At 35.3% G+C, this 288,358-nt stretch overlaps 1 long non-coding RNA gene across 1 annotated transcript; it reads left to right on the top strand.

Moving 5' to 3' along the window:
- The first annotated feature begins 43,374 nt into the window (after positions 1–43,374).
- Positions 43,375–191,547, top strand: LOC143663689 (uncharacterized). The gene is made up of 3 exons (XR_013166123.1): positions 43,375–43,468; positions 183,032–183,141; positions 191,463–191,547. It is a non-coding gene; the product is annotated as an uncharacterized LOC143663689 (long non-coding RNA).
- The last annotated feature ends 96,811 nt before the right edge of the window (positions 191,548–288,358 follow it).

Here is a 288,358-nt window from a genome sequence, read left to right on the forward strand (position 1 = left end):
AACTTTGTTTTTGACCCTAGATCATAAAGATTTTCTCCTGTTTTTTTAAAAAAAAATTTATAAATTTTTGTTTTACAGTTAATTTCATGACTCATTTTGAGTTCATTTGTATGAGGTCTGACACATGGTTGAAGTTCATTATTTTTTGCAAATTGATGTCCAATTCCTCTGGCACTATTTGTTCAAAAGGTTATCTTTCCCTCTTTGAATTGCTTTTGCATCTTTCTCAAATATCAGTTAGCTATATTTGTGTGCGTTTTTCTGGGTTCTCTTTTCTGTTGCCTTGGTTGATGTGTCTATCCCTCTATCATTAACATACAGTCTTGATTTCTTCATCCTTTTTCACAAATGTTTTAGCTTTGTTCCACTGCCTCTTCATGTAAATTTCAGAAAAACTGTCCATATCTACAAAAAATCTTGCTGAGATTTTGATAATATGCTGCCGTGGAGACACATCCTGTTTCTAGGGTGTTACACATCTACTTAGGAGCCAAGGAACACCTCGGGAAGACATGGATGAATCGTATAAATTTTTATTTAGGGAAATTTACATACAGGAGACATGGTCCAGGGCTGCAGCTGGACCCCAAACAGCACTCTGCACCATGCAGCAGATCACGTGGGGATTTATAAAGGAGGAGAACAAAGCAAACATAGAGCCAAACCAAGAAAGAATATTAGGCATTTATCACGCTTAGGGATGTGTATGGAACCTCTTGGTGTACCTATGCAGGGACTTTCTACAAAACCACACATCCCGCATGGTCACAGGGAGAGTTTTGACCAGCAATATCTGCCCTTCATGCCAGATCCCTTCTGATTAATTAGGTACTCCCTCCTTCCTTGAGGCTTAGCCAGGGCCCTTGGACAATTACTGTGTTTCTCCCAGTGAATAAGGGGAGGTGAAATGAACTGGGGAAGCAAAGTCTGCACCTGAGAAAATATTCACCTTACAGATAGGAATTGCATTGAACACAGACCAATTTGAAGGAGAATTGACATCTTTATGAAGTTGAGTCTTCTGACTCAAGAACACAGTATGCAACTTCGTTTACTTAGGTCTTTGCTCTTTTATTAACATTGTGTAGTTATCAGTGAGCAACTCATTTTTATATCTAAGTATTTCTCTCCCTGTTGAATGACTCTAAATAGTATGTTTACATTCTAGTATCCCACCTATTCACTGCTTGTATATAGAAATGTAAGTGATTTTTGTATGTTTAGTTTGTACCCTGAAACCTTAATGAAGTAAGACGTATATTTTTAGGATTTTGGGGGGAGATTCCTTGGAATATTGAACATAGACAATCATGCCATCTAAAACTGGGTCGGTTTTATTGATTTGTGTCCAGGCTGTATCTTTTTTATTTCTTTTTGCCTTGATGCAATGCCTAGAATTTTCAGAACTATTTCAAATAAGTTTGGTAAGAGATACATCCTTGCCCTTTTCCTGATTTAGAGGGTATGGTAATTTGAATTATGCTGTGCAACAGTCACAAATTCTTAATCTTAACCTGCATCTCTGTGGATGTGAACCCACTTAAACAGCACCTTTTGAAGAGGCTACTTTTAGTTAAGGTATAGCCAACTGTATTAGGGTGGATCTTAATCCATATTACTGGAGACCTCAGTAATCTCAAAAATTTCAAAGACAGTAAAGAAAGAACACCACCACATGATGGAGAAGCACCAATACAAGCCATGCAACCCTAAGGATTACTGACAGCTAACACTGAACTCTACAGACTCTGAGAGAAAGAATCTTTTTTTATATCTTGATATGGGACTGCTTCTAACCTCAAAACTGTGAGGCAATAAATCCCCACTGTTAATCCAAAAACAGTTTGTGCTATGTGCGATAGTAGCATTAGCAAATAAAGACAGAAGGAAAACATTAGTGTTTTATCATTAAGAATAATGTTAGCTGAATGTGTAGATACTTTTTATCAAGCTGGGAAATTTCCCCTCCATTCTTTTCTTTATAAGAATTTTAAAAATTAATGAGAAAAAAATTAATGGGTATTACATTTTTTTCAAATGATTTTTCTGCCTCTATTGATATGATCATGTGAGTTTTCCTCTTTAGACTAATATATCACATGGATTGATTTTTTGAATATTTGAATATTAAATGAGTCTTCCATCCCTGGTATAAAGCTCACTTAATCATGGTGTATAATTCTTTTGATGTATTGCTGAAATCTCTTTGCTATGATTTTGTTTAGGATATATTCATTTATCTTCATAAATTCTTACATAGTTTTTAATTTATTTTTCTTAGAGAGAATGGGGGTTTATAGAACAATCACGCATAAAATACAGGATTCCATACATTCCTCCACCACCAGTGCCTTGCATTGGTGTGCAACATTTGTTACAATTATCACTTTTTATAGTTTAGTTTTTAATATTATTTTTTAGCACTGTCTTGTTTAGTTTTTGTCTCAGTGTTATACTTGTTTCATAAAATGAATTGTGAAGCATTTTTCTAGATGAGATTGTGTAAAATATGTGTTCATTCTTCTGCACCTGTTTGAATTTGTTGTGTACCCTAGAAAAGCCAAGTTCTTTAATCTTCATTCAGTATTGCTGGGTGGGAGATTTTTGATTGTTTCCATGGAGATGTGGTCCACCCCGTTGTGGGTGATAACCTTTAATTAACTAACTTTTAATTAAATGATTTCCAAGGAGATGTGTCTCTACTCATTCAAGATGGGGTTGCTTACTGGGAGCCCTTTAAGAAAGAATCATTTTAGAAAAAGTTTTAGAGCCCTCCCAGCCATAGATCTTTGGAGATGAAGAAGGAAAATGCCCCTGGGGGAGATTCATGAAATAAGAAGCCTGGAGAGAAAACTAGCAAATGTTATCATGTGCCCTCCCAGCTGAGAGAGAAACCTCAAACTTCAGTGGCCTTTCTTGAATGAAGGTAACCCCTTGTTGGTGCCTTAATTTAGATATTTTCATGGCCTTAGGACTGTAAATTTGCAACTTAATAAATTCCCCTTTTTAAAAGCCATTTTGCTTTTGGTATATCACATTCCAGAAGCTTGCAAACTAGAACATCTTCTTAAAAGTTTTGAAAGAATTCTACAGTCAAAACATCTGGGCCTGTAGATTTATTTTTGGAAACATTTTGAACTGTGAGTACAATTTCCTTGACAGAGTCAAAGCCAAGCAAATTATTGATTTCATATTGGGTTAGCTAGATTGTTTGTGGTGTTTTTAATAATTGGTTGATTTCATCAAAGAATATATGTATATAGGCATTTGTAGTAGCTCCTGTTATCCTTTTTATGTTTGGAGAGGCTGTATTGATAACAATTTTTCCTTTCCTGATACTGATGATTTTCATCTTTTTTTTTGTCTTGCTAGAAGTTTGTCAATATTTTGATAATTACTTTTTTATTTTCAATGAGCAAGTACTTATTTTCCTGATTTTTCTCCATTTTTATTTCAACTTAATTTATTTCTGTCCTTATTCTTTGCTTTTCTCTCTTTTTTATGTTTTTAAGATTGGAGTTTGGATCATCAATTTAACACTTTTTCTCTTCTCTTACATTTGCACCTAGTTCTATGGATTTCCCTGTAAGTATTTCTTTATATCTCACAAATTTTGATATGTTATATTTCATTTCATTTAGTGCAGTTTTTTTTAAATTTCTCTTGAGAATTCCTCCTTGACAAATGAATTATTTAGATATATACCTTTTCGTTTCCAGTTGTTTGGAGATAACCCTGTTATATTTCCATTAATGGTTTCTAGTTTCGTTACATTCATGTTGGAGGACATATGCTGTATAATTTCAATCCTTTAAATATCTTGTTGTTTGCTTTATAGTCCAAGATATAGTCTATCTTGGTTTATGATCTTTAGGCATTTGGAAAAAAAAATGTATTCTGCTCTTACTAGATGGTATGTTCTATAAATATCTTTTAGATTCTTTGTGTGGATGATGTTGTTGAACTCTTATATTTTTGCCGATTTTTTTTTTTTTGTCTAGACTTTCATCAGTTTTTTCAACTGTTGAGGGAAGTGTGCTGATATCTCTAACTATATAGTGGATTTGTCTATATCTCACTGGGGTCCAACTCCTCACATGGTCTTCACTGACCCTGAAGTTAGTGGGGCCCCAGTATATCTGGGAAACTGTGAAGTCCTTTGTTGTAGTTTGCTAGCTGCCAGAATGCAACACACCAGAAACGGATTGGCTTTTAATAAAAGGGGATTTATTTTGTTAGTTCTTCAGAGGAAAGGCAGATAAGTTTCCACTGAGGTTCTTTGTTATGTGGGAAGGCACAGGATGATCTCTGCTGGCCTTCTCTCCAGACCTCTGGATTCCAACGACTTTCCCCATGGTGATTTCTTTCTGCATCTCCAAAGGCCTGGACTGAGCTGCAAGTGCTGAGATGAGATATGCTGAGCTGCTTGGGCTGTGTTACATTGTGCTCTCTCCTTTAAGTGCCAGCCAATTAAATCAAACATTATTCACTGCAGCAGGCGTGCCTCCTAGCTGACTGCATATGTAATCAGCAACAGATGAGGTTCATGTATCATTGGCTCATGTCCACAGCAACAGAGCTAGGTGCCTTCACCTCGCCAAGTTGACAACTGAATCTAACTACCACATCCTGATTCTTCAAGAGGCCTCCTCTGATACAATCCCACAGACACAACTAGGGGTGCCTCATAATTTTCGGGTAGGGTTGATGTCCATGTGCCTCATATGGTTTCCATTGACACAGGATTGGAGAGGTATGAACCTCATTTCTCCTCAGCAGGGACAATACCAGCTCTGAATTTGGCCATCTCTGACTGACCCCACTTCAGCAGGGTTTTAGAACACCTTGTTACAGACTCTCAAAGGTGAAAATCTTAGCATTTTCTCTAGTTGGTGGGGGTGGCTCCACAATTTTTACTTGTGGTGTTTGGCTGGAGTTGGGCAGTTATTATTATGCATTTTCTGTCTTGCTAATCTGTACCTTTTCTGATACTTTGGCTACAGGTAATAGAATTTGTTTTGTTTTGTCTGTTCCCTTTGGTATTTCTTGTTGCTGTATTCAGCTCTAAAAGCTTGAGATATTTGATTTAAAAAGATAACCCAAGAAATTTGCAACCATATTGTACCTCAGATTCTAAGAATCCTGGCCAGACTGTTTTCTTCTTTAAATATTTGAAAGTCTTATGTTTGATTTATAAGTGATATCAGGATTTTTAGTCATATTTAGAAAGAGGAATAGGAAAAAATGCCTATTTCATCTTTCTTGAAGTTACTTTCTTTTAAATGTGAGGAGAGATCAGTAAATGGCCCTATTTTAAAAAGTTGCGGGGGGATGTATATCATCCTGAAGAGGGATAGGATTCTTGCAAGAAGGTGTGAAATGTCTATGGAGTATTCTTACTTTACTTAAAATTTGAAAGAGTGAATATACATTCAGCAAAATTGGAAGTAAATTTAAAATCATTTGACATTTCCTGGAAAAAAAATCAAGACAATTGGATGTATAAAAACTCAAAAGGATTAAGGTAATCAAAATCAGCAATTAAAACCATTTCATCACTGGTTCTGTGATGAACTTTGGAACATATATTTATACGATGGTCAATAACATCTTATCTAAATAGTATAAGAGTTTTGAAAACAAAAAACGTATTGACAAATGTTTTATAATCAGTTATTTTAGACCTCGGTGTATTGAATTCTGTGAAGGAAGTTCATCTTCACAAATTCCATTCCTTGTAACAGGCACTAGCTTAGTTTAACTAATGGGTATCCTGATAATAGTCTCTAGAAGTTAAAGCAAAGATTCTGGAGAGAAACAAAAGCAACTCTTTGACTTCAAAGAATGGAAATACCATAACATATGTTTTCAAATATGCTTACCTGAACACTTACAGATGATAAAATTATTGTCTTGGAATTTATAAGACAATACACTTTCTGATTAAAAAAAATATATAGATAAATGTTTATTCCAGGTAGAAGATTCTAGGATTTAATTTAGTCTTAATTGAATCCTCATTTAGAAATACTGAGAAAGATTTTTGCAAAAAAATTTAGTTATAAATGCTGTCAATAGAGTTGGAAATATACTATTTCCTCTCTAAGGTGAGATCCCAATGCAAGATATCCTGGTAAAAGTTTTTTCATGTGAAAAGACAAATTAAATGATTCATTTATAGTTTGGAATTTGGCAAACCTTACCCACATCATGCGACTGGACAGAGAATATGTGCTATGGACAGAGATGGTAGTTGTAATTCCATGCTCTTTATTCCAGAAAACTTGATGGTGTATGAATAGGCCAGGCATGCTCCTTTGTCTTGCATTCTGTACTCACACACTATGCCAACCTATTTTCTGAGTATATCATCTCACTGTGCAGCCAAGTTATAGGACCATCTGGTGCACTTAGCATTCCAGAAAATTGTGAGGTTCTGGGGAACAGTCATCTCTAAGTGCCTGAATAAAACACTTGCTTAAGCTAATAGCTTGGCAATTTTATTTTCATCAAATGTACATCTTTCTCTCTCATATCTCACATATATATATGAATTCAGTATATGTGAATATATACTGAATATATATATATATATTTATAGTGAATAAATATATATTTATACTGAACATATATATATATATATATATATTTAAACTGAATAAATATATATTTATACTGAATATATACAGACAGAATATATACACACACACACCTTTGTTTGCATGTCTCCATGTATTTTAGGGTTAGGACTTTCATTAAAATAACTTTTTTTAACTTGCTACAAGATTTGAATCTTGAGTATCTCATCCAAAAATATGCATAATAATAATTAGCATGAATTCTAGTAAACTTCTTTCACCTCATAGGATAATATGTATTTGTACTTAATGAACAAACTACAAAACTGAACTCTTGATTTCCCACCTCCAAAGCTATCCTTCTTGAAGCATTCTTAAGCTCAGAAAACGGCAATGTTTTCTCATTCAGCCAAAACTCCTCATATTCAATTCCTACATCCAATTCTCATTAAATCCTTCCATTCACATTTTGGAATATTTCAGCTCTCTGAAGTATTATTTCTCTAACCAAAGCATAACAATCTCTTGTTTGAGACATTTCAGCTGCCTCCCCACTGGTCTTCACATCTACTCCCTTGTTCCTCTACAGACACAGTAGCCAAGAGAAATCTTTAAAGTTTGATTCACATACAACGCTTCTCCTGCTCTGTGAGGATTTGCCGTCTTAATCAAGGTAAGAGAGAAAGTCCTAGCAATTATCCATAAGTTACTAAAAAATCTGTATACCCAGTAACTATGAACTCACCTTCCATGACATATAATATATATATGCTTTTCCATGCTTCATTTCTTTGCATCTAGCAGATCATTTATATTCCTCCCCTAAAAGTTGTTGATCCATGTGACTAAAATAATTCTTTCTTACATCCTTCAAACACTGCTCAAATATCATAGTATCAGAGAAGTCTTTTAATTTCACTTGATATAAAATACAAGTTCCCATCATCTGCACTCCTAAATTCCTCGTCTAAATTTTAGTTTTCTTCATAGCATTTACCACCATGTGAATTTTTCATTCATCCGAATTTATTGAAACTAAGATTCATTAATTAGAAGATATACTATTAATTTATGATCACTTTGAATGACAGAAATAACTTACAGTTAAAACATGGTATAATACTTTCTTATAACGGAAATATTATGTTTTATACTTTTTGAGGGAGGTCTTTATAGATACGGAAACACATTTTGACCATTCATTAGTTCTTGTGTATGCTTAAATTGGAAAATAAAATAAACTGGTTAAGGCCTTTCTAAAACATTTTCACTTTTTGATATCACTATCTTTTCCAAGATAGAGGTATGTCACAGAATAATATATTCTGTGACATCAAGAATTTTGGAGATGCATCATTTCTTATAATAATTTCTTTAAAGGGTGTCCCACTCTTGGTTTAATGTGACTCTCTTCAAAATAGTTGACATCCAATTTTAATATGGCTACATTTTGATCTTACATTAGAATGATTTGGTTTGGTCCTATCCATGCAGAACACTTGGTATATTAGTCAGTTACTTATGCTTAGAAAGCAGCCACAAGAAGCATATGATAATATGTATGATTGTCATACTCACAGTTTTGTGGTTCAGATGGGCAGAGCTTTTTCTATGTGTCACCCACTGGGGCTCATTCTGGAGACACATCAGCTACCAGTGAAGTTTTCTTCTTATGTTAGGGGTAAGAAACTACAGACAGTGAGGGGGAATATGTAATATTTCCCACAGCCTAGAATCAGAACTATCATGTAATTTCTACCATTTCTCTGGTCAATGAAGTCACTTGGCTCAGTTCATTATCAATTGTATGGTGAATTGTATGAGGAAGGTGGGTGTGGTGATGAAGAAATGGTTATTTGTTGAACAGTAATTGCACCTACATACCATAATATCAGTATATTTTAGAACTTTTAGTCTTTTACCTAAAGGGTAAAGGACTGGCTGCCAATTTAAGAGACTGAGGCATAAAGATTGTTCCATGTTTCAACATTTTATACGTCATCTCTTTCTTAATAACCGTATTTTTGTGGCCCTGGTGCCTATGGTCGCATTTAATGTGCCTCGGTTCCAATATCTTCTGTTTTATACACGTTTGAGAACAAAACTCCTTGTTTCTGTCCAGCTGAGTGCAGTGGGTTAGGCAATCTGTGCATTTAACTGTTCACTACACAAATATTCAACCATTCTTCTTGTTTCTAACTTTTAATTCATCTCTATTTATAGTAACTTGTTGAGTCATTTATTATTTTTCTCTGTCACAAACTAACCAACCTCAAAACTCAGTGACTTAAAATGATAAGCATTTATTTGTTCATGATCCTGTGAATTAGCAGTTTGATAGGGGTCTCCCTTGAGATGTCTCATTCATTTCTGATTCATATTTTGTTGGCTGAGCACAATTTGTGATTGTGTCTCAGCTGGAACAGCTCTCTAGTCCTGGCTGGTTCATCTGGCGGTAGCATCTAAGAGGGCCAGAGTGGAAGCAGCATTGTCTCTTGTCTAGACTTAAGCCTGAAACAATGTCACTTCTGCCATTTTATGGTCAAAGCAAGTCACAAAGCTGACCCATATTCAATGAATGGGAAAATAAACCTCACCTTGTAATGGAAGGTACTACATAGAATTTATAGCAGTCTAGCATCCTTGAGCACTAAATCCTAAATAATAGGATGTTTTTGTGAATGAAGTTAGTTGCTTCTCAGATTTTCACACCAAAGAATTTATTTTCTTCGGTATCTTATGAAGTTACCACTTGAAGTTTGTAGTCTGTCGAGGACTTGCTGATAATTCATTCAGAACACAATCTCAACCTGTCACATGATCATCTGTCTCCTTTCTCTTCTTCAATCCTACTGTGTCCAAATTTTCAATGGTTGTAAGGATTTCAGTAATATCGGATTAAGGTCTACCCTTATTCAGTTTGGCCTTACCTTAATTGGATCATAAGATCTTATTTACAAATGAGTTCAAATATGCAGGACTAGGGGTTTGCAGTTAAATATATCTTTATGGGTGACATGATTCAATCTATAACAACTACTCTATCTGGAAAATTCCTTTTTAAACTGCAAAATTCCTTCTTGTGAACCCCACCTCAGCGAAATATGCCTCCAGCAAATCACAGATGAAACTGGCTTCACTCTTTCCCTTACCAGTGGCTGTCAAGCATGCTTGTGACATTTCCTCAAACATTGAAGGTTTCTTAGAGTTGTTTCATTAGAATTGCAGAACTGAAAAACTTTCTCAGCATCACTGCACCAGTCTGCATTTGAAAGAAAACCACCTAAAATAATACCAACATGGATGGCTTTTTCTTTTACTGCGTCTGACTCTACTCTATAATAGCACTGTCCAATGAATGAGTAGGCCAACAATGAACAACTTTCATGACATGTTCCATCAGAGCCTGAAAACAATGATGAAGGAAATGTCTTTCATCCAAAGCTCAGGATACTTTAGCAAAAATGTCCAATTCACAAAATTCAGTGCCCAGGTGACATAAGCTTCTCTTTTGGTGAAGCTTGTAGTAAACATCGAACTAGTTGTTCTCAGCCAAGAAGTGAATATATTGGTGAGAATGGGTATAGTTATCCAGGACTGCAGAGACAGAGGTGTGATAGAGAGCCTCTGGGGTCCACTCTAGTTCTACTGTAGTCATTTTCCTTTCAAATCTCACCCTTAGCATTCTTCTGTGCCTGTTCCACCTTCTCCTCTTGAAAGCCCCTGTCTCCCTCCCTAGAGAACTCCTCTGCTGCAGGAGCATTTGGAGGGGAAGCAGCAGCCACTGGGCACATAACATAGCAATTAAAGTGCAGAGCAGATGAAAGAGAGAAGCTGGCCCAGGCCTAACATTCTGGGTTTGAGAGAAATCCAGGCTCCCTCTGAATGTCAATCTCTGTAGGATACAATAAAGAGTTTTTAATTATGGCAAGTACAGTGTTGGCTTAGACATATTGTTATTGCAAACTTAATAGACTAGAGTATAGTGGAAATGAACTTTATATGCACTGGGAAACCAAAAAATGTGTTTGACTTTCCTGTGATATTTGCGTTAATGCCATGGTCTGGAACCAAAGCTGCAAAATCTCCGATGTATGCTTGTATTACTCTCCATTCTCTCTCACCTTCCTCAGTTTTGCTCCACCCACAGTGGCCTACTTGCCCTCCTTTAAACATGTGAATAATGTGTCTGTAACTGGGCTTCATGCATTCTGTACCTTCTCCTTGGAACACTCTCTCTCGAGATCTAAATATCTCTTTCCCTCTCTTTCTCTAAGTTTGTGCTCAAATGTCACCTTGTCAGTAAAGTCTCTACTGATCATATTGAAGAAATGACAACCCAGCCATTCCATCATTCTCCACTTCTTTCACATACATTTATTTCTCTCCGTAGTGCTTATCTGTATCTGCATGCTGTTTTAGTTTATAAAAGCTGCCAGAATACAGCATAACTGAAAGAATGACTTTTAAAAAGGGGAATTTATTGAGTTGCAAGTTTGCAGTTCTAAGGCTGTGAAAATTCCAAATTAAGGAAAGGCTATAAAAATGTCCAATTTAAGGCATCCAGGGAGAGATACCTTGGCTCATGAAGGCTGGTGTCATTTGGAGTTTCTCTCTCAGCTGAAAGGGCACATGGAAATGTCTGCTAGCTTTGTCTTCATCAGCTAGCATGAGGTATTTTCTTTGTGAATCTCCAACAGTTTCTGGATGTGTGGGCTCTGTCAGTTCAGGTGGCCTAACACTTTTTGCAAAATAGTTCTGCCTTAAAGGGCTCCATTAAGCAACCCCATCTTGAATGGGTAGAGACACATCCTAATGGAAACCATCTAATCAAAAATTACCCCCAACGGTTGGATGGGTCACATCTCCATGGGAACAATAAAAGCGATCCACCCAGCAATACTGAATGAGGCTTAAAGGGCACGGCTTTTCTGGGGTACCTAATTGCTTCAAACCGGCATAGATACTATATAAAAAATTTTAAAAATAAAAAAATTATCAATGGGCTAAGTTTATTTGGTTTATTTTCTCATATGTAATTGAAAAAATATTGAATTTAATAGAGAAAATTAATATTTATATGCCATTTTGTGTGCTAAGCCTAGGGGTTCCCAGCTCCTAGAAAACTGGAATAAAACAAGAATTATGCTGTCAGTGAGCTTAAACTATAGTGAAGCTGGAGACCTGGAGGAGAGGGAAATGAGTTCTATTCCAAATATTTTAAAAAGCCTAATGACTTCTCTTTGTCTCATGAGAGAAATACTCATGGAGGACTTCACGAAGATGGTGATATCAATATAGTCTTGAAGAATGTATGACATTCAAGATGGATAAAGGAGGAAGGACATTCCAGTCAATGGGACCAGCATGTGGAAAAGCACAGATCTCTGAAAAAGTAATAGCAGGCTGAGTAGATGATTGCCTAATGTCAACAGGAAGAACCCAAGCTGCTTTATAATGATGGTTATTTTTTAATCTCTTTTTATTTTATTTTATTTTATTTATTTATTTTTTTCCATGGGCAGGCACTGGGAATCGAACCTGGGTCGTCTGGCATGGCAGGCAAGCGTTCTTGCCTGCTGAGCTACCGTGGCCCAATCTCTTTTTATTTTAAGCACAGATAAATAAATTGAAAACATCTTATTTCATTCTTCCAAATAATTATTGCAGGTGGTCTAACATTGTAAAAACAGGCTGCTACCAAACAATCTACTTTAAATAAGTTTTATTTTGCATCATTGATTCAACTATGATGCATTTCTTCAGTCACTCTTCTCTTGAGTGTGATGGCACTGTATTTAATTGAGTTTTAGTCTCCAAAAAAGACATAACTCATAATTTCTGATCATTTACCTGCTAAAATTTAATTTTTAATGAGTTAATTAAGGATGCAATTGGATTTTAAGCCAATCTCCCAATGGTTATGTTCTCGCTCATTGTCTTTAATAATTTAAAGACAAATAATTTAATGGGAAAGAAGTCATTTTAGTTTAACAATTTGGTATTCTCTTTCTGATATAAACACTGTGTTTGCTTGATTAAGAGATGATATCAAGGTTGATGTTTGGTCTTAATCAGAAAGCCTTAATATGTGATCATAATTTTCTAAATGAGATGAGCAACATCATTTATAAAAAAGCTAACAGTTTTATAAGTATCCACCACATCTTGTGAATCTAAGGAAATTGTATTTGGTTTGTAGTGAATATAAACTCTTTTCTTAATTCATAAATTCAAAATCATAATTGTTTTACAGTTTAATTTTTTCTATCATACTATTTTGCTTCACATTTGCCAGGTGCCTAATAATAAAAAATTCCAAATTGGTTTCCAAGAAACCCAGAGTTTGAATCCTCTCTGTTTGAATCATGTGGTCTCTTAAAAAATTGCACTTTTATTATATCATTTTAATGTATGCATACTTACACAATGCTAGATTAAAAAATTAAGAATGTATAGTTTTTATGTTGAATTAAATAACATGAAATATCAATATATTCTTGAAAAACTATTTGAGAATAATATTTCATATTCAATATATGTAATAACATCTAATTTTAATGACCTTAAAGCATAAAACTGTCTGATGTTAATTGTTTCCTTTCTTTTTTCTTTATGTTAGTCTAAAAATAAATGACAAAAATTAGCTAACACAATCTTTTATATAAAGCATGCCAGCTGAGTGTAAATTGAAGTTTTTATTTTTTGGATTAAAGGACTGATTTCCATTCATATCCCATAATATTTACATCTCATATATATCATATATATATATGTACATATATATACCTAATTAACTATTGTTGATGTTAAACATTTGACAATGACAAACATACCCGGAACTTAATTGTCATTATCTCCAATCGAATTTGCGAAAAACTCAATAATTAGTGATAAGGAATTGAAACAACTTCATTTGTTAAAGCAGCATTTTATTCTACCTATTGTGTGGCACAGTGTAAGAAACTAGGCTTATATTTTCCTATTCCATCACATAAAACTTTGAAACATTACTAAAAGAATTAATATACCTTGTTTTCCTAATAAAAATCATATTTTGTAGCTTGTTGTTGCAGATCTCTGATTGCTTTGGAAATGATTTCAAGGGATATAAAAATCCTTTGTGCAAAATTAACAGTTTTAGTTGGTTAGTTAACAATGCTTTAGGAAGTAAATGAAAACATTATCCATGAGACAGTAGTTGTAAAAGTCAGAAGGTAAGTTCTTATGCTGATTTGAAACTGTTATGTACCTCAGAAAAGCTATATTCTTTTAATCCTATTTTTTGGGGCAGATCTATTGCTGAGTAGGATCTTTTGAATAGGTTGTTTCCATGGAGATGTGACCCCACCCATTCAACGTTGGTCTTAGTCCACTTACTGCAGTTCTTTAAGAGGGAGGCATTTTAGAGAAAACATAGACAGTTGGAGAAAGAAAACACCCCAGCAGAGGCCAGAAGTACCTACAGGAGCTCAGAGAGCCATTATGAAACCAACCTAGGAGAAAAGGGCCAGCAGATGTGGCCATGTGCCTTCCCATGTAACAGAAGAAACCAGAAGCAATTGGCTTGTCTTCAGTGAAGGTATCCTCTTGCTGATGCCTTAATTTGGATATTTCCATGGCTTTAGAATTGTAACTTATAACTTAATAAATGCCCTCTTTAGCTAAACCATTTATGGTATATTGCATTCCAGTACCTTCAACACACTGAAACAGTACTCAACCTCTTTTGAATCATACTTAGTCCAACACTATTGTGATAACACTTTTAAAAATTCATACTTTCATTTTCCTCCATTTAGACTGCTCTGTTATCTTATAATTCCATTTTATGTTGAAGATAAGGCTTTTTGCCTACATTTCAACTAAAATTAAAGGAAATTTGGGTGGTGCGACAGTGGCGCAGTGGCAGAATTCTCGCCTGCGGTGCCAGAGACATGGGCTCGATTCCTGGTACCTGCCCATGCAAAAAAAAAAAAAAAAAAATGGAAAAGTTATCTTTATTATCTGCAGATATCTTTTTAAAATATCTTCTAGCATCACATGAAATAGAATCCTGTCACTTTTCAAATGAAAAAACATATACAAGCAATTATAAAAGTCAGCTTGGAGAATTTACTAAATTTGAGAATATTTAGTGTCTCCAAGTAAAAAATAAAAGAAAATTCAGATTCCTTGCCTAGACAGTAGAAAATAAATTGTTTTTGTGCCACTCCATGTTGTGGAAGGAAGCTGTTTTCCTATGAATCTGAAATTTAAATTTATTTCTCTCTGTAGAATCGAAACATTTTCTCTTTTTATTTTATGTTTTTGCTCTGATATTCTCTTCTTGAAATATCAGCTTCTTAATATATCCATTCTTGGCACTTAGATATTAAGCAGTGTGGTAGTTAGATTCAGTTGTCAACTTGGCCAGGTGAAGGCACCTAGTTCTGTTGCTGTGGACATGATCCGATGGTACGTAAGCCTCATCTGCTGCAAATTACATCTGCAGTCAACTAGGAGGTGTGCCTGCTGTAATGTATGAAGTTTGATTTAATTGGCTGGTTCTTTAATGAGAGTGCTCAATGTAGCACAGCCCAAGCAGCTCAGCATACCTCAGCTCAGCACTCGCAGCTCAGTCCAGGCCTTTGGCGATGCAGAAAGAAATCACCCTAGGGAAAGTTATTGGAACCCACAGGCCTGGAGAAAAGGCCAGCAGAGATCCCCCTGTGCCTTCTCACATAAGAAAGAACCTTAGTTGAAAGTTAGCTGCCTTTCTTCTGAAGAACTAACAAAATAAATCCCCTTTTATTAAAAGCCAATCTGTCTCTGGTGTGTTGCATTCCGGCAGCTAGCAAATCAGAACAGATTTGGCACCCGAGACATGGGATGCTGCTGCAGTTTGCAAATACCAGACAAGTTGGAACTGTTTTTTGGATGGATAAGGGGAAGATTTTGGAGGAACTGAGAAGAGAATGATGGAGACGTCTTGGAGTGCTTGAAGAGACTATTGTTATAAATGAAACCACAGCCAGTCTGGACAAAGGAGGACACAAAAGGGACAAATTGGAGTTTGCAGAGAGAACCATGGAAGCTCAGGTCTGAAACCAAGAAACCTTGGCCAGGAGAGTGGACCCACCCATATATATGGAGAGAATGAGCCACTCACCTCATTGTAGTGGAAGAGTTGTGCCACCTCAGGCCTTGGAAAATGTATAGCATGCTCCTTGGGGACTGGAGAGAGCCTGGCTGCCACCATATGAAGGGGTTGAGTGCGTGCCCTGGAAATGGCAGAGAGCCCAGGTATGGCCTCAATTCCTGGAGAGAGTGGAGTCGAGAAAAAGGTGGTCTCCTCAATGTCCCCCGAAGTTGATTTGGTAAGTGGTGGGCCACTGCAAAGGCTCTTGCGAAGGGTGGGACTGCCACTTTCTAAGGCTGAAGGGTAAACGACTTTCAGACTTTGAAATCCAATGGTCTTTGCCCTGCAGGTTTTCACCACTGTTTGGGTCTTGTGACCCCTGTGTTCCTTCCAATTTCTCCCTATGGAAATGAAAATCTGTATCCTGTGAATGTCCTCCTTTGTATATTGGTGCCAGATAACTTATTTTGATATTCATAGGTCCACAACCAGGCGAGAATTTTTTGCACCTTAATATTGTTTGTGATGTGTGTAGTTGCCAAGTTGACAAGGGGTGGACATGTGGTAGTTAGATTCAGTTGTCAAATTGGCCAGGTGAAGGTATCTAGTTCTGTTTCTGTGGCCAGGAGCCAATGGTACGTGAACCTTATGTTCCTCATTACATCTGCAGTTGGCTAGGAGGCGTGTCAATGAATGTAATGTTTGATGTGCAATGAATGATGTTTGATTTAATTGGCTGGTGCTTAAATGAGAGAGCAAATGAGAGAGCTCAATGTAGCACAGCTTATGTAGTTCAGCATACCTCATCTCAGCACTCACAGCTCAGCCCAGGCCTTTGGAGATGCTGAAAGAAATCACCCCGGGGAAAGTTGTTGGAACCCAGAGGCCTGGGGAGAAGGCCAGCAGAGATTGCCCTATACCTTCCCACACAAGAAAGAACCTCAGGTGAAAGTTAGCTGCCTTTCCTCTGAAGAACTAATGAAATAAATCCCCTTTTATTAAAAACCAATTCATCTCTGGCGTGTTGCATTCTGGCAGCTAGTAAGCTAGAACAAGCAGTCTTTTCATTTTCCTCTTTGGTGTTAATGTTTTATTTCTGTTGTAATAATATTTTCTAAATACCTCTTAAAGCACTCATCATCTGTCTCTTACTTGGTCTTTTATACACAAATTATTTTGCAGCAACTTAGCCTCACACATTGGCTACAGCTGTACAATCGGATCTCCATGTTCCAAATGTTTGTTGAAAGAATTTATTTGGTAATGTCACCTCTGCATTTTTATTTTTCATTTTTTATATCTTTAATTTTTTTCACACAATGTTAGAAAGTTTTGGATGCTACAATAAACACATGTACACAACAATTTTCTATAACTGGAGGTTTTCAATTGCTATCTTCATGGTATCTATTGAAATACATGAACATGCAAATATCATATTCAAACATGCATAATTTCACTCTGAACATAATTATGCTGATTATATTTTTAAATTGTCCTTTGTATGGACAAAAGTTAAAGTCTCTAAGCCATTGTTAAAAAAATATATTTTTTCTCCAATTTACAAAATCTATTCCTATTTAATTTAATGTTCTAAGTTATTTTCTTCTGGCCATTATCAGGTTAAATTAATTAACATTTATCTACACTTTGTCTTTAGCAATAATCAATATTTATTTACATTTCTTACAGTATTCTTGTTAAATTATTGTATTTTAAAACAAATATTTGATAACCTTTCTTATGTTTTAGAAGCATCTTCTCTGCAGATTCCACTATCATTTTTTGTTAAAATGAACTCTACCTCAAAAACATAGCTATTTTGTTTATGTATCAGGGTGCTACCTATTCTAATTATGAAACTTTTCTTTATTTTAGTTACTGAATGTCCCCAAATAGTTTTTTGCTTCCCTATCATTGTGCCTTCCTGAAAACCACTGGATTTTTACATTTTATGAACCAAGCGAGAAAAAAGTTAATATATTGCTGCTAAATCTCAGATCTACAAAGGCTTCCTAAGTTTCTATCCTCTCTGAGTATAAATAAGTAGGGAAGAAACAGTTCCCCTTTGAAAATAATGAGGTTGAAAATAATTTAGTCCACCAGTACAGACATTACTAAAATAGGATGAGAAAAATTGTCTAAGCCATCCAAAAACTAAGTATGAAGTGGGAACGGAGGGCCACTTTCTGAGGTTACCTGCCATAATTTGAAGTCTGGCTCATCTCAGAACAACAAGATCCTTCTTCAAAGACTCAAGTACTCCATACCTGGCAAAACCTCTTCTGCTTCTTGCTCGCCAGCCCTCACATTTGTTTCTCTCCTCTTCTGAATATCTCTGAAGAACTCAATATCACATATGCCTCCTCAATATGACACAAGTTGCTCATTGTATCATCAGATTATTTGCTATATGCTGTTCCATAGAGGGCATTTGAGGGAGAACAAGTCAAGATTGTACATTTGGGAAGTTACCTTCATGCATTTTTTTAAATCTTTAAAGCTTTTATTTTAAACAAAGTAAAACATTTCTTAAAAATTAAACTTGAGTTATTGTATATTCTGAACTTTACCTCATCATATTTATCACTATACTACATTTTAGTCAATATCCTTTCACTTTGGTGTTAACCAATTCCATTTATTGTTAATACCACTCTTCATTACTAACTCCCCTTGATAATCTTGTGTATATGTCAATTTTCCCCTCAATACCACTTTACCAGTTAGAGCTCCCTCCTCCAATGTCTCAGGTGCATCCGCCCTAAAGCTCTTCTAACTCTTTGTGCAGTGCTTTACTCATCAGAGCACAGATCACACTGCATATAAATGCTGAATTACTTCGCTGTAAATGCCATTAAGGTAAAGCTTTCGTAAGGTCAAAGATAATTTCTAGATTATTCTCAACATATTACACAGTCTCAGGCACTCATTATTTTGTGAATGAAGCGTAGCATAGTAAATTACTTGAATAATTAGAGCTAACAACTAAATTTTTCTAATCAAAATATTTTATATTATGATCTGATCTAAATATTCCTGATTTGTTTTTTTTTGTAAATTAAAAGTTATAGAAACTTACTGTAACATGTAAACAATATAAGAAATGCATGAAAGAAACAGTATAAGAAATGTATGAAAGAAAACTACTGAGGCATTCTTGTCCTCCTTTTCTCACCCCACAAAGCACCTCCCCTGCCAAATATTATGAACTGTTGAGTGCATCTTCCTACAACAGCTTTCATGCAAACTCATCTTATTTGCTTATTTTACTAAAATATAACCCTATTACCATTCAACTGGCAGCTTGCTTTTATCGCATGATCAAAATAAATGAATGTCATGCAAGGTACATTATTTGTCAATATCCCCTATTTTTTCTCCCAAATTCTTTACAAATATATTTAGCAGAAATATCTAATTGTCTTCCAATATCCATGTGTTTTGTCTTACTGTTTGCAATAGCATCTTTAATATTTAGCTAGTCAAATGTTTTCTCCTAAGGTCTTTCCTCCTCCCTTATGGTTTGTGTGTCCATGTGACTACATTTTGGGCAATGGGATATAAGTAGAAATGCACTGTTTAAATTGGGAAATTTATTTGATATTTTCAAAATTGATTTCCATTTCTGACTTTCCCCGTTGTCATCCGTAGAACATGAATGTGTTGTTAGAACAGCTTGAACAATGTGGGTGAAAGCTAGAAGCCCAGAGAACTTCAGAGCAACAAGACAAGGGAATCTAGAAGGGAATCATAATCCATTAAACTTTGTTGGCAAGGGCTTACTCTCTCCCCTTTGACTTTTTTACTACCTCTCCACTGTTAAGTAAAAGATAGATAATCTTCAATTTTATATAAGTCACTTGATTTTGGAGTCTTATTATTTTATTAGCATAGCCTATCCCTTAATTAATGCATTAATTAATACCTGGGAGTAGTGTACTGCCATGAGAGAAACTAAACCATATAACATTGACTTAGCTACAGTTGGCAAGAAAACAAGAATTTGTCTGGAAAACAGGTGACCCTCTCAAGGCTAGTAAATCCTTTAATAATATTCTATGACAAATTGTAAGGGACATCACAAGTTTATCAAGTGTATAGTCCTCAGGGACATAGTAGAAAAACTCAGATATTTGCCTGTGTTTGTGTGTTCTGGTGTTCTATATTTTTAGTAAATTTCTGTTGAAAAAGATAGGTTAGGAAAGAATCAATTAGCTTATAAACAGTGATTGTGGAGAAGAGTCCTGCTTAGAATTAAAGTTGTTGCTGAGCCTGTATTCTAAATTAACAGTTTCAGGCAGAAAACTGAGGTAATTTCTACAACAATAAGAAAAAAATATTTTCACTAAGAATCTTACTGAACAGTTTTCCATTAAGTATTCTTGGCCAGAGAAGGGGTATCAACCCAGAAATAAAGTTTATACTAGAGAATGATGTTGTTCTATGCAAGCCTACAATTTTGAATGGCTTTAAATTTGCTATAATTTAAATGAGGAATAAATGGATGAGTGTTTTTTGTTTTTCTAACACTGCCGGAATGCAGTGTACCAGAAATGGGTTGGCTTTTTCAATGGACATTTATTAGCTTACAAGTTTACAATTCTAAGGCTATGAAAATGTCACAATTAAGCCATCAATAGGACAATACCTTTTCTCAAGACTGATTACTAATGAGATTGGACTTCTCTGTCAGATAGCAAGGCACAGGGCAAGATGTGATTCTCTCCCAGGTTTCAATGCTTCCAACTTCCAGTTGCAGTGGCTTTCTATCTTGGCTTCTGTATGTACTTGTCTCTCAGCTTCTCCAGGGACTTTTCCATGAGCTTCTTTTAATTTCATCTCTTAGCTTCTGTATGTGTTTCATCCTCTTCAAAAGGACTCTGGTGAGAGGATTAAGCCTTACCTTGAATGTGATGGATCATATTTCAATTGAAATAACCTAATCAAATGGTCCTACCCACAATAGGTTTATAACCACAGGATTAATTGATTTAATAACATACTTTTCTGGGGTCCATAAAGCCTCCAAATCATCACAAATGGTGATGATACAGAAGGCAGTAAATAAAGAATAGTCAGCAGGTTTAAAATCTATTCTGAGAAGGGATCTGTGGGTGTGGCAATTTGCACATGGAAGTGAAAGAAAGCAAATAGATCAAAACACATTATTTTTTTTTTGGAAGAAATCATTTTATCATAGAAACAAAACATACAAACCAGTCCTCTAAAACCCTTTTTTAAATTCCTCTCAAACATGTACCAGCAGGAAGCTGTCTTAGGATGTTGTTTGGCCAGCAAGGAAACATACTCTCAAATAACAACTTCATTTGTGGCCATTGAGGATAATGAAGGAAAAGGAATTTCTCAGAGGTGAAAGCCCAAGGCCATGAATATCAAGGAATAAGAGAATTATCAGAAGGAAATCAGGAACATGCAAGTGAAATAGCAAGAAACTGTCTTAAAATTTAATATCTATACTACCTAAGATTAAACTGAATATGTTTTAAGAATAATGAAAATAATAGCGAACATTTGTTAGACTGATATTAACTACTAAGTAGTGCAAACGGCAACAAGTATTATAATTTAATTTAGTTTTATTTTATTAAACCTAAAATTGCACATCAACATTATATTAATTTATTTTTTCTTGAAATTCCCAAATAGAGATTACATTGTTTCCAAAGGATAAATTTAGTGTAAAATTTTATTAATAAAGATTCCTTCATATTTTCTAGAACAGGTTTTCTCAATCTTGAAACAATAGCCATTTTGGAGCAAATAATTTTCTGCTGTGGGGGTCTGTTCCCTGGGGTGTATGGAAGTATCCTGGGTCTCTATACAATACGTACCAGGAACCCCCTCAGTTCATTGTGACAACCCAAACTGTCTCTAGACATGGGGAAATATCTCCTGGAGGCAAAGTTATCTCTTACCAAAAACCGCTGCTCTAGAGCATTTCCATCCTTTCACAGGAGTTCGAACAGACAGCCTACACCAGGTGAGACTGTGGCTCATATTCTCGTTTCCGTTAAAGGGCTTTATATACCCTAGGCACTCGTCAGACATTGTTTGAAAGAATTGTGCTTTTCTTTATCTGCATGATCAGAAATATAAGATGTTTTTCTTTTTTTATTTTATTTTTAGTATAGTATTATTTCTTCTCTCCACCAAGATTGATGAAAAAGCCTCTTTAACAAAGGGGCCAATTAAATATACCTGCATCCATTCTTATTTCATTGTCTATTCAAATTAAGAGGAGGGATGATTAAAAAAAAAACAAAAAAATGAAAGTAAGAAAAGAAAGAATAAAATTAAGATATCGGGCTCACTGTAGGAATTCTCCTATTTTCAGTAACACTTGTAGTGTTTGTGATGTGTTGAATCTCTGTGCTGGTTTCGTATGTGTTTTTATGGATAAGTAATGTAATAACAGCAAATTGCATTGATAAATATTCTGCACCAAATGGCCTGTGTTTGCTATGATATTAAAGTATTAGAGCTTTTATTTTTTAGGATATAAGGGAGCAAATTGCACTACTTATGAGTCAGTACTCATATTAATTTTAAAAAGCAAAAATAAATGGGATTTTAATCTCCAAATTCTGATTTTCAAAACCTTATGCTTAAAATAATCACTCTAAGGTGTCAGGTTTTCAGATATCTTACTGGGAGGAAATATGGTTCTAGAGGGTGAGAATCAGAGGTATTTCTTTATTTTGGGACCCCAAAATGAATCTTGAAATCAGTAGTGGCTCTTATTTGATAAATGTTCTCTTAGACAAGAGTCTGCAGTTTCATACATTTATAAATAATAAGAAGCAGAGCGCTTATTTTTTGTAGTATTATTAATTAAGAAATGATAAAGGCTAATGTAAAATCAGGAATTATAGTGATCATTTTAAAATGGATTATAATTAACAATGTCTATGTAACCTTCTGAGTTTCAGGGAAACATTCCTTTAAGCTGATATGGGGCTGGTTTTCAGAAATCAGTCAATGACACTGATGACTTTTAACTTTATTCTTAGTGCCGTACTCAATCTTTTATATCATCTGCAAAGTGCAAAAGGCTATAAAAAAGTAGTAACTGTTCCTCATTTGATTACTTTTATTCTTTCTAGTTCTTAACAGCAGTTAATCTTCTAGGCTTTAACAATAAAAATGAATTCTATGTAACAATTTATTATCCACAGTTAGGCAGTCAGTGGAGAATGCTATTCTCAATGGTATTAAAAATCTGTCAGTGTCATATGCTGCCCAGCAATCACCTCAGGTAACATTTTTTTAAGTATATTCCTGAGAAAAGGCCTGGTTGACAAAGATCAATAGCTTATCCTGATTTGAAAGTGTCATGGGATTTGGAAAATATGTTCTAATTTCATTATTTTACTTAAAATATTTATTTAGCGTCTAATATGTTCCAGGCACTATTCCACTCTGGCAAAGTTCTACGGATAAAATAGAGGGATGTGGTAGAAATGTGACATGAGGGAGAAATGTGACAATTTACATATGGTGATCAGAGACTCAAAACAAATGAGGCAATATTCAGATAAAGAACTACTTTACAAGAAGTGGGCAAACAAGAAGAATTGACAACAGTGTATCTAGAGAGAAAAAAATAGAGAAAAAAATTCCAAGGAAGTATTGAGTTTTGACCTCAGAAGGAAAAGAAGGGCCAGGCCTTTGGCATATAGCAGACATTAAGAGGACAATTTTTAAAAAAACACTTTAATTTAACAAAATACAATAAAATATGACAAATGAAGTGTGGACAATTTCAAAATTATATTAATTAAAAATAAGACATGATTAAAAGAAGAATATAGGCATTGTCAAGACAATATTTTTAAGAAAGCTATTTTATATTTAATGTAAATATCATAAAGGAGCTTCTTTTAATATATGAAAAGGTGATTCTAGAGATTATCATGAAGAATCAATGCTAAGTGAAGATTTTACATAATAAAGAAATATAAAAGTGTCCTATACAATCAAATATTTTAATTGTCTCTGAATACACTTTTATGTTTGTTAACTTGTTTGATGCATTTGCTTTCTTTATCTCTGATCCATTATCATTGGAAGAAGCATTTTATGGTATAATTTATGACAAAACTTCAAATACACATTAATTGCTTCATTTTCTGATTATTTAATAAACTAGACAATCTTAATTTCTTCTGCTACAAATATATGCATTTATACTTAGAAATAACTTAGAAATATGAATAACCTTGGAAGAATGGAAAAAAAGTTGCAGAGAACAAATAAGAAGTAAGTGCAAAAAATTAGGAAAGATATAATTTCTGTTTTACTATTAAGCTTTTTCCAAATGAGCACAGAGGAAACAACAAACAAATCTTAAACAAAGTGTAAAATTGGTGTAAATGGTGTAAATGGCCCTACCCAAGCTGAGACCCAGGAATTGGGCAGAATAAAAACACATTCTTAAATGTATTCCATTCCTTTGCATATCCATTGTAAGGGGGATCATTGTATGTAGGATTTTCTGATGATGCTGTTTCAGGTAAGGTGTGACCCAGGAGAAGAAAATATAGAGAATGGTGATATAATAACTAGAGATTTTTAAGATATATGAAACAAAATAAATTCAAAGTAGGATTAATAAATATAAATCCATATCTATTTTGTATGTACGAAAATTGCAGGATATCAAGACACAGAAATTATTTTCAAAGAAGCCAGTAAAAAAGACAGATTAGGGCAGTGCGAAGGTGGATCAGTGGTAGAATTCTCACCTGCCATGCCAGAGACCTGGATTCGATTTCTGGTACCTGCCCCCACACACACAAAAAAATGACAGATTATTTTCAAAGATGATTATATTAGTGGAAACAGAAGCCAGAAACCAGTGAAAAATGTTTTCAAAGACGGAAATATAATGATCTATCAAGAGTTCCATAAACAATGTATGAAATTCAATTTCATGAAAAAATCTGAAATGATGTAAAGTTCCAGATTTTTTAAAAAAAGTATTGCTTCACTAAAATACTTTTAAACTGAAAGAAATTATCCTAGTGAAAAGGTTGTGGAAACATGAAGAAATAGTTCACAAATTAAAAAAGCACACATACACAAGTATATCTAAAAAATGAATAGGGCTAAACATGCAAATCTCAAATGGGAGGATATAGTCTATAAACTGAAAGGGTAGTGCTTGGAGTTAAAGCACTTTAATTTCTCTCATCCTTTAAAAGTGTTTTAAGATAAATATACAGAATTTATAATACAAAGGTGCAAACACTAGGCTATATAATATAAAACATTATATAATAATGGTAACCATAATTTCCTTACCTCCATGATTTTGTATTTCTCCTGAAGTTAAACATTACCTAGATTTTGTTGTGGTTGTTGTTGTTAATTCATAAGCTTTCTATTTAGTTTGTACAGTTTCAGGCTTTGATTCGTGCCCAGTTCCTCTTGATATATTTAGATGTGTCTAGAATTCTATTAACTTCATTATTTTAAAATAAATCTAATTTTGAGCCATATTATTTGTTTTGAAATGACCTCTACACCTTTAAAAATTTGCTTTATTATAGAAATTGTGGGTATACAGAAAAATGATGCAGAAAATACTGAGTTCCCATATACCTCTCCTCACACCCACACACAGACAATTATCCTTATTATTAACACATTACATTCATGTGGTTCCTATGTTAAAACTGATAAATAATTATACTCTTAATTCTAGTCCATAGTTATATTAGTGTTAATTTCTGTTGTATTCTGCAGTTTATTTTTCTATCTAGTAAGTACACATAACCTAAAATTTCCCCTTTTAACCATATTCAAATACAAATTTGGTGGTGTTACATCCATTACAAAAATTCACTATCACCACAAAAAGAAGCTCTGTGCCAATAAGCATTGACTACACATTCCCTACACTCACTATCACCTCTGGGAATTTGTGTGCTAGCTTCTGACTATATTAATTTGCTAATTCTAATTGTTTCATATCAGTGGGGTTATGTAATATTTGACATCTTCTTTCTGCTTATTTCAACCAACATGATGTCTTTAAGTTTCATCTACATTATTTCATGCATCAGAATTTCATTCTTTGTATAACTGAATAATATTCCATTGGATGCACAAACTACATTCTGTTTGTCCATTTATTTGAGAATGGGCACCTGAGTAACTTCCAACATTTGGCAATTATCAATAATGTCACTATGAACATAAATATATATTTGACTATCTTATCTCATATCTTTTAGTATATATCCAGAAGTGGAATTGTTGGGTCATGTGATAATTCTATATTTAACTTTCTCACTAACTACCAAACTTTTTTCTACAGTAGCTACACTTTTATATTCCTATCAACAATGAATGAGTATTCCTATTTGTCCACATATAAACATTCTAATAGGTGTGGGATGTTATCACATTTTGTTTATCATTTGCATTTTTCTAATGGCTAACAATATTGAGCATCCTTTCATGCGTTTTTTGGCCTTTTGTATAACTTCTTCAGAGAAACATCTATTCAACTTTTTGCCAATTAAAAAATTTGGGAGGCCTTTTTGGTTTTGTTCTTAGGATTTATGTATATATTATGGATAGTAACCCTTTATTGTATATGTAGTCTCTAAAGTCTTTCTCCCATTCTTTACATTGTCTTTTTACTTTTATGATGAAGTCCGTTGATGTACAAAAGTTTTCAGTGTTGTTAATGTCTCATTTTTCTATGTCTTTAGTGTTGTTCATGCTTTTGGTATAGTCTCAAAAGTAATTCCTAAAACAAAGTCCTGTAAATGTTACCCTGTGTTTTCTTCTAGGAATTTTATAGTTTTGGTTTGATATTTAGGACTCTGATCCATTTTGAGTTAATTTGTATATATTATGTGAGGTAAAGATGTACCTTCATTCATTTGCGTATGGATATTCAGTTTTTCCAGCAAGTTTGTTGAATAGACTATTTATTCCCTACTAAGAGGGACTGGTGCCCTTTGAAAATCAATTTACCATTGATATGAGGGTTTATTTCTGAACTCTCAATTAAAGTCCATTGATCAACATTTCAGTGTTTCAGTTTGCTAAAGTTGATGGAATGCAGTACACTAGAAAGGATTGACTTTTACAAAGGGGGTTTATTAGATTACAAAGTTGCAGTTCTAAGCCTGTTAAGATGTCCAAATTAAGATATCCAGAGAGAGATATCTTGACGTTGAAGAGTAGCTGCTCACATCTGGAATACCTCTGTCAGCTGGGAAGGCACATGGCAGTCCTTGTTCCCCGTTCATTGCTTTCAGCTTCTGGTTCCAGTGGCTTTCTCATTAATCATTTGTGGATCATCACTTAGCTTCTCCTGGGAAAACTCTGGGTTTCATCTAAAGGCTTAGCATCCCCAGACACCTCTGTCTCTTGGTTTCAATCTTAGTGTCACCTGTGTGGACTCTGAGTTCTCTGTACATTTTCTGACTTTTATTATCTTCATAGAAGACTCCAGTAACATGATTAAACCCACCTCGAATTGGGGGGTCACATCACCATGGCCACAGCTCAATGAGAATGTCCCACCCACAGTTGAGTGGGTCACATCTCTGTGGAAACAATCTACTCAAAAGGTCCCACCCCAAAATAGGTCTACCTCCACAAGATTGAACTAGAAGATGATAGCTTTTCTGGATTACTTAACCATTTCAAACCAGCACAGTCAGTCTTTGTGCAGTACCATAATATTCTGATTAGTGTACCTTTTTGATAAGATTTAGGCCTAAGAAGCATGATTCCTCCAGCTTTTTTCTTCTTTTCAGTATTTTTCTATTCAGGGACACTTACCTTTACATATTAATTTGTTGACAATTTTTTCCATTTCAATCAAGAAAGTTGGTTGAAATTTGATTGTGATTGTGTTGAATATGTAAATAGCTTTGGGTAGAAGGGACAATTTAATAATATTTAGTCTTCTAATCTATGAACATAGAAGTTTCTTCCACTTATTTAGGTCTAATTTGACTTCTTTCAGCAATGTTTTATAGTTTTCTATGTTTATGTCATTTCACTTTTGGTTAAATTTATTCCTAGTTTTTAAAATGTTTTTAATTGATATTATAAATAAAATTCTTCTTCTTGGTTTTCCTTTCATATTGTTCATTACTAGTGAATAGAAAAACCACTTATTTGGGTTTTATTTTCTTGTATCTTGGTATTTTACTGAATTCACTCATAAGCTCCAGTAGCGTTGTAGATTTTTCAGAATTTTCTCTGTATTTTATATTGTCATCTGAAAATAGGAATATTTTAATTCTTCCTTTCCAATTTGGATGCCTTTTATTTATTTATTATTTATTTATTTATTTATTTATTTATTTATTTATTTATTTTTACCTATTTGCTTTGGCTAAAAATTCCAGGACAATGTTGAATAACAGCATTGACAGTGGGCACCTTTTTCAAACTCCTGATATTAGAAGAAAGGTTTTAAGCGTTTCACCACTTAGCATGATGTTAGCTGTGGGTTTTTCATATACCCATTTATCATGTTGAGAAAATTTCCTTCTTTATCTAGTTTCTCAAGTGTTTGCATCAGAAAGCTACTGGATTTTGTCAAATGCCTTTTATGCATCGCGGTGATCTTTTCTTTCTCTTTGTTATTTTAATGTCATGTTTTATAGTAATTGATTTTCTTATGTTGAACCAACCGTGTCTACCAGAATAAAATCCCTCTTAGTCATGGTGACAATCCTTTTTATATGATTTTGGATTAGACTTGACAATATTCTGTTGAGGAAATTCCCATCTATATTCATAAGAGATATCAGTCTTAATTCTATTTTCTTATGATAACTTTATTTTTTAATTTAAAGTGAGTTTTGCAGACGCATGTAATTGGGTCATGCTTTTATATTCATTCTGTAAATTTCTTCCTTTTACTGGATATTTTAATCCTTTTATATATACTGAAATTAAATTAATGACAATACTGCTAATACATGACTTTATTCTGCCCTTTGAAGTAATATCCTTTGTCAGTCCTATATTGTTTTTTCTCTTCACTCCTCCTGTTAATGCTTGCTTTTATATTTACATGATTTTTTCACTGTTCCATATTGAGTGCCTTCTCATTTCTGTCTGGATATATTTTTCATCTATTTTCTTTGTGGTTATGATAGGGTTAAATTTTGACATCCGAAATATATCATAGTCAGATTTAGTTTGATACCAATTTAACTTCAATAGCATGCACATAAATGTTTCCTATATTCTTCTTTACCCACCTTTTTTTGTACTTAGTACCAATTAGCTTTGTACATTGTTTGTCCAAAGCTATAGATTTATAATTACATTTTATACATTTGCATTTTAGCAGCTAGGGAAGTAAGAAATGGACTTACATACTGAACAATGCACTACAATAATACTGGCATTTACAATAATCCAAGTTTTCAATTTACTGCATTTTTGCTTCTTTATGTCATTTTGAACCTCTGTTTAGAGTCCCTTTCAGTCTTAAGAACTCCCATTAGCATTGTTTATTGGGCAATTCTAGTGGTGATGTACTTCCTCAGCTTTGATTTATCTGAGAATATCTTAATATCTCCCTCATTTTTGAAAGAAATATACTTGGCTGACCATTGCTTTCTTTCAGGACTTTTAAGTATTTTAACCCAGTGCTTTCTTATCTCTATGATTTCTTCTGAGAATTTATCATTTAATTTAATTGGAATTTTCTTGTACATAACTCCCCTTTCTCATTCAGCTTTGAAAACTCTCTCATTGTTCTTTGATTTTGATGTATGTGTAGTTTAGTCTGGCCTTAAAGAAGTGGGAGAAAGAATAGATTTTGCTGTTCTTTGAAGTTATCCAATTACTTCTTAACTATTGCATACATAATGGCAATTATTTCCCTCAGGACTTTATTTCTTAGGCACAAATCCTTGGCAGGATTCTCTATTTCTCCAATGATGGATTAAATTGGACTGGGCAAAGCTAATTAGTTTGCACTAATTTCTAATTACCCCTCTGTTTTGGCTTGCTAAAGCTGCTAGGATGAAATTGTACCAGAAATGGATTGGCTTTCATGAAGGGGATATATAAGGTTACAAGTTTACAGTTCAAAGGCCAGGAAAATGTCCAAATTAAGGCATCAGTAAAAAAATAAATAAATAAATAAAACCTTCATTGAAGAAAGGCCGATCGCAAACATGCTTTCTCTGTCATATGGGAAGTCACATGGCAATGTCTGTTGGCCCTTCTCTCTTGGATTGGTTTCCAAAATAGCTATCACCACTCCTGTAGATCCTTCCAGCCTCTCTTGAGGGGATTTATGGGTCCTCTCAGACACTTCTCTGGAGCAAACTCTGTTTTTCATCTCTCATCATCTTCAAGGACATTTTCTTTCTGTAAGCATCTGTGTTTTCTCCACTTGAATTCATGTTTCTGCTCTCTGTATTGGCTCTGAGCTCTCAAGTTTCTGCCTTTTATTCTCTTCATAGAGAACTCCAGTAAAAGGATAAAGACCCACCTTTAATTGGGTGAGCCACTTCTCCATGGAAACTATCTAATCCAAGGCTCCCACCCACAATCAGTCTGCACCCACACTACTGTATTAGAAATATATGGCTTTTCTGAGGTATACAACCACTTCAAATCAGCACAATGTTTTATGTATTTTTCCCATTGGTTAAATTAAACAGTTTTCTTACTTTTGCTCTTTAGTGTGTATGTGTGTTTCAAAGGATGTAAACATTCTATATTTTTCCTCTCATTTTCCATTTTAATTTCTTCTTTCTCCCTCTCTTCTTGCTCTTGTTCTCATTTTCACCCTGTCTTTATAACTCGCCCATCCTTGAGACATTTTGACCAACCTTTTTGATTTTGCATAAATGCCATTAACATCTTGTATTTTCACAAACAAAACTTCATCTTTTTCTCTTTTTCATAGAAAGAAGGATACTGCTAACTAGCATATTTAGGTAGACATCTAAAGTTCAGCAATAGGAAGGAAAGAATGTGGGAATTTTGTTGTTTGATTTTCTCCTTTTAATTCAAACTAATTTCTTTATTTTCCGTAAAGTTTCCTATGTACAAATCATATTAACTGCAGCTTAAAGTTATGATTCGTGGAATGAAGAAAATCACATATTTTCCCAGAATGAAAGCCAAATGCTTTCACAAAATATGACCCACACTATTTGTGATGCATTTTGACTTTTAAATTTTCCTCTAACCTATATATCCTATTCTAACCTATTTTTCTAATTAACTTTTATATATTGGCTATGCCCTATTACACTGATATTGAAATTTCTTAATTAATCCCCATAAATAATTTCACAGGAACAGACCCATAGCTTGATATAACTTATAAAAAGTAAAGATTTCCAATTAATACCTGTAACCCCACTTCTTACCTTAACCTCATAATGGCACAAGAAACTCCTAATTTGGAACTGCATTTTGACACCAAAAGGGAATCTCAAATTTAGTATGTTGAAAGTCAAATTTTATTTTCTCTCACCATTCATATCAAACATCATCTGCCTTTGGTCGTTCCCATGTCAATTTAATGGTAACTATTGTCCTATAATTATTTGAAACCAACATAGCAAAGTCATCCTTTGTGTATTATTCTCTTGCAATTTACATTCACTATCAAATATTGAAGGTTCTATTTTCAAAATATATTCAGAAGGACACTATTTTATTCTCTTATATAACTACCTCCTGATCCAAATCACCATCTTTCTAGACCACACTTTAGCAAGAGACTCTAAATGTTTCTCCAAGTTTTCGTCTATGCTTTGCTTAAATCCATTTCCACATGGCAACCAGCAAGTTCCTTTTAAAAACTAAGCAAGATGATGTCTTTTGTTTCTGTAGCATTTTATTGACATCCCATCTTATTCAATACAAGATATAAAAACGTGCAATGGCCTTGGCCATAAACTGATAACATACCCCTTTGCTAACTTTCTGTTTTTGTTTTTGTTTTGTTTTTTTCTGTTATCACTTTTCTGCATTTTTCCCCATTCCATTCTATTCAGTTTAGTTTACTTTATTTTCCTCAAACTGATGTATTTGCCTGTTTTTTAATCATAACCTTATGATATTTATTTGCTTGTTTTTTAATCATGAATATCTTCATTGGATTGTGAATTGTTTTGTTAAGTGCTGTAGCTCAAAATGAAAGAGAATTTGCGGCACATAATATGCAATATATGTTTACACATTGAATCACTTTTAAATTTATATGGCTTTTTGGTCTTTAAAATACATTTGTGCATTTCTTACAAATTTATTTCTATCTGTTTTTTTTTTTTTCATTTCTATATTTGCAGAGCTCCCAGTGTATTTAGGACCCTACACTAATAGTTTTAATACAAATATCTATTGCTTACTCTTAGTAAATAATATTAATAATAACAACTGTGCACTGAGACTCTGTACTATGTTAAAACTAGATTATGTAATAGTACTCAAAATTGAACTTCGGCTATTTTAAGAAATAGATATAATTTATAATTTCTTGAAATGTCAGAGTTTAGTATGCTCATTTAAATGCAGAATTGCTGTATTCCAAAGGTTGTGCTCTTAACCTTCTTAATGTACTATAAGATTTACTCTGTAGTACCTCAGAGATGCTGATGTTTCTCTCTACTATTCTGAGATATATAAAATCCCTACTGAAAACCAGGAATTATTCTGTTTCTCAACCACAAGATTGCTTGGAGCCTCAGCTATTGCTAAATAACAACACAAAAATATGGTCTTACTTGGTCTCACCTGGTTAAATGACTATTCTCTATCAAAATCCTACATTAAGGCAGTGCTTCCCAAAGTTTTATAGTTAATATACACAAGTGATAAAAGGAAATACTATATTGTTAGGGGTATCGTGAAGGAGATATTATCAAATGAAAATATGGTAGGGAATGTAGGACTTCTCCTTTAGGCATAGCGGTATAGAGATGGGGAGGAAAGGGATAATAAAGAAAGATAAGAAAGGTGGGCTAAGAAGCAGGTAGTAATCAAATATAAGGTTAGATTTTCCAGGCTCTCTGACAACCTTAGAGTACAAATTAACACACATATACATACAGTACACACACACACACACACACACACACAAATGCACACGACCTATAGAATAGGTGCAGCATGAAACAAAATTATGAAGCAATGTTAGGCAAACAAAGGTGAAGATTTCAGCAGATCGGATCATCTTTAGGTCCAAAATACCTGTGGAATATCTGACCCACTGAACAAATCTGGTTCATGGAGTAAAGAACCAGATCATTTAAGAAAATTAAGGTGCCGTTTAAAGTCAGATAAAGCCTCAATTCCTCTTGTTGAGCTGGAATGTTAAAAATAACATTTACCAGCATCCCTTCCAATTATCATTCTTCATGCAGATAAGATTTCACCAATGAGACGTAACTCAAATGTTGTTGGGAAGATGGAAGTGGAACAGATGCCATGTTTTTCCCCCATATATGCTAATAAAAAATTGGGGGGGTGGGAGGACACCTGAGTGAATTTTGGTGCTATATTCGCATTCCAGTGTTCAGTCATCAGCTCCACGGTTAAGAAAGATGTTTGGAGACAACAATGATGGCAGTTACAGTCCAGGTTGCTCAACTTCTAGTTTGGTGTAACCTGAAAACCATTATCTCTCAAAGTCCCCTTGACTGCCACTATTCCAGCCCTTGTAATAGCTCTGTAAGCACCAATGCTATGAATTTAATACTTTCTTCCTGATACACCCAGAGTGGTTTCCATTATATATATTTTTAACCCTGATTGATACAGATGAGGACTAAGCAATGTATTATCAGAGTATGAGCATGATTAAGATCTATGGAATTATGATGGTTTATTTTGATGAGAGGACCTCATCTTAATGCCATACCATAAGAAATACACTGAAAGTTTGTAGTCCTGAAAATATGTGCTGTTTCTTCTGTCGATGACATTCATGTGTCCTCGAATTGGGGAGGGGCATCTCTGATTACTGACTCTCTGATTTCCTCAGTTCTGATCTTGTTCTTGGAACTTCAAACATGTTTTTCATTAGTTCTTCCTTCCCTGATCTGTTTAATTTTTCCAAAATCTATGAAAAAAAAAAAAGGTTGTCTTTTCATCCATTCATACTATGTTGTTAAAGTCATAAAAAAGCTCTGAGTCCTTCTATGTCAGACTTGAATAATAATACTAAAACCAGAATTATATTAAAACAAAGTATTTGTTATTGGAATGCAAACTTTCTCTACTTTTACTTGATTATTTTTTCTCTAGAGAGTTGCTGCCTGACTGAGGGGAGGGTACATGCTGTGTAGAAATCTTATTTAGCACCTGAAAATATTAACTTTTCACATGTAAGCAACATTTAGCAAAGTTCCTGATAATATGAGGTGCTGAATAAATTTTAGCTATTATTTTGTTGTAGTTCTGAAAGAGCACCCTTAAGGTACAAAAGAATAAATCTGCTAAGCATTGTAATTAATTCCACCAAAAAATCAAAATTATTTTAATATCTGTAAGACTCTATTGAAAGTATTTTTAAGTACCAGTTAAAATCTCTCATATCATTTATTTAAAAATAATTACACATATTCAATCCAGCATTAAGACTTTGGATACTATTAAATAAAAGTTCTTCACAAGTGTTTGCCAACTGTGGATCTACAGGCGTATGAGTTGTGATTCTTAGTATTAGTTAATATAGAAACATTATAGAAAGAGAATCCTAGTACTAATATAAATCATCACCATGTCTTAACTTTAAAAACAAGCATAAGAATACGGATATAATTTTCTTGGTAATTGATGAGCTCTTACAAACTCAATTAAGTTTATTACTACTTCAAAGTAAAATTATATTTTAATTTAAAATCTATTTTAACTATAATATTAATTTCTTGACCTGTAATATAAGGTTTTGTGAAATAAGATTTTCTCCTAACAAAGTTTTCGAAACAGCAGAAATATGGATAGGGAATGCATCATGGTTATTCAACACTTTACCTTTTATAATCTGGAATGAATAACAAGTAAGAAAATAGGCAGTGAAAAATAGGATACTTAAAAATATAATGTTTTGGGAAAAGTCTCTGAAATTTATCAGGAATTCTTCATGATCAAATACTATTGGGATTAACAATGACAATTATAATGAAATACTTACACTTGTTTTTGGGAACCCCACACAAGTCATAAGAAGCCTATATTACAAGAAAGTTACCAAATAGTAAGCAGGTACCTCTTGATATGTTTATGGATTGTAAAGAATCTTGTTCCATGTAGTACTATGAAGCAGTGATCTTGAATCCCTAAGTTACTAACAAAAATCAGCTTTATTGCCTTGCAAGAAACCTTAACAAAGAGCATGCAGATATCCATATATATTTGACATAGATGAGAGTAGTTAGCTGGTTCAAAGTGATTCAAAAAGAATCCAAGGATGAGCACTCCATCTTTTCATTTTCCCTCATTATAGATTCAGCCTCCTTATACATGAAAAAACCTGGACCAATTGAGAGCACTCCCCCACTGCCACTATCACATGGGTGGTCTTGAAATGGGCATGAAAACCCCAATCAGATAATTCAGGATTCTTCTTAGAGAATTTTCTGGTTGTAGTGGGTTAATGAATGACTCCTGAATGGGATCAAAACTCAATTGAATGATCATTACTAAACTCTTGACTCACTTTAAATAATAGAAAAAAATTGGAAAGAGTATATCATTAAGCAGTTTGCTAAAAAAAATTATCATAGTCTTTCATGAGTTGCTAAAAAGATTCCTCAATGCAACAATAAATAATTATTTAGAATCAAACATTGTATTGAGCACTGTGATATACTAATTGGCCATCATATTTCTAATGCAGTCTGAATTAAAGAAAAAACAGAACTTTTGACTAAATTATTCTTGGCAGTGATGGTTTGGGTATCTGCTGGTTTGAAAGGATGTATGTCCCCTTAAAAGCCATGTTTTAATCTAAATCCCATTTTGGAAAGGCAGAATAATCCCTATTCAATACTGTATGTTTGAATTTGTAATCAGATCATCTCCCTGGAGATGTAACCCCAATCGAGAGTGGTTGTTATATTGGAATAGGTGACAACATGCCTCCACCCTTTTGGGTGGGTCTTGAAAGTTTCTGGAATCCTTTAGTAAAGGAAATATTTTGGAGAATGAAGGAGATTCAGAGAGAGAAGAGTAGAATGACATAGTCTCGAGAAGCAGAATCCACCAGCCAGCAACCTTTGGAGATGAAGAAGGAAAATGCCTCCTGGGGAGCTTCATGAAAGAGGAAGCCAGGAGAAGAAGTTAGCAGATGACGCCTTGTTCACCATGTGCCCTTCCAGATGAGAGAGGAACCCTGACCATGTTCACCATATGCCTTTCCAAATGAGAGAGAAACTCTGACTATGTTTACCACGTGCTCTTCCACTTGAGAGAAAAACCCTGAACTTCATCAGCCTTCTTGAAGCAAGGTGTCTCTCCCTGGATGCCTTAAATTGGACATTTCTATAAACTTGTTTAAATTGGGACATTTTCTCGGCCTTAGAACTGCAAACTAGCAACTTATTAAATTCCCCTTTTAAAAGCCATTCTGTCTCTGGTATATTGCATTCTGGCAGCTAGCAAACTAGAACAGAGTGTATTTACTTTTGTAAGGTTTTCATCATTCTTCCCTATAGCAGGATTTTTCCTAGATTAGCATGCAGAATTTTGACCCAACCTAGAGAGTCATCTATTTCTCTACAATTAAGAAAGATGAGAAAGAGAAGAATTAAAATTCTCTATATTTATATTTACAATTCTATCACATTTTGGGATGTAATCTGTTTCAGCTGTACTTGGCAGATAAGCACATTGACTGAATTGACCCATCTGTTGTCCCAGCAATTAGTTGGCCTGCAACTGGATAAATCAGGCATGCATCCAATATGAGGAGAGTGTTCCATGAGAGACATTGATTGCAATAATAAGATTTGATTTGAAAAAAAAAAGCTAATCAAATCAAGGACACAAGCCTGATCATTTATTCATAGCATTCAGCAGCTTTTCTAAGACAAAATATATTCAAAATATGAATGAAAACAGTTAATTTACTTCAAGATCACTCTGAATAATTGCATGTTATCCTAAAAAAAAACTCAAGTGAGAACTGATAAAGGACCTATTTTTTTCAGATTTACATACGAGCTCAACTAAAGCTTAATACATTAATATTCACATATATTTAAACTTTTTAGCAGAATATTTTCATTCAAATCAACTTTTAAAATGTATCTTTGATGAAACAAGGTGAGATTGATACCAGTCTAATTTAGGTGGTCCTCATAGATCTACCGGCATAGAAAAACACCAGCAAATATCCACTTTTTCACAAAAATATCTCCCCTGATAATAGCTAAATACATTGATAGATTGTTGTTTTTAATGCTCAAGATATATAACATGAAAACCACTGTTACTTATTAAGAAGTATTTCTATTTATATATATTAGGATGCCTCAAAAGTCATCCACCTATTTATATCATAAATATGCATTGAGAACTAGCTCTGTGCTAGTGTTCTAGTTCCTAGTGATAAATCAATAAACAAAACAAATTAAACTTTAAAAACAAACTCTTTTCTGGTTTAAATGTTTGTGTAGATGAAGATAAGAGAAACAGAATTAAAAATTTCTAATAGATTACAAGGAAATATAAGCACAATAATAACTGCTTTGGAAAAAAATGACAGAGAGAAAAAATTTAAGCATAGAGTAAGAGCTGTGATTTGCAGTCACATTTGTAACTGAGAAAGTGATATTTGAGCACAAGAAAGACATAAGAGTGAACTTTGCCTAGACAGAGAAAAGTTCCAAGTAGATAAATCAGAAAATGCATATACCCTGAGGCAGGAGCGTGAGATTGGAAAATAGTCAGGAGTACAGTGTGGCTGCAACTGTACTTAGAGAACAATTGAAAATTAGGAAAATAGACTTTTGTAATCACTTTTGCTTTTACTAAACCAAAGTGGGATGGGGATTCTTAGAAGGTTCTGAGCAGAAGCAAATATAATATGAATTTTAAAAGATAACCATTGTTGCTATGGAGAGAATCAAATACAGGGAGACCATGATGAAGTAGACAGAGGTGTAGCAATTAATTAGCAGCAGTAATCCAGTTGAGATATGTGGTAAGTGGTATCTTCATTCAGAATCAAAACGGTGGAACTGATAATGGTTAGAATCCAGATTTTTTTCTTTAGCTAGTGCCGAAGAATTTGGAGGATTGGATAGGTACCATAAAAAGGAGTTGTGTGAACTTGGATAGATTAGGGTGTCCAGTTTAGTCATGCAAGCCCTGGCCTAATAATTACTGTGAGGACATTTCATTGGATTTAAACCATCAGTCAGTTGATTAGATCTATGATCGATTACATCTACAATCAACTGAGGAGATCACCTACAATAATAAGAGATGTCTGTTCAGTCCGTTGAGGGTCTTAAAGGGAGAAGTGATGATTTCAACAGTCAAAAGGGAAAATTTCCATCTCTACTTCAGCAGCCAGTTTCTCCCTAGGATTTCATCAAAACTTTCAGTTGGACTTGCCCATCCCACTGTCACACAAGCCAATTCCTATTAAAAAATCTCATAACATTTACATAATTTATATACACATATATCTTCTGTTGTTTCTCTTTCCCTAGAAAACACTTATTAATAGTGGAGTCAGTAATAATTTTGAGGTTTTTGGCCTTGGCAACTAAAAACATATAAAGGTCAAAATATTCTGAATTGTATACTTAACATAAAATTAATTTTCATGTGTACATTTTAATCCTTAATTGCAGAACTACAGGCCATTCACATTTTCTTCTGTCTCCAACATAGAGGAAAAAGCAGTAAAATGAAAAATGGGATTCTTCATATAAAATTGGTTATTTAATTCTCAATGGTGCAGCATTTTCTCCCAAATTGCCCATAATCTATTATAAATTCTCATTTAAAGCATAAGACCTATCAAAGATTACAGCCTTTCATACCTTTATTTGCCATGCAAAGTCTATTTAATTCACTTAAAATAAATCATACAATGTTATCTAGCTACTTTCTTTTTGTAATGATATGAATTTATTAATACTCTTGACTGAATATGACAGGCCACATAGTCTATATCAGTTGCCTTTTCTGCATACTGATAGCATCATGATGGGAAGTAAAAATAATCAAATAATAAATTATAGCAAAACCCAAGCGCAGTATTATACTAAACAATGAAGATAGTGTGCCATGAACTGAAGAATTCACACAATTTAGTTCTGTGCACCCAAAGGCTTAAACAAAGAAGAAAAAAAATAATATATATACAGAAATACTATTAAGAATTGAATGATTATAAAATCAAAGGTTCCTACAAAATGAAAATATCCCAATTAGTAGCACATAAAAAGTATGTACACAGTTTTCCCTTTTTAAGTCATATGGTACAAAAAGTATGTACACAGTTTTCCCTTTTTAAGTCATATGGTACTTTTTCCCATTATAAAAATATTCAAATCATAACCTGATTCATTAAGATTAAGAAATGATTAAAGTCGCTAAAATAAAAGTAGATATTCCACAAATGCTGCCTGCAGAGGAGTCTTTAGGTAAATGAAAAATAAAGAACACCCTTAATTTTCTAGAGATTCACACATAGGATCCAGAATCTAATAACTTATGCAAAATATCTTTTCTCTTCTAATCTAGAGAAAAAAGACTATATTATATGGATTTATCTATGCACATAAATTCTTGAAATATGTATATGTGTCAAAGACATTGAACTAACAAAATTAATATGCAAAAATACATACTATTCATTTTTATATATTTTATTGTATATATATATATGCATTTAGTAATTAAAATTAATTTAGAGATACTATTTCTAAATATAACAGTTGGAAATACCTTCCTGGGGGTGCTTTTTTTTGGTAGGCCAATATATCCATATTTTTTATATGATCAAAAGGAAATAAGAAATAATGACTGCTGCTCTAGAATATTCTTGCATAAATCCAGTGGTTTAAATGCCAACCTTAAATTAAATGATTATCCTCTATCTATCTGCCCTTTTTTTGTGCTCCTAGTAAGAAAAAAACCTTTGACTCTGAAGATACAGTCATCACTTAGTAGACTTTTGAATAAAACCCTTTCATACTGAAAATGCAATAACACGGTTTCACCCTCTTCAGTATCTGAATATTATTTATGAATCCAAATTGCAAGCTCTCTATGTCTTTTCCTTTTTGGCTTTTCACAATAACCATTCACTCATTCACCGAATATAACTTCTATAGGCCAGGCTTATTTAACAAATGCATACACACATGGGCACGCATACACAGGCCTTAAGAGAAATATATCAAAATGCTAACAATAGATATGTTTGAATATTGGGATAAAAAATGATTTCTTTTGGCTTACTTTATTTTTTGACTACATTTGCTGTCATGATAATGTATGATTTCATAATGAAGAAAAAATTACTGAGCCAGCTAATATTTCACTTTTAATTAATATTCTTCAGAGGCACAAAAATGAAATGATAATGTATAACATATGCTATACTGGTCAAAGCAGTGATTCAAATTGTTTGCATTATGGGACATATAAAGAATGCTAGTTTAAGTAGTACAGGGTTAACAAGGACGTGTGAAACTAAAAGCAGTAGATTTGGTTAGTTGATGGACTTAAATGTGGAGGCCATAAATACCTTGGCACATTGATAATGTTTTGACCAGTTTGCCACACTTTTGAGGGAGCTCTGGAACAAAGGTGTTTTAAGATGCATTGTCAGGCAAATATTTCATATTCTACTAAAGTTTCTATTAGTAATTTTCTAAAATGTTTGTTTCATTTTCATTTCCAATAATCCTCTAAAAAAGGATGAGATGAAAGTGAAACATTTGTTTCTTAATATTCTCAGTAGAAGTAGGAGATAGCGCCTTCTCTTACAATTTTCTTTTCACTTTTCCTTCTTTTCTTTTCAATTAAATATATTTTCAATAAAATTAACCAATTTTTAATACAGAGGAAAATTAAATACAATCTTTTTATATTCATGGCAACTGCCAAAGTGAGATTTCAAAACTTTTATTTCAAATTGTTACATTTCAAATGAATACATGTGGCTTATAATGTTTATAAACTTTTGCATAAATTTTGAGACTATCTTATTATATCATTTGAAGTCATTGTCACATATAGGGTATTAAAATTGTTATCATCATGAACAATAATTAAATGACTAAGCAATAAATATATGGGCTCTTAGTTATGTATAATTCAAATAACATTAAACCAACCTCTTAAACAAAGAAGTAAATTACATTAGGCTAATCTAGGATTAAAATAGCATTTCAGCTTTCCATTTTATAATACTTTTTTTCACGTTACCATCCTACTTATTCTTCCTTAGCAGCCACATATCTTTTAAAAAATATTTTTAAACATTTGCCACTGCAAATTCACTCTTTAACCCTTGTATTCATGATCCTTCCCTATTACTCTGAAGAAATGGGTCTATGAAGAATTATCAGTGAATATCTATCAGCTAAACCTCTAGCACTTCACTTCTATTTGATCTCAATAAGAGGTAGCCCAGTACTTTGAAAAATTTACAGTGGGCAGTAAACTACTCATTTTTGGAAGTAATTTTCTTAACTTGCACAAAAGTACAACTTTGGTTTTTGCTACCTTTTTTTTTTTTAAACTGGTTTAGCTTGCTTTAACTATTCTTTGAATACGAATGTTCCTTATGTTAAAGAAAACTTTAACTATGCCTTTGAAATCTAGATCAATATTTAAAAATTTTGTGCATTCGATGTATTTCAAATTGGTGGATCCTAAACTGAACTAATTTAAAAACTCTTTTTAAAAGCATCTTGGGTGGCCCACGTGGCTCAGCAAGTAGAGTTCTCGCCAGCCATGCCGGACTCTGGCTTATTTCTCTCCGTTGTCGCTATCATCCATTAAATTACTAAGCTCTTCAAATTCTACTTTGAAAGTGGCTTTCACATCCATTCTTTTCTTTTCATTCTACTCACCATCACCACCAATATCCTGTTTAAAACACTTATCTGTTACGGGAAATATTATGTCACCAAAATTTTCTATTAGCAGACTCATAGTTGCAGTACTATTACCTTTTACATTGTTACCAAGGTTATTTCTGAAACACATTCTGACAAGATTATTCATTCTGCTTAAAATAACAGCTGTGGAGCAGTGCAACTGAGACTCCGTGGCAGAATTCTCACCTGCCATGTTGGAGACCCAGGTTCAATTCCTGGTGCCTGCCCATGTGTCCATTTTAAAAAAAAAAAAAAAGCTGCAGCTATGACTCTTCATTGCCTACAATCCAGAGTCCAAAATTTGTGTAATAGCATTAAACTTTCTTGGCAATGTCATCTTAGTTAATTATTTTAGACCTGCCCTTACCCTTTTCCCCCTGATAGTGCATATTTTCTTTGTGTTGCCACTAACCTCTGGCTAGAAACCCAATATGGGCCAGAAATTTCTCTCCTCCATCCCTAGATGTTAATGTCCATAATTTGTCAATCAAATGCTATTACCTACGAGTCTGTACCTTACAGAAATTACACAAAATCCTATAGACAGTTAAGAATTGATGACATTGATGACAGCAAGAGACAGGCTGCACTGGCAGTATGGTCTATTCAGTTAGAGATTACTCCAAGCAAAATTATGACCAGCTTATTTTCCTGCTGCCCACACACTCCTGTTTTTTGACCTGCTTTCTGAAATCGATTCTCAGGCATTCCCATTAATTCTATGAGGTGGCAGATATCATCTCAGGCAATTTATTTTTGTTTAAGTTAACCAAAATATATTTCTATTCTTTGTATCTAAGAGCTACAACTGATAAAACACTTTATCAAATAACCACAAAGGACAAGAATGCACATTATGCCAACCTGTTACTGCTGTTCTAATTTCCAGGAATTATTTTCCCGTTCCTATTATTTTAACCTAAAATAATTCTATTTGTTATGTAAGAACTATGTGTTTCTTATAACTTTTTACTGTAATGCTCTACATACCACCAAATACAAAATTTATTTCCTTCTCCCTAGTCTTATCCTTTGTTATACATTTCTATATAAATATACTTTTTGTGATAATTATTTGATTTCTATTTTCTCTCTCTTCTAAACTAGGTACTTCTGTAGGCAAGAACCATATGTCATTTTATTCTTGTGTTTGGAGATTTATGAGGGAAGCTGTCTCTATATATTCATTTGGTTGAGTCACATAATAAAACATCTTATACTTGCCCAGTAAATACCATTAAATGATTAAATAAATACTCATTCAGAAATTTTTTGAATTTGATCATTTGAAAATCTCTACAACAAGGTGTCATGGTCAGGTTCATGTGTCAACTTGGCCAGGTGGTGGTACCTGTTTGTCTGGTTGCACAAGTGCTGGCTTGTCTTTTGCTATGAGAACATTTCATAGAATTAAATCATCACGTCAGCTACATCCACGGATGATTCCATTTGTAATCTGCCAAGGAGAGTGTCTTCTTTAATGAGTGATGCTTAATCTAATCCCTCAAAGCCTTTTAAGGAGGACTCAAAAGACACAGGCTTCTTCCTGCTTCAGCCCGGGAGCCTCTCCTGTGAAGTTCATCCAGACCCTCCATCAGAATCGTCAGCTTCACATTCTGCCCTGTGGATTTTGGACTCTACATTCCCACAATTATGTGAGACAATTTTATAAGTTTTATATTTATGAATATTTCCTGTTGATTTTGTTTTTCTAGAGAACACTAACTAATGCACAAGGGAAGTATTAAATATTCCCATTGTGATATAAGGTAAAAACCGGAAAAAAAGCAATTAGTGAAGCAACTATTATAATTGCTAAATATCTAAATATTTATTGAAGAAATATTGGCATGGATTAAAATGTTAGGAATTTTCTTTAGTGTTTTATTCATGTGTATATTCCATATATCCTCAGCATAAAGCAATCTCAGAATAATTAATCATGATTTTCATATCAGAATCATTTTGCATTTTGTTCCCCATCTTATCTATTGGACAAATTATGATACATCTCTCTCTTAACATTTATTAAAAGTTGATCTTTCCATTACACAGATATTGCAAAAAATTTATTTACTCTACTTTTCCACTTTTTACATGAAACTCTACATATACCTAAGAATTTTTGAAAGAATGTAGATAACTCTTAGTAGTCAGCTGTCTGGCATAACTGTTTTATGGAACAAACAGATATTCATCCATCTTAATACATGTCTTATTGGCCAATTTACCTCAGTCCAAATTCTGCTTCTGCAGAACCTTCCTAATTATTCATTCCACAAAATAACCATAATATTGAGGGCTATTCTACAAATGCCTCATTTAAAAATTAAAATGAAAAAAAAGCAAATGCCATGGAGATAAAACAATGGGTTAATGGTAGATAAATGCAGTTTATGATGGAACTGATCCAAGATATATTCATGTCTTTGTTCGGCAGCCAAAAATATTCATTTCTTATAGAATGTCAATCATGGAGATTAGTAAAGAAAGAAAAACAGCAATTTGAAATAATTTGCATTTGTAAGAGCATGTGCCAATTATGTGTTCCATTAGCATTTTATTAGTAAAAATCATATGAAAATTTCAGAAAGCTGAAGGGAAAGGAGGGTTGAATATATTTATACAAAATATACAGTAGCTATCATTGTATAAAATAGGATAGCCTACTCTACAGAGCTTTTTATTTTTTATAAAGACAAATTGACAATGGTATTACACACACTTGAATAAATATTATACTGTTATTATAAAATCTATTATGAAAGATACTGTGGCAATATGTAAAGCAAATATAACAAATTGACTTGTGGAAAAATAAAGACTCAAAATTACAACATCACTTTTCAAATAATGCAAATAATCACATGAAAATACTATAAGAGAACAATGCAAAAATTACCATAACTTGCTTACTGAGATGGTGTGATGATTAGTTGTGTGTTTGTCAATTTCTCTTTTATTTTTTTCAATCTTTTGTTTTGATTACTTTGTTTTAATTATTTTTAATTACGTTGAAATGGAAACTAAAATATGATAATATAAACTTCACACTTAAAACTTTGTGTTTTCTTTATAGTGAGGAATGCTAGAACCATTTCTAGCTTATTCTTCCATAGCTGGTGTGTTTTGTACGCAGTGGGGAATAAGGGTTAAATGCATTAAGTCTACCACTGAGCTGTGTCCCTCTTTCTGTGAGGCAGGTTCATTAGCCTTGTTAAATAAGTGCTTTGATGGATAGCTGCTTTTGACCCCACTGTATAGTTGGAACTGCACACAACTTATAAAAATAAAATATTGACTTTTTTTTTTTAAAGAAAATGCACTTTAGAAATGGATCATTTACTTCTTGAGGCAAGTGTACTCCAGGTGAAATTGTTACGAAGTTACTAACTTACCTGTAAAGTATGGGCTTTTCTAAAGAAAATCAATGGGGCGAAGGCATGACTTCGAGTGAGGGCAAGGGCCTCCCTCTGAAACTCCTCTGCAACTCAGCCAATTCAAATAGGAATATTGGGACCACTTTTTAGATACTCTCTTCTAAAAGCAGCAGCAAGAGTAACATTTTTTAAACTGGGTCACATAAAATAACTGTTGAAGTGTAAACCCTCCAAAGACCTCTCCTTTCATTGAGTAAAAGCAGAGCCAGTACCTGACCTACGAAGCCCTAACTAACCCATCTTGGTTATATCTCTGACTTCCTTGTTCATGACTCTCTCCTTGACCACTCTGCTCCAGTTATATTCAGTCTTGTTACTATATTTATTTTTTTTTATTTTTTTGTACAGGGCATCCTCAAAGTTAGGACCTTATCACGAGGTGTTCTCTCTAACAGGAACAGATTATCTCCCAGGAGCTCACACGACTCCCTGACCTATGTCCTCCAGTTAGTATTAATGTCTCCTTTTCAATCAAGCATGGTTGAACAACCTCTTTAAAACTGTTATGAAGCCATTTAACTCTAGACATGCCACTTTCTATACCTCTCAATCTCTGTATATTTTATTTTCCATCAGAGATATAATCTTATAACTAATTAGGCAACTTATTTTTTGTGTGTTTGCTGTGTGCCTTTTGCAATATGATACTAAATTTAAATTCCAAAAGAGCAGGGTATTTTTAACTGTTGTATATACTAATGCATGCCCAGTACCAAGAACAGTTCTGGCACAGAATAGGTGATCAATAATTATTGAATGAATTGAATCCTTGTCTTTTTCATGTTTTCCAAAAAGTAAACACCTCAGTTTATTATCTATACTGCTGACTTCACATTATCCTTTCTTGTATGCTATAGTCAATGTTAGAGTTTAGTTGTGTTCCTGAAAGTAGGCAGCTAAATCTGTTTAAAAATATATTTATCATAATTAGAGTGTTTTCCATTGACCTATGCAATTTTTTGGCAACCCAACATCCAATTTCTCTTCATCTTGTCGTTGAACTCTTTCTATGGAGAAATACACATCTCATTTTTGCCAGTCTTATATATTTAAGATGGGGTCAAGATGAATCCCCAGTTAACCAGGAATGGGCATGTATGCAGGGCCTGAATATTCATAGTCATAATGAATGGTTCAAGGAAGGCATGTGACCTATTTTATGTCAAAATAATTAGCTTTAGAAGAAACCATTGAAAAAGTGCCATCTCTAGTTTCAGCATTTCTGGAATTTATAAATCAAATGACATACTCTAATCAAATATTCATTTATCTTCAGTCCTCTATTCTTTCTACTGCACATGTTAATGTCGATGTCAATAACTTTATTTTTGTGAATTCTTTACTTGATTATGTATAAAGGTAGCCTACTCATCTCTCCTTAATCTAGAACCAATGATTTTGCCAACATTCTCTGCATTACTCTATTTGTTCTACCACAGACATTCTATGTCATCAAGATCAAGTATTGACTGAATTGTTTCCACTTACCACAATAAGCAACTCTTTGTCATTCTTTCAAGTGTACAGATCACTGCCTCTACAAATGTTTTGCCTCTACTCTTAAATGGGCCTTTAAATCTGCTCCCTAATCCTCAATTTTCCTGGTCAACTTTCTTTCTTTCTCATTAAAGTAAAAGTTTACAATTAGTTCCTCTCTGTTTGAATGTGATCCCGACTGTATCTCCAATCAGTGTCAACAAACTCCTTAGTTTTCTGTTTCATGAACGTAGGCCTCTTAATTTTTGACACACCTTCAATAATATCAACTTTTGCATCCATCTTTTTATTTACTTCCTGCTATAATGGCACAAGTATGGTTATATAAAATTAATACGCCAACTCAAAGTCTGGATTCTACTTCTAATTTCTTCATTACAAATCTAATTGCATTAATAATTCCTGAATAATTTCCTTAGTTATATAAAACTTGACAAAATTAAGCATATGCCAAAATAAGTAAACTCTTTATCTTTGGGATGCTATGATTTAGGAGATAAAGTCAAAAACATTTTATCTTATGAGCCTTGTTGCCTGATATCTTAGTGTGCTGAGGATGCTGTAACAAAGGATCACAAACTAGGTGATTTAAAATAACAGAAGGGTATGGTTGCACAGCTCTGGAGGCCAGAAGTATGAAATTAAGGTTGCAGTAAGTTCATACTTCCTCTTAAATCTGTAGGGAAGAATATGTTCCATATCTTTCTTCTGGCTTTTGGTGGTAGCTTGCCAGCAAAACATGGTGTTCTCCTTTTCATTTGTTACATGCCCTTCTTCTCTTTGTCTCTATTGTGTCCAAATATCTCCTTCATATAAGGGCACTTGTCATATTAGACTAAGGCTCATGCTACTTCAGTATGTCCTCATACTTGCCTACTCTTATCTCTAACAACCCTATTTCCAAGAAAGGTCACATTCTGAGGTACTGGGGATTAGGTCCATATATTTTTATGGAACACAATTCAGAAACCCTTGTTTGATGAGCTATAATAATCAAACTTCAAATGAACTCTTGCAAAGTGAACACTTCCTGGCAAGAAACCTGGTTTTATGATATAATTTCATAAATAATTTAATGACATGGGACCACAGAAGGGCTTTCCTGATAAAAGTGATTCTGTAGCTCTATGACAAAGGTGAATAGGCAGTTTTATAATTACTTTGGACAAGCCTGGATTTCCAAGTAAGAAATGTCCATATAGATGGAAGAGACAATATACATTAATGTAAAATAAAAGGATAATAAAGCCAGGAGAATGAGATGGAGAAAATGAAGGGATTCATAGATGCTATATCTGGGGAAATATATACAAAGCAGCTAAGTTTCAGGTTATATATAGCTAAGGTTTAAGTGTTTGGAATAAAGATCATTCTAGATATTTCAAACAAGAATAAAGTTAAAACATCAAATTAGGAGCTTTCAAAATGTTGGAGTCACTGGAGAAGCATCAGTTAGATGTGTTACCACATGAATGTATGGTTTGCCTTTACAGTGACTTTCCAAAGATCAGAAGTTTGCTGGCATTTCTGACTCCATTACAAGTGCCTTCACTAAAACAAGTATCAATATACCAAGATACGAAATGTAGACACTGGCTACCATAAACACTAATGTCTATCAAAACTTATTTGCCAACATTACAGCATCAGGCTGAGTTAAGATATTTTACCTTAAAATTCCTTCAAGTTACATGGGAACACACCTAGATGACAGAACATAAGTCCTATCTTAAGCCCACACTGCAAATTAATTTGGGAAATGCAGTGTCAGCATTTTATCATTGCTATTTGGGAAGGTGAATGGACAGTTGTGATAATGGAGGTTAACTGTCAACATACTATACTCTATACTACTCCAATTATCTTGGCTTTTAAACAAAGGAGTACATTAAGCAGCTTTAATATATGATCATATTCACATTTTGGAAATATTAAGGTTTACAATAAGGAGAATGGCTAAAAGAGATGCAAAATAGATCCTGGAAAACAGTTTAAAGGCTATTGCAGTGTTGGTCAAACTGACAAATGTTATTTAACTGGACTTAGGTAATGGTCATGTGGATAAAAGAAAACAGAATTTTTTAAAACACAGAAGGAATAAATGTGGTAAAATTTATGAATATATTAGTTTGGTTTCTTCTGAAGTAGGTCCTGAGACAAAGATTTAATTGCAAAGTAAGTTTTGAATGTGATTCAATTTAGTACTGGTAAATGAGTTGGAAAGTGAGATGGGAAGAGGATGAAAGCTAGTTCAGAAGTGTCGTTGAGGAGTTTGCCATTGTGATCATTTTGAGCTCTTTTCTACTGAGGGTCTCTAGAAAACAGTGTAGAAAATTCTCCATTATTGTCCTATGTATAGGATATGGATGCCAGGGAATTAGCTTCCAAATTCCCTTCATGATTAACTGAAGGTTATTCCTAAATCAATAATTTCCAGTTCTTCCAACCTAACCCACATATGAGCTGAGCACATCAGAGAAACACTTCAGGTGGAAGGTCACAGGCATGTGCAAAATGTAGCCAAGTGCATGAACAGGAATTATAAGAGCTACGGAAATATTAACAGGAAAGCGACAATATCTGCCATAAGGAAGTAATGACGAAGGTCATTGTGGGACAGGAAGGTAGCTAGGCATGGCTTCAATATTTGTATTTTAAACAAATACATGTGCCTGTCACTAAAAATAGGAACAGTAGAAAACCATGCTCAAGAAAGATGGAGACTGCAATATCAGAAATAGCGTGTTTAAGTTCTCAATGAATATCTGAAAGGTGATGTTAAGTAAGTAGTGTATATGAGTGTGAGATCAGAGAAGAGGACTAAGCTGGAAACTTACATTTTGTAGATATTGGTTTTATTAAAACCATAAGTGTGTGCAGGGAGTATTATGGTTGATGTCGCTGCTTGCTCAGATTCCCTTTGCAAGGTCTTTGCATGCATTCCCTAGTTGTTTTGCATGTTGGCCCCTAACAACTCACATCTATACTCCCTTAATAGAATTGTTTCCATCTGGAATAGCTCCCTTTATCAGAGACTTTATGAAGCACCACAAGGATGGCCCATAACCAATGGTTGATTGCAGTGGGGTACCAAACATCAGAGTATCTGCCTCAAGGTGTAGGTCCCTCTGCAATTTCTGTTGCATTGAATATCCATGTGAATCAGGCCATAGTTCAACTTTACTTGAGACAAAATTCTTGCTCAACTTTTTCTTCTCCATTTTTTTGTAATACTTCCAACTCCCTTACAATATTTCACTTAAAAATACTCTCTCAATAAATTACATGCATCTTAATCTCTTCCTCACACATGTAAACCACATAAGCAGATGGTATACAACCACACATCACTCACAACTCTTGCTTCTATCTTGGTTCATACCTCTGACTCATGTATAATTCCTTGATGTGTTGCTTGGGGATCTAGCTGGGAAGCTGAGAATGGACTCTACTGAACCACAGCCCTACTCCACTGTGTGAAAAGCAGTTGTGAAAGGAAATCCTTCAGGTTACCAGAGCCTTGGTTGTGCACTTGGTCATTTACTTTCTATGGAGATGGAAATGACTGCATTAAAAGTGAACATAGATTCATGGGCAGTGACAATTGCTAAGCTATTTGAAAGTATCTGAAAGTGTTTATATTAGAAGATTGATGAATATGAGGTCTGAGGAAGAGATAAATGAATAGTCCTATTCAAGATGATAAAAACTGTGATGATCTTTCCATCACACCTTATCCCACACTGGAGAGCAGACACATAGAAAAGACAACAAAAAAGGAAATGAACAGGATAACTCAGACAGTCAGTATCTGTAGCTATGCCAGTGCTCACAAAATGGTAGTTAATGATGGTGACAGAGATAAACACTATTGCTGGACAGTGGGGGAAAATGAGATCTATACATTCTGCGTTCTGAACCTATTTCACTAGAAATGGTTATTAAGATCACCGATGATGTCCTTGTTACAAAATCCATTTACTCTCCTTCTCATCTTAGGAACTTTTGGTAGCATTTAACACTGTTGAATACTTTATCTTGGTTTAGTTATCTTCTCTTATCATTTAAAAAACTGTCCATATTTTCCTTTTACTTCTCTGGGAGTTATTTCTTAGTCTTTTTAAATATAGATATTTTCAGCGTTCTTTCCAGACTTTTTCTCTCTCCACTAGGTAGTCTTCTTTGATGATTACTACATTGACATTCAAGGTTTTAATCATGAGTTAGGTTATTGTACCACGTACACACATAAACACACACTCGCATGTGCTTGGGAAAAACATGTGAAGAGATAGGTATTCTTGTCAGTTGTTTGTGCTACAGAAATTAGTATATTCTTTTGGGAGTTAAAAATTGAAAGTGTGTTCACTCTTGGCCCAGACATTCCATTTCTGTCTATTCTAGAAAAATACTTATAATTATCTACAGACAAGACAGGAACAAAAAAATTTCCCTTGGAACATTGCTTATAAAATTAATGATAAAAAAGTTAAAATGCAATTAATATATTTATTAATTTTAAAACAACTGTAGTATATTCATATTATATGCTGTTATGCTGCAGTTTTAAAAGAATTAAATTTGGATTTTCTAAGAAGCAAACACCAAATGGTATATAGATATGTTAGAGTTTTACTGAAGGAAAGGCTGGTGAAAGATAAAGGGTAAGAAGCAGGAGTAGGCAAGGAGAAGCTTGAGAGGTCAGATTCTGACACTATCGGAAGAAGGGCTGGTAGGAAGAACCTCAGATACTAGGGGAGCTCTGAGGAAATCTCCACTTAGCTGAAGGCTAGTCCTATACCAGAGATTGTCTGTTGTATGAGTATCATGTTGGACAGAAATGGCTCAGCTTTAGTATTGCCACCATACCTGTGCTTGTTTGGGAGCAGTCCAGGTAGAGTGTGGCTTCCTAAGTAATTATGCAGTGGAGTCTAAGGAGGCATCAACTTGAGGTTGTCTTCCAACTCCAGCCCCTATGGCAGATTGTTCTGAAGGAATTCATAGTGGCGAATTTCCACAGCCATCTCATTGAAATTGTTTAGGTTTTAATCTCATTGAAATTGTTTAGGTTTTAAAAAACAATTTTCAGAACAATGTGTACAGTGTATTACCATATGTATAAACGCAGGCACATGCAAAAATTCATATATACAACATAACACAATATTTGGTATTAATTGAGTAATAACTCATACTTAAACAGAATAATTTAGTCATTGCTGATGGAGAGTTGAGCAGGATCTGATTTGTGTAAGTCTATGGGTAGGGTGTGTGTGGTAGAGGAGGGTGGTGGTAATTTCTCAGGATATTTTTGCTTTAATTATATGGTCACTATGTTACATTACTGTTAAAATTAGAAAAGTGTACACATTCTGAGCATTTAAAATAAATTAAATTGTTGATATTGATGTAGTCAAATGCATATGAATAATTGATTATTGTCAAATAAGTTAAAATTTTGTAAAGCATTTTATTGTGAAATATGGCATTTATACAGAAAACTTCATAAACCCATAAGTGCAAGTTTCAACTAACTTTCACAAAAAATCATTCATTTTTTGAAGGAACTGTGCAAGTATACTAGATGCCACCCTCCCAGTCCCTTCTTTATGGCTGCCTGTTACTTCCTTACAAAATAACGTATCCAGACTTCATTGTAAGCCCTTTCTTTCATTACTTTACATATTTGTATCTAAGACATGCCAAACTAGGCTCTGTTTTTAAAATAGAATGATGTGAATTTACTCTTTTCTGTCTGGCTATTTTTTTCTTAAAATTATTCATATGAGATTCATTCTTGTTGCACGTGGCTTCTAATCATTCATTTTCAATACTACACAGCAGCCCATTTTATTAATACCTAGATTATCCATGTATGATGTTTTTAGTATTCACTGTTATTCTACTTTTAACATTATTTTATGCCTTGTGAAATGTATGTGGGCAAATTTCTCTTGGATATAGTGAGGACAGAAATGCTGGGTTAAAAAGTATGTGTAGGCTAAAAAAAAGTATGTGTATGTTGAACTGTTGAAAGTAATGGAAAATATTTACAAAATGGGTATATAACATACTTCTGCCTGAATTGTATGATGATCTTAGTCGCTCCACATGCTTACAAAGACATCATGTTATAATTCTGTTTAACTGTTGCTGTTTTGATGTGCGAGTATTGGTATTTCATTGTGATTTTAATTTGCATTTCCCTAATGACTAATGAAGCGGGACTCCTTTTGAACTGTTTATTTACTCTTTAGATATCCATGTTTGGAATGCTAATTCATGTGTTTTGTACATTTATATATCATGAAGTTTTTTTCATTTATTTATTGATTTACAGATTATTTCTGTGTTCTGGATGCAATCCCTTTGTCAGTTATATTTGTTAAAAATACTACCTGCTATTTTGTAGCTTGCATTTTCACTTCCATAATGGCATCTTATGGTAAACAGGAAATCTTAATCTTTATGTTATAAAGTATATTATGTTATGTTTATTGAATTCATATTTCATTAAAGATGTAAAACTACCCTAATATTAACCTGGAATCTTATTATTGTATCTTTGAATTTACATCTACAATTCCCATGATTTTTTTTTTCCCCATTAAATTATTTTGTTAGGTTAATCAGACAGATTAAAGGTGGTTCACTTTGTTTGGTACCCTTCTAGAAAATATTTCAAGTTTTTAAATGAACTTCCAATACATAAAACAATTACCTTACCAAATTACTTTACCATACACAAATTTCAGATCAAAATACAACACTCTGTTTCTGTTTTCTTACAGTTATAAAATCCCGTCAATACAAACTACATAAAAAAGATAGAACACTTTCACTGACCCTTGGTACAAGAGAACTGCACAATCGCAACACGTTCCCAGAACACAGCTCCTGGGCTCATGAAAAGGGTCTGCCCCTAGTTACCCCACAATATACTGAACCATGATTTTTAATTTATAAGATATTTTAGACATCAAACACTATTTTTATATGAATTTTCAAAATATTTGATCACTATTTATTGAAAAGACTCTTATTCCACATTGTTCTGAATATAGTTAGAAAAATACATATATACAGACATATATACATACATATGTTTATATGTACATATATAAAATTAACAGTTACCTACAAGTTAAACAGGATCCAAATATTCTATTATTTGATGCTAATATATTGATATTATTATAAAAATTTACCTTTCTACACTTAGGTGGTACATAAAACTCTGGTGCATAAAACTTGCTTTTATTTCTTAACATGCATCAAATTTAAACTTCCCAGATGTAATATGTTTTTACTTGAGATGGCAGTTGAATGAATTATTTTTACTGAAAGTGTAGCCTGGGGTGACTATTCTTAGGTGTTTTATGAAATCTGAGGTACTTAGTTTACATTTTCCTATTTATTGCTGAATCTATTTAATATCCATTCTGGGTCACATGTTGGTAAATTACTAAAAGCTTCATTTAATATACCTGAGAATGTACAATAATTTATTTGCTTCACATATAGAGATGGGATGGTAGCATTTCTTTAAACACTTCCTAATTTAACTTTTAATGACTTTTAAACAGTAATGTGGCTTCCTACACTATCTTGTTGTTCTATTCTTATTTTCAGTCTAAAGAAATTTACAATTAAATATGTAAATTTTGGTTGAAGTTGAAAAACAATATATTGATGACTGCTTTTAAAATAGACCAACATGTCATCAATTAATTTTAAATTTCTGGCAGGCCAGTGGGCAGCATAAGCTAGCTACATTTCTTCAGAGCTTGTTGATTGTTAAAAAAATTAACTTTGAATTTCACTAATACTGACTAATTTTATACTGTAAGCAGAAATAATACTTCAAGAATTAAAATTAAATGAAATCTTAACAATTTAACATTAAAGAAAGAAGGAAAAATCAACATTTCCTATTATTGTAGTATCTCTGATTATATGTTTACGTACATATGTATGTCTATTTTCTTAGGAGAATGTAACTTTAGGAATCCAAAACCTTCAAAGCAGCATTCAGAGCTTTGAAGAAATTTAATGCAGGTAAAAGAAAATCTCATGACTTATAAGCATTTTAATTGAACGTTGAGCTGACTTGATGGATTCCTGCACTATAAACATATTTTTAAAGAATGTTTTAAAATATTGCATTTCAAACAGGATTAATGGTTGGATTACTGAGTCTATGCTTTTTTTTTTTTCTGTAGAATAATGTTATACAACATGCACATAAGAGCTGCTAATTACTTGCTGTCCTTAAAATTTATTATATATTTGTCTATCTGGTGCTACTTAATTGAATTAGACATTTAATTTTGACTTGATTTGAAATTATAATATGCAGCATATTAGTTCATTTGTATTAGCATATTTTTCCATTGGTATATTCTGTTTTTTAATGCAAAGATATGTAGAGCAGAAATTTAATTTATTAAACTTGATGTACAATGTGTGTTTTATGAAATTGAATTTTATAATGCCAGAAGTTGTTTATATAAGTGCCCAAATTATGTGTTTGCAGAAGAAATGGGGTAATCACTTAATTTGTCAGAAAGCAAGTAAGAATGGAATCTTTACCATCCTGTATATACTTATTTTTACATTTGTTAGCTTATGCAATTTTCATTACCATAGATTTCTGGATTGAGAGGAGAATTGCTTAGAACGATGCCAATATAATTTTACAATATCACTCATTAAAAATAATTAAAGGCAAAGACATGGTTCATGTAACTGAATTTAGCTTCATTGTCTTAAATGGACTGGACTTTGGAATTGAGTCCTCAGATGAGTGTAAGTATATTTTGCATAAGATAAGGAGAGTGAACTAAATATTTGAAGACTATTAGATTGCAGTAGTCATTTTAAATATTAAGAATTATATTCTGTTTTCCTCCCTGAAGAAGTAAGATTTTACTTTCCGATCTCAGTGGAATTTAGGCATGTTTGCACAGGTCAATGAAATGTCAGCTTAAATGATGTGTCACTTCTGGGTAAGTTCTGTAACAGCCCAAAGAGAATGTTCAACTTTGTTTTGCCCTTGCCGCAGTGATCACCAAAGCAAATATTAGAGTTATTTTCTAATGGATTGTGATTAGCGTAAGTAGAACTATTTTGAAGAACTTTTGAATATGTAGCTATGGCTAGAAAGAAGCTTTCATTGCCTGAAGTCATTGATATTTGGGGATGTTTGTTGGAGTATAATAGCCTATCCTTTTCTGACTGATACACTAATATACTGCAATATTTACTCATTTATTTTGTTTATCTTTGTCTACCTCTTAAAATTATATGGGTCATAGTAAACAATGAACAAACACATAAATACACGATTCATTAAGTCACAGATGTAATCATAGTATCAACACACTGGCCTGGGCCATGGTATACGCTCGACGAATATTTGCTGAATGAATGGATACATGAAGAAAAAATCAGAGGGTTACTTGTTTACAATATGAATAAAGGCAGATTAGATGACAATAAATGTAGGACAGTTTATATATTTGGGGGAGGGTACATGTAAATTATTTCTGTGTTCCTAGTGAGACAAACATACCTTTTAAAAATGAGCTCAATAAATGTTATTTATAATCATCGCACAGGTGAATGAATAAGACAAATAAATATCATGCATAATACTGATATTGAAAAATACACAGAAATTAGTCTGGTTAGAGAAGAAAATTAAAACAACTTGATAATGATGAAAGTACCAGTTGAAAGGCAATATAAATATATGATTTATACCCCTGAATAAATTCCCACTTTTATTTAAAGTATATTATGAAAATATAGCTGTCAAATTTTAAGTTCCATACAGATATCTCAACATGTTGCAACAAGTTTAGACTTTTTTTTTTTTTGCAAACAATAGTTTAGTAACTAGACGTATTCACCTAATCCATTTCTCAAGGCTTATAAACATCATTCATTCCCTCTGAAGGGATGAAGAGGTTTTCATTAATGGAGGAACATCTGTTCTTTCAAAACTAAATGAGCTCCCTGAAGGAAAATTAATAAAAATATTGCCATTAAACACAGCTGGTAAATTGTTAAAAATACAACAATTTAAAGAGAAAGAAAATGTGGGTTTAATAAATATGAGCATAGTAAAGTATATAAATAAACTATTTTATTATGAAGTCAACTGAATTGGAGATTTTAATTCTAAGCAGATATATAACATCTTTCAACAATACCATTTTGATTATTGAAACCAGTGATAGAATTTTACAACTGCCAAAATGCAAATTGCTCTGCATTGAATAAACTAAGCATTGTATAAGTTAAAACAATTAAATTGAAATAATGTTCTTATGAAATACAGGAAAATAACAACTTGAGATTCTATTAGATGCACTGTGGCATGGCAAAACTGTTATAGTTTTCTGGGCTGCTTAAAGCAAATGCCGTGGAATGGTTTGGCTTGAACAATGAGAATTTCTTAGCTTATAGTTTTAAATCCAAGAAACTGTCTGAATCAAGGCATCAATAAGGTGATGTCTTTTTCCTGAAGACTGGTTGCTTGTGATTCTCGGCTCCTCTGCCACATGGCAGCATCTGCTGGTCTCTCCCTTCTCTTCCAGGTTTCCTTGATGACAGCTTTTTCTTCCATTGCTTTTTCTCTCTTTGTCTGAATTTCATTCCCTTATATAGACCTCCAGTAATAGGCTAAAGATCCCTTCTGATAAAGTTGGACAATACCTTAATAAAATAGCCTCATCAAAAGATCCAGAGGAATGGATGAGATTGAAGAACATGTATTTTCCGAGGTACATACTTGCTTCAAAGCACCTTGAACACAAGGAATGGTTAACTAACGGAATTGCAGTTATTTATCTATTTATCTACATATTTGCTATATTTCTATCTTTATGAAAGATAGAAGCATTATAATAGAAAACAGATTTGAAATGATTGGGTTTGAAAAGCCTTAAATATTAAGCTAAATATTAGAATTGATATGCTAGTCAGCTATGACTGTTTCTTCAAGACAGAGACCAATTTGTTGCTTTGATTCTTTTTTCCTTTTTTATCCTCTGCATCAAAATATATATGCTGTGTATGTTTTCTAAGAATATATGAAATTCATCCTTACTTTATGTGGCGGATTGAATTGTGTACACCAATTTATACATGTTCTTCGTCTTGGTCTACATTTTAGTGGGTGTGGACACAATATAAATACTATCTCTTGAAGATGATACTTAAAGGTTTGACCCCACTGAATCAGGTTGGACTTTAATACAGATTACTGGAGTACTTTATAGGCAGAATAAAAGTCAGAGAAAGAAAGTAACCAGAAGAGTCTCCTTCATGTATTGCCATATGGTAGTAAAGCCAAGGACCAAGGATTAATGGCAGTCAGCCCTAGAATGCTGCAGTCTTTAGAAAGAATGCATCACCCTGTTCACATCTTGATTTTGAGCTCCTCCTTGCTTCAAAACTGTGAGCCAATAAATTTCTATTGTTTAAGCCAACCCAGTGCATGATATTTGCTTTAGCAGCCAGGAAGCTAAAACACTATCTCTCACAAAGACTCCCACAGCATCATCTAGATGGACAACCTGGCCTCCAGGCTTCCCTGGTTCCTTGTATCGAAGTGAACTTTGACTTATCTGAAACCCTTCAATGGACTTTTATTTGCTTAGCAATAAAATATATTGTCCTTTTTATGATTTATGATGTCCTATATATCTCTTTAAACTTCATATTTACCATTTCCCATCAACCATTCTATATTTTATTTTCACAGAAATTTTTAATCTGTTTTTTAAATTGTTTATTGTACAAAATAACATATATGCAAAGCAGAAAAAAAGAAAAAAGCAATAGTTTTCAAAGCACTTTTCACAAGTAGTTACAGGGGGGATCCCAGAGTTTGTCATTAGCTACTATACCATCATCTCAGATTTTTCCTTTTAGCTGCTCTGGAACATAGGAGGCTAGAAGGAATATATATATTTTATTATTAATTTTTTCTTTTTTTTGTGAAAAATAACATATATACCAAAAAAGCAATAAATTTCAAAGCACAGCACAACCACTAGTTTAACAGATTTCAGAGTTTGATATGGGTTAGAATTCCACAATTTTAGGTTTATATTCCTAGCTACTCTGAGATACTGGAAACTAAAAGAAAAATCAATATAATGATTCAGCAATAATTCTCTTTTGTTAAACTCTACATTCTATGTGTAGCTCCATCATTACTTTTGATCTTTCCCCCACTCTTTACAGGTATTTGGGCTAGGCCCAGTTTACCTTTTTCACATCAGGAGGGCTATCAATAATAAGGGGTTGGGGTCAGGAGATGGAACTAGTTGATATTTTGGCAAGGACCAGGACTTACCTGGTCCATGTTGTTATTGCCAGGCCATAGGTCAACTTGATATTTGTTTCCTAAAGAACCACCAAACTGTCTTCATCTGCACCATTATACATTCCCACCAGCAGCGCATGAGTCCCAATTCCTCCACATCCTCACCAACATTTGTAATTTCCTCTTTGTTCAATTGCAGCCATTCTTATAGGTGTGAGCTGGTATCTCATTGTAGTCTAATCTGCATTTCCCTTATAGCCATTGAAAATGAGCATCTCTTTCACATGTTTTTGAACCATCTGTATTTGCTCTTCAGAAAAATGCCTATTCATATATTTAGCCCATTTAATAATTGAGCTATTTGTTCTTTTGTTGTCAAGTTTTATGATTTCTTCATGTATACAGGATATCAAATATTTATCCAATGTGTGATTTCCAGGTATTTTCTCACATCGAAAAAATGATGTGAGAAAATCTCACTGCCTTTTTTTTTTTTTTTTTTTTGAGAAAGTCTTTTGACTTTGAGGTGTAGAAGCATTTGATTTTAAGGAGTTCCCATTTATCTATTTTTTGTTGTTGTTGTTTGTTCTTTGAGTGTAATGTCTAAGAAACTACCTCCTAATACTGCATCTTGAAGATGTATCCCAACATTTTTTTTCTAGAAGCTTTATTTTACTATTTCTTACATTTAGGTGTTTGATCCACTTTGAGTTAATTTTTGCATGGGGTATGAAATAGGGTCCTTTTTCATTCTTTTGGCTGGTGATACCCAGTTCTCCCATGCCCACTTATTGAAAAAGACTATTTTGTGTCAGTTCAGTGGATTTGGGGGCCTTGTCAAAAAACAGTTGACCATAGATTTGGTGGTCTATTTCTGCACTCTCGATTTGGTTCCATTGGTCAATTCTTCCATCTTTGTGCCAGTACCATGCTGTTTTGAACACAGTGGCTTTATAAGTTCTAAAGTCAGGAAGTATTAATCCTCCCACTCCTTCTTCCTTTTTAGGATGCTTTTAGCTATTCCAGGTCTCTTTCCCTTCCAGATCAGTTTGGTAACTAGCTTTTCTAAGTCCTCGAAGTAGGTGGGCGGAATTTTGAGTTGAATCTGTAGATCATTTTGGGTAGATTTGATATCTTAACTATATTTAACATACCTATCCATGAACAGGCTTGCCTTTCCACCTATTGAGGTTTTCTTTGATTTTTTTTTTTAAACAATGTTATGTAGTTTTCTGAGTAAAGTTCTTTACATCTCTATTAAGTTCATTCCCCCGTACTTGCTTCTTTTAGCTGCTATTTGGAATGGATTTTTTTCCTTAACTGACTCCTCAGGTCATTGCTTGTGTATAGAAACATTACTGATTTTTTCACATTAATTTTATATCTCACCACATTGCTGAATTTGTTTATTAGTTCAGGTAACTTTGTTGTAGATTTCTCAGGATTTTCCAAATACAGTGTCATGTCATCTGCAAATAATGAAAGTTTGACTCTTTTCCAATTTAGATCCCTTTTATTTTTTTGATCTGTCTGATTGTTCTAGCTAGAATTTCTAGTACAATGTTGAAGAACATTGGTGACAGAGGGCATCCTTGTCTAACTCCTAAACTTAGGGGGAAAGCTTTCAGTCTCTCTCCATTGAATACAATTCAGGCTATGGGTTTTGTATATATTCCCTTTATCATATTGATGTTACCTTTGACTCCTATCTTTTGGAGTGTTTTTACCAGAAAAAGATGTTGAATTATGTTAAATGCTTTTTCAGCATCAATCAATATGATCAGGCAATTTTTCTGATTTGATTTTTTAATGTACTGTATTACATTAATTGGTTTTTTTGTGTGCTGAACCATCTTTGCATGTCTGGTATAAACCCCACTTAGTCATGGTGTATAATATTTTAATGTGCTGTTGGATTCTATTTTGTTGAGAATCTTTGTATCTATGTTCATTAGGGAGATTAATGTCCAGTTTTCCTTTCATGTGGCACCTTTATCTGGTTTTGGTATTAAAGTAATGTTAGCTTCATAAAATGAGTTAGGTAGTGTTCTTTTTTCCTCATTTTTAAATTTTTTTGGAAAAGTTTGAGCAGGATTGACATTATTTCTTCTTGGAATGTTTGATAAAATTCCCCTGTAAAGCCATCTGGCCTTCAGCTTTTCTTTATAGGATGAATTTTGTTGACAGATTGAATCTCTTTTCTTGTGATTGGTTTGTTGAGATCTTCTATTTCTTCCTGAGTCAGTGTAGCTTCTTTGTGTGTTTCCAGGAATTTGTCCATTTCATTTAAGTTGTCTAGTCTGTTGGCATACAGTTGTTTGTAGTATCATCTTATGATTTTTATTGTTTCTTCAACATCTGTGGTAACAATGCCCCTTTCATTTCTGATTTTGTTTATTTGCATCTTCTTTCTTTTTATCTTTGTCAGCTTTGCTAGTAGCCCATTACTTTTATTGATTTTCTCAAAGAACCAACTTTTTCTGACTCACTTAACTCTGCTTTAACCTTTGTTATTTCTCTTCCTCTATTTCCTTTGGGGTTACTTTGCTGTTCTTTCTCAAGTTCCTCCAGGTGAGCACTTTAGTCTTCAATTTTTGCTCTTCCTTGTTTTTAATACAGGCTTTTTAGGGCAATAAACTGCCCTCTCAGCACATCCTTTCATGCATCCCATAAGTTCTGGTACATTGTATTCTCGTTTTCATTCATCTCCAAATAGTTACTGATTTCTTCTTTGACCCACTAAGTGTTTAAGAGAGTGTTATTTAATCTCCATATATTTGTGAAAGTTCTTATTCTTTGGTGGTTACTGATATCCAGCTTCATTCCATTGTGATCAGAGAAAGTGCTTTGAATAATTTCAAAGTTTTTAAATTTTTAAAGATCTGTTTTGTACCTGCCAGCATATGCCCTATCCTAGAGAATGTTCCATGAGCACTAGAGAAAAACATATATACTGGTGTTTTGGGGTGTAACAATCTACATATTTCTGTTAGGTCTAATTCATTTATCAAATTGTTTAACTTCTCTATTTATTCGTTGTTCCTCTGTCTGGTTGTTCTATCTATAGAGGAGAGTAGTGTGCTGAACTCTCCTACTATTATTTTTGAAACTTTTATCACTCCCTTCAGTTTTGCCAATGTCTGTCTCAGGTACTTTGGAGTCCCTTAATTGGGAGCATAAACACTTATTATTGTTATTTCTTCTAGGTGAATTGTTCCTTTTATTACTATATAGTGTCCTTATTGTCTCTTATGATGTCTTTACATTTAAAGTCCATTTTGTCCAATATTAAAATAACTACTCCTGCTTTCTCTTGATTACAACTTGCATGGCACATCTTTTCATTTTCAATCTATTTGTATCCTTGTGTCTAAAATGAGTCTCTTCTAAGCAGCATATAGTTGTATTATATTTATTATTTCATTCTTCCAATCTGCATCTTTTAATTGGTAAGATTAATCAGTTAACTTTCAAAGCTATTACTATAAAGGCATTTCTTGAATCCACCATCTTATCCTTTGGATTTTGTTTGCCAGATCTATAAATTATTTATCTATCTCTTTTTATCCTTTGCATTATCCTTCCTGGTACTCTTCAGTTCTGTGTCCTCCTCCAGAACTCCCTCTCCTGTCTTTTTTTTTTTTCAACTGGCAAAACTCCCTTTAGTATTTCTTGTAGGGCTGGTCTCTTGTTGACAAATTCTTTCAGGATTTGTTTGTCTGAAAATTTTAATTTCTCCCTCTGTTTTGAAGGACAATTTGGCCAGGTACAGAATTCTTAACTGGAATTCTTTCTCTTTCAGAAGCTTAACTACATGACACCACTGCTTTCTTGCCTCCATAGTGACAGTTGAGTGTTCTTAACTCAGTCTTACGTGGTTTCCCTTGTATGTAGTAGATTATTTTTCTCTTTTCCCCTTCAGAATTTTCTGCTTCTCTTCAACATTTGACAGACTGATTAGTATGTGTCTTGGGGAAGGCCTATTTGTATTTATTACATTTGGAGTTTGTTGGGCTTCTTTGATTTGTATATTCATATCCTTTATAAGAGTTGAGAATTGTTCCCCATTATACCCACAACTACTCTTCCTAGCCCTTTACTCTTCTCCTTCAGGGACACCAAATCATTTTATTTTTGTGCCTTTTGTTTTGTCCATCATCCTGAGATCTGATTCAAATCATTCCATCTTTTGTTGTCATTTGATGCTTTGAGTGTTTGATATCAGTTGTCCTGCCCTCTAGTTGACTTACTCTCTCTTCTCCCTCTTCAAATCTGCTGTTGTGTGTCTCGAGTATATTTTTTACTTAGTCTACAGCATCTTTAATCCCTGTGATACCTGTTATTTTTCTATTCATTCTTTCAAATTCCTCTTTATGTTCTTCTAGTGCCTTCTTGATCTCCTTTATGTCATCAGCCATCCCATTTATCTTATTTAGTAGAGTTATATGAAGATCTTTGATTAGTCGTTCCAAAGCCTGTATCTTCTCCAGTGTTTTAGTTTGGTCATTAAACTGGTCTACATCTGTCTCATCTTTATATACTTAGTGATCTTCTGTTGTTTTCACAGCATGTAAAAATCTTGATTGGTTTACTTTATAAGTTGATTTCCTTCAGTAGTCTAAAGCTTTGTATTTGCAGGATGGATACGAAGCAGGATGCATGGTGCAGGGTGGTGGCACAACAGTGCAGTGATGCATTATAGCATGGGTATAAGCACATGCTGGGCATGCTTACACGCTGGTGCCTTTGAGCATGGGGTGCATGTCAGGGCTTTGTAGAGCTGTGGTGCAGGTGCCATGGGTATGTGGTATAGCTCAGACAGACCTTGGAGTGCAGGAGCATGTTGTGGCATGGGTGACACAGGTAGAGCATTCCTAATCCAAGTCTCCCCATCCATGCACTCCTGAGAGCTCCAGACTTCTATTTGGAAAAGGGCACACTAGGCTATCAGCACCAGATGGATGGTCTCTAGTTCTCTTCATCTAAATTCTTCAGTTTTTGTAACCAAGACCTCCCTATGTGGTGTAGAAGGCTATCCTGGGTCACCTATACCCAGGAATCACCTTCTCAGTTACCTTCTCATCCCTTCTCCAGCTGTTTCATAGAGCAGGGGTGAACTTGACTTATTCTATTCCACCATGTTCCTGGAATACTGGGGTCCAGCCCTTTTGCAGTAGTTTGTGGTTTCTAAATCAAAAAGCCTTGCTTTTTTTTCTCTCTCTCTCTTTTTTTCAATCAATCCTGCCCCTTGTCTGCTAGAGCAAAAACTCTATTACCTTTAATGCTTATTTGAGGTTTATCTGAGTGGAAGTCCTATTTTCAATAGTCAGAATTTGCTAATTGATTCCACAAGAGGAGCTTGGCTGAGCTAAGCCCTTGCTGCTAGTAAAGTCTGTCTCCTTTCCCATCAGGGAATCAGATGGCTTTGCCCATGGGAGGGGCACTGACCTCCATTGTTTGGAGGTCTTACAATTCTTTGTGTGGTCTCACTGGTCCAGCTTGTCCATGTGTGTCTAGTCACTGATGTAGCCCCACCGGGTGTTGTGTACTTCTTAGCTATTTACTAGCTGCTCTGGAGGATGAACTGGAGGGTAAACCAAATTCCACACCTCACTAAGCCACTGTCTGCCCCCTGCCTCTTTATGTTAAATCTGGCTTTTTGGTCTTCAGGTCTATATAATTTTTATCTTCAGTTTGAACCATCAAACTCTTTCTGATTATCTCTTCTCTTAGATAACACTTACCAAATTTTTATCTTCAACTTAGACATGTTTCAAAAGAAAGCTCCCCTGATTCATTATTTCCAGTCCTGAAGCTACTTCTCAGTATTTCACACTTTTTTCTGAAATTCTACTAGTAAGCTCATTTGATCAGGCTTGTCATTTTACTGCCATTCACATTTTTTCTTTTAAATTTCTGGTCGCTGCTCCTCCTAGCTATGATCTTCTTACTTGTATGCTGTGAGTCATGAGCTAGCAAAACTTTAGATCTTATTTTTTACAACTAACAGTGAGCTTTTTACAGGCTATTATCTTTATTTTGTAGAATAATAACCTTCAGTCATAAGAAAATAAGAGATTACATTTGATCTCAAATTTTTCATTTCCTTGCCATAAAATTCTAATCATCAAAGTAATATTTCAAGTTTCTATGGACCACATGAATTGTTCTTGGAGGTCTCAGTTTATCAAACATGAGGATTTTAGCTAAAAGTTGTAAAATGTACAATTATAGTAGCTTTAATAAATAATACTTTTATTGTTTTATATTATAAGTGATTTGTATACTGTATTTTTCCAGAACTTATTACCAAAAATGGAGAAAGGGAGACAAATCCTGTGAACATTCCTTGGTGCATAGAACTATATTATCAGCCTTTATTCACCATAGCTAAGGAAAGTTGCTCTTTTAGACCTCACATCCCAGACAAATTCATCCTAGGGAAGGAGGAGGAAATTCTTGTTGTGTATTTTTTGTAAAAATATACATCATGGACTTTCACTCAGGGTTTAGCAATAATTTGGCTGTATGGGCATTTTAAAACTGAAATGGAGTCTAAATAATAGGATCTAGCATTTATATCTTCTATTATTAGCTAGAGATACGTTCTGCAACCAAAAGGGCATGGGTGTAGTTGTTGGGTAGGCAATTACTAGCTTTGGTTTTGATAGTTTCTTTGTAATTTATGCAAAATACACTATACAAAGATAATACCTCTCCCAATATATAACCCTGCCACATCTATATGCTGCTGAGCCTTCAACATAGCACTATCAGGCAACAAAAGAAAGCATTACCAATTGTGTCTATAAAAAGAATGTTGGCCTTTTCAGAACTCTTGGTGTCTGTTCTTTCAATAGCTCTTTCAAATAATCTTTTTTATTGTTAATAAGATAAAATTGTTAACAAAATTGTTAATAAAATAAAGTGTCTTTATGCACTTTATTTATTTTATTTATTGAATATATTTCTAGGAAATAAAAGTTACCCATGCCCATAAGCATACAACTGCATAATAACTGAAATTGTTCCCCAACTGAAAGTCATTTGTTTGCCATATATATCCTTATATGCCAATTTAATAATAATTTCCATAGAAGCAATGATCAGCTCTGTGTGATTTCATAGTACAACATGTCATACAAATTAATTGGTTGTACTTTCCCACTTAAGAGGCTTATTATATTGGCATTCCTTTTAGCCCATATTCCTGGTTACCTTATATTTCAGCTCTCTAAGCTGCTGAAACCAGATACTATGACATGAGTTGGGCTTAATCAATGAAAATTTATTCATTTATGATTAGAGTCCAGGAAAATATCCAAACAAAGCCATCATCAAGTTGAGGCTTTCTTCCTGAAAACCACTGTTAGTGATCCTTGACTTCTTTGCCACATAGCAAGGCAGGTGGAGGCATCTGCTTGTCTCTTCCTTCTCTCGTAGGTTTTGTTGATTTCCGAATCTTGATTCCATAGTTTTCTCTCACTCTTTCTGTATTCATTCCATTTATATAAGATTTTGGTAATAGTATTAAGACACATCCTGAATAAAATGCATCATACCTCACCTGAAATAGCCTCATCAAAAGACCCAATTTTCAATAGATTTACAGACACAGGAATTAATTAGATGTAAGGAAATGTTTTTCAGGGGTATATACAGCTTCAAGCCACTGCATCTTTTTACAATAATTTTCTAATTATTATTTTTCTACAGTTATTCTGCACTCATCATGCTGCCTTTTATGCCCCATTTATCCCATACAGTATCTCTTGGAGATTAAAGTTAAATACATAATTTTCCAGAATTCCATGATGTTAAAGAGTAGATGCTGTTTAACTTTTCCTTCTTCTTTTTTGGTGCGTGGACTGGGAATACACTGCCACTGAACCAAACATGCACTGTTTCCCTTCTAATGTGATGCATTTTTATTAGTCTTGGAAGGTAGAAGTGGTTGCAGCAGTAGCATACTGAAATACCGATGTATAGTGATGTCATAAACAAGGAAACATAAGATAACTGCTGGAAAAGTTTCCCTTCAAAATCAACTTTAAAAGGACAAATTCTACTTGCTTGGAACTCTTCAGTAACATAGCAATGAGAAAAAGACTCCACAAATAATGAATCCAAGAAAAAGGAAAGAAAAAAACAAAATTGAGTAGAAGATTCATGTTCTGAACCCTATAAGTCCAGATGCCTCCCTCCAACTCATTCCTATGTGATTTAAGAGTCACATAGAGGAAGCCTGGCCTGGGGCCCTCCTGCTGTCAAGGCAGAATATAGAGCCATCCACAACAGTGAGGTAGAACTCTATGCATATCCAGACATAAGAACTCATCTACAGAGACCCAGAAGAAAAGAAGAAAGAGCTAAAATCAAAGACCTAACTTCATACTTGGAGGTAAAAGTAAAAATAAAAGATCAAACTGAACTTAAAAGCAAGCAGAAGGAAAGAAACAGGAAAGATTAAAGTAGAAATAAAAGAAATAGAGAAAAACAGTAAAGAATTAAAAGAAAAGACTTGGTTCTTTGAAAATATCAATGAAACTGGTAAGACTGAAAAAGAAAAAGAAGACACAAATAAATTAAATCAGAAATTGGAAGGCATTACTATTGACCCTACAGATATAAAAAGGATTGTATGAGGATGTCAAGAACAACTATATGCTGACAAATTATGTAACCTAGTTGAAATAGGGGAATTCCTCAAAATACATGAAGAACCCACACTGATTCTATAAAAAAATTGATCTCAGCATACCAATTACAAGTAAAGAGATTTAGTCAGTCATCACGACCTCCAATAAAGAAAAATCCAGGATTCACAGGGCTTCAGAGATGAATTCTACCAAACATTCCAAGGAGAATTCATAGCAATCTTGCTCAAACTCTTCCAAAACAAAAGGGGGGGGGCAACACTACCTAAATCATTTTATGAGGCCAACATCACCCTAATACAAAAGCCAGATTTAGAAGTTAAAAAAAAAAATAGACCAATTTCTGCTATGAATACAGGTGTAAAACTTCTCAACAAAATACTTGCAAATTGAACCCAACAGCAGATTAAAAAATTATACATTGTGATCAAGTGCAATTTTCCCAGGAATGCAAGGGGAGTTCAACATGGGAAAATTAATTAAATACACCACATTAACAAAAAAAAGACGGGGAAAAGCACATGATCATCTCAATTGACACAACATAAGTCATTTGACAAGATCCAGCACCTACTCCTGATAAAAACAATTGGAAAAAGAGGTATAGAAGGAAACTTCCTAAACATTTCAAAAGGTGTATTTGAAAAACACACAGCTAACATTACACACAATAGTGAAAGATTTCCCTTTAAGATCTGGAAAATGACAAGAATGCCCACTGTCACTATTGTTATTCCGCAATGTACCAGAAGTTCTAGCCAGAGGTATTAGGCAAAATTAAAGAAAAAAAAAGGAAGGGAGGGAGGGAGGAAGGAAGAAAGAAAAAGGGATTCTAACTGGAAAGGAAGAAGTAAAAATTTCACTATTTGCATATGGCATGGTCCTACATATAGTAGTCCTGGAAAATCTGCAACAAAGCTACTAGAGTTAATATTTGAATTCAGCAAAGTGGTGGGGTGCAAACTCAACACCAAAAAATCAGTATTGTTTCTGTATGCTAGTAATGAACAATTTGAGGATAATGTAAAGAAATCCATTTCCAATAGCAATGACAAGAATCAAACATCTAGGAATAGATTTAATGGAGGATGTAAAGAATTTGTACAGTACAAAGAAAACTACCAAAAATTGCTAAAGGACATCAAAGATTATCTAAATAAATAGAAAGAAAGTCTATGCTCTTGGATTGGAAGACTAATATTGTTCAGATATCATTTCTATCCAAAATTGTCTACAAACTCAATGCAATCCAAATAAAACTTCAAATGGCCTATTTTGCAGATATGAAAAAGCTAATCATCAGATTTACTTGTAAGAATATGGGGCCCCAAATAGGCAAAATCATCTTGAAAAAGAAAAATAAAGTTAGAGGACTCACACTTCCTGACTTTAAAATATTTTACAAAGCTACAGTGGCCCAAACATCACGGTTCTAGAACAAGGGTTGATTTATAAAACAATAGCATCAAATATAGAGCTCAGAAATCAACCCTTGCATTTATGGTCAACTCATTTTTGGCAAAGAACACTCAATTACTAAAAAAAAGTCTCTTCATCAAATGCTGGGAAAACTGAAGCTCCACTTGCTAAAAAAAAAAAAAGGAAGAGGATCCCTACCTCATATCATAAACAAAAATCAACTCAAAATGGATCAAAGATTGTAATATAAGAAACATAATTGTGAAATTCCTAGAAAAAAGAAAAAAAGTACAGGAAAGCAATTTTTGATTATCTGTTCAGCAGCAGTTTCTTAGACTTTATACCCCAAGCACAAGCAACCAAAAGGGAAAAAAAAAAAATAGATAAATGAGATCTCATCAGAATTAAAAGCTCTTGGTCATCTGAGGAATTTATCATGAAAGTAAAATAACAACCTGCAAAATGGGAGAAAATATTGGGAAACCAAATATTTAATAAAGGATTAACACCCAGAAAATGCATAAAAATCCTTCAACTTAACAATAAAAAGAGAAACAATCCATTTTAAAAATAGGAAAAAGTATTAAATAGAAATTGCTCCTTATAAGATGAATCGATAGCCAAAAAGCACATGAAAACATGCTCAACATCATTAGCTATCAAGAAAATGTGAAAAAAACACAATGAGATTCCATTTCATGCACATTATAATGGATACTATTAAAAATGGAAAATGATAAATATTGGAAAGGATGTGGAGAAATAAGAACCTTCATTCTTGCTGATGACAATGTAAAATGGTGCAGCCAATGTAGGAGACACTTTGGCACTTCCTCAGAAAGCTAATCATAGAACTACCTTTTGGCCTGGCAATCCCACTACTAGGAATATATCTAGAATAATTGAAAATGAGGATTTGAACAGAGATTTACACAATGATGTTCATAACAACATCATTCACAATTTTCAAAAGGTGAAAACAATTCACGTATCCATACACTGGTGAATACATAATGTGATATGTGTAATGGAATATTATTAAGCCATAAAAGGGATTTAAGTCCTGATATAGGCAAAAACATTGAATAGCCTTGAAGATATCATGTTGGTTGAAAGAAGCCAGATACAAAAAGGAAAATATTGTATGATCTCACTGTTTAGTCAGATTTTAGAATAGGAGATGTGTTAGGGATAGAGAATTGGAAGTTTAGGCTTAGAATGTATAAGTTTCCTATTTGGAATTCTACTGCTAGATATTTACACAAATGTATGAGTGTTTATTGCATCTTAATTCACATTAAAGAAAAACTCAGTGCAAACTAAATGTCCATCAACAGAGGAAAAAATAAATATGGTATAGTTATACAATGAAATATACTAATTAGTATCAAAAAATAATGAACTACTGACAGTTTGAAAGCATCTTTTAATATCACAGGCATTTTATTGAATTTTTAAAGAAACTGAACATAAAGAGTTCACATAGTTAGATTTCATGTATATAAATATCTAGAACAATCAAAACTAATCTATAAAATATTCTACTGCATCTAAAGTGGAAAAGCTATTAAGAGTATTGCAGGAAAGATCAGAGGTGTGGGAATTGATTAAGAGAAATGTTTCTCACCAAGCTGTGCAGTTAAGACTTTCACATTTCCCTGCAGGTAATTTTTTAAAATACCTTAACTGGCATAGAACATTCACAATGGTGTGTTTTATCAATTCTGAAACTACTTTAAATAAATTCCAGGTATGAGCTAAAAAATGAATATTTTGAGAAAAATAAGAATTAGCTATCTGAGTATAGGAGAAAGTAGTTACAGAATATTGACAAGAGAGAAACTAGAATGTATCATATAATCTTAAAATAGAATGGCACTACAGGAGTATGACTGGCATTTTATGAAATAGATAAATATATTTTAATAAGTAGGTGTTACAGGTAGAGTATAGATACACATAAACATATGCAGATAAAGATAGATTTGTAGAGAGAGATATATTAATCTGGAAATGCAGAGACACATGTATATATACATAAATGTCATGTACACATAGATACACATGCATACCTTACATATGGGTTTCTGTATACATGTTTTTGTTTGTGTAAAAGTAAGGAAGTTCTCAAAGAATTATAGAAAGTGCCAAGGGCAGACAACCATCTCAAAGTCACAACTGAAATCTAGGACAATGAGAATATTTATTTATTTACTTACTTATTAAATAAACCATAGATCATGAGTCCACAATATAACACATAAACAAATATTCAAATGGGATAAAATATAAAATTCTTCCCTATAATAAAATACTAAATGATAAATATGGTAGATGAATGGTGTTAGAAAATTGTGAAAGAATGGCAAAATTAGAGGGGGAATTTTTTTTTTTTCCCTTTTTGGTGGGCAGTCACGGGGAATCAAACCCAGGCCTCTGGCATGGCAGGCGAGAACACTGCCATTGAGCCACTGTGGCCTGCCCAAGAAGGGGAAATTTTTAAGAGGTTAATTATATAGTCTCTAAATAACTCCTTGGAAATTAATTATTGATCACAAAGGGAAAAATATTATCTTTATTGTGGCATCTTTTCTTACCTTACCTTATACAAGTGATTAGTGTTGTAAACAAACACACACCACTCGGGACAGAGAAAAGAAAGATCAGAGCTACTGTGCAAAATAGAACAGGGCATAGTTTGTACATGCATGTGTGTATATGTGCATGGGTATCCGTATGTGTTTGTAGTTCTGCACATTTTCTATAAAATTTAAATTATTTCAACATATAATTAAAATGAAACATGCAAAATGGTAATATAGATTATTCATAGGCCCATTCAAAATATTAACAAAAAATAACACCACAGACATGATAAAAACTAAATTCAGAAGAGTGCTTATATCTATATTGTCAGGGGAATATAGAGAAATCTCAAAACTCAACAATAGGAAAAGAAATAATCTCGTAAAATTAGGCAAATATTTTAACGGACACCACCAAAAGAAAGGAAAAAAAAGATACAAGGAAAGTCAGTAGCAATGTTAAAAGATATTCAATATCATTAGTCATTAAAAAAGATAAATGCACAGTGAGATAAAACTAAATACATAGTAGAATCTCAAAATATAAGAAAAGATTAACCACATCCAGTGATGGCAAAGAAGTGGAGAAATTGGAACTTTCACAAATGGAAGCAGGTATGTGAAATTGTATGATCTACTTTGAAGAACATTTGGAAGCCAAATGTTTCCTAAATATTCAAACACACATCTGTATATGACTCCCTCACTCTGCTAATAGGTATTACCTAAGAGAATTGGATGCACACATCCACAAAAAGACTTGTATTCAAATGTTCATTGCAATTTTATGCATAATACACATGCCTGGAAACAAAAGCACAGAGGACAGGCCATTGTGGCTCAGCAGGCAGAGTTCTTGCCTGCCACGCTGGAGACCCAAGTTTGATTCCCAGTGCCTGCCCATGCAAAGCAAAACAATAACAAAAAAAAAAAATGCAAATGTTCATCAACTGGTGAAGAGACAAACATGAGTAAACTGCAAAATAATTATGCTCAGTATTACTGAAACTAGATAAAAATGAATACATACTTTATGATTCATTTATATAAAATTCTAGAAAATGCAAATAAATCTATAGTAAGAGAAAGTATGTCAGTAGTTGCCAAAAGAAGAGGAAGAAAAAAGAAAGGAGGGATTGCATAGGAATGTGTGGAAACTTTGCAAACAGTGGTTTTGTTATTTTTTCTTGATTTTGGTGATGATTTCACAAGTACAAGCATATTTTAAAATATATAAGATTGCAGACTTTAAATGTAGACTTCAATCATTCCCCATTCTATGTCAGCTATATCCCCAACAAAATTCTTACCTGTTTTAATTAACTTATCACAGTCCTGGTTAATGGATTCAACAAATACTAATATTGTGCTTTCTACCTCAAAAGGTAATCTTGGGGGTGCAAGAGTAGTTCAGTTGTAGAATTCTCATCTGCATGTGGGAAATCCAGGTTCAATTCCCAGTTTATGCACTTCCCAACCAAACAGAGAAATGAACAAAAATAAAGAAACAAACAAGCAACAACAAAAAAATATTTAACAAATGATGCTGCAATAATGGGATACTCACATGGAAAAAGAATTAAATGTGACCCTGCCATACAGCATACAAAAAAAGTATTTTTTTCTAAAATAATGAAACAACCACAGCATATTGTCTAAAATTTGTGCAACAAATTGGGCATAGCATATCAAATGTGATTTTTGAAGACATCGATCAGAAAATATATAGCCTGTGTATTTTAAATACTTCCACCAAGAGTTTTGTCTTTTAACAAAGCAAATATTACAAAGTTAGATCTTTAAAAGGATAAATAAACATATAAAGGGAGAATAGATTTAAATTCTTCTCTGAGAACATTAATAATTTGCTATAGTTTTCATGGAAAAGAATCTGAATAATGAATAAGTGGTCCTTTGAGTTTCTGTTAATATACTAATTACTCAACTAATATCTGTGGTATGAATTAGTTTGATTAGTTATATAAAATTAATGTATGACATCATGGAACATCATAGGATAAAATAGATTATGGTTTCAGTTTCTACTTAGTAGTCAACTATGAGAAATCTAACAGTTACTGAATTTAATATTATCATAGTTTAATAAAATATCAGAAACTATATTCTTATTTAAATGATTTTCATCAAAAATATTACCTTGCATTTAATAAAGGTTTAGCCAATGGTTATTTTTATTGATTTAATTAATTTAATAAATTAACTGGAGTTTATTTAATTCATGCCATTAAAAGTACAGATTTTCTCAATTTGCTACATAGGACACATATAATAGATAAATGTATTGAATATTACTCTATATAAAATAATCACACTACTGGAGAGAATAATAAGGAAAATAAGTATTGTGCAGTTCGTATTGATACAGAGGAGAAAATTGAATACCAAAAATTTGGCTGACTAAACAGTACTGATACCTGATTGGTTCTGGTGACTCCTGGTGTCTGTTCAGTAATTCCATGTAGACTTCTTAGGAATGATGAACTACTTAAAAGGAGAGAGAGTAATGACTTTCCAGAGTTGAATTAATTGATTTATAATTGAAACAGCTGTTTTTCCTATTAACACTAGTAATTCTAAATATGTATGAAGTTACTAAATCTATATACTATTGTGTTTTTTGAGGAAAGCTATTGTGCTGGTTTGAATGGATGTATGTCCCCTAGAAAAGCCATGTTTTAATCTAAATCCCATTTCATAAAGACAGAATAATCCCTATTCAGTATTGTATATTTGACATTGTAATCCGATAATCTCCCTGGAGATGTGATTTAATCAAGAGTGGTTGCTAAATTAGGTGATGACATGTCTCCACACATTTGGGTGAGACTTGATAAGTTTCTGGAGTCCTATAAAAGAGGAAACATTTTGGAGAAAGAAAGAGATTCAGAGAGAGCAGAGCAGAACAACATAGCTACAAGAAGCAGAGTCCACCACCCAGTGACCTTTGGAGATGAAGAAGGAAAATGCCTCCCAGGGAGCTTCATGAAACAGAAAACCAGGAGAAGAAGCTTGCAGATGATGCCATGTTCACCATGTGCCTTTCCAGAGAGAGAAACTCTGACTGTGTTCGACATGTGCTCTTCCACTTGAGAGAGAAACTGTGAACTTCACCAGCCTTCTTGAACCAAGATATCTTTCCCTGGATGCCTTAGATTGGAGATTTCTATAGACTTGCTTTAATTGGGATATTTTCTTGGACTTAGAACTGTAAACTAGCAACTGATTGAATTCCCTCTTTTAAAAGTCATTCCATTTCTGGTATATTGCATTGGGCAATTAACAAACTAGAACAGCTATACTACAATTATGTGAAATGATTCTAATGTTATGGTTAAATAGACACCAAAACCTAAAGATATATTTTTGCATGGGAAGATTATATTTCAAAAATACCATAAATGTCCAGAAAATGCATGTATATAATTAATTATTTGAAATGAATTTTATGTGTTTTTAAATCATAAGACTTTCATTTTGCTGGGTTAGGTTTTGCAGTGCTTGGATCAAGATGGTAGAAAATGATCATTATGAAACTTAGAATCAGAGATAATTTTATTTTTAAAACTTTCTAAAGAACAACAGAATAGCTAATTTTTTTGCATGTGATTTTAAATAGACTATAATTAGAATGTTGTGTTTTGCTGAATTCATAGCCTTTTGGATGTATATATTAAAATACACAAAAAGAAACATACAGCATCTTCTTGATTTTTGTGTAAATTGGGGATAGTAGTGCTTGTTGTGCTTTATTTTCCTTCTGTTCTTCACATACTGACTTCTGTTATATGACATGTCATCTTTTAGTGTTTGAACAGATTAATTCAATTGTATTTTATAAATGCTTATGTTAATCATATGTGTTTTTTACTCCACATTTTACTTTGTTCCAGTGATCTTACATATAATTTCCAATGTAGTATATGGTTTATATTATAAAGGAAACACTTTTGCATTGTTAAATATTCATTAGTTTATCTCATTAAATATTTACATATTTAAGTCTTCTCTAATTAGAAGGCAGTTATAACTAGATGAAATTGACATATTCCTAGAAACAAATGAACAGCCTACACTGACGCAAGAAGAAATAGAAGATCTCAACAAACCAATTACAAACAAAAAGATTTAATTAGTCATCAAAAATCTTTCCACAGAGAAAAGCCCAGGACCAAAAGTCTTCACAGGTAGGTTTTATCAAACTTCCAAAAAGAACTAACAGCAGTCCTGCTCAAACTCTTCCAAAAAGTTGGGGTAAAAGAATCTCTACATAACTCATAAAGTTAACATCACTCCAATACCAAATTGGATTAAAAATGCTACAAGAAAGGAAAGCTACAGCTCAATCTCCCTAATGAATAGATGCAAAAGTTATCAGCAAAATACTAGCAAATTAAATCCAATGGCACTTTAAAAAAATAGTACACCATGACAAAGTGGGATTTATATCAGGAATGCAAGGGTGGTTCAACACGAGAAAATCAATTAAGATTTGGAAAAGTTAGCTATCAAATTTATTTGGAATGGAAAGAGACCCTGAATAGCTAAAAATATACTAAAAAAAAAAAAGAGAGAGTGAGAGGATTAACACTTCCTGACTTTAAAGCTTACTATAAAAAACAGTGATCAAAAGAACACAGTATTGGCATGAAGACAGAAGTATTAATCAATGAAATAGAATCAAGTATGCTGAAATAGACTACCAAATCTATGGACAGTTCATACTTTGCTAAGGCCTCTAAATCCACTGAACTGTGACAGAATAGTGTTTTTAATACATTGAAATGATTGAATTTTATGTAAATAACCAAAAGAATGAATGAGGACCCCTACATTATATTGTATAGAAAATTTAATTCAAAATAGATTAAAGACCTAAATGTAAGAGCCAATACCATAAAACTTCTAGAAGAAAATGTGAGGAAGCATGTTCAAGATCTAATAATATGAGGTCTTTTCTTAAACTTTATACATAAAATACAAGCAGCAGAAGAGAAAATAGATAAGTTGAAGCTCCTTAAGATCAAGAGCTTCTGTGCCTCAAAGGACTTTGTCAAAAGGTCAAGAGGCTGCCAACTCAATTGAGAAACTATTTGGAAAATATATAACAAATAAAGACTTGTTATCTTGTGTACATAAAGAAATTACACAGCTCAACAACAAATAATGGAATTTTAAATGAGCAAAAGGTATGAATAGACATTTTTCTTAAAAGCAAACACAAGTGGCTAAAAAGCATATGAAGAGATGCTCATTTTCATTAGTTAAAAGAGAAATTAAAATCAAGACAACAATGAGCTATCACCTCACACCTATAAGAATTGCTGCTGTTAGGCAGACAGAAAACTACAAGTGTTGGAGAGGATATGGAGAAACTTAAATACTTATGCACTGCTGGCAGGAATGTACAATGTTGCATCTACTGTGGGAAACAGTTTGGTAATTTCTCAGGTAAATAAATATTGAGTTGTTGTATGACCCAGCAATACAAATACTCAGTATATACACAGAAGAATGAAAGCAGTGACATGAACAGACATTTGCACATTGATATATAGTGGTACTATTCATAATTGCTAGAAGATGAAAAAATCCCAAATGGGTGAGTAGAATGTATATATATATATTCTATACATGATGTAATATTATGCTGCAGTAAGACAAAATGAGGTCTCAAAGCATATGACAATGTGGATGAACCTTGAGGACATAATGCTGAGTGAAATAAGTCAGACACAGAGGGACAGATTCGATATGATTTCACTAATATGACTTGGTAAAAGTAATCTCAAAGGCTATAGTGTAGAACATAACATAACTAGAGATACACAGAAGCTAAGGATGGGGGAAATGTTACCCAATGAGGTTTAATGTACATGCACAAGAATGGGTAGAAGTGATGGTAACTAATTAGTGAGAGTTGTACGTAACATTGTTATACTGAAGGTGAATATGAGTGAAAGGAGATTACAGGGCTGTATATCCCACTGATTAAATCTACAATTATAAACAAGTTCCCACAGGCACTATTTCAGAGGTTTGATATAGGACAACGAGTTGATAGAGGGTTATGGGGGGAGAAATAAAATTGCATTCTGTGGCCAGTAGTTAACAGGAAGTCACCAAGAGTACCTCAGCACTTCCAGGGGCAATTAACTGGGCATGAGGGACACATGATAAGGGGTAGTTTCAATTTGATGCTTCGGTGAGGCTGTGTTTTTTGCTCTTTTTTTCTATGAACCAATGAAAATTGTATAAAATTGAGAGTACGGATGATTGTACAACCACGTGAAGATACTGTGAGGCATGGTTTGTTTATTTTGGACATTATCCATGATGCCTAGTAGATGCAGGGGGCCAGAGAGTACAATGTCTGAGAAGTAAAATGGTGAACCATGATATATTTATATAATGGAATGTGGTATGGCTACAAAAAGGAGGAATGTTTAGAGGCATGCAATAAATTGAATAAACCTTAGGAACAATGTGTTGTGCAAAATAAGCCAGAAGCAAAAGAACAAACATGCTAAGGTCTCTTTCAAAAAATACTTATGGGAAAATTGAAGCTAGAGTGTAAGCCTTTATGAAAGCTACACTTAGTCTGAAATTGAAAGTGTATTTCTAGAGTCTGACACTGAGCTTTATATGTGTCAGCTGATATTTCCCTGAAACTTTTAATAACTTTGTGGCCCCTAAGACCCATAAATGGAATGCTACAGCCCTAAAAGTTAGCATATCTATGCACAATAATAGTTAAATAACCAAAAATAAATAAACAAATAAAAAGATCAGGCCTCAATTAGAGATAAGAATAAAGCCAATCCAGCTGGGACTAAGGTTAATCAGAAAACTGGGGAAGAGATGACAAAAGTATATACTATAGACTTTCACCTACTGTATGAGACCAAAAGCAGATAGGATATTATATCTAGAACCTAAATTTTCTGTAACACACAATCAAATTCAATCTGTCTGGATAGCTTATTTAAACAATGCAAACTCTTGGAGCCTTGCAATTCTGTACAGCTTAGTGTAATACCCAGACACAGCTCATATTATGGCGGGCTGGTAATTTAAAAGTATGGTAAAAATAAATCAGTAGTGTTTCTATACACTAGTGATGAGAATTCTGAACAGGGATTCAAGAAAAAAATTCCATTTACAGTAGCAACCAAAGAATAAAATATTTAGGAATAAACTTAACTCAGGACACAAAAGACCTATTTACAAAAAACTAAAAGAAATTGCTAAAAGAAATCATAGAAAACCTAAATAAATGAAAATCCTACTGTGTTCATGGATAAGAAGACTATAGTTGTCAATTCTACCCAAATTGATTTGTAGATTCAATGCAATACCAATTAAAGTCCCAACAACTTGCTTTGCAGAAATAGAAAAAATAATAATAAATTTATTTGGAAGGGCAGTGTATTACTTAGGGGTCTCTAGAGAAACAGAATCAACAGGGAACACTCACAAATATAAAATTTATAAAACTGTCTCGCGTGACTGTGGGAATGTGGAATCCAAAATCCGCAGGGTAGACTGAGAAGCAGACGATTCCGATGGAGGATCTGGGTGAACTCCACAGGAGAGGTTCACCAGCTGAAGCAGGAAGAGCCTGTCTCTTCTGAATCCTCCTTAAAAGGCTTGCAGTGATTAGATTAAATATCACTCATTGCAGAAGACACTCCCCTTGGCTGATGATGAATGGAATCAGCTGTGGATACAGCTGACAGGATTAGGATTAAATTCTATGAAATATCCTCATTGCAACATGCCAGACAAACAGGTACTACCACTTAGACAAATTGATATATGAACCTGACCATGACAGTCCACCCCTTATCAACTTGTCAGCTATACACATCACCTTAAACCATATCTAATTTCTAAATAAAAAACAATAAAACACATTTTTTCTTTCACCTAGCAATACTGCCCTGCATATAACTGAAAACACACTAAATCTCTCCAGAATAGGGTGCAAGTACTTGGGTAATATTCATTCTTAACCTTGATATCTTTCAACTTAAATAATATAACAGGAACAAAACAGCATCACAGTCCTCATTTCTGTAACTGATCACGTTGTCTTAGTTCATGTTTATCACTACTTTCTTCCTCTACATATTCCATGCTCCCTTTACCCTCAGCAAGCATTTCAGCTGGCCATGGTTCTTTGCCTGGTGGGTGACCCAAACCTTCATTCCTGAAGTTTCAGAGCTATTGGTAGTCCTGCCTGGATTGGGTTGTTGCAGTTTTCCATTGATTTTAATTGCAGGGCATTTGTCATACTAAAAGATACACTAAATCTCCTATATTCCAAGAAAACTCTTCTTTACCTCCATTGTGTAGTTGCAGTCTTATATCCCCCTGATAGTCAGGGTCAATCACCCCAGACAATAATATAATATCCTTCTTGGCTTGTTGATCCAGAACCATGAGTAGCCCAAAGTGAACAGGTGGCAGTCTTAGATCCCAGTTCAATGGAATCATCGTTGTTTCTCCTTGTGGAAGCACTTCTCCATTTGGAACTAAAACCTGTAGACCAGCAGAGCTCAGGGTCACAGGGACAGGAAGCAGAAATTTTCCTAGTGGATCAATAGGGGCAATAGTGAGTGGTACCACTCCCATTTCCACCCTTTGGTTCCTGGATCCATGGATCCTGGCTATGGGAGAAACAGCACCATACAGTGGATGCTGAGTCAGAGCATATACAGCTTCCTGGAGAATGTTACCACAGACCTTCAAGGTACTGTCACCTAATTGGCACAGTAATTGAGTTTTTAAAAGGCCATTCCACTGTTCTATCAATATAGCTGCTTCTAGATGATGTGGAACATAGTAAGACCAGAGAATTCCATGAGCATGTGCCCATTCCTGCACTTCATTTTCTGTGAAGTGTGTTCCTTGATCAGAAGCAGTGCTATGTGGGATACCATGATGATGGATAAGGCATTCCGTAAGTCCACAGATGGTAGTTTTGGCAGAAGCATTGCATGCAAGAAAAGCAAACCCATATCCAGCATATGTGTCTATTTCAGTTAGAACAAACTGCTGCCCCTTCCAGGAAGGAAGTGGTCTAATGTAATCAACCTGCCACCATGTAGCTGGCTGTTCACCTCAGGGAATGATGCCATATCAGGGGCTGAGTGTGGGTCTCTGCTGTTGGCAGATTGGGCATTCGGCAGTGGCTCTAGCCAAGTCACCCTTGGTTAGTGGAAGCCCATATTGTTGAGCCTATACATAACCTTCATCCCTACCACCATGGCCACTTTGTTCATGAGCCCATTGGGCAATGACAGGAATTGAGGGGGAAAGGAGCTGACTGGTATCCACAGAACAGGTCATCTACCAGATATGTTGGAAAGGCTTTTTAAATGGATAAGGGAAGATTCTGGAAGAGTTGTGAAAAGCTTGATAGAGAAGGCCTGGAATGCTTTGAGAAGACTGGTTGCAGAAATATGGACTCTAAAGATACCTCTGATGAGGGCTTAGACAGAAATGAGGCACATGTTATTGCAAACTGGAAGGAAAGTGAGCCTTGTTTTAAAATGGCAGATAATCTGATGAAATTGACCAGTGGCTTTGGCTGGAAGACATATGTAAAAAGCCATGAACTTGGATATTTAGCAGAAGTGATCTCCAAAGTAAATGTGGAAAGTGCAGCCTGGTTTTTCCTCGCAGTTTATCGTGAAATGCGACAGGAAAGAGATAAGCTGAGAACTGAACTCTTGGGTCAAAGAAACCAGAAATTGAAGTTCTGGAACATTCTGGGCTGCCATAAATGGAGACCCCAGAGAATAGTGCCTTGTGTGAGGGTTTAAACAAATGTGGAATCAGCCAGCTATTTCAGAGAAAGCCAGGATCAGACATGGAATTATCCAAGAAGGATTTGTGAAAATTCCTTATATCTGATGGGCTTGATCCAATACTACTGCATAGAGAGCAAATGAGAGTGATGTGGGACATGTATAAACAGAGTGGCTGCCAGTCTGGACTGAGAGGGACAGAGAAGGGACACATTGGAGGAAAAATAACATCAGAGGCAAAGCCATGGAGGCTGATGTCTGATGTCAAGATGCCTTGGGCCAGAAGAGCAAACCCACCGAAGCATATGGAGAGGGTGAGTTTGCCCTGAAGGCAGAGGATGGGCCTTCCACCACTTTGCAGTGGAAGAGTTATGCTGCTTCAGGCCTTGGAGATGGTGAAGCACATTGCTTGGGGTTTGGGGACAGCCTGGCTGCCACCACGTGGAGGGGCTGAGCATGTGTCCCAAAGATGGCAAAGAGCCCTGGTGCAGCCCCGATGCTTGGAGAGGGTGGAGCCAAGAAAAAGGTAATCTCCCCAATGTCCTCCAAGTTTGTATACAGAGACAGGCAAGTCACTGCATAGTCCCTTGGAAAGGGTGGGACTGCCTCTTTCAGAAGCCCAGAAGATAAATGTCTCTCAGACTTTGAAACCTAATAGACTTTGCCCTGCAGTTTTTCGAAACTGTATGGGTCCAATGACCCCTGTGTTCCTTCCTCCTTATGGAAATGTGTATATGTAGCCTATGAATGTTCCTCCTTTATATGTTGGCAGCAAATAATTTGTTTTGAGTTTTTATAGGTCCAGAGCTGGAGGAAAACCTTGCCTTAAACAGAGCACACCTATAACTAACTTTGATAGGAGTTCATACTATTTCTAACCTTGTATTTAATTTGTATTGCTACTGAAATGGTTTAAGGATTTCTGGTATTTTTATGAAATTAATGTATTTTGTATAAGGGAAAATGCATCCTTTTTAGGGTCCAGAGGTTGGAATGTGCTGGTTTGAAAGGATGTATGGACCCTAGAAAAGCCATGTTTTAATCAAAATCCCATTTTGTAAAGGCAGAATAATCCTTATTCAATACTGTATGTTTGAAACTGTAATCAGATCATCTCCCTGGAGATGTGATTTAATCAAGAGTGGTTGCTAAGCTGGATTTGGTGATGACATGTCTCCACCCATTTGAGTGGGTCTTGATAAGTTTCTGGAGTCCTATAAAAAAGGAAACATTTTGGAGAATGAAGGAGATTCAGAGAAAGCAGAGAATGCTGCAGCACCATGAAGCAGAGAGTCCACAGCCAGCAACCTTTGGAGATGAAGAAGGAAAATACCTTCCAGGGAGCTTCATGAAACAGGAAGCCAGGAGAGAAAGGTAGTAGATGATGCTGTGCTTGCCATGTGTCCTTCCAGCCAAGAGAGAAACTGTGACTGTGTTCACAATGTGCCTTCTCACTTGAGAGAAAACCCTGAACTTCATTGTCCTTCTTGTAATAGGGGGCAGTTTCCTAGACCTTACACCTAAAGCATGAGAACTGAAAAAATGAAATAGATAAATGGGATCTCTTCAAGATTAAAAAATCTTTTATACATCAAAGAACTTTGTAAGTAAAGTAAAAAAGCAACTTATTCAATGGGAGACAATATTCTGAAACTACATATCAGATAAGGGTTTAGTATGCAGAATATATAAAGAGATTCTTCATTTTGAGTTAATTTTTTATAGGATGTGAGATATGGGTCCTCATTCATTCTTTTGCATATGAATATCCAGTTATCTAAATACCATTTATTGAAGAGGCTGGGTTGGCTTGACCACCTTATCAAAGATTAATTGACCATAGGTGAGAGGGTATATTCCTGAACACTCAATTCAATTCCATTCATCAGTAAATCTATCTTTACGCCAGTACCGTACCAACAACAACAACAAAAAAAAAAGGCAAATAACCCAATTAAAAAATGGGCAAAAGACATGAATAGACACTTCTGAGAAGGGGGAATATAAATTGCTAAAAGGAACATGAAAAGGTGCTCAACTTGAATGGCTATTAGGGAAATGCAAATTGAAATTACAATGAGATATCATCTGACACCCATTGAAATATCTATTATAAAAAAAAATAAAATGACAAATGCTGAAGAGGATGTGGAGAAGGAGGCACACTTATCCACTCTTGATTGGAATGTAAAATGTACAACTGCTCTGGAAGGCAGTTTGGTGGCTCCTCAGGAAGCTAAGTATAGAATTGCTATATGATCCAGCAATCTCATTACTATGTATATATTCAGAGGAATTGAAGGCAAGGACATAAAAGAACATTTGCATACTGGTATTTTAGCAGCATTATTTATGATTGCCAAGAGATGGAAATGGCCCAAATGATTGTCAAAGAGTGAGTGGTTAAAGAAGCCATCATGTGTATATATATATATATATATATATATATATATATATATATATATATATATATATATATATATATATACATATATATATATATATATACATATATACATATACATATTCAGTGAAATATTTCACAGCTGTAAGAATATAATCGTAAATATGTAAAAAAAAAAATGGATCAAACTTGAGGATGTTAGGCTGAGAGAAATTCACCAGAAACAAAAGGATAGATAGCATATGATCTCACTGATATGAACTGAAATTAATGAGTGAAATTTTAGAGTTGACATTAAGAACACAGGTTTTTCAGGAGATAAAAAAATAGGATAGAAATTGGGCATTTGGTGCTGAAGGAATACAGATTGTGCAAGAGGACTGATTGTAAAAATTCAGGAATGGATAGCACAATACTACCAGAACATAGCACATTCACACTGAATGAAGCTGAACATGAGTATGATTGAAGGAGAAGGGCTAGGTGCATGTATGTAACCAAAAGGAAGGATAGAGGATAAAGATTGAGATGGTATAACTTAGGAATGCCTAGAGTGCACAATGGTAGTGATTAAATGTACAAATAAAAAACATTTTTGCATGAAGGATAACAAATGAATGTCAACATTGCAAGGTGTTGACAATGAATGATATAAAGGAAAAATGACAATCAATGCAAGATAGGGTCTATAGTTAACAGTAAAATTGTAATATGCTTATATTGAATATAACAAAATCATTATGCCAAAAGTAAATTTCAGCAGGTGGGGGAGCATGAGGGACGAGTATGGATTCTTTGTGGAAGAGAAAGCAATGTCTTCATACAGATAATGATTGTGAAGTCATGTCTATTTACTTATGTTGTATTGTATGATGTGTGAATAAAACTATTTAAAAATGAACAGAGAGAAACAAAGGCAAGAGAAAATGTGGAGAAAGACATGTACCTAATTCACTGTCAGTAGGGGATCTAACAGGGTAGCGTGGTGATACCACAGAAGGTTGGGATGGGGTAACCATATGATTCTGCAACTCCATTGCTCAGTATATACCTGGAGGAGCAGAGTGTGGGGACACAGAATGAACATTTGCATGCTGGTGTATATAGTGGCAGTGTTTGAAATTTGCAAACGATGGAGGTGACCTAAGGGTACAACAAATGAGAACTAAGGTGTGTACATACACTGGACTACTGATTGGCCACAAGAAGGAATGTAGTTGGGAGGCATGCAACTAGGTGAATGAACTTTAAGAATGATATATTGAATGAAATGTCAGAAACAAAAAGTCAAATATTATCATGCCTTACTCATAAGGACTATATTAGTTAGGGTTCTCTAGAGAAACAGAATCAACAGGAAATATTCATAAATATAAAATTTATAAGAGTGTCTCACATAACCATGGAAGGTAGAGTTCAAAATCTGGAGGGCAGGCTGCGAAGTCGATGATTCCAATGGAGGATCTAGATGAACTCCATAGGAGAGGCTCACCTGCCAAAGCAGGAAGAAGGCCTGTCTCTTCTGAATCTTCCTTAAAAGGCTTCCAGTGATTAGATTAAGCATCACTCATTGCAGAAGACACTCCTCTTGGCTGAATTCAAATGGAATCAGCTGTGAATACAGCTGATGTGATCATGATTTAATTCTATGAAAAGTCATAGCAGCAGACATGCCAGCACTTGCTCAACCAGACAAACAGGTACTACCACTTGGCCAAGTTGACACATGAACATGACATGACAGTCTAATCCTTGTAAACTTGGCAGCTATACACATCATGTTAAATAATACCTAACTTCTAAATAAAAAGCAATAAAACATGCATTTTTTTTTTCACCAACAATACTCAACTGTCCTGCATATAACAGGACTTACATTAAATCTCTCCAGAATAGAGTACAAGTCCTTGGGTAATATTCATTCTTAAAATTGGTCTTACAACTTCAATACTATAACATGACCAAAAAAGCATTACATACATCATTTCTATAACTGATCACATGGTCATAGTTCATATTTATCACTACCTTCTTCCACCACCCATTCGATTGTCCCATTACCCTCAGCGAGCACTTCAGCTGGCCATGGTCCTTTGCCTGGTGGGGTGACCCAAACATTCATTCCTGAAGTTTCAGAGCCATTAATAGTCCTGCCTGGATTGAGTTGGTGCAGTTTTCCATTGATTTTAATCACAGTGCATGGTAGTACTAAAAAATGCACTAGGGGATCTCCTATATACCAGGAAAACTCTTCCTTACTTCCATTGTGTGGTTGCAGTCCTATTTCCCCCTGATATTCAGGGTCAATCACCCCAGCCAGTAATGTAATCCCCTTATTGGCTTGTTGATTCAGGGCATGAATAGCCTGAAGCGACCAGGTGGCCATTTTAGATTCCAGTTCAATGGAATCATTGTTGTTTTTCCTGAAGGAAGCACTCCTTCTTTTGGAACTAAAATCTGCAGGCCAGCAGAGCTCAAGGTCACAGAAACAGGAATCCAAAATTTTTCTAATGGACCACTAGGGGTAATAGTGAATGGTGCCACTCCCATTTCCAGCCCTAGGTTCTTGGACCCGTGGATCCTGGCTATGGGAGAAACAGCACCATACAGTGGATGCTGATTCAGAGTATACACAACTTCCTGGAGAACATCACCCCAGTTCTTCAAGGTATTGCCAGCTAGTTGGCACCATAGTTGGGTTTTCAAAAGGCTATTCCATATTCTATCAATCCATCTGGATGATGAGGAACATAAGACCAGAGAATTCCATGAGCTTGTGTCCATTCCCGCACTTCATTTTCTGTGAAGTGTGTTCCTTGATCAGAAACAATGCTGTGTGGAATAGCATGACAATAGATAAGGCATTTTCTAAACCCACAGATAGCAATTTTGGCAAAAGCATTGCATGCAGGGGAAGCAAACTCATATCCAGACTATGCTTCTATTCCAGTTAGAACAAATCACTGCTGCTTTCATGAATGGAATAGTCCAACGTAATCAACCTGCCCCCATGTAGCCGGATGGTCACCTCAGGCAATAGTGCCATATTGGGGGCTGTGCGTAGGTCTCTGATGCTGGCAGATTGGGCACTAAGCAGTGGCTGTAGCCAGGTCAGCCTTCGTGAGTGGAAGCCCATGTTGTTGAGCCCATGCATAACCTCCATCCCTACCACCATGACCAGTTTGTTATTGAGCCCATTGGGCAATGACAGGAATTGCTAGGGAAAGGGGCTGACTGGTTTCCACAGAATGGGTCATGTTATCCACTTGATTATTAAAATCTTCCTCTGCTGAAGTCAACTACTGGTGCACATTCACATGGGACACAAATATGTTCATGTTTGTGGCCCACTCTGAGAGGTCTATCTGCATAGCTCTTCTCCAGACCTCTTTGTCACCAATTTTCCAATTATGGTCTTTCCAAGTTGCGGTTTGGCCCAACCGCTAAGCTATCGGGGACCCTCTACTCCTCAGCTTCTCACTGCTTGCTAGACGACACTGCCGCATGCAGAAAAGGGGCTCGAGCCGGGGGTCTGGGTCCAAGGGGCGCGCGCAGGAGACCTCGCTGCGGGTCTAAAGGACTGGAGGCCGAGTCAATTAAGGCATGAAGTGAGGTAGCTTTATTGTTGGTAGACACTTATGCCAGGGCCACCAGAAGCTAAAGACCACGAGGCTTGACGAGCCCTGGATTATATACAGTTTGAGGAGAGGCGGAGTTAGGGCGTGGCCTCCAGGGGAGGGTAGCCAATCACACAGGGAGGACGGATGAGTGACTGTGACCATAGAGATGCTGTTTCTGAGTGTACCCGTAGCAGAGGATGTTGGGTAGGTGGAGGACTAAGGAGAAGGCCAATAGGGTTAGAGAGACAAGGCTGCATCATCACTAGTCGCTGGTGAGGCTTGTAATTCAGAGGCTTAGAAGAACCGGATGTGCCAAAATGGCAAGGGAGGGAGAGAAAGAGACTAAGCCACCAGGCCAAGAATAAAATTATGCCACAATTCCTCTCTTTTTCTTTTTTAAAGAACACACTTGTGTGACAAGTGGCGGGCATGAACCTTTGCTGGGAGGGGCAGTGATAAGATTCCCCTTGTGTGCAAGGCTCAGGGTTTCAGGGGAAGGGTATGTGCTGAGCCGACCCTTATGCAAATTTCATGTGCCCCAGAAGAGCCAGAGGAGGTCTGTTAGAGTGACCCTCTTCTGCGATTCTTGCGTCGCACCCAGCGGTGCCCATCTGGGGGACCCAGATGCACGTACTCTGGTAACATGCAGCCCCCGTGGGGGAGTGTGAGGAATGTGGGCAGGCAATGACTGTTATAGCCTAGGGGAAGCAGGAGAGACCGGTCCTCATCTGTCCCCAGCTCGAGGGTGATCAGTCCTCAGGCGAGGCTAGGCCTGCGAGTCAAACCTGGGCTTGTCTGCGTTCCTCCATAGAACAGTCCGGGCGAGAAGGCTGAGCATAACAGCAGCCAAAACTGGGCCTCAGCTCAAGACCGGCGACAGAGAATGAGCAGCCTAGAAACGAGAAATGTTGAGGAGTAGTGCTATAAGTTGCGAGGGTGAGCAACGCTAGCTAACTATACCTGCGCTTGCTGCTGGTTGTCTGCATAAGAGAAAGGGTTTAGAGTTGCTAGAGCAAGAAGTTTTTAGGTATGCGGTGAAGATTTAGTCTCGCAAGGCGAGACGGGGCATAGAATGGTTAGCTGGGATAGGAGTAACACAGATTTTAGTGAAGGGGTACCGTCCATTGCAAACAGAGGAGGCAAGTTCAAAAGGAGCTTTTACATCTAGAGCAAATAAGTCTCTTTGCTGTTGTAAATTGAACACAGCGCTATGCGTCAGATGGTTGATATTTTCTTGCATCTCCAAAGCTTGAGAGGTGGTCTGGGTCACGTTAAGGAGAGTTTCTGCAGTGACAGAGGCTTGAGTGAAGGTCACAGCAGCAACAGTACCAGCTGCCGGCGGCGATGGGCTACGTGTCGCACTGGGCAAGTTGTTACTGGATTCCTAGAAACAAGACTTAAAAGGAGAACTTATTTTATGCAATCACGGGGGGCTCAAACGCGCTCCCCTTTTCCTACTAGGATGCAAAACTGTGAGTTGTTGAAAATACTAGTACTGACACAGGGTGTTAGACCCGTGCTACATGCCCATTTAAGTCCTGGCGAAGGAATTAGGTAGGTGTTTCCTGAGGAATTGAACTCATTGGATGCATTTCTACTACAAAGTCCCTGGAAGCCTGCCGGTGGCGTGGCAATGCAAGTGCCCCTACCCGATACTTCCAACAGGGAATCGGGTACACTCGCATGTATTGCTCATGCAGACACTTTTCCCAGGTTTGTTTGGATCAACAGAGGGAATGTCAAAGTCATCCGCCCCTGCAATTAAAGTCCCAACAGAATACAGCCTAGTAGCTGGAGTCCGGTCACCCTGACTGCCTGCATCACTTTGTCCCGCACAGCTATTTTAATTATTCTTTTAATTAAAGGAGAAAAACTAACAGGTTAATATGGCAAGCAAAATTCTTTCTAATAGATTCCAATCTTTTGGGGCAATTGTTGCTAATATCACTGCCCACACTAGGGCCAGAGGACAAATGAATAAGAACCAATAGTTCATGAGACGTTAGTGATGGGGTAAACCTGTAAGCAGGAGTTCTTCTGGCTCCCAGTCTTTGGCTTTATTTGTAGAGGCCGTTGCTGGTCGGACGGAACGTGAAGGGATCCAGAGGGGTTGCGGCTCACTTTCTGGAAAAACACAAGCAAAACTGCGCCCCTGCGCTAGGAGCGGGGCGGGACCTGACCAAGTATTTGTGACTGGGTCACGCCAGTAGACTAAGGGGACCACTGAAGGTCGGTTGGCTGGGCCCCAATGCCTGTGCAGGGGTGACAGACCATCTTTGTCAAAGGTCAACAAATTTAAAACTATGAGGACTTGAGTAATAATGTCTTTGGGTGATGCCTGAGGCATGTTACTTCTTTGCTTTTCAATTTGAATTTTGATCCTTTTGTTTAGTGCCTCAACCATGGCCTGCCCCTGAGGGTTATAGGGGATGCCAAAATGGTGAGTGATGTTGTACATATCCAGAAAACTTTTGAAGGCAGCGCTGCGATACGCAGGACCATTGTCTGTTTTTAGGTCCCAAGGAACTCCCATAAAGAGAATTCCTTGCCTGAGAGCTTGAACACAATGCTTGGCAGTCTCTCCTGGGAGAGGGACCACGTGACACATGCCAGAATAGGTATCTATAATTACATGTAAATATTTGTGCCGCCCGAAAGACAGAACATGAGTGACATCCATCTGCCATCTAGCGTTGGGCTTGAGACCTCGGGGATTTACCCCTTGTGGCTGTAGAGGTCCCAAGGGCACAAATGGAGCGCAAGTGGCACAGCTTCTGACTAAATGCTTAGCTGTTTCGATAGGCAACCCACATAGATGCCGGATTGCCCCTGCAGACAGGTGGAACCTGCTGTGTAACTGTTTGGCAGCATTGACGGGGTCCTGCACGGTTGTAAGGACCTGGGCTGAGACAGCCCTGTCAACAAGCCGATTGCCTTCGGCAATGGGGCCTGGGAGGCCCGAGTGGCTACGTACATGTGCAATGAACCATGGAGGCCCTCTTTCTTCAAGGGTGTTTTTTAGTAAAAATAAGAATTTGTCTATAGGCTTACTTAGATCGGGGTAAAACATGGCTAAGGCAAGGACTTTACAAACTTGGTAGGTGTACAAACTATCAGTGAAAATATTTACAGGCTCTTCAGGGAATTGTTGTAAGGCTAGGGTGACAGCTACCAACTCCCCTACCTGTACCGAGTGATGGTTTGGCTGCACAACGCAGACAGGCTCTTTGCGGTGAGGGACAAAGGCTACAAACGCGAGTTTGGTTTTAGAGGCGTCTGTAAAAATAGTGGTGGCTCGCGGCACAGGGGCCGACGCTGGGAAAGGGTGAAAAGGACCTGAGCTTGGCCGTAGTGGGATGTGTCTGACTGCCTGACAGAGCTTGTGAGGAGGGTATTTGCTGGAGACCTCCCCGTGGAAGCCGAGCATTAGCGCCTGCATGTCGAGATTAAATTGTAGCAGCCAGGTAAACTGCTTGTCCTCAATAGGCCAGATTAGTACATCTGGAGGTCTCCCTACCAGCTGAACTGCTGCTTTGATTAGGTCTTGGGCTAAGGTTATCCACAGCTTTACCTGTGGGCAGATTTTAGCTCTAAGTGCGAGTGCTAGGGAGTCAGCAAGATCTCTTGCGGAAGGGTTAATGTTGGAACAAGCAAGTACCCAATCAGAGATGGATTTCTCTCTAACGCCTGCCAGCGCTTGTCTGAAGATGGGACGGGCTCCCTCAAATATGAGTTCCTTAGCCAGTGCATCCTGCCCCTGATGATCATATATTTTGTTTTTGCAAGCCTCTTGTACCCTAGAGACAAATGAGGCGAAATCCTCGTCTGTTTTCTGAATTAACTTGGTAATTTGTTCTGGTCTGGAGGCTGAACAATTACGGAAGGCCTGCATGGCTACTTCTCGTAACTGAACCCAAAACCCATACGGGGCAGTGGTATAGACCGCTGGGTCGAAGTACCGACCGCTCCTGAGGAAAGACTCGAGAGGGATGCCGAGGCCCGGGGGCCCTCCTAGGTAATCTATTTGTCGAGCAGCCCGCTCGGCCTCTGAGTTGAAGTGCGCCTTCCAATCAACATACTGGCCTGGGGTGAGAATAGCTCTGGCTAGAGTTGTCCAGTCATGAGGTGTATTAAGCTGCGTGGACATTTCCTCTAGCAGGTGGGTCGCGTATGGACTCACAAACCCGTCTTCCTTGACCGCTTTGCGCAGTTACTTGATTGCCTCTGCACTGTGAGGATACCAAGCAAGTGGGTGCTGCTGCATCAGCTGGAGATTCATAGGGAAGCATCCAACCATGGGCGGTGGGAGGGGCCGCTGGGGCTCAGTAGGCCATGCCGCTGCAGTGGACTGAACAGGTGGGCTACCAGGCCAGACTGGGCCGGCAGCCGTGGCCCCGGGGTCACAAAATGATGGACGGGTCTCACAAAAAGGCGGAGGAGGGGCATAAGATGGCGGACCAGGCTCCTCCCCTGTGAGAGGAGGGGTCAAGGGAGTGTCATTCCGCTTTTTTAACTCCGGAGGAGGCGGAAGTGGGTTGGGAGGGAGTGAGTTACGAGATGGCTCCTGGCCACTCCCTTTCGGGAGGGTGGGGTAGAGGTTCTTCCTGTGGCTTTGCTCTTTACTTGAGGAAGAAGCCGGAAGGCCGCCATTTGTATCCCTCGGGGGATCTACCTCCAGCCGATTATTAAGCTGATCAAGCAGCGACTCGGCGACCGAGTCTGACTCAGAATCGGAGCCGTCAGCCTCCGCGGCCCTCGCTCGGGCCGGGCGGCCATCTGTCGGCGGCGAGGAGCCCTGAAGGCAGGAGCGAATGGCAAGGAGAGTGGGGAGCAACCCCGGAGGGAAACGCTTACCATTGTGCTCCATTTTGTCCATTACTCTCGCAATTAGCTGATCGTAAGTGTCTATACTCCACAGGTGGCAAGTCACTAGCCACGGGTTAAAAGGAAGCAGGAGATCCCAATAAACCTGCAGCTGCTTAACAGAGACTTTACAATTTTTATGTCTAAAAGCGCTGCTAGGGCACGGACCTGTGGTGCCTGCTGCTGAGTAATTCTGCTACCCATGTTCATCAAAATTTAGGGAGACAACTAGCCACTCCGATCAGGGCCTAGGACTTCCTTGGGAGTTTATTTGGGTGGCTAGTGCCGAGGGCGCTTACCTTGGACGAGGTCCTAGGGTGCCGTGGGAGTTCGCCGGGTGAGGAGAGAGGGGTCCCTGTTCGGGCGCCACTTGCGGTTTGGCCCAACCGCTAAGCTATCGGGGACCCTCTACTCCTCAGCTTCTCACTGCTTGCTAGACGACACTGCCGCATGCAGAAAAGGGGCTCGAGCCGGGGGTCTGGGTCCAAGGGGCGCGCGCAGGAGACCTCGCTGCGGGTCTAAAGGACTGGAGGCCAAGTCAATTAAGGCATGAAGCGAGGTAGCTTTATTGTTGGTAGACGCTTATGCCAGGGCCGCCAGTAGCTAAAGACCATGAGGCTTGACGAGCCCTGGATTATATACAGTTTGAGGAGAGGCGGAGTTAGGGCGTGGCCTCCAGGGGAGGGTAGCCAATCACACAGGGAGGACGGATGAGTGACTGTGACCATAGAGATGCTGTTTCTGAGTGTACCCGTAGCAGAGGATGTTGGGTAGGTGGAGGACTAAGGAGAAGGCCAATAGGGTTAGAGAGACAAGGCTGCATCATCACTAGTCGCCGGTGAGGCCTGTAATTTAGAGGCCTAGAAGAACCGGACGTGCCAAAATGGTGAGGGAGGGAGAGAAAGAGACTAAGCCACCAGGCCAAGAATAAAATTATGCCACACCAAGTCCCTGAGCATCCAGCCAAACCATTAGCAATAGCCCATGTGTCAGTACACAGATGCACCTCTGGCTAGTTTGCTTTCCAAGCAAAATGAACAACCAGGTACACTGCTCAAAGTTCTGCCCACTGGGAGGATTTCCCATCACCACTATCCTTCAAGATCACCCTGAAAGGTGTTGTAGTGATGCAGCTGTCCACTTTCAGGTGGTACCTGCATTTTGTGCTGAACCATCTGTAAATCAGACCCGAGTCTTCTCTTTCTCAGTCAATTCATTGTAAGAAACTCCCCAAGAGGCCATAGCTCTGGTCTGGGAAAAAAAAGGTAATGTGACAGGAGTGAAGGCAATGGGCATTCAGGCCACTTCCTCATGTAACTTACTTGTGCCTTCAGGACCTGCTCTGGCCCTATCTGATATATACCATTTCCATTTATGATAGAGTTCTGCTGCACACACACAACTTTATGGCTTGGTGGGTCAGACAACACCAAGCTTCTGATAGACAACTCAGGTCTCATGGAAAGTTGGTGGCTCATGGTCAAGCCTTCAGTCTCTACTAAGGCCTAGTAGCAGGGAAAAAGCTATTTCTCAAAAAGAGAGTAGTTATCTGCAGCAGATGGTAAGGCTTTGCTCCAAAATCCTAAGGGTCTGCGTTGTGATTCTCTTATAGGGGCCTGCCAACGGCTTCAAACAGCATCTCTATTTGCCACTGACATTTCCAGCACCATTGGATATGATGGATCATATGGTCCAAGTGGCAGAGCAGCTTATACAGCATCCTGGACCTGTCACAGAGCCTCCTCTTGTTCAGGTCCCCACTTGAAATTAGTAGCTTTTCTGGTCATTATAAATGGGCCAGAGTAGCACACCCAAATGAGGAATATGTTGTTGTCAAAATCCAAAGATGCCAACTAGGTGTTTTGTCTTTTTTGGCCATAGGTGGGGCCTGATACAGCAACTTAACCTTCACCTTAGAAGGAATATCTCAACATGTCTCACACCACTGGACAGTTAGAAATTTCACTGAGGTGGAAGTCCCCTGTATTTTTGTTGGATGTGTCTCCCATCCTCTGACATGCAAATGTCTTACCAGTAAATCTAGAGTAGTGGCTACTTCTTGCTCACTAGGTCCAATCAACATGATATCATCAGTATAAAGGACCACTGTGATGTCTTGTGGGAGGGAGAAATGATCAAGGTCCCTGCGGACAAGATTTTAACATAGGGCTGAAGAGTTGATATACCCCTGAGGTAGGACAGTGAAAATATATTGCTGACCTTGACAGCTGAACGCAAACTGTTCCTGATGGTCCTTACTAACAGCTATTGCGAATAATGCATTTGCCAGATCAACAGCTGCATGTCAGATATAAAGGGATGTATTGATTTGTTCAAGCAATGATACCAAAACTTGAACAGAAGCTGCAATTGCAGTTACCACCTGGTTGAGCTTACATAACCAACTGTCATCTTTCAAGACCCATCTGTTTTTTTTTTGCACAGGTCAAATAAGAGAGTTGAATGGGGATGTGGTGGGAATTGCCATGCCTGCATCCTTCAAGTCCTTAAGAGTGGCTGTAATTTCTGCAGTCCCTCCAGGAATCCAATATTGCTTCTGATTTACCAGTTTGCTAGATAGGGGCAGTTCTAGTGGCTTCCACTTGACCTCTCCCACCATGATAGCCCTCACTGCATGAGTTAGAGAGCCAATGGGGGGATTCTGCCATTTGCTCAGTATGTCTATTCCAATTATACATTCTAGAACTGGGGAAATAACTATAGAATGGGTCCAGGGGCCCATTTGACAAACTATGAGATGGACCTGAGCTAAAACTCCATTGAATCCCTGGCTTCCATAAGCCTCTACTCTGACCGGTGGACTAGAATGCCGTTTTGGGTCCCCTGGAATTAATGTCACTTCTGAACCAGTGTCTAATAATCCCCCAAATATCTATCATTTCCTTTTCCCCAGTGCAAAGGTACCCTGATAAAATGCTTTTGTTCTCCTTGGGGAAGGCTTGTAGGAAGATTAACAGTATAGATTCAACAGTGTAATAGGGTTCTCCCCCAAAGGGACTTGCCTTCCCCTTCATTCAAGGGGCTTTGGGTCTGTAAACTCTCTCAAGTCTGAAAATTGATTAAGGAGCCATGCCTCTGTGTTTTTATAATTCAGGTTAGACTTCTGTTCACTTGACCAAGAACTTTTTTGTTTATACAGCTCAAACAAGAATTTGGTAGACTGCCTATCTATTGTATTTCTAGGTATCCCATGATTTACTAACCAATGCCACAAATCTCTGCGAGTCAGATTGTTTTGACTCCTACTTTGAGTTTGCTGTGTATTATAATAGCCACGATCACCATGTATTTGGTGATTAAGTGCTGCCACCTGGCTTCTGCCAACTCAGGATCCTGTCATCCCCATTGTGCTTAAGGCTTCCATCTCAGTAACAACAGCTCCCACAGTAATATCTTACCTACATAGAAATGAACGCAATTACAGAACTCTTTCGGGACGTTGGTACTAGTCTCACAAAGTTATTTCTCACTTTTCTGGTAAAAGCTGCATCCTCTGGACATTTCTGGGGTGTAAGAGCAGGCTTTGCATGATAAATCCACTCTAACATTCTAATCTCTCTAAGCCTATGGATCCCCTCATCTATATTATAGCAGGGCAGTAATGGCATTTCAACCTCAGGTAATGTCGGCCACCTTCTGATCCATGTTTCAACGAACGATCCAAACAAGCTATTTATGCCTTTTTTAACCTTTGAGTTATAACATTGAATGCAGAATCTCTGCTTAGTGGGCCCATATCAATAAATTCAGCCTGATCCAGTCTTATATTCCTCCCACCATTATTCCACACCCCTAAAATCCATTGCCACACATATTCCCCTGATTTCTGTCTATATAAATTGGAAAATTCACACAGTTCTTTTGGAGTACAATGTACCTTCTCATGTGTGATACTTTGTTCCTCACCTTTAGGGGCCTGTTGGGACTTTTGTCTAGTATAGGTATGGAAGAAATGAGGGGGTAGGGGTGGGTCATGAAGATAATTAGATAAATCTTCCAAGCCATTTTCTTCAAGGCATTCATTTACAGTTTGTTCTGGTGAAACAGTATTAATCACTCTAGGACTAATCCCTTCAGGTGGAAGTTGTGTGGACAACTCCTCAAGACAGGCTGGAGGTGGAGTGGCTATGTCCTCAGGGAAGACTATTACAGGGTTATCTAGAGAAGACTCAGCATGACCTAGGGTTTCAACCTCACCCTGGAGATCATTATCAATCCATATGTCATCATCCCATTTTTCAGTGTCCCACTTCTTTCCAATCAATGTCCTCATTCTAATGCAAGACACTGTACAAGATTGAGATTTCATTTACATGGTAAGGTTGCTACTGTAATGATAAGATTCTGAGTTTGATTTTCAGAGATCTCAAGTCTACAGCTACAGGAAAGAAGATTTTCCTTCAGGACACTCATAGAAATTGTACATTGTCAGACGGCACTTAAGCTTCTTGTTTGAAGACTTAATCTCATCTCTTTCACTCATTAATGCATCCAGTGTATCTAACAACAACCAGCCAACATCTCTCTACCTCCTATTTCCACAAAACTCCATAAAGGTGTCAAAAACATTATCTCCCAGAACCTGGCTTTGTATAAGCGAAGTCTTAGAAGAATCAAATGGTGATATTTTGGCTATCTATTTTCCCAATTCAATCCATTTATTGACAGTGTCATTCTGATTATGGGAATCAGAGTCCTTAGTGCCTTTGAGTCCAGTCAGATTAGAAAACCATTTATTAAAAAAAAACATTTTTAAGATTCTGTTTCTTAAGAACTACTCCTGGTACCAAGTTGTATTAGTTAAGATTCTCTAGAGAAAAAGAATCAATAGGAAATATTCATAAATATAAAATTTATAAAAGTGGATCACATGACCATGGGAACATAAAAGTCCAAAATCTGTAGGGCAGGCTGTGTAGCAGATGATCCCAATGGAGGATCTGGATGAACTCCATAGGAGAAGTTCGTCAGTCAAAGCATGAAGAGCGCCTGTCTTTTCTGAGTCCACTTCTGAGTCCTAGATTAAGCATCACTCATTGCAGAAGACACTTCCCTTGGCTAATTACAAATGGAATCAGCTGTGGATGCAGCCAATGTGATCATGATTTAATTCTATGAAATGTCCTCATAGCAACAGATAGGCCAGCACTTACTCAACCAAACAAACAGATACCACCACTCAGCCAAGTTTACACATAAACCTGACTATGACATGGACTATCTATAATACAAAAACTTGGTGAACTGAAGTCAAGAGGATGGATTATCAGGTGGGGCCTATTATAAAGGGTCCTTGATTGTAAGCTCTTACAGCAGTCACATTTATTGAGGAGATGTAACTGTTATTTCTAACTTCTGAGGTACTGAGCTGTTTGTATATAGCCTTGTCATTCCCAGAAACTACGTGATTGGGAGTTAGAGCTCTGAAGCTATGAAAGTCAGCATTACCCCATATAGGAATTTTTTAAATAGTGGGAAAAAATGGATCAGACTTCTATTAGAACTAGAGTTATGAATGAAGCTGATCTGAATAGGACCGGAGTAGATAAGAATAAAGGGAAAAGGGTGATTTCGCTCATATTTTAAAACTTCAACATTTGTGTAAGATCAAAGAGAGATATTTTAGTGGGTGCAAAATTTATGTTTTGGGTAGTGAATTACTTAATTTAATTTGTATGGTCAGTTTAGTTGAACAGCATAATTACATGGAATGTTGAATAGGGTGTGAGATCTTATTGTTGTGTCCAGGTTGGTGTGAAGCCCCAACATATCCCAGAGTAATTTGGGCAGTGAATAAGGAAGTATTTGCAAAAGTCCAACTGGGGGACTGGAGAGAAAAGAGGAAATATTCAACTTAATTCCTGATATTCTCACAAGCAGTGGGGACAACCAAATCAATAGACTGAGAACTCAAACTTGGTGTAACCCCTATGAAACTAATTCCCACAAAGGATAGTTTAAGTCTACTTATAATTATGCCTAATCGTCACCCACAGAGAACTCTTTATTGCTCAGATGTGGCCTCTCTCTCTAAGCCAACTCAGCTGGTGAGCTCACTGCCCTCCCCTCTAAATGGGCATGACTCCCAGGTGTGTAAATCTCCCTGGACACGTGGGACAGGGCTTCCAGGATTTGCTAGGACCTAGCATCATGAGATTGAGAAAGTCTTCTTGACCAAAAGGGGAAAGAGAGTAATGAGACAACATAAAGTTTCAATGGCTGAGAGATTTCAAACATATACAAGAGGTTATCCTGGAGGTTATTCTTATCCATTATATAAAATCTCTTTTTAGTTTATGGTGTATTTTAGTGGCTGGAGGGAAGTACCTGAAAGTATTGAGTTGTGTTCCAGTAGACTTGATTATTAAAGATGATTGTATAATGATATAGATTTTACAATGTGAATGTATTATTGTGAAAACCTTGTGTCTGTTACTCCTTTTATCCAGGGTATGGACAGATGAGTAAAATAAAAATGGATAGATAAATAAATAATAGTAGGGTAAGCGGTAAAATAAATTGGATAAATTGAAATTCTAGCAGTTAATTAGCAGGAGGGATAAGGGGTATGAGATATTGAGTTTTCTTCCTTTTTCTTTCATTTCTTTTCTTGGAGATTGTAAGTATTTTGCAAATGATCATGGTGATGAATACACAACTAGGTGATGATATTGTGAGGCATTGTTGTACATCATGTATGGACTGTATGTGTGTGAAGATTTGTCAATAAAAATATATTTTTAAAATATTGCTAGAGTCCCTTGAGGGTTCAAAAGGGAAAAAAAATATGGAACTATTAAACTTTCCTATTTGGGAAATCTTAGGTACCCTCTCAATCATTGGGGAGTCCCAAGAAAATAGTCCAATGCCTAGAGTTTTAGTCTTGCCCTTAGGAAACTTATTTCTATTGTGGAGAAGCTAAGACTATCTATAATAAGGCCTAAAAGTTGCTTCCAAGTAATCTCTTTTGTTGCTCAGATGTGGCCTATCTCTCTCCAATCCCAACTCTATGAGGGAAAATCAATAGCCTCCCCCCATGTTGGACATGATCTTCAGGGTTAAAAGTCTTCCTGACAACATGGGGCATGACTCCTATGAACGAGTATATCCCTGGCACCACTGGATGGACAATGCCTTCCTGACCAAAAGGGGGGAAAGAAGTGTAATAGAGTAAGGCATTAGTGGTTCAGAGAGATTGAATAGAGTCAGTAGGATATTCTGAAGGCTACTCTTATGCAAGCTTCAGTTATATAGTGCTAATTGCCATGGTTTGCTAAATTCCAAGCAACATCCCTCCTGTTAATTATTAAGAATATCTAGGGCTCTAACTGGGACTGTGTACCAGAGTTCCATGCATGAAGTTTGCTTTCCTGGAATCTATAATTTCTACAGGGTTCCTAGGTTAGATATGTCATGAAACCCAGAAGAACCAGCCTTTCCAAGATTATCAACTAATTGCATAGCCCTATCCTTTAGTTTTGGCACTCCTTCTCAGCCTGAAAAGTCATAATGGGCATTGTCTAAAGGTCCCTATTGATTGTGAGAAGCACAAACAAGAAGGAGGAGTATAACAGAAAAAATAGGATTTAACAAATGAGTATGGCTGTTGAGTCAATAAATTGTTATTTCTTTTAGTCTCCAGTGTTTTGGAGCAGCTAGAAGGAAAAATCTGAAATAGGGGAGTAGTATACCTTAACAAACTGTTAAATCTGTTCTGTTGAAGTGTTCTTTGAAAATTACTGCTTCTCTTTTTTTTCCTTTTTATATATTTTATATTTCATAATAAAAAAATTGAATAAGAAGACAATCATATGATTGTTTGGATTACAACATAATTTCCAGGAATAAAAGCTAGCATTTTCAAATGAATTTAATTAATACACTGAAGTTTACACTGAAAGTCTTGTACTCATTTCCCATTTTATTTAAAAGGGAATACTAACTCAAAGTGCTCTTTATACTCATTCTTATAAATGTGATAACTTTCAAAATGATTTAATATTTAAAAAAAGCAAACATGTTCATCATTATTTATAGCATTTTTAAGGACAAAGAATAACAAATTAGCATAATCATTACGAATACTTGTTGAACAAAATTCCAGATATTTTGTGGCTCCAGATTTCTAAACTATTTGCACCAGAAAGGCCAGCACCTTGTCATTATATTCATCACAGCAGTTCTTATAGAATTTCCTGTCTTAAAATAAGACATCACTCTATAATTATCAAATAAAGGCTTATTTCTTCTCATATTTTCATAGATACATTTAGGGGAAGATAAATGCTTAAATTTTGCCTGCTCCATAAAGACTACACTATATTTTCTTCATTACTAAAAATTTCAGACTAATGTTTTGGTTCTTTGACTTGGTAACTTTTTAAAGTAGAAATTATGGAATAACTTTGTGGAATATTATTATGTCTAAATAAATATATATAATGCAATTTACTCTTCACTAAAATTTAAAAATTCACATATAAAATAGAAATTAATTTGACAAAAGGGAATTTTCATTAGCTAGTTAAATTAAACCATCTTTCACTTTTGGGATTGAGTATCAATATCCTTTTTTCCATATTATCTTTAATTTAAGTGTAAAATCATTTTACAACTTCAGTTTTAAATTTCAGATGTTCATCCCCTTAAACACTGTCTATGAACAAGGCAACAGAAAGTAGTGCTTATAATGTTATATTTGCTAAGCTGTCCTTTCTTCTTTCACTATTATCCAAATTTTCTGCAAATTTAATCTTCTTTTCCTAATAATTATCATTATATATTTCTTTCTTCCTTGCAGTGTGCTCATGGCATCAATTTAAGTAATTTCTTCTTGCAACTGATTCATTATATTCTCTACCTAAATGATCACACTTCTCCCTGTTTTTAAGGAACTATCTCATTATTATTCAAATATCTTAAATTGTTATTACAGAGCTTGTAAATCTATATCTATCCATCATATTGATCATCTGTCATCTATCTATGTATAACTATATATCTATCTGTCTATCTAACTACCCACTAGCTTGAACAGAATGAATAGATGAATTGTGATGGTTAAGTTCATGTGCCAATTTATCTAGATTATGATGTCTTTTTGTCAGGTCAAGCAAGCACTGACTTAATTGTTACCTACTGTTTAATTGTGGATTAAAGCATAGTAAGTTGATTGCCTTTATGGTTGATTACATCTACAACTGACAAAGGAAATTGCACTCAGCTATGAAAGAAGTCTCACCCACTCAGTTGAAGGTCTTAAAGGGAGAACACATTATTTCAGCAGTCAGAAAAAAACTTTTAAATCTCAACTGTAGCCAGTTTTCCCTGAGAATTCACCAAAACATTCAAGTTCCCAGCTTTCAACATGTTCTACGGATGCAAACTCAAAATATTTACATATATATATTATGTTCTGTTTCTGTTAGTTCTCTTTTTCTGGAAAACCCTAACTAATACAATTGTGTATTCTTTCATAAGCAATGGCCAAAATAGTTTATATTACTTCTTTAATTCCATTATATATATTTTAATATCACAATGATTGATACTTACATTTCTTGAGTCATTATTTTTCCTTAGAAAAGGTTTGAATTTTAAAAATATTTTAATATTGCTTTTTGTCAATCATCATACCTTGATTTTTTTTTTAGTAAAGCATTCATAAATTCCCTTTCATACTTGAATATTCAGAATGACAGTAATATACCTGTGATAGTTAGATTCAGGTGTCAACTTGGCCACGTGAAGTTGCCCTAGTTCTATTGCTGTGGACATGAGCCAATGGTATGTGAACTTTATCTGTTCTTGACTACATCTGGAACAGATGTAGTCTGTTGGCTAACAGGCGTGCCTGCTGCAATGAATGATGTTTGATTTAATTGACTGGTGCTTAAATGAGAGAGCTCGAGGTAGCACTGCCAAAGCAGCTCAGCATCCTTCATCTCAGCACTCACAGCTCAGCCCAGGTCTTTGGAGATGTAGAAAGGAATCATCCCAGGGAAAGTTGTTGGAACCCAGAGGTCTGGAGAGAAGGCCAGCAGAGATAGCCCTGTGCCTGTCCGTGTAAGAAAGAACCTCAGTTGAAAGTAAGCTGTCTTTGCTCTGAAGAACTGTATGTTAACTAAATAAATTACCTCTTATTAAAAGCCAATCCATCTCCGGTGTGTTGCATTCTGTCAGCTAGCTAACTACAACAACACCATATACAATAATTTTAAAACAACTTCAGTGTACTTTACCTTTAAGTGATTTCTTAAGGTATTATCATTGGTATTAAATGTCTCAGTATATTTTGTACACAAAATTTAAAGAAATGTACAAAAGTTACATAACCATGGATATGATTAACATTTATTTTCCTGGAAAACAGGTATTATCTAAAGTTTATTGTAAAAGCTACATGATTTACTTAGGGAGCAGTTTTCATTTTATTAGAACAAATGGTTTCAGGGAGAAACAGACAACAACAAGGGAAAAATGTATAATATTTTCATAAAATGTAGAGAAAACATAGCCTCATTTAAGAAAAAAACTTAATCATCAAACTTTGGAAATGTTTTAACACTTAGAAACCTAAATAATTTACAAATTTTATGGAAAAGTAAAAATATTTCATAAAAGAGAGTTTTGAATACGCTAAGTGCCCTAGGAGATATTCAGTAGAGTCCCTCATGGAGCTTGGGACATTGTTTGGACTGTCAGTAAGTAAGGGCATTTGTGAACAGCTTATTTTTAAATATTGGTTAAAGCTCTTGGGTTTAACAATCTTTTCAAGTTACTTTATTTCACCAACTTCATTGTTCTTGTATCCTTTCAATATTATCAATATAACATCTTAGTTTGACAGAACTGCTGTTACAAACATAACAGACTAGTTTTGGCTTGATGATAGGAATTTATTGGATCGATGTTGAGGCTAGAAAATAATCAAAGTCAAGATATGTGCAAGGCTCGCTTTTTCTTGCATCTGTAACATTCTGGTGCCTGCTGTTGGTGATACTTAAGCTTCCTTGGCTTGTTTCTTTGCCTGCTGTCACATGGTGATGTCTTCTCTTTTCAGGCTACTGTGATTTCCAGTCTCCAGTAATAGGGATTAAAAGCCACACTGATTCAGCTGGCCACAACTTAACTATAAATAGCATATTCTAATGTTTACAGTGGTTTCACAGCCCAAAGATACTATTAAGATAAAGAGCATGCTTTATTCCCGAGAGTACATAACTCGATCTATGACAGTCTGCCCTTGGACTCCCATAAAACATGTTCTTCCCACATTCCAAATATATTCACACCATCCCAATGATCTAAAAATTTTCAGTCATTTCAGTAAAACTCTAAGCCCCAAATCTCATAAACCAATTATGGGTGTGGTCCATATTGGGTCAAAATTCTTCTATGACTCTATGGAATCCTGAAACAGGTTATCTGCCTCCAAAATATATTGTTGGTTCAAGCATAAGATATCTATAGTCTCTTTCAAAAGTGAGACACTGGAAGGAAAATAGGTCTAACATGTCCCATGCAAGTCCAAAACCCATCGGGGAAAATTCCATTAGATCTCAAGGTCAGAGACAACTATTATCAATGCTTTGTCCTCTGGGACTACAGGAGGGACAGCTCCACTCTTTCCAAATGTTGGGGTAATGCTGTGCTCTCTTCCACTGGGACTTAGGCCTCACCTTCTCCAAACACTGCAATGGTGGCCAGGTTTTCTGGGAATTCTGGCTCATGGGGCCCACACCTTCCTAACATTGGGGTGTCATCAGCATTCTCACTGAACAATTAGGGAGAGGCCCATCTCTCTTGGCCCAAGTAGATCTTTTTGGTCCAAACCTCTGTTTTCACAGTTCTTCCCTTGAAGTCATATTTTCATCATTTTATCCTGCCTCTATCTCTGTCATTCCAGGTTGGAAGTGCAACTATGGTACAAAATTCTCAAAACACTTGTCAGATTTGAATGTAGCTCAAGGGTATCCAAACCAACAGATAAGCGATTTTCTACAGATTTTCCCTAGATAAATGCATTTATAATCCTGAATTCCTCTTTAACACTAACATATGACATAATAAATACTTTCATATTTGCTTATTGATGTCTCATCACCCCTTGTCCCATAGTATAAAATATTTGAGGACAGAACATTTTGTCAAATATGTCCAGTGTTGTATTACTAGTGCATAAAAACAAGCCTGACATAAGGTTTGATAAATTTTGCTTGAAAGGATAAAAACTATTTTACTATCGGTTTTAACATACAGTGAAATAGAATTGCAATGAGTTATACATTGATTCATAATCCTCTAATACTAGACATGTACTTTATTTTTATTAATAACTATTTCTAAGAGATCAATCTCAAAATAATACTACGTCGAGTTGTGTTTCCATGGACACAGACTATCTATGTTGAAATGACGGCTATAATTTTACTTACTTGCTTTGGAAAGATCAGAAACCTTTTATTTTTTTTGGAGCCATCATTCTGGGTACATGTGTCTAACATTAAAAACAGAGTACAATACTTGCTTATTATTTTAAAATGACTCTATTGATCAAATAATGAAGCTATAATAGTGTTGGTTTATTTTATTGTGGAAATGCTGAAGTTTATTTCATTGTGGAGTTATTAAGTTTACATCTTTCAGTATGAAAGTTTTTTTTGGTTTGTCAGTAGCATTTGTGGAGATTAAGTTAATAATCAAATTAAATGTGTTTGGCTCACAAACTTTCAATTAAAAGTCATGTACCTTATAAGGCTCTCTTAGGGGTAGTCACTACTCACTAACATATTATTTCTAAATATTCAGTGTTTGCTGTAGTATAAATTGCATACTTTCATGAAAAATAAAATGTCAAATTAATCGCCTATTCTCCTAAAAAATTATTTCAGTGGTATGTTATCAAAGGTTATGCACACTCCTGATATACTTGAAAACATAAAAAGAAAGCAATGACAGCAGATACTATATTTATGATAGCACTCTACATTTCTAAAAGAGCTGTCTCAGATATTTTCTTTAAGAGATCAGAGTATATTGTAGTTTTACAGATAAATAATGTGAAATAGAAAACTTACCCAATAGTAATATAGTATGATATTGAAGGAAATGAAGGGCCATTCTGATAATGCTGAAGTTTAAGATAAAACAAAATTGTTGATTCATTTACTCACTAAATGCTAATTGAGTCCTTACTGATGAAAATCTTGAATAAAACATATAAGGATCCTACTGTTTTCAGAAGAAAGATAATAAAATATTTGCCTTCATTATATGATTTCAGGACACCAGTAAAATGTTTAAAAGAGGTAACATACCATATTACTACCTATGATATATGTGTATTTTTAAACTGTTTTTTGCTTAACAAAATTGGACTTAAGTTATACCATACTATCTAATATGGTGCTCAATAAATAAGGATTATACTACTTAATACCATGTGAGCTTACAAAAGTTATTTAATGTCTTCAAGCCTCATTTTATGACATAATAAAGTGGATCTAATTATCACTTTGTTACAATTTTTGAAACCATGAAAGACAGCATGTGAAAATCACATATTTAAATACATGGTAAACAAAGCAGAAACAAAGATCTACTCTCTAATATGTGATCCTGCAATATGTCATCATTTTCCATAGAATTTGGTTTATACATTCCCACATTTGGAACAATGCCAATTCTGCAGGTTTGTTTGTTTGTTTGTATGTTCTATGGCATGGGCACTATTCATTATTTTCCCACGTGAGTATCCTGTTGTCGCAGCACCATTTGTTGAACATTTGTTTGTTTGTTTGGTTTTTTGTTTGTTTTGCTTATTTGTTTGTGTTTTGGCAAGTGTGTGGACTGGGAATTGAACCCATGTCTCCCATATGGCCACAAGAATTCTACCATTGAACTGTCCTCACCCCTCAATTCTGCAAGAAATTTTGAATAGTATTTGAGAAGAAGCATACCAAGTGCTGAACACCATGTCTGCGAGTATTTGGAGAATACCATAAAACATGGCTGCTATTTTTATCATGTATATCCCTAAAAAACTTTTGCTTTGCATTCATCTATCCCCTACACCATGGTGCAAAACATTATGATTAGAAAAATATCTCTCTTAATTAATAATCAGCCCCTTGAATTATGTCATCTACAAGTAAGGCAATACTTTGGCTTAATTTACACATAATTTGATGGCCTCAAAATATTTGCTCAAGACATTTGTCCAAAATGTCTTGGAAGACACAAATGCACCTTGTGCATTGTTACTGTCCTCCAGTTATTTGTAATTTGATGGATGCTATAAACACATGTGCACAAATTGGACTAATAAACAATTTTCCAGAGTAACGTAGTATGACATAATTATGCTAATCCTCCTCCTGTTGACATTCAGAAAATCTAGGTATAAGTGCTTATATTTTTAAAAATCTTTATTACACTAAAGAGCTAATGATGAAGAGACACTACTGTATGACATGTGGAAGTAAAAGGCAAGGACACAGAGATATAAACTTAGCAGCCAAACCTATCAAAGTCAGCTTCATTTTTTGTGGCCTTGCCATAAGAGAAAAACTGTTCTATTTATTTTAACCATAGCTGGCTGAAATTGAAATATTGATAAATGCCCTCATGTTGTAGACTGGCACTCAATATGGTAACATCTTCTGGCAGGGGAAAGAAGTAAAACAGTTATCATGCTAAAGTAAATTTGGCTTCCATCTTCTCTGTGGCCTTGGACTCATAACACACTTAGGTACCAAGAAGAAACAAAAACATTTCAATTTAGCCTTAAAAACAATTTATTTCAAATACAACATATAACTGCAATATAATCAAATAGACTAAGAAAATGTACATATTAAGAATATTGAATGCAAAAGACTATAATAAACTAGGTAAAAATAAAAAAACATAATACTGGATGTAAAAATACTAGGGGGTGTGCAAGGTTAGTTCAATGGTAGGATTCCTACCTACCATGCAGGAGAACCAGGTTCCATTCTTGGATCATGCATCCCCCCAAAAAAAACCAAACAAACAAACAAAAAACTACTAGATGTATTATTTTTATTTGAAGAATCAGGAAATTGTATGTGGTCTGTTTAATACATATTATTAAATTTACTAAACTTCTGTTAATTTTCATTTTTATTATAGTTACAGAAGAGAAATCTATAGCATGCTGCATCAAAAATTCTGAACTAAAAAGTGGAGACAAAATATGTTCAAATATAAACCAAAAAAGCCACAAAGGCACTATGCCAATGGATAAGCTAACTAAGATATCTGTTTTAGTGGTTAAGATTTTCATATGCTAATTGTAAAAACATTCACATTTTTATATTTCCCTGAAATCAGGAAAATGTTTACTAACAGATCATTGCTATAGCAACAATGATATTTGTAATAACTTTCTACTTGACATTTTGAGAACATTCACAGTTTTTGCAGCTGATCAAATGGTATTTGAGTTAATATTTAATACTTAGAATATAAGAAAGTCCGCTATCTGGATTTGTAGATTTTTTTCCTTGTTGCCTTAGTTTTAAATTGGTTTATGAACTTTATTATAATTATTTGAATTCTTTATTTAAATGTACCTATGGATAGGCTAAGATATCCATTTTTGGTGGTCCTAAGTATATCATTTGTTTTCTTAAATAAAAATAGTTTAGAAACATAATCAGAAAAGAAAACCCTGATGTCACTGTACTAATGTATAACAAAGTAGAAGTTTTTAGGCAAAAGCATTGCTGTAGGAAAAGAGACTCATTAAAAGAGACATTACAGCTTATTATTTTCTGTACCTTCTAATATTGAATAAAATATATGCAACAAAATTTAAAAGAAATACATAAATATGCAATTAATGTGGACAATTATAAATGCCCTTGGGTGATTAAAAAACAATGGAAAACTAATAAGAATATATAAGGCTTAGATAAAATTGGTGAGCAAATATCTCTCAGTAGACTTATGCACACACTGGATCTAGTAGACACATGCCCACTATACAGAATAATTGCTAATTTTTCCTCATTTTCCACAGCTCCTTCCATGTAAAAATCACTTTTATTGTTACTTTCATTAAAGATATTCTTGTGAATAATCTTGTAAAGGAAAGACAACTAAGCCTCAAGTCTACAATATAAAAGCAAAGAGAAAAATGATTGATGTTCTGTTCAATTATCCTGTTTAGGACTGCTACAATTAGTGCATAAGTTTCCTGAGAGCATCACCGCATCAAAATTTCACTAACTGTCTTCAAGCTGGTTGTATATTGTCCATACTGGTTCATCAGCAACCACATTGTCATTGCATCAGTACTTTTTATCCAATGTGATGCGGTGATAAATTCCTGCAGGAACTGCTATGTTTCTTTTCTCTATGAAAATACAGATTCACTTATCCTCTTTATTTCTTACATTAAAATATCCACTTCCATCCAAGATAAATTGAATTTCGTCATCCAAATATGAATGTTCTTCATAAAACATTTTAATCTGGTCTTCATAATTTGGTAGCTTATATTTGCATACAATTATTATGTCCATCAGTAGGAGTTTCTCTTTCCCGACTTTTCTAATTCTGGATCATTCTCACAGCATCCAATTTCCCATGAAAGACCCTGAGCTAATGCAACTGCTCAAGGTGGACATGGCAGCCAGGCTCCAGTGGTTGGGGCTCCATCTGGTCATTGGGGAACTTGTCCATTTAGCACGTTTTTACTATAAGCTTCCTGGCCTCCCCCAGAGGAGGCTGCAAGCTGAGAGGTAATGCAGGGCACAGCATACAGCACGCTGAAGCAGGTCTTCCCCCAGCTGGGAGGAAGCAGTTCCACCCTCACAGTTTCGCTATTGGACTGGTGCCTACTAAATTTTCCTTTTTAAACAAGACAATTAAAAAATTTAGTGTTCTGTACAATTAAGCAAGTGTCAAATTTAAGTGGGTTACAATAAGTGACCCTAATCTATCACTGTAGTGCAATTATGCTAGGTGTCAGTGTTAAAAAGATACATGTTTCTATATATTTAGAATTTTTTAAATTAATTTCTAAATAACTAATAGCAGAAAACTGAAAAATTATCAAATTTAATATTAAGAAAAAATTCATGAAAAGTTGTATGACATAACAAGAATGATGGTACAAACAGAATTTTACAACCTTAAAATTGTCATTTGGAAATATTGAACATGAATGAATCAATATCCTATCTCAAAGTATTAGAAATAATTAATGCAATTAAAAATGTCTAAGGAAACAATTTTAAAGGTTTTAGTAGACATAGATTAATAAAGCAAATAAATATAAAATAATATACATAAATCTCCAGAGATGAGTCCAGCCCTGGCACCATGAGATCAACACTTCCATCCTGACCAGAAGGAGAAAAAGAAGTGTAACTAATAAAGCATCAGTGGCAAAGAGAGTTCAAATACAAATGAGCGGCTACTCTGGAGGATGCTCTTATATAAGCTTCAGTTAGACATTGCTACCTAACTTGTCAACCCCCACCAAAGCCATTCCAGCCAATCCTAAAGAATATGTAAGGCAATATATATGATTCCACAAAGGTTCCATACACTAGAACTTTCCAGAAACCTACAACCTCCAGATGGGTTCCTGAATCAGATAAATCCTGAAACCTAGAGGGCCCAGCCTCTCCATAACATCAGATAGTTCCATCTTCCAACCCCATATTACTGACAGCTCCTTTCAACATGAAAAGGTTAGAATGGCCACAACCCAAATACCCCTAAAGAGAGGGATAGAGAGATCAGAGGTGATAGTAGAGTTATGTAGAGAAGATAGGATTGACAAATGAATATGCTCTTTTACTCTCCAGTATCTTAGAGCAGCTAGAAGTAAAAACCTTAACTTGCTTAATTGTAACCCATGCAAAACTCTGAAATCTGTTCTACAACTAATTGAGGTACTATGCTTTGAAATTTATAATTTTTTCGTATATGTGTTTGTCATGGTTAGGGACAGGTGTCAACTTGGCCAAGTTGTGGTACCTGTTCATCTGATTGGGCAAGCGCTGGCCTGTCTGTTGCAATGAGGACATTTCATAGGATTAGGTCATGATCACGTCAGCTACATCCACAGCTGATTCCATTTGTAATCAGCCAAAGGGGAGTGTCTTCTGCAATTAGTGATGCTAATTCCAATCATGGGAAGCCTTTTAAGGAGGACTCAGAGGAGACAGGTTGCATTCCTGCTTTGGCTGGTGAGCCTCTCCTGTGGAGTTCATCCAGGCCATCCATTGGAGTCATCAGCTTCGCAGCCTGCCCTGTGGATTTTGGACTCTGCATTCCTACGGTCACGTGAGACACGTTCATAAATTTTATATTTGCAAGTGTTCCCTGTTGATTCTGTTTCTCTAGAGAACCCTAACTAATACATCTTGGTACCAGGAGTGGTTCTTAAGGAACAGAATCTTAAAAATGGGTTTTTATGAATGGTTTTCTACTCTGACTGGGCTCAGAGACACTAAGGACTCTGATTCCCGTAATCAGAATGACACTCCCAATCCATGGACTGAGTTGGCAAAGGAGATAGTCAAAATATCATCATTCGATTCTCCTAATGCTTCGCTTTTATGAAGCCAGACTCTGGGGGATAATGTTTTTGACACCTTTACAGAGTTTTGTAGAAATAAGAGTTATAGAGATGTTGGTTGGTTGTTGTTAGATACACTGTCTACATTAAAGGGTGAAAGGGATGGGCTTAAGGCTTCAAACAAGAAGCTTAAGTGCCGTCTGAAAGATGTAGAAGTTTCTATGAGTATCCTGAAGGAAAATTTTATTCCTGTAGCCGTAGACTTGAGATCTCTGAAAATCAGACTCAGAATCTTATTGTTAGAGTAGCAACTTTACAACGTAAACTGAAATCTCAGTCTTGCTTGGTGTCTGCCGTTAAAGTGAGGGCATTGATTGGAAAGGAGTGGGACCCTGTAAAATGGGATGGTGACATATGGATTGATAATGATGTTGGGGGTGAGGTTGAAACCCTAGACCATGCTGAGCCTTCTTTAGATAACCCTGTAATAGTCTGCCCTGAGGACATAGCTGCCCCACCTCCAGCCTGCCTTGAGGAATTGGCCACCCAACCTCCTCCTGAAGGGATTAGCCCTAGAGTGATTAATCCTGTTTCACCAGATGAAACTGCAAATGAAAGCCCTGAAGCAAATGGCTTGGAAGATATTTCTAATTCTTTTCATGACCCACCCCCACCACCCCTCATTTCTTCTAGAGCTATAACTAGACTAAAGTCCCAACAGGCCCCTAAAGGTGAGGTACAAAGTATCACACATGAGGAGGTACGTTATACTCCAAAAGAACTGTGTGAGTTTTCCAATTTATATAGACAGAAATCAGGGGAATATGTGTGGCAATGGATTTTAAGAGTGTGGGATAATGGTGGGAGGAATATAAGGCTGGATCAGGCTGAATTTATTGATATGGGTCCACTAAGCAGAGATTCTGCATTCAATGTTATAGCTCGAGCAGTTAGAAAAGGTGTTAACAGCTTGTTTGGGTGGTTGGTTGAAATATGGATCAAAAGGTGACCAACATTACCTGAGGTTGAAATGCCAGAACTGCCCTGGTATAATGTAGATGAGGGGATCCAGAGGCTTAGAGAGATTGAGATGTTAGAGTGGATTTATCATGCAAAGCCTGCTCTTACACCCCAGGAATGTCCAGAGGATGCACCTTTTACCAGAACAGTGAGAAATAAATTTGTGAGACTAGCAGCATCATCCCTCAAGAGCTCTGTGGTTGCACTTCTCTGTAGGTCAGATATTACTGTAGGAACTGCTGTCACTGAGCTGGAATCCTTAAATACAATGGGGATGACAGGATCCTGAGTTGGCAGAAGCCAGGTGGCAGCACTTAATCACCAAAGACAGGGTAGACGTGGGTATTATAATAGACAACAAACTCAAAGGAGGCATCAAAATTATATGACACGCAGAGGTTTGTGGCATTGGCTAGTAAATCATGGGGTGCCTAGAAATACAATAGAAGGGCAGTCTACTAAATTCTTGTTGGAGCTGTATAAACAAAAGAGTTCTAGGTCAAGGGAACAGAAGTCTAACCTGAATTACAAAAACACAGAATCACGGCCCCTTAACCAATTTCCAGACTTGAAACAGTTTACAGACCCTGAGCCCCTTGAATGAAGGGGAGGCCAGGTCCCTATGGGGAAGAAACCTGTTACACTGCCACAAATTTATACTGTTGACCTTCCTCTAATTCTTCCCCAAGGAGACCGATGGCCTTTTACCAGGGTAACTGTGCATTGGGGAAAAGGAAATGATCAGATATTTCGGGGATTATTAGACACTGGTTCAGAAGTGACATTAATTCCAGGGGACCCAAAACGTCACTCTGGACCACCAGTCAGAGTGGGGGCTTATGGAGGCCAGGTGATCAATGGAGTTTTAGCCCAGGTCCGTCTCACAGTGGGTCCAGTGGGCCCCCGGACCCATCCTGTAGTTATTTCCCCAGTTCCGGAATGTATAATTGGCATAGACATACTGAGCAACTGGCAGAATCCCCACGTTGGTTCTCTAACTCATGCAGTGAGGGCTATTATGGTGGGAAAGGCCAAGTGGAAGCCACTAGAACTGCCCCTACCAAGCAAAATAGTAAATCAAAAGCAATACCGTATTCCTGGAGGGATTGCAGAGATTACTGCCACTCTTAAGGACTTGAAAGATGCAGGGGTGGTGATTCCCACCACATCCCCATTCAACTCTCCTATTTGGCCTGTGCAGAAAACAGATGGGTCTTGGAGAATGACAGTGGATTATCGTAAACTCAACCAGGTGGTAACTCCAATTGCAGCTGCTGTTCCAGATGTAGTATCATTGCTTGAGCAAATCAATACATCCCCTGGTACCTGGTATGCAGCTATTGATCTGGCAAATGCTTTTTTCTCAATAGCTATTAGTAAGGACCACCAGAAACAGTTTGCTTTCAGCTGGCAAGGTCAGTAATATACTTTCACTGTCCTACCTCAGGGGTCTATCAACTCTCCAGCCCTATGTCATAATCTTGTTCGCAGAGAACTTGATCTTTTCTCCCTCCCACAAGACATCACACTGGTCCATTATATTGATGATATCATGTTGATTGGACCTAGTGAGCAAGAAGTAGCAACTACTCTAGATTTACTGGTAAGGCATTTGCGTGTCAGAGGATGGGAGATAAATCCAACAAAAATACAGGGGCCTTCCACCTCAGTAAAATTTCTAGGTGTCCAGTGGTATGGGGCATGTCAAGATATCCGTTCTAAGGTGAAGGATAAATTGCTGCATCTGGCCCCTCCCACAACCAAAAAAGAGGCACAACGCCTAGTTGGTCTTTTTGGATTTTGGCGACAACATATTCCTCATTTGGGTGTGCTACTCTGGCCCATTTATCGAGTGACCAGAAAAGCTGCTAATTTTGAGTGGGGACCTGAACAAGAGGAGGCTCTGCGACAGGTCCAGGCTGCTGTGCAAGCTGCTCTGCCACTTGGGCCATATGATCCAGCAGATCCAATGGTGCTGGAAGTGTCAGTGGCAAATAGAGAGGCTGTCTGGAGCCTTTGGCAGGCTCCAATAGGAGAATCACAACACAGACCCTTAGGATTTTGGAGCAAAGCCTTACCATCTGCTGCAGATAACTATTCTCCTTTTGAGAAACAGCTTTTGGCCTGCTACTGGGCCTTAGTAGAGACTGAACGCTTAACCATGGGCCACCAAGTTACCATGAGACCTGAGTTGCCTATCATGAGTTGGGTGTTGTCTGACCCACCAAGCCATAAAGTTGGGCGTGCACAGCAGCACTCTATTGTAAAGTGGAAATGGTATATACGAGATAGAGCCAGAGCAGGTCCTGAAAGCACAAGTAAATTACATGAAGAAGTGGCACAGATGCCCATGGTTTCTACTCCTGCTGCCACATTACCTTCTCTTTCCCAGACCAGAGCTATGGCCTCTTGGGGAGTTCCTTACAGTGAATTGACTGAGGAAGGGAAAACTCGGGCCTGGTTTACAAATGGTTCAGCACGATATGCAGGTACCACCCGAAAGTGGACAACTGCAGCATTACAACCCCTTTCTGGGGTGTCCTTGAAGGACAGTGGTGAGGGGAAATCCTCCCAGTGGGCAGAACTTTGAGCAGTGCACCTGGTTGTTCATTTTGCTTGGAAGGAAAACTGGCCAGAGGTGCATTTGTATACTGACTCATGGGCTGTTGCTAATGGTTTGGCTGGATGGTCGGGGACTTGGAAAGACCATAATTGGAAAATTGGTGACAAAGAGGTCTGGGGAAGAAGTATGTGGATAGACCTTTCTGAGTGGGCTAAAAACATGAAGATATTTGTGTCCCATGTGAATGCACACCAGAGGGTGACTTCAGCAGAGGAAGATTTTAATAATCAAGTGGATAAGATGACCCATTCTATGGATACCAGTCAGCCTCTTTCCCCAGCAACTCCCGTTATTGCCCAATGGGCTCATGAACAAAGTGGTCATGGTGGTAGGGATGGAGGTTATGCATGGGCTCAGCAACATGGACTTCCACTCACCAAGGCTGACTTGGCTACAGCCACTGCTGAGTGCCCAATCTGCCAGCAGCAGAGACCCACACTCAGCCCCGATATGGCACCATTCCCCGAGGTGACCAGCCAGCTACATGGTGGCAGGTTGATTACATTGGATCACTGCCTTCATGGAAGGGGCAGCGATTTGTTCTAACTGGAATAGACACATACTCTGGATATGGGTTTGCTTTCCCTGCACACAATGCTTCTGCCAAAACTACTATCCGTGGGCTTACAGAATGCCTTATCCATCGTCATGGTATTCCACATAGCATTGCTTCGGATCAAGGAACACACTTCACAGCAAATGAAGTGCGGGAATGGGCACATGCTCATGGAATTCTCTGGTCTTACCATGTTCCCCATCATCCAGAAGCTGCTGGATTGATAGAACGGTGGAATGGCCTTTTGAAAACTCAATTACGGTGCCAACTAGGTGGCAAAAACTTGAAAGGCTGGGGTAATGTTCTCCAGGAAGCTGTGTATGCTCTGAATCAGCGTCCACTGTATGGTGCTGTTTCTCCCATAGCCAGGATCCATGGGTCCAGGAACCAAGGGGTGGAAATGGGTGTGGTGCCACTCACTATTACTCCTAGTGATCCACTAGGAAAATTTTTGCTTCCTGTCCCTGCTACCCTGAGTTCTGCTGGTCTACAGGTTTTAGTTCCAAAACGGGGTGTGCTTTCTCCAGGAGAAACAACAGTGATACCACTGAACTGGAAGTTAAGATTGCCACCTGGCCACTTTGGGCTACTTATGCCTCTGGATCAACACACCAAGAAGGGGATTACATTATTGTCTGGGGTAATTGACCCTGACTATCAGAAGGAAGTAGGACTGCAACTACATAATGGAGGTAAAGAAGAGTTTTCTTGGAATATAGGAGATCCCCGGGGGTGTCTATTAGTACTACCATGCCCTGTGATTAAAATCAATGGAAAACTGCAACAACACAATCCAGGCAGGACCACTAATGGCTCTGAAACTTCAGGAATGAAGGTTTGGGTCACCCCACCAGGCAAAGAACCACGGCCAGCTGAAGTGCTTGCTGAGGGGAAAGGGAATATGGAATGGGTAGTGGAAGAAGGTAGTGATAAATATGAACTTCGACCACGTGATCAGTTACAGAAACGAGGACTGTAATGCTGTTTTGTTTTTGTTATACTATTTAAGTTGTAAGATATGAAGTTTAAGAATGAATGTTGCCCAAGGATTTGCATGCTATTCTGGAGAGATTTAATGTGTTTCCAGTTATATGCAGGACAGTTGAGTATTGTCAGGTAAAAGAAAAAATGTGTGCGTATTTGTTTTCATTTGGAAATTAAGTATGGTCTAAGGTGATATATATATATATGTGCCAAGTTGACAAAGGGTGGACTGTCATGGTTAGGGACAGGTGTCAACTTGGCCAAGTTGTGGTACCTGTTCATCTGATTGGGCAAGTGCTGTCCTGTATGTTGCAATGAGGACATTTCATAGGATTAGGTCATGATCACGTCAGCTACATCCACAGCTGATTCCATTTGTAATCAGCCAAAGGGGAGTGTCTTCTGCAATTAGTGATGCTAATTCCAATCATGGGAAGCCTTTTAAGGAGGACTCAGAGGAGACAGGTTGCATTCCTGCTTTGGCTGGTGAGCCTCTCCTGTGGAGTTCATCCAGGCCATCCATTGGAGTCATCGGCTTTGCAGCCTGCCCTGTGGATTTTGGACTCTGCATTCCTACGGTCACGTGAGACACTTTCATAAATTTTATATTTGCAAGTGTTCTCTGTTGATTCTGTTTCTCTAGAGAACCCTAACTAATACAGTGTTATTTTTCCCAAAGAAAAAAGTTGATTGTGATGATAAAAAAAATATTTATTCCTTCTAGCCCCCTTTATTTTGAAGCAGCTAGGTGAAAAATCCGAGAGGAATGTATGGTAGCCCAAATTCTAAGATCTGTCCTGTAACTACCTGTTGAACAGTGTTTTGAAAACTACTGCTTTTTTCTTTCTTTGCTTTGTATAAATGTTATATGATAAAAAAGTTTAAAAAAAAGAGAATATCCATAAATCCATTGGTTCATTAATCAAAAATATTTAAATCTGATAAATGAAAAAAGGCACACTGCTACAGATTTAACAGATATCAAAAATATTAAGAGGACTTTGTGAACATACTTATAAGAATACATTTGGAAATTTAGATGAAATAGACAACTTAGCAAAATTGGCTCAAAGTAAAAGAAAATGCCCTAAATATTAATTCTTATAAAATCTTGAAAATATATATTCTACCCACTAAGGAATGATAGATGTAACTGACTTAAATGACAAGTTAGAAAAATACATCCACCTATTTAGCTTCTTGGATGCCAAATTAAATACCATGCAAAAGGTTGGCTTAAACAAGAATAATTTATTGGCCCATGGTTTTGTGGCTAGGAGATTTCTAAAATCAAGACATCATTAAGGCAATACTTCTCCCAGAAAAGTTATGATATTCTGTGACTGTATGCCAGAGATTTTTGGCCCTTGGCTTACTGTCAAATGGCAGCATTCAAGGCCTCTTCTTATTTCACCAATGTTCAGCTTTTGGCTGCTCCCTCTGGCTCTCTTCTTGCCTGCAGCCTTCTCCATATGGCCTTTTGAAATAGGATGAAAACCTATCCTGATTTCAGCTGGACCACCCCTTAATTGAAGTAGCCTCATCAAAAGATCCTATTTACAAAGAGTTTATACCCATAGGAATGGATTAAGTTGAAGAACATTTTTTTTCTGGGAGACATAGCCCTAAATCACCACACCACCTGAAAAAAAATCTTTTTTAGACTAGAAAAAAGAAACAATGCTTTCTAACTTTGTAATGAGAGTTTCATATCTCTGACAATTAATCTGGGAAAGGAAAACTACTAGATGATACTTATAATACTTATGATGATTTATATTGTAAAATATTAAGCAAAATTAGCATATCAAATCCAGACCTTCATTGAAAAATGGATTAATAAGCATAATGAGCAAGTTCATTTTATCTTAAAATTAAAAGGCTATTTTAGCATTAAAAAGCAAGCAATTAATTAAATATGTTTAGAGATGAAAGGGAATGGTCATCTCAATAAATATAATTATCTGATGAAAACCAACATTTCTTTATGATGATGACATTAATCTTTAGCAAACTTTAAATGAAAAGAAACTTCCTTGAATTTGACAGTGTCTAATAAAATCATGATTGAAATATTATACCTAATGTTGTATGTTCAAATGTTTCAAGTTTTACTTTCTGATTTTTTAAAGAAATTTCCTTTCTAATTGGCTATAAGGCAAATGTACCCTGTTTCTTCCAAATTGTCCTGATGTTAAGAGTTAGTACAATAAGTAAAAATAAATAAATAAATAAATAAATACTAGAAAAGCAAGAAAAAAGAAAACATAAGTGACATTATGTAATAAGGTAGAGTAGAGAGCTCCAAGCATCAACCCGTCCATTGACGCAGCCACTAACCTTGCAAAAGTTGGCAAAATCAATGTTTTTAGAACTCTAGAATCTAACAGAAAGCACATTGCAATAAGGGTAATGCTTTCTTCAAAGACCCCAGCAAGTTTCAGTAAGAAAGTGCTATGGCCTTTCTTTTTTTCCATATGTTGTATAGTAGGGGTCACATTTCATTCTTTTTCCATGTGAGTATCCCTTTATTGCAGCACCATTTGTTGAATTTTTGCTTGGTTGGCTTTTTTGTTTGTTTGTTTGTTTCGGGAAGTGCATGGACCCGGAACTGAACCTGGGTCTCCCGCATGGAATGTGAGAATTCTACCAGAAAATTACTCTTGCATCCCCCACTGTGGCCTTTTTTATTACCTGTCCACTATTTCCTGTTCCCAAACTTGGCTTGACCATGGGTATGGCTTCCCACAATACTTGTATGTCCTGCTGGTGCTGGGGTCAGGCAGGCAGACAGGGGCATTGGATATGTTTCTTTAAGGCCATGGCTTTGCTTTTTGACCTTGAGAGGCTAGCCCTGAATTATGTCTTTGTTTTTCTGCCCTCAAGTTAGTGTGCCCATTTGCCAAAGTTATCATAAGAGGAGTGAACATACAAATCTAAAAAATCAAAGAGTATATAATTTAAAATTATACAATTAACAAAGCATTACTATCTAAACTAAATAAAGCACTTATCCAGATAACCGAGAAAAATACAGAAAAATCCAATAGAGAAATGGGGAAAGAAATTTCACAAAAAAGAAAAGGTAAATGTTCAATAAGTCATCAAAATATATATAAAGAAGTTATCAATCCTATTAATAACAAAGTAATTGCACATTAAAAACAGCAATGAGTCATGATTAAACAACGATCAGATGTCAAAAATTAAAATGTCTGAAAATACAAAGTTTTTGTGAGGATGAATCAAAATGTTAATTTTCATTCACTTAGAGACAGTAATGAAGACTGCCACAATCACTAATTAATAACAAAATTAAATAAGCTTATGACCCTGGAACTATATTACTTCATAGATAGGGCAAGATAATTTATGCTTCTAGGCACATAGATACACTTACAGAAATATTCATAGTTGCGTTGCAGCCTCGACCTGCCAACCAATTCTCCATTGACAGAATGGCTAAACTGTGGTATTCTCAAATAATAAAATATTATACAGCAAATAAAATGAAAAGCATGAAGCTAGTTACAACATTGCAAACCTGAGAAAATTTTTTACAAGTAAAACAAAACAAAAGTGCATATGGTATAATTCCATTTATATAAAATTCTGAAACCAGGGAAAATTAAACTCTTTGATACAGGAATTTATGCCTAGGTGATAAAATTAAAAGGAAGGACAAAGAAGTGATTCTCATAAAATTCAAGATATTAGCTGTCTCTAGATGGGAGAGAGGAAGTTAGGATTTCCAAGGACCATTTGATGGCTTTTGGCCGTGTTAAATTTATTGAACTGGGTGTGGAAACATGCATGCATTTATTTGATTTATTATACATTTAAATTTTATATACCTTTATGCAAATGTGATATTTTAAAATAAACTAGAAAGTTTAAATTATGGTGCAGCATATGACTTTCCCAGTAGATTTCCTAAAATCTAAAATCCTTCTAATTATATGACATTTGATATATATATATGTATTTTTTCCCCCTTCTTATAATATAACCACACTGAGACCAATCACCGCTATGTTCCAGTGCTCCTTCTCACATTCATCAAGTGCTCCACAGACTATCTCCTGGATTTTTGAACAAGTTAAGGCTTTTTGGGGGGGATCCTTCAGCCCCTTTCTTTACTGAACTCCTTGTTCAAATCTAGTTGAACTATCATAAATCTTGTGACTATTCCTTACCTCTACTTTTAGATAAACTCTCATATACTATTCATGAAGTACATTGTTATTGATTTATATCTATTCAATTATGAGGATTGTTTCCAAGAACCACATCTTAATTGCCATTATAATGCCTACTTTATACCTGCTTTTTATGGTGGAAGATCAATAAGACCCCCATTTTACACTATGCAGTCTTTGGCCCTGCAAAGTTACAATTTTTTGAACTGTGGCTGGGGGTTAGCTCTGTGAGTCAAACAGACCTGCTAACCCCTTTGATTTATAACTATTCAGAATATTCTTTGATTTATAACTATACAGAGTTTTGAAGATTTATAATTTAATGCAGAAGGATGCAAAAACTGGGATTATTAGGATGCTGCAGGGGCTTTGAGTTTACTACAAAAGGCAGATATTGGACATTTGTCGCTAATCTCACTCAGTATTATAACTTTGGAATCCCAGCATAATTAGAGGGATGAAAATTTTATTCTGCCCTCAAAAATAGAGGAATTCCCAAATCTGAAAGACTCTAAAACACCAGGACATGCTTATCACTAATTTCTTAAATATTGATTAAGCTAATTAATGGATGTACACATGAACAAAGTAGTTTCTATGGTTGCTCAGAAGTTTTAAAGATAAATTTTAGTTTGTTTAATCCTGAAACGTGCTTTGTTCGTATTAGGAAAGTAAGTCAAGGAAACTAAGGGAAATTCTACTGTGGGAGGAGTACTTGTAAGCATAGTGTGATACCTTCTACCAGTGTGACTCAAATGCTTCTGCACACTGAGGCAAAGAACACACTCATTCATTTTTTTTTTTTTTTACTGCCTGAGCCTCATCAAAATGGTAGTAAGCCTCAGGATAAGCTTTTGAAACTCTTTATTTACATTGTCTACCCTTAATTCCTAAATGATTTCATCCAATGTCATCATTTTACATCTCATCTATACACTGATGGTTTCCATATTGATATATCACTGGGCAGGTTTTGTATTATCAAGATGATGTAGGGGCCCCTGGTTCTCATGGGGAGCTAGGGTGGGGATGTGTCATGGTCAGGTTCATGTGTCAACTTGCCTAAGTAGTGGTACCTGTTTGTCTAGTTGGGAAAGTGCTAGCCTGTCTGTTGCTATGAGGACATTTCATAGAATTAGATCATGATAATGTCAGCTGCATCCACAGATGATTCCATTTGTAATCAGCCAAGGGGAGTGTCTTCTGCAATGAGTGATGCTCAGTCTAATCACTGGAAGTCTTTTTTTTTTAAACATGGGCAGGCACTGGGAATTGAATCCGGGTCCTCTGGCATGGTAGGCAAGCATTCTTGCCTGCTGAGCCACCATGGCCCGACCTCACTGGAAGTCCTTTAAGGAGGATTCAGAAGAGACAGGCTCTCTTCCTGCTTTGGCTGGTGGGCTTCTGCTGTGGAATTCATCCAGACCCTCCACTGGATTCGTCAGCTTCACAGCCTGCCCTACGGATTTTGGACTCTGCATTTCCATGATCATGTGAGATACTTTTATAAATTTTATATTTTTGAGTGTTCCCTGTTGATTCTGTTTCTTACAGAACTCTAATACATCTTGGTACCAGGAGCGGTTCTTAAGAAACCAGAGCAGTGAGAAATAAATTTGTGAGACCAGTGCCATCATCCCTGAAGAGTCCTGTAGTTGCACTTCTCTGTAGGTCAGATATTACTGTAGGAACTGCTGTCATTGAGTTGGAATCCTTAAACACAATGGGGATAACTGGAACCTGAGTTGGCAGAAACCAGGTGGCAGCATTTAATCACCAAAGATAGGGTAGATGTGGCTATTATACTAGACAGCAAACTCAAAGCAGGAGTCAAAATTATATGACTCACAGAGATTTGTGGCATTGGCTAGTAAATCATGGGGTACGTAGAAATACAATAGAAAGGTAGTCTACTAAATTCTTGTTCGAGCTGTATAAAGAAAAGAGTTCTAGATCAAGTGAACAGATGTCTAACCTGAATTACAAAAACACAGAGTCATGGCCCCTTAATCAATTTCCAGACTTGAGACAGTTTACAAACCCAATGCCCTTTGAATGAAGGGGAGGCCAGTTCGCTTTGGAGAGGAACCCTGTTATACTGCCACATGTTTATACAGCTAATCTTCCTCCAAGCCTTCCCCAAGGAGACCAAAGCCTTTTATCAGGGTAACTGTGCACTGGGGAAAAGGAAATGATCAGATATTTGGGGGATTATTATACACTGGTTCAGAAGTGACATTAATTCCAGGGGACACAAATGTCACTCTGGTCCACCAGTTAGAGTGTGGTCAATGGAGTTTTAGCTCAGGTCTGTCTCACTGTGGGTCCAGTGGGCCCCTGAACCCATTCTGTAGCTATTTCCCCAGTTTCAGAATGTATAATTGGTATGGACATTCTGAGCAACTGGCAGAATCCCCACATTGGCTTTCTAACTTGTGCAGAGAGGGTTATGATGGTGGGAAAGTCCAAGTGGAAGCCACTAGAACTGTCCCTACCTAGCAAAACTGTAAATCAGAAGCAATACCAGATTCCTAGAGGGATTTCAGAGATGACTGCCACTCTAAAGGACTTGAAGGATGCAGGGACAGTGATTCCCATCACATCTCCGTTCAACTCTCCTATTGACCCTGTGCAGAAAGCAAATGGGCCTTGGAGGATGACAGTGGATTATTGTAGGCTCAACCAGGTGGTAACTGCAATTGCAGTTTCTGTTCAAGATGTGGTATCATTGCTTGAGCAAATCAATACATCCCCCTGGTACCTGATATGCAGCTATTGATCTGGCAAATGCATTTTTCTCAATAGCTATTAGTAGGGAACACCAGAAACAGTTTGCTTTCAGCTGGCAAGGTCAGCAATATACTTTCACTGTCCTACCTCAGGAGCATATCAACTCTCCAGCCCTATGTCATAATCTTGTCCACAGGGACTTTGATCATTTCTCCCTCCCACAATATATCACACTGATCCATTATATTGATGATATTATGTTAATTGGACCTAGTGAGCAAGAAGTAGCAACTACTCTAAACTTACTGGTAAAGCATTTGCATGTCAGAAAATGGGACATAAATCCAAAAAAAAATACAGGGGCCTTTCACCTCAGTGAAATTTCTAGGTGTCCAGGTGTGTGGGGCATGTCAAGACATCCTGTCTAACGTGAAGGTTAAGTTGCTGCATCTGGACCCTCCTATGACCAAAAAAGAGGAACACTGCCTAGTTGTTCTCTTTGGATTTTGGCAACAACATATTCCTAATTTGAATGTGCTACTCTGGCCTATTTATGGAGTGACCAAGAAGCTGCCAGTTTTGTGTGGGTGTCTGAATAAGAGGAGGCTCTGCGACATGACCAGGCTGCTATACAAGCTGCTCTGCTTTTTGGGCCATATGATCCAGCAGATCCAATGGTGATGGAAGTGTCAGTGACAAATAGAGATGCCGTCTGGAGTCTTTGGCAGGCCCCTATAGGATAATCACAACACAGACCCTTAGGATTTTGGAGCAAAGCCTTACCATCTGCTGCAGATAACTATTCTCCTTTGAGAAACAGCTTTTGGCCTGCTACTGGGCCTTACTAACAACAGAACACTTAAACATGGGCCACCAAGTAACCATCAGACCTGAGTTACCTATCATGAGCTTGGTGTTGTCTGACCCACCAAGCCATAAAGTTGGGTGTGCACAGCAACACTCTATTGTAAAATGGAAATGGTATATACGAGATAGGGCCAGAGCAGGTCCTGAAGGCACAAGTAAGTTACATGAAGAAGTGGCTAAAATGCCCATGGTCTCCACTCCTAACACATTACCTTCTCTTTCCCAGACCAGAGCTATGGCCTCTTGAGGAGTTCCTTACAGTGAATTTACTGAGGAAGAGAAGACTCGGGCCTGGTTTACAGATGGTTCAGCACCATGTGCAAGTACCACCCAAATGTCAACAACTGCAGCACTACAACCCCTTTCTGGGGTGTCCTTGAAGGACAGTGGTGAGGGGAAATCCTCCCAGTAGGCGGGACTTCGAGCAGTGCATCTGGTTGTTTATTTTGCTTGGAAGGAAAACTGGCCAGAGGTGCATTTGTATACTGAATCATGGACTGTTGCTAATGGTTTGATTGAATGGTCAGGGACTTGAAACAACCCTAATTGGAAAATTGGTGACAAAGAGATCTGGGGAAGAAGTATGTGAATAGACCTTTCTTAGGGGGCTACAAACATGAACATATTTGTGTCCCATGTGAATGTGACCAGAGGGTGACTTCAGCAGAGGAGGATTTTAATAATCAAGTAGATAAGATGACCCATTCTGTGGATACCAGTCAGGCTCTTTCCCCAGGAATTCCTGTCATTGACCAATGGATTCATGAACAAAGTGGTCGTGGTGGTAGGGATGGAGGTTATGCATGGGCTCAGCAACATGGACTTCCACTCACCAAGGCTGACTTGGCTGCAGCCACTGCTGAGTGCCCAATCTTCCAGCAGCAGAGACCCACATTCAGCCCCCGATAAGGCACCATTCTCCAAGGTGACCAGCCAGCTACATGGTGGCAGGTTGATTACATTGGACTACATCCTTCATGGAAGAGGCAGTGATTTGTTCTAAATGAAATAGACACATACTCTGGATATGGGTTTGCTTTCCCTGCATGCAGTGCTTCTGCCAAAACTACCATCTGTGGACTTATGGAATGCCTTATCCATTGTCATGGTATTCCACACACATTGCTTCTGATCAAGGAACACATTTCACAACAAATGAAGTGCAGGAATGGGCACATGCTCATGGAATTATCTGGTCTTACTATGTTCCCTACCCTCCATAGGCAACTGGATTGATAGAATGGTGGAATGAGCTTTTAAAAACTCAATTATGGTGCCAGCTAGGTGGCAATACCTCGAAAGGCTGAGGTAATGTTCTCAAGGAAGCTGTATATGCTCTGAATCAGCATCTGCTGTATGGTGCTATTTTTCCCATAGCCATGATCCACGGGTCCAGGAAACAAGGGGTGGAAATGGGAGTGGCACCACTCACTATTACCCCTAGTGATCCACTAGGAAAATTTTTGCTTCCTGTCCCTGCGACCCTGAGCTCTGGTGGTCTACAGGTTTTAGTTCCAAAAGGGGAAGTGCTTCCACCAGGAGAAACAACAATGATTCCATTGAATTGGAATCTAAGACTGCCACCTGGTCACTTTGGGCTACTTATGCCCCTGGATCAACCAGCCAAGAAAGGGATTGCATTATTGCCTGGGGTGACTGATCCTGACTATCAGGGGGCAGTAGGACTGCAACTACATAATGGAGGTAAAGAAGAGTTTTCTTGGAATATAGGAGATCCCCTCAGGCGCCTTTTAATACTACCATGCCCTGTGAATAAAATCAATGGAAAACTGCAACAGCCCAATCCAGGCAGAACTACCAATGGCTTTGAAACTTCAGGAATGAAGGTTTGGGTCACCCCACCAGGCAAAGAACCACAGCCAGCTGAAATACTTACTGACAGTAAAGGGAACATGGAATAGGTACTGGAAGAAGGTAGTGATAAACATGAACTAAGACCACGTGATCAGTTACAGAAATGAGGACTGTGATGCTGTTTTGTTCCTGTTATATTATTTAAGTTGAAAGATATCAAGTTTAACAATGAATATTACCCAAGGACTTGTATCCTATTCTGGAAACAGTTAATGTGTTTCCAGTTATATGCAGGACAGTTGAGTATTGTTAGGTGAAAGAAAAATAATGTGTGTTTTATTGTTTTTTTTTATTTAGAAATTAGGTATGGTTTAAGGTGATATATATAGCTGCCAAGTTGACAAGGGGTGGACTGTCATGGTCAGGTTCATGTGTCAACTTGGCCAAGTGGTGATGCCTGTTTGTCTGGTTGGACAAATGCTGGCCTTCGTGTTGCAATGAGGACATTTCATAGAATTAGATCATGATCATGTCAGCTACATCCACAGCTGATGTCATTTGTAATCAGCCATGGGGCGTGTCTTCTGCAATGTGTGATGCTCAGTCTAATCATTGGAAGCCTTTTAAGGAGGATGCTAAAGAGACAGGGTCTCTTCCTGCTTGGCTGACTAGCCTCTCCTGTGGAGTTCACTCAGACTCTCCATGGGAATCGTCGGCTTCACAGCCTGCCCTGCAGATTCTGGGCTCTGTGTTCCCACAGTCACTTGAGACACTTTTATAAATTTTATATTTGCAATTATTCCCTAGTGATTCTGTTTCTCTAGAGAACCCTAACTAATACCAGAGTGCATGGGTGGTTCAGTGGTAGAAGGTTTGCTTTTCACATATGACACCAAGGTTCAATTCCCGGACTATGCGCCACACCCCCAGAAGGCATTCCATTGATTAGATTTAACATTACTCATTGCAGAAGACACTCCCCTTGGCTGATTACAATTGGAATCAGCTTGGATGCAGATGATGTGATCATGATTTAATTGTATAAAATGTCCTCATAGCAACAGATAGGTCAACTCTTGCCCAAACAGAGAAATGGATTCTACCACCTGGCCAAGTTGACATATGAACCTGACCATGACTGTACTGCTTTTAATGAGAGCTATATTACTGTTCATTCATACATTTAGTGTCTTTTCAGTGGCATCCAGTGTATTTGCGTGCATTTCAAGAATGCACAGAATTGTCAGGGTCTCTTTCTAAAACTTAGAAATACATTAATGTTTTATATAGTGGAAAATTCAATACATTTGGAGATATAATAATGCCCTCTATAATTCTTCAGAAAAACATTACATTGCTTGCTACAGAAGTACACAGTAGCAAGTAGGAGTCATTCTGAAGCAACCAGTGAAAGCCATATTAAATATTTCAACACCTTATTTACCACTCTGCTACCTTATATCTGCTTAACTTTTGGTGTCAATGATGATCTCACTTCTTCTGTGGCTATCCAGGCCTTTGCTGCCCCCGCATACGTGTTAGTGCCTTCAACTTTCCTTTCAAATCATTTCTAGATTTTATCTTCTTTAAAATTTGGACATGAAGTATTTGAATTTGGTAAAAACTAAACACAGAAAGAGTAATGATTTGTTAAAGTAAAATAACCTCCTCATTTTTCATACCACTGAAGAATTTTTCTTACATGCTGCCATACACGCTATCTCTGTTTTTTACAATTCAATAATTGAAGATAGTAAATTTTTAAATCTATACTGGTTTCCAATCAAATCACGTCCCTGAATGGTTTAGATTATTAGAAAAAGTTGTCTACAATTAAGTTGTCTATGTCTCCAGTTATAGCTTACAACCTATACTATGCTTATTGTAGTGATTTTAGAAGTTGATCATCAAAACCAGAATTTTGGAACAGGAGAGAGGAAAATTTGGTGCTAACAGACTGTATTATTCAGCTGCTAGGTTTTCATATGGTGCAAGGAAACAGATAGGGACATTACAACAGATGTGATCCTCTTTATTCAGTTGTTCATGGGTCCTGCTTCATACCTTTCCTCTAAGGAGTAGTTTATGTAGAAATACATCAGAGGAGAGAAATTAAATGCCCCAAAGTTTGATGTCTCCTTTACAAAATAACACCCATTAAAATATTCAAAAATTATAGTTTGATGGGGGATGACAAACAAAAATTCAATAGTGTTTTGAAGATGTTTAAATAGTATTAGAATCATTTATAGTTAAAGAAAAAGTAAAATAATATGGCAGGATTGCAAAATTTGGAAAAAAACATTATACAATATTAGAATTGTCAGTTATAATTATGATGATAATCCTAATAATAAAAAAATACTATCTTTTAATGATTATATTAGATACCCTGTAAGATACTGGAGTTTCAAATATACTGTTCTATTTACTCTTGATAATAAAGGAACTAGGGAAAATGGCCTCTTGTCAGGAAACAAAATGGCTCAGATATGCTTGCCCAACCTCCCATATCCTAGTTCTTTGTTTAGGTCCTGATAAGCACAAGATAATTTTCACATTCCTCTAGGCCACTCCATTTCCCCAATCCACATTCACAAGGGGGCTGTAACTGTTAACTCGGACCTTCCTAAGGGAGGGTCCTGTCTCTTCATAATTGGATTAGCTTTTGTGCTCAAGACTGTAAACCCACAAGTCCGAGCCAGTGGGGGATGGGTGAGCAGGGGGAGGGACAATTGCATCAGGGGGCCGATATAATCTTTGTTACTGTGCAAAGACGGCACACTCGTCTGCTTCCACTTATCTGGTGGGTGCCCTTTCTCATGAGAAAGAAATAAAACAGTGGCTGTCTCTAATTTAACCTCTTGTCTTCAGTAATCTTCTTTGGGGTAGGTGACTGTTGTCCCACTCAATGATAATTCTGTGTTGTAGGCACTATTATAACCGCATTTCAAAGGAGAAAACACAGACAACGAGATACTCAAGTATCTTGCTACAGAAGGTGATCATAGAATCATAGAATTAATATTTATACAAAAGCCTGTCTGGTTATAAAGCCCATGTAGTTTCAATTGCAGTGTTAGGAAAGTCAAATCTAGTGGTCATTTTAGTTTAATATGATTCTAAAACACTGCAATAGGGATGTGAATGGCAAAGAAAACTTGCTTTGGGTTCTTGCAATTTTAGTGCAGGTTTGATTAGCACCAAGGCTTTTAGTCATGCATAGTCCATAGATGAAAAAAATGAATTTAGGCATCATATTTACTGAGGTATAATTGACATAAAATAAAAATCACATTTGATGGGGTACAGTTTGTTGAGTTTTTATATAATAACCACTACAATTGAGATATAAAACATTTCCATCACCCACAACACATTATTCTTTTCATGTGTTCCCTACTTCCAAACTAGTTTCCTACAAACACTAAAATCATTTTTGTTCCAGTAATTCCGCACTTTTCTGTAATGTCATATAAATTGAATCATACAGTAATTTGATGTTTGTGTTTGACTTTTTCACTTAGCATAAAGCTTTAGATTCAACTATGCTGTTGCACATATTACTTAATTTATTTGCACTGCTTACTAGAATTCCATTGTATGGATATATATGTAATGTATACAATCCATATACTGCAATTCATCAGTTGATGGGTGTGATAGTTCAAAGTTGTATATACCCCAGAAATGCTTATGTTCACTTAATCCACCCCTGTGGGTGTAGACCTATCGTGGGAGGAACCTTTGATTAGGTTATTTCAATTGAGATGTGAACCATCTCGTTTAAGGTGGGTCTTAGTCCTCTTATAGGAGTTATTTTTAAGACAATATAAGCCACAGAGAAGCTGAGAGAGAAAAGCAAGAGGCTAAATGCATGAAAACCTAGGAGAGAAGGACCGGCAGATACCACCACGTGGCTTGCTATCTGACAGAGGAGCCCAAGCTTACTGGCAGCTGGTCTGCCAAGTTCAAGTGTCATCCTGTTAATGCCTTGATATGGACATTTTCACAGCCTCAAAATTGTACATATGTAAGTTAATGAATCTCCATTGTAAAGACCACCCCGTTTCTGGTATCTATTCAACAGCACTACCAAACAAAAACTGGACATTGAGGCTATATACGAATTTTAATGATCATGATTAAAGCCACTATAAACATTTATATTCAGGATTTGTGTGGGCACATGATAACTAAATACCTGGAAGTGAAATTACTGTGTCATAGGTAGTAATATTTTAACTTGATAAGAAACTGGTAAACTATTTTCAAATACTAGTACCATTCTGCATTAAAAGTAGCAATGTATGAGATTTCCATTAACACTCTATAATGTCTTTTTTTTTTTTGCATGGGCAGGCATCCGGAAGCAAACTCAGGTCTCTGTCATGGCAGGCGAGAACTCCGCCACTGAGCCACCATGGACCATCCTATAATGTCTTTTTGTTGTTATTTAAAACAAGCCATTCAAATAATGTATAGTCGTATCTCACTGTGATTTTCTTATATTCTTCATGACCTTTTTAAAATACTGTTTATATTTTATCCAAAATTTCTAATTTCCATAATGGGGAGATTTTAAGATATCCTAAACAACCTCCAAGTGGAAACAGAAGTTGAATGCATTCTGCAGAGGATAGCTAAATATTCATTGAAATACACATCAAAATTTTATTTCGGCAATCTCACTAAAAAGAGAGGATAAATGTTTTTAAAGGCCTGGTTATCTGTGCTATTCATTCATATTTAAGGCCACTATGGTATAAATAGAAATCTGAGACCTTTGACTTAACTTTTCTCTTAACAGCTATGCCACTCAGGTTTCACTAGGAAACATAAAACCAGACAGTTATTTCATCAGTTATTTTATCAAAACAAACTAAAAACTAGATATGAAACTGTTAACTAGGAAACATAAAGAATAAAAAAAAAAAAAAGGAGTTCTCCAAAGTATCAAGAAGACAGCAACAGCAGAAAGCAGCTATTATCCCTAAAGCTGAAGGAACAAAGGGAAAAAGCTAGAATTATTAGAACTTAAGAGACTTTGAACAGTGGCCCTGCAGAGCTGAAGCTCAAATTTCTGAGGAGTAGGATGCTTCAGTTGAGCCTTCTATTTCTGAACTTTGAGAAGCAACCTCATGGAAGGGCCCTGGTTGGATGAGGAAGGTGGTTGTGGGTAACAAATAAGGCAAAATGGTACTAATACTGCAAGTGTAAGGTAAACTGCTTACTGGATTCAGCTATTGGAATGAGAAGGCAACTATGCTTGTAGAGTGAAGAAGCGCTGCTTGGGTGATGCCCACTGAAATAATAACCAGATAAGAAGCAAATGGGAAGCAAATCATAAATTCAGCTACCTTTGCATAGTAGGGTATATAGGGACAACAATTAATCCCATGGAGATGAGCCCATTGCTGAGCTTCTTTTGTGAAATAAGTATCTTGATCATACACAATATTGTGCAGAATACCATGACAGTGAATAAGGCATTGTATAAATCCGCAAATGATGGTGCCAGCAGATGTATATTTGTTTAGTGCATTGAGGTCAAAATTCTATTCTATTCTTAAAAGAAAGAGTCCAATGTAATGACTTGCCTTGGGGGGCTGGATATCTCCCTAGGAAATGGTGCCAAGCAATGGGCTTAATGTTTGACTTCAATATTGGTTGTTAAGTGTTTAGCAGTAGCTGTAGCCAAGTAACTAGGCATGTTATTAAGAACCAAATGAAAAATTTAATAGCTATCCTTTTATTTAACAATTTATTTTACATGATTTAATGAGATATGGCTTACCTATCTTTTCCTTTCCAATTTTGCATATGACCGTACTAGCTAAAAGTATACATGATAGAGCAATGCGAAGTTCTGTGGGTTTCAAATTACAAACTTTTGTTAAAAATACAAATGTCAATTAAAGAAAAATGGGAAAGTAACAATGATACTGATGAAGACGAGGAGGAGGTAGATAAAAAATCATATTTATTGGGGCCTAGCCTGTGTTCTGTGCTGTTTTAAATACTCTAAAGCTTTAGAACAGTTATTTTTAAAATAATTATGTAAACTAGCTATTATTATATTCTCCATTTTAGAAAATAGAAAACTGTCAATCATAGGAATTAAACAGGTGGGCAAAGATAAAATAGACAGTAAAATATTCAAGTCAGTCTACCGATTCTCACAGTTTATCTCCATAGCCTGTTTCCTTAGGTATACCTAAATAAATCACATAAGGGGTTGTCCTATAAAACATGCCTGTGTTTTTCTCTTGACATAATTTCTTAGACAATCACCTGTGTCTTACATCTATACCATCAGTTGTCCAATTAATCATTACTTTACTGTATTACATTTTCTATTTTACCAATAACTTACACACTTTTGTTTTCATGACACTCCTGTCAGAATGACACTTTGAGCTTTATTTCTCATAGAGAAAACTGATTGAAAGAAATCAAGACAGATAATACACAGCAATGTTGGAGCATGAGACCAACTCCACTGGTTCTAAGTCTCACAATTCTAAATGACATTTTGCTTGAATAAATTGACTAATAATGTTTCTCATACATATACTAAATACTAAAAAAAAACATCTAAAAGCAAAAAGGGAAGTCCTTTGATGTATTTAAATGCTACAGATTCCTCTAGGAGAACATGAGTTCCAGAACATTTCAGTAGTGGGAAAATATAAAAGTGAGTTTCTGCCTCTTTCACTCTACTGTCCTTCAGCCTGACCCCACTGAACCTATTCAGCAGAAAATTGAGCATGACAGGGAAAATCTGTTAGACTTAATTCTTTCTGACCAGTTGTTCCACTAAAAATGCAAAAAAACAATGCAAAAGTCTCCCCCAATTTTAAAAGCACATGCTCCATTTTATTGTAAAATTCAGTTGTATAATCATTAATTATTAGCAGATCCAAAGTGATCCCTTGTGGAACAATATATATGCTAAACCATGTTGACTGAAGTTCTCCCAAGTAGAGATTAAAATAAAATAAAGTAAAAGCAAAAAAAACTGGGTCAGAGCATCACCCCACTCTACCACATTATGTAACTATTGTTCATTTGGAAAACTCCTAAATAACCTTCAGATCTTAATTTGTGCCACCCTCTATGTGAACCTCGGTTCTCTCAGCCAAATGGGGAATCAGCACTTATTCTTTTATTGTATTCATCTGGTCCTCTGCCTCTGCCTTCAAATGCATTATACTGGGACCAGTTTTTTAGATCTGTCTACTAAACTAGTTTTCCCATTTTTTTTTTTTTTTAATGCAGGAAACATTTCGGGTACACTTGATTAAGATAAATATTTATCATATTGATATCATACCAATCAAATAAATTTGTCTATAGTTCAGTAACACCTTCCTCCTTACAAATAACATTACAAGATGATTTTTCCTTTTGAATTTTTTTTAAGATAAAAGCATTGTGAAACACATGAATAAAATAAAAGTAAAATATATGCAAAAACAATGGTGCTGAAAGACAAAACTGCCTCCATTTTGACTTCTTTTCTGTTTCTGCCTAACTATAGTCCTACTCCTGAGACTCAGCTCCATTTCTGCTATTGAGTTTTATAGCAAACGTTCCTGACTGTTACCGTATCTTTCTGTTGTCATTTTCATCGTTGTCATGTCATCGCTGTTCTTTTTCTCCTTATTATATTCTTATTCAACTGCTTCTGCTTCAGTTTTTGTTTTGTTTTGCTTATTGCTCTTAATGCTTATATCACTCACTTTTGTTTCCTTGTATATCTCCATTAGATAATGTTGTAGAATGATTGAAAAATCTCTTCCTGCCTCAATTCTTTTTACCTGCCTTAGCAGACACCGGGGGAGTTGAACACTGGCCCTCTAGAAGACAATTTTTAATAAGAAAATGGCAAGGTCCTAAAGAAATGGGTCTTTCAAAGTACCACTGTGAATTGCCCTCATCTTGTTTTCAAGTGAGCGAACAGATATAAGTAGCAGTTCAAGCAGATACCTGAGTTCACTGTTGATTTCAGATGGCCGCAGTGGACGGTGATTTACTGCAAATTGGTCCCAAGGCGCAGTCAACCTTTTTATCTGTCCTTATATGTCTGGCACTTTTTCAGAAGGTTGGACTTTATGTGAATCTAAAATAGATGCTTGTTGATATAGCCTGCACATCTGCTCTCTAGTAATGTATTTTAAAGTTAATTTCCTGAACAGATTAATAACTCATAGCATTCTCCATCCTTGCTGGTCATGTTTCATGCATCCAAGGGATAATATGGTACAATTTTATAGTAATGCATCAGAAAAGCAGGCACACATTGGGATGTCACGCAATGTGGCTTTTACATTTGATCAGCAGATACTGGCTATATTTAATATTTCTCGTTCCATTAGGTACAGATTTTGAAAGTGTTAGCTTTCTTTTTGTTTGGTTTAGTTTCTTAGTTGTTTATTTCCCTGTGACTATAGGTTATTCAACAGATCAATGATGCTGAAATATTTACTTTAAAAAATTTTATTTTAAACAAACATTTTGTTGTAATACTTCTCCGCTGTAAAAAAAAGTATCGTTTGTTTTTCTCTGTATGCAAGCATCTTGAAAGGCCACGGCCTTGTCACTGCTGCTGTGATCTGAAGCTTTTCAGATTTTACTAAAACTCTTGGGAAAAGTATATATTACATTATAGTGTTTAAAATTATGAAAGAATCACCCAACTCTGTATTGTGACTCAGAACACATCTGTTCTAAACTTAATGTTGCTGAGAAATACATAGATGTCCCTTGACAAGTGAAATAAATTCTCAGTACATCATTTTCTTTAAATGTGTATTAAGGAAACCGGCCAGGTGATTTTGAAAATGGCTATGAAACTCCACTTCTCTTGAATCAATAACTCGTTTTAAAACATAATTTGTGGGTGGGCCACGGTGGCTCAGCAGGTAGGAGTGCTTGCCTGCCATGCCCAAGGACCTGGGTTCGATTCCCGTTGCCTGCCCATGTAAAAAAAAAAAACAAACATAATTTGTCAGGTTGAATCTTTCACCAAATGAATAAGCAACTTTGTTTCTTTTATATCAAGAAAATAGAGGATGATAGCAATGATTGACAATAGTTCTTTTGGGCCACGTTTCCCCTCTATTTATCAAATAGTTTGCAAACTTTTCCTTCTCTGTGGTTGAATTTTGTGAATAAGATGCAGTGGGTTTTGAGATACATATATTGAAAAACATGTTTGAAAATTATATTATTAAACATAATCTATCCCTGTGGGTTTGAGCCCATGATAAGCAGACCCTTCTTGATGAGATTCCTTCAATTAAGAAGGTGAGGCTTAACTCAGTCAGGATGAGTCTTAATCCAGTTGCTGGAGTTCTTTATAAGTGAAATAAAATTGAGACAAATACAGAGAAAATGACACACAGAGGGAGGAACCAGAAGCTGGAAAGACCAGGAGATGCCACCCTCTGATTAAGACCAAATCTCACCAGCAGCTGACATCAGAATGCCCCAGTTTTGGGGTGAAAGTGTTGCCTTGTTCATGCCTTGATTTAGACCTGAAAACCATGAACTAGTAAATTTCCATTGTTTAACCCAACTCATTTCATGGAATTTGTTTAAGCAACCCAGGAAACTAAATCATAAGGTATCACTTCACAATAAATTCTTGAATTATTGGCATATAGAGAATATATGCTGATCTCCATATCCTCAAGCCCCTGCAAGTTGAAAGAGATTAAAGGAATTCACTGTTGTAGAAAAGATAAGTAGAGGTTATCCACTCGTGCAAATGGGGTACAGTAAGTTTGGAGAAAACAGTAAGTAGACTGTAGTGACCCCAGAAAGGGCAGAGAAGCAGCAAAATAGAGGAAGCATGAGGAGTCTTCAGTGAGGTTGATGTTACTCCTCACTCAGGAATACTAGAAGGTGAGTCAGGGCTGTGGGTGATCACCAAGGCTCAGGGGCATGCACACCCCCCCCCACACAGGAAAATATGCACTCTAATCCATATACTTATAATTTGAAAAAAAAAGAAGAGAGCATTAAGTTCATAACCCCAAGATGGATAAATTAATCTAGTGATTATCAAAAGCAGTTAAATACATAAAACAAGAGAATATTTCAGAAATAAAAACATGAAAATAAAATAGGCCTTAGATTACAAATATGATTTATTTTGTTGTTGCTGTTTAAGTAAAAAACATAAGCTGAAAATTGAAGTAAAAGAAGCAACTCAAAAATTAATCAGAGAAGGAATATAAAAGAGAAAATAGACAAGGCATAGAGAATCTATTTGAGAGTTTTAACATCTGACTGCCAGAAACCCCTGTAAGAGAGTACAGATAAGGATAATTGTTTGAAGATCAAAAAGACACACCAACTGCTAAACAGAAAAAAATGAAAAAAAGAAAAAAAAAAAAAAAAACTTGTATCTGTACTGAGATATTTGTGAACAGCCTGTCAAGAAAACAGGTTTTAATATTTACTGAAATCTTCCACTGCGTAAAATGTAATTAATTTACAAAAGAACAAGATTGATGCCTAACTCTTTTCAGCAACATGGGATGCCAGAAAAAAAATTTTAAAGGTCTACAATGTTTTGAGAAGATTAAAAAATAGAATACATTTTTCCAGAAATGATTAACAAAGTATATGAGGACAGAATGATGATATTTTTATTAATACAAGTGCTCAAAAATAAGACTTTCCCCACATTATTTCTTGAATGGATTTTTAAGGACCATACCCAGCAAAATGGAAATTATACATTCCCAAGAATTCTTGTAGTACTGGACGGTGATCCCTCTCCAGATCAGTGGTGAAAGAAGTTCCAGGATAACACATCTCCAGATTTAGTCCCTGTATTAGTTAGGGTTCTCTAGAGAAACAGAATCAACAGGGAACACTTGCAAATATAAAATTTATAAACGTGTCTCACGTGACCGCAACGCAGAGTCCAAAATCCACAGGGCAGGCTGTGAAGCCAATGACTCCGATGGATGGCCTGGATGAACTCCGCAGGAGAGGCTCACCAGCCAAAGCAGGAATGGAACCTGTCTCCTCTGAGTCCTCCTTCAAAGGCTTCCCATGATTAGATTTAGCATCATTAATTGCAAAAGACACACCCCTTTGGCTGATTACAATTGGAATCAGCTGTGGATGCAGCTAACGTGATCATGACCTAATCCTATGAAATGTCCTCATTGCACCAGACAGGCCAGCGGTTGCCCAATCAGATAAACAGGTACCACAACCTGGCCAAGTTGACAAGTGTCCCTAACTATGACAATCTCCAAAGCCTAAATATAGGACAATTATGCATGACTTTTAGCCACATATCACAAAGCCAAATATTTATATGTATCTGCATATCTATCTATGCATATGTGTGAAACATCTGAGAGAAAAGGAGATTGTTTTCCATTTCACAGATTATTCTCCACTTAAAATAAGACCTTAAATTCTCTGAAAAAGATTCATTATAAAAACTTAAAAATGAGAACGTTAAAAAAAAAGGAAACTGAATATAGTAATGTTCATAGAGAAATTTAGAAAAATAAGATTGAAAAGGCAAACGTCACAATACCTGGAGTTTATTAGCTGTGTGACATTGACAAACTTACTACTCCTTCAGTTCTACTTTTTATAGTGCTGGAATTTTGTTTGTTTGTTTGTTTTTGTTTTGTTTTTTTTTAGCATGATCAGACTCCAGGAATCGAATCCAGGTCTCCGGCATGGCAGGCGAGAACTCTGCCACTGAGCCACCATTGCCCAGCTACAATGTTTTTTATAAGCACAAATCACCATTAGTTTTTACTTAAAAAGGAAGGAAATAGGAAAAGAGAGAAGGAAGGGAGAGGTAAAGGAAAAAAGGAAATAAAGAATATCTTGCAGGGTTCTTTTTAGTGTTATCCTGAACATCAATTCAGTTTATTGGAAGCCCTAAACAAAGGAACTTTGACCCATATCAAATTGTATCTGGGTACATGGAGGTTAAAACATAATTTCAGTTGTTTAAACAAAGGAAAAGTTAAGTTCTCTCTCACACTACATGTCCTATTTGGGTCATGACTAATGGATCCCAATTAACAGTGATAGCATCACATATTTTTTCATTATAATTAAGAAAGAGGGAAGAGAACATGGAAAAAACATTCATGGAGTCTTAAATCTTCCCCTCAGAAATTGTAAGAGTCATTTCCGCTCATATCACATGTCCCAGAGAAAGCCACCTGCCCATGCCTAACTTCAAAGAGGGTAGAAAAGTACAAATCTACCATGTGCCAAAAAGTTGAAGGCTGACTATTCTGAATGAGTTCTATAAATACTATAAACCTTTTATTTGGATGGAACAAATTGCCACTGCTTGACCAATCAATACAATTCAAAAAAAGTTAATTGATATGTTTTCTCTTTGTTAAATTACACTTGAGAAAATATATTAACACATTCAGTAAGAATGTAGGTATTAACCGCTAAGAAATTACATGTGTAATATTCATAAAAAACAAAGCTTGTTTTAATCTATCACTGATAGCAGCAGGAGAGCATTAACAAAAGATATAATATAGCAATTTTTCATCCTATTTAAAATTCATGAAGCCATATGCAGACAGACAAATGTTTATTAATTTCTAAATTAGTTTATTGATTCTAAAAACAAAAATACAGAATTTGCAGGCTGCAATAGAAGTACAATTAAAGGCGAATTTTCTATCTCCTATTTAGTTGGACAGATGGTTTTAATTAGTTTTACATAATGTTAATTTTTTAAGTACTACACTGGATTATTGAAGAAAGTGAACATTTTTTAAATAAACTCATTTTCCATGGAGCTACACTTTCAGCTTAGTAGACTGTCATAGTACAGCAAATGTATGGGCCTATATGCCTTATTGTATTCAACTGTGTAGTTAGTTATTTTAGTTTATCAAAGCTGTCAGAATGCAATATACCAGAAATGTAATGGCTTTTAAAAAGAGAATTTATAAAGTTGCAATATTTCAGGAATGGAATGGCTTATAAAAAGGGAATTTATAAAATATACTGTTCTAAGTTTATAAAATATCCAGAGAAAGATACCTTGGTTCAAGAAAGACCAATGGGTCTGGATCACCCCTGTCATTTGGGAAGGCAAATTGCTGGCATCTCTGAGGTATCTGCCTTTTCATTTCAGAGGACATCCCCAGGGCCATTTTCTTTCTTTATCCCCAAAGGTTTCTGGCTCTGTGGGCTCTGTCAGCACTAAAGCCCACCCTGAATGGATGCAGACATATCTACATGGGCTCATTTAAGGAAAAGTTACCACCCACAATTGGATGGGTCTCATCTCCATGAAAACAATTTAAAAAAAAAAAAAGAAAAACTACCCAGCAATATTGAATGAGAATTTAAGAACATGGCTTTTCTGGAGTACATGACAGTTTCAAATTGGCACATAACTGTTCCGAGTAACTGGGGGAAAAGAAAGAACAGCATTATTGCAAAAATGGACCTCATTTCCCACTCCTCCATGTAGCGCCACCCTTTGTAATATGACTTTTAAGCGCCTCTAATCAAATGATAATACCCATTTCCCCGCTTTTTAATTTGATTTTGAATTGTGACCTGCAGTGGCAAAGTGAATGAATCAATTTTAACACTCTGTCATTTTAGGGATTGGAAAGGTCAAGAAGGCTGGTGCACTTCAATTTCATCTCCACGTAGTAAATATCTGCCCCACCATGAAAACAGACCTAGACTGATTTTCCAGTGAATGACTACATGGAGGGGAGCTGAGTTTCCCCGTCCAAGACCTTTCTACATTGAATGAGTCATCCTAACTAAGAACTTTCCTTCTGCCCAGCCAGTTTAGTCAAGTTTCCAGCTGACTGCACCTTCATTATTGAGCCAAACTGATAACAGTTAATTCTGGCCTGGATCAGCAGGACCATACAGCTGATGCATAGAGTCTAGAATAAAAATAAATTTCTATTATGGAATGCTACTGAAATTTTCTTTTTATTTGATATATAGCAGTAATTGTAGCCATAAATAATCCAAAATACTTCGTGAGAATTTAGTTCTTGGACGTGTTTAGGGTTGGTTAATGCACATATACAGGATCTTTTCAGATGTATATCATTTTCTTCCAAAGAAAGTATTTTTGTTAGAAGGTGTATTTAAACAGACTAAGCTGCATGACCTTGAAAACAAACATTGCAGGAACACTAAAGACATTACAGGAATATTAAGCATGGTAATTTTATTATATTTCTGGATATAGTTCCTTTTTTAAAACCTGGAAATCTCTCTCTCGTTCCCTCTCTTTCAATTATTTAGTTTTTGCTTTTCTGCACCATCATTTTGTGCAGTATATAAGAATAGAACTCTTGATTCTCATTAAGACTTTGAGTTTATTAAATTGAAAGAACAGCTTAAATCTAAGGCGATTAAGCCTTTGAGTTTATTAAATTGAAAGAATAGCTTAAATCTATTGGGTTCCCACAGATATTACTTAGGATGTATATTTAAATAATTTTTATTTCTAGAAGACTTCACTGGAAAATAATTTTTATTTCTAGAAGACTTCACAGGAAAATCAACTAGTAAATGGGTGTAAGAGTTGTTTATTTTAAGAGAAGATACTGTAGTTTTCAGTCCTAAAATTTATAACAATCCTTAATTATACTAATGGCTCAATGGATGTTTGTTAGATGAATGACATTGAAAACTGAACGAATGAATTTCATGGATGTTTATATACAGAGCAGAACTACTCTATCTTTGGGATGATTTACAACTCACTTGTTATTACTTTGCTACAATCTACCTTATGATAGCAATTAGGTCTGATATTAATTTCTTAGTATATAGCAGCACATCCTAAAAGATTTACAAGTGTATATTTGTTAAAATTTACCTATAGTATAAAGAAATAAGGGCAGGCAACAGTGGCACAGTGGCAGAATTCTTGACTGCCATGTCAGAGACTCAGGTTCAATTCCTGGAGCCTGCCCATTGCAAAAAAAAAAAAAGAAAAAATTAAAAATTAAAAAATAAAATGAAAAGAAGTAAATATGAACTAAATGAAGTAATAAAAAGCATTTTCCCATTAAATTGAAAAGTTGGAAGTACAAAAGAGACACTGAGAAGAACTGGATGCCATGATAAATCATCCTCTCAACTTGAGTTGCTCCCAACACTGGGAAAAGATTTAGGGCACCTGATTGACAACTCCTACAGAATTACATGAAATAGAGAAGCGATGCTTCCAAAGTAAAAGATTTTTAAAATTAAAAAATTAATCATTACTATAACACATTTATTATTTAATTCTTTTGATAATTCTATGTATTTGCTGTTTTTTTTTAATTTAGAGAAGAGAAGACTGAATGAGACAAGACTAAAATACTATACTGTCTGACTCCAGAGGCATCCCTCTTAAGGATTACATTTAGTGATTTCTTTTTTACTACTTAATATAAGAAACTATTTATATTTGTAGTATCAATCATAACTTCCACCAAAAAGCTAACTTATTATACAATTGCATATTTTAACCTTTAGCTTTCCTTCTGGTGACATACAATGACTTGAAACAACTTTTTCAGCCAAATTCACCTACAATTCATTCACTAATATTTATAATCCCAATGATGAGCTACCCTTACCTCGATCCATTTCCAAACATTTAAATCCAACCTTATTGAAAATTTTGTACATATTAGACAAATACTCTCCATTCTCTAGCCTGATTCAATATCTTGGTAACCTATATTCTAAGTTTTATGAACATGAGTTTACATACTCTGGAATGTATTCAGGCATTAGATTAACCTCCACAAAATTACAAGCCCTCATTCCCATTTTTGGCTCCATGTGTTTGGGTTGTTTAAATGACCTGTCCAAACAAATTAAGTTAGATTATGTGCTGCAGTAAATTTAGGTTTTGGACAAAATAAACCTCTTTTCTTTTGGTATCATTATATAGGTGAAGTCCAAAATATAGACAATGTCCTCCTTACCCCTGTTTTATGATTTGTCTTAGTCCTGACCTGAACTGGCTTTATTCTTATGTCTAATTGAAACATAATCTATTTTTCAGTTTCTTTAAAAGTTGTTTATATGGCAATAATGACTTTCAGACCTGTAGGACTCCACTCTGAGTCATAAGCATCACGCACGTACTCAAAGTTTCAAGAAAATAGCAAATTATTTATATACAGCACAGCCTCTCAAAGTCTAGAAATAACATTCGCAACTCAGAACTAAATGTGCCTGCCATAAAAGCTTACAATCTAGGCCTCTATTCTCTTCCAATTTCATTTAAAAATACCTTACAATATTTGCTCTCTTATTTCTGGCTTACTTTGTATCACATAATTTCTCCCATGTTCATTCACTTCATTGCATGCCTCACCATTTTGTTCCATTTTGTTGCCACACAATATTAGCTCACATTTACACAAGAGTTTACCATCCTGCTTCCCAGTCAATGTATCCTTCAGTCACCTCCATCCATTGTGTAGGATGTATGATATCTAAAGTCAACAATACCTGTCTCAATTATCCTCACTTAGTTGTATCGTCATTAATACTCTGTTTTAGACCATTTTCATTGTTCCCAAGAGAAAAATAACTGAAAAACACACCCTCACCAAATAGAAAATTAAAACCTCCCTTTAATCTTGTACTCCCTGCCCAATTATTTATCCCTGGTAAGGCTGTGGTACTATTTCTGTCTTCCTTTTTAAACATAGACCATAGCATGCAATAGTAGTTTTCCCCTTATACCTCAATATTATCAATTCTTTGTACAAGAATCATACCTTTGACATTGTTTGTGCAATAACTTATTTATATTTGTAGCATTAATTAATGACCCCTTTTAATCATGTTCACCTTCACTATGGTAATATTACTTATAGACCCACTAGTGAACTGCTTTCAATTCTATCCATTACATTAAAGTTCAACCTCATTAGCTAACCATTTACTCATCTCTAGATTCCATGTATGTCTATGTTCCCTATCTTCTATATTATAGCCTCTGAATTTACCTTACTCAGGTCATAAAAGCGAAATCACACAGAATCTATTCTTTTGTGTCTGGCTTATTTCACTCACCATTATGTTCTCAAAGTTCATTCATGTTGTTATGTGCTTTTATTGTCTTATTGCTGTATAATATTCCATTGTATATTATATAAATATAAATAATAATATACCACATATTATTTACCCACTCACCTGTTGATGGGCACTTGAATTGTCTCCTTTTTTTTGGCAAATGTGAATAATGCTGCTATGAATATCAGAGCACAGATGCCTGTTTCTGTCACTGTTTTCAGCTCTTCTGGGTATATACTGAATAGTGGTATTTACGGGCCATAGGGCAACTTGACATTTAGTTTTCTAAGGAACTGTCAAACTGTCTTCTGTAGTGGCTGTACAATTTTACATTCTCAACATCAATGCATAAGTGTTCCAATTTCTCTTCATACTCTCCAATATTTGTAGTTTAATAGCAGCCATTCTTAGAAGTGTGAGTTGGTATTTCATTATAATCTTGATCTGCATTTTCTTTATAACTAATGAAAATGAGCTCATCTTCATGTGCTTTTTAATTTTTTTTTTTTGCATGGGCAGGCACGAGGAATCAAACCCAGGTCTCTGGCATGGCAGGCAAGAATTCTGCCTGCTGAGCCACCATGACCCACCGTTCATGTGCTTTTTAGTCATTGCATTTGCTCTTTGAAAAAATGTCTATTCATGTCTTTAGAACATTTTAAATTTGTGTGGTTTCTTCTTTTAATTGCTGAGCTGCATGATTTCTTTATGTGTACAAGATATGAAACATTTATCCAATATGTGGTTTCCAAATATTTTCTCCCATTGAGTTGGCTGCCTCTTCACCTTTTTGACAGACTTTTGAGGCACAGGAGCATTTGACTTTGAGGATTTTTATCTATTTTTTTGTTTCACTTCTTGTGCTTTAATTGAAAAGTTTAAGAAGCTGCTTCCTATTGCTAGGTCTTGAAGATGTTTCCCTGAATTTTATTCAAGGAGTTTTATGGTACTCACTGTTATATTTATGTCTTTGATACACTTTGAGTTAACTTTTATACAGGGTGTGTGGTAGGAATCTCTTTCATTGTTTTGATTATTGATATTCAATTCTCCCATTTATTGAAAAGACTGTTTTGTCCCAGTTCAGTGGATTTGTGAGCCTTGTTGAAGATCAGGTGACTATAGATTTATTGGTGATCTATTTCTGAAACTTCAATTTGATTCCTTTGGCCAATCCTTCTATCTTTGTGCCAGTGCTACTGTTGCTATATAATAAGCATTAAAATCAGAAACTATTAATTCTCCCACTTTGTTTTTCCTTTTTAGGATATTTTTATCTATTCCCCCTTTCAAATGAATTTGATAGCCAACTTTTTTAAGTCTCCAAAGTAGATTGTTGGGATTTTTATTGGTATTGCATTGAATTTGTAGATCAATTTGGGTAGAATTGACATCTTAAATATATTTAACCTTCCTATCCATGAGCAGTGAATGTCTTTCCACCTATTTGGATCTGCTTTGATTTCTTTTAGCAATGCTGTTTTTCTGCGTACAAGTCCTTTCCATCCCTGGTTAAGTTTATTCCTAAATATTGATTCTTTTAGTTGCCATTTTGAATGGGTTTTTTTTCCTTAATTGTCTCCCCAGTTAGGTCATTGCTTGTGTATAGAAACATTACTGATTTTTGCACATTAATCTTATAGCCCACCATTTTGCTGAATTTGTTTATTAGCTCAAGAAGATTTATCATATGTTTTTCAGGATATTCCAAGAAGATGCTTTCCTGTATTATATTCAGAGTTTTATGGTAGTGGCTCTTATAGTATCGTGAGATCTGCAAATAATGAAAGTTTTAGTTTTTCCTTTCTGATTTGGATGCTTTTTATTTCTTTTTCCTGCCTGATTGCTCTAGCTAGAAATTTTGTATAATATTGAATAATAGCAGTGACAGAGTACACACTTGTCTTGTTCCTGATCTTAGGGGGAAGGCTTTCAGTCTCTCACCACTGAATATGATGCTGGCTATGGGTTTTTCATATATGCCTTTTATCATATTGAGAAAGTTTCCTTTGATTTCTAACTTTTGAAGTGTTTTTCAGAAAAGGATGCTGAATTTTGACTAATGCTTTTCCAGCATCAATCAAGATGATCATGTGATTTTTCTCCTTCAATTTGCTAATATGCTGTATTACTGTGAATTGATTTTCTTGTGTTGTACCACCCTTGCATTCACGGTATAAACCCAAATTTGTCATGGTGTTTAATGCTTTTAATGTGTTCTTGAATTCAATTTGTTAGTATTTTGTTAAGAATTTTTGTACCTAAATTCATTAAGGAGATTGGCCTGTAGTTTTCCTTTCTCATAATACCTTTACCGAATTTTGTTACAAGATTGATATTAACTTCAGAAAATGAGTTAGATTGTGTTCTCTTTCCTCAGTTTTTTGGAAGAGTTTGAGCAGGATTGATGTCAGTTCTTTTTGGAATGTTTGATAAAATTGCCCTGTGAAGCCATCTGGCCTGGGCTTTCCTTTGTGGGAAGATTTTTGATGACTTATTGAATCTCTTTACTTGTGATTGATTTGTTGAGATCTTCTATTTCTTCTCAAGTCAGTGTAGCTCGATCACGTGTTTGTAAGAATTTATACATCTCTCAATTGTCAAATTTGTTAGCATATAGTTGTCCATAGTATCCTCTTATGATTATTTTTATTTCTTCAGGGTCCATGTTAATGACACTTCCCCCCCCCCCGTTTCAGCCGAACTAGGGGTTCATTGATTTTCTCAAAAAACCAACTTTTGATTTTTTTGCTTCTTTCTATTGTTCTTTTGTTCTCCAATTCATTTAATTCAGCTTTAATCTTTGTTATTTCTCTTCTTCTGTTTGCTTTGAGGTTAATTTTCTTTTCTTTTTCTAGTTTCCTTCAAGTGAGCAGTTGTCCTTAAATTTTGCTCTTTCTTCTTCTTCTTCTCCTTCTCCTTCTCCTTCTCCTTCTCCTTCTCCTTCTCCTTCTCCTTCTCCTTCTCCTTCTCCTTCTCCTTCTCCTTCTCCTTCTCCTTCTCCTTCTCCTTCTCCTTCTCCTTCTCCTTCTCCTTCTCCTTCTCCTTCTCCTTCTCCTTCTCCTTCTCCTTCTCCTTCTCCTTCTCCTTCTCCTTCTCCTTCTCCTTCTCCTTCTCCTTCTCCTTCTCCTTCTCCTTCTCCTTCTCCTTCTCCTTCTCCTTCTCCTTCTCCTTCTCCTTCTCCTTCTCCTTCTCCTTCTCCTTCTCCTTCTTTTTTTGATATAGGCATTTAGGACAATAAATTTCCCTCTTAGCATGCCTTCCGATATGCAGTATTCTCATTTTCAGATATTTACCAATTTCTCTAACAATTTCTTCTTTGACCCACTGGCTGTAAAGAGTACATTATTTAATCTCCGTATATTTGTGACTGTTCTCATTCTTTGGTAGTTACTGATTTCCAGCTTCATTTCCCTGTGATCAGAGAAAATGCTTTGAAGAATGTCTATCTTATTAAATTTATAAAGACCTGTTTTTTGCCACAGCATATGATCTATCCTGGGGAATGTTCCATAAGTACTAGAGAAGAATGTATATGCTGGTGTTACAGTAAAACATTTATGTAGGTCTAATTCATTTATCTAGTTATTTTCGTTCTCTATTTTCTTGCTGATTCTCTGTTTGGCTGTTCTGTCTGTAGAGGAGAGTGGTGTATTGAAGTCACCCACTTATATGATTAAAATGTCTATTGCTCCCTTCAGTTTTGCCAATGTTTACCTCATGTGTTTTAGAGCTCCTTGATTGGGAACATATATATTTATGATTATTTCTCCTTGGTGAATTGTCTCCTTTATTAATATGTAGTGTTGTTTTTTGTCTCCTATGATGTCTTTGCATTTAAAGTGTATTTTGCTGATATTGGCATAGCTACCCCTGCTTTCTTTGGTTACAAGTTGCATGAAACTTCTTTTTCCAAACTTTCACTTCCAATCTACTTATTGCCTTAGGACTAAGAGGAGCCTCTTATAAGCAGAGATGAATCATATTTCTTGATCCATTCTGTCAATCTGTATTTTTAATTGATGACTTTAGTCCATTAGCATTCAAAGTTATTACTGTAAAACAGTTCTTGAATCTACCATCTTATCCTTTGATTTTTATTTGCCAGATTTATATATTCTTTTCCTGCTATCTCTTTTTATCCTTTAAGTTACCCATACTGGTACACTGGAATTCTGTGCCTTGCTTCAGACCTCCATATACTGTTTTGTTTTGTTTTTTTTCAATCAATAGAACTCTTTCTAGCATTCTTGTAGATTGGACAGCCTTTGTCTGTCTGTGAAAATTTCAATCACAATTTTGAAATATAATTTGACTTGGTACAAAATTCTTGGCTGGAAGTCTTTCTCTTTCAGGATTTTAAATGCATCATGAAACTACCTTCTTGCCTCCATGGTGCCTGTGCAGTAATTGGTCTTATGTGGTTTTTTTGAATATGGTGAGTTGTTTTCCTCTTGTTGCTTTCAGGATTTACTGCTTCTCTTCAACATTTGACAGACTGATTAGAATGTGTCTTGCAGTAGGCCTATTTGGATTTATTCTATTTGAGGTTCATTGGGCTTCATTTGCATATCTGTGCCTTTTATAAGGTTTGGAAAGTTTTTCCCTATTATCTCCTCAACTTATTTAACTATTTCCTTTTCTCTTCTCTTTCTGTGACACCAGTGATTCTTATATTTGGGTGCTTCGTGTGTTGTCCATCATTTCCTTGAGATCCAATTTAAATTTTTTCCATCTGTTCTATTGTGCATTCAATTTCAATCTGTCCTTTAGTTCATTTATTCTTTCTTCTGCCTCTTCAAATCTCTTTAGTGTCTCTAGTATATTCTTGATTTGGTCTAAAGTATCTTTCATCTCTGTGATATTTACTATTTTTCTACTTATTTTTTCAAATTCTTCCTTATGCTTGTCTGGTGTGTTCTTTTTCAGTTAAATGTTTTTATTGTTAAATATAACACATATACAAAGAAAAGAAAGAAAATGCAATGATTTTCAATATACACTTCAACAAATAGTTGCAGAACAGATTTCAATGTTTGTTATGGGTTACCGTTCCACTATTTCTGATTTTTCCTTCTAGCTGCCTCAAAACACTGAAGGCTAGAAGAGTTTTTTTTTTCCTTTTCTGTGAAAAATAACATATATTTAAAAAAAACAATAAATTTCAAAGTACATCACAACAATTAGTTGTAGAACAGATTTCAGAGTTTGAAATGGGTTACAATTCCACAATTTTTGGTTTTTATTTCTAGCTGCTCTGAAATACTGAAGACTAAGAGGAATATAAATATAATGATTCAATAATCATACTTGTTTGTTAAACCCTACTTCTCTATATAACTCCATCATCACCTTTGATCATACTCCCACTATTTATGGGTATTTGGCTATGCCCATTCTAACTTTTTCATGTTGGAAGGAGCTGTTGATATTATGGGATAGGGTGATGGAAATAGTTGATGTTCTGGAAAGGCTGGCCTCTCTGCATTTCAGGACTTATCTGGTTCAGAGAACCATCTGGAAGTTGTATATTTCTGGAAAGTTACCCTAGTGCTTGGAGCTTTTTTAGAATCTTATATAAAATTCCGGGTGTTCTTTAGGATTGACAGGAATTGTTTTGATTGAGGTTTGGTAAGTTATGAGAGGTAGCAATGTCTAACTGAGGCTTGCATAGGAGTGGCTTCCACAGTAGCTTCTTACTCTATTTGTACCCTCTCAGTAACTGCTATCTTACCTGTTATACTACTTTTCCTCTTTTTGGTCAGGTTAACATTTTTAATTGCATGGTGCCAAGGCCAGAGTCATCCCTGGGAGTCATCTCCCACTCTTCCAGGACTTGTACCTCTGGATGTCATGTCCCATGTAGGGGGGAAGGAAATGATTTCTATTGTGCTCTTGATATCATTTATATCATTAGCCAACCCTTGAATTTATCTAATAGAGAACACCTTTCATTAGTTGTTCCAAAGTTTGTATCTTCTCCATTGTTTTAATATGGTCATTAGGCTGGGCTATAGCTTTCTGCATCTTCATATGCTTTATGATATTCTGTTGATTTTGAGGCATTTTTTAATTATCTTGATAGGGTTACATTGGAAGTTACTTTCCCTCAACCATTTAAGGTTTTGTATTTGCAGGTAGGGTGTTGGATGAGTGCAGGACAAGAGGCAGGGCATGGTTGTGTGATACCCAGGCATGGGTAGTGCATTCACAGGGTCAAAGGGCGTGGAACAAGGGGCATAGGGGTAGAACACAGAGGCCTGGGTTCAGGTACATTCATGCGTAGGTCGTGGGGGAGAGTGGCATTGGAATGCAAATGTGCATGGGGCATGGGGGATGGGGTGTGTGTGTGAGCATGTGTGGGACATGGGGATGGGCGAGGGCATGGTTGTGCATATTTGTGGCACATAGCATTGGCGGGTACGTGTGGGATTGGAGGGCAGGTCATCGATAATGGTTAGAGGGTTACACACATGTGGTTACATGGACATATGGTGGTCAAGGGGCACAGCTTGGCTTGTGTTCTCATCCTTGCCTCCCTGTCTGTGCACTCCTGAAGGCTCCAGGCCTTCATTCGGAAAGGTATGTGGTAGGCTTAGTACAGGATTTGGATGGTCTCTATTAACTTAGAAAACTTGTTTATTGGCATCTGGGTTCCTCAAGGGAGTTCTAGATTGCAGAGCTGATGGGGATGAAATGCCAAGTTAGCTGCAGTGACGGACACTTTCCTGGACATTGCCTCTTGCCCTTGGTGGAGTCTTGATGGAGCCCACCAACCTGGTTCTCTGTGACTCAATTCCTCAGGTTAATCATCTAGAACCTCCCTTTGTAAGGTAGAAGATGCTCTCAGGTCATTTGCAACCTGATACTGCTGTCTTGGTTGTTGTTGTTGTTTTTTTCACTTCTCTAGCTGTTCCTTGGTGTAGGGTGAACTCAGTCTATCCTATTCTGCCATCTTCCCAGAAGTTCTATCACCTGGTCTTGAAGATGTTTCCCTATATTTTCTTCAAGGAATTTTATGGTGCTGGGTCTTCTATGTAGGTCTTTGATCTACTTTGAGTTAATTTTTTTTATAGGATATGAGAGAAGAATCTTTTTTAATTCCATTGGATATGGACATCCAGTTCTCCCCACACCATTTATTGAAGAGACTATTCTGTCCTAGTTTAGTGGATTTGGGGACCTTAAAAAAAAATTGACCATAGCTTTGAGGTTTTATTTCTGAATTCTCCATATTGGTCTCTGGACCAATATGTCCATCTTTATGTCAGTACTATGGTTTTTGAACACTATGGCTTTATAATAAGCTTTAAAGTCAGATTTGAGTCTTCCCAATTCATTCTTCTTTGTCAGGATATTTATGGATCTTTGAGATCCCTTTCTCTTCCAAATAAATTTGATAACTAACTTCTCCAATTCTGCAAATTAGGTTGCTGGAATATTGATTGGTATCACATTGAATTTATAGATCATTTTGAGTAGAATTAGCATCCTTAATGATATTTAGCATCCTTATCCATGAACATAGAATACATTTCCACTTATTTAGGTCTTATTTGATTTCCTTTAGCAATGTTTTGTAGTTTTCTATGTACAAATCCTTTACATCCTTGGTTGAGTTTTTCCCTAGATACTTGATTTCTTAGTTATAATTGTGAACAAATTTGTTGCTTAATCACTTCCTTGTATAGCTTATTACAAATGTGTTGAATCACTACTGATTTTGTATGTTGGTCTCGTATCCTGCTATGTTGATGAATTTGTTTATCAGCTCACATCGCTTTGTCATAGTTTATTCAGGATTTTCCAAATATGGGATCATGACATTTGTAAATCATGAGAATTTTACATTTTCCTCACAAATATTGGTGCCCTTTATTTATTTTTCTTGCCTAATTTCTCTAGCTAGAATTTCTAGCACAACATTGAGTAACGTGGTTTGCTGCTTTGAAACTGTTAGGTGTCCCCCCAAAAGTCATGTCTTTTTCATGATCCAATCTTGCGGTGGCAGTTATTTCTTTTAATTTTGAATCAACATTGTATGGTGGAAAATTTTTATTAGAATATCTCCACAGAGATGTACCACACCCAATTGCAGGTATGATATTTTGATTAGATGGGAATGTAACTCTGCCCGTTAAAGGTGAGTCTTGATTAGTTTATTGGAGTCATTTAAAAAGGGAAACATTTTGGAGAAACCTTACATGCAGATGCTTGGAGGACCATTGTTTCAGAGCTGACAGATTTTGAGATGCTTGGAATGCTGACAACAGAGAGCAGATGCCTAGACATGGGCAGAGCCCAGCAGAAGTTACCATGTGCTTTCCCACATGGCTAAGCAAGACAGAAGCTGAAAAGTGCCATGGGAAACCAAGAGATGAAAGCCAGCCCTGGAGAAGCCAAGTGAGGGAACCTCATAGGAGACAAAGGATGACAGCAACAGAACTCAGAAGCAAGGGAGTAGCAGATGGCAGCTAGGTGCCTTTCCAACTGACAGAAGAGTTACAGATGGCATCAATCTTTCCTACATGAAGGTAATCTCCTGTTGGTGCCTTAATTTGGACATTTTCATGGCTTTAGAATTGTAAACTTGCAACTTAATAAATTCCCTTTTTAAAAGCCATTCCATTTCTGGTATATTGCCTTCTGGCAGATTTAGCAAACTAATACAAGTGGTAAAATGGGTAACCTTGTCTCATTCCCAATCTTAGGAGAAAGGCTTTCAGTCTCTCATCATTGATACATTGCTAGCTGTGGGTTTTTCATATATGCCTTTATTGTGTTGAGAAAGTTTCCTTTGATTCCTACATTTTGAAGTGTTTTTATTAAAAAAAGGATACTGAATTTTGCCAAATACCTCTTGTGTCAATCAGGATGATCGTGTGATATTTCCCTTTTGATATGTTGTGCTGTATTATATTAATTGATTTTCTTGTGTTGAACTATCCTTGTATACCTGGAATAGAATCCAAATGGTTGGGTGGGCCACGGTGGCTCAGCAAGCAGTTCTTGCCTGCCACACTGGAGACTGGGGTTCGATACTGGGTACCTGCCCATGTTAAAAAAAAAAAAAAAGTCCAAATAGTTGTGGTGTAAAATTATTTTAATGTGCCATTGGATTGGATTTGTAAATATTTTGTTGAGAATTTTTCCATCTATATTCACTAGGGAGGTAGTTTTATTTTCACATAATACCTTTGGTATTTGATTGATGTTGGTTTCATAGAATGAGTCATGTGGTATCCCTTTTCCTCAACTTTTTGGAGAAGTGTGAGCAGGAATGGTGCTGATTCTTCTGAGAATGCTTAGTAATATTTCCCTGTGAAGGCAGCTGGTTCTGAAATTGTCTTTACAGCAAGGTTTTTGATGACTGATTCAATTTGTTATTTGTAATTGCTTTGTTGAGGTCTTCTATTTCTTCTTGAATCAATATAGATTGCCCATGTGTTTATAGAAAATTCTCTTATTTCATCTAAGTTGACTAATTTGTTAGACAACTGCATACAATTGCTCATATTATCTTCTTATGATCTTTTAATTTGAGGGGTCCATGATAATGACCCTGTATCATTTCTGATTTTATTTTATTTTATTGCATCTTCTCTCTTTTTGACTTTGTAAGTCTATCTGAAGGTTTTATTGCTCTTCTCAAAGAACCAGCTTTTGGTTTTATTGACTATCTCTATTGCTTTTACTGTTGTTCATTTTATTTCTACTTTAAACATTGTTATTTATTTTCTTCTGCTTGATTTGAGGATAGTTTTCTGCTCTGTATCTAATTTCTTCAGTTGTTTAGTTAGGTCTTTGCTTCTAGCTCTTTCTTCTTTCTTTAATGTTGTAATTGGGGGCTATAAATTTCCCTCTCAATGCTGCCTTTTTGCATCAAATTTTTGCAAAAGACTTGATATGTTGTATTCTCATTTTAAGTGATCTCAAGATATTCACTTTTTTCTCTTACAATTTCTTCCTTGACCCACTGTGATTGAGTGTGTTGCTTAACTTCTATATATTTGTTAAAGTTCCAATTCTCCAGCTGTTTTTTTTTTTATTTTCAGCTTCATTCCATTATGATCAGAGAAAGAGCTTTGAGAAAATTCAATCTAATCTTCTAAAGTAATTAATACCTGCCTTGTGTCCCAGCATATGGTTTATCCTGGATGATATTCTATGAGCACTTGAGAAAAATGTGTATCTTGGTGTTTTCGGTTGCAACAATCTGTATATGTCTAAGTCTAATTTATTTATCAAATTATTTAAGTTCTCTATTTTTTATTGATGTCTATCTAGATAAAAAAATCTACATATTGAAGAGTGTGGTGTGTGGTATTCTCCCCCCATTATTGTGGAAACATCTACTACTTATTTTAATGTTGTCAGTGGTTCCCTTATGTACTTTAAAGTCCATGATTAGTTGTATAAATATTTATTTTTTCTAGGTGAATTGTTCCATTTATTAATATGTGCCCTTGTTTGCCTTTTATAACAATTTTGCTTTTAAAGTCTATTTTATCTGATATTGGTATAGCTTTCCTAGCTCTTTTTTTTGGTTGCTGCTTGCATGGAATATCTTTTCATCAATTCATTTTCAACCTACTTATATCTTTGGACCTAAAATGAGCCTCTTGTAGACAGTATATAAACATATCATATTGCTTTATTCACTGTGCCAGTCTTTGTCTTTTGTTTGTGGAATTTAATCCCTTATATTCAATATTATTACTGTAAAAGTCATCCTTACTTCAATCACTTAATCCTTTAACTTTCATTTGTCATATCTAGTATTTTTCTCTCTTTTAACCTTTTACATACCCTTACTGATAATCATAATTTCTATACTTTTTCCCAAGCCTCTTTTTCTTACCTTTGTTTTTTTCAGTCTTTTTTTCATCCAATTCCTAGAGCATTTGTTTATTTGTGAATATTTAAAATTCTCCACCACTTTTAGTTTGTTTGTTTGTTTTGGCATAGGTTGGCTCCAGGAATTGAACTTAGGTCTCTGGCTTGACAGGTAAGAATTCTTGCCACTGAGCCAACATTGTACTACCTTCTCCATCACTTTTGAAGGACAGCTTTGCTGGATAAAGAATTCCTGTCTGGCATTTTTTTTTTTTCTTTCACAATCTAAAATACATCAGACCACTGCATTCTCACCTCTATGGTACTTAAGAAGATGTCAGCACTTAGTCTTAAATGGCTTCCCTTTTATATGGTGAAGCACTTTTGTCTTTCTGCTTTTAGTATTCTCTTCTTCTCTTCAGCAGTTGATAGTCTGATTAGTATGTGTCTTGGAGTGGGCCAATTTGAATTTATTCTATTTGGAGTTCATTGGGCTTCTTTGATTTGTATATTTATGCCCTTTAAAAGAGTTGGAAAATTTTGCTTAATTATCTCTTTAAATAATCTTCCTTGTCCTTTACTCTTCTGTTTTCCTTCTGAGAAACCAATGACTCTTAAGTTTGTGTACTTCATGTTGTCAATCACTTTCCTCAGATCCAGTATGATTTGTTTCACTCTTTTTACCTGTCGTTCTTTTGTGCACTCAAATTCAATTTCTCTGTCCTCTAGTTCACTTGTTTTCTTCTGCTTCTTCAAATCTGCCTTTGTATGTCTCTCCAATATTTTTTATTTTATCTAAATTATCTTTCTATTCTATAAGGTCTGCTATTTTTCTACTTATTCTTTCAAATTTTTCTTTATGCTCTTTTAGTATCTTCTTGTTATCCATTATCTCTTTAGCCATCTCATTGAAGTTATTAAGGAGACTTGTTTAGACATCTTTGATTACTTGTTCCACATTCTGTGTCTCTCACTTTTTAATTAGATCATTTGCACTTGGCCATATCTTTTTTATTTTTCTTCATGTAACTCATTATTTTTTTTTCTGGTTTCATAGTATCTGATTGTCTTGATTTTTTTTTTATTTGGAAAATTGGTTTCCCTCTCTTGTCTAAAATTTTCTTGTTGCTTAGGTTTGCACTGAAGGCCTCTTTTGGCACTTGGTTTGTCAGTAATTTCCAGCCTCATAAGGCCCTCGGTAAAACTCTATTGAAATGCTCCTAGAGGCAGGGCAGAAAAGCCATTTTCCAGAATGCACTTTCCCAGTCTTCCCACCAGATAGCAGTCTTGGGCCACCATCTCCACAAGCCCACCTCTTCCCAACTGCAGCAGCCTACTGGGCAGGATCTACACCAAGTCAAAGTCCAATATGAGTGCAGGCCCCAGAGGGTCACCCACTCCAACCACCTGGTAACTCATACCTGATCTGCTTCTCCTTCTTTTTCCAATGGGAGGGACTCTCTGTCACTCCCAGGTCCAGATATGCCAGAATCAACTTGGCTCAGTGGTGGGAGATACACTCAGGCAAGGACTCTGCTTGAGGGTGCAGGGAGCCGGTTGTTTCCAGACTCCTGCACAGAAACACTCAAGTCTGCAGGATTGTGAAGGTCAACTTTATCAGCCAACAGCCAGTCCAGAAGTGCTGCATTTTGCTGGTTGGCAAGACCTCCACCAGTGCACAGTGATACTCTGTGAGGTAAGATAATGGTGCCTAGAATCTCAATGTAGCTCCTTCCCCCACCTGTCTGCTCATGTAAGCAGCTTAGCCTTGAGAGCCCTGGTATCCTGTCCATAAAGAATTAAGGCTGCAGGACTCAACACATCTCCTTCACTGGCCAGCCATCATCTCAGCACCGCTTTGTGTGCCTCTCCTCCCAAGGGGAAGGCTTCCCTGTCTCTCACAAAACTGGGCATGCACAGTGACTGGCCTCAGGGATGGGGCAAGACATTGGGCACTGCAGTAGGGACTCTTTATGTGCACGTAATGGATCTGTTGGATCACAGATTCTAGACTGTGGAACTAAAGGATTGATTCCCCCAGCTGGCAAAATAGAAATGATCCACTTTTTAGTTGCCTGGTCTAGGCAGTGCTCAGTGGTAGTCATGATTTTGAGTATACTCACTCCAAGTTCTTAGTCATAATTTCTCCTCTTTTTCATCCAGGTTTTTCCTTATATAATTGCAGTGGTCCTTCTCTAATCACACAAGCTCTGCAACCATTGCATTGGGTAGTTCCTGCCTGTTCTCTAGATGTTTTATAGTGGAAGAGTGAATTATGCTATTCTTTATTCCATCATCTTTCCAGAAGTACTCAGTGAATTTGTAAGGTGATATGAACTGGCTTCATTACAGTCATTAAACTGAAATAGTATTATGGGGCTAAATTTAATAACAGAATTCTGCATCTATTTTAATGCATTTTGATGCCAATAAAGCTAAATCAAATATATTTGCATATACATATTTAATTTTTTTCATTACATGGAAAATACAACACTTTATTGTTTAAGCTCTTTTCTTTGTGCTTATCTTTCAATCACCTTCTCTATTCTTTTTCCCATTCTGGGACTTCAGATAGTGACAAAGGAATATCTTTGCTATTTTAAGAGGAACAAAAATCTCTTAAACAAGACCAGAAGGACATCAATCAAAACAAAACAATATATATAAATTCAAATACATAAAATTTAAGGCTTTAATTCATCAAATGATACTACAAAGAGTGTAAATCAAGACAAAAATAACTGGATCTTTATTTAGAAAAAAGACAATGAACTTATACTAAAAGGCAAATCTCCAAAAAGAACTCAGAAGGAGATGAACAACATATGCCCACTTGTGCCTCTCAACAAACCGATCTGTGAAGAATGATCAAGGGGATTGAAAGTATCCACTAGTATGAGTCTAAGATCCTCCAAAATGAAACATGAGAGTAGGAAAAAGTAGGTTCACTTGTTAGAGTTTAAATATGCATGGTTTGTGCATGTATGTGTATCTGGGTATCTGGTTTTGTATAAATGTATGCATGTATTTTTCTCTTAATTTATTGAATTCATTGTGGGATAAGGTTTAATAGTAGGTCTACCTCTCACTTTCCTGGAACCATGCCTTCAGATAACTTCTTGGTACCTTTCTGAGCTATAAAGATCTTGCCCACAGAAGCCCCTGACTTGGATCAGACAGGATCTTATTTAACTTAGATTTAAAAGCAGACACCACTAAAAGGTAAAAATCAGATTTAATCCTATTTCTTACTAAATAATTGAGTATGCTATGCTATAAATTCCCCCAGGGGTTTTGCAATGCAGTAAAATAATGGCATAAAGATATTCAAGTAACTAAAATAATCCATAGATGAAATTGCATACACACACACACAATAACAGACACACACACATTTATAGATCATTATATTCACTGAATAATTGACATAAGCCAAAATCAATGAGCAAAATAAAAAATGCAAAAATCATTACTTACAATTAGTATATCAGAAAAAAGTTTTGATTTGTTAATTTTTAAAACCATATTCTAATTATAAACTCAGTAAAAGAAGAATGAGAAATCAATGGAACTTGGAAAAATGTGATTTGATTAGTAAAATGTAATTTTAAATGCTTAACCTCAGTATGCAATGAATACGGTCTTTAAAATTTCTGTTGGCATCATCCCATAAGAATTATTGAAAGATTATGCACCTAGTTCACACATAAATTACTAAATAAGTATTTCTTAGAAGTTGAAATAGATTGTGTTTATAAAAATATGATTTATAACACTAGGTTCTAACTACTTTATTGATTTAGTACAAAGAATTAGAAATGATTTGTATAAAAATTATATATGGGCTTTATCTAATGTGTGCTAGAAATTCTGGTAGTTCCACAAAATGTTCTAAGGAAATAACGTAGGTTTCTCTGTCTTTTCTCAATTTGGAGCACCCCCATAAGGATTATAATACATGGAAGTTAATATTGACTCTCACTCTCTAGAGAAATACATTCAAGTCAGATGATTACAACAAGTTTTAGGAGTTCTATGAGCCTTAAGCTTTATGAATTTAAGATGTCTTAATTAATCATCATAAGAAGCATCTCCAAAGCTAACCTTTAACTCTATCACATTATTTAGCTTATCAGAATTCCATATGGTAGACTGCATGGGGAATTTTGATAAAAGTAAAATCAAATTCTCCAGAGGAAGCTGGCTAACAAAAGTAGAGGCAGAAATTCTTCTTTCTGATTTGTGAAATCCTTAGTTCTAGCTTCTACTGCTTCCAACTGATTGGATGAGATAATTCCCCACATTGCTCAAGGCAATCTCCTTTGTTGATTGTAGATTCATTCCATCAGCCACAGGCCCAATCAACTGATAATAGCTAAAAATCCATCTACCAAACACTCACATTAATAATCAAGCCAATGCCAGCTTGAATGAAAAACTGGACAACATAACCAAGTCAGGCTGACATATGAAATGCCATCACACTGTGGTGGACTGAATAACGGCATCCCAAAGATATCCACATCCTAATCCCCAGAATCTATGAATATGTTATTTCACATGGTAAAAGGGATTTGCAGATGTAATTAAGCTAAGGGTCTTAAAATAGGTAGATTACCCTAAATTATCTTGGTGAGTCCAATGTAGTTACTGTTGGATGATGAAAGGGGAAGGCTGAGAAAAAGAGATGTTATTAAAAAGAAGGTCTGAGAGTTGCAATTGAATGTTTTGCGGATGGAAATGGGCCACATGCTAAGAAATGTGAGCATCTTCTAGAAGCTAGAAAAAGCCAAGGATAAATTCAGCCCTATAGCTTTCAGAAGGAAGGATTTTTGACTTCTGATCTCCAGAATTATAAGATAATAAATTTGTGCTGTGTTATGTCACTAAGTTTGTGGTAATATGAAACTAACCAACTTACTTACATAAACTGGAGACTGGACTATTGTGAACAAAGGCTGTATCACAGATGATGAATTTTAGGAAACACCACATATGGAAATCAAGTGTTAAAAATTGATTTTCCTTGAAGAATCTCTGTGAATGAAAACAATTCGTTTACCACCATTTGGGGACATATTAAGAACATAAATCTAAGCATGGATTCTATGGTCAGTATTCCTTTGTTACCTTTAATCTTTGCTACTTTCTAGTAATAAAGACCCAGAACTTCATGAAAATTACCAAATCTTTCTAGACTCAGTTTCCTAATTGGTAAAAAATTGGGATATTAGGGGTACCTGATAAGTCTGATATGAAGACTAAATGTGAAAAAAGTTATGCAAAACACTTTTACCTATGTTTACCATATAGTATAGTAACTAAATTAGTAATTGTAATATTGAAGGTAAGCAATTAGTAATTGTGATAGTGAAGGTAAGAAATTATTATAAAAATAATCATAACAATCATTTAAGACAAATTTGAAACATGGGATACAGATTTTCTCCTAAAAATGTGATAGAATTGGACACTTACAAAGAAATAGCGAGTTGGACAACATTGTACCTCGTTTTGTGAATACAAATGGCTCATATTTTTTGAAAAATATTTTCATTTTGCATCAGTTTTAAAATTGCTTATCTTTTATTTGAATATTTTACTGTCAGGAATCTACCCTCATGAAATAATTATAGCTTTAGATAAAATAACGCACAATAATTTTCTCTAGACAGAAAAAATATATAAACATATTGTAGGGATGGTGTAAGGGTAGCTGAGTGATGGAATTCTTGCTTGCCATTTGGGGGAACTGGGTTCAATTCCTGGACCCTGCACTTCCAAAAAAGAAACACACTGTGAAAAAGAAGAGAATGCTTAAATAAAATAGGAACAATTTCCATGATAGAATGTTATGCTTCCTTTAAAAACTGTACTCTCAAAAATATTTTACTGGCATGATAAAAAGATACATGCCTATATAAAATATGCAGTAATATAAATTCAGGAAGGAAATATTATGAAACATTGCTTGTTCAATATTTCTCAGTATCGGAATTCATTAGAAGTTTTTCAGTAATATTAATATTTTTACATTTGAAAAAGTTTTACTTTGTATTTATTTCATTATCATAGAAAATCTTGCAAGTTTATTGATAAATACATAATGAATAATAAATTTCCACAAATTAATAAAGATTCAATAAATACATATTGTAATAGGACATCAAAAAGTCCCTATGAGTGATGGATATTATCTCTTAGAAGACCATAGTTTTCAACCATCATTGAGGATTAGAAACATTTGGAAATACAAAAAACAACAAAAATTAAGCATAAACAATCAAACAACAAAATCCTAGATCCACCACTCTGGAGACTGATTTAATTGCTGTGGGGAAGCACAATAACGATGGGATTTTCAAGGCTTTGCTAATGATTTTAAGTAGCAGCCTGAATTGAAAAGCACTATTATATTCTGAAGGATGGAAAGAGAGAAGGAAGGATAGAAGGAAAAAGAAAGAGAAAGTAAAAGGAAAAGAGAAAAGGAGAGAGGGGATAGGGAATGGAAGGAAAAGAAGGGGAGGGGGAGATAGGAAGAAAAAAAGAAAGAAAGGAGTAAGAAATAAAACTAGTTATATTTACTTTACTGCTTAGCACTTACTGATATAAATCTGCTCTCCACTCAGTGTGGCGGGACAATCATTTTCTAATCAGGTGCATACTTAGTCTATATCCATTTCCAGTGATTGCATTTGGTTCAAGGAAATGGCTGGTAGTTTTGCTAACATTTCTAGCCAAACTATTATGTTAAAGATTCTTCAATAATGAAGTGAAAAAAAATAGTGTTTATAAATTGACTATTTTGTTTTGCTTTTATTCAGACTTTACTTAACTGTGCATTATAATATCATCTGAAAACTTACTCAGAATGCTTTATTAGGAACCCACCACATTTGTAAGATTATGAAGAATTCCTCAGAAAAGTTAGAGGACTACTACCATAGACATACATTGGTAAACATAGAAAAATATATTTAGTATTTCTAAGTTCCTGAAGAAATATAAATCTACCATTCAGTTCTGGTATATCCATGTGTTGTAATACCAATCTTGAAATGATCTACATAAAATCATGATGAATAAGGAGACAAAGGACTACTTCTATAGTTACACAGTAAATAGGTCATTTTAGTAGGAAAATATTGCACCTTTCTAAAATACAAATTCAGCTAAAATTAGAACAGTGAAAAATCAATAGGAATATTTTTATACATTATTAGATATAAAGAATATAAACTATGCCTCATAATATGTTTAATGAAGTCATTGATATTTTGTAATGCCCCACTAGATCCATAGCCACTTAACTGACTAGGCATTTAACATTAAAGAAGTCAATATGATTATTAAACATTTGTAGTTTTCAATGAGTTGGTTTAACAGATATTGCTGATATAAGACTCTGGGGACATTTTGTAAAATTATTAGCCCTTGGAGTCAAATAAATTTATCACTCCACTTATATAAAGAAATATGTTTTAGTTCTTCTTAAAAACTTAGTCTTCTTGAACAGACTGGAAAAGATAAATCATTTCAATGTGTTTCAAGCAAACATTCTGCAAATTTTTGAGTTAAGATGCCAAAATACCTCTTTCAAACGAAAACAAGCATGCAAACTTTTTGTTTAAAACTTAAAACCTTGATTCTTTAAAAATGGAAACAACATTAATATGAGGATATAATTTTTGTAACATTGGCTAGGAAGTTTGAGGAAACTTTCTTCTTTCCTTTCCTTCTTTCTTTCATCTTTTCTTCCTTTTCTGCTTCATTCTTTTTTAATTTTTGACTAATATTACTTATAGGCTAGCCATTGGGCTATATAATGAGAAAAAGACTCGCTATCACAGATCTTAATCTAGTTTTGGATACACCATTTGAAAGCTATTACAGGGGGTGCAAGTGTAGTTAAGTGGTGGAATTATCCCTTGTCATGCTGGAGACGTGAGTTTGAATCCTGGCTCATGCACTCCCTCCCACCCACCGCCCCCACAGACAAAACAAGCAAGCAACCAACCAAACAAACAACAACAAAATTCAACATATAGTGCCTCAATAATGGGATACTTGCTTGGAAAAAGAATGAAATGTGCCCTCATATACAGCATAAAAAAAAAAAGCTATAACAAACTGAGGGACATAGTGCAAATAGCAATGGAAAAAAAAGATAAGACAGAAATATCTTTTGATGAAATATGCCTATTTGCCATCTAAAATTACACTGAAAACAAAACTAGGGGGTGGGGCTAAGGAAGAACAATGCAGAATCAATCAATCTTCAAGTCAGAAGGCACAAACAAAAACCCTGAAACAAGACTCTTGAATGTCAAAAGAACAAGTCATGAATCATGAATGAAAGGATAATTAGTGAAAGCAGAGAAAGAGGGGAATCGTAATCCTGATTGAAATTACAAAAGTAGCAAGGGACAAAGATTATAATTTCTTAAAACAATGGCAAATTTTGGATTTTATTGTAACAACAAAAGGGTGTGAATGATAGATTTTACGCAGGGAAATGACTATCATATCTCAAATTTAGAAAGCCTACTCTGGATGTAGAATGAGAAATTAACTGGAGTGGGATAAGCAAAGACAAATAGGTAATTTGGTGTAGGGAATAAGGGGACCCTCTGTATTGTCCTCTCAAACTTTCTGTAAATCTAAATCTGTTCTAAAATAAAAAAGTTCATTTAAAAATAATTGAAATAATAATTTCAAATTATTTTTTCAAATGTTAGATTTTAACTCCATTTTTCCTCTCCCTGCTCTAATGTGAATTACCTTTAACTCCTTCTCTCATTGCTCACCCATGTTATTCTCCAATACTAGTTGATTTGTATCCTCAAAGAAGCTGATGCTAAATTGATGTTAGACATGAAAGAAGTTTAATAGTGCAATACCAATAAGAATAGAAAGAACAAGATGAGATAAGGAGAGACTTCAGATCATGATGCCTATGTGTGAAAGGGGAAGAAAACGAATAAAGATTGGAAAAGAAAAGTATCAGATTACAGCACAGTTCTAAGAAAGTTGTAGCCATGCCAATAGAAATCCGCAAATTGCCCTTCAGTGGAACCAGACAACTCCCAGAAATGAGCCTGAACTAGTGTATTCACAGAGCTCTGTTTATTACATGAAAGCAGCCCATTAAAAATATGGTCTCCAGTAGATTCCTTGAAGATGGCTGAATAGAGTAGATCAAGTTCAGCCTTGCTGCAAGGAAAAATTAGAGAAAATATGAGAGGGCGACTGAGATGACAATTCAAGAGTGCAACTGAACTGGTAGAGCCTTCTGCACCACATAGGGTGGCCCTGGTTGCAAAAACTGAGACACTGAGAAGCAGAAAATTGGAGCTTAACGCAGAAGCATGGAGCCCACAGGAGTGCACAGATGGGGAAACAGAGACTAGGAAGTAAGCCAAGCTGCATTCCTTGAGCAACTACCTCATCAGCACAGCCCTGTGATCCACGACTCACCCCCCACCCCATGCATCTGAATCTTGTCACTCATCCACACTCCCTGTGCTCCAAGCACTCCTAACCCACCAACTCCCAATGTGCATACCTGCCCAACACCCCCACCCCAAGTGCAGCCCAGCCCAGCCCACCTTTCCTGCACCCCTTCTGAGCACTACCTACCCCTTCTTGCTCCCTACAGGCCGTCACCAGCACAAAGGCTGCAAGCAAATACATCTATACCCCAGACTACACACACCCTCAATCCATAGTGTCACACAGCCTCATGTCCCCACCAACTGAGCTCTGTGCATCAGTTTATGGCACTCCTACACCTGTGCATGCCCTTGGCCCCCAGTCATGCCCTTCAGCTCTGGGAACATTAGTTTACAGCACTCCTAGCTCATGCATGCAAATGGCTCCAATCATGTCCTTCAGCTCTGGGAACATCAGTTTATGGTACTCCTGGACCCATGCATGCACACAGACCTCAGTCATACTTCGAGCTCTGAGAAAGCACTAACCTGCACAGCCCAGTCATATCCACCCACAGCTTACAAAGGCATAACACTGACCCAGTGCCATAGCTCTGCTTATGTACAAAGGGCCCCGTGCCCCAGACCAATGCACACCAGTGTAAAAACCCCAAACTTGTGCACCCATACAACTATATCCTTCCTGGCCACTGGGTGCCCACATTCAAAAGCACCAGCATAACATCTCAACCTGTGTCTATACCTGCAGTGCAATGAATAACCAGACTGTTGTGCTCCACCCTGTACCCTGCATCCTGCTACATATCCATCCTGCAAGCACAAGACTTTAGACTACCAAAGGAAATTAAGTCCCAAAGAAAATCAATCAACGTATTTACATTGACAAAAACAACAGATCATGAAGCATATCACAATGCAGACAGATATAGCCCAGTCTATGACCAAATTAAAACACAGGGGGGATACAGATGTTGGAACAGCTAATTAAAGATGTTCATATAAATCTACTTAATAAAATAAGTAGGATGGCTAATGTCATGACAGAGACCAAGAAGACAGATGTGTATATAGAGGAATTTGAAATAGTAAATAAAAAAAAAAAAGCAGATATCATTGAGATTAAAAACTCTGTTGAAAAAATGAAAAACATACCAGAGGCATACAACAGCAGATTTGAAGAGATAGAAGAAAGAATAAATGATATAGAGGACAGGAAAACTGATTCCAAACACTCAAAACAGCAAATGGCAAAAAAGATGGAAAAATTGGAATCAGATCTTAGGGAAATGATAAACAAAACAAAGCACACAAGTATAAGAATCATTGGTGTCCCAGAAGAAGAAGAGGGGAATAAAGGACTAGGAAGACTAGTTGAGGATATAATGGGGGCAAACTTCCCAACCCTTATAAAGGACACAGATATACAAATCAAAAAGCTCAACAAACTCCAAACAAAATTAATCCAAATAAGCCTTCCCCAAGATACATATTAATCTGTCAAATGTTGAAGAGAAGCAGAAAATTCTGAAATAGCAAGAGAAAAACAATCTACTATACATAAGGGAAAATACATAAAACTGAGTTCAGACAACTCAACAGACACCATGGAGGTGAGAAGGCAGTGCTATGATATAATTAAGATCTTGAAAGAGAAAGACTTTCAGCCAAGAATTCTGTACCCAGCGAAATTGTCCTTCAAAACTGAGTGAGAGATTAAAATTTTCATAGGCACACATATTGCAAAAGAATTTGTCAACAAGAGACCAGACCTACAGGAAAAACTTAAGGGAGTTCTGCAGTTGAAAAAAAAAAAAAAAGACAGGAGAGGAAGGTATAGAGCAGGGCACAGAATTGAAGACTCACGGTAAGGGTAATTTAAAGGATGAAAAGATAAAGAGGGAAAAATAGTATGTATTTCTGGCAGATAAAATAAAAAGATAAAATGGTAGATTCAAGAAATGCCTTTTCAGTAGTAACTTCGAATGTTAGCTGAAATTTACCAATTAAAGATACAGATGGGAAAAATGGACTAAGAAATATAATCCAGCTATATACTTCTTACAAAAGACTCATTTTAGACATAAGGATACAAAGAGATTGAAAATGAAAGGATGGAAAAAGATTTCCCACACAAGTTGCAACCAAAAGAAAGCAGGAGTAGCTATACTAATATCTGGCAAAATAGACTTTAAATATAAAGTCATCAAAGAGATAAATAAGGACACTATATATTAATTAAAGGAACAATTCACCAAGAAGATATAAAAATCATAAATGTATATGCTTTCAATCAAGGAGCTCCAAAGTATATGAGACAGACATTGGTAAAACTTAAGGAAGTGATAGATGATTCAACTACAACAGTAGGAGACTTCCATACACCTCTCTTCTCTATAGATAGAATAACCAGAAAGAGGACCAAAAATGAAACAGAGAAGTTAAATCCCTTGATAAATGAATTAGACCTAACCGACATATATAGGTCATTGCACCCCAACCATAAAACATGAACGCTTCTCTAGTGCTCATGGAACATTTTCCAGATAAGTCATATGCCGAGACACAAAAAAAGTCTTTACAAATTTAAAAACATTGAAATTATTCAAAGCACCTTCTCTGAACACAATGGAATGAAGCTGGATCTTATTAACTACCAAGGAATGAGGACATTCATAAATATATGGAGATTAAATAACACAATCTTAAACAGCCAGTGGGTAAGAAAAGAAATTGCTAAAGAGATCAGTAGTTATTTGAAGATGAATTAAAATAAGAATACAATAAGAATACAACTTATCAGAACTTATAGGATGTGCAAAGACTGTGCTGAGAGGGAAATTTATTGCCCTAAATGCCTATTTTAAAAAAAATAAGAAAGAGCAAAAATCAAGGTTTTAACTGCTCACTTGGAGGAACCTGAGAAAAAACAGCAAACTAACTCCAAAACAAATAGAAGAAGAGAAGACTAAAACAGAGTTAAAAGAATGGGAGAGCAAAAGAACAACAGCAATATCATGGTCAGCTTCATGTGTCAACTTGGCCAAGTAGTGGCATCTGTTTGTCTGGTTGGGTAAGTGCTGGCCTGTCTGTTGCAGTAAGGACATATCATGGAATTAGATCATGATCTCACATCAGCTGCATTCACAGATGATTACATTTGTATTCAGCCAAGGGGAGTGTCTTCTGCAATGAGTGATGCTCAATCTAATCACTGGAAGCCTTTTAAGGAGGGTTCAGAAGAGACAGGCTCTCTTCCTGATTTGATTGACAAGCCTCTCCTGTGGAGTTTGCCTGGACCCTCCATCGGAATCATCAGCTTCACAGCCTGCCATGTGGATTTTGGACTCTGTGTTCCCATGGTCAAATATCACACTTTTATGAATTTTATATTTGCCAGGGTCCCCCATTGATTCTGTTTCTCTAGAGAACCCTAACTAATACAAGCAAGAATCAATAAAATCAAAAGTTGGTTCTATGAGAAAATCAATAAAATTGATCACCCATCAGCAAGACTGATAAAAAAAAAAGAAGAAAGGGGATGCACATAAAAAAAAATCAGAAATGAGAAGGGATGTGCTCTAGTTTGCTAGCTACCAGAATGCAATACACCAGAGACAGATTGGCTTTTAATAAAAGGGGATTTATTTCATTAGTATTTCAGAGGAAAGGCAGCTGACTTTCATCTGAGGTTCCTTCTTACATGGGAAGGCACAGGATGATCTCTGCTCTCCAGGCCTCTGGGTTCCAACAACTTTCCCCAAGGTGACTCCTTTCTGCATCTCCAAAGGCCTAGGCTGAGCTGCAAATGCTGAGATGAGGTATGCTGAGCTACCTGGGCTGTGTTATGTTGTGGTCTCTCATTTAAGCACCAGCCAATTAAGTCAAACATCATTCATTGCAGCAGGCAAGCCTCCTAGCTGACTGCAGATGTAGTCAGCAACAGATGAGGTTCACATACCATTGGCTCATGTCCACAGCAACAGAACTAGGTGCCTTCACCTGGCCAAGTTGACAACTGAATCTAAATACCACAGGATGTATTACAACAGATCCTGAAGAAATAAAAGAAATAATAAGAGGATACTATGAACATGTATATGCCAACAAACTAGACAATTTAGATGGAATGGACAAATTCCTGGAAATACACAAACAAGCTACACTGACTCAGGAAGAAATAAAAGATCTCAAAAAACCAATCACAAGTAAAAAGATTCAATCAGTCATCACAAATCTTCCTAGAAAGAATAGCTGAGGGCCACAGATGGCTTTTCAGGAGAATTTTATCAAAAATTTTAATAAGAAGTAACACCAATCCTGCTCAAACTTTTCCAAACAAATTGAGAAAAATGGAACTCTAACTCATTTTATGAAGCTCATGTAATTTTAAAACCAGAGCCAGGTAAAAATGCTATAAGCAGGGAAAACTACTGACAAATCTCCATAATAAATATAGATGCAAAAACAAAATATTAGCAAATCAAATCCAACAACACATTAAAAGAATTATACACCACTACTGAGTGAGGTTTATACCAGGAATGCAAGGATGGTTCAACACAAGATAATCAACTAATGTAATACAGCACATTAACAAATCAAAACGGAAACATCATATGAGCATATCAATTGATGCTGAAAAATTATTTAACAAAATTCAAAATCCTTTTCTGATAAAAAAAAAATCTCCGAATTATAAGAATCAAAGGTAACTACCCCAATATGGTAAAGTGAATATATGAAAAACTGATGGCCAGCACTGTACTCAATGCAGAGAGACGGAAAGCTTTCCCCCTAAGACCAGGAATGAGACAAGAATGCCCACTGTCATCACTATTTTGGGACGGAAAAGATTTATACACAGAAGACTATATAACTGTATAACATTGCTAAAAGAAACCAAAGAAGATCTAAGTAGGTGGGAAAATATTCCCTGCTCCTAGATAGGAAGGCTAAATATAATTAAGATGTCAATTCTACTCAGATTAATCTACAGATTCAACAGAGTCCCAATCAAAACAACAGCAACCTACTTTGAAGACTTGGAAAAGCTAGTTGCCAAATTCATCTGAGGGAAAGAGACCCGAAATAGCTAAAAGCATCCCAAAAAAGAACAAAGTGGGAGAATGAACGATCCTTGACATTAAAACTTATTTTAAAGACACAGTGGTGAAAACAGCATCGTACTGGCACAAAGATAGAAGCATTGACCAATGAAATTGAATCAAGACTGCAAAAATAGACCACCAAATCTATGGTCAACTCATTTCTGACAAAGCTCCCAAATCCTCTTAGATGAGACAAAATAGCCTTTTCAATCAATGGGCATAGAAGAACTGGATATCAATAGCCAAAAGAATGAAAGAGGACCCTTATCTTGTACCCTATACAAAAATTAATTCAAAGTGGATCAAACACCTAAATATAGGAACTAGCACCATAAATATTCTAGGAGAAAATGTAAGAAAATCTCTTCAATACATAGTTAATAGGAGGTAGCTTCCTAAACTTTACATCCAAAGCACAAGCAACAAAAGACAAAATAGATAAATGGGGAGCCCTCAAAATAAAATGTTTCTGCACCCTCAAAGACTTTGTTAAAAAGGTGAAGAGGCAGACAGCTCAATGGGACAAAATATTTGGAAATCATATATCAGACAAAGGTTTGATATCCTGGATATACATATGAAATATCATACAACTCAACAACAAAAGAACAAACAACCCAATCATAAAATGGGCTAAAAATAGGAATAGGCATTTTTCTGAAGAGCAAATACAAATGGCTTAAAAGCACATGGAGAGATGTTCATTTTCATTCGCTATAAGGGAAATGCAGATCAAGAGTACAATGAGATACCACCTAACGACTATAAGAATGGCTGCAGTTAAACAAACTGGAAACTATAAATGTTGGAGATGATGTAGAGAAAATGGGACACTTATGCACTGCTGGTGGGAATGTTTTAATGGTGCAGCCACTATGGAAGACTGTTTGGCTGTTATTTAGGAAATTAAATATCTAGTTGTCTTATGACACAGCAATGGCACTACTTTACATATGCCCAGAAAAGCTGAAAGCACTGACACAAACAGACATCGGCACACCAATGCTCATAGCAACGTTATTCACAATTGCCAAAATATGGAAACAAAGCAAGTGCCCATCAACAGATGAATAGATTAACAAAATGTGGTACATACATATGGTGGAATGTTATGCAGCACTAAGATGAAATGACATCCTGAAGCACATGATGAGTTGGATGAGCCTTGAGGACAAAATGCTGAGTGAAATAAGCCAGACACAACAGGATAGACACCATATGATTCTACTTTTATGACCGTGGTAAAAGTAAAATCAGAAGCTGATAGTACAGAATATAGGGGACTTAGAGATACATAGAATCCAGAAATGGATGAACAGTTATCTGATGAAGTTGAGCTTGAATGTAATGGAATAGACAGGAGTGAAGGTGGTTCTTTAGTGGGTCTATAAATAATATTACCATATTGAAGATAAACAAGATTGACATGGGTTGTATAGACCTATGTGTCTCACTGATTAACACTAAAAATATAAATCAGTTTTTGCAAGAACTACTTCAAAGGTACAAAGAGTGTTTAAGTCCAGGGTACAAGGGGGAAACTGCTATTGCATGTTATGGACTATGTTTAAAAGAAAAACATCAGCACTACCACAACAACAGCAGAGGTAAATAATGGGGGGGAGGGACAAGAGTTAAGAGGAGGTTTAGGTTTCTTTTGATGAGGATGTGTTTGTTTTCTTTCTCTTGGGAACAATGAAATTATCTAAAATTGAGAGTGTTGCTGGACTGTGGACTTTGGGCACTATACATGATCCCTGGTGACTGCAGGTGGCTGAAGAATACACTGACTGAGAAATAGATTGGTGAACAATGTGTATATTTATGAACGAATCTCATGCTGCTACAAAAAGGAACGAAGTCATGAGGTAAGCAATGATGTGAATGAATGTGTGGGACATTTGGTGAGGCAAAATAAACAAGAAACAAAAAGCAACAATGGTATGGTTCTCTTTAGAAAATGCTAACAAGAAAACAGGGGCCTAGATTGTAAGCTCTTATAGCAGACACATTTAGTCCAGAGTTGTAATGATTATATATATATATAGCCTATTAATTAGAGATAAAAATGAAGCTGAGCAGGTTGGGGTTACAGTAATTCAGAACAAAAAAATATAAAATGTCTATATTTTAGAACCGCACATACTCTTTGAGACCGAAGGAAAAAAGGTTTATTTGGTCTGGAACCTAAATTTACTTTAGCACATAATCTACCCCAACCTATCTGTGTAGCTCATTTGAACAATTGAAATGAATGGAGTCCAGAATAAGAAATTTAGAAGTCCTTTAATCCTGTATAGCTTAATGTAATGCCTGGATGCATCCTAGAGTATAAAAAGCAGATAATCAAAAAGTATTGGTAAAGTCCTTTGAGGTATGGGAGAAAAAATATTGAACAATTAAATTTTATCATCAGGAAATTCCTGATCCTGTCTCAAACTATAAGGACGCCCAAATCAATAGGCCATGCCCTTGATCTTGAGGCTTACTCTTGTGAAGCTTATGTAGGTAACGGAGAAGCTTAGCTTACCTATGGGTATACCTAAGACCTCTTCTGTTATTCCGACATGGCCTTACTCTCTCTAAGCCCAACTCTCCAAGTGTAATCATTGCCCTCCCCACTATGTGAGACATGACATCTAGGGGTGAAAATACCTCTGACAATGTGGGAGATGACTCCGGCCCTGGCACCATGGGATCAACAATTCCATCATGACCGAAAGGGGGGAAAGAAGTGTAACTAATAAAGTATCAATGGCAGAGAGAGTTCAGATACAGTTGAGAGTTTGCTCTAGAGTTTGCTCTTATGAAAGCTTCAGTGAGATATTTCTATCATAATTGGCTAAACCCCAACAAGGGTCATTCTAGCCAATCCTAACGAATAGCTCAGGCAATATATAAGATTCCACAAGGGTTCTATGCACTAGTGTCACTTTCCAGAAACTTACAACATCCATATGGGCCCATGGATCAGATAAGCTAAAACCTAGGAGGCCCATCCTCTCCAGAATATCAGATAATCCCATCTCCCTAACCCATATAGTGGCAGACCCTTCCAATATGAAAAAGTTAGAATGGCCATAGTCAAAACACCCCTAAAGACAGGATAGAAAAATCAAAGGTGATGGTGGAGTTTTACAGAGAAGATAGCATTTAGCAAATGATTATGGTTGCTGAATCATTAAATCAATATTTCTTATAGTCTCTAGTGTCTTAGGGCAGTTAGAAGTAAAAACCTAAAATTGTGGAATTGTAACCCATGACAAACTCTGAAATATGTTCTATAACTAATTGTGGTGCTGCACTTTGAAATTTATTGCTTTTTTTGTATATATACTATTTTTCACAGGAAAGAAAGAATAATAGTTGATTGTGGTGATGAAAAAATATTTAAACTTTCTAGTCTCCTATGTTCTGAAGAAGCTAGAAGTAAAAATCTGAGAGGTTTGTATGGTAGCCCATGACAAACTCTGGGATCTGTCCTTTACTTGTTGAAGAGTGCTTTGGAAACTATTGCTTATTTCTTTTTTTTGTATATATGTTATACTATACAATAAAATTAAAACAAAATTAAAAGGAAAACATGGTCTCATAAAAAAAGGTGGATGCTCTGGTATGTCCACACTTTTGTAACTATACGTGGCCTCCAATTCCACTGCTGAGGTTAACTTATTCATGACACCATGATGTCAGACCTGGGACTACTGAGAGTAAAGACTGGCTGAACTCAACTCACTTGAGGTATCTTATTCCTAGGTAGTTCAGTGCTCCTCTCTCTTTCATGCTCTCATGTGGGCATTGATCTAAGAAATAGGGATCCATAAATGTGCTCACCCCCACAGTTCTATCTTTTAGCTCCAGAGCTCCAAGTTCTCCCAACAGAGAAATTCCTCTTGCCACTGACTTTCAGAGCCATCCTAAGGGAATTTGTAGAATGACAGAAGTCCAATTTCAGATCACATTAATATATCAAACAATCTCATCTCTGAACCAAATAAGTCCACTTTTTTCTTTCAACAATAGGTGGTATAAGCACAACCCTTCAATAGATATTATTTAATGGAGAGGGTAAGTAAAATAGAAATGAGAGGCATCAGGGTCTGAACCATCTATTTCTATAACTTATTTGTGCTTTTCAAACTGCTTCACTACCCAAGGATCCATTTTCACTCATGTTCTCCCTGTTCCAATTCATACATATAAGGCAGGCCCCACAGATATTTTGGTGACTAATCCTGAATATGCTATTTCCATTATTTGATGGATTGCTGCTTTGACTGCCTGCCCAATATTATGACTTATGGATTTGTCAATACCAACCTCATGACGAATAGCATCAGTTGCACAGTCAGTTGATGTATCAGTCAGGAATGCAGTCCAAACTAGTTGCAAGAGCCTAATAAAACTGCCTTTTTGAATGATAAGCAAATCTTTAATGCAGCTAACATGACCTTACTCTAAACCCTCAGTGACTGAATTGTGACTCTTCTATTGGAGTTTTTCAGAGATTCTACATCTTATCCTTACTTGAAACCAATATCCCTTTTATTATATAGCATTCAAGATCATATGGTCTAACCAACAGAACCGCTTGTTTTGAATTCTGAATCTGCCCCTCTTATTCTGGGTCCTACTAAAAATTCTCAGCTTTCCAAAAAATATGATACATGTGCTGGAATAATAGTTGCTACATGCAAAACTCTATGAGGCCTACCAAGTGCTGTGCCTCTGTCTTTCTTGGTTGTGGGAAAGGCAAGGTGAAATAATATATCCTTAAACTTGTAGGAATATCTTGGTGTGCTAGTCTTCTGAATTTGCATATACTTTAATATCCCACCAGTGGCATTTACAGGTCTTACCAAGACAAACAAAGCACTTGCCAACATGTTCCCAGTTTCCATTAACATGATAGTATGCATTTGTCAGATTAAAAGCAGCAAATCAAGTGCAGGGTTGAGTGCGTCTCTTCTAGGAAACATACCACATATAAAAGTGCAGCCATGATTAGTGGTGTATTTTGTTTAAATTCACAGTAAGGAGGGCAACCATGATAAGCCATACAGTTGCTATAGGGTCAGACAGTTTATTAAAGGAGTTTATGATAGGGGTTATCATCCCTCAATTATTTAAGTCTTTGAGAGTGACACTTTTCTCTGCCATTTAACCTAAGATGCAATATTGCTTCGGATTGACTAACTTGGACACAGGGAGATAAGATTCAGGAGTTTTCCTTTGATGTTTCCTACCATAATAGTTCTTAGTCTTCTTGGCAAGGAACCAAAGGAAGGACTCTGCCAGCTTTCATTTTGTTATTTTTTTTTTTACATTGCCAGGCACCGGGAATTGAACCTGGGCCTCTGGCATGGCAGGTGAGAACTCTTCCACTGAGCCACCATTGCCCACCCTCTGTCAGCTTTTAAAAACAGCGAGCTTGATTACAATCTTGGATCAGGGAATGAACACAGTGTGAATCCATGAACAATTTACTGAGAGATAGCTTCATGCCACTTCTTTTCTCACTTGGCCTATATACATCCTCATATTAACTAAAATGCTATCTTAGTTCTCCTGTTGTCTCTGTAAATTTTCTACTCAATCCAAAATTTGTTGAAAATTCTACATGTCATTCTTTCCCCAATGAATAGTTCCTCTGATAAATGGCTGGGGTTGACTTTAGAGAATTATTAGGAGAAATGCTGCCATATATACTCCCTGCAGTGTTGTAGTGGTCTATCTCAGTGTGACTCAGCCTTATCTATTCATGTTCTCAAATACCAAGAATTAGAAACTGAGTGAGGGTTCATCATTTTCCATTAATGGGTTCATTAGCTCTTTAATTTTTTTATATATAGGTCAAACAGTACCTCAATGGCTATGCATCCATCTCATCACTAAGAACCCTATGGTTCTTAGCCACCTCCATTGATTCCTGTGAATCAAGGATGCATAGTTGTCATTCAGCTTTTCTATTTGTTTCAGTACTTGGATATATCTTATTCCTGTGGCTTAAATGCTGTCTCTTGGCTTCTGCTTTCTGGAATTATATTATCTGCATTATACTTAGGAACCCAATTCATTACAGTTACTCTATCATCAACCCTCAACTACAAAGGAGAAATAATGATAATATTTTTTAATGATGCCAGGAGTTCTATCATTAGCATGCTGTTCATTGATTTAGAGAAAGGAATGTCTTCTAGGCCCTCCAAAGGAATAGAATTAACTGACAGGTCTCCTAGGCTTACATAATAAATCTCTTTTGGCATGGGAACAAACTAAAATTTCAGGCCCCATCTTCAAACTCTGCCAATGGATATCTTTCATTTCCATCTCATGTATTGTAGATTATTATTATAATTTTTCATTTGATTTTTCACTCCCAAGTTTCAAGAAGAAGAATATTAAGAATATTAAGGCCAGTTCCAGAATATTAAATCCTAAATTTTAAGAAGGTGATCCATATTAGTAAATTTTCCCTAAAACTAGTTATGTGCCTCTATCCTTCATTCCAGTAAACCAAGCCCATTTCAAGTCATATTTTTCCTGTTCCTTTTTTTTTTTTTTCTTTTGCTAAAATATTAACCCAGCCTTGAAGCTATTTTGGTGGCTAATTCCTTTCTTCCTGAAACAATGCCATGGTTGCTGAATGAGACTATGCTGAGAACCGATCTTGGTGTTGATGCAGAACACCTTATAGAATGTGAGGGCAAATTTTCAAGAGGACAGATACATTATTTGAGGTATTCTCCTCAATAGAAGCCTCTACATATTGCCCATGAATGGGCAGGCTTCCATTCCAGTGCAAGAGGGTCAAAGTTCTCAATCACATCCAAGTAGATGGCTCATTCCCAATTTTCAGGGTCTCATTATTCCTCTGTCAAAGCTATACCAAGAAGAATTGCCAAAGATTGGAAAATGTGTTCTCTGCAATTCTATTGTCTGTCCCTCCCTCTTCTTGGGTTCAGTCAGTAGGAGATGAGTCTCCTTAAATCCTCTTTAGAGGAATTGTGGCTTTCACAGGACTTCTGGTTTTTACCAAGTCAGTCAATGACTTAGTGGTTGGCTAATTTGAACCTCTCATTGTCCTCCTTGAGTGAATCAATGGCACTTAATAATAACCAAACAAATCTAGAATCCCAACGACTACCATTTTTTTGCATATGATAACTAAAGTCATTCCACTTGTAACTCATCCTAATTTTAACACATGTAAGGACCTTAAAAGATTCTAACGTTATGCACACCAGTACTTATCACCACCGCACTTACCACAACAATGTAATTTAGTTGCTATCTTGTTAGTAAGCAATTCAAGTACAGAATCTCATCATGAGTATCTGCTTTCTTTGTCCATTTCTGGTATCAAGTTAGTTTTAATTCCCCACAAGCAGACCCTAGGAAAAGCATTCAGGTCTGATTTTTTTATTTAGGAGGTATTGACAAATTTATGCAAGGATTGGAAAAGTGCTACAGAGAAGGAAAGCAGCCAAAAGCAGATGAGTTAAGTTCGATACCACAGTAGTTGATGAGCTTAATCCTGTAGGAAAACTCTGGAAAATGATATTATTATCATTGTTCTAATAAAACAAAAATAAAAATAAGCATCAGGATATCTACCAAGATATTTTCCAAGCATGGAAAATTTTGAATGATATTTTATTTTATTTTTAATAGAACCAGAACCACAATGATATTGATTAGATTATTATTGTCTTTTGTTTCATAAATACTCTTATATGCTTGTGGTGATTTATAAGATGGAGCATGGTAGGCTGAATGTAAAATTTATTTCAAGGCTTAGTGTTTCAGAATAATCTGTACCCTAGGTCTCCCCTTTTTAAATCACAAAGAAGAATTTTGACTTTTAAGTAGAAAGAGGTTGCCATTTAAGAGATATTCATATTTGCTTGCTTAATAAGATCCAGCTTTGTTTCAGACAGCATTGAAATTGTTCAGCTTATGAATACGTACTTGCATTTGTTTGCATGTTACTATAAATAATTTTGAATAAACTATATTGTACTTTAATATGTAAAAGAGAATAATAATATTGCTATCTTTCTTTATTCTCCCGCTTGTGTACAAAGACAGTTATAGAATACAATTATGCTTCTTTTGGTAATTGACAAACAGATTGGAGTAAAATTTCAAGGAATTATAATATGCAGTTTTAGCATTATGTGCGTTTAAGAAGTACTATATTTCAAGTCATAAAAAAATAAGATTTGTTTCTATTTTATCTCCTTTCATAAATGATTATTTCCTTAAAGCTTGAGCCTAAAATATTCAGTTTCTCATGTATATGTGTTATGGTTTATAGTTGATAGTTCTGTTTGATTTTCAGCTAATTTACTATGACGTTCAATCAATAGGGAAATTGGAAATTTATGAAGTAAAAAATTGATTGAAATTAAAACTGAATAGTCAGAATTAGTTCAATGGAAAGTTTATTCTTTTAACCTTCTCATTCTTTTTTACTTAGTTGTTTATAGGGAAAAATGTGCTCAAGCATATAGTAATTATCTATTAATTTATAAAAGTTAGTTGAGTGGAGATTTATCATAAGAAAACAGCCCTAGTTAATGAGAGCTGGATGGCTATTTAGACAATGAAGAGCAAAATACCCAGTTAAGAGCGTAGATGGTTCCATTTTCTGAAAAAGGAAAAAAAATCCTCCTTTATTAAAAATATCTTCAAGCTATTCATGTGAATTTTTCCCTAATTCAGTGTAACTTGTGTCCATCTTAAGGCTGGGATAAATAGGCAAGATATGCTCTTTTACTAATTATACAGACATTAGAAGGTCACATCTGTTGGTGCTTCCATGATATTATTTACAAAGATTGTCTCACAACAGATGCTCATGAGAATTTCTGGAGAATAAAATACTATGAGAGCACAAAGGGTAATGACATGGAAATTTTAGGTCACAAATACATGCAATAGATTACTTCTATGTTTGAAATGGGTTTACTTTATAGTAACTACTTTAAAACATTATAGATAAGGGTTTTCATTGAAGGTAGAATAATAAAGGTGTGGTATCTATCTAACTCTTTCCCTAAAACCAAAAGATTGCAGCAAATATAACAAAAGTTATGAAGAAGTCTACCCTCCATCCAAATTAGAAATAGCTTCATTTTTTCAAACTGCTTTTATTATGAAATATGACATTTATACAAAAACAATAAATTTCAGAGTCCATTGTACAAGTAGCTAAGAATAGATTTCAGAGTTTGATATGGATTACTGTTCCACAATTTGAAGTTTTTGCTTCTAACTGCTCTAAGACAATGGAGACTGCAAGAAATATCCATATAAAGATTCAGCAGTCATATTCATTTGTTAAATCCTATCTTCTCTGTTATAATTCCTCCTTCACCTTTGATCTTTCTCTCAAACTTTTAGATTAAACCTTTCATTTTAAATTGAAAACTATTAACAGCTACAAATATTCTGCAATTTTGACCAAAGAAATGATGAAGATGGGAATCATATATTGGTATGGGATTTATTTACTTTTAACTTTCAAATAACTTATATGTTTAGCATTTCTGTATACATTTTTTTCAGATATAAAAGTCTAAAAATAATAAATATTCCTATATCTATTATTTAACAAAATAATTTAAAAATTATTAGTGCTGTGGAATATTCCTGGAGTCCATACGTCCCTATCCCTTCCTTAAAAAGTAACCACAATCTTGAATTTATATTTGTCCTTCTTATGCATTATTTATAATTTTGGGCATAGCATGTGCTTCTTAATTATCTCTTGCTCTGTGTGTGTGTGTGAGAGAGTGTTTGTGTGTGTGTATGAGAGAGAGAGAGAGAAGTTTAGGTACTTTGTTGATATTTGCTCTTCCTATTAGTATCATATTTGCGAGGTAATTTAGCACTTATTTTCTCTGTATGTATCTAAGTGGAATTCAATTTTGTGCTATTTAAACAATGCTGCTATTTACATGTTCATGGATTTTTTTGTGCAGCTGGTATTTTCCTCTAGATTATATACCAAATAATCAAATTGTTGCATTCTAGAAAATCTACATCTTTTCATTTATTTACTGCCAAATTTCTCAAAAAGCAATTGTATCAAGTTGCTACATACTTTATACATGTGTAAAAGTGTTCCTGTTGCTCCACCATAGTTTGAAGCATTGGTGTCAGCAAACTAAAAAATATTGGAAAGAAAAGTGTGGGCAAAGGTATCTTGTATTTTGTTTTCTTCTTTATTTGATGAATTATTTGTCAGTATATGCATGTGTGTGTGTGAAAAAGAGCATATTTTAATTTTCCAAAAATCAAAGGTTTTAAAAGCAAAGTGTTCTTTTTGCTTCCAAGCTAACTGTGTTGTCATAGATAATGATCTGTTTGACAACTACATATTTCAATTTGTTGAGAAGTTATTTATGGCCCAACCCATAATCAACTCATAATTATTTTTCTGGGCAGAGGGAAAAATTTTGGATCTATACTTATTAGATTCAAAACACTCTATATGTAACTTGTTGTTCAGATTGATATTATTTGGATCTTCTATATTCTTGCTTCATCAAAATATCCCCAAATTGGGAGGTGCAACTGTAGATCAGTGGCAGAATTCTCATCTGCCATGACAGAGACCCAGGTTCATTTCCCGGTGCCTGTCCATGTAAAAAAAAAAAAGAATTTAATAATAATAATAGTAATAATAATAATAAATAAAATAAAAATTCTCCAATTACAGGAAAGTTAGAAGTAAATTACATACATCTTGTTGACATGATGTGGTATCATCCCCAGACACATTAGAATGTTATTTCCTACAATAAAGTCATTTTCCTATATAAATACAATGAAATTGTTAAGATAAAGAAATTAATATTAATATCCTACTTCTATCTAAACCTCAGATATGGCTCATTATTTGCTAACTTTCCTATTAAGCCATTTAAAAGATAATATTCTAGATTAGAATCATATGTCATTTTGTTTGCCATTTATATTTACTCTTCTCCAATGTAGAATTTTTGTTGTCCTTCCTTGACATTTATGACCTTGAAACTTTTGAAGACTATAGGCCAGTTCATTTTTAGAAAGTCCTTGTGTTTGATTTTTCAAATGTTTCTTCATGATTAGTTTCAAGTAATACTTATTCAGCAGGAAAATAACAGGGATTCTGTTTCCTTCTTATTGTATCCTATTAGGTGACAAACATTTTCTACTAGTTACATTATTAGTGATATTAACTTTGATTGCTTCCAAAGGTAAGTCTAAAGCATGGACTATAAACCATATCCTTCCCTACAATATGTGAATCACCAATTTGGAAAGTCAACTACCGTCACCTTCATTCCAAATTTACTCCTTCCTTAGGTACTGTCTTCCTGCCCTAAGGTATTTTTTATAGTTTTTATTGTTACCTTATAAATAATAATTCTTCATCCTAAAGCTTCTATGTGCTTTGTATCACCAGACTGATATAATACAGAAATAAAAATAGCTCTGTATGGTGTATTGTTAGTTTTATGCATTTATGTATACATATACATATGTGTATATGCAGACACACATATACACTTGTATACATAGATACATAAATACGTACATGTCCATACATGCACGGCATATACACTCTGTCATGTCCAGTACACTAGAACCACGTGTAACTACTGAATACTTGAAATGTGACTATTATGACAGAAGTATGAAATTTTTAATTAAATTTAAAGTAAATAACCATATGTTGCTAGTAGCTTGTGTATCAGACAGTGCATACATATACACACAGATTCCCATAAAATTTGCTAATTTACAATTGTATTTATTTCTATGTCTACCTATGTATGTTGAAAACCATCAGTTCAGTATAATGTAATCATTTTGAATCCAACAGCATGGGCCTTATTCTAGTTATCATGGTTTCCATATTTCCCTCCCCTATTCCCATAATCCATATACATTTAATGATTTGATCAATTCAATCAATATCTATTAAATCTCTTGTCATTCCCTACTCATTCCAATTGTGTTCTGGAGTCCTCTCCCCCTTGATGGATGACCCTACTCTCTTATGCAGATGCCCTCTGTGAAATGTGTTGTTACAAAGGTACATGATAGGCACACAGGTTCAGAGCATAGCAGAATCTTTCAGCAAGTGATCCCCTATTACTTACATGGAATAAAGAGGGCAAATAATTCTCCTTGTCACTTACACAATGCAAAGAGTTCATAGGAGCTGGGGAAGAAGTCTCATCATGGCACATCTCCTGGATTGGCCAAAAACTACTCTGAGTTGAGGTCCATAGACTGGTAGCTCTGCAGACCCCAATTCATGTCAAAGAAGAGAGACAGCTCTATACTGTGTGAGTGGGACTTTGATCCATCTTAGGGGAGGGGAACCTGCCATTGAGAATTCCTGTTTTGATAAGTATCTGAGGATGCTTGTCCCTAGTTTCCATGTTTAAGTTTTAGTCAGAACTTTTCATTAGATGCAACAGCTCCCGGGGTAGGAAGGTAAAAGGAGAATGGCTTGTGTTAGTGATTTCTCCAGGGAAGGAGGGGAAGGAGATATATGCTAGATCATGGCCACTTAACAGGTGTCTGTGACTTCCCTGATGCCCTCCTCACCTTACTTTGCTTACCCACCATGCTACTACATCTTCCTCTTATATCCGTACTCTAATGCATAGCAATTTGAAGTTTTCCTACAAAGTCACGTTCCTCATCCTTCTCAGGATCTAATGCGCTACCTTAAGCGCCTCCCACATGAACACCCTCCTCAATGCACATGGAATCTCTCATGCTATATGAGCCTGCTACATCTCAAGGATGCCATCCTCTGACCAGAAAGACACTAATCTGTTCATCAAGCCATCCTCCTGTGCAGATGGCCTCATTACCCTGGGCTTTGACACTGTACTAGGCTGCCTTTCAAGGATGCTTTACTCACTGTGCTTATGTTTTGACCCTCTGTGCCGGGCTAGGATGCCTTCCTTCCCTAGCCTGGCACAGACTCTGCTCTTACTCTACCCCAGATATTGCCTTTTGGACTGAATTTCTCAGAAAGGAAATGAAATAGAAGGAAAATGGAGGAAGAAAACAATTCTCCTATTTTTGGTGGTTTTAATCCATCAATTGAATGGTATCTGTTGAAATATCCAATTACCATGAATTCATCAATTTACCCCCTTTTTTTTTACCAATTTATTCTCCCTGTATTTTCAGGTATTTTTTCAGTTGCACAAAGGTGTAAATCGTAATATTTCATTAGTGAACAAAACTTCTCTCATTATGTAGTAATTGTCTTTATCTCAAATGCTTTTTATCTTAAAGTCTACCTTTCTGATATTAGTTATCTATCCTGTTTTTGTAGATTTAATATAAGCCTGAGAGGTCTTTTTTCATTTTTTAAAATTTAAATTTGTATTTGTTTATGCTTTGGTTTTCAGTTACTAGTAGAATATGTGTGGGTGGTTTTTTGTTCTTAATCTAGTTTGAAAGTCTTATTTTAATAGGTATATTTATTAATTTTATATTTCTTATGAATATTGTCATGAATGGGCCAATTTTCCCTCTGTGCAATTTTATTATTGCTCAGCAAATATTCGTTCTTTCCTTCCACCATGGGAGATGTATGCCCACCTACTCCATTGATACTGCTCTTGGCTATGTGATTTGCTTTGGTCCATGGAATTGTACGGAAGTGTCAATGTGCCTGTTCCAAACAGAGTCTTTAAGCAACCTGACAAGTTCCTAGCCAAACTCTGCTTTCTACCATAAGAACAATATGTGACATATAGGAGATATTTTCTCAGCTAACATCAAAGAGAATCTTTGACCAGTTCTAAATGAAATCTATTGCATGGGGTAGGAACCTGTCAGTGAGTATGCAAACCAGTGGGTTAATACTGTGTGTTATTGTAGGCCATACATATTTTTTTGGTAGGTGCATAGTCCAGGAATACAACCCAGATCTCCCACATGGAAGGCTAGCATTTTACCACTGACCCACCTATACACCCATCATGCATATTTTTGGAGTTTAAAAAATAATATTAAGGCCGCAAAAGCAGAATAATATAATAATTGGTGGAGGAGTAGTACAGAGAAAAGGAAGAATCCAGAACTTCTGAAATTTGGAAGATAACCTCTTAGTGAAAGGCTGTCACATGTTATATAAAGACTTCTTGCTGCCCTAAGAAAAATTAATTAATTTGAAAAAATGTACAAATAAAATTGACAGATGGCATGGATCCATCTTGGATGAACAGAAACTATGTCAATTTGCATGGTATTTTGTTCTTGAGCAACCATTATTTTAATGGACAGAAAGCTGACTGGTAGAGCTACTCAAACAGCAAGGACGAAATATTCTCTATTGCACTTTTGAAGAGTTCCAAGAATTATAATGAAAATGTAAGAACTATCCAGAGGTGGAGTCGAAGCCATCATAAATAAGGGCCTGGCAAGCTATTACTAGGAACCCGAATTAGTGCCTAATCGAAGAATTTATGCTACCCTTCAAATGGAATTTCACAACATATTCTTGGACAGAATTTGGAATTTTTCTAGATGTCTGATCTAGATTTCAATTATTTTTCCTTTGGATAGAACTGTGTTTCTCCACTATTGTATTGAGTCTGTTGTTTTATCTTTTCTTTATTTCATTCCTTTCTTCTAATTTTTTATTCTTTAACTTCCAGATCCAGAAGAATTTCATCTTGATCTGATGTAGAAATTAATTATCAAAAGATCATGGACTTTGAGCTACATGTTCTGATTCTTTGAGATTTTGGAGTTATTTTTCTTAAGGGTAAGTGACACTTTGTATTTCATATAGATGAAAGGGAGCTAACTATGTATGATCAAGATCACAGCCTATGAGAGAAATTATATTATTTTTCACAAAATTCACTCTCTTTCTGTAATCCCCAACAGAGAAATTTACTGTTGGAGTGCCTTGTAGCTTGCTTTGACAAATAGAATATGGAAGGAACAAAAATAGGACAAAAAATATTCTTTGACAAATAGAATATGGAAGGAACTGACAGATTGCAGTTCTAAGCAGTGATGTTAAAGGAACGTCATGTATTTCTGCCAGTCACCTTTTGTTTCTGCCAAAATAGAAGATGCTCTTCCATCCTAGTGTCCAGAATGAAAATGCATGAAAAGAAGACCCAAATCTGGCACTTCTGAATGAGAAATAAATGCTTAAATACTGAGAATTTTTACATAAATTTTGACAGAAAAATCATATATATATATATTTATATATTTCATATGTATCATTTCTGTTTGTCTCTTTTTCTGTTTACTTTTCCATGCATTTTACTACCTTAGAGTTAATACCTTTGCCCCCTCTGTCTTAATTTGCCAGGCTGCTCTGACAAGTATCACAAAATGGATTTGTTTAAACAGTGGAAACTTATTGGCTCTAGCTACTGAACCTAGAAAAATTCCAAAATACAGGCACCACTAAGGCAATGCTTTTACCCCAAAGTCTGTAAAATTCAGGTGCTAGCTGCCGAGTTTCCTCAGCTTTTATTTCTCTTTACCTCACCTGGCTAAGACCTCTCAGTCCAATTAGGCTTGCAGCTATGCCTTGTGGCTTTCCCTCACCTATCTTCCTGTTTGCTTCACTTTATAAGGGCTCTGGTTATTGGGATTAAGCCCCATTCTCATTCAATAGGGCCACATCTCAACTAAAAATAACATCTCCAAGTGGCCCTTCTTCAATAGGTTCATTTTTCAGGGTACATAGCAAAATCTACCACACCTCCCTAATAAGAAAATTGCATTCTTGTAGTGATTTTGACTTCCACTGTTTAATCTATAGCTTAAGTGAATGCTATCATTGTAATTTTAAAATGCAGCATATGTTATTTTATGTCATATAAAAATAATTTATTTCCAAGTAAATACACCCAAAAACCCCTGAAATCAGAATATTACTATTGGGTATGAAATGTTTGCATTCATGATTAATACCTTTTTATTTTAACTTATTTTTTATTAGAGAAGCTGAGATTTACAAAGAAAATTATGTAGCAAATATAGAGTTCCCAAATACCTCCAATCCTCACACTGTTTTCCCTGCTATTAACACTTTACATTAGGGTGATGACTTTGTTAGAATTGACGAAACAGTATTATAATTATACTATTAACTAATTTCCATAGTTTATATTAGGAATTATTGTTTATGTTATATAGTCGTGTGTTGTTTTTTTAAAAATTATTTTCTAGAAACATATATACTATCTAAAATTTTCCCTTTAGACCAGTTTCAAATATGCAATTAGTTGGTGTTAATTATGTTTACATTGTTGTGCTGCTGTCACCAGTATCTAAACACTCCTGCATACCTGGGATAAATCTCATGTGGTCATGTATAAGGATTTTAACATGCTGTTTGACTCGGTTGCTAGTAATTTGTTAAGGATTTTTGTATCTAAATTTATGAGGCATATTTGTCTGTAATTTTCTCTTCTTGCACTATCTTTTTCTGGTTTTGGAATTAGTATAATATTGTCCTCATAAACTTAATTAGGACATGCTTCATCCACTTCGGTTGTTCAGAAGAGCAGGATTGAAATACATTTTCTTATAACATTTAGTGGTATTCACAAGTAAAGCCACTCTAATCCTGGGCTTTTCTTAATTGGAAATTTTTTTATCATTAGTTCAATCTATTTACTTGTTATTGGTCTTCTGGGAACTTCTATTTCTTCTTGAATCGGTGTGTATAGTTTGTGTATATCTAGGAATTTATCCATTTCATTAGATTATTTAATTTGTTCACTAAGTTGTTCATAATATCCTATTATAATCATTTTTATTTCTGTGATTTCATTTATAATGCACCCTTATATTTCTGCTTTTAGCTATTTGCATATTCTCCCTCTTTTTTTTTTGTCGGTCTAACTAAACATTTGTTGGTTTTATTTATCTTTTCAAAGAACCTCCTTTTTGTTTTGTTGATTCTTTCTACTGCTTTTTAATTTTTTATTCTTCATTCACACATCTCCATTCTAATCTTTGTTAAGATCTTCCAGTTTTGAGGTCAGACTCTGATTGGAGGTCTTTCTTTCTTTTTTTCTTTTTTTTAGTGTACACATTCAGAGCTATACATTTCCTTCTCAGCATAGATTTTTCTGAATCCCAAAGGTTTGGTACGTTATTTTCAGTTTCATTCACTTCATATTTCATGATACTCCTTGTGATTCCCTCTTTGACCCATTAGTTGTTTAAGAGTATGCTGTTAATTTTCACATATTTGTGAATTTTCCATTTCTCTTTCTGTTATTAATTTCTAGCTTCATTCCATTATAGTTAGAGAATACATTGGATGATTTAAATATTTTTGAATTTATTGAGACTTGTTTTAGGAACTTTATTTATGGTCTATCCTGGAGAATAACTCACGTACATCATAGAAGAATGTGTATTCTCATAGTGTCGGGTGAAGTACTATATATAAGTCTATTAGGTCTAACTGGTTTGTGGTATATGTACCAGTGTGAAGCTGTTATATACCTAAGAAAAGCCCTGTTTAAATCCTCATCTTATCTTGTGGGAACATCCACTTCATTTAATCCTGGTTCAGTATTGTAGGTGGGAAATTTTGATAGATTATCTCCACTCTATGTAGATGGGGAATGCCCACTTTTGGGCATGACTTTTTGATTAGGTGGAGATGTGACTCCAGCCATTCCATGTGGGTCTTGATCAGTTTACTGGAGACCTCAAAGAAGAAACATTTTGGAGACAGTAGAGCTGACACAGATGCCAACACTTGTAGAACAGAGAAACAGATGTTTGAAATGCCTGGAGCCCAGCAGACATTGTGATGTAGCTTCCCATGAGATGTTAAGCAAGCAGAAGCTGGGGAGAGCCTAGGGAAGCCAAGAGATGAAAGCCAGCCTGGGAGAAGCAAAGTGAGTAACCCCCACAGGAACAGAGGCTGAAAACAAGGGAGCCATGAGTAGAGCACCAGCTGATGCCAGTCAAGTGCCTTCCCAGCTGACAGAGATGTTAAGACATCAGCCTTTATTGAGTGAAAGGGACTTCTTGTTGGTGCCATAATCCAGGACTTTCACTTCCTTAGAGATGTAAACTCATAACTTATTAAATTCCTTTTTTAAAAGTCATTGCATATCTGATATGTTGCATTCTGACAGCTAAACAAACTTATATAGTATCATGTAGCTTTATATTTACTTATTGATCTTCTATCTGGGTGTCCTATACATTATTGAAAGTGGTATATTGAATTCTACTTCTATTAATGTAGAATTGAATATTTCTATCTTCAAATATTTCAATATTTACTTCATATATGATGGGCTTTGCCTTTAGGTACTTATATGTTTACTTATGATTGGCATGTCTTCTTGTTGAAATCCCTTCATCAGTAGATAATGACTTTCTTTGAAACAGTTTCTTCCTTATTGTCTTCCTTAATATTTCTTTCTGCTATTATTTGCATGGTGCATTATTCTTCATTCTTTGGCTTTAACCTACGTGTGTCTTTGAATTTAAGTGAATTTCTAGTAAACGACATATAGTTGTGTGTTAGTTAGATTCAGTTGTCAACTTGGCCAGGTGAGCATACCTAGTCTTGTTGCTGAGGACATAAGCCAATGGTGCGTGAACCTCATCTGTTGCAAATTACATCCGCAGTCAGCTAGGAGGCGTGTCTGCTGCAATGAGTGACGTCTGACTTAATTGGCTGGTGCTTAAATGGGAGATTGCAACGTAGCACTGCTAGCAGCTTGGCATTCCTCATCTCAGCACTTGCAGCTCAGCCCGGGCCCTTGGAGATGGAGAAAGAAGTCACCCCGGGGAAAGTTGTTGGAACCCAGGGGCCTGGAAAGAAGACCAGCAGAGACCATCCTGTGCCTTCCACGTAAGAAAGAACCTCAGTGGAAAGTTAGCTGCCTTTCCTCTGAAGAACCAACAAAATAAATCCCCTTTTATTAAAAGCCAATCCATCTCTGGTGTGTTGCATTCCAGCAGCTAGCAAACTAGAAGTTGGGTCATGCTTTTTTTTACCCATTTTGCCAATTTCTGTCTTTTAACTAGGGACTTTAGTCAATTTACATGTAAAGTCACTACTGATAATACAAGACTTTATGTTGTTATTTTGCTATGTAGCCTTTACAAATCTCATAATTTTTTGTTCTACAATTCTTTAATTAATACCTACATGATGCTTATTTGATTTTTATTTTTTTTTAGTGTCTAGGTGAGGGTCTTCTGATTGTGTGCATGTATTTTTCATGTATTTTTATGGTTACCATGGGGCTTAAATTAACACTCAAAATCTATAACAGTCACTATTTTATTTGATGACAACTTTACTTAAATAGCATACTAAATTCCTATTTCCCTATGCTCCACCATCTTTTTGCTTTACTTGTTATAATTCATATATTTTTATATTGTATGTATAAAGTTTTAGATTCATCATTATTTTATGCATTTATAATTTAGGCCTGTAAGAAGTAGAAAGTGGAATTACATTCCAAATATGCAGTACAACAGAATTGGTATTTATAATGACTCATGTGATTACCCTTACTAGTGATCTTTATTTCCATCTGCTATTTCAATCCACTTTCTAGTGTCCTTCATTTCAGTCTGAAGAACTCCATTTACCATTGTTGTAGGAAAGATTGTAGCTGATAATCCCTCTCAGCTTTTGCTTCTCCCTTATTTTCATTGATGGTCTTACTGGGTATAAATTTCTTGCTTGTCAATTGTTTTCTTTCAACAGTTGAAATATTTTTTCCCATTGCTTTCTTGCCTCCATGGTTTCTGATGAGAAATTGATGCAGTCTTATCAGGGACCCTTGTAGATAATGCACTGTTCTTCTCTTGCAGCTTTCAGAACTCTCTTCTTGTGTATTAACAGTTTGACATTGTTTGGGCACGGTTGCCTTCAAATTGAACCCTTTTCAAGTTCATTGGGCTTATTCAAAGTTTTATTTATATATCTCATTAAATTTGTGGTGTTTTCTGCCATTATTCTTTGAATATTCTTTCTGTCCCTTTCTTTCTTCTTCTGGGATTCCTATAATGCAGATATCGGTATGTCTGATGATGTTCCACTCATCTCTTTGGACATGTTCAGTTTTTTTCATTCTTTTTTCTTCTACTCATCCCAAATCATTTTAATTATCTTGTTTTTGAGTTCACTGAATCTTTCTTCTTCCAGTTGATATCAGCTGTTGCAATATTTTGCTTAGGGAATTTTTCATTTCATTTCATTTAAAATATTGTACTTTTTAACCTCCACTACTTCAAGTGGCTTCCTTTCAAAATTTATATCCATTTAGTGAGATTTTCATGTTGTTCCCATCATTTTTCTGATGCCTTCAGTTCTTTCTCTATGTTTACCTTTATCTCCTTGCACACATTTAAGAAAATTTTAAAAGTCTTTTCTATTACATCCAAAATTTGGTCTTCTTCATTGCTGGTTTCTGAACTTTTTTTTTAATTTTGACCCTTTGGATGTTCCATCATTTATTTTTTTGTTTGTCTGTCTTACCATCATTCACTCTGGGATTTAATCTTTGAGATGTCTTTTCCTCAAATTTTTATACAGCTAATGGTATAGCACTCAAAATTTCCTTGAGTGCTAGGAGCTAACGAAACAAATCTATGCAAAAAAAACACCTTTTGTAGGCTAAAGGGAAGTGCCTGAAACTGTAGAGCAGTGTTCCAGTAGCCATGTTTCTTGACGATGAATGTATAATGATACAGCTTTCACAATGTGAATATGTGATTGTGAAAACCTTGTGTTTGATGCTCCTTTTATCTACATATTGACAGATAAGTAAAAATATGGATTAAAAATAAATAATGGGGGAAAAATGTTAAAGTAAATCGGGTAGATTGAAAAAAAACCAACTTTCACAAACTTTGCACATTGGCAAAAAGCCCCTGTTTGGAGGGTGCTCTCCTTCGTTGTTCAGCCTTCCTACCAAGAATATCAACCTAAAGTGAAAGTGAAAGTCTCCATTTTTTTTGTGCCTGTGTTCCTGTCCTTGGCTTATGCTGGTTTGTTGGTGGCATTAGGAAGTTCCCCTTCACAGGAATCTCAATATCCCCTCTATTCCTTATGAAATAGACTTTCACCCCCTAGACGGAGCTCTACTGTATACATTTAAAGCCTAGAATCCTCTGCCACAACCCTTTCTAGTATAATTGTTTCTTTCACTGCTTTAGCTGTCAAGAGGTACTGCTTGCAGAGCAAGTTTTGGAAGGGTGAGCTAGATTCGTGTTTAATCTTTCAAGCTGCCACCAGATAGATTGACACTCACATACAGACACTGCTGTATGTGCACAGAGGTGTCTGTGCTCCCTCTGACAGTGACCCGCACGGGAAATGTAGGCAGGCTACACTTTGTGCCAAAGAGGGGGTGGGAGAAGGACCAGCAAATACATCACAAATTGTCCTACCAGTTTTGAAGCAGTTTTCTTGATTTGGCACTCTTCCAGTTACAGCAAACTTTTAACTGCTTTCTGAAATTATGGGGAATGATACTTTGCTGTTTTTGCTCATTGTTAAAATATTCTGTGGGCGAACAGTGGCAGGGCAGTTCTCACATTACTGTCTTGGTCAAAGAGACATCTAAAAATTATTTTTAATAGATTTAGTGTTCATTGCTTAGTTGATACCTAACCTTTTGTTTCACTGATGTTTAATTATAATTTTGGTATTACATGTATGCATACCAGTAGTTAAGTTGTCTACTACTAGATATGAAGGCAAAATATCTTGTGACTTAATTATCTACCTAGTTATCTAAGTAGTCAAAATATCTGCATAGACATTCAGCATAATTTTCAAACTAGAAACCCACTCTGAAAAAAGAAAAATAAAGTTGACAATATTTTCTATGAAAACAATTTAATATTACCAATTATTTATTGCTTACAATAATAGTTTTCATTCATTCTGATCATCTATACTTTTATATATGCATCCTATTTATATATTTCTCCCTTTCAAACAGACTCATACAGACCAGGTGTTTCTCCCTTTCTTAGCCTCAACACTTAGATTTTTTAAGTCAAGGAATTAGTATTATTTTCCAGCATGATTTTAAAAGACACAATAAGAATCCTCGGGTCAATTAGTGCTTTCTTTAATATTAAAATGTGCAAATCCAATACATTTATCCTGTGTATTTGATTTAAAGTCCATTTTTATTCACAGATTTCAAAACAGACAATTATTTATTTTTCACCTAATGTAAAAAGTTATTCTTCAAAAACATAGTTTCTCTTTACACTAAAGAAAGGTAGTTAATGTGCTTTAGTATTTTATTTGTTTTTCACTTGGGCTTTATATGTGGAAATTTAAGAATCAAAGATGTTGAACTTCTAGACTATAAATCCTTTTGGCAACTGACTCTGTAGTATCCATTCAGCCATCTTTACTTTTCTATTTATGAAATATATGATTTATGAGATTAGACTTTCTCTCACAGGGGCTGTGAATTTTCCAAGCTAATGGACAGGAACTCTATCTTCTTTTTCTGTTCTGTATAAAGCAAACAAAGAAAAGAAAAGCTGATGGAATTTCAAAAGTGTCAATCAAGCAGCTGTTGCGAATTTGAAAAGCACAAGGCACTAGCGTTCCTGACAGGATGACATACGTATGGCTTTTGATAGAAATCACTTGGAATCTAAGTGACTTGCATAGGGTGGTATTTGACAGCTGATTTGTACAAGTAACTGAAGAAAGCAGTAAGAGCAATGTGAAAATAGTAAATACTACAGAAGGAACAGTCCATTGCAAAAAGGTGGTGAACAACTAATTTTCCCTACAACAGCCATACTAATACTTCTTCTTGCATTTAAACTTCATACACTATCTAAAATTTTATATATGATCCAATGAAATAGTAACATGAACTATGCAAAATTTTATTTAGTTATTTATTATTTAATATCTCCTTCCACTGGAATATGATTTCCCAAAGACAAACATTTTTGTCTAGCTCATTGAGCAGCATATTTCCAGGCAGTAGAAAAAGGCCTTGTACATAATTAATAGTCTCTGAACTTTGTTGATTGGAGAAATAAGATAAACCAGTGATATAATACTATGTATTCTTTCAGCTGAAGTCTTCCTAGCAGTTTCAACTTGAACTGTGAAGACAAAATAAGCATTGAATAAACATTAAAATCTGTCAGAAGTGTGAAATACATACTTAAGGTAGGTGTAAATCATATATCACATATCATCATATAGATGTGTCCTATTCAATTTGTTAATTACCTCATTTTGGAAATACAAGTTTATTTAAGTGTTAAATTTCTCACTCTTATAAAGGAAACTATGAAGACATATAGACACCAAAATCCATGCAACCTTTCCTTCTTGGGCATAAGGAAGACTACAATTCCCTGTACTGCTATAGTCAAACAGGGTCATATGACTAAGGCAGACCAATGGACTATGAGCAGAAGCAGTACCAGAAAAATATCATAAAAATTTGTCATTTATGCACCATCAAGTTTATGAGAAAGAATGTTTTTATTATCTTTGAAGTTACTACCTGAGCATGATCCTCAGTTAACCACTAGTTATTTTTTTACTTATTTTTTTTTCCTTTGCAGTTTGAATTCCTAAGTTATTATTCTTCTTTGAGTATTTTACAAATGTGCATGAGCAGAAATACTTTTTTTTTTTCTCCCAGAGACTTTATTTTCTGGGGTCCTGAGATGCATCAAAATTGCTTCTTGTAGCTTTAAGCAATCATTTTTACAGCTTTATAGTGTTCCATTACTTGAACATATTTCCCACAGAAGACAGAACATTTTGCTGCAAAATTTTTGTAAGCTGTCTATACGATGGAAAGAAATGGGAGAATAGCATACAACCACATTGACTTTTTTATTTTCTTCTCTCTCTCCTTTGGTCTGTTATACAGAGAGAAGGAAATCGAATAGTATTTTTAAAAACTTTATCCATTGAGTTTAGAAACCCTTTCAGGGCTTGTTAAAACCATACTTTCAAAAGAAAATCACACTACATTTTAAGATTTTAAATAAGATGTATATCAAAATAAAATCTCATTGTTTATATGTTATTATATTTAATAAACAATACTTTCTATAAACATGAGATAATTAACTTTTAAAAGTTAAATATTCTTTATTTCTTCTTTGAAGTTTCTGTATTTATATTTGATTAAAAGTGAATGCAAGGATATGGTGTTAATTTATAATATGTATGTTTTAATGCAAACGTTTTAAGTATATAAAATATGTGAAATTCATATAAATAGGCATAAAAATTGAACTTATTCTAAAACTTTAATATATTCTCTGTGCTTCCACAGTCCATATGGAAGAAGAATTTACAAATATCTATTGAAATTGATGTACTAGGCAGAACTTTTGAGAGAAAATTATTTTAGTTTTCTTAACTATAATTTTTTAGTTTCAATATATTAATACCACTTTGTCTCCAAACATTTGAATAATTAATATAACATAGCCATGTGATAGCCTATGTGATATATTCATGTGTATAATTGTATATACGTGTGTGTGTGTGTGTGTGTGTATATGATTATGCAAAATATAAGGATTCCTTGAAAAACCCTGTATAGTAGGTTCATTAACCTGAACTATACAGATTGGTTTTGTGAGTTCTGTAGTTTTTAAACTTGTTTATAAATACCTACATGATCTTTGGAGAGGGTCCGTAAATATCTATTTGATATGTAACTGTTACCTAATAAGGCTCTAAATTTGTTTTTATAACATAGACACAATGCTTATCCATATCTCATACTGGAAATCTTGGATTAATAAGATCAGTTTGGATTTGTCTTAATTATCTTTTGCCATAAATAATATTTTTGAATTCTAAATACTTACTCTTCCTAAAGAGTCACAGGTTTATTTTGGGTCTCTTCTTTACTATAAACTTTTATCTGAGTTAGAAGCCATGCAAGCAAACAAATCAAAAGTGTGAAAGGCCAACATCAGAAAGAAGTTTGTTGTGTATCACATAAAAATGTCCAGACTAGGGAAAACAGTACCTTGCTTCTCCTGAGTCTATATTTTTGTGACCCATAATTGCTAGCATATCATTGTTTATGGTTGCAAAAAGGCCTCAAAATTTACAGAATGTTTTAAAGTAGTATACATTTAATGAATGTAAATAAATACCCCACTGATTTAAAAATTTCTTTTCTTAAAATAATTATTTTAAACTATCTTAATTCTCATGTATATTGGTAATGGGCTACCTTATTATCTCTACAATGGAACAAAGACCTTTTCAGTACTTATAAATCTAAGAGAGTTAATGCCAGAGTGATATTTCATGAAAAGCGCTGCCTTGAAGGAGTCTGACCATATTTCATTTTCAATAGCAGTGGTGAGTTGCCTGTGCATTCCCAAAGCTCTAGCCAGACATTTCATTCTTCATTTTCACCAGGAGTTTGCTTGCCTCCATTCTTTATTCCTCACCCTCTTTTACTTTCCATCATCACATAAACACATGTATGTTTAAGCTTAATTATGTTTCATAAGTATTCACTGACAATATCGTTAATACAAACCAATTCAGCTAGATTGAGACCTTTAATATGTGAGCAACTTATATCTTTATCAATGAAATTCCTATTATTTTGCAAGAGCATTTGTTTGTCTCTTAAGACTAAGAAAGTTCATATTCTGCTTTGCCTGATTAATAGTACTGAATTGCACTGATCTGACAAAAATTAGAATTTATAAATATATTTTATAATAATGTTGAAGATAATATTGGTTTAGGTTTATTTTCCCAAAATATATGATAATCATAAACATGGTTCAGTAATAAATAAGAATGCATTACTACCCGCTTCTTCTGAGCTTTGTGAAAAGTATTCAAATACCTCTTCTTCTATTTAATGCAAAATAGTGATTTGTCCTTTTGTGTTGCGAATTTCAGTTTTGGCTGCTATATTAAAAATGTTTAAGGAGAAACATTTCTTTATGTACTACTTTTACTATGTCTCACAAGTTCGTGTATATTATATTTTCATTCTCATTTAGTTTCAAACATGTTTTAATAATAACTACTATTTAACTCTGATCCTTTGGATATTTAGAATTGTGCTTTTTGAAATTTGATGAGACTTTATTAATGTACGATAGAGGTCAATTTTTTTTTAGAGTTCCTTCCTTATATATCTGGTAAGAAATGGCAAACCTGAAATTATCAGGTGCAGTGTTTTACAGATAGAGATTGTGTCACACTTATTTTTTGGGTGGTTAAAATACCCTGTAATTGGCCAATTTGTGTGTAGGAAGGACATTGTTTATGCATTTACTTTTCAGTTGCTGGGTCATATTTCATATGTTATTTTAATAAATGATACTTCAATACAGAGTGAAAATGGAAGCCAGATACCTTAGCATGAGGAGGGAAGTAAGGAGGAACATGGAGAATTTATAGAGTACAGGTTTTAGATATTTGAGACAGAAAGGAAGTATAGAAGTTCACTTTTCCTTTATATTTTTCTTTTTTAGATGAAAAATATTTGAAGTTTTGCTCATGATTTCTAAAAATACAACCAATATTCAACATAGAGTACCTCTGTCAAAAACTTTATGACCCCACCATTGCAAATCGAACTGTACAAAAACAGAAATACTGTAAATTTTTTTGTGTTGTTTCAATGAATATATACCAATATTTTATTTGACAATGGAATAATCTCTGCAGAGATTATATGCTGAGCCACAGAGGTCTGCCCATATGTTGATTTTTTTAAACAAATACCTGACATTCTTTAAAGAAACTAAACTGTGATTTTATTTAAAACAGGCTACACCCATATTATTAATTGAACAGTTATACATATAAACCTATTTTTAGCTTTCTCCACTCTAAGTATAATCTTAAAGAAAAAAAATTACATTATCTCAGAATGAACACTGTTAGAAAACATTATAGTCATATGGCTATACAGGAGATGAAATATCTATATATTTTTCACAAGCTACACTCAGACTACTGTGCTAATTTGACATTGCATTTTGAAACAGTGGTCTTGGCACAATATTATAGTGCTGTGACTGTAATATCTTATCTATCTGAAGACTAAACAACAAACAGACATCCCTGAAATTGCTTGTTTTACAATTGAAAATTGGTGGCTAAAATATCTCTCTGTTTGTGAAAATATTCACTTCAAAGAAAGCTTTCTTTCAGTTAAGTTCCATAAAGTTAATGCTGTCTTTAAAATTTGAGGTCTCCTTACCAAGCTTGGAAGAAAATGCTCTAAACTGGTCCATCCTTGGGGAAAACACACATTTAGAAACTTAAATCAGTTTGCAGCAACATCTCCATATTTACCAAAGCATCACAGGTTTATTTAACTATGTATTATGGTTTCTATATTTTGTATTTGGAGTCAGAGCTACTTTTGTAAATGCCGGTGTATGAAATTGTAGTAGAGGTTTGAGCATAATTGCCTCAATATGTTACTGAGTCTGTATAATAGTTTGATTAAGAACATAGATTTTGGAGTCCATACTTTGGTTCAAACTGTGTCTTTGGCATGTACAAGTTGTATGAGTTTAAACATATTATTTTATCTTTCTGTACTAATATCTCAATTTGTAAAATAAGGTTAACAATTGTACCTGATTCATAGGGTTTTGTAAATAATAAAAGAGCCCCTTAAAATGTCAATTACTTAGAACAGTTGTTACCACTTTATAAGCAATCAGTAACCATGAGCTATTATTTTAAGTTCAGGAGCTTCACTCTTCCTTTACAAATGTACTAGGTATTACCAAATTTTTAAGTTTAGAAATACCAGAGACAAAACACAAAACAGAATGGCACTTTTCTTTAATAGACTAATACTCAGGAATCTTTATATTTCTCTATATCTTACTTGTATCAGCATTACAAATGTTTTGCATGTACAGCCTAAATTCCTATACAGTTATCCAAGATAACGCATTGTAATTTTATTATAATTAACATAGATTGCTTCCTTCAAGAATAATAGCTGTTAATCCCAAATTGCAAGGAAATGCTTTAAGAACAGTAAGGGAAAAAAATCAATATTTCTACAAATAACTAAAATCCCATTTATTTTTCTCAAATTGTGGTGAATGATTTGGAAATTTGGAAACCAATTGCTTAGACATGGTTGGAATATTGAAATCTAACTCCACCTTCTAGTGTGTGTTGCCTTGCCCTGGGCACTCCTAAATATGCCTTCACATCGTCAGTAGAAAACCAGTCCTTTAGCTCTCTGCTTCATCAATGTGTTCACATTTCTTACCTTATGAACATGTGGCATATCCTATCACTTGTCTATCCCTTTGCACAGGTTATGAGCTCCTTCACAGGAGGATTTTGTCATTTTTTGGCTTTTAGACTTTAGTGAATACGGAGTACCTGGTCATTGTGTGTAATTCATGACACACAGAGATTTAAGATGACAGTGTGACTGCTCAGTAGGTGAACACAAAATTAATAGTAGGATAAGAAAGAAATGATCAGTGTAAACATAATGATTTAAGATGCATGTGTTTGAAAATGAAAATAAAAGTGTTTGAAGTGAAATTTTTTGCTGTTAAATAATATCAGTAAAATATCAGTTTTATAAGGAAAAGAAAATTTTTCTTTTCAATCTTAGGTTAAAGGGATAATTTAGAGCATCTCCTGAAGGCACTATACTTCTAAAATGCAAAGAAAAAATCCTGGGGAAGATGACAGAATGAGTACAGACTTCTCACAGAAATAACATACATATAATTACACAAATGGTCAAGAATGGATAGATAGGGCAAACCATCCAATAGCTCTGAGAGCGTCAAAAATTTTTCAGAAACTTCAAGGCTTTATCTTGAATATAGTTCGCCCGTGACAAGAATTTAAAAGCTGGTTTAAGGATTGATTTGTCACTAACTGTCCCTGAAGGATTCTTTCAGGGTTTACGTGGAAAAGAACCTTGAAGAACAACTTTAATTTGATGAGACAGAACACATGGGAGAGGGCAAATGATGGTTATGAGAGCTACTGCACATGTTGAGGATGCAAAGCAGCGGCATAATTTGCATTGATGCTACAGAAAATACAGACCGTGGTCTGTATCAAGTGAAGGTGTGTGTGTGTGTGTTTGTGCGCATGCATGTGTACACGTGTGTATTGGGGTAGGTGAGGAAATAGCTTGTCCATGACATAGTGTATCTAGAAATATCCTTAAATATAAGTAATGGGTGGGCACAAATAATAATTCGAAGCCTGACTTAATGCAAACTCGAATCCAACTCACAGCCCCAAAGAAGTAATGAAGCAATGGAGAGAAGGACATCTACTTCTGGCACTACTCCCTGTATTGGTTGTCTCCATTTTCATAATGAGCTGCTCAAGTAAACAATGTGTGATGTTATTATAGGAAATATCTCCCTTAAGCTTAGAGTTTGAAAAGATATTTAAATGAAGAACTACTGCTGAGTTCAAATAGTAAATGAAACTTCTTCACAGAACTACCTTCTGACAATAACCCCCAAAAAAGGGAAAAAAAGTTTCTGAGAAAAAAAATAACACATATCAGGAGCAAACAAGAAAGAAATAAAAGATTCTAAAGCACAATGGAAAAGTGGCACTGTCGCAGGGATCCCTATTTTGCAAAAGCCTAATTGATGGGGTTAGGGTGTGATTTTGAAAATTCTCACTAACTCCTTCCAGTTTGTGGAGAGGAGGACAGTTAATTCATATACTTGTTTTTTCTTTATCTTATCATGGAATTTACTTTCAGTCAAAAAATAAATTAAAGAAAACTGAGTCTATGCAGGCCACGGTGGCTCAGCAGGCAGAGTTCTCACCTGTTATGCTGGAGACCCTGGTTTAATTCCTGGTACCTGCCTAGGCAAAAAAAAAAAAAAAAAAAAAAAAAATAGAATCGAGGCTAAATTTCCAAGAGAAAGAGTTAAAGCATCAGATATCTACAGTGATTAGAATGAAAATATTTCTTAGAGGCGGTACCTCAAAAGAAATGGTACATTCCATACCTCCAAGTAGATGATGTAAATCCTGGAGTTGGACAGTAAGAAAATCTTAAAAGAGAGAGCAGAGTCCAGGCAATCTAATTACTTTTCTAACAAAGTTCATTCAGTACCTCAAGTCTAGGTGTTCTGTCTGCCATGCTTCTTTTTGAATACATACGCATGCACACATGCACACATGCGTATATACATACACATGCTTTTTATTTCAGTATGGATACTCAATCATCACTCTGCAAAACAAAAGCCTTTTGTATTCTATAAGAATGAATTTCATTCTTGGAGAAAGCTGCCCAAGTAATGAGCAAAAATGGAAAGAAATGTCAGGGGAACTACAGAAATGTATAACAATAAAACTGAGGAAAATTTGGCCTTTATAAAGCAAGAGACAAATTACAAAGAAGCAGTGTTTTATTTGAAGGGAACTTTTCTTGAAGCAGCAGGGATAAAAAAGACAGATGATATCAAAAAAAACTTTATGGCAATAGGATACATAGCAGACTTTAAAACTTTATTTAAAGCAAGAAGAATAAAATGAACATTGCAGAAAATTGAATCTGTTATGAAGGATAGACTTCAAATTAATATTCAGACTGCAGATGAAAAAGAACAAAAATTAAAACAGTGAGAAAAAGGAATGAGTGAAATAGAGGAACATGAAAGCAGAAACAATATAGCAAAAAAATTATTTCTGATAAAAAGAGCTAGACAGAGGAACAGAAAAATGCGAGTAAAATATTTGAGTTATAAACGCTGTCTACAGATTGCATGGATTTTTCAAGAAGCACACAAAAATACGTGAAGTAACCAAAATCTAGGTAAAAATTGTCAAATTTGAAATTAAAGATATTTAAGTGCCCAAGTAAGAAAAATAAGTTTCTTGCATTATCATAAGTTGACTGTCCATAGACTCTGCAATCCAAGAGAGAATGAAAGAAAAAGATATTTTGCATTGAAACGAAACCTTTGAATGTACACACATTCCTTTACTCACGCATCTTTTTTCTCAAAAATAACCAGTATCTTCCGTAAATGATGCATTATTTATATTATTGTTATGATTTTACTGCATAGGTTATACTACTAAACAATCTCTAATTTTGTTGTCACACTTTTATAAAATCATTGAAATATACAAATTCCTCTACAATTGACTTTTAAATGCAGATGTCTATGAGCTCTGCTTGTGTTCCAAAAGGTATCACCTCAGTTAGTTGAACTATTGCTCCCTTAACTGTCAGCTACCCTCCACCTTGTAACTAATTAAAGTAACTCCAAGGTCACACTGTACTTTAGGCTGAACATTCACTCCCTATCATATCGCCTATCTGACTTTCAATACACAGTTCAATACAATCAAGCAGAGGTTATTAGATTATGAGATCAAATATAACCATTAAATATCCCAATTAACTGATTGCAAATGATGAAAGGATGATTTAATTAGAATACAAACATCCCCTTTTTATTAAGGACTGAAAAGAGATATTTATGCCTCAATGTGAAAACCCACCCAGTTAATTCTAAACCCATGAAAGTCCAAAATATTGTCTTCCATATTTTACTTAGTTTTAGCAAGAGGGAACTCGGAGAGAACCAATACTGAGGGAACAGTAGTCTCCGTTCAGTACTAATTTCAGGTCTTCTAATTCAAACTAATGCAATCCCAAATCTCTTATATTTCACTATTTGAAAAAGTCAAATTATGTAATCATGAATAAACCTCATCTTAAACATTTCAAAACCGAGTCAAACTCTCAGCACCTAATGCAGTTTTGTGATGAGAAATGTGAAGTTAATTCAAAATTTGAGGATTTTGGAGTAGACCAGGAAAATTATTTGAGCACTAGCTGGCTATTTAATGGAGGTGTTGCTTTCACAGGTTTGTAGTGGAAGGGGCAAACCCCCACAGCAGGAAAACTGAGGCCAACATTGTAAGGGAGCCCTCAGAGGGGAAACAGGGTGTACTGGTTCTACATTTGGCCAAATCCTCACATGGAGCACTATTCTCTGGGTTCTCCCTTTCTGGAAGCCCAGAATTTTCCAGAACTTCAATTTCTGGTTTCTTTGTATCTAAGAATTCAGTTCTTAGCATATCTCTTTCCTATCGCATTTTACTATAAGCTGCGAGGAGAAAATACATTTAACTCAGAAATCTCCTCTGCTAAATATCCAAGTTCATGGCCTTTAAAACTTGCCTTCCAGCTGAAGCCACTAGTCAACTTTGCCAGATTATCTGCCATTTTAAAACAAGGATTGCCTTCCTTCCAGTCTGTAATAGCACACACCTCATTTCTGTCTAGAGCCTGGTCAGAGGTATGTTTAGAGTCCATGTTCCTACCAACAGTCTCTTCAAAGCATTGTAGGCCTTCTCTATCAAGCTCCTCAAAACACCTCCAGATTCTTCCCCTTATCCATTTAAAAAGCCATTCCAACATGTTTGGTATTTGCAAACTGCAGCAGCAGCACCCCACTCTCCAATGTGGAACAAGTCAGCCATTTCAGAGAAAGCCAGGATCGGACATGGAGTTATCCAGGAAGGATATGTGGAAACTCCTTATATCTGATGGGCATGATCCAAGGCTACTGCATAGAAAGCCAACGAGAGTGCTGTGGGACCTGTATAAACAGAGCTGCTGCCAGTTTGGACTGGGGGGTTCAGAAAAGGGACACATTGGAGGAAAAATAACTTCGGAGGAAAAATAACTTCAGATGCAAAACCACGGAGGCTGAGGTCTGAAGCCAAGAAGCCTCAGACCAGGAGATCAGACCCACCCAAACCCATGGAGAGGATGAGTTTGCCCCAAAGGCAGAGTGTGGGCCTTCCACCTCATTGCAGTGGGAGAGTCATGCCGCCTCAGGCCTTGGAGAAGGTGAAGCACATTCCTTGGGGTTTGGGGAGAGCCTGGCTGCCACCACTTGGAGGGGTTGAGTGTGTGCCCTGGAGATGGCAGAGAGCCCGGGTGTAGCCCAAATTCTTGGAGAGGAAGGAGCCGAGAAAAAGGAGACTGAGGTCTCCCCAGTGTCCTCCAAGGTTGTATTCAGAGAGAGGCAGGCCTCTGTGTAGGACCTTGGAAAGGGTGGGACTGCCACTTTCTAAAGCCATGAGGATAAATGACTCTCAGACTTTGAAATCTAACAGACTTTGCCCTGAGGGTTTTCAAAACTGCTTGGGTCTGGTGACCCCTGTGTTCCTTCCTCCCTACGGAAATGTGTATATGTATCCTATGAATGTTCTTCCTTTGTATGTTGGCAGCAAATAACTTGTTATGAGTTTTCAAAGGTCCAGAGCCAGAGAAATTTGCCTTATAACAGATCAAGCCTGTAACTAACTTTGATAGGAGTGTGTACTCCCTTTAATTTGGAACTTCATTTGTATTGCTACTGAAAGGTTTAAGGCTTTCTGATGTTATTATGGTATGAATGTATTTTGCATTTGGAAAGATCATGTCTTTTGGGGGCCCAAAGGGTGGAATGTGCCGGTTTGTACCTATGGTAGACCCCAGAAAGCCATGCCCTTTAATCCTCATTCAATATTGCTGGGTGGGAGAATTTTGATTGTTTCCATGAAGATGTGACCCACCCAATTGTGGGTGGTAATTTATGATTAGATGATTCCATGGAGGTGTGTCTGCACCCACTGAAGGTGGAGTTGCTTACTGGAATACTCTAAAAGAGGAAACATTTTGGGAGAGAGTCCCTTTTGGTAGAGCCACGTGAAAGCCAGCAGACACCGCCATGTTGGCCATGTGCCCTTCCAGCTGAGAGAGAAATGTTGAACATGGTTGGCCTTCTTGAACCAAGGTATCATTCCCCGGATGCCTTAAATTGGACATGTCTATGGACTTGTTTTAATTGGGACATTTTCTGGGCCTTGTAACTGTAAACTAGCAACTCATTAAATTCCCTCATTTAAAAGCCATTCCATTCCTGGTATATTGCATTCTGGCAGACAGCAAAGTAGAACACAGGGCAAAGGAAAATTTCCAAACCCTGGGAAAAAAAGGAGATGGAGGACAAAGGGGTCTTTCTTGTCCAAGTATTACAGAGTATGCTTGATGGGTAGTCTCTGATCCAGACAGCACTGAGATTCCACAGCAGCTTGGAGCCTTGTAAGCACAGGCTCTTATCAACTGATAACAGGTGTTGGCCCAATTTCACAGGTGTACAGTGCAGGTTAATTCTGAATGTCTAAAAATTGCTTATTTGGGATATTTTTAAAAAAATTTGGTATGAAAGAATTTGAGTCTAGCACCAACAGGTTTTTTTTAATGGACCAGCTGCTCCTAACATCCAGGGTGAATAAACAGAGGTCATCTTTAGCTTATTTAATAATAAAATGTGATTTTAGGATCCCAGTATATGGTACTCTCTAGAGCACATTCTGGCTGAGATGTCATGTTGTTTGGAAGAATTAGAATAAATAGAAGAAGCAAGAGATAATATATTAAAATAAAACAAGTTTTATAGCTCAGCTCTTAGAGAATTACAGAGATGGCAAGATATTTGGGGTCCTCAAACTTAAGTAATAGCTCTGAGATAAGCTTTCTACCTAAGAAGGTCTATGCTAGTAAATCGTTACCTCCTTCAAAGAATGCCATTTGAGATTTATTATTATTCTGATGAAACTTAACCATTTAGAATGATGGTGTCCCCAGATCTCTATGTCCTACACTCATACTTAAAAACTCTCACTCATACTTGTTGTCTCTCACACATACGTAAAAACTCTGAAGTTCTGAAATCCTTTTAATTATTTTGTTCCTGTCAGCAAAATTCTAAATCGAATGTGGGAAGTCTGTCTGTTAGCATGGTTTCTACTCTCATTTAAATATAGGATATGTCATATTCATAATGGGAAACTCTCCAAACAAAGTAATACCTGTTGTTCTTACCTATTTCTACCCTTTGAAAGTCTTCTTTTACTTTTACATTGGTACCATTTGCTGCTAGTTGGAATATGCTAGACTAGTGGATTAATCATGACTCCAGTATCTTAGCTAGAGAATGAATGCTGGGTTACAGAAAAATATGTGGTTCTGCCTTCTGTGAAGAATTCCCTCTGTTTCTTGTTTTTTTTTTTTTCTGGACCCTGACTCCACTCCACTCATTTCCCTTATCTATTATTCTCCTTGACAATATATAGGTGGATGCTACAGTGTATAAAGCATGCAGGTTGTCTTCATGTTGGTACATATTTGGGGAATGGGGTTATGTTTTATTAAGGCTCATATGGTAAAAGTTCCATTATCTCTATGATAATATAGATATTTCAAAATTTTAGTAGCCATCTGATCAGTTTTCTTCTATTCCTTGACGGTTTTACAAATATTCCTTTACTGCTTAAAATGTGGTTTGATTTTTCCCAGCTCAAACAAATTTCCTTGGCGCCAACTCTCTAAGATGACCCATGTATAAGGTATTTTATAAGAGCAGTACTTAATTTCTGGGACTCATTTTTATGTTCACCATCTTAAAGTTGTAGAGTATAGAACTAGTTGTAGTGCCAGGACCACAGAATATCAATGGTTTGCAACAACAGAAATTTATGTCTCACCTATTTTTCCAATAGCTTGTTAAACACAGATACTTAAAACAAATATATGAAGAAAATTCTAACCCCAATTATTTCATATAGAGTTATAGACTCAGGATGTTTGTGATGAGAATCATACTCAGAATCAACATTTGTGTCATTTTTTTCTTTTGCTTTCTTTTATGCCCACTCTATCACAGAATTCTCAAGTTTTCTAGCTCTCTAACAGTTTCCCTACTACACACAGTGTAAATGCTAAGCCAATGTCACATATTTTAAGATATTTTATGTGGTAGCACAGAAATTCTAACACCAAATTGTGGCTTTAGTTAAATTAATGATAGCTTCTGTATCAAAAAAACTGCAAAATACATGTTGAGGGAACAAATCAGAAGGATATTTCTCTCACCTGTATTGCATGGTAGGCATCTTCCTACAGTTGATTCCAGTGATGGATTCTTTCCATCTTGTAGCTCCATATTTGATACATGGCTTCTAAAACTGCCATGGAAGGGAAAAGAAGAGTTGGAGAAAGTACATGCACTTGTTAACCATAATATCCAAACAGTGACACACTTCATTTTAACTCACATTCCATTGCTGGTATCTAGTCACATAGCCGCATACAGATGCATAAGGAACTGAATAAATGTGGTTCCTATCTAAGCATTTGTTACCTCACAATATATGTACCTTAAGAAAAAAAGTCTGGAACGTTTTTAGTCTTTCACAGACAGGATCTGTCTTTGCCACAGAAAGGGAAAATATATGTAAATTACTCTCTCTCTCTCACTTTTCTCTCTCCCTCTCCCTCTCTATCTCTGTCTCTACTTATCAACCTTTATATTTGGTTGATTAAGCTCCATTTCAAAGTAGTATAAATCCATTTACATTCTTTCCAATCCATGACTATTTATTCATTTTTTGGAAAGTAAGGTGTACTTCACTTTCACTTTGGATCTTTAACACAGTAATACTTTGAGCTAATTAACCCTATCTTCCCCATTACCTGAAGTCTCTTCCTCTCCCAATGACTCTGCCCTGCTCCAAGAATACAAATAGTCTCTTTTAGGCTTACTATATTTTAAATAATCACTTTAGAATGTTATTTTCTCAGAATGCTTACCTTTAATTACTAAAATCACAAGAGGGGTCCAATTATGATTATCTATAAATATATGTGATATTTATAATCTTAATACTTCATGCCAAATTATAATTGTCTATACAGCTCTCTCTTTCTCTAAGTAGAATACAACTTACTTGAGAACAGTGGCCCTGCTGGCTCACCTGTCTATTTTCCAGCTCATAAAGGATGGAGGGCAAGTACAATATGAGGCTCACTTCAGTAATATTGTAAACACAGACATGACAATAGTGCTTTATTAGAATTCCTTTTAGGGAGAATGAGAAGAATGAGAACTTAAAAGTACAAGTAATATTTTAATATAATAACTTGGATAGGTAGAAAGATCCCGACAATCAATCTAAAAAAAAAAAAAATACCAAGTTGTTGTCTAAGTAAGATAATGCTAATTTTATACTTTTTTTAAAAAAATTTTTACCTGAATGGAGTGTGCAAAATCAATCCAATAGAAGATAAGATGAATATTGACATGTATCTCCATAATGCTCTCTGCTTCTTCACTAAACTATTGGTAAAAAAATTTGTATTAAAATATATTGGAATAAAGAACATCCTTTTTACAAATTGCAGTACTAAAAGGTCAGCTCACCATGTCAGTATTTGTTTTATGAATTAACCAAAGTATAAAATTTCTAAAATAATTTGACAATTTTAATTCCACTTTGAAAATAATATATATTTATTCCAATTAGGAAAAAAATCATATTGTTTCTTAGCATTGCAATGTTTATAAAGTCCACTCCTTTGCTATCCAAATACCTAGATAGCCAAAAAAACATTTCTAACCGATTATCGCTTTTTAACTAATGTCATTCAAATGAGAACAAAATCTTAGCTGTGACCAAAATTTTTTAAACAATTACAAAATGCTCAATGGTAGTGTTCTTTTACTTTTCTATCCATCAACAATACTAGGCAATAATTATTAGAGTTCACCTTAGTATCTATTTGAAATAATGCTCAGTGATAAATAAAATTCAAAATCTGTTAATATTCAATATTTATACATCAGCTCAATTGAGTTTCTTAAAACAATATTTAGTGCTTCCTACATTTATTGAAACACTTATGACAAATTTATCACTCACAGTTTTGAGTAAAAGTTGTTTTTCCACCCCTTATGGAAATGAGAAGATTTAGGTTTATTGATTAAAGCAGCTCTATATGGTAACTGAGCTCTGATCTACCAAGTAGTGGGGCCTGGAGTCTAATAAATATTTTTCTGACTAACATGAATGTATGTTGGTGCTTTTTTTTTCACCTACTCCAATTTTCAGTAGAAAATAGCTTAAATTAAATTATTATTCCATATGATATAATTTGCAAACATAATAATTGTCCTCTCTTAATAAAGTTTATCTTATCAGGACACGTATTCTTTTACAAATTTTGAACGAATATATTTTCATATATTACACAGTATACTGCATACTTTGAAAAAATAATAGTGAATTCTTCAAATATTTCTGTAACATAAAATGACAATTATCAGGGATTTGTTCTTATCACAGCGAGATACGGGTAAAAACTAAAATAGCTCAACATTAAAACATTCAGGAGATTTATCATTCTCAATTCTCCTTTTGGCAACGTATTTAAAATAGACCATTAAGTATGGAGCAATTCTCATTGTCTTTGTGAAGGTGAAATCTGTATGTTCTCTTCCGGTCCTTTCTTGTACTACATTGATTTATTGAAATAAGATTTATTGAAATACTTTGCTAAATATGAACGCTAACAGATCAGATGAGGCAAACTAAATGTTGCATGTAGAAGCAAAATGCTTAATTCTACAAAATAAATGAGATTTTCAAAAAGACATGTAAAGCATGGAAATATAAAAATGTTTGTAATTAAGACTTCTACCCGAGATTTTTGGGTCCCACAGCTCCACCCCCTGAATTGAGGGTTGTTCTAGTTTGCTAGCTGCTGGAATACAACGCACCAGAGACAGATTGGCTTTTAATAAAAGGGGATTTATTTTGTCGGTTCGTCAGAGGAAAGGCAGCTAACTTTCCACTGAGGTTCTTTCTTACGTGGAAGGCACAGGATGGTCTCTGCTGGTCTTCTCTCCAAGCCCCTGGGTTCCAACAACTTTTCCCAGAGTGACTTCTTTCTGCATCTCCAAAGGCCTGGGCTGAGCTGCGAGTGCTGAGATGAGGAATGCCAAGCTGATAGGCTGTGCTATATTGCGTTCTCTCATTTAAGCACCAGCCAATTAAGTCAAACGTCACTCATTGCAGCAGACATGCCTCCTAGCCAACTGCAGATGTAATTAGCAACAGATGAGGTTCACGTACCATTGTCTTGTGTCCGCAGCAACAGAACTAGGTATGCTCACCTGGCCAAGTTGACAACTGAATCTAACTAACACAGGGTCATTGTTAAATGTACAGAAAACCAAAACAATCACATTAATTATAGCCATGAAGGAGTCAAATCTGCATATTTACAATCTGAAGAATGTGTCTATAAATCTATGACAATCATACTACAGTTCATTCCTGATGTTATTTCTATATTGTCTGTCACTTCCAAATGTTCCAAGTCCTATTATTTTCCCTATTTGCATAAATTTTATCCATTCTGCATGGGTAAATTCATCTACACCCATATGTTCAATTTATATTACAAGATGTTTATTAATTACATATTTATTTTTTTCCAACCCAGCTCTTGCTGAGGTCCTTGGATCCCTATCTCCAACACCCTATGTACAATTTCTATTCTAATAATCTATAAACTCCACAAACTCAACATCACAAAATCTTACACCTTCATCTTCCTACCTCAAATATCTTCTTTCTCTAGAATTCCCAGTTTCAGTGGATGGAACCACAACATGCTAAGACCTCAACCAGAAATTGGTGTCATTCTCAATCTCTTCATTTCTAGTACTCTTATTCAATCTTCAACCACGGTTATTTGAATATTACCACTGATTCCTTGTTTTATTCCACTTTTTGTGTCCTCAGGAACAAATGACATTATTCCAATTCAGTCCTCAAATCCCGTCTTGACAGTTTGTTTCCATGAACTAATTCTAGTACCAATTACTCACTCAGGGTACTGCAGTGAAACGCATAGCATACTCAAGTTGGATGATTTAAAAGATAATATTAAACCATTCATAGGTGAGAATAATGTAAGGAAACAAACAAAAATTCTGAAGACAAAGAAAAAACAGAAAGAGTAGGGTGCCATTAATCTTCATGTGAATGAAAAGAACAGATGAGGAAGGGATAAATGGGACTTTGGATTGATTATTACCTTTGGGAACAACATTAAAGTGCTCTATCTTTGGAAGAGAGGGTTATAAGGATATTTGATGACAAGAAGGACAAATTAAAGTTAGTAGCATTTATTTTATTACTGTTGATGTATCATTTTTTTCTTCATGTTCTTTGTTTTAATGTTATTAATATTTATAGATAACTTTAGGTTTTAGAGGAATTTAGGAGACTAAACTTCTTATTTAAGCTAATACTTCTTATAATTAGTTTTTAAAATATGATAAAGTAAATAACTTAGAGCAAGGGAAAGAATAAAAATAAATAAGTGGCTTTTAGGGAGCTACTAAACAATGTGCAAAATCAAAATAAAATATACACTTCACCATAAAATAAAACATGTTCATAAGCTTAGAAAATGTAACCATTAAATGCATAGAAAATAAAGAAGATACAGATATTGTATCTGTGAGGAGATAAAAGATATACATAAGTGTACCTATTTTCAGTAAAAATGGAAAACAATACTAGCTGTAAAAGAGTCAAATCATCAACAAAGAGATATCTATATTACAAATGGCACATTTTAAATGTATCTAATAAACTCTATGATAGAGAATATGAGAAATACAACAGGTAAGAAGACAAATTTTAAATGATTTCATAAAAATTATGTTAACAAGGACAAATGAAAAAGTTAATACATATTAATTTTCTGATACCAGTACATATCTTTCATAATACCTCATCACCGTTAATGAGATTGTGGACAGTTGGCAATTCCTTTACTGCCAGTGGAAATGTAAATTGCTGCTTTATCCCTCTGATCAACAAGTATGTCAAAATGACTCAAAAGATACAAAAATGCTCATTACTGACCCACTATTTAGTCTAGAAAAATACTTTACCAATAGAAAAATATATTCATGAGATAGCTCATCATTCCCTACTGGAAAAATATTGGAAATAATATAAATGGTCAATGAGAAAATGGTATTTAAGTTACTATAAGGCATCACTACAGTTAAATATATTTTTACTCAAAATATAATTATGAATATCTTATTTACAACACAGAAAATACATATCATATAAATATACCACAAGTATTTATATAATATTGGTCAATCTATAGCATTCAAAATTCCTTTCGACAATTATGGAAAAAAATGCTTATATCCGATATTCAGGACAGTGAATGAGAACAAAAATATGTGGGACTGATTGACAAATTTGATCTTTCATTTTTTCTTTTATTTGAAGCATTTTATAAGGAGGATATAATTCTTATTAGTTCTCCATTCCAAAAAATCCATGAGATTTGACAGGAGCAGAAAAATATGAAATCTGCACAAATGATAAAATATTATGGAAGAAGAAATAAATAATGCACATTGAAGATATGTAGATAAATTTACCCTTTTTCTCTAGTACTTTCACTCTGTAGTGTATTTAGCAGTGATGTTCTATGTACAGAATCCTTTGTAAATCCTGCAGCCATATTTTCCATTTAATTCTTAGACCCGTGTAGAAACAGAATGTGTCAACAATAAAATCCAGAGATCAAACAGGAGAAACAAATCTATTTTAGCTATATTTTCAAAAACCGCAGGTACAACCTTTTATAAATTACTATGACCCAAGGCTGGAAACAACAGAATATAAGAAATAGGTGGCAATCTTAATCACGAAATATCTTTTAAAATACAAAGCTGTGTGAACTCAGTACTTTTATATAGTAGTTAATAAAAGTTCTATTTCTTCCACTTATGTTTTGTTTCCTTGTTATTAATTTTCTGTTTCAGAGGTGCCAGCCTAATTAATGTTCTACATACTTGGGTAGATATTTTGTAATAATAAGTTTTTCTGAAACTTGGCATATGTTTCCACAGACGTGAACTACTTACTTTATAGAGCTTATTTGAGGCTCTTTTGAACTATTGGTTACTCCATTAGCAAAATTATACTGGATATACTTGAAAATATTGAATTGTTTTGAATAATTATTGATCTATTTTCATAACTGATAAAATACAGAGCTTCTTAACATCTATAAGAGAACCTTGGTTCTCTTTACCCCACCTAAGTTGGAATTCAGGTTCATCATTGATCCTATAACATTACTATTAAAAATATATTTCTTACTTTTCTTGACTATTTTATTGATCCTATATTTCAGAATGTATAACACTTTTGTCTACAAGAGAAATGCCAGATTCATTTAATGTCTAGATGCAACTAAATTATATGGTGGTATCTTACCATATCCTCAGAGTATGATCTAGTCAGAGTCTTTATGGGGCAGTCATAGGAAAAAGCCATATCAGCCTTACCAGGAAAGGGATTAAGCATTTTAATTTGTTCTATTAATTGAGAAATTAGTACAGACCGTATTTTCCTCAGATATCTCTTCAACAGATCTGATGCATTATCTAATACCCTTTAAAGAGACAATTATTTATTTTAAACCTTGTCATTCTATAAATGCCTCAACAGAATATACATTAATAGTGATTAGTCCTGAGTGCTTTTTGCATATTCATTTATCATATTCATTTACAATTTCCCCTGGGTATTTAACTGGGACAGCACTAAGGAACAGATACTAATGTCAGATACAGTGTCTGACATGTATAGAAAGGTATAAAAGTATGCTTGCATTTCAATAAATTTTTGTCTTTTGAAAATTTATGTCATATTAGTTAAGCCCATTTCCCAGATAAAAATATTGTATTTGTTTAATATGACACATCATTGCTAATGTACTAATGATAAACAGAGCCATAGCTGAAATAGAACTCTTCTGCTCCAAGATGTGTAATGTTTCTGCATACATTCAACCTGTTACAGATGCTAGGATAGGCATAAGGGTTGATGAGCTACTATTTCATAGAAACAACAGCTTCAATAAAGCAACTATGGTTAAAAGCAATATTGGAGCAATTAGTGACAACATGCAGGTATCTGTTGCCTGAGGATAAATAAGTTAGGTGCTTTCTCAGAAAACCTTTTGCAGACTACCATAGAGCCCAAGTCCAGTAATAGATTGCATGGTTCTTGTTCTCTCACAAAACTCCTATAGTTAACTTCTTTTTAATTGTCATATCTAAAACTCTGTATTTGCAAGAAAAGCTTTTCCAACAGCATGTATTTCAATCTTCAGAGCAAAGATAATGACTCTTTCATACATAATTTTAATCCTATCACATAAATTTTATTTAATCCTATCACAAATATATATATTTGTATGCTGTATGGCAGGGTTCACATTTCATTCTTTTTCCACCTAAGTACCCCATTATTGCAGCACCATTTGTTGAATTTTTGTTTGTTTGGGCAAGTGAGAATTCTCCAGTAAACTACTATTGCACCCTCTAGAATATTTTATACATTGTTGGTACAGATAAAAAAAATACATTGAATAAATGAAACAGTGAACAATGCAAACATAACTTTGTAGGACTACTGTTTTCATTTTATTTTCTCATTTATATCAAGAGGAATATACTCTAACTTGTAAGAAAAGCAACAAAAGAACCTGGAGTTTTCCTGGCATCTACAATTTTATGCTAACAGTATGCAAACACTAATACTTAAACACCTCTGTAAATTCTTGATCTAACAATAATCCTGAACTAGCGACCCAAATTATATTTAAAATTTTGAGATAATTTAATTGAAGGCATTTCTTCTTCATCTTCTATGTCATCTTTCCATGATCCTATCTTCTTCTCAGCTATCATGTCCCAAGTATTCCATACATTTTCAGAATGTTTACTTAGAAGATAAACATTCAGTACCCGGTACAATGCGCCAGTTGCTCTGCTAAAAAATTGGATATCTATCTAATTTGGTCTAGCAGTGTAAACTCCTCTCTATTGACCTGTATTAGTGTTCCACTACTACTGCAACAAATCATTACAATCTTAGTGACAAACATATTACCTTAAAATGTGTAGGTCAGAAGTGCTACATGATTCTAATTGGACTGAAAGATTTCAGCAGGTTATACTCTTTTTTGGAGCTCTAAGTATAATCCATGTTCTTGTTTTTTACTAGTTTCTAGAGCACATTCTCATCCCTTGGTGGGCAATCTCTTTTCTCCATCTTCAAAACCAGCAAGGGACATAGGAATTTAAAATTCATGTCATGTCTTATCTTTCTAACCTATTCTTCTACCTTCTATCTTGTTCTTCTTTTAAGGACTTATGTGATTAGATTGGGACCATGGCTAAGGTAGGTTAGATGAAGGAAAAACATCTTGCAGGCCCTGAGTTACCTTCTTACCCAGTGAAGAGGGTTAGGGAGGTATCTGGAGAACAGCCAGGTTGCTGAAACCCCAAACAGCTGAGCAAAGCAGGATACCTTGTTCAACCACAGGGCATGGACCAATCACAATGATCTGTTTACAATTCTTAATTTGCATGTTTATTTGGCCTATTACAATAACCTAATTACAACCCTTAATTTACGTGTTTACTAACCAATCACAAGAGTGCATAGACAGCCAATCGTAATAGCCTATTAGAAACCCTTAATTTGAATGTTTACTAGCCAACTGCAATGTCCCAACATCTCAAGCCCTACTTCCCTTTGTTTGATCTAATAAAAGCTCGTGTGCCAAACAAGGTGTCCCTCTCTTGAGCATGATTATGTTCAATCCTCAAACATGTACTCATTTTCTATTCAATAAATTTTCTTACTTGATTAGACATGTTTGTCTCATGGTTGAATTCCTCTTTGCAATGAGACCATGAGCCTGGACGAGAGCTCTGGTAAAATCTTACTTGGCAAGAAGGGAGTTCTACTAGCACTGTGGTAATCCAGGATAAAATCACTAACTCAAGGCCTTAAACTTAGTCACATGTACATAATTTATTTTGCCATGTAATGTAACATATTCATATGCTTCAATGATCAGGATGTGAACATCTTTGTGGACCTTTAGTCTACACAACACAAAACCAATCTTGCACTAGAACATGTGTTGAATGTGTAAGTGATTTTTTCTAGCAAAGACAATCATTTTCTGCACCACTGGTGCTGAAATTAAGCTAAACTGGGATTTTTGTTGGAATTCCAATTACTTTCATCCTAATTCTGATTTACTGAATCAGTATCTAATGGTTGAATCTCAAGATTTGAAAAATTTACATGTCTACCGTATCCAGGAATCAAGAGTTCCTAGATAAATTCTGAGTTCTGAAAATAAAATATGTTTTTCACCATGTGTTCACTGGCACTTTTATTTAACTCCTGCCACTTGTTTGCTCCTCAAAGTGTAACAAAGTTCATATCCTTGGTCTTTGATCATGCTACTCTTTACATTTTAACTCATTCTTCATCATTTTATGTCATTCACCCTGGATACCATACTTTGCAATCTAGATGACATGTTTCCACCTCTGATATACTTTCTAATAGAAGCAGATGCAAGTTAAGAAGTTAAGAGTATGGATTCTGAAGCAGATTTTTCAGGTGAATCCAGTCTCATCTATTTGTAGCGTGACCTTTGCAAAGAACTTCACTGCTTGCCTGAAAGCTACTCTCTATGAAATCACTGATTTAATGATTGTTCCTGCTTAATAAGATTAATGTGCAGGTTAAATTAAATGATAGCTATAAGGAGGTACTAAGAAAAGAGCAAGGACCATAGTAAACATTAAATCATTGTTAAATAAAAATTATATTTACTCATTACTTGGAATTTTATAATAACCAGAGGAATACTTGATCAATGTGACTGAACTTATCGTAATGGTATATCATTTATTTCAACATTTCATAAACATGTTGTATTAGCTAGGGTTCTCTAGAGAAACAGAATGAGTGGGAGATATCTGAAAATATAAAATTTATGAAAGTGTCTCATGCAACCATGAGGATGTAAGAGTCCAAGATCTGTAGGGCAGGCCATGAGCTGACCACTGAAATGAAGGTACTCAACATACTCTCAAGAGAGGCAGGCTGGCTGAAGCACAGAGTGATTGTCTCTTCTGAATCCTCCCTAAAGCCTTCTGGTGATTTGATTAACTGTCACTCATTTGAGAAGCCACTCCCCTTACCTGATTGCATTTGCTATCAGCATTTGCAATCAGCTGTGGATGCAGCCAATGTGGTGATGATTTAAGTCCATGAAGTGTCCTCACAGCAACAGGCAGGCCAACACTTGCCTGGCCAGACAAACAGGAACCACCAGCTGGCCCAATTGACACATGAACCTGACCATCACAATCCACCCTCTGTCAACTTGGCAGCTATACACATCACCTTAAACCATACTTAATCTCTAAATAGAAAACAATCACGGGCACGTTTTTTCCTTGCCTAACATTACTCAAATGTCCTGTGTACACCCAGAAATGCATTAAATCTTTCCAGAATAGGGTGCAAGTCCTTGGGTAGTATTCACTCTTAAACTTGATATCTTAAAACTTAAATACTATAACATGAACAACACAGCTTATTTCTTATGATAAAGAAATAAAAATAGAGAGGAAAATGATACTTGATTTTTGTATAAATACATAGACACTCATTGCAAATCAAGGAAGAAATATTCACCCCATCACAGTCCTCATTTCTGTAACTGATCATGTGGTCATATTCACATTTATCACTACCTTCTTCCACTACCCATTCCATGTTCCCTTTCCCTTCAGCTGGTCGTGGTGCTTTGCCTAGTGAGGTGACCAAATCTTCATTCATGAAGTTTCAGAGCCATTGGCAGTCCTGCCTGGTTTGGGTTGTTGCAGTTTTCCATTGATTTTAATCACAGGGCACGGTAGTACTAAGAGATTCCATAGGGGATCTCCTATATTCCAGGAAAACTACTCTTTATCTTTATTGTGCAGTTGCAGTCCTATTTTTCCCTACAATCAGGGCCAATCACCCCAGTCAGTAAAGAAATCTCCTTCCCAGCTTGTTGATGCAGTGGCATGCATAGCCCAAAGTGACCAAGTGGCAATCTTAGATTCCAGTTCAATGGAATCATTGTTGTTTCTCCTGGTGGAAGCACTCCCTATTCTGGAACTAAAATCTGTAGACCCACAGAGCTCAAGATCACAGGGAAAGGAAGCAAAAATTTCCCTAGTGGATCACTGAGGGTAATAATGAATGGTGCCACTCCCATTCCCACCCCTTGATTCCTTGACCCATGAATACTGGCTATGGGAGAAAAAAGCACCATACAGTGAACACTGATTCAGAGAAGACACAGCCTCCTGGAAAACACTGTCCCAGCCCTGCAAGGTATTGCCACCTAGTTGGCACCATAATTGGGTTTTTAAAAGGCCATTCCACCATTCTATAAACCCAGTTATCTCTGGTTGATGGGGAACATGAGCATGTGCCAATTCCTGCATTTCATTTGCTCTGAAGTGGGTTCCTTGATCAGAAGCAATGCTGTGTGGAATACCAGGATGACAGATAAGACATACTGTAAGTCCACAGATGATAGTTTTGGTAGAAGCGTTGCATGCAGGGAAAGCAAACCAATATCCAGAGTATGTGTTTATTCCTGTTATAACAAATCTCTGCTCCTTTTATGATGGAAGTTGTCCAATGTAATCAAACTTCCACCATGTAGCCAGCAGGTCACTTTGAGGAATAGTGCCATATCAGGGGCTGAGTGTGGGTCTCTGCTGCTGGCAGTCTGGGCACTCAGCAGTCGCTATAGCCAGGTCAACCTTTTTGAGTGGAAGTCAATGTTGCTGAGTCGATGCAAAAACTCTATCCCTACCACCATGACCACATTGTTCATGAGCCCATTGGACAATGACAGAAGTTACTGGGGAAAGAAGCTGACTGATTCCATGGAATGGTTCATCTTATCCACTTGATTATTAAAACCTCCCTTTGCTGAAGTCACCCTCTGGTGCACATTCACCTAGTACACAAATATCTTCATGTTTTTACCCTACTCAGAAAGGTCTATCCACATACTTCTTCCCCAGAGCTCTTTGTCATCAATTTCCATCATGCTCTTTTCAAGTCCCTGACTGTTAGTCAAACCATTAACAACAGCCCATGAGTCAGTATACAAATATACCTCTGACCAGTTCTCCTTCCAAGCAAAATGAATCACCAGTGCACTGCTCCAAGTTCTGCCCACTGGGAAGACTTCCCCTCAGATGCCCTTCAGAGACATCCCAAAAAGGGGTTGCAGTGTTGCAGCAGTCCACTTTCTGGTGGTACCTGCATATCCTGTACAGCCATCTGTAAACTAGGCCCAAGTTTTCACTTCCTCAGTCAACTCACTGTAAGGAACACTGCAAAAGACCATTACTCTGCTCTGGGAAAGAGAAGGTAATGTGGCAGAAGTGGGGACCATAGACATTTGGACCACTTCCTCATGTAAGTTATTTGTACTTCAGGACACAGGTTCTGGCCCTATCTCATATATACCATTTCCGTTTTATGATAGCGTGCTACTGTGCTCACCTAACTTTATGGCTTGCTGGGTCAGACAACACCAAGCTCATGAGAGGCAACTCAGGTATCATGGTAACTTGGTGGCCTAAGGTTAAGCGTTCTGTGTCTACTAAGGCCCAGTAGCAGACCAAAAACTGTTTCTCAAAAGGAGGGTGGTTATCTGCAGCAGATGGTAAGGCTTTGCTCCAAAATCCTAAGGGATTTGATTCTCCTATAGGGGCCTGCTAAAGGAACAGCATCTTTATTTGCCACTGATACTTCCAGCACCATTGGATCTGCTGGATCATATGGCCCAAGTAGCAGAGCAGCTTGTACAGCATCCTGGATCTGTCACAGAACCTCCTCTTGTTCAGGGCCCCTTTCAAAATTAGCTGCTTTTCTGGTCATCCAATAAATGGACCATAGTAGTTCACCCAGACAATGAATACACTTGTCAAAATCCAAAGAGACCAACTAGACATTGTGCTTCTTCATGTATTTACTCATATAAATCTAAATGTTCTCCCAAATGCTCCAACTTGCTTTGCTTGCTAATAGAATGCTTAGGCCAAATTGTGTCAAATTCCAATCTTAAAAGTTATTGATATGATGTAGGGATAGAGTGACGATTGGGACTTATAATTTCATTTATAGATTTGAGTTGCTGTTTACACTAAATTCAACATACCACGTTGGGCTTTTATATCCTCACATGATATATGTTCATTCTATATCAGCAATTAGATATAACTACTATAATATTATTCTTCCATTTCACTTTCTTAATTTTTCTTACTGAAAGGACTACCTCAAATATTAATCTGGCATTAGACAGAAAGCCTACATTTTCTGGATATATTTACATAATCTCCATTCTACTGCCTCTAAAACTTGTCTAAAAATTAGTGTTTCAATTAAATTATTTATAAATAAAAGGCTGATGAAATTTAATTTTCCATGAAATAAGATATATAAATCATAGTACCAGAGGAACTAACTTTTTAAATAGTTTTTTTTTTACTTTCTCTTTATAAATTAAATGTAAAAGATAATTGCATTGCCTTTTCTAATATTTTAGAAACTTTAGAAAGATGTTGAGAAGCCCATACAATAAAGGAACTGACAGCTTTTAATTTTAAACTGTTCATCTAGACAGAGTATACACACATTACCCATGCACAAGTGTCAATTTGAGAAAATAATTACAGTAAGAGTTCAATTTATGTGGAATTAATCAAAATGTGAGGGGCATTGTATGCTTTTGTTTCTGTGAATTTTGTGGACCATTTCTTTATAATTTGTAACAAATTGCATAGTACTGACTGATGGTCACAGTGGGAGCAATTTTCCCTGATGATTAAAATGAAAAGGAAATGAAATAATTTTGTCCCTTTAACAAAGAGAAAATAAGTACTTTAAGAATTAGGTTTTAAAAGGTATAATTCATATCATAATTAAAGTAAAAGTAGCATATGCCTTTCATTTTCATTAATGGAAAGCATCTTTTAGAAATGATGTTTTAGGATACAAATCTAAAGAATGTTTAGGAATCAGTTTTATGTTTAATTGTCCTGAACCATAATTCTGTTGAGAATCTCATTATGTGCTTAATAGTCCCTGATACAATAGTCACTTAATAATATGACAGTCACCATGGAAACAAAATAGTAAAATATGGCTGCAGTAACGTAGGTTAATGCACTGTATATTAATACTTGTAGGAGATCCCTAAAGCATAACATTTTATAAATATGACTGGTGTTAAATCAATGTGATATTTCTATAGGAAAAATCTAACTTAACTTCTTTTATAAGATATTTTTCTGTGAAATATGAAATAACTCACTTCTGCCATTCTGAGCACCTCCTACATACCAATATGAGGGAAGCTTTTGACAGGGAATCAGACTATACAGTAGAATTATCTGCGGTCTCAATTTCAAGACAAGTCAAGAAAAAGAGCAACAAACAAAAAATCGCAATGTGCTTTGATGCTGTTGCTGAGAAGGGAGATAGCAATGATATACTATGCATGAAAAAATCTGCTAAGGATATTTTAATAAAAAATGCATGCCCCTAGGTAGATACAAAGCCATTCCTATTTTCCTGAAGAAGAAATTAAACTTCAGAGAAAAAAATTTAAATGCAGGGTCTGGAAGTTTGGACCCCTAGCTGTATCAGTCTTGTTTAGAATAATTTAGATAATAGTTTGTGGAAGATGCATTTAGTGGTTACTTACTGTTGTGCATGTAATATATTACAGTGATCGAGTGCTAATTTGATTTTAGCCATCAACATGGAAGAAAGTCATAAATATTGATAGAAAACCAGAGTATGATGTAATTAAACAAGTGCTAGCTATCAAAAATCCCACAAGAAGAGATAGGTCATGTCAGCAGCCCAATTAAAGATTGCTTTACAGAACTGTTGGTCACAGGATTCTCAATTCAGAATCCATTCTGTTTCACTTCAAGGGAAACACATTTATGACTAACCTAACTTATGAGGAGTGAATGTTTTCTTCTTCTCTGAATTCTGCTTGTTTATCTGGCACAAACTTACCTTCAATAAAATGCTTGATTTCTGTCTCATTTGTCTCGCAATGCTCTTCTATATCTTACTATAATTTCCTGGATATTAACTCTGGAAAACTATGCAGCAATTATTTATTTTTATTTTTGTAATAATAATTCTTATATTTCACCATATCTTAGTAGGTATAATTTAAAAACTGAGTTTGAATTCCCGACTTTATCTTTATGAGTTGGAAAACTTAAATATATATGCATAATTGAACTCTCCTCTAAATTGGGAATGATAATTCTTATCTCATAGTTTTATTGTGCATATGTATCAAATAATATATGTAAAATCTCCTTGGAAATATTGGATGGATGCTCTGAAAGAAGCTTAAAAATAATAAATGTAGGATGTCAATAGATCATAAATTACTTTCATTGAATTCTCAAAATGTTAAAGCTCTTTGAAAAACACATACAAATTCATGCCTGGCAAGTAATCAGAAGAAGAAACAAAGATAAATAGGAAAATTGTTCAATACATTATAAGTCATATAATTACTGTAATGTTTGTAAAATCTTTACAAACAGCTGAGACATTTGTTATGGAATCCAGAAAACCTAAGAAAATTATTTTCTCCAGTAAATTTAATGGATCTCTTTAGAAATTTTTTCCTCAACATTTTATTAGGAACTTTTTCAAAAATGGAAAAACATTCCTAAAATTGCACAGTGAAAACCTATATCCTCACCACTTAGATTACCCTAGTAATTTTGCTCTATTTGCTTTGTCAATAACTATACATCTATCATTTTTCCCATCTATTAATAGATCATATATTTTGGTGTGTTTCATAGCTGTAGATATTAGAATACTTCTGAACATTTCAGAATAATTATTATTAGATAGAGCTAAATTGTAATTAACTAGTGTTCAATATTTTTAAGTAGCATTCAATATTTGTTCACAGCTCTTTTTTTTAGGTAAAATTTTAACATAGTGGAATGCTCATATCTTAATTTTATCATCCAATAAGTTTTTATAAATACATGCTCTGGTATAACACAGAACCCTATTAAGCTACAGAATTTCCATCATCCTACAAAGTTCCCTCATGCTTCTTCCCAGTCAATTCTTACATCTGCCCTAAAATCATTCTTTAGTCATTCTTTCACAGTACATTATTTTTGCCTGTTATAAACATTTTTATTAATGAGATTAGAGAATATCCACTCTTTTTTGCAAGGCTCTTTCATTTATTTGGCATTTTGAAAGTCACCAAAGTGTTTGTTCATCTCTTGTATTTCTGAAAATATTTTATTGGTAAATATATAATCTCAAACAAATACAATTGCATTTTTCTGGATTACAGGGGATACACTAGGGTGTTCCTTAGCCTGTGATTAAAGTCAATGGAAAGCCACAACAACCCAATCTAGGCAGGATTATCAATGGCCCAGAACCTTCAGAAATGAAGGTTTGGGTCACCCCACCGGGCAAAGAGCCACAGCCAGCTGAGGTACTTGCTGATGGTAAAGGGACATGGAATGGGTAATAGAAGAAGGTAGTGATAAATATGAACTATGACCACATGACCAGGTACAGAATTGAGGACTGTAATGGTATGAATATTACTTCCTTGTTTTGTTATGAATGTTTTTATTTGTATATAAGGAAAATATCTTTGATTTATTCTCTATCTTATCCTCTTATCATATGACATAAATTGTATTGCTGATGTTATAGCATTTAAGCTATAAGGTTATCAAGTTTAAGAGTGAATATTACCCAAAGACTTGTACCCTATTCTAGAAAGATTTCATGCACTTCTGATTATACACAAGACAGTTGAGTATTGTTAGGCAAAAGCTATGTCTCATTTTTTTTTTATTTAGAGATTAAACATGGTTTAAAATGATGTGTATCGTTGCCAAGTTGAGAAGGGGTGGACTCTGATGGTTTATGCGTAAACTTGGCCAGGTGATAGTGCCCAGTTGTCTGGTCAAGCAAGCACCGACATATCTGTTGCTGTGAGCATGTTTTGTGGACTTAAATAATCATTATTTTGATTGCATTTATGACTGATTGAATCTGCAGTCAACTAATGGGAGTATCTCCCAGAATAACAGATGTTTCATCTAATCAGTTGAAGGCTTTTAAAGGAGAGGTGATGACCAGCAGTCAGAAGAAACAACTTTGGTCGTGACTCTGCTCAGTCAGCCTCTCCTGAGAATTTGCTGGAAACTTTTAATGGAGCGCCAGCTTGCAGCCTACTTTATGGAATTTGGACTTATGCATTCCCACAGTTGTGTGCAACACTTTTATTAAATCTCATAATTATTTACAGATATCCCATGTTGGTTCTGTTTCCCTAGAAAACCCTAACTACTACACATAGTATATGTTTTTCTGTCTTTTTGCTTTCACCTTATCTGTGTTCTTATATTTAAAGTGCATCTCTTATAATTTTACTTTGCCTTTACATCAATTCTGATAATCTCAAGTGGCTTCACATGTGAATTCTACCAAACATTCTAAGAAGAATTAATACCAACCCTGATCAAATTTCACTTAAAAGACTGAATATTAAAAAGGAAAGAACACTAACTCATGCTATGAAGCCTAACATCATCCTAATGACAAAGCAAGATAAAGATACTACAAGAAAATAAAATTACAGGACAATTTTTCTTATGAATATTTATGTAAAAATCCTCAACATAATACTTGCAAACTGAATCCAACAGTACATTAAAAGAATTATACACCATGATCAAGTGGGTTTTCTCTAGTATGCAAAGATACTTCAATTTAAGAAACTCAAATAATGTAATACAATACATTCAGAAAATGAATGGGGAAAATGCATGATCATTTCAATTGATGCAGAAAAGACATTTGGCAAATTTATTTTTGATAAAAATACTTAGAAAAAGAGAAATAGAAAGAAATGTGCTCAACTATGATAAAGAGCATTTATGAAAAACCTACAGCTTCATCAAATTCAATAGTGAACGTTGAAAATTTCACCTCTAAGATTTGGACCAAGACAAGGATGCCCACTGTCACCACTGTCACCACTGTTATTCATCACTGTACTGGTAGTAGTAGACGAAAAAAAAACATAGGCAAGATAAAAGAAAAAAAATTACCCAAATTGGAAAATTAGAAGTAATATGTTTGCTATTTCTGATAACATGATCCTATATATATAAATTCATGAATAATCTATACCAAAACTACTAGAACTAATAAATTAATTCAGCAAAGTGGAGGAGGATACAAGAGCAGTGCAAAAAATCAGTAATGTTTCTATATAGTAGTAGTAGTCAGTAATCTGAGGAGGAAATAAAAAAAATTCCATTTCCAGTAGCAGCTAAAAGAATCAAATATCTAAGAATAAATTTATTCAGGGATATAAAAGATTTATACATGGAAAACTACAAAAGTTTTGAAAAGTAATCAAAGGATATCTAAATAAATTGAAGGAATATTTAGTTTTCCATTCCATACTCATTGATTGGAAGACTACATAATGTTAAGATGTCAATTATAGTTAAAATGACTTACAGATTCAATGTAATCCCAATCAAAATTCTGATACTCAACTTTGCAGATATGGAAAAGCCAAATATCAAAATTTTTTTGAAAGATAATTGGCCATGAATAGCCAAAAACCTCTTGAAAAAGAGCAGCAATGTTGGATGACTCATACGTCCTTATTTTAAAGCTTATGACAAAGATATAGTGATCAAAACAGCATGGTACTGGTAAGAGAATAGACATATAGACATACAGAATCAAATCTAGAGCTCAGAAATAGATTCAGACATCTATGACAAACAGATTTTTGACAAGTCTAACAACTAAAAAATGGCCTAGAGTCTTGAATAGAAATTTCTCCAAGGTGCTAAAAAGCACATGACAAGATGCTTAACTTCATTAGCTACTAAGAAAATTAAAAAAAAAAAAAAAAAAAAAAAAACTATGAGATACCATTTCATGCCCAACAGAATGACTATTATTAAAAAGTAGAAATTTCAAGTTTTGGAGATGATGTGGAGAAATAGGAACAAGCATCCATTGCTGATGGGAATGTTAAATGGTGTAACCATAATTCAAATGGGAGACAGTTTGGCAACTCTTCAGAAAGCTAAGTATAGAATTACCATATGACCTGAAAATCACTCTTCTAATCATACAGCCAAAAATATTGAATGCAGGGACTTGAACAGATAGTTTTCACAACAATGTTCATAGCTGCATTATTCACAATTGCCAAAAGATGGAAGCAACCCAAGTTTCCATCGGAAGAATGGATAAATAAGATGTAGTATATGCATGCAATGGAATATTATTCAACATTATGTATGAATGAAGTTCTGGTTCACAGAACAACATGGATGAACCTTGAAGACATTGTGTTGAGAGAATTAAGCCAGGTTCAAAAGGACAAAGATTGTTTGATCTTACAGATATGAAATAATTAGAATCAGCAAATTCATAGAGGTAGGCTTTAGGAATAGAGGTTGCCAGAAGTTTGGTTGGGTATTGGGAATGCGGAGTTAATACTTAATATGTATGGAATTTCTATTTGGGTTAGCTGTAAAATTTGGAAATGGATGTTGGTGATAGTATGACAAAATTGTGAGTGTGATTAATAGCACTTATATATTTGTGTATGTGGTTAAAATGGGAAATTTTAGGCTGTTCAGATGATATTAGAATAAAAATCAAAACATAAAACAAAGAACTGTATAGCACAGTTAAACCTATTGTAAATGATGGACTACAAATTATAATACAATTTTTTAAAATGTCTTTCATGATTTATAGCAATTATATCACACTAATGCAAGGTTTTAAAAATAGGAAAGTATGTGGATAAAAGGTACCCTAATATAAACTATAGACTACAGTTCATAATACAATTAAAATCTTTCATCAATTGTAATAACGGTACCACAATAATGAAACTGTCAATAATAGGGATTGTATATGAAAATACTGTGTTTTTAGCAATTTTTCTGTAAAACTACAAGTCCTCTAATTTTAAAATACTAAATAATAATAATTAGGTCTTCACTGGCAGCTCTATTTAGATATTCTGTTTCTGAGTATTGTATTATTTGCCTTAAACCTTACAAAAAAAAAAAGTATCCAATCTCTTCAAACACACATACAAAAAAATGTGATAACTATGCAGTAGCAGCTTTCTATCTCACATCAGCTCAGAATTCTATCTAGCCTCTGCTAAATGTGTCAATGTGCTCACAGAAGGGCATCTATACTTTTCTTAACCTAAACAATCAAGACTTTGAGAGACGTCAGGCATCAATACAAAGGGCAGCATGGTTCAATCACAAGGGAAGGAATGAAAAGAGCCAAATGGGCTTGATCTAGGAGACAATATCAGTTATTAGGATCTTTTTTCTATCATGGTATAATCTGCATAATGAATCACAAAACAATAATCTCATTGGTCTCACATATCAAGCCAGATAACTCAATCAGAGGTTAAGGAAAATTAAGTGAATTGCCCAATTGTACATAGTAAGTGGAAAAGTAAGATTAAATTCAAGATCTTCTTATTCCATAGCCATGAACACAGAATAATTTGTGAATAGTCATATGATTTATGATGACTTATGTACCAGCTGTTTGTATGCACCTGACTTTGCATTTTACATTTAAATAGAAAAAATGAGAGCTTTCGGGATAACATGTCTTCACGGATACAATGTGTGCTGCTATGTCTGTCTTTACTTAAACACCATATCTGTGCTATTGCATAAACTTTATTATAAATATTATGCTGATTTATTCTTGTGTAGTAAATCACCCCATATGTAGGTGCATATAAAAACATTCATTTTTTTTTTCATTTTCTAGTATACTTCTAAGGAATGACTAATCATTTATCAGAGTTTCTCATTCAGACAGAAAAAAACTGATGCATCTCATACCCATACCCCTTACCTCACTCTCTCATTGACCACTAGTATTCCCATCTACCCAATTTACTTTATCCCTTATATTCAATATTATTTATTTATTTATTGTCCACATATTTTTACTCATCTCTCCATACTCTGAATAAAAGGAGCATCAGACATGAGGTTTTCACAATCATTCACATTATACAAGTTATATCTTTATACAATCATCTTCAAGAATCAAGGCTACTGGAACACAGCTCAACAATTTCATGTACTTTCCCCTCCAGCCACTCCAATACAACATTAATTAAAAAGGGCAACTATAAAATACATCAGGATAACCTCTCAACTCTTTTAGTAATTTCTCAGCCGCTGAAACTTTATTTTGTTTCATTTCTCTCTTCCCCTTTTGGTCAAGGAGCCTTTCTCAATCCCTTGATACTGGGTCCTGGCTCATTCTGGGACTTCTTGTCCCACACTGCCAGGGAGGCTTACACCCATGGGAGTCATTTCCCACCTATAAGGAAGTGCAGTGAGTTCACCTGCTGAGTTGGCTTACAAAGAGAGGTCACATGTGAGCAACAAAAGAGGTTCTCTGGGGATGACTCTTAAGCATAATTTTAAGTAGGCTTAGCTTATCCTTTGCAGGAATAAGTTTCATACGGTGAACCCCAAGAACAAGGTCTTGGTGCATAATCTAGTTGTCCCAGTAAGATACATTTAAGAGAAGTGCATAGCGGAAAGCCCTGGAGAAGCTGAGAGGACCCAAGAAGCTCAGAAAGGAAGCCACTGGAACAAGAAGCTGAAAGCAATGAAACCTGGGAGTGAGGGACCAGCAGATGCCAGCCATGTGCCTTACCATATGAGAGAGGTGTCCAGGTATCATACTGTTGATGCCTTGAGTTCACCATTCTAATGGCCTAATGACTGTAAATTGTGAACTTAAAAGTCTCATTGTAAAAGCTAACCCATTTCTGATATATTGCATTCCAGCAGTTTTAGCAAACAAAAGCAGATTTTGGTACCAGGAAGTGGGATGCTACAATTTGCAAACACCAAAAATGATGAACAACATTATAAATGTGTAAGGGGAAGATTCTGGAAGAATTGTGAGATGTATGATAGAAAAGTTCTAGATTGCTTTGGAGAGATAATTTCCATCTTTATTTCTTTCAATCAGCGAGCTGGTCCTGGGAAATTCATCAAAAACCTTCACCAAATTTGCCAGCTTGCAGCCAGCCCTATGAATTTGGATTCAAGCATCCTCACGGTTGTGAGATATTTTCATAAAATCTGATAATATTTACAGATATCTCCTCTTGTTACTATATCCCTAGAGAACCCTGCCTAATACAAGGAGTGGCAGAGTATTTACAGATATGTTCTTAAATCACCACAGTAAGCAACATAGTATTTATTTCAATCCTGGCCTAGTGAATTCATCACAAAGACTGTTTTTCTGTCTCCAATATCTGTGAACATCTCAGTCAGAGAATACTTCAATAGGTTTTCTCTACCTGAAATATCAAAGTTGCATTAAAACTCCACTTTTGGATTCTTGTGTGTAATCATGGAACTTTAGTGTATATAATTGTCTCTTACAATTTGTAAGCAATTGTGTGCATATAGAAGCAGATAACAGGATGCTTTGTGCCCCACATCTTTCATTCCTGCTCCATATACTCACCATGCAATAAACTGCATCTAGCTTTTGCACAAACTGGGCCACATTCAGGATAATGCTCTTGTGATATTACAGAGGCCTGCATTGGACTGTTAAACAATTTTTTTCCCATTTCACACGACAGAAAATAATAACTCTTAAAAGTCATAACCCCTTTCCAGAACAATAGTTTGGAGAAACAGGTGCATGCCATCATGGTCCCAGTCTGGAGTTCATTTCAATAAGCTCAGATGAGCTGCATTTTTTAAGACAGCACTATTAGTTGTCTCATATATAACAGTCATTTTTTGTAGTTCTCACATCTGTCAAAGTCCATACAAATAGCCCCCTAGAGAAAGCAGATGTTATGAAGTTATAATTTAGATGTTTGTTTTGCCTCTTAGACAGAATCTGGACAGCAATCACCCTGGTCTGTTAAGCACCATAATCAAATACAAATTGTTGATGCATATTTTATTACTTTGTCACTGCTTTTAAAATGCTTATCTCAGTAATTAGTACTGGGAAAATCTAAAGTTCTCAGAATTCTAAACACTTAGATTGATGGATAGAAAGATAGATAGATAGATAGATAGATGGACAGATAGGTAGAAAGAGAACTACATGATAAATATATAGAGACACAAATTAGATGTTTTTAGGCAGATATGGATGTATTTGAAAGCCAACTGTGATTTTCTGAATTTACCTGTAATTACAAAACAAATGCTAAAGCGACCAAACAATGTTGAAGATTATTTGATTGGCAACACAATGTTGCACTTTGCATAATATGTTCTCCAAATGCAAATATTAGATATTCACTAATGAAGAAAACAGGTATAAGCATATTTTTATCGAATTTTAAATTATATTTATGTTATTAAATTTTATATTGAGTTTTTATTTCATTCACTTGTCTGGGTCAAGCATGCCCTTGTACATTTTGAACATTAACAAATTAATTAATTTAAAATGTTTGCTAATTTTCATACTATAGAATTTTATTTATACTGTTTACATGTTAATATGCAAAATTAAAAAGGTAAGTGAATGAACCGAAAGTAATTTTGAACTTAGCATACTGACAGGAAACCTTTCCTCTTAATTCTTAGCATCTATCCATTCTAACACATTCATGCTTTACTTATCTTGCTTTTGTCTATCTCTTCAAACATGAGTGTAGGTTCCTTAAGTGTGGCTGTATCTGTCTGTTCCGTAGAATGACTCAAAGAGTGTTGGTACATGATAAAAGCTCAATAAATGTTTCTTGAAACATAAATGAACAAGCAGAATAAATGGAAATGAATAGATAAATTAATACTTGAAGCAAAATATGTAATCCTTACTCAGATTCATATTAGACTTTTAAAATTACAAATGACTTTCACTATTTTATTAAGAATAATAAATAGTATTATGATGATGGTTATGATGAAAATAACAACATACCAAGAAAATTGCAAAGCAGTAAATAAATAAATAAAGATTGGAGCATATTTGTAAAAGTGAGCAAAAACAAATCTTTAAAGCAAGAATGTAATGTATCAATATACACAGGAAAGTTCCCCCTATATTGAAATTCAAAAAAATAAATTTATGATGTTTGCATATTGGCATATTGTAAATTTAATGAAAATATTAATTCTTTGTTAAGTTGTCTATATATTACTATCACATTCTTGAGTGTGGAAATTGACACGTCTTCCCTACTAAATTCATATGTTCTTTTTCTTACAGTGAATACAATCCTCACTTGATGTTATTTAATTATTGCAAACTAGACTAAATGCCCCTTTATCACATAAAATAAGAAAATGCCATCCACTTTGGCTATAAGTGAGTAAAATGAAACTTACACAACTATTTGAAATTGTAAAAATTACAAAAGCATAAAATTCCAAAATATTTTGTTTTTCCCATTTTAAAACTTAAGCTACATATTCACTTACATACATTTAATACCCACTTATTTTTCCAAATTTTCCTCAAGAAAATCTTGTACATGAATAATATGAAAATATGCATTTAATGTATTTTTGTCCATGCTCTTTGTGGTGGTTTGGAACTGTATGTTTCCTAGGAAAACATGTTCTTAAATGTAATTTATTCTTGTGAGTGTGAGCCCATTATGGGTAAGACTTTTAGATGACGTTACTTTAGTTCAAGTGTGAACCACCAAACTCAGGTTTTAATCTTATTATTGGAATCCTTTATAAAAAGAATGAATACAGAGAGAGGAACAAAAGCAACATAAGCAAGAAGCCAAATTCAATGAAACACAAAAGGAAAGGGAAATGATAAGCAGACATCACCATATACCTTGTCTTGACACAGAGAGCTGAGGAAAACTGGGAGCCAGTCTTCAAGAAGAAAGCATTACCTTGATCATGCCTTAATATGGACATTTCCATGACCTCAATCATAAACAAATAAATTTCCATTGTTTAAACCAACAGATTTCATGGCATTGCATTGAGCAGTCTAAGAAACTAAAGCAGATTTTGGTATGAGAGTGTGGGGTGATGCTAACAAAAATGTAGAATAGGTTTTGGAAGAGACTGGAATAATTGTGAGATGCTGTGTATAACATGACTTGGTTGCTTTGAAGAAAATGTTGGTAGAAATATAAATGCTAAAGGTAGTTCTCATGAGACCTTAAACTGTGATAGTGAATGTGTTGGAAACTGGAAGAAATATGATCCTTGTTTCATAAGGGACAGAGAACATGACAAAATTGAGTTCTTATGTCTGATGGAAGGCAGAATTTGAAAGTGATGAGTGTGGATATATATAGCTGAGGAGATTTCAAAGCTAAGTGTGCAAAATGCAGCCTGGTTTCCCTTTGCAACTTATAATAAAATGTGAGAGGAAAGGGATAAGCTAAGCACAGAAACCCTGTGCACAAAGTAACTGGAAATTGATGGTTTGGAAAATTCTGAGTTCTGGAAAATAAGTTCCCAGAGAATAGTGCTCCATGTGAAAGCTTAACTAAACATGGAACCAGTCAGCCATTTCAATGCAAGTTATGATTGGAGAAGCAGTTAAACAGAAAGGATCTGTGTAAAATCCTACTGCCTGATGGTGTGCCCCTCTGGTACTATACGCAAAACCAAAAAGTTTTTTTTGTGCGTGTGTGTAATGAGATCCATATGAATGGAACCATTACTAACCTATACTAAAAGGGATAAACCATTACTAACCTATACTAAAAGGGATAAAAATGGGATAAATTGAAGGACAAATCACTTCAAGGGTAGGATGAGGAAGATGAGGTCTGGACTGAAGACATCTCTTTCGGCCAAAGAAAGGGCCTACCTATGTATATGGAAAGGATGAGTATTCCCCTCTTCTTCAAGAGGTCAGGACTTTCAAACCGTTGTTCAGGAAGAGGGCTACCAAATCAGTGTTCTCAGAGGATGGAGTCTCTGTCCCAGAGATTACAGAGTCTGGCTATCATCCCAACACTTGCATAGAGTGAAACCTTCACCTCATTGTTTGGGGAGAGCATGGTAATGGTGCAAGCATTTGGGAAATGTGGCACTGTCATTCCATCAGGTGCAGAGAACAAACTATCATTCCATAGATTGCTTTCTGGGAACTGTGATCCCTGTTTCTCTTCCAATTTCTTCCCAGGGGGATCAGAGTGTTTATGTTTTTCCTGTCTATCCTTTGTATATTGGGAGTAGATAACTTATTCTCTAGGTTTCTTAGGTCCACAGATGGAGGTCAATCATGGAACACCTAAAACTAAGCATTGTTTACAAAATAATTTCAGACTCTTGGGATATTGTATTTGGGAAAGAATGTATTTTGCATATGGAAAAAACTGTCTTTTTGGGGTCCAGAGGGTAGAGTATGTGGAGTATGGTGCTTTAAAACTGTATGTACCCTAAGAAAACATTTTCTTAAATCTATTCCATACCTGTGGGTGTAAACTCATTTTTTTTTTTTTTTTTTTTTAAAGGAAAGACAGAGAGAAGGAAGGAAGGATAGAAGGAAGGAAGGAAGAAAGGGAAACATTTTTAAACATTTTCTTGTTTTATTGTATTCTGTTTCTCCGTTTTTGTTACATGGGCTGGGGCCGGGAATCGAACCGAGGTCCTCCGGCATAGCAGGCAAGCACTTTGCCCGCTGAGCCACCGCGGCCCGCCCTGTAAACTCATTTTAAGTAGGACCTTTTGATGTGGCCACTTCAGTTAAAGGGTGACTCACCTCATTTAGGATGGGTCTTAATCCAATTACCAGAGTACATTATAAATGAATTGAATACAAAGACAGAGAGAGAAAGAAAGTACAGAAGCAAGATGAAACCAATGAAACCTAGAAGAGCAGGGAAAAACCAGCATGCACTGCAATATGCCTTGTATTAGACAAAGGAGCAAAAAAAAAATTGATATCTGGTCTTCAGGAAGAAAGCATTGCTTTGATGATGACTTCATTTGGACATTTTCCATGCCTCAACTGTGTGAGTAAATGATTATCCTTTGTTTAAGCCAAACCATTTCATGGTATCTGTTAGAAGCAGCTTAAGAAACTAAAACACTCTTCTCTGTCACTCCCACATCATTAATATGACAAAATCAATTAGTTTTCAACTTTATTTTTTTAGATTAGATTTATTTTTAGTCAAGATTTTTAGCCTTCTACATGATTTTTTATTAACTTACCTGCATTTAAAATGAATTTTAATGTGGGCTGGCCATGGTGGCTCAGCAGGCAGAGTTCTCACCTGTCATACCTGGAGACCCAGGTTCAATTCCCAGTGACAGCCTGTGCAAGAAAAAAAAAAAAAAAAACGAAAATGAATGTTAATGTATTCTGCTATGCTTAATTACTCCACAATTCATTTCATTTTATAAAAATAATTTTGTGAGAACTATAGGTAAATTTTATTTAAAATATCTTATTGAGGGCTAGCTCTTTTCAGAAGTCTGGAATTGACTTAGGGAGAATTAATTTGTTCTTTCCTCTTCTTCAGTTTATCTTTGTCCTTTTTGGTACACGTCCTGATTACCTATTGTGAAATGAGGAATAATGTTACAGACATACACAGTAGAATATAATCAATTTTCCCAAATATTATGTAAACCATTTCTAATGAATGATTTTATTAAGCACAGCAAATTATCTTCTGTGCTGGTTTGAAAGGATGTATGTCCCCTAGAAAAGCCATGTTTTAATCAAAATCCCATTCCCTATTCAATATTGCGTGTTTGAAACTGTAATCAGATCATCTCCCTGGATGATTTGATTTAGTCAAGAGTGGTTGTTAAACTGGATTAGGTGATGACATATCTCCACCCATTTGTGTGGGTCTTGATGAATTTCTGGAGACCTATAAAAGAGGAAACATTCTGGATTATGAAGGAGAATCCGAGAGAGCAGAGAATGCTGCAGCACCATGAAACAGAGAGTCCACCAGTTAGCGACCTTTGGCGATGAAGAAGCAAAATGCCTCCAGGGGAGCTTCATAAAACAGGAAGCTAGGAGAAGCTTCCAGATGATGCTTCAGGAAACAGGAAGCCAGATGAAGCTAGCAGATGATGCTGTGTTTGCCATGTGTAGCTTCCAGATGAGAAAAGAACCCTGATTGTGTTCACCATGTGCCTTCTCACTTGAGAGAGAAACCCCGAACTTCATTGGCCCTCATGAACCAAGGTATCTTTCCCTGGATACTTTTGATTGAACATTTCTATAGACTTGCTTAATTGGGACATTATCTCAGCCTTAGAACTGGAAACCAACAACTTATTAAATTTCCCTTTTTAAAAGCCATTCCATTTCTGGTGTATTGTATTCTGACAGCTAGCAAACTAGAACATCATCTAAATAACTTAAGCTGTGAAATGGTTTAAAAAATGTTATATATAAAACTGCGACTCATATTAAAAAATTTTTAATGATATTTTGAAAAAACATTCAAAATTATGTGAGAGAATAACTATGCTATGGTATTGACTCCACAAGAAGAACAAAAACTTGCATTAAAGCAGCAGTTTTCATGCACATAGATTTTTAAAATGTATAATGACCAATATTTGTGAGTTTATATGCTCAAATATTTTTATATGAATATACTTCCTTATATCCTAAACATTTTCGTCACATGAAAAGTGTACAATAAATTAGTACATGAAAGAAGAATGATATAATTAGTTCCATTTTTATTTTCATGTAGAGTTTTAATAGGATGGTGTTTACCTTGCCTGATTGATAGATGTAGTAAAAAATAGTCTGAAAGTAAAAAATTGAACTACTTATTTTATTTCTTTAGTGCTTATATAATTATTACATATTTTAATTAATTTAAGCTGATTTTGTTATTTTTCTAAGAATATATTTGATTTTTTCATTTCTGCTGCTCTATTTATGACTTATTTTTACTTTTAATAGGGTTTATAGAATATTCACTCCTTTTAGAAAAAATCATCCCCTAAGGTCATAGCTTTCATTTATATCTTGTACTCATTTTTTTAGTTTAAATTTATCCCTAAAATGAAAACAAATTACTTTTGCCCTAAATCAAATGGAATATATATTTGTAGAGTTTATCATGATAATTAGCTGTATCATTAAAAATTCTAATGCTTACAAAATATACTATGTGGCAGTTATAACACATGATTTAAATGACCATAACAATTATAAATAGGACTACAATAGGAATTACAGTGAATATTTTTTCATCTTATCATATATGAAATTAATTTATTTGACTAAATATATATAATTTAATGTTTAATGGTGAATTATATTAGTATGTTTAAGAAACTGATTTATACTGAAAATCTAACAGAAATATTGTTCTATTTGTATTTCCAAAAGTATTTTATAGGAAATTCAACATTTCTTTGCTAAAATGCATTTTTTTTAAGTGGGCACTAACTTGCGAAAAAATATGGGTCAAGATTATCCATGGGGTCCCATATTTTCTGTTTTAAATTCATGATATTTTGCTCAATTGCTATTCTAACAGAGTTACCTTTAGTTTTATCTATTTTTGAGGGTTATATTTATACTATGGCCATTAATAATTTGATTAATATAATTATTATTCCAGATTTGAATGTTTATTCACATTTGCTTTATGTTCATATTTGGTTTAAAGCATTTAAAATGTTTTTTTGTGTGATAATAGCATTTTTATATGTGATTTATTCATTGTCTTTATTAGTAGTTTGTTATCACAAAATGATACAGATGTTTTAGGCTATGATACTATCATTTTGTTGTTTAACATTTCCTTAGTCAATCATTAAATCGCACTATGAATTATCATATCATATATGTTGATAAGGTAAATTTATTTTACTTCCCATTAATTGAAATATGAGTTGATCACCCTTTATGACATGGTTTAATCTTTGTAATTGTATGATCTTTCTTATTTATTAAATTCTTATATATTCTGCTTGACATTCTGTTTCATTTTCACCAGCTACTATAACACATTGTTTAAATGAATTAATACCACATTCTGAAGCATTATAATTCAAAATTTGAAATGCAGTTCATGGAAAATTCCCTTCTTACTATACTTTTGAAACTTTTTATTTTCTCATTTGGTAGTACTCATACATTCACAGGTGTCTTAATTTGTCAGGGCTACTATTAAAAATACCATGCACTAGTTTGCTTAAACATCAGAAATTTGTTGTCTCACAGTTTTAGATACTAGAAGTCAAAATCAACATGTCAGCCAGATCATACTTTCTTTGTCAAATTCTATACGAAAAGTAAAATATCAGAATTGCTTCTCAAAGCTCAAACTTTCAAATTAGTGTACCAATTGGAACCAATTGATAGCACTTCTATTAAGGATAACTAAGGCACAATATCCTTGAGGCTTATGGCAATTTATTGTCTGTATATTCACAATCAATACTGATGTCTTGCAAAGCTGGTATATTGCATACTGTTAAAATATTTAAATTGATAAGTTCTAAAATTTAAATTTTGTATTTTTATGAAAAATCAATACAGAATTTGGAGAACTTTTATATCTCTCTGCATACATCCTTTTTAAGTAAAGATTATTTGTCAGAAGAAAAGGAATATTCTGCAGATGAAATTATTTTTTCCACTGAGATATCAATCTATTTCATCCTCTTTGACAACATTGATGTATGCAAGGTATTTAATATACAAATAAAGAAATTTAAATATAAAATGATCTACTTCTAATTTGCTAAAATAATTTTAAAATAGTAACAAAACAAACAAATAAGCATACAATAGATATATCTTGATTTTTGGCAAGTATTCCATGATGAGAGGAAAAAGTGTATTTTTTAATAAAGTTTAATGGTCTTGCATGTCAATAGGGAAACCTGCTATTCTTGAGCATGTGTCCTACTAAAGAAGGCATAATGATTAATGATGGAAAATGCTGGATGAATGGGTATCATAAAAGCTGCCCAAACTCTGATTCCTTTGCCATTTACATTTTATCTCACACAGTCTCTTGGTGTAGATATACATTATTAATGTTGAAAACCGTTATTTGATTCATGAATAATTTACCAAGCACAAAATGAATGATGGAAAGTTGGGAAAGAAAAAAAAATACCTTTTTTCTCTTATCTGAGTTGTAGATGTGCAAAGTTTAGAAAAGTATTTCCACAATATCTTCAATAGATTACTTTACAGATGTTGATGTTTATCTGTTTATGTTAAGAAAATTGAGGAAAGCTTTGAATTCAATGCATATTAGGGTTTACATTTCATCTTTCCTCTCTGAATTTTTCTGTCATATAAACTAATACCTATGACAAAGAGCGAAAAGCAGGTAACTCTGTATTTTGAATGATTCCTATAGGTAAAGTTGATGAGCATTTACCCTTATCATAATAACATAGAGTATTCTACTAAAGGGCTTTTACACTTAATGCGCTTTGCTAATGTGTGTTACATGAAGAGAAATGTGAGAAATGTCTATTGGTATTTCTTTTGTGTTTGGCTAAGCCAGTCACTTTTGTGTAAGAATGTAGTGGGCAGCTAATTTTAATGCCTAGTTGAGACAGAAGATGGACAAAACAAACAAAATAATTTTCACAAAAGCAGTAGTTTTTTTTATTATATCACTCATAGAAAAGAGAGTTCTGATAGATTAAAAGGGAGTAGAAATTAAGTATCAAATAATTAAACAGTGAAATTTAAATGATATAATACATAAAATTATCAATATCATGAAATAGAGAGCTGATTCTGGTAACAGTAAACTATTGTTATTATAGTGGTTTGAAGCTGTATTTACCCCCTGAAGAACATGTTTTCAATCTAATCCATTCCTGCTGGTATAAACTCATTGTAAGTATGATCTTTTGATGAGACTACTTCAGTTAAGGTATGACCCACCTCATTCAAAAGGGACTTTAATCCTACTACTGGAGAACGTTGTAAATGGAATGAATGCAGAGAGAGCAAGAAACAGAAAGTCATGGAAGTAAGAAGCTGAAATCAACAAAACTTGGAAGAGAAGGCAGAGACCAGCAGATACCACTGAGGGCCTTGCCATGTGACAGAGGAGCCAAGGATTGCCAGTAACCAGCCTTCAAAAAGAAAGTATTGCCTTGGTGATGTCTTGATTTGGACATTTTCTCAGTTTCAGACTTTAAGCTGATAAATTCTTATTGTTTTAGCCAACCCATTTCATGGAATCTGCTCTCAGCAGCCCAGCCTGGGAACTAAAATTATATTTGTGACCAATCTTTCTGCTAAGGACTTCACATAAAATCTGAATAAATTCAAATATAGTCATAATTATACTGTAAACATAAAGGCACTATTAGCATACTAAGGAATTATTGGGACAATATCTATGAGAAGGCAAGAACCCGAAGGCATATATATCTAGTACCTGAAGCAGTTTTTGCATCAATGAAATTTATCAATTTAGAAAAACTCCTACAAAACTGAGCTACAGATTTTGTAGTGTTGGAAAGCAGGGGAATGGTGTCAATGTTCAGGACCTGCTTCGTGTAAGAGGGGGGTCAAATAAATCCATGTTTTTGTCTGGTGTCCTATATGTCTACATCTTCAGACTGAGGATAAAACAGAAGTAAAACAGCAATCCAGTGGGTCTTAAGCATGGTTTCATGTCACCTCAGTGGTCCACATTATCTGGATCTTGCTACAAGCTTGTCCTTGTCTCCAAATGCAGTAAGGAAAGCATATTTCAATTAAGATGAAATATATATTTAATTTGGGTGAAAGTTACCATCATCCTAAAGTAAAAATTACTTTTTTTGAAATTGTAAATAATATAGTGGCACATACTCAATGAAAATAAGGCACATGGAATTTAAAAAATGAACACGTCTGAGGAATACAGAAACAACAGAGAAGAGAAGCATATTCAGAAAGAAGTGCAATATTGGAATCATCAGATATAGACCCATTATGTTAAATGAAGACAAATTTTAAAATATCTTCAGGGAAAGGAGATTGTAAAAGGCATATATGCAATTTGGAAAACAAGCAAAGAGAGTTTCTAGAACTAGAAAACCTCAGAAACCACATCAAATGCTGTATCCTGGGTGTGCTCATTTGAAACCAGTTAATGTACTCCAGAAAATCTATGTCCTTTTCCCTGATTTAAACTGGTGGGGCAGCCATGTTTCCTTCACTCTTGTTTCAATATTCCAGGATGGAAACCTTTGATAAGATTGTCTCCATGGAGATATAATCCACTCGAATTTTTTATTTGCTGATCTTATATGGACTAAATGACTGCAAGTATGGACTAAAAGGGACAGAAGAGGGACAAATTAAAGGAGAAGTGTCTTCAGAAGCAAAATAATGGAAGCTAATGGTCTGGAGCAAGGAAATCCTGGGCCAGGAGAGTGGCCCCACCCATATGTACGGAGAGAATGAATTTGCCCCTGAAGTAGAGAGGGCAGGACTTCCACTTCATTGCTCAGGAAGAGTTTTGCCAACTTGGCTTTAAATAGGGAGAGCAAATTCTCTTGAGATTGGGAGGAGCCTGACAATCACTCCCTTGTTTTGAGGGGATTTAACATGAGCCCAGGAAATGGCAGAGAGCCCAGGTGCTGTCTCAATATTTGGATAGAGTGGAGCTGAGAAAGTGGTGGTCTTTCCAATCATCCCCAGTGTTGCAGCCCTCACCCCAGCATGTGCAGAGAAGGGAGCTACTGATAGACCCTTGGAAATGGTGGGACTACTACTTTCTAATGTATGGAGGGTAAATCATCATTCTATGAATGACTCTCAGACTTTGAAATCTAATGGAGTTAGCCATGCAGGTTTTCAGAACTGTTTGGTTCTGGTAACCACTGTTTTCTTTTTGATTTCTCCCTATGGCAGTGGAAACATGATTCCTATGGCAGTTCCTCCTTTGTATATTGAAAGATCAACTGTAGCTAATCCTTGAGAAGAAATCATTTTCTTGATGATGCTTCCATTTGAACATTTTCATGGCTAAAATTATAAGCTTGTAAGCTAATAACTTCCAAGAATTAAAGCTAATTCATTTCATTGTATCTGTTTTGGACAGCCCAGAAAACTAAAACAGATAGTGGTACAAAGAATAGGTGCTATTATTAGAAAAATAAAAATAAATAAATAAAGGCTTCTAATTGGGTAATGAATTGAATCTAGAAAATTGACATTGCTTGATAGAAAAGGCCTAGATTGCTTTGAAGATACTGTTGGTAGATACAGCAACATTAAAAGTAATTCAGATAAGGCCTTGGACAGAAATGATGAATGTGCTATTGCAAACTGGAAAAAAGGCTATGCTTGTTTTAATGCGGCAGAAAATTTGGCAAAGTTGAATCTTGAAATCAGGGGAAGGAAGAATTTTAAAGTAGCAAGCTTGGATGTTTAGCTGAAGAGAGTCCAGATTAAGTGTGAAATGTGCAGACTGGTTTCTTCCTGCGCTTATGGTAAAAAAGCAAAAGGAAAAGGACAAACTGACAACTGAACACCTGAGCACAAATAAACCAGAAAATGATGATTTGGAAAATTCAGAACTTCTGAAAAATGAGTCTCTCAAGAATAGAACTCCATATGAGGGTTTAACTGAACATAGAACCAATAAGAGATTTCAGTGCACATTGGGGTTTGTGATGTAGTAATCCAGAAATGATTTGTATAAAGTTCTATTATTTAATGGTTTGCACTCTTATGTTCTACATGGAAAACTGACAACTACTTTTGTGAGCTCTTTACAACTGGAACCCCTGATAGCCTGGAATAAAAGGGTCAGATTGAAGGAAAAATGACTTCATAGGGAGAACCATGGAATCTGAGGTTTGGAACAAAGACCTCTTCTCAGAGTAAGAGAGCAAGCCATTAGGTTTATGTGGAAGGTTACGGATGTGCCTGAATTTGAAAAGGGTAGGCCTTCAGCCCCATTGTTCAGGAAAATTATTACCTTTCCAGTTTTCTCAGATGCCTGCAGTATTACAGAGAACATGGCAGCCATCCTAACATTTGATGAGCTAAGGCTAGAATGTGGCTGTCACCTTGATGCTTAGCAATAGTGAAGCTGGGGGTCTAGTCACCACCCCAGCGACTGAAGAAGTTGGAGCCTGTACCACAGTTTGGAGAGAACATGGTCACTGCACAATCACCTGAGAAAATTACTGTTCATTTTCTATCAGAGAAAACATCATTCCATAGATGACTCTGAGACCTAGTGATCTAATTGAGTATGCCCTGCAGTGTTTCAGAATTTTGGGGGACCCATGACCCTTGTAATCCTTCCAGTTTGGGAATGATAATGTATATCCTATGACTGCCTCTTCGTTGTATATTGGAATCAGATAACTAGTTCAATAGGTTTTATATGTCCACAGCCAGAGTGGAACTGTACCCTTGGATAGACCACACCTGTAACTGATTTTGATGAAACTTTGGACCTAGCATTGTTACTGAAATGATTTAAAGCTTTTGAGATATTGTGATGGAATGAACATATTTAGCATATGAAAAGAACATATTTAGCATATGCCTCTTTGGGGTCCAGAGCTTGGAACAGTATGTACCTCTCAAAATCATGTTCTTAAACATAATCCATTCTTCTGGGTATAAATCTATTGTAAATAAGACCTTTTGATTAGGTTTCTTCAGTTAAGGTACGAACCAACGTGGGTCTCAGTAATCTTCCTGGAATCATATATGTACTGTATCAAAACAGAGATAGAAAAAGCCACAAAAGAGAAGGTAAAGACCAGCAAATGCCTTCATGTGCCTTGCCATGTGATAGAGGAATCCAGGATCACCAACAGTTAATCTTTAAGAAGAAAACATTTTTTTGATGATGCCTGGGTATGGAGTTTCATGGCTTCAAAAATGTAAGTTTCTTTCTTTTTTTCTTTTTTTTTAAAGTATTATATGTAGCTTAGAGAATACCTCAGGTATTTTCAATTGTCACTTTTGACCCAGGCAGGGCAGAGTTAACATAGGTATGGGACATGAAGTAACAAGTCAAGCAAAGGAGATAACTTCCTAAAGGACATCACTTCTTCAATAAAAGGCAACTAGAGTGGTAGCATTCCTTCAGAGTATTCAGACACCAAGGGTTGGGAATAAGAAACAGCTGAAGCTTGATTTCCACTTTAGACTCTGTCTCAACTATGCTCCTGGCAGGCTGAGAATTAAAGGATCCACATCACTTTATGCCAGTGGGGAGCTGTGCACTGACAAATGCCACTTGCTGGGAAGGAGAAGAAAAACACAGAGTATAGAGTTTCACCAGGAAAATCAGACAACCTGCTGAGTCTTATTCTCAGGGAAACTTGAAACTGACTAAATCTTTCTGAGAACTGGGCTTGCGTTTTCTGGGAAAATCTGATTGGAGTTGATCATATTGGGGTAGATTCTCCTCAAAGAAAAATTCCATACAGGCAGGGTAAGAATAAGAAAAACAAGAGGCAAAGCATTCCGATTAGTTAAACAGAAGCTATGCTGGAGGTCTAAAATAACTTGAACTAAATGCCAAAGAACAAACAGAGAATAAAGCCACCCAACATAAAAACCCTAGGTAAAACAGGAAAAATGACCTTCAGAATAAACTAATCAAGGAAATCAGATGCCTAGGCACCAGCAATAATTTACTAGTCATGTTAGGAAAAACAAAGATATGAGCCAGTTAAAGGAACAAAACAAACACTTCAGATGAGACACAGCAATCGAAATAACTAATTAAAGATGCTCAAATAAGCATGTTAAATCAATTCAAAATCGAATCAACAACTTGAGACAAAAAAGGGCAAAAGAGATAAAAGATATAAAGAAGATATTGGTTGACCATAAAGAACCCAAAAGCTTAAAAACAAAATAATGGCAAAATCCTAAAGAAAACCTAGGGCATTTATAAGATTCCACAAGGATTCCAGGCACTAGAGTAACTTGCCAGAAACTTACAACCTCCAAATGGGTCCCTGGTCCAGATAAGTCCTGAAACATAGACCAGCTCTCCAGAACATGAGATAGTTCTATCTCTCTACCCATATTAGTGACAGAACCCTCCAATAGCAAAAATTTAGAATTGTCATAGCCCAAACAACCCTAAACTGAGATATGGAATGATCAAAGGTGATGGTGGAATTATACATAGAAAGTAGGACTTATCAAATGAATATGAATGCCGAACCATTAAATTGATATCTCTTTTAGTCTCCAGTATTTTAGAGCATTTAGAAATAAAAAAATCTAAAGTAGTGAAATTGTAACCCATGTCAAAATCTGAAATATGTTCTACAACTAATTGTGGTGCTGTGCTTGGAAATTCATAGCTTTTTTGTACATATGTTATTGTTCACAAAAAAAGAAGGAAAAAATTTGATTGTGTTGATAAAAAAGTATTTAAGCCCTCAGGCCTCCCATATTCTGTAGCAGCTAAAAGGAAAAATATGAGAAGATCATATGGTAGCCCATGACAAACTCTGGAATCTATCCTGTAACCACTTTTTGAAGAGTGCTTTGAAAACTATTGCTTTTATTTCTTTGCTTTGTATGTATGTTATACTATATGCCATAAAATGTTTAAAAAAATGGCAAAACTTTCGGGAATGAAGGGCATAATAGAAGGGATGAAAATAATAATGGAGAATTATAACAGCAGATTTGAAGAGGCAGAAAAAAGTACTAGTGAGTTAGAGGAAGGGATATGAAATACAACACACAAAATAACAGATTGTGGGAAAAATGGAAAATATGAACAGAGTCTCAGGGAACTAAATAATATCATGAAGTACATGAATATCCTTGTTAGGGGTGTTGTTGAGTTTGTGAATAAGAGAAGTGCTCTACAAGAAATACTAAAGGGAGCAGTACAGGCAGTTAGGAAAAGACAGGAGAGAGAGATCTGGAGAAGAGTGCAGAAATGAAATATATCAGAAGGGTTGAAAGAAAACCGAATAAAATATGATATATCGTACTAAAATCATGATGCATGCAACAACATATATGAACTTTGAGTACATTATGCTGTGTGAAATTAGCCAGAAATAAAAGGACAAATATCAAAAGTTCTCAGTAATATGAACTAACATTAATGAGCAAACTCTACAGAGTTAAAGTTGAGAACACAGGTTATCAGGGGATACTAAGAGGGTAGAGATTGGGCATTAGATGCTGAAGGAGTACAGAATGCCAACAGATTGATTGTAAAGAGCCAGAAATGGATAGGACAATACTATCTGATGGTAACATAGTGTTGTTACTATACTGAACAAAGTGAGTACGGTTGAAAGATGAAGGCTAGAGTCATGTATGATACCAAAAGGAAATATAGAATACAAAGACTGGGACTGAATAACTTAGCAAAACCTAGAATCGTCAATGATGGTGACTAAATGTACAAATATAAAAGTGTTTCAGGGGCTGAGAGATTTCAAATAGAGTTGGGAGGTCAATCTGGAGGTTATTCTTATGTAGTATATAGATATCCCTTTTCAGTTTTTCGTGCATTGGAGTAGCTATAGGGAATGCCTGAAACCATTGAAGTGTAATACTGTAGCTTTGATTCTTGAAGATGATTATATGGACAGATCAGTAAGAAAATAAAGGCAAAATAAATAAATAGTAGAGGATATAGGATATTTTGCATGCTGCTTTTTACTTTTATATTTACTGTTGTTTTTATTGTTTATGGAATAATTAAAATGTTCAAAAATTGATTGTGATGATGAATACACAACTCTGTGATGATACCGTAAACCACTGATTGTATAATTTGGATATTATACATATATACATATATATATGTGTGTGTGTGTGTGTGTGTGTGTATGGACATATTTTATTAAAATTTCACAAAAGTAACTGTAAGCTTATAAATTCCCATAGTTATCATCAAAGCATTTTATATTATCTCCTTTGGCTAGCCTAGCAAACTCAAATCTCTTTACTAGTTATTGCTTTGTTGAGATCTATTTCTTCTTGAGTCAATGATATGTGTGTTCTTTGTTCATGTCAGAATAGTCCCCATGGACACTTTGTTCATGGTATAATATCAAATTTTTTGATATGTCTGGTCCAGATGATAGTTTCTGACATCTAGAACTGAAAAATACCAGGAATTCTCCATTTTTGTAGACCTTTATGAAAATAGTTATGTTTTCCAATATTCTGATGATTAATCATGGACTAATTACTTTTAAACTCTAATTTCAAGCCAGAGGAAAATCATCAGATATATTATATGAGAAAATCAGCATGCCGGCCAAATCTCCCACTTTTAATTCTAAATATATCATTTATTCATCTCATTTGTCTCTAGCTTGTTTATTCCTTTATAGTTTTGAAACCATGAACCCTAAGTTTTTACTCTTTATCCCATAATTCTCAGTGTTTCTTCTTCTTTACTTATGAAATTTCTGTAGATGAGTCTAACTGAATTTGCTAGCTAAGAAAATATGGGCACATGAGAAAAAAGTAGAAGATATAGGGATGAGTGACCCTTCCCTAAATATATATTTTTTATAGTTCTGCTGTTTAGCAAATCTTAGAATTTATAGACACATACCAATCAACTAGTGTTTGCTCTAGTAATAAAACAATAAGGAAAGTTGTGGAATATCATCCTTCGCTTCATGGCTCAAGAGGAAGTTGCTTCTTCCCTTAGCCTTCTGTAGATATTTAATTCATCTGTTGTAATTAAACGTTAGTTTTAATTTTTAGCATTTAAGTTGATGACTCTTGTCAAGAACTTGTTAATAATTTTGAATGGTAACACTAACTATTAATACAACACAAAATTAATTACAAAATTCACACGTGCTTTGACATGATGCTTTTACTTTTATATCTGCTATATAGTTTTTGTTCCTCTAATTTTGAGTATAAAAATAATAAACTCTCAAATCACTACTCATCTCCACAGGAATATTCCCAATGCAAATGGCTTTTAGAACAAAAAATGGCATGATTGAGGGAGAGAAAGTAATTTTACTCAATCTATTTGATAGCTCCCAAGTCAAACTTGAACATTAAGAGTAATTAAAATTGATTATGATATATTGCCAATATTAACAGCAGGGAGCACGGTGGAATGCTGTGAATTGCATGAATGATCTTAATGCAATTTGTTCAAAGTAAGGCAGGTGGTGAGCTAAGTAAAATGAGTGATTATCTTATAAAAGGAAAGAGAAAACACCCTAGGGATACAAAGAGGTGGACATATTATAGCACCACATTAAAAGACATATGCAATCTAACCATTGTGGAAGAATTTGTCATTTTCTGTGTTATACAACTTAAAGATTTGTAGAAATTTTGTAAGTTTTTATTTTGAAATAAATTCAAACCAGAAAAGTGAGAATTGTATAAGTTAAGTTATGTGCATTCTTTAATCTTATTCACCATAGATTCCAATCCCTAGCTATCTTATGCAGTAATCTTGTAAATATACTATGCAGAACAAAAATCATACCTCTGCAAACAAGTTTACATTTCAGTGATGAAGACATGTGGGTAATATATGATAATAATAGAATTCAATCAGATTTTTTTCCCCACAAAATCAAGGAATCAGTTTAGAAAGAAAATAAAATCCACCCTTTATATGATTAATGAAACAATAAAAAAGAAAAAAAATACAATTTAATTCTAGAGTAAAACATGCCTTTGTTTTGATTGATCATGAAATTAATTTTTGCATTTTGTATCTTAAAAATTTGACATTTGAAAATAATCTGATAATTGCATTGGATAAAATGATGGGGAGTATTGAGGTCTCATTTTTCTTCAACTTTTAAGGGTAAGTTTTTACTAACAAATTGTTACTATTTCTTTCAAAAGAGCAATCTTTCTCAAAATAAGTCTGATCTTTATTTCTAAATTGCTAGATCATTTATTTAAGGAAGAAAGTAATTACCTTATGTTTATTTTATGAAGTGTGTCTTGAAAATTTATGAAATAAGGTTCTGTTGATACTTTCCCTTCTTCTAGGTTTATATTATATTTCTTTATGCTATTTTAATAAATGTTAAATATGTAGCACATGATTTAACATTTAACAGAGTACTATCTAACACTTTTACTTCTTTTAGTTTAACAGACTCCTTACAAATGTCTTGTGTTTCTTCATTTTTAAGCCAAGTCTCATTTTTCACAACCAGGAATTCCTTTCTATATATATATATATATATATGTCTAGATTATATATATTATATAATCTAATTATATATATTATATGTATATATAATATATATTTATTATATATATTAAATTCTATTCTCATCTTATTCATAATCTCCATTTCAATTTCCCTCTTATGCATAAACACATATATATATATTTTTTCAGACATATCAGTATAATAAAATATCTACTTCCATCTGATCCTTCTTTCTAGCCTGACTTTGCCAAATTTTAAGATTGTTAAATCTGTGATGCCCAGAAACAGAAACTGGGTTCCTTTTCAAGAATGTTTTTCATAAGGAAGTAGGCAAAATGAGGGTGATAGTCCAGCTGATAAGAATAGTTTAGTAAAGTATTCAACATGAGGCTGTTGCAGCAGCCCTGGGATCATACTGTGGATTAATAAATATGCCACAAAGTGAGTAAATATAAGGTAATTGATAAAAAGAAGGTGAGGAATTTTGACTGGAAAAATGCATAATATCAAAAAGGACTCTGGAATAGAAGTTGCATTAAAGCCAGAGCTCACCTGGAATTTGGAAATTAGAAACGCAAGGGTCAGGGAGAAAGTAAAATATAAACAGGAAAAAACAACTAAAGAAGCATGAAACTGGACAGAACCTGGAACTGGGCATACCATCAGTTAAAATTCCTAAAATTTACAACATAAATGTGGTGACACAAATATCATTTCCTTACAAGAGCTGGTATAAATTAATGGATTTTACCTAAAGTATATGGAAACAGCCAATTATCATTAGTCTATTGATAGAAATCTCAATTTAATCTAGAGCTATATAATGTGAATTTGGGATAAATTGTGCACTTAGTAATGATGAATAGTCTGGATATATTAAAAGAAAAATTGTAATAATTTCATGGTTACCATTTCCCTATCTAGCCTCTTGCTCTCAGGCAACACCTTTTTTTTATGATCCTGATGAATGATGTCATTAGTACCTTGGTCTTAGACAAGAAAGAAAAGGAGAAAAGAAAACAAAATTTAAAGAGGAAAAAAAAAAAGGAGAGAAAAGGAAAGACATACATACAAATATTTGCATATTTTTCTATCTATATTTTTGTATGCATATATATGTAAGCATATTTACGAACATAAATTTTATGTAGGTTTTTTCCTTATAAAAGTATGGTTATCACATACACATTATGGGGGTTTCTATGATCTGGAAAATCTGTGTAAAATTTTTTCATCCTCCCTTCATAACAAAGTCTGAATTTTTTTTCTTTTTTTCTTTTATAAAGTGTTATTGTACCTTATTTTAAAATTTAAGTACTTGGTCATAGGCTAAATGTAGATCAACATTAAGAAAATATGCTGTTGTCTGCTGGCCTTCATGTCCTCTGTGACTTCCACAAAACTCCTCCCAAATTCTCTTTTAATTCCTATGTCAACCCATGATATAGCAAAACTGTGATAGGAGAAGTCATGATGTGGAAATGATAACCGAAGTAAGGCATGAAGATCAATTTCTTTGATTTTGAGTGTAATATTATTTTATATATATATATATATTATTTGTGGAAATCGGAAAACACAAGCCACCACAGATAGAATTAATACAAATTTGGCAGAGTAAGGACCTTCAAATATTCAGTCCTGCAAAAACTGAGTCAACTTTTCCAGAACTCTGGAAATTAAACAAAATCTTTCAACAACCTGGGAATATTTATTGAAAAAAACAGCTAAATCTCTTTTAGACCAGTGATCTCTGTAGTATTTTTATTTTCCTTGTTCCTATTCTCTGCTCTTCAGCTCCACAGTAGCCTTGAAAAATAGCAGTCCACGTTTCCTATGTAGCCTTACAAGAAGAAGAACATAACTGGAGCTCTTTCAGGGCCTCATTTCCAAATAATTGTCATTATTTTACCTGTCAAATGAGGATTCTCTGAAAGACCACACTTGCAAGATATATTTCACCTCACCCAGAGCTCATTCAATGTCAAAAACCTTTTTATTTAGGGATATTTGTATAAAACAATTAAAGGCAAGTATTTTGAATTCATGGTTGCCTGGGTCAAGGATTATAGTTAAGAAAAACAATGGAATAATCAAAAATCTTAAAAGAAAAGCTACAGAAAGAAATATCCAAAGGATCTTTGAAAGTACCCAACATATTCTTGTAAATTTATGTCTACAAAAAAAGATGGAAGACTGTGTTCATGCTTAGCAAAGGACATATAAAGCCTTCAGGCTAACTATGAAAAAAAGTATATTCCACAGAGTTAGTTCAAAAAAGTTACTAAATTAATAAACAAAAGCAACTACAATTATCAGCAACTACAACAAACCTTGGGGGTGAGGAAAAATATTATATCCATAGTGTTCACATTATATTATTTAAATTGTCCCATTTTCAACCAAGTATGCAAAGAAACAGGAAAATATGGCCCATACGCAGGGAAAAAAAAGTCAATAAAAAATATTCCTGATGAGGCCAAGGTATTATATATTACTATTTAAAGAAATGAAGTCAGTAATGTCTAATATGTTCAAAGAGCTGAACAAAACCACATGTAAATAATTTAATAACAATATGGGAATTATGTCACTAAAACAAAAGAATATTAAAAAAACAAAGAGCTGGGTACAAGGGTTGAACAGTGGTAGAATACTCACCTGTCATGTAGGAGACCTGAGTTAAATTCCTGACCCATGAACTTTCCAAACAAACAAGCAAATGAGCAAACAAACAAATGAAAAAACCAAAGAAAAGCCAACAAGTGGTGCTGCAATAATGGAATACTCACATGGAAGAAGAATGAAATGTGACCCTGCCATACAAAGTACATAGAAGAAAAAAGAAAACTGTAAAAATCAAAGAGAAATTATTTTTAAAAATAAAACATTCAATGGTCCAAGAGAATACAAAGACAAAATCCAAGAAAACATCAGAATTGCTTGTCTTCCTCATTGCTCTTTTCTTCATCATCTCACTTCCTGCTCCTCTCTCCTCTCCTAAAATTAAGCAACTCCAGACAGGGATTTTTAGTGTTCACATCCATGTTAACTGCAAATAATATGCTTCTCAATAAATATTTTTAACAAATTTATAAGGCCTGTAGAATAAAATTATACTAGTATTATTTTATGTTAATTATGTTTGTAATGATGTAATAAATATAAAATCTCTATAGCCATTGATTTAAATATTAAGTACATTTGCTCAAATGTAATTATTATGAATTTTAAAAGCAACTGCTGAGCATTCAGAAGTCTATGTCCTCCAGTGATTGACAAAAAACAAATCATTCTTTGACATGTGCTCTCCCCCACTCTTCAGTATAATACTGATCATTATTTTATTTATTTTTTTTATCTTTACAATACTCCCAGCAACATATACATCAGTGAAGCAAAATGTACAATTAAGGTCATTTTGCTTGTAGCAATGGAGTATATAATCTAAAACTCTTCTTATTTCTGTTAACCTCACATTTGTTATCAAACCATGCCGAGATTTAAAAAATTTTAAATACCTTTCTCCTTGTGCAAATTCACACCGCTTATCCTTCTTGTTTTTCCTTCATAGTGTTTACATAAATGTTATTAATCTTTCCTTTTTAAATCTCTGAACAAAACAACTGATGGTGAAAATGCTCCAGTTATGATTCTTAATAATATCATATAGTCTCATCTTCTAATATTTTTCTTATTTGTTCCTATTTCATTTCATGTGCATGGTCTATCTGGATGCAACAAGATTTTCATGCTTTATTTCATCACTGATTAAACTGCTTCAACCAACATGGATCCTTACATTCTATTATGCATAAAGGTTTTAATCAGAATCATCCATCAACTCATGTACTTCTTTCCGTCAAGTGGTTGGTGTTAGATAATTATATTTACCCTGTTCATGTTGGGTTAAAATATTTTAGTGATTTTGAATGGCTCCTGATGCTTCAAATATCCTCCTTATATTTTTCTGAGAAATAAACTATCCCCATGAATGTTTATAGCCTAATGGTGATTAAAGTGTAAGCTAGGCAGTAAAACTAGTAACTACCTGCCTTAGTTTGCCAGAATGCTATGACAAGTACCACACCACATTGTATGAACAAATGAAATTTATTGAAGTCTAGAAGTGCAAAATCAAGATGTTGGTTAGAGAATGTTTCACCCCCTTAATCTGCATCCCACTTAAGTGTTCTGGTGCTGGATTGTTATAATCTTTGGTATTTCTTGGTTTATGTATCTACTTCCATCAAGGCATCTCTGCCTGCCATCACCTCCCAAGGCAGTGTCCTTGATCTTCACCTGTGTCTTTCAATAACTTCTGGTCTCCACTTCCTGTGTCTTTTCTTTATAAGGCCTCCAATAATATAAAGTAAGACCCACACTGACTTAGTTGGCCACACCTGAAAAGAAAGAATCCTAGAAGATCTAATTCACAAATGAGTCCATACTTTAACTAATAATACATCTTCAAAGGCTTCTATTTACAGTGGGCTCACACCCATAGGAACACAGATTAGGATTAAAAACATGTTTTTGATGGGGTTCTTAATTCAATCTACTGCACCATCCAAATAGAAGACTTTATTTTGGAAACTTATTAGAGAATGCTTAGGTCCTTGTATGACAAATCCAGATGCTTAGGTTTGCAGAACATCTCTAGTTTGACATCCAGCCTATTTACAAGTAAAATTACTAGAACAAAAATGTTTCAAAAAGCTCATTTTCAAAAAATGGAAATAATCAGTTCACATATCACCTTGTAAAAGATATAATGAAGGTAAGGGTTTGCACCACACACGGATATAGATTTATTAGAATTATTTACTTGGAATGCCTAAGACACAAGGTACATTGAAACACAACTCAGTATGATAATTCCTTGTGCCTTGGGGTTTAGTGAGGTAGAAGTAGAGAGGCTGAAAGCATTGCCTCTAATTAACAGTTCTTTATACTCTATTCATTGGATATCAAGATGTAAGCAGAGACATAAAGATGATGAAATAACCGCTGCCCATATATGTACTTATCACCATTCCCAAACAAGAAACTTTTCCACTCTCAGATCATTGCTGCACCTCAGCAATTATAATGCATGGCATACAGTATATCTTGCATATTTAATTGATTTGTTATAAATTTCTGTTGACTTTACTTACTACTGTGTATATTTAAGTATCAGTCAAGTCTCAGTAAACTCATAGAAATGGAAATATTTCAATTCATGTTTACATCTTCAGAACTTAGTACATGGAAATAAATCAAGCATGTTTGCAATGTAAGTTATTTTTCCCAAGTGTGTAATTTGAAAATGCTCTTTCCAATAAGACCAGTTTTTTTAAATTTTGAAATATAATTAAAAATGTAAAACAGTAAAAAAGCATGTCTATAATATATTTCCTTTACATGCAAAAAAGGAAAAAATATTTAAAGTATTTACTTATGTCAGCTCATTTGTGCAAAAAGTATGAAAGGAAGGATAAACAAGAAACTGAAATTGATTTGCCGTGGACACAGGTATGAATGGAATGAAAAAATTATGAATGGATGTCCAAAGCAACACGTTATATGAAATGTCAAGAAAATATAATTTATAGAAATTAAATGTAAATCCATGATTGCCTAAGGTTGAAAGTGAATGGGAGACTGGATTAACAGTAAATGGGCATCTGGAAACTCTATAGGTGATAAAAATTTTCTAAAACTGGATTATGATAATAGTTGTCCAAGTGTATAAATCATAAATATGAAATCATTGAATTGTACATGAATTCAATGGGTTAATTTTATTTTATATAAAATATATCTTAATAAATCTACTAAAATATGGGGCAGTGAGAACATGGTAAATAGATAGCGATAACTGACATTTTCAATATGTATTTTATAGTTCTGAATGTTATAACTATATTGATAAATAATTAAAATCAACAGTTGTAGGTGGACCCCAGAATGGACTAGAAAGAGAGAGACATTATTGTAATTGTATTCCAAATGACAGTGTAAAGAATTATTCAAATCAATAACTTCAGGACTCAGAAGGGAGAGAAGAGCTAACAAGTGTGATTTTAAAATATAGTATTTTGACCACATACTTCAAGGTTAAAGACAATAGAAATTGTTAACAAAAATTACACTTCAATTTCTAAAGCTGCATTATGCATATTCTATAATTAAGTGAACAAGTAAATATGTTATAAATAAAAACAATCTGTCTCCTTACTCTTAAAAATTATGGAGCTAAAAAATAAGGAAAGGGGGCAGCTAATATTAACTTACTAGGTTTAGATTTCAATTGATTGCTAGCTCATCAGCTTGATCAATATGTCAATTGATCGATATCAATGTAAGTATAAATGTCTGAGGGTAAATGTGTATTTGTTTGTATGTGTCTGTCTGTACGTGTCTGTTCATATGTTTGCTACATATGTCAACCTTGAAAGGTTATCAAGAGGCAATGACACTATAGTAGCAATGAATACATTTGGCATCACATTTTGGCCTCAAAATACCATTCCCCAAGAAAAGCAGCTAAGGTTCCTTGTAGATATGGCTGATTCAATGGTTGTATCAGGGAAAGTACAAGACAACTATGCACAACTGTGATAGCAGAAAATAAGGAATATGTCTAAAAAATAATAGGGCTTTATAAAATATCAAAGAGGCTACTTGAAGAGGCTCCAATGTCCAAAGCTGAGATAACATGATCAAGAAAATAAGTAATAAAATAACATAAGCCATAGAACAAAATAAAAATGTGCACATCTATCCTGATATAAAAAAACAAAAAAACATATGAAAATGAAAAGATAGCTCTTCTTTTCAATGGAAATCCTACTATCAAATGCTGTTGGAATGATATAATTAGAAAACACGATTTTGAAAAAATCAGGGTAAAAACCCTCACAAGTCAGAATGATCAACTGCTGCTAAAATTACTAATCAAAAATATAATGAGAAATTGGAAGGTTTTGTAAAATCTCTCCAAAAGACAAAATGGTACCATTACATGGAGAAAACATCATTTTAATCAATAGTGGGACAAATCACCACATGATTGTGATGCTCTGAGGAGGGATTCAACATCATTTCTGTGCTATTTGTACCAACAATGCATAATCTCAATCTATTCTTAAAGAAGCATGACATAATCCCCCAAAATCTGGCTTATAATCATATCGTCAAGGTCATGAAAGAGAAAAAAAAAAAAAAAAACAAAAAACTGAGGAACTCTTTCTAATTAAAGGATATGGCAACTAAAAATAACACAAGGCTTTATTTTGGATCCAAGATGAAGAAAAAATAGTGAGACAATTGGGAAAATATTAACAGAAATGTAGATTAGAAAATAACATTGTATAACTTCTAATTTTTATAAACATTATCTTATTTTGTAAGACTTCCCTTGTCTCTTGTATGAATTTACTATAGTATTTCTAGATAAAAGAGCATCATGCCAAACTGCATTTAATCTAGAATCTTGGCAACCAGAATTTCTCTTTTCTGTGGGCACTCCACAGACTTTTGGCACCTTAAAAAGCTTCAGAGAGACAGTGCTTTGAAAACTGGTGCTTTTTTATTTCTTTGCTTTGTATATATATGGTATTATAAAATAAAAGTTTAAAAAAAAAGCTTCAGAGAGAGAAACCATTTCCATTTCCATGTCCAGAAACTTGACTAGGGAAAATTCCTAGAAGTGGCATTGTTTGGTCAAAAGTAACCCATATGGACAGATGGACAGATGGACAGACCTCCACATGGCTGCTGGAGCAGCATGCATCAGCTCAAGGGCAGCCCTTGTTGCAAAACTGAGTAACTGAGAAGCAGGGAACTGCAGACCACCTGGTTAGTGCAAACAGCCTAATGCAGAAGCCGGGTGCGCACAGGAGTGCACAGACAAGGAGACAGGGACTAGGGACTAAGCCAAGCCACATTCCTTAAACATGCTACCCTCACCAGCACAGCCCCATGACCCACACACCATGTACCTGAACCCCATTGCCCACCCCCAATTCTCATGCTACAAACACCCAACCCCACCAAATCCCAGTGCCTGTACACACCCCATACCTTCAGCCCAAGTGCAGCTCAACCCACTTCTGCACCACTCCCAAGCTCCCTTTCCTTCTTGCTCCCTGCAAGCTGTCACCAGCACATAAAGCCTGCAGGCACTTGCCTCCATACCCAGGCTACCCCTGCCCCCAGCCCATATAGGCCCACAGCCCCACTGTAGACATCAGTTTAAAGCACTCCTAGACCCACATATGTACACAGCCCCCAGTAACACCCACCAGCTCAGGGAAAGTGTTGACCTGCACAGCTGGGTCACATCCACTGCCACCCCATGCAGGTATAATGCCGACCCACTACCATAGGTTTTGTGTATATGCACAAAGGGCTCCGCACCCTAGACAAGCACAACAGGGTTATGCCCCCCCACCCCAGAGCTGTGCACCCACACAGCTACCTCCTCCCTGGCCACTAGGCACCCACCTTCATAGGCACCACCATTGCATCCCCAACCTGTGCTTATACTGAACTGCAAGGCATCACTGTACTCTTGTGCCCTGCAATGTGCCCTCTATCTTGCTACACATACATCCTGCAAACACAAGGCTTCATACTTCTGAAGGAAATCAACTTACAAAGTAAATCAATTGAAGTATTTACATGAGATGAAAACAAAAAAAAAGACCACTAAGCATATCACAATGCAGACAGATATAGCCCAGCCTAATGACCAAATTAAAACACAAAAAGAGACACAAACATTGGAACAACTAATCAAAGATGCTCATATAACTCTACTAAATAAAATAAGTGGGATAATGACATAAAGGAGATCAAGAAGACAGTGAAGAGCATAAACAGGAATTTGAAAGAATAAATAGAAAAATAGCAGATATTACAGAGATTAAAGATTCTTGGACCATATAAAAAACATACAGCTGGCACACAACAGCAAATTGAAGCGGCGGAAGAAAGAATAAATGAATTAGAGGGCAGGATAACTGATTTTGAACCCTCAAAACGGCAAATAGCAAAAAAGAAATGCTAAAGGGAGTTCTGCCAGTTAAAAAGACAGGAGAGGGAGGTCTGGAGAAGGACATATAATTGAAGAGTACCAGTAAGGATAACTTAAAGTATAAAAAGAGAAAGAGGGAAGAGTATGCAGATCTGAAAAATAAAATAAAAAGACTTAATGACTCACCTGGAGGACCTGGAGAAAGAATAGCAAACTAACCCCAAAGGAAATAGAAGAAGATAAATAAGATTCAAGCAGGGTTTATTGATTCTTTCTATTGTTCTTTTGTTATCCCATTCATTTAACACTGCAGCTAAGTCCTCAATTTTTGCTCTTTCTTGTTTTTAATATAAACATTTAGGCAATAAATTTCCCTCTTGGCACAACCTTTGCCATATCCCATAAATTCTGATATGTAATCTCATTTTCTTTCATCTCTGGATAGTTACTGATTTATATAACAATTTCTTCATTGACCCACTGATTGTTTAAGAGTGTGTTACATAATCTCCATATATTTGTGAATGTTCTTGTTCTTTGGTGGTTATTGAGAGCCATTGTCATTACATTGTGATCAGGGAAAGTGCTTCGAATAATTTCAATATTTTAAAAATTATGGAGACCTGTTTTATACCCCAGCTTATGATCTATCCTGGAGAATGTTCATGTGGACTAGAGAAGAATGTATATCTTTGTGTTTTGGGGTGCAATGACCCATATATGTCTATTAGGTCTAATTCATTTATCAAGTAGTTTAACTTCTCTCCTTCCTTATTGATCTTCTTTCTCATTGTTCTACCTATAGAGGAGAGTGGTGTCTTGAAGTCTCCTACTATTATTGTTGAAATATCTATCACTACCTTCAGTTTTGCCAAAGTTTGTCTCATGTACTTTGGAGCCCCTTGACTGGGAACATAAACATTTAAGATTGTTATTGCTTCTTGGTGAATTGTGGCTTTAATTAATATACAGTGTCCTTTTTCTCTTACGATATCTTTATATTTAAAGTTTATTTTGTCTGTTATTAGTATAGCTACTCCTGCTTTCATTTGGTTACACCTTGCATGGAAAGATTTTCCATTCATTTACTTTCAATTTATTTGAATCTTTGTGTCTAAGATGAGTCTCTTGTAAGCAACATATAGCTGGATTATATTTCTTAATTCATTCTTCCTATCTATATCTTTTAATTGGTAAGTTTAGTCCATTAATATTCAAAGTTATTATTGAAAAGGCATTTCTTGAATCCACCATCTTATCTTTTGGATTTTGTTCATAAGATGTATATATTCTTTTCCCTTTTTATCTTTTTATCCTTTAAATTATGCTTTCTGATAGTCTTCAATTCTGTGCCCTTCTCCTGTCTCTTTTTTTTTTTTCCAACTGGCAGAACTTCCTTTAGTATTTCTTGTAGGGCTGGTCCCTTGTAGACAAATTCTTTCAGGATTTGTTTGTGAAAATTTCAATCTCTCCCTCAGTTTTGAAGGACAATTTGGCTGGTTGCAGAATTCTTGTCTGTTAGTTTTTCTCTTTCAGGATCTTAAATTTATCATACCTCTCCCTTCTGACCTTTATGGTTCCTGTTGCACTGTCTGAACTCAGTCTTACATGGTATCTCTTGATTTTAGTAGTTTGTTTTTCTCTTGCTACTTTCAGAATTTTCTGCTTCTCTTCAACATTTGACAGACTGATTAGTATGTGCCTTGGGCATGGCCTATTCAGATTTATTCTGCTTGGAGTTCATTGAGCTTTTTTGATTGGATATTTATGGGAAGTTTCCTGCCATTATATTCTCAACTACTCTTCTTAGCCCTTTATTCCCTTATTCTCCTTCTGGGACCAGTGATTCTTGTATCTGTGTACTTTGTTTTGTCCATCATTTCTCTGAGATCCAATTCAAATTTTTCCATCTTTATTGCCATTTGCTGTTTTGAGTGTTCAAAATCAGCTATCCCATCCTGTAGTTTGCTTATTCTTTCTTCTGCCTTTTCAAATCTGCTGTTGTGTGCCTGCTGCATGTTTTTTATTTAGTCCACAGAATCTTTAATCTTTTGATATCTGTTATTTTTCTATCTATTCTTTCAAATTCCTCTTTATGCTCTTCTACTGTCTTCTTGATCTCTTTTATGTCATTTGTTGTTCCACTAATTTTATTTAGTAGAGTTATATGAACATCTTTGTTTAGTTGTTCCAACGTCTGTGTCTCCTCTGGTGTTTTACATTGGTCATTAGGCTGGGCTACATCTGTCTGCATTGTGATATGCTTAGTGATCTTTTGTTGTTTTCATCACATGTAAATATCTTGATTGATTTACTTTGGAAGTTGATTTTCTTCAGTAGTCTAAAGCCTGTGTTTGTGGGATGGATGCATAGCAGGATGTAAGGCATGGGGTGGGGCACAACAGTGAAGTGATGCATTGCAGTACAGGTATAGGCACAGGTTGGGGATGTTATGCTGGTGCCTGTGAATGTGGGTACCCAGTGGCCGGGGAGGATGTGGTTGTGTGGGTGTAAGGGTCTGGGGGCAAACCCTGGTGTGTGTGCTCATTGAGAGGGCAGGCCCATTTTGCACATTTGCAGAGTTATGGCAGCAGGTCAGCATTATTCCTGCATGGACTGGGGGCAGATGTGACCCAACTGTGCAGGTCAGCATTTTCCCAGATTTGGGGGCAAGACTGGGGACTGTGTGCATGAACAGGTCTAGGAGTACTACAAACATGAGTCTAAGAGTGGCATAAACTAATGTACCTGTGCAAGAGCTCAGGGTATGTGGGATGGGGCTGTGTGGCTTATTGGCTGGGGTGGGTATAGCCTGGTTTTGGAGATAAGTTCTGCAGCCTTTATGCATTAGCAACAGCCTGCAGGAGCATGGAGGGGGAGGTCGTGTTTGGGAGAGGTGCAGAAGAGGTGGTTTCGGTGGCGCTTGGGATGGGGGTTTGAGGTGGGTATGCATGCAAGGGGATGGTGGGGTGGGGGCACTCAGAGCATGGGAAGTAGGTTGGGTGATGGAGTTCAGGTGCACAGAGTGTGGAGTGGGTTGCACGACATGAGTCTGAGCTATTGAAGGTAGTGTGTTCAAGGAATGCAGCTTGGCTTACTTCCTAGTCCTGGTCTCCCTCTCCATGCACTCCTGTGGGCTCCAGGTTTCTGCATTAGGCTCCAGTTCTCTGCTTCTCAGTTCCACAGCTTTTGCAAACAGGGCCACCCTAAATGGTACATAAGACTCTCCCAGGTCAGTTATACTCTGGAATCACCATCTCTGTCATCCTCCCATCCCTTCTCTAACTTTTCCCTGGAGGAGGAATGATCTCCTATACTATTCGGCCATCTTCCTTTAACTCCACCCAGTAGGATTTTTAATAATATCTTCTTTCTTTACTTAAACTGTCAACTTGTGTCTTTATAAAACTCAAATTGGATTTTGACATCTCTTTTAATACTCTCTTAAAAGAACATCTCTTTCTAATATTTTCTTTTATTGATTTTCTCATTTTTATTTCATTCATTGTATTTTCTATATAAATCATATCTTCCTCCTCACTTTGGGTTCAACTTGTTCTTCTTTTACTAGTTTTATAAGTGAAAGCTGAAATATTTCATGGGAGCTGTTCCTTGTTTTCTGATAAAAGTATTTAATATTTTCACTTTCACTTTGAGCTCAGCTTATTTGCTTCCCACAAATAATATGTCATGTTTTATCTTTATTCAGTTAAACTTATCTTTTGATTCCCGTTTTGATTTAATTTTGAACTATTAGTGATTAGAAGATATATGTTTACATATCTGTAACATTAAGTGCATTTCGCAAATAGAATTCCGTTGTTGGAGAAAACATAATTTACTTTGTTTCACTTCGTTTAGTTATATTGTAACTTGATGTATGAACTAAAATAGAGCTTATATTCCTTACTATTCCATGTACTCTTGAAAACAATATGTATTCAGCAATTCTTGTATGGGCTATGAACTGTTCTCTAAATATGAAGAAGAAAAATTTTGTTTGGTTGTGTTTTTTCAACTCTTCCATATTTTAGTATGTGCGTGTGTGTGTATTTATATTTATATCAGTTAACTATAGAAGGGTTTTTTTCCCCAATCATAATTATAAGTTAATTTCTGTCCATTTTTGCCTCAGGTAATTTAAGAAAAAAATTGCTTCATGTTATGGGTAAATACACATGTAAGACTGTTATATCTTTGTATAAATTGAACTCTTTATTATTATTTTTTGTTTTATTTTTATTCCCCTTCTAAAGTGTTTGTATTCTATAATCTTTACCATCTCTACCTTATACTATCAATGTCTTCATATTGAAGATATTATAAAATTATGGTTGCTTTTTGCATTTTCATTCAGTTTTACAAATTCTGTCTTTTAATTAATGGGTTTGGATGACCTATATGTACTGTATTTATTACTGTTGTTGGATTTAAATTCAATCTCTTGCTATTTGTTTCCTATGTCTTATTTGTTGTTATACTTTTTATCTCTTTACATTTCTTCTTTTGGGTTAATTATTTTATGTTACTTGATCTTTCTCCACCTATGGCTTATTAGCTATAATTTTTCTGTGCTTGATCTAGGTTTACAATATCCAGTTCAAACTCATGACAGTGCATCTTCTAATAATTTTGTGTCACTTTATGTATAGTGTAAGCATTTTTGAAGAGTAGGCATCCATTTGGGATCATTGATTTGTTTTTCTAATGATTTAACATGACATCACATAACTGGCTTATTAGCTGCACTTTTTTCTTGTTTTGACTTTTAATAGATTTTCTAGAATTTAAAGGCATATATGTTTAAACCACGTCTATCTTATTCAATCAATAGCATACCACTTCAGGTATAGTCCAAGGAAATTTATACAAAATGAATGCATTTCACCTTTTCCAAACTTTGAGGAATTTTTGGCAGCTTTATACTTCTAATGTTAATAACCTTATGGTACATTGTTATTTCATGATGTAAAATATAAATTGTCCAACTTTTATTATAAAGTTCCTAATAGAAAGGTTTCAGGTTTTGTAGGCAATACAGTACCAGTCACAACTATCCAACTAAGCAATTGACAATATGTAAACAAATAGGCATATCTGCCTTTTGATAAGTGTCATATACAAAAACATGCAATGTTGCCAACTTTTCCCTACCAAATATAACTTGCCACTTCTACTTTAATCAGTCGATTTTCTTTTATACATTTATATTTAGTTGAAGTATTCCTGGTGCAATTTAGTACTTTGTGTAGATCTAATTCCATCTGAGATATACATATATATGTATTTTTGGCCTAAGAAATTTGTTGATAATTCTTGTAATTAATGTTTAATAACAATGGATTCTCTCCACATTTTTGTCTGAATTTATGTGTCCTGCCTTAAATTTAAAAGATTTTCTCAGTATTGAATTTTAGTATGATAGAGTTTTCTTTCTTTTTATTATTTGACGATATTACATACATAGTCATTATTAAAATGTTGTAATATATTATGTATGGGTATGTATACATGTGTGTGTGCACTTTTTTCCTTCTTCAAGGACCAATTTTTCTTTCTATTCTTAAACTTATTTATGCCACTTATAACAGTTTTTAAATTTTCTTGACTGCAAATTCTATTGTAGCTCAAGTATTTCCATTTATTGATATTCTACCACTTATGGTCACATATATCTATTTGTTTACATGTATGTCATACACAGTCACTTGGTATTTTCAAAATACTGAATTTATTTGTTTTTTATCTTAACGAGTATCCTATTTGTTCTATCAGTCAATTAAGCAAGTTACATTTCTGCTAGATCTGTTTCAGGTGTTCTTTTAAGCTTTGGGGTAGATCCAGTCTGGCCTTTGTTAGGGTTTATTTATCCCTAATATCCCAAGACAAGATTGAATGCTTTATTAATTTTTAGGTCTCTCCCATCTGGCTGGTGGAAATGTAAATTATTCCTAGACCTATGTAAGGTCTGAGAATAGTTCAGCATGTTGTTTTTGTTTTTAGGATTTTTCTCTTTGGTATTTTTTTCTCATGTCTTGTAGAACTCTAGACTGCAAATGCACAAATCAGTCACAATTCAAAAGATTGAAGTGATTCTGCTGCCTATTTTACTACCTATCTTTTTGCATTTCTCCCTCCTTTTCAATACTTTGTACTGCAAATTCTGTCTCTACTTTTTGAATTCCAGACCCTTTCTTCTTGAATCACCAAGCCTGCTAGACTCTTTCTGGGCTCTGTGCATAATATTGCATCCTGGATACTGCCTCTGAGCAGTAAGCTGGAACTAACACAGGGTTTGGGACATTTTGTCATTTCTTGTTCAGGTTTCTATTAGTTTATGGTATAAGAACAATTCAATTCTTTGACAAGTCTTTCATGCGTAGAACAATCCTGAAAAGCTCATTGTGACAACATTCCATTGTAATAGAAGTTCTAGATAAAGCAGTGAAGCAAGGGAAAGAAACAAAAAGTATTGAAATTTGAACAAAATTCAAATCATGTCCTATTTGCAGAGGACATGATCCTAAATAGAGAAAATCATAAAAATACACACACACACACAAAGTTATCAGAATGAGTAAACAAATTCAGCAAAGGGGTGAGATAAAGCTCATGTTTGGTTTGCTAAAGCTGGTGAAATGCCATATACCAAAAATAGAGTGGCTTTTAACAATGGGGATATATTACCTAACAAATTCACAGTTGTAAGGCTATGAAAATGTCCCAGTTAGACCATCAACTGAATGACACCTTTTCTGAAATTACGTTGCAGCATCTGGGACACCTATGTCACTTTGGAAGGCACATGGCTGGAATCTGGTAGTCCTTCTTTCCCAGATTTCATTGTTTTCACTTTCTGGATTTAGTGACTTCTTATCTTGTTTTTAGTGGGTCCTTTCTTAGGATCTCTGGGGCTTTTCTCTAAATGTCTCTAATTCTCTTAGATTCTCTTAATCTCATCTCTTATTTTCTGTGGCTTTTATCCTCTGTTTCAGTTTGCTAAATGATGCCAGAATGCAGCATCCCAGAGATAGATTACCTTTATGAAGATAATCTATTAAATTACAAATTGACAGATCTAAGGTTATGAAAATGTCCAAACTAAGGCATCCAGTCAAATATTCCTTGATTCATGAAAGGGCAATATGTCCAGAAGACCTCTGTCAGGTGGGAAGGCACGTGAATGGCATGTGCTGGTTTTTGTTCCTGGTTCTGTTGCTTCTAGATTTTGATGCCAGTGGTTTACAGTCTAAACATATGTGGGCCTTCACTTACCTCCTCTGGGATAAAATTATTGGTTCTGGTTTGTTTACTATTTCATGGGAAGACACATGGCAATGGCTGCTGGGCTTTTGCATCTTCATACATCCAGGTCTAGGTATAGTCTCTCTCTGTCAGCACTGTAAACATCTCCAGATATCTGCAACTCTGCTGGCTCTGAAGGAACTGTGCTTTCTCCAAAATGTCTCCATTTTTTAAAGGACCCTAGTAAACTAATTGAGAAGCACCTTAAATGGGCAAAGTCATATCTCCACCTGATCAAAAGTTCATATCAATAATTGGGTGTATCACATCTCCTTGGAAGTAATCTTATCAAAAGTTCATACTTAGAATTGAACAGGTCAATCTCCATGGAAATAATTTAATAAAAGGTTTCCACCCTACAATATTGAAATAGTATTAAAGAACATGGCTTTTCTGGTGTACACAACATTTTCAAACCACCACATCCCCTTATAAATGATTCCAGTAAGAGGAGCAAGAACCAACACAGGGCAGGCCTCAACTTAAATAACTTAACCAAATAGTCCCTCCTATAAATAGGTCTGTACTCACAGGAATGGATTAAAAGAACATGGTCCTTTCTAAGGTATATACAGCCTCTAAATCACCACAGCTCAACAAGCAAAATTAATAGGGTTTGTATACACTGGTAATGAACAATATAAAGAGGAAATCAAGAAAAAAAAATCCATTTACATTAGCAACTAAAGAATCAAATATCAAGGAATAAATCTAACCAAGAATGTAAAGAACTTGTACACATAAAACAACAAAACTCTGCTAAAAGAAATAATAAAAAAAAAACCTATATTAATGGAAGTATAAAGTGATGCACAGAGTCAATGCAATTCCAATCAAATACCAACAGACTTCTTTTCAGAAATGGAAAGGCAATCATCAAATTTATATTGAAAGATAAGGGGCTCTGAATAGCTGAAGCTATCTTGAAAAAGAATGAAATTGGAGGTTCTGTGTTTCCTAAACTTAAATTTATTATGAATTCACAGTAATCCAAACAGCATGGTGCTAGCACAGCAGCGAACATGTGTAGACCAATGGAATTAAATCGAGATTTTCTTATATTTAGGGCCAACTGGGTTTAGACAACATTGCTAAGTACATTCAATTAGAAAATGGAATTGTGAAAACAGGATCTCCATTTGCAAAAAAAAAAAAAAATGAAAGAGAGCATCTACCTCATACAAAAATATACCCAAATATACAAAAATCATATATAAAATCAACTCAAAATGGATCAAAGCCATAAATAGAAGAACTAAAACTATCAAATTCCTAGAAAATAATGTAGGGAACCATCTTCAGTATTTGTGTTAGGTAATGGTCTCTTAGGCTTTACACTCAAAGCAAAAGCATCAAAAGAAAAAAAGATAGATAAATGGGAACTCAGCAAAATTTAAAAAAAAAAACAAAACTTTGGGTCTCAAAGGATTTTATCTTAAAATGATAACCTACACAACAGCAGAAAATATTTGGAAATCACATGTACAATAAAGGTTCAATATCCAGAATTTATAAAGATATTAACAAAAAAGACAAACAACCTAATTAACAAATGGGCAGACATCTGAATGAATAGACCTTTCTCCAAATAAGATATACAAGGGCCAGAAAGCACAGTAAAAGATTTTGACAGCATCAGCCATTAGGGAAATTTAAATCAAAACTATAGTGAGATATCATTCCACCTCTATTAGAATGGCTGCTACTAAAAAAAATGAGTAACTAGTGCTGGAGAGGATATGGAAAAATAAGAATACTTAGTCATTGCTGGTTGCAATGTAAAATGGTGCAGCCATTGCAAAAAACAGTTTGTGTATACTCAGAAAGCTAAGTCTAGAACTATCATATGGTCTGGCAATCCCACTAATAGTTTCTACCCAAAACAATTGAAAGCAGGGACTCAGATATTTTCACACTGATGGTCATAGTGCCATTATTCACAATTATAAAAATAAAAGAAAGAAACCTAAGTTTCCATCAACTGATAAATGGATAAATAAAATACCATGTATAACTACAGTGAAATGTTAGTCAGTCATAAAAAGAGATGAAATCTTGAAATATGTGGTAAGGTGGGTGAATCTTGAAGACATCATGTTGAGTTACACAATCCAGACCCAAAAAGACAAATATGGTATAAGCTCACTGACTGAAACAATTAGAATGAGCAAACTCATAGAATCAGAATCTAGACTATCAATAAACAGGCAATAGGATGGGAGTAGGGAATGGGAAATTAAGACTTAGAATATAAAGGATTTGTCAATTTCTGGGACAATGGCAATGTTCCATGTAATAACAAGGGGAGAGAAAAACTGACCAGGACTGCAGTTCTGGGATGTGAGGAATCAGAGCAGGTCCTCGGCGTTTCCTAGGGAGGCTCTGAATGAAAGAAGTGTGGAGATCAGGACAGGAAGAACGGGAATGGCATGAGTCTGTTTGGCTGTGGCCCCACTCAGGGTGGGGAGCAGCACATGGGGAAGTGCAGATCTGAGGGAGCAGATCATGACCCTCATGGATCCTGCCCCAGCAGCTAATTTGGGAAACCTCCCCACGTAGCACTGCAGCTGGTAGTAGCCCTGGAGATAATGGCACACCTAGTAGACTGCCATAAGAGGTCACTCTGCTGGGTACTGTGATCAGTTGCCCCACTGTGCAGTATGAATAGCCATCCTGTCAGGTACTGTGAATAGCAGCTCCACTGGGTGCTGGGTGCTGCGATACCACACATTTTTGGTGAGAATGTAAAATGGTGCCATCATTATGGAGGACAGTTTAGCAATTCCTCTGAAAGTTAAAAATTGACTTACCATATGACCTGTAAATCCCACTTCTAGATTTATATTCAAAAGAACTGAAAGCAGGGATTCAAATTCATATTTGCCCACCAATTTTCATATTGACGTTATTCACATTGCCAAAAGATGGAAGCAGCCCAAATGTCTACCCATAGCTCTATTAATAAATTAAACATGATCTACATATACTATGTATAAACATATCCACCTATGAAAGAAATGTGGTTTTGATACATGTACAACATAAACAAACCTTGGAGACATTATGTTGAGTGAAATAAGCCAGGCACAAAAGGACAATTTTTTTTATTAACTCACTGCTATTAAATAATTAGAAAAAGAAAATTGAAGGAGTCAGAAACAAGAATATCATTTACCAGGAGAAAAAGTGGATACAGGAAATGTGGGTTTACTGTTTAAATTGACCTAGTTTCTATTTGGAATTTGGAAAAGTTTTGATAATTGATGGTGGCAATGGTAGTACAATATTGCCAACATAATTAATAAAACTGAATTATATATTTGAAAGTGATTTAAAGAGGTGTTTTTAGTTTGGTGAAGCTGGCAAAATGCAATTAATACAAAATGGGTTTGCTTTTATATGGGGATTTATTCATTTAGAAGTTCATAGTTTTGATGCCATGAAAAATATTCAACTCAAGACATCATCAGATGGTATCTGGACTCCTCTGTCACATGGAAATGCACATGGATGACCTTTGCTTATACTTCTCTCCCAAGTTTCATTGCTTCAGCTTCTGGCTTCAGCGGATTCCCTTCTGATCTTATGTGTGTGATGTTGTCTCTCAGCTTCTCTGGCTCTCTTAACTTCTCTGGGACTTCAAACTTCATTCTCTCTTTTATCTTTTTTATAAAGGACTCAAGTAAGAGGATTAAGACCCAATTTGAATGAGGTAGGTCACATCTCAATTAAAATAAACTAATGAAAAGTTCTACATCCAAGGCAATGGGGTAATAATCTTTTCTGAGACACATACAGCTTCAACTACCAAATTCCACCCTCTAGACTCCAAAAAGATATGTTCTCTCCATATACAAATATATTCATTCCATCAAAATATCTCAAAAGGCTTAAATCATTTCAGTAACAATATTAAGTACAAAATCTCATCAAAATCAATTACAGGTGTGGTCTCTCCTGGGGCAAAATTCTCCTCTGCCTGTGGACCTGTGAAACTTAGAACAAGTAATCTGCTTCCAGTATACAAGTGAGGGACTGTTACAGAGTAAAGGTTCTCATTCCTATAGGGAGAAATTGAAAGGAAAAAAGGGCTTACTGGTCCTAAACAATTCCAAAAACTTGCAGGACCTACTTCATCAGATTTCCAGGTCTAAGTATTATCTTTAGAATGAGGTTTTGTTCTTGAAGCTTGACAGAGCAACAGTCCTGCTCTTTTCAAGGGCTTACACAGCAGCCCTGCCCTGTGTAACACCGGAGTGGGTTCCAGCATCTTCACGTATTGGGAAGATGTTTGTGCTCTCAGCCCAACCTCTTCAAGCATCAGGAGACCAACCAGAGTTGGTCTGCCAACTCCTCAAGCTTCAAGTGGTAGCCAAGCTCTATGCAATCTCTAGGGCATAGGCTCATCACCCCCTTAGAACAGTGGGGTGGTGGTCAGACTTTCCCTCAACTCCCAGGCATCTGAGAGCCCTGGTGTAGTGACACTTCCTGAACAAAGGAATGGAAGGCCTGCCCTCTGCAAGCTCTGGGGAAGAATCACCCTTTACATATCCATGAGTGGTTCTGGTCTCTTCAGCTGAGACAGGTCTTTGCTCCAGAACTCAGTTTACATGGTTCCCCCTTTATAGTCATTACCTTCAATCTCTCCTTTTTCTGTCCCTTTTAGTCCATGTTGGCTGTGAATGCATTCATACAGATCTCGCAAAAAACTTGATTTTGCATGCAGACTCCCAAATGAGTTAAACATATGCAAAGATTTCCTCACTGGTTTATCTGCTTATGACTTTATTGATTAGTGTTTATTATTGATTTGTTCATTTGTTTGTAGTTACACTTAGAATACTACGTACAGGAACAGAAAGGGCTACATTTCAATTGATCTAGAGCTGAAGTGTTTGATGACAGAGCAAACAAGTCTATAATGTGTTAAAACCAGACTCTGTAAACCAAGGTGTAGAATTAGTTTATTGAGCTAAGTGGCATGCGTGGTTGCAGAACAACAACAAAAAAATTCCTACTCAAAGCAAAACGGCAGTGAAACAGCTTATATACGTGCTTAGAACAAAGAAAGCATATGGGGAAATGGGGCAGGGGAGGCAGAGGGTGTGAGATGTCTGGGGCAGGGAGTCCTTGGATTCCATAAATCTGCAAAAGCTCCCCAGTCCGAGTGTGTAGGAATGGGTCCACCTGGTGAAGAGAAGCAGACTTGCTGGTGTCAGCAGGACTTATCACAGTTCCTCCTTTCCCATGGAGGGCTTAATTATCACCTCAAGGGTTCTTTTGCTCAACATCCTGCCTCAGTTGTTTTATTTTTTCTTTGTAGTTTCCTGAGTAAAACTGGGGTTTACATATTAGTAAAGCTATTTACCATTCCAATTACACAGATGGTACAATGAAGCAAAGATAATGGAAGACAAGAATAATGAAAGTTAATGGGAGGGGTTGTATGATTAATTAAACGTGCAGATCATGGTCTCCCCTTATCTTTCCCTGTTCAGATTGCACTTCCTCTCCAGGACTCACAGTTATTCCCCTCCTTGTCACTCTTCCATCTCTTTTCATTATACTACTACTACAGAGAGAGAAATAGAGAGACAGTGAGGAAGAGAGGTGCTTTTAGGGAATGTACGAACATTAAAAATCAGGTTTTTTAACATATTCAATTAAAACTGAAATTTATAAAATGTCAAATTTGCATTTAATTATTTATGAATGAGACAAATAATTAGTATTAGTATTGGATACTAGCTGGGAATTGCTGGTGAAGGTATATGGCTAAAGTGAAGAGTAAAAATAAGGAAAGCAAGGTAGCTATAGGAAAAATAAAATTAAGAAAAACCTTTACTCTTGTCATATACACTTCCATTTTGAATTCTTCATCTCAATTAAAATACATACTCAAGGCTGTTCAATTTTCCAGGCTATGTGAAGTTTAGGATAGGGTTTTAGTATATCCCATCTTAGCAGGATTTTCTTTATCTAGTATTAAGTGTTAGCTACTTTGCTGTAGAAGATCACTCTCATAGATTAGATGTGATTAACAGAGAAATAATAATTAAAAGCTTTGCATTTATTATTATAATAAAGGGTTACACAGCACTGGTTTTTCCAAAAGAAAATGCTGTTGATTAAACTAATCTTGTATAATCTCAACTGTCATAGTTGTTTTCTTTTGGTAGGTTTTGGATTTTATTGGTGGTGGTGATGATAGTGGTAATTGATTCACTGGTTGGTTGACAAAAACTGGAAAGAGTACAATAGTCAAATTAAAATAAAAGACCTCACAGTTTATTAACTGCGAGTCAACCTGTTTACCAGAGTATTGGTAACATATGTATTTTTATTAAAAAAGGAACACTAAATTTATATCAGCAACACTCAGAGTGGCATGTAGTATGTGTATAATTTTCTATATATGAAAAGGAAATGATTTAAATCACCATTAAATTTTAAATGATTTTTAAAGCCATCTATCTTCCAAGCAATGTCATTCTTATTTAAAATAATGTAAATTAATAATTTAGTTCAGCAGAATTTCAAATAATTGAAATATGTTCATATTATGGCATCATAATTAATAAAATACAGATAATCAGGAGAACTATGTCCCCTTTTACTCAAGTTGATTGGCAATAATGCATGTGGAACTAACAGTAATAGTAGTAATGTAAGTCACATTTTTATAGTAATTAAAATCATCCAGATTGACATGAGAGGAAATTATTATGTCTTCATATTATTTGTTCACACAAACTGGGTTTTTTTCTGAATATTCTAAAACAAATAAAGAACAAATATATGCAGAATATTACCTCTGAGCAAGGAAAATCAATAGGGATAAAACATTCATTGCTTTCAAGTACATTTACAACTAATTGTGAAGGTAAGATATAAGCCAATATTATGTTTAGTGAGAATAAATGTGACTTTTAGAAATGGAGAAGAAATATTATAGGATTGTAGGCATATCATTTATTATTAGTAGTAACATTTTTCATGTCATTTTAAATGGCAGGATGTGTAGCCCATAGCAGAGATAATGTCAAATTCAAAATAGAAAGTCTTTATAACTTGGCATAGGCAGCTTCCTTGTTTTTAAGGAAAGACTTACATTTATCCATTCTGACACAAGCAGAGCTGAAATATTGCTACCAACTTTCCAAGTGTAGACCCCTCCAATTGGCCTCAAATTCAAAGAATATAGTTTGTCTAGGAATACAGGTTATGAGAGGGCCTAGGAAGAATTGCGGCATGCCAAATGGTTTCCTTTGACCAAATTAACTCTACTTAATTCACTCTTTCAATGATGGGAAAGAAGGTGTGAGAGGTTGGACAGAAGACCAGTGGGGTAATTCTATTAGAGATCCCTCCAGAGGAAAATAGGAGTATGGAATAATTGTGTTCTTCCACATTACAAAACTAAAATATCAAAGGACAGTTAAATTGAAAGCCAAATTTAAGAGAGCAGATTGCCTTTACTTGTGGCTTTGTAGTAATATTACTTTTCACTGAGATACTATTTCCTTACTGCTCTTCAACAGGTGGAGCTCAACACAGAAAACACGCTTAAGGGGATATTTTCTAGACAAGTACCAACTCCATACACTGCAAACATGCATGCAAAACTGAGGTCAGTTCTCTTTTTATGCTTTTTGTACATCAATAGACTTCCAGTTGTTAACAATATGTGCATTTAAAACTATTTTGATTAATGCCTTTTCCCACACTCTAAGCTCCAATAAGAAAGAAAATAAGTCTCTTTCTTGCTAGCCGTTGACTTTCAAAAGCTAATAATGAAAAAGACAAAGAAGCCAAGTTAAAAAAAAGAAAAGGGCAACAACTTCGATAGACAATTCTCCAAACAGGAAAAACAAATGGCTAAAAAGCACTTGAAAGATGCTAAACATCAGTAGCTATTAGGAAATTGAAAATCAAAACCACAAAGAGATATCATTTCACATCTATTAGTATGGATCTTACTACAAAATCTGGAAATTATTAGTGTTGGAGTGGGCGTGGAGAAATAGGAATACTCATTCATCGCCATTCGGAATGTGAAATGGTGCAACTGCAAGACAGTTTGGTGGTTCCTTAGGAAGCTAAGTGTAGAATTGCCATATGAAATGGCAATCCTGCTACTAGGTATGTACCCAGAAGAACTGAAAACAGTGACTTGAACAGACATTTGCACACTGATGTTCACAGCAGCATTATTCACAATTGCCAAAGGATGGAAGCAACACAAGTATCCCTTAATTGATGAACAGATAAACAAAATGTGTTTTGTTACATACGATGGGATATTATTCAGCTGTGAAAAGGAATGAAGTCCTGAAGCAAGCAATAATGTGGATGAACCTTTTCATCACTCAAAAAAGGAGATTATTTTGAGTGAAATAAGCCAGACATAAAAATAATATGCATTATCTCACTGTTCTCTACCACAACGTAGGATAACCAAAAGCAGATAATGAGTTTATTTATATTACATGACAAGAATTTCAGGGATAAGACATCTCTAATATATCATCTCTAATATATATATCACTAGTTTAACATTCTCAAAATATCAAAAACCTTCAATAAAAGGCAGGAAAATTCATGAAAATTTCAGTTAATTAAAAAATTGACCAGTTGCTACAAATGAATACTATTCAGAATGAATTCATTCTGCATTTATTTATTTTTGTTTAAGTTGCAGGAAAGATGAACCCCGTAGTGAAAGCATCTCCCTCTTCAATGGTACTCTTTTGAGACATAGAAAAATAATAAAAGAAATTGCAGCATTCTAGGCTGATTTGTCATAAGCTCCTCAGCTCTCATGGCTTTAATATTAAGAAAATACTTAATTTGGGGGACCCAATAACAGTTATTCATAAGGAATTATCTTTAATTAAACTGTGAACTGAGAAAATTGATTTGATTTAATAATATGAGGTGAGACTACTTTGTTATTCAATTTGTGCTTTCCAGCTATATCATAAATATAAATAACAGAAAAAACTAGCATTAAACAGCATTACTTTCATGTAAAACAGACATTTCACATTCATTATTTCCTTGATACAAACATGGGTACATTTTTAGTTCAATTACAACAGCTGTAGAATTTTCAAGACTCCACAAAGAATGTGAATAAAATTGTGACTCAAAAATTACATCTTAAACTATAAATATTTCAATTCAGAAGAGTGATTTGCAAGCAATCAAGAAGAAAAAACTTATATCTGAAAACAATTTTATTTCATATTTATTGTAAAAATTAAGAAGATAAAAGAAGGGACCTATATAAATAAAAATGAAAAGAAGACAGAAGAAAAAGCAAAAATCAGAAGCAGAAATGGAAACAGAAAATCAATAGATAATTCTCTTTCTTTACAGTATACTGTGACTTTAGGATTTTGAATTTCATTGCTCAAAAGCCTATATCTGAAAAAAAAAAAGCCTACATCTTCTGAAGTCCCATTCTTTACTGTATTCAGAGCTTTTTTCTAGAATCAATTATCATTTGCTAGTGGGTTAATAAGGAGCTTATTAATATTTTCTCTTCCTTGGAGGCATTCTTAAAAACTAAGATGTAATAGCCTTGACATATATCCTAAAATGATGATGAAAAATCAAAAGAGAAAAAGAATTTGACTTATTTATAGCAAACCTCACCCAACAATATTAGAATTCCAGTGCTTGCTGTGCTTGCCTGAAAAGCCAAAGGCTGAAGTGTTGCATGTTAAGTCTCTTTTTTCTATTATAACATCGTATCTACAAATTGGATATGGTCATGTGTCACATAAATTTTTTAATAAGAAACTAGCATGTCAATTTTATCAAGATTCCATCTGATTATACTGCAGAATAGCCTTAAGCAGAAGTCTTTTGGGGGCCCTGCTTCAACTAATAGAGAAATGGATAAATTATAGGCTGGCTTGCTGCAGAGCCCATAAGTTATACTGTAACCACTTCTGTAATAGAAGCCATGGAATGAAAATGAGATTTCACAGTTTGAACATTTTTTCTGAGTATATCAAGGTTATTTCACTATTTGATTAAGAGGTTATGAAAATTAATAATTAAATTGATCTGTCTGTAATGAATGCATTTAGTTAATTAAAATAATTGATTAAATATGGAAAAGTTCATGCTAAGTGAAGTATTATCAATATGTATAAAATAATAGTGACATTTTAGTAATGAAACAGACACAGACATTGAAGTTACACTAATTAGAGTTCAAGTTCCAGCTAAAACACTTTTGGGCAGTCTTTCTGAACAAGTTACTTCAACTCTCTGAATATCAGTTTTCTGGTTTACAAGGGATCACTAAAATATGAGCATTGGTAGTTTAATTGGCAATAATATTTCTAATGGGTAGTTAATAACTTTTAACACTCACTAAAATGCAACATAACTGGCCCTGGGTTTATTCCTAAGATTTGCAAATTCCTTTTGCAACAGGAGATTTGCCCAACTTCTTACTGCTCATTCCATGGTTCCATGTTTAGCTTCTCATTCTTTTCTCAATTTTAGGAGCTTATCTTTACAGAGCTCTATCTGTCAGAATTGGTCTTCTTCTTCTATTATTTTTTCAGTTTGCTTCATATGTTCCATTTATAGTAATACTCTTAATTTATAATCTCTGTCCTTTTTAAATTTTTGTCAAGGGAAAATTTTTTTAAAGTTTTCTAGTCCAGAAACACATTTTTATTGTAACCTATATATTCTAAGGATTAAACAGTGCTCTTAAAAATCTGTTACTCAATATTTGTTCAAAGATAGAAAAAAATGAGTTTTTGAAATAATTTAGATGGCATCCTGCCCCATAGAAATTTGGAAATAAATATGTTCACTTTTTCTTTCTTCAATGATCTATAAGATAATTTTTAACTTACTGTTACATGGCAATCATTATTTCAATTGCCATTTGAATATGGCATATAGCATATTCTTATTACTTTACCATGTGACAAATAATATGAATAACATTATGATTCCTTTTCATTATTGCTAATTATGCTTCACCCACATAAACACACATTTTTTCACATCTGGTGGAAACAATGGATTGTCCACCCAAAAGCCATAGTTTTCCCCTCACACATAGGTTTAATTACTTGACTATGGGAACTTTGAGTAAAAAAAAAAAAAAATTCAAGTCTTATCATAGCTTACCTATGAAAAATATTCATAAGTAATCCCTTACAAGCATAGCCAAATCCATTGCTGCTGGCTTCTGCATATAAGGGCAAATTCTTGAGGTTGCTCTGGGAACATGGCGGGGGTTTCCCTTTCCCATAAATTTCCCAAACTCAAAAGAAGAGTTTGAGTAAAGAGAGCATGGGTCCTTCTAATTTAGTTCGGCCAAAATTGTGCATACAAGACCTAGAACTACCAAAGTCTCTTGCAATGCAAGAAACAAAATGACCGAAGGATCTGGGTCCTTGATAGCAATGTTGAGCTGCATTATGAGGTTCAAACTGTCTTATCGCTGAAATTCTTGTCATGTAATATAAATAAACTCATTATCTGCTTTTGGTTATCCTATGTTGTGGTAGAGGACAGTCCTAGTAGGGCCTGCTGCCTTTTCTTAGGACCCAAAAATGCATCCTGTGGTCAAGACTTGATGTGTAGATCTGTAAGAAAAACACAATCCCTTAGTGGATAAGGGGTGGCTGGTACATTCCTTCCCCTATTGCTGAGCATATCTAAACTTTCACTGGAGACAGGCTGACACTTGAGGGCAGTTATGACATCCAGCTCACATCTCAGTGATATATATCTGTTCCTGGTAAGGAGTAACAGGATTCCTGCACTGTGGTACCCACATATGTTAGATGGGTATTACACCATAAAATATCTACCTGAGTTGGCAGAATGAGACCCTCTGCTATGGGTATCTGTTCTAGTTTGCTAGCTGCCAGAATGCAATATAACAGAAACAAAATGGCTTTTGAAATGGGGAATTGAATAAGTTGCAAATTAACAGTTTTTAGATCATGGAAATGTCCCAATTAATTCAAGTCTACAGCAATGTCCAATCTAAGGTATCCAGGGAAAGATACCTTGGTTCAAGAAGGCCAATGAAGTTCACGGTTTCTCTCTCAAGTGGAAAGGCACATGGTGAACATGGGCAGAGTTTCTCTCTCTGCTGGAAGGGCACATAGTAAACATGGTGTCATCTGCTAGCTTCCTCTCTTGGCTTCCTGTTTCATGAAGCTCCCGGGGAGGGATTTTCTTTCTTCAACCCAAATGTCTCTGTCTGGTAGACTCTCTGCTTCTCATGGCTATATCGTTCTCTGCTCTCTCAGAATCTCCTGCTTTCTCCAAAATGTTTCCTCTTTTATAGTATTCCAATACACTAATCAACAACCACCTGGAATGAGTGAAGACATATCTTCATTTCATCCAGTTTAACAACCACTCTTGATTGAGTCACATCTCCAGGGAGATAATCTAATTAAATTTTCCAACATACAGTACTGACTAGGGATTAGGAAAAACTGTTGCTCCCACAAAATGGGATTAGGATTAAGACATGGCTTTTCTAGGGTATATAAACCTTTTCAAACTGGCACAGTAACCAAGGTCCACTAGAGGAGCTGACTTTACTCTGTCTTTTCTCTATGTGAGTAAAACCTTATTCCATCCAGTGCTGTGTGAGTTATGCTTCTGCTGGTAATCCTGACACCTGCAAACCATAGAGTGGGGTGATTCCCCTAGAACTGAATTCTGGTGGTAGGTATTGTTATTCTCTTGCCATCTCCCATGGGGTGAGAATCCACCCCAGAGATGCTAGTAGGTACCTCTCTTTCTGACAGAAATTAGTAGATTAGATTTCTGTCATAGAATAGATCATATCAAACTTCAGGGAAATTCTCTTAATTCAGAACTCTCGCAAATTATAATTTTTGGTATGTTGAAGAACTGTATTTAATATAACATTTTTAAAGTCCAAATTATATCAAATAACAATGCTAATAATAAATACCTCTACTGAAAATCTGTACACATATATTAATTACTCTTTTTGCTATTTTAATTGTCAGCAAAACCCACTAACTGAACAGCAACTTTTAAAAATAAAAATATGTTCAATTCATTTAATTTGCCACTTATTCCTTTAAATTATGTTTACTTCCTGAACACCAGTATACACATTTAAATATTTTATAACAAATGGACCTTATAAATATAAGATATCTGAGTATATAAGAAAACATTTTAATATCTAAGCACAAAAAAATCATCTCTAATATATACATATCACAAGTTTAACATTCTCAAAATATCAAAAACATTCAATAAAAGGCAGGATAATTCATGAAAATTTCAGTTAATTAAAAAATTGACCAGTTGCTACAGATGAATACTGTTCTTCATTTTCCTCCTAGACACTTTAATCAACTTGTTGGCATGTGGGGATCAATCAATAGCAGCAGTTGTGTGCATTCATTTTCATTCTGCCATTCATCCTACAGCAGCAGGGTGCACACTGTGTAATTTGATTGAAATCTAATATAATGTCCAACTTTGACACAGGAGCTATAATCGGTTTGATTCAAAAATTTCAGTACAGATTTTTGTTCACGGCTTTCAGGAAAAGAAGTATGATATTCTATTCTAAAATTGTGTCATAAATGACAGCTTTGGGAAAAAGACACACAACGTGCTTTAGGAAACACCAAGTGGTCATAGACTCTCAGTTGAAAAATGATAGAATATTACGGGGAGTAATGAGTGTAATACAATAGCTATAGAATATAAAGGAATAAAAGTTAAGACTTAGAATCATTCCCAAGTTACTAAGGAAGATAATATCTTAGCAGTTTCCATAAATGTTGCCTTGCATTTAGGAAGAGTTATGTGATGCAATAAACTTCCTTGGTTTAGAGATTAGGAATATAAATTTAGAAATTTATATTTAGATTCATATCTGTATCTATATTCATATCTACATCTATAGGTCCTGCCTCACAGTTTTAACAAAGGTTTTACTCATAAAATATTCTCATTTATTCCATTTATAGTGGATAAATAAGTTGATTAGAACATTTTTAATAGAATTATCTTAGAGAAGAAATTAAGCAGTACATGGACAATATTGCAAGTTATGACCTATAAAATGGAAAGCAGTGTGTAAACTGAACAAATTGCTCCAGTTTGCAATATTTCAACTTTTCTATTGTATAGTATAAGATCTATACAAAGCAAAGAAATAAAAAAAAATGCAATAGTTTTCAAAGCACTTTCAAAAAGTAGTTACAGGACAGATCCTGGATCTGATTTGGGTGCCCCTAAAGTTTAACACAGTATCAGGGGATTTCCTGATGGTAAAGTTTAATAGTTCTGTATTTTTCTCCCATCCTTCAAGGGACTTTGCCAATATTTTTTGATTATCTGCTTAATATACTCTAGGATGTATCTAGGCATTACATTGGGCTACACAGGTTTAAAGGACCTCTTTCTCATTCTGGGCAAACTGTGTTTCAATTGTTCAAAAGAGCTATACAGATAGGTTGAGTTAGATTATTTACAAAAATTATATATATATATTATATATATATAAAACAGCCTTTCAAAATTCAGAAATAATAATTTACACTCCGGTCTAAATGTGTCTACTATACAATCTAGGCTGTGGTTCTCTTGTAGGGATTTTCTAAAGGAGACTGTACCATTGTTGTTCTTTTGTTTGTGGCTTATTTTGCCTCACCAAATGTCCCAGACATTCATTCACATCTTCCCTTGCCTCACGACTTCATTCCTTTTTGGGAGCAACACAAAATTCTTTCAGAAGTACACACCATCATTCGTCAATCTACTTCTCAGTCAGTGTATCCTTCAGTCACGTGCAGTCATCTGGGATCATGTAGAGTGCCCAAAGTCCACAGTCCACCAACACTCTTAATTTTGGATAATTTCGTTGTTCCTTAAAGAAAGAAAACCAATAAACACACCCTCACCAAATAGGAAACCTAAATCTCCTCTTGATTCTTGTCCCTCCCCCTTTTAGTTACCTATGCTGTTACTGTGACAGTGATGATGTTTTCCTTTTAAACAGCCCATAGCACGCAATAGCAGTTTTCCTTGTACCCTGGACTCAAACACTCTTTATACATGAATTATAACTTTGAAGTAGTTCTTGCAAGAACTAATTTATATTTCTAGTGTTTCTCAGTGGGACACATAGGTCTATACAATTCCTTTCAATCTTGTTCATCTTCAATATGGTAATATTACTTACAGACCCACTAGAGAACCACCTTCAATTCTATTTAGTCATTTCCATTGAAGTTCAACCTCATTAGATAACCATTCACCCATCTCTAGCTTCTATGAATCTCCTAGTCCCCTATATTATGTATTATAAGCCTCTGATTATATCTTTACCACGGTCATAAAAGTTGAATCATACAGTATCTATCCTTTTGTGTCTAGCTTATTTCACTCAACATTATGCCCTTGAGGTTCATCCATCTTGTCATGTGCTTCAGGATGTCATTTCATCTTGCTGTTGCATAATATTACATCATATATATATATATACCAAATTTTGTTAAGGCACTCATCTGTTGATGGACACTAGTTTCTATTTTTGTGCCAGTACCATGCTGTTTTGACCACAGGGCTTCATAATAGGTTTTAAAGTCAGGGAGGGTTAATCCTCCCACTTTGATCTTTTATTTTAGGATGCTTTTAGCTATTGGGGCCTCTTTTCTTTCCATGAATTTAGTGACTAGCTTTTCTAAGTCTTCAAAGTATCTCATTAGATAATTATGTACTGTGGTACTGTGTTGAATCTGTAGGTCAATTTGGGTAGAATTGACATCTTCACTATATTTACCCTTTCTGTTCATGAAAAGGGAATGTCTTTCTACCTATTTAGATTTTCTTTCATTTCTTTTACATTATGTCATTTTCTGTGTACAAGTCCTTTATGTCCCTAGTTAAGTTCATTCCTGAGTACCTGTTTCTTTAATTGCTATTTTGAATGAAATTTTTTCCTTAAATGACTACTCAGTTAGGTCATGGCTTGTGTATATAAATGTTACTGATTTTTGCACATTAATTTTAAATCCAGCCAGCTTGCTGAATTTGTTTGTTAGCTTAGGTAACTTTACTATAGATTTCTCAGGATCTTCCAAGACTAGTACCATGTCAATGTAAATAATGATAGTTTCATATCTTCCTTTCTAATTTGAATGCCTTTTATTTCTTTGTGCTGTCTGATTGCTCTAGCTAGAATCTAGCACAATGTTGAATAATAATGGAGACAGTGGGCGTCCTTGTTTCATTACTGATCTCCATTGAGTTTCATTGTCCTTCTCCATTGAGTACAATGCTGGCTATCAGGTTTTCATATATTTCCTTTATCATATTGAGGAAGCTTCCTTTGAGTCCTATCTTTTGAAGTTTTTTTTTTTTTTATGAGAAACAGATTTTGAATTTTGTTCAATGCTATTTCAGCATCAATCCATGATGATGATGATGATGATGATTGATGATGATCATGATCATGTGACTTCTCTCTTTTGATTTGTTAATGTGCGGTATTACATTGATTTTCTTGTGTTGCAGCATCCTTGCATTCCTGGTATAAACCACACTTGGTCATGGTGCATGATTCTTTTAATATGTTGTTGGATTCGATTTGCTAGTATTTTGTTGAGAATTTTTGCATCTCTTTTCATTAGGGATATTGGCCTGTAGTTTTCCTTTCTTGTAGCATTTTTATGAGGTTTTGGTATTGAAACGATATTAGCTTCATAAAATGAGTTAGGTAGAGTTCCTTTTACTCAATTTTTTTAGAAAATTTGAGCCAGATTGGTGATAGTTCTTTTTGAAATACTTGATAAAATTCCCCTGTGAAATGATCTGGCCCTGGGCTTTTTTTGGAGAAAGAATTTTGATGACTGATTGAATCTCATTACTTGAGATTGATTTGTTGAAATCGTGTATTTCCTCCTGAGTCAGTGTAGCCTGTTTGTGTGTCTCCAGGAATTTGTCCATTTCATCTAAATTGCCTAGTGTGTTGGCATATAGTTGTTCATATTATCTCCTTTTGATTTCTTTTATTTTCTTCAGGCTCTGTGGTAATACACACCTTCTCATTTCTGACTTTGTTTATTTACATTCTCTCTCTTTATTTCTTTGTCAGTCTTGCTAGTGGCCCACCAATTTCATTGATTTTCTCAAAGAAACAACTTTTGGTTTTAGCAATTCTTTCTATTGCTCTTTTCTTCTTCCAATCATCTAACTCTGCTTTAATCTTTGTTATTTCTCTCCTCGTATTTGCTTTGGGGTAAATTTGCTATTCTTTCTCAAGTTCCTACAGGTGAGCAGTTAAGTCCTCAATTTTTGCTCTTTCTTGTTTTTTAATATAGACATTTAGGGCAATACATTTCCCTCTCAGCATAGTGTTTGATGCATCCCATAAGCTCTGATAAGTTGTATTTTCATTTTCATTCGTCTCCAGATAGCTACTGCTTTCTATAGCAATTTCTTCTTTGACCCATTGACTGTTTAATAGTGTGTTATTTAATCTCCATATATTTGTCAATGTTCACATTCTTTGTTGGTTATTGAGATCCAGCTTCATTCCATTGTGATCTGAAAAAGTGCTTTGAATACTTTCAATTTTTTAAGCTTTTTTTAAACTTTTTTAAATTAAAAAAATTAACAAACAAAACATTTAGGCATCATTCCATTCTACATATACAATCAGTAATTCTTAATATCATCACATAGTTGCATTCATCATTTCTTAGTACATTTGCATTGATTTAGAAAAAGAAATAAAAAGACAACAGAAAAAGAAATAAAATGATAATAGAGAAAAGAAACTATACATACCATACCCCTTACCCCTCGCTTTCATTTACCACTATTTCAAACTGAATTTATTTTAACAGTTGTTTCCCCTATTATTTATTTTTATTCCATATGTTCTACTCTTCTGTTGATATAGTAGCTAAAAGAAGCATCAGACATAAGGTTTTCATATTCACAGAGTCTCATTGTAAAAGCTATATCATTGTTCAATCATCATCAAGAAACAGGCTACTGGAATACAGCACTACATTTTCAGGCAATTCCCTCCAGCCTCTCCACTACATCTTGAACAACAAGATGATATCTACTTAATGCGTAAGAATAACCTCCAGGATAATCTCTCTACTCTATTTAAAATCTCTCAGCCATTGACACTTTGTCTCATTTTACTCTTCCCCCTTTTGGTCGAGAAGGTTCTCTCAATCCCTTGATGCTAATTCTCAACTCATTCTAGGGTTTTTCTCAGTCCTTTGATGCTGAGTCTCAGCTCATTCCAGGATCTTTGTCACACGTTGCCAGGAAGGTCCACACCCTTGGGAGTCATGTCCCACACAGAGAGGGGGAGGGTGGTGAGAGAGAGAGGTCACATCTGAGCAACAAAAGAGGCTCTCTTGGGGGTGACTCTTAGGCCTAAATTTTAAGTAAACTTGACCTATCCTTTGTGGGGTTAAGTTTCATGTGAACAAACCCCGTACCTGGGGGCTCAGCCTATAGCTTTGGTTGTCCACACTGCTTGTGACAATATCAAGAAATCAACTTGGGGAAGTTGAATTTCTCCCCACTCTCACCATTCCCCGAAAGGGGCTTGCAAATACTTTTCCAGTCACTGATCAAATATTCTGGGATTCATCAGGGGATCACTCTGGACAAACCAACAAAATCTCATGTGCTACCTGAGATTCCAAGTACTTATGACATTCAATCAAACTATCTACATGAGTTATACTAGGAAATGTTCTAGTCAAAATCTAAATTTTGTAACAAACATTTTTTGCTTTAGTCTCACACATAGGTGACATTTTAAAGTATTAATTATCATCTATTTTCAGCACCCTGCAATAATGACATGCCTTTGTTCTTCCTCATGCAAAAACATTTTTAAAATTTGTACATTGTACATTTCACTATTATTATACACTCTAGGCATTCCTAGATTATACCATCTCGATCTTTAACATCTATCTTTCTTTCTGATTTCATTTATGTCCCCAGCCCTCCTCCCTCTATCGTTCTCACATGCAGCTTCATTCGGTTTTTTAACATAATTACATTACAGTTAGGTAGTATTGTGCTGTCCATTTCTGAGTTTTTGTATCCAGTCCTGTTGTACAGTCTGTATCCCTTCAGCTCCAATTACCCATTATCTTACCCTATTTCTATCTTCTGATGGTCTCTGTTACCAATGACATATTCCAAGTTTATTCACTAATGTTGGTTCATATCAGTGAGACCATATGGTATTTGTCCTTTAGTTTTTTGGCTAATCTCACTCATAATATTCTCTAGGTCCATCCATGTTGTTACATACTTTATAAGTTTATTCTGTCTTAGAGCTGCATAATATTCCATGATTCTTATATTTTGTGCTTTGTTTTGTCTATCATTTCCCTGATATCCAATTCAAGTTTTCCATTTTTTTTTTTTTTGCCATTTGTTGTTTTGAGTGTTTGAAATAATTTACCCTGTCCTCTACATCGTGTTTTCTTTCTTCTGTCTCTTCAATTCTGCTGTTGTGAGCCTCTAGTATGTTTTTTACTTGGTCAGCAAGGTCTTTGATCTCTGTGCAATCTGCTATTTTTCTATTTATTCTTTCAGATTCTTCTTTATTCTCTCTACTGCCTCCTTTATCTCCTTTATGTCTTTAGCCATCCTACTTATTTTATTAAGTAGAGTTATATGAACATCTTTGATTAGTTGTTTCAATATCTATGTCTCCTCTGGCATTTAAATTTGGTTCTTAAGCTGGGCTATATCTGTCTGCATTGTGATATGCTTAGTGATCTTCTGTTGGTTTCATTGCATGTAAATATCTTGATTGCTTTACTTTGAGAGTTGATTTCTTTCAGTAATCTAAAGCCTTGTGTTTTTGTGGTGGATGTGTAGCAGGAAGCAGGGTATGAGGCAGGGCACATCAGTCCAGTGATGTAATGCAGTGCACTTATAGGCATGGGATGGGGATGTTATGCTGGTGCTTGTGAACTTGGGCGCCCAGTAGTCAGGGGGGATATAGCTGTGTAGTTGCACAGGTCTTGAGAATGTAACCATGGTGAGCACTGGTCTATTGCATGAGGCATATTGCACATGCACAGATCTATGACAGCAGGTAGGCATTATGCCTTCATGGGCTGGGGTCAGATGTGACCCAGCTCTTTAGGTTAGTGCTTTCTCAGTCCTGGAAACCATGATGGAGGGTAGTTTGCATGCAAGGGTCTAAGGAGTGTCATAAACTGATGTTCTCAGAAGTGAAGTCTGATTGGGGGCCATGCACATGAGCAGGTTTAGTAGTGTTATAAATTGATGTTTCCAGAGCTGAAGGGTGTGACTGGGCCTGAGAAGATAAGTTGGTCTAGGAATGCCATAAACTAATGCACAGAGCTTTGTGGGGGCAGGGTGAGGTTGTAGGACACTATGGGCATGGGGCATTTGTAGCCTGGATATGGAGGTATGCGTCCACAACCTTTCTGCACTGGTGACAGCCTGAAAGGATCAGGGAGGGGGAGGCAGTGTTTAGAAGAGGTGAAGGAAAGGTGGATTGGGCTGTTCTTGGGGTGGGGGTGTGGGGTGGGCACTCACGCTGGAGTTTGTGTGGGGGTGCTTTTAGTGTGGGGAGTGGGACGGGTGATTGGATTCAGTTGCATGGGGTGTGGGATAAGTGACAGGTCGTGAGGCTGTGCTAATGAGGATGGCACATTCAAGGAACATGGCTTGGCTTACTTCCTAGTCCCAGTCTCCCTGCCCATGTGCTCCTGTGGGCTCCATGCTTCCACCTTAGGCTCCAGCTTTCTGCTTCTCAGTTCCTCAGCTTTTGCAACCTTGGCCACCCTATGTGGTGCAGAAGGCTCTCCCAGGTCAATTGCACTCTTGAATCACTGTGTCAGTCACCCTCTTGCCCCTTCTCTAATTTTTCCTTGGAGCAGGGGCGAGCTCTATGTACCTTATTTGGCCACCTTCTGGGAATGCTCAATTTTCAATTTTACTTTTATTTTAATATCAAATGGCTCTTTGTTCTGAGCTTAATGACCAATAGCTCATGCACTTCCCCTTATTAGGAATGGATATTTTGGGGAAAGCAGGAGATACTAAATGATGGTTGTATTTACTCAAAATGCTTTTTAATATAACTAGGAGTGCCATTGAAGCCCTTTTGAATTTTATTTAACCTGAGAAGATTTAGAACATTTATTTTCTTTTTATCTGTTTAAAAGGCATTATTATTTTGACCTGGAACTTTAGACTGCTACTACACTGGGTATGTCAGATAATTATATCCAGATAATCTGGAAATATCAGCCAATTTAAATTCAACTAATTCCAAGGGCTTGGAAAATTAACCCTAATAATGAGTACAGAACAGGTTCTCCCAAATGATCCATTTTCAGTCCCCCAGCATAGAAAGCAGCAGTATTCTTTGCTGTCTTGTTTGTGGAATCCTTGAAGGTTATAGCTGATTTGGGCTGGACATATTGCTGCCTGTATAAAAGTTTTTGTCAGTATTATTAAATGAGAGCAGTTTCGGTATATCATAAGTCTTTTAAACTTGTACTTTAAGTGTTTCAGTTAAACATCACCAATTCAAAATATTTATTTTTAGTCCATCCTCTTTCCATATTGTTTAAAAATCATTTTCTTTATACAATTGATATTTGTTTTCAATTCACACATAGCATACAAATTCCTAATAGCCATGGTAATATTTCATAGCATTTTGAGATATTATGAGAAACAGGGTAAAACTTCATTCAAGATTATGAAAGATGATGTTTGTTTTGAGCCCATTCACATTATTTGTTGGTATCACCATACTTGTCTCTTATCATACTTTGCTTGTTATGTCCTCATGTTATGCAAATAACGCTTATCTTGTTCCAAATCTTGCCCAGTAAATTGTATCTCTCTTGCATTTTAAATCATAGGTGGCCTTACTAACCTCCTGAACTAACATGAGCTAAGACATTGATATTTGCTTACATTTTATTATATTACCCTTCTATGTGTAGTGGGTTGCATGTTTAAGAAAATATTTAAGAATTGGAAAGAATAGCTGATAGAAACCATAGCAAATCACATCGAGGAAGTATCTTCCTCTGGGAAAAGGCTCTTGACTCGTTGCTTTTATACAATTGTCAGTGAAGAGACCCTGAATGATCTAGTGAAAAATGAAATCTTATTTTTTGTTTTTTTACAGATGAAACTGCTAATGGTATTACAGATATGTAGAACTGTCCTCTCATTTTGTGGGAATAGAATAATCAACACAATACTGTATTTTTGTTTGGATGCTCTTGATATTTTGAAGTCAACACTTTAAGTGTGTGTGTATCAGCACAACTGCCCTTTTTATTAAAGGGTGTCTACGTATTCCTGAACACAGGTCTGTAAAATCAGTAGCAATCAGCCATCACTGTGATATCTGTAATGGTCTCAAAATATTTTCAACCAGATTGAAGATCAATGTGATCTGAACCTCCCCTATTGAAAATATAACCAAAAGTTTCATTTTAAAGGAAAGCAAAGAATAATAAAATTTGATCCTTAATAAGTAGAAGAGAGGAAATAATGAAGGACAGGGTGGACATCAATGCCTTAAAACATAGTGAAAAAGCCTGATACAAAAGATACATACTATATATTTTTCATTTTCAGAATATTATATAAAAGGCAAATTTTGTTGATAGGAAGCAACTAGTTCATTTCACTATGTTGACAGAAAGCAATTCATTGATTTCTAGGTGCTGGAGTGGGAGGGACAGAAAGGCACCTTTTTGAAATAATGGACATACTCTGTACCATCATTGTAGTAGTGATTATACAATTGTATGTATTTGTCTAAACCAGTTGAGCAGAGGACTTAATATTGGTGAACCTTCTGCATGTAAATTATATCTAAATAATGTTATTTGAAGACAAAATAAAAAGGTTAAGAAATTAAGGACTGCAATTCATTTTTAAAAATTCATGAAAAAAATTAAGAACTCATATATATAATACCCTGCAAAAAATAACTTTGTGTTTAAAGATATGAATGCATACAAATGTAGACAAAGCAAACATTAATAATAAGGAGGCAGGCATGTTTATATAAACATCAGATCAAATAGCTTTCAAAACATGGAGTACTAAAGGGATGAAGTAAATTTCATAATGATAAAGATTCAATTTGTGAGGAAGACATAAATTTCATATATAAGTTAATACCAGAGCTGTAAAATATATGGAGCAGAACTTGACAGATTTAAAGGCAGAAATTGTCCATTCCAAAATCATAATTGAAGGTTTTACTCCCTTTTCATGTTGATTAATAGAACAATTTGATAAACATGTGCAAACATATTTAATTTGAACACTATCAATTCAATTCCTTTAATTTAATTGATATTTATAAGACAATACATCTTCTTTCAGGTTTGCATAACGTGTTCTCCAAGTTAGACCATATGCTGGGCCACAAATCTAGACTCAATAAATTTTAGCAGACCAAGATCATAAGATGAAATTTCTCTGACCATGAAGGAATTAAACATATGTCAACAACAATAACATATTTGGAGCAACCCATATATTTGGAAATTAAGCAAAACAATTCTAAATAATAAATGGATATGTAAATAAATGTCCCATTTCTTAGGTTGGGTAGCAATAAGTGGTTTATAAAATTATTTTACTTTTAAATATTCAAATATACTTAAATGCTGTATATTCTATAGTAATATATGTTTAAGAGAGATAAAGGAGTGAATTGGATTGTGGACGTTCTTATTTCTGCAAGTAGCACAAATAATCAGATCCCGACAAATTATCATTATCAATCCAATCATAATAACAGTGATACGAATTTCCCAAAAATGTTTGGTCATGGAATCAAATACATTTTCTGATAAAATACAGCAAAATGCTTAACTATAATCATAAGAGCACTATCAGGGAATAAATTGATATAGAAGAAAAGCAAAAGAAAGCTGAGACTACAGAGGAAAGCAAATGGAGAATGTGCTTGTAGAGTTGAAGTGAAACTTATTTTTCTTAATTATAGTTCAGTCCTGAAGCTCCTGTATATTGTTGCAGCATCTCAGGGACACCTGCAGTCAGTCATTCACATAGTCCAGAGAACTTTTTTTTTTCTTATCTAGGGCAATATTCTGTAGTACTTATAGCAGAGATTTGATGACATACAGGGATGGGGGAGGAAGGGAAGAAGGAGAGAGTTGGAAGGAGAGAAAAACATATGTAAAAGACTCTAATTGAGTAGCTGAGGAAAGCAAAACCTACTGAACAAATAGAAGGAAATACTTTCTACTTGCTTTTTATGACAGAATAACAAAATTTGCATACACTAAAATGTTAAATAATGAAATAGTAGATTAAAATGATGCAGTAATATAGGAAGTTTTTATATTTTAAGGAAGGATGTAAATAGAAGGCAACAGCATTTCCCATCTAATAAATATAAACAATAAAGAGGAATATATTCCAGGGTGGAAACCAAATTATAAGCATGGAAGACATACTTTTGGTAACCATAGAAATGCTGAGAAAATATAACTTAAAATTGAAATAAATAAGAGAGAAAACAAAATCCAAGGAGGGTGGGCCGCGGTGGCTCAGCGGGCAAAGTGCTTGCCTGCTATGCCGGAGGACCTCAGTTCGATTCCCGGCCCCAGCCCATGTAACAAAAACGGAGAAACAGAATACAATAAAACAAGAAAATGTTTAAAGATGTTTCCCTTTCTTCCTTCCTTCCTTCCTTCTATCCTTCCTTCCTTCTCTCTGTCTTTCCTTTAAAAAAAAAAAAAAAAAAAAAAAAAAAACATCCAAGGAAGATCCATAACAACAAATCAACATTACATATATTTCCCCTGGAGCTGACAACTTAAATGAATAGTATAGATAATCTATACTAAGCTAAAATTGAGAAACATTTCCCTAAAGTGTGAACTCCAATGAGAAAACAAAATTTTGTGTTAAGAGAATATACCTTTATGCAGGGAAAAATAGGAGAAGAAAAGAAAGGAATTGATACTGATACATATCTTGATTATAATATTGATATTCAAAGATGAAGAGTTTTTCAGGCTTTCACATGAAAGGCAGTGGGTAGGTAGGTAGGCCACCTAAAAGAGTAGAGAAAACAGTCTTGTATTTTGTTATTCTCTAAGTATTTTTAAGCCAGATAATATTAGAATAATGTCTACAGAGCCTTGAAACTGAAACACATTGTCTAATCATGAATAATATCCCCAGGTAGATAGCCATCCCAATGGTCAGCAGTCAATATTGTCAAACATGGAAGATTCTAGTAACTTGAATATGTATGAAACTTTCTAGGGAAAAAAAAACACAAATGTAGCATGAAAGACAGTCAGAAAATGATAAAGAATTAAAATAAAATAGCATAGAGAAAGTAATATATTTCTGAATATGCTAATATGATTTTGTTGGAATTATAGCAAATGAAAACGGTAAAAGATGTTTGCTCAGTGATTTAGTAATAGATTTGAAAATCAGGATTTAGTGGGAGAAGAAAGCTGAGAAAATACAAAAATATAATCACCTATCTTTCACAGCAGTAAAATAATATATATAAACTAGTAAAATAATATTTTATTATACTTTAACTTTAAAACAACTATGTAAGACCAAGTTCCTCTTAAGTTGGAGAGTATATTGCTGTTAAAGTTATTTGGTGCTTTCTTTTTAAATTTACATTTTGATAATTTAAAAATGAGCACCCTTATTTTTAATATCCATTCATTTTCTCCTAAAAAAATCCAATTTAAAAATTAAAAATTAAATATGACTCATTCCTTGAACATGTTAGTAAAAATTTTGCAAAAAAAATCAAATATGACCCATTCCTTGAACATATATTACTAAAAATATTGCAAAAAATTTTAACATTTATATTTCAAAAGAGATTTAAAAGAGTCTCCAAATATAAATAAGAAAAAGTGAGAAAGGGAAAGAATTTATTTACTGGGGAAAGGTAAAGTAGTAGCTATTTGAAAATAGTAGTCATGGTAATGCCCAGAGTCATGCCTGGAATGCTCTTGAATGTGAACAACAAATTAGTTCCTGAGGTTTGAGTCTGGCTTATTTTTTCTGTTTGCTGATACTTGTTATAAATCCAAAAGCTAATTTTGGTTTGCTTTACTTTATGAAATGCGTTTTTGTGTGAGTACTCTGAGCCAGGAACATGGTAGGTGCTAGAAATAGAATGTTAAAAAAATGGAGCAGATGTCTTAAACAGAAGATGGTGACACAAAAGCAAGCAATGTTTTAAACAACAGCTATTGCCTGAAAGTGAAGAGACCTACAAATAAAATAAAATAGAATGATTAGAGTGTTGTGTTAATGATAGGTTGGGTGGCCAAGGAAAATCTTGCTGAGAAAATGAACTTAGAATTGAATCCTGATTCACAAGCAGTCTAAGATGAGAAGGTAGATAGTATGAGAATTTCAGACAAGGGAATACCAAACTGACCAGATTTTAAAATAGGAGCAATGTTAGAGCATTTAAGAAACAAGGAGAGGCTTCTGAGAATATATCAGATGGGAGTGGAGTGAGTTCA

The sequence above is a fragment of the Tamandua tetradactyla genome, chromosome 19, assembly GCF_023851605.1.
Source record: "Tamandua tetradactyla isolate mTamTet1 chromosome 19, mTamTet1.pri, whole genome shotgun sequence".
Classification (NCBI taxonomy): domain Eukaryota; kingdom Metazoa; phylum Chordata; class Mammalia; order Pilosa; family Myrmecophagidae; genus Tamandua; species Tamandua tetradactyla.